The following is a 288,358-nucleotide window of genomic DNA, read 5'->3' as shown; positions in this document are numbered from 1 at the left end:
TACAACCTTCAGCATTGTTATGGCTTCTAATGGTCAAATTTTCCAAGCCACTGATCATCTAATCCACTAGTAGCTGGCATATCAGGGTGAATGAAGCTAGTTGTTTTATGCTATTTCAGTTTAATCTGTAACAGGTTTTACCCAGAATGATTTCCACTGTGATATTTTTTTCATTGTAAGCTATACTGGATCAAATTCACAGTACCTCCTATGAAGTCATTAGTCACAATCATAACAACAATGATATAAATGAATGTGGAATCCTTGCATGTGAAAGAATATATATTTGTGTGTGTGGCAGAACAATAAATGGAATTCTGACCATCATTCCTGACAGTTGAATACTGGTTACCTAGTAACTAATTCTGCAATCCCCATGGCTCTGTTTAATTTTTATCCACTTAATCATTTCTGTTTGTTTCTGTTTGTTGCCTCTTCTTATATAGGAAATAAAAGGTGAGGGAAAATGTGGGTAGGTGGTCTGAGAAAGCAATTAATATTTTGTTTTGGAAAGGATGCTTTCACTGCTGGCGTATTTCAGAATTCCTCTGCTGCAATGGTAAAACAGAGATGCTGCTCTTGCTGTAAAATGGGAGAACGGCCTACAGCCTTACTCCATACCCTTAGGGTAGGAAACATTTTGGGAGCTCCAGTGCAAGCCTCAAATGCACGTACTGAAAGACACCTTCACACTTTTTCAAATGCTTTTCTATTATATTTGTAATCTTTACTTCAGCAAGTCCCATAAACAGACCAGGGCCATATGTGTACAGAAGCAGGGTTCTGCATACATAGCCCCTGACCACATTAGGGACTGTGTATCATGCAAATTGGTGCTTCATGTGCATTCCCCCAGACTGAAATCCATGACCTGGACTGCCAGTGGGCTCAGAGCAGAATTTTTGGGAAGAAGTCCCAGGCGCCACTCAGGACAATGGAGAGGCTCAGGGGGAATGGAGAGGCACAGGTGGGAGGGACACAGGGAGGCTGGCTTACCACATTTTGAAGTCAGTGAAGGAATACACCTTATCATCTTTAAAAAATCCTCTCATAAAAACACCAAGTCTAAAATTATCTGTCGTCACCACTGCAGATTGCACATCAGCAGACAACTCAGATTGCGGTTTGATAGCACCAATGTCTTGGTCAAAAGGGTTGAATTCAAAACAAGCCGAATCGAGACTTCCATTATCACCACCACCAGTCTGCAACCTCAGATGGTAATGTATACACAATCCTGATTGCAACTTTTCAGAAAATGCATAACAAGGAGGCCTACTCTTATAACTGCATAAACCTGTATGGGAACCATCATCTTTTAAAAGATCCACATGCATATACATTTTCACTCTCTCTCTCTCTTTATGTCTAACTATAATTAAATTGTTTCTTCATTCTTCCTGCATCAGTAATTTGAAGTCATTTGTCATAACCATACTACAGCCATTACTCAAGTTTAGGCATTTTGTTATATCTGGCCATTGTCAAATTTAACAGATAAATTATTGCCATCAGTTCTTTACCTCAACACTACAGAATCCCATTTAAAAAGAAAACCATTATCTTGTTTTTTCAGCAATTTAGTTTGTGTCTATTTCTTCTGCATCTGTCCCTATTTACTCTCTGTCACACATACATGGTAGGGTTGTATACCTAATTGTGCTGCAAATGTTTCCAGTGAAACCAGCTTGATCCCTGTAATTTAAAGCTTATACAAATTTGTTACTATGACATTGGATCTACATGCTAGAAAGATTCTTCCAAATTTCCAAACTAGAAATATGCTTCCAAAATTCTTCCTGTCTAAATTCCTGGCTAGATTTGGAGTTTCAAATTACCTAGCATTGTTTTGGAAGTGGAACTGATGCAATAGGCCGCCCTGGGCTCCTGCTGGGAGGAAGGGCAGGATACAAATTAAATAATTAATAAATAAATAGGAACTCTCCATTCTTGCATCCCCCCACCCCCAGAATAGTTACAGAATCTTCCTAAATTCTGGATTAACTAGAAGAATTTCTAAATTATTTCCAGAATTGGAATATGCTTAATTTTCTTAAGCTTTCAATTCCTTCTGTTTATTTCCATCTTTCTGCCTGTCTGCATTACCAAAGCAAGATGGGCATTGAAAAAACCACTGCAAAAAAAAACAAATTTGGGATGATAATGTTTATCATTATATCAGGTCTTTTTTGTGCAGTGTTTTGCTGATGTGTGTGTGCGCACGCACGCACACACACACACTCCTGCACATTGTTAAAACATCACAAAAAAGAATATTGATACACTCCTACAAATGTAGAATTTTGAATCCCTGCATGTGAAAGGAAAAATATTGTGTTAAGTATTGGGGTGGAATGGATGATTCCTGTGGGTCCCCTTCCAGCCTCTGATTTGGAATTCTTTGCCTTAGGGCTGGCTCTGCTGACCAGATTGATTTCTTTTGTTAAGCTAATAGAGTGCCCAGGTAGGATAGTGGGTCTATCAGTTGCTCAGCAACTGGTGAATAGGCCAGGAAGACCCTTTTGTCATTGAAACTCTTCAGAAGAGCCTTCCCCCCTCCCTTCCTGGCTGCTAGGAGGGGTTTGTGTTTTTTGAGTCATGTGTCCAAGAATTGCTGGGAATTGGAGGCAGGCAGAGAGACTGGCTCTCTGCACCATGGCATTTGGGGTGCCTCCTGTATCACTGATGGGAAAGCTGGATATTGGACTGCTGATGCCTTGAACCCCTTCATCCTAAGCTCAAGTTGGAATGTGTGCAAATAAATAAACCGTATTTTGTAAAGACACCACATTCTCTACTGACCTTCTTCCCAAAGGAAACCAAACCCTGGATGAGTGCAGGGACCCCAGAAATCTCACCGCTCGGAGATTGGGGAGGTGTGCAACAATATATTTATTTAAAAGTAAGTCTAATAATATGACACTGCATAAACTGGAAATATTCTTTCCTTTCCAGCATCCTTTCCTTTCCTTTCTTTTCACACATTCGGTCCGCTTTTTTGCAGTAGTTTACAATGTGCAGGAGCACATGCACACATAACATTGTACAAGAGCTCTAGGGGAGGTCCGTATGGACAGCTGTCCCATTGTTGAGAGAGAGCCAATTTAGTTTTAGAGCCATAGCTTCTAAGCAGTGCTTGTAACAATGTGGCCAACCATGTGTTCCTTTGACCCTTGTTCCCCTTGGCTGATTAAAGCTTGCCAAGAGAGTATGATAGGGTGGATCCAGAATGCAGTCAATGCACCTTTGTGGGTAGGGATGGTTTCAGAGGCAGTGTTTTGGCTATTCCTGAAAAAAGCCCACCCTGGACCCATTGGTTTGTGACAACTCCTGCCTGGTTGCACTGTCACACCACAACCCTCTTGATTACCTTTCTCAGAAATGGACTGACAGTTGCATATTGAATGAAACCAATTATCTAGACCCATTCCAGTTGGGATTCAGGCCTGGTTATGGTACTGAAATGGCCTCAGTTGCCCTAATGGATGACTTTTATCGAGAGAAGGACAGGGGGAATATGACACTGTTTTTCTCACTTGATCTCTCAGTGGCTTTTGATACCATTGACCATGGTATCTATTTGAACCAGGTCAGTGAAATGGGCACTGTTTTACACTGGTTCCAGTCCTATCTTCAGGGTTGGTTTCAAAGAATGGCATTGGGAGTGCCTTTTACCAACCAGCATTGGTTGGTAAAACAGCTATAGCTGTTTCTGGATCAGGATAGCCTGGCCACTGTTGTCCATTTACTGGAAACCTCAATATTGGATTGCTGCAATGAACTCTGTGTGGGGCTGACCTGGAAGCTGTAGGTAGTGCAAAATGCTGTGCTCAACTGCTAATTGGGACAACATATGAGCATCATATTATACCACTGCTGAAAATATAGCACTGGCAGTCAATTACATACCAGGCTAAGTTCACAGTACTGCTGGAATTGGTTTACAAAGCTCTATGCAACTTGCGACTAGGGGTTATCCACATGGGAGCATTTCTTTGTAGCAAATACACAGCTTTTACCATTGTAATAGATTTGCAAGATCTACACTTCATGCTCAATGCTAGCTTCAAATCCATTGTTTTCCATTCATACAAGTAGGCATTCCTCTGGAAAGGATTTGTGTTGCTGTTTCCTTGTGGCCCCACCCTCTAATTTTACATTTTTACTCCCTCTGGTTGATCAGTTACTGGGCATGTGCAAATATTTTTTACCTGAGCAGTATTTCCATTCCCTCCTCCCTTCCCCACTTCTTAAAGTTTGGTGGTTGAAAAGAATTGGGGTCATCTGTCCCCCTTTCTCCACTGCCCCTTGCTTCTTCTGAGTTAATTTTTCCCTGCTGGAAAATAAGTCAACATAATATTGATATTTTTTAAAATATATATCAATATTGATATTTTCCTCAAAATATCAATACCAATATTGATATTTTTTTTAAAAAAATATCAATATCAATATTTTCTCAAAATAACAAAATTGATATCTTTGAGGTGGCTTTTTTTAAAAAAAATTCCACTAGATATTTTAGGAAACAAAAGGAGTGAAGGAAGTTTGCTTGGGGAGAAAGGGAGGAAAGAAGGGAGGGCTGCAGCAAACTGTGAAGGGGGGAGGACAGAGCAGTCAGAAGTTGCTAGATAAACTACCAGAAACAAAATGAAATTCATGGCAGAGTTAGTGGGCAGAGAAAGGACAACCTCTGAAAGTGATGATTCACCCACCCACTAAAAACCATCAAAGCAAACTGTCTTCAAAGATGTGTGGAGTGGAGTGGAGCCGTATTGTTCTAAACTTTTCCTATTATCAGCAGATTGGGCTAGTATGGATTTAAAGGGGGGAAACTGTGTGATAGCTTCTGTTTGACAGTAATGTCATATGAACCATGGAAATTCAAAGGGGATGCAAGTAGTACCAAACAAACATTAAACTGCTATATAAATAAGCCCTAGGATTCCTACAAGATCATCTCATCTTCTACATACCCAGCCAATCATTGTGTTCTGCAGGAGAGGAAATCATGCAGATGCCATCCTATCAGGAAGTCCATTCCACCCAATGTCAGAATCAGATCTTAAATGTGATGGCACCAACCTTTCAAACTCCCTCCCACTGCATATCAGACAGAACCCTTCTTTGACTATTGACTTTTCAGCACCTGCTAAAGTCATTCCGTGTTTCAACAACCTTCTAAAATCTTTAACCAAGGTAGTATTGGTCTTGGATTTTAATTGATTTTATGTATGTGCTGCTGCAGTTTTGATTTTTTAAAATATATATTATATTTATATTTTTTAACAAAAATGTTATATATGCAATTGTTTTAACTGTTTTTATATATGTAACTGTGTGTGTGTGTGATTATATTGTAAATAGCTTCAGGATGCCTCATGGAAACATATTCATAAATGAAATTATTGTTAATAATAATACCACAGATACTTTAGAGATAAAATCAGTTGGAAATTACCATAAAATCAGAATCTGGCAGCCATGAATATGAACTTCACATGGTGCACATTTCTCATAAGGCATGGTTTGCCACTGCCTGGGAAATGTCTCACCTGGAGCTAGAGATGGGATCTTTGGCCAGTGCCACTTCAAAAGCATTCCATCAGCCTAATAGGCAAGTATCATTTGAGTTTGTTCTTTGTCTGCTAGCTGCCGCTTTTACCAATCTGTTTTCCCCCTCACAAAAAATATCAATGCTTTATATAAATATCTTGAAAGGAAATGTCAATATTTTGAAAGGAAATATTGAAAATGAAAGGAAATATCTATAAAATTATCATCCTTAATATCACTATTTTAGAGGCGGATTTTTTTTAAAAAAAAAAGTTTTCAAAAATAGCCATGGAAAATTGTTACATAAAAATCTGATCTGCAACGATAGAGGATAAATAATTAGTGGAAAATTTGGTACCAAATCCAAAATGGGCAGGATTCTACTGCATGAATACTAGGGAAGGGGTTCGCTATCTGATTGTTTCATTTTTCAATTCATCAGTTGGGCTGCCAGTTACAATTTGGCATAAATTGTGTTCCACTAGTTATTGTAATTCCCAGTTCTCCTTTTTCCCCATTATTTTTTCTGGAAAAGTATGTGTTTTTTCCATTATTCCTTATGCTGCTGTATAATTTATATAATGTATACATTAGTAGCTGATTACAAAAATAATTACATAAAGAATTCTTTTTTTAAAAAAATGGTGTTGCTGACAGCTGTGAATGCACACAAAGAGTGGGAGCCTACTTGATGATAATAATAATAATAATAATAATAAATTTAATTTTTGTGTCGCCTATCTGGCCGAAGCCACTCTAGGCGACGTACACATTAAAATACAACAGTACAATGTAAATACATAATAAAATACAGTGCAGTCAACAAGAATCATTTTAAAAAGCAGCAGTACAGAACAGTTTAGGGCCATCACTAGACAATTTTAAAACAATATAGAGAAATTAGCCCACCCCGGGGATCCCAAAGGCCTGTCCAAAGAGCCATGTTTTTAAGGCTCGGCGAAATGTATCCAGGGAAGGGGCATGGCGAAGATCGAACGGGAGGGAGTTCCAGAGAGTGGGGGCCGCCACTGAGAATGCCCTCTCTCTAGTCCCCACCAACCTAGCTGTTTTCGTTGGTGGGATGGAGAGAAGGCCCTGTGTGGCTGATCTAGTTGGGCAGCTTAATTGGTGGTACTGGAAGTGCTCCTTCAGGTAAGCTGGGCCGAGACCGTATAGGGATTTAAAGGTTAACACCAACACCTTGAATTGGGCCCGGAAAACAACTGGAAGCCAGTGTAGATGAAATAACACCGGTGTAATGTGATCATGGCGGCGGCTGTTTGTAAGCAAACGCGCCACCGCATTCTGCACCAGTTGTAGTTTCCGGACCGTTTTCAAGGGTAACCCCACGTAGAGCGCATTGCAGTAGTCTAATCGAGATGATGAGACAAACTTGTGGATTATTCCAGAATTTTATACCAAATCTGATTTTGTGAATATTCTACACCATCTCTAATCCTGACCAGGAGTTTAGAGTGAATGAACCTTGCTGGTGGGAAGCTAGCATCCATTTCACCTGCATTTTTCCCCAGCAGCCTCAATAAACAAAGGAGACTGCTCCTGGCTCCTCTTGTGTATGGCCCAGATCATGCTGCCTTCTCTCCTTGTGGATGTGACCCTTATATAATTGCATATAGGAATCAAACTGTGACTAGCCCAAAGTCCTGTTTAAAAAACCCTGCATTTAACCTTGCAGTTTCATTCCATTGATCTCAGTGGGGCACTAGGTGCCCCTAGCTTTCATTGTGTCCCAAATGAAGACATACTTATTGGGTATGGTGCTCACCTCTTAAATGTGTTTTAAAGATGAGCATTCACTTCCCTTGGCAACTTGTTGGGCCCCTGTAGAGTGGTCCTGCTCTCATTTTGAGAATCCAGGTTTCATTTCAGGAAAAAAAACCTCACAACTATTAGCTACTGCATGCCTTTGCCACGCCCTTCTACAGGAAATTGAGAAGAGCAGAGTGACTGTGTTTTCCAGTCAAAATTAAAAACCCATTCGTTCAGCTTGACTTAGGCTTAGTGACAGCACTGTGTATTTCTTGCTGTGACATGAATACATGAAGGACACACTATGAAGCTTCACAGAATTATACTGCCACAAGAGTGGCTGTATACTATAGCCAGCGTGGATTTTTCACATTCCGCAATGTTAAATTGAAAATACCCCCATGCCATTCTGATGCTTCCCATAAGCTCATTTCAAAACAAAACCTTACCAAACGTACAGTCCTGAACTCAGAAACGCTTGCCACTACTCACCATATGTTCAGAGGCAGGGCCGGCTCCAGGAATGCCAGGGTCCTTGGGCATCAGTCTGCCCCAGGCCCTGGCATTCCTGGAGCCGGCCCAGCCTTTGAACATATGGTGAGTAGCGCTCATTGCTGCCATCAACCAAGATGGCGGCAGAGGCTTCAGTTCCTTATGGAAACCTCGGCTGCCATCTTGATTGATGGCAACCCTGCGCGCACAGTGCGCGCAGCCACAAAGAGCAGCAGAGAAAGGTAGGTGAAACAGGGGGGATGGTGGCAGGTGGCGGGTGGCGGCCAGCTCAGAAGCTTTTCTCTTGCTATTCACAGTGTGGCTCGTGCCACGGATCATGGAAGGGGAGCAGAGGGCCCCTCAGGGGGCCCCCAGGGGCTCCTCTAGATGTGGGACCCTCAGGCCAGTGCCCAACCTGGCCGCCCTTTAGAACTAGCCCTGTTCAGAGGCACGTTACCAAATTCTTCCAAGCTACACAGCAAGTGGATTGAACTGTGAAAGACCAACCCAAATTGTGTTTGCATTTTGACCAATTTGTAGGGCAGTTCAATATCTCAGAGAGGACGTCAGGTGTCCTGCTCCCCTGGTGCATTCACTATAGCTGCCCAATATCCCTGCTTGTTAAAGTTGGATAGAAATATCTGTTGGCTATAGGTACGTTCTTAAACCGCAAGGTTTTTTGCCTATTAGTGAATTATATTACATTATATGGTAAGGTTCCCATTGTCCATCTTTTCTCTAAGGCCATTATTACTCCAGTGGTATAATGCAATTTTAGCCCAGTGCTATACTCTTAACTAAACATGAACGGCAAAATATGAGACAGTAATATGCTAACATAAATAAAACATTGGCATTTTTCCCCCTGAACACTGCAGGTGTCAAATGTCACAAATGAAGAATTAATGTGTTGTTGATTAGCTGGAATTGTTTAAGTGTGGAATATAAAAGGAAATGGAGATGTTTGACAGAAAAGGAAGCAATTTTAACAATGCAATTTCTTTCAAAGCAATCGTGCATCCCTTCCCAAACCTTTTGTGCACCCTTTTAAAATCCATACTATTTGCTGAAACCCATGAATAAAATGTGCAGGTTGAAAGGCTGAATTTCTTTTAGGCTTTTATGGAGTTGTAAAAGTGGTAGTTAAAAAGGCATTTGTTTGAACCAAGCACAACCATATCATGTGTAGTCTTGCTTGTGTAGTCTTGCTTGTCAGATTTCTGAAATATGCTATGTTCTCCAGAAGAACACAAACAGCACACAGTATGAACTCCATTTTCAAGTCCTACTGTAAAGCTCCAAATGTTACTTTGATCCATTGATCCTGCCTTTTTTATTTATTTATTTATTAGATTTATTAGTCACCCATCTGGCTGGTTGTCCAGCTACTCTGGGCGACGTACAGAATAAAAACATACAAATACATTAAATCATGGTTGTTTGACATTGTAAACCTCCCCCTCCCAACACACACGCCCCTTTACTGCTGCTTTGGTAGCCATTTCCACCCTTACTTTACATTTATTCTGAAAGACCCTAGCCAAACAGGGATCATGTCCTGGACATGATGGTGTCACCACACTATGGAATCAATCAGATTTGGCCACCTTCTGAAGTCTCTAAAGACAAATGAAAGCATTTGCAGTGGGGATAGAAAGATCTGAAATTCAGTTCTCCACATTTCTGCAGCAAGATGTGATTATAAAAATCCTCAGGAAAATTCATCAGCATTTTAGTGTGAATTTCTCCTAATAAACACAATTTTGTAGGCTGTTGTGACTAATGTTGCACATTTTTGCAAGCCATTTCTCATCATATATTGTGTTTTTACATGTTATTTTTGTTGGGATAAGCAAGCTTGCATGCTCTTAACAGAACTTGGGGACACCTCTGTGCTTGTTCACTGTGATGTAACTTCCTACTGGTGGGGTTATATCACTTCTTCTCTTCCTCTTCTTTGTTAAGATATACTCTTATTTTATTAGCATAATTCTCCATTAAGCCACAGGAGAGAGAAGCATCCACAGGCTTCTCTCCAGATGATCCCAATCATGGACTAAATCTACTACCTACTTCTATCATTTCTCTCCAAGGTAGAGCCTATGTTTTCCTGAACATATGAAAAATTGTGAGTAAACATTCTTAATACTTTTTACCAAAGAAGACTGTCTCTGTTGTTCTTTTATTCATCTAATCTGTATGAGGGGAAGGTGGGCTGTTTAATTCTCATTCCGCTTTTGAGAAATATATACTCTGTTAAGAAATAGAACTACTAAACTGTTTCTATTTTATTTAAACCAAATAAATTTCACCCATATATTCATTTTTATGCACACGTTCCCCTAATAACTGCATTTTTGTAAACATTGTTTGGCTGGTGAATTGCATTGCAAAACTCCAAATAAATGTGAATTTGGAAAGATGGCTGTGTTTCAGAGTTCGAATTGTTTCAGACAATGAGAATTTGATAGATCCAGCTTGAAATGCAAATTGAACTGAAATTCTTGCTCAATCTTAATTTTCACTGACGGCATGACTGTTCTTCAGGTTTACTTTTAGGATCAAAAAAGTTATGGGGGAATAAAATCCATTAATCCTGCCCTTTTAAAATTTTTGTTTGACATTTGTAGATAATTACCCCTTCTCCTTGCCTTTACTGCTGTTTTGGTGGTTATTTCCCCCTTGCCTTTACATTTATCCTGAAAGACCCTAGCCAAACAGGACTCATGTCCTGGACATGATAATTATGGAATAGTCTCCCCGATGAGGTGCGCCTGGCGCCTACTCTTCTATCTTTTCGGCGCCAGGTTAAAACCTTTTTATTCTCCCAGGCATTTTAATTGCTTAATGTTAAGTTAATTTTATATCAAGTTGTTAAATGCTTAAGCTGTCTTTTTTAGGGATTTTATCTGATGTCTATTTTACTGTATTGTATTTTATTCCTTGCTGTGAACCGCCCAGAGAGCCATTGGCTAGGGGCGGTATAGAAATGGAATGAAATAAATAAATAAATAAATAATGTCACAACACTATGGAATCAGATCTAGCTACCTCATGACATCACTAAGGACAAATGAAGCCCACTTAGAACGAGAACATGGGTGCTATCAATTCTGATGAAGATTTTCTCAAACCAGAAATCCTACTTTTGACTCAGTCCTAGGAAAGAGTCCCTGAAGATGCTGCAATTGAACACAAATCTATCATGCTCAATAATCAAAACAGTGATTTCTGTCCCCCAGTGGTGAGAGGTTCACAGCAGAGTTTGCAGTGTCCATTGCCTTAGCAGCAGAGTGCATGAAATGCATGCTGATCTTAAGAATTTTCCTAAAGGACCTGACACCTTAACCTGGTAGTCAGAAGAACCTGCTATTATAGCATGCTAATTAATATTTCTATGGGCTTTGTTCACATGGACATTTCCTGCAAAATTTAACAAAGTTTCCTTCTTTGTTTGCCTGCACATGTCTTAAAGTGCTCTCTGGAGAATTTTAAATGACTGTGGAAACTTCACATTGCAGAGTTTAATGCACTTGGGGCAGTACAGTATTGCAAAGTCATTTGCAGATGCTGTTCTCATGCTAAGTCCTACAATCAATTCTGCCAAGACAGGCAGTGGCAAGGATGAGCTCTATCGTGGCAATAACTTCCCCACTCCCTCTACCTGTCCTGTCTGCCAGGAGACTGAAACAGTTGCCTGGATAGTTCAGGGAAGTCAAAAACCCTTTCTAGAAATTTAGCTAGTTTGACTAAACTCATTTTAGTGCAAAATTCTTGCATCCCATTTCAGGTCTCCTCCGGTTAACACCTCCTACCTGATTTTGACTAACAATATGGGAGTGGGCAAATATGTTTCATCCTTAATTTAAGACTACCATATGGATAGACATATTGACACACCATACAAAACAAGTTCATTAGTATTGGAAGTTTTTTTTAAAAAGCTCATTAGAATTAAGGAAGCTAGGCTGTAACCCAATTCTTTATATACATGCAATTTTCATATGTATAGAGTTATCACAGTAAAACACTTTACTTTAATTTTCCTTTAATTTACACTTATTGCAGCTTCACCCTTCTTTCAGGTGCCAGTACAACTTCTAGTATCTTGTTTGCTTCTTGCCTTTTGAAGCAAGACTGAGGCTTGAAACTGTGCAATTCTTCTTTAACACGCACCAGCTTAATGCAACTTAACCTGAAATAATTATCTCTCTCTCTTTTTTTAAAAGGTTTGTTAAAGTGATGTTGAACAGCAAATTTCGCAGAGCAGAACTGGTACTTTCAAGTGCTTCTGGAAAGAGAAAGGAAGAGCCTTGGTTCATACATTCAATTAAAGCTACCTCTCTAAAAGGGTGCTGGGGATGTTGATGCACTTCCACTATTCCTCTAACCTAACATGTGGCAAGGCTATGTGTGTGGTTTGTGCAGTTCTTGATCCCAAAAAAAGAATTTTAAAAAGAGGGAGGGGAAATATTGGGCAATTATCCGTGTATACAGCTTTTGACACATTGGCTGCATATGCATGTCACAGTAAGCCATGGTTAATAGTTTACTATCAATATGCAGGTTGTTCTTGCTTGGTAGCAACCATCAGCAGCAAACCTCAGTCCTTGGCTAAGTGTTTGTTTTGCTAAAACAAACCATAACTAGCAAGCTAAGAACAAAATGTGGATTCAGATTTTGCTTTGTTTGCAGCAAAGAACCCCACAACCTCAGGTTCGGACATAAAACTAAGTTAAGGGTCACAATTTGATGCTTGCTAGCAGGGAGGAGTGAAGTGAGAGCGATCTGTGGGCTCTCGTGGTTTAGAATTGCATACAAACAGCAATTATGTTGTAGGCACAATGCAATCGGGAAGGTGATTGGTTGGGAGGGAAGTTTGAGGCAAGCAAGTGGGAATGCAGAAGTACACTCATGGGTGGGAAGAGAGGAGGGAAGAGGTTTCCGGGCTCACATAGGAGTTGGGTGAGAAATCAGACCCTATCATGCCCTTAATCAGGTGTGTAAGGGGTTCAGTTTTTCTCATATTGGCTCAGTATAAGTAGAGTGATTTCCCCACTTTGGAAATAAGTCAGCTTGTTCTGAATTAATTCAGTTATAAGCTCGGGTGGTGGACAGGCTGTCCACATGAGTAGGATTGCACCAACATTGATGTTTCTCTGCCACACTTTGGGCTGCTATTCGTGAGTGTCTGAAGTGTCTGAGATGTAGGGTGAGTCTTCTCATCTATGTTAATGAAGTGAGCAATCAACAAAGGGATGGGGTTTTTTTTAGATTGGGGAAGGGAATATTTTTTTGCCGGAGGACCAAATTTGAACTTGGCCAGTCTTCTGAGGGACTCATTCCAATGTTGAGCAGGACAAAACTGTGCAGAGTAAAACAACAACCCAGGTCACAAACATAATCACACTACATGCAGAGACATGCAGGCACATACACATTCAGCACTTTCAGCACTTTCGAATCCAGTGGTGGAGTGGGGTTGGAGGGCTGGAAAGTTCCTTCTGCCTGCTCTAAAGAGCCAGAGAGATTTCTAAAGAACAGGTAGAGATATTTTATGTCCCAACAGTGCTAAGCATCAGAGCACTAAGATCAAAGGTAAGAGTAAAATGCAGCATTTCTCCCCATTCCTACTCTAGCACTGGGGTGGATGTGGGTGAAAATGCTGCCTTTTCTTCGTATAGAGCAGGCAGAAGGCTTATCTCTCATCTTAGTGCTGCAGTGCTTAGCATTACATTTTGAGATAAGAGATTCCTCTGCCTGCATCTCAAGGGCTTATCTCCGATCTAATGATTAGATTCTAATCATTAGAACATAGTAGATGTGCCAATTGAGCCATTAGCAGAGCTTGGAAAAGTTACTTTTTTAAACTACAACTCCCATCAGCCCCAGCCAGCATGGTCATTGGATTGGGCTGATGGGAGTTGTAGTTCAAAAAAGTAACTTTTCCAAGCTCTAGCCATTAGTCATGGTAAGGTGACTACCAGTAAAGCCATAAAATGAGGAAACAAGCAATAAAATGGCATGAGATTAATGGCCGGTGGAAGGGGCTCACTGGGCAGGCTCTTTTTGTACTGGGCCACAGATGTTTCGAACAAAGCAAATGTACTGAGGTGCATTTATTTTGAGCAGAGAGTTTGCACTTGTCACAAGATTGATGGAGGGGGAAGAAATGTAAATATAACTATCCCTGACCAAATCCCAGGGGAAGGCAGAGGATGCTACTGAATAAGGATAGCCAAATACACAGGGAATTATGTATTGCTTGATTTTCTGTTTCAGTCTCATGAATAGTAACAGTGATAGTAACAATTCAATCAGAAACATGAAGCTTGAGCAATGACAATGGTGTAAAAAAAGGCTGAAAGGGAAACCCTAATTTGTCCAATGCAAGATTGCATTTAGGGATGGGTGAGAATTTCAATTCAGTTTGCATTTCAAGCAGAATTTATCAAATTTGCCATTTCTGAAACAATATGAGAACCGAAACACAGCCACCCTTTGAAATTTGCATTTATTAGAATGTTGGGGATGCAGTTCGCCAACTAAACAACATTTACAAAAATGCATATATTAGGGGACAGTGTGCATAAAAATGAATACATGAGTGAAAATAACATGCAAAAAGGCATGAGAAATGGCTTGCAAAAATGTGTAGCTTTGTCAAAACTGCCTACAAAGATGTGTTTATTTGGAGAAATTCACACTAAAATGATGGATAGTTTTCATGAGGATTTTATTAAAAAAAATTCACAGATCGCTGTAGAAATGTAGAGAACTGAATTTAACCCTGGAAAAATGAGAAACTGAGAGCAGGGCCACCCTTAGGATGTGCGGGGCCCGGGGCAAAAGCATAGTTGCCCCCCCACATTCTTTCTCTCTAATATATATATATAGAGAGAGAGAGAGAGATTTTATTTACGAGTATATGCAATTATAATATTTAATTTATTTTGGGATCTGCATAACTGATGAAGCTTTATTTTACTTTTTGGAATATTGGGTCGGTTTTAAAAGCAGATAAGAGAAAAATAAACTCGTTTGAAATGTGGTGTTGGAGGAGAGCTTTGCAGATACAATGGACTGCGAAAAAGACAAATAATTGAGTATTAGAACAAATTAAACCAGAACTATCACTAGAAGCTAAAATGATGAAACTGAGGTTATCATACTTTGGACACATAATGAGAAGACATGATTCACTAGAAAAAACAATAATGCTGAGAAAAACTGAAGGGAGTAGAAAAAGAGGAAGGCCAAACAAGAGATGGATTGATTCCATAAAGGAAGCCACAGACCTGAACTTACAAAATCTGAACAGGGTGTTTCACGACAGATGCTCTTGGAGTTCACTGATTCATAGGGTCGCCATAAGTCATAATCAACTTGAAGGCACATAACAAGAACAAATTTTTGAAAACATGTTTTAAACTTGTGTGTGTGTGTGTGTGTGTGTGTGTGTGTGTGTGTGTGTGAGAGAGAGAGAGAGAGAGAGAGAGAGAGAAAGGCCTTTGTGACACTTGTGCAGCTTCAGTCCAAACAACATTCCCAATCACAAGTAGGGTTCCATTCCAGATTTGAGGAGGGGATGTCATTACATCTCTCTCTCACACACACATTGCATATTTCATAGTTGTTACAAAACTATTCACAGTACTGTAGAGTTTTGGGGTTTTTTTCCCCAGAGAACTGCCCTGAGATATTGATGCCACTGAGGAGTAATTGGATGTGCCTTTTTTTTCCCCATGGCAGTGGGACAGGGAGGGGTTCCTGCTGTGTTGCCTCTGCCCAGCTCTAAGCAGTATGTCTGAGCTGATCATAAAAAGCCTTCATCCACCTCACCCCCACCCACTGTTTGAAGCTGGGAAAATGAGTTTTAACCAGCCGTCTCTCCCCCCCCCGCACCCCTGAGTCAGAAAAGCCATTGGGTGGACAAGTGGATACTCCAGTTCATGGTATGGAGAGAATGTTCGGCGGTCAATTATTGGCATCTCCTGGAGGCCAAGAATGTTGCAAACAATGAAACAAAGGCTCTGAACACCTGAGTCCAAGGGTCGAAGTGCATGGGGAGGATATGGACCGTGGCCACTGACTGGGGAGGGCGGCATTCCAAGGGACATGAGAACTGGTGCGTGTTTACATAAGCAGTTGCAAATGGGCCAGAGTGAGAGAGAGACATACCCCAGTTGCACATGGCGAGAAGATCCTTCTGTCTTGATGGGGGAAAGCCCCGTTGCCTTTGAAGTCGCTCAGCTCATTTTGCTGAGGAACTAAATACATGGGTGGCTTCAGATATGCCTATGAGGGCAGGCCAGGGCGGCGCGCCTGGAGGGCAAGGCTGAGGGCCCGACAGTCCGTGCGAGCAGCCTCAGCAGCCTTTGCAAAGGGGCATCCCGAAGGAGAGCGTGGAGGGAGGCCGGAGATCCCTTCCCTGGTGAAAGCAGCCGTTCAGCCTCGGACACTTTGGCTGCTCCTGCACAAAGCGGGTGTGGCGGTGGGAGTAGCTCTTGTCCCTGAGGTGGGCAGAGGATGGGAAGGTGACAAAACACTCCCAGCGGCTCACACTTGTGCCGGGGAATGGTTCCCACAGCGGAACAGATCACCAAGCACGGGCCCCCCCAAAGTGCAGGGCCTGGGGCAACTGCCCCGCTTCCTGGGGCTTAGGGGCAGTACTGACTGAGAGAACAGAAACAGACAGATCTTTCCATCCGTAATTGCATTAGAACAATGTAAATCCTTTGTTGTACCCTGAGTATGGAGAACCAAGGGGTAAAGCATTTGTTCTGCAAAAGGTCCCAGGTTCAATCCCCAGCATCTTCAGGTAAGGCTGGGAAAGACTTCAGTCTGAAATCCTAGAAAGCTGCTGCCTATCAGGGTAGACAATACAGGACTAGATGGACTGAAGATCTGACTCTGTATAAAGCAGGTTCCTATGTCCCTGTGTTGTTCCTGTATTTCCTGCTCAAATCATTAGGATCATGGGTGTCTCAGTTTAGTAGCTGTGAACAGGGAAAAAAAACTATTTTAAGAAGTGGAATCCAGCAGTTCATAATTGTTTATTAATGTCGCATCCAAATAAAAGAGCCCTGCAGTTGTTTCATTTTCATGACCCATCCGTGGGCCAGCTGGTTCTCATAGCATCGTTAATGAAGCATGAGATCCCATGCTGCTTGGTCATCCAACTGGAGATACACTTTTCCTTATGATGATCCTATTTCTCCCTTCTTCCAAAACTCGGGAGGCTCCATAGGCTGTGAGCACATCGAATGCATGATATGGATATAACATTTTGTCTCCTTTGAATATCAAACAACAACAACAAATTATCATACTGTTTGCAAGAGTGACAGTTTCCAATGGAGCGTTACCTTGTGAAATAGAGTACAAAGCCACACAGTGTGAAGGGGAGGAAGAAAATCATGTAAAATTGAGAGATTTGTAGAACCTATTATTCAGAAAGATTTCAGATATTGTTAATAGCTAACCAGAAATTTCTCTCTCTCTCTCTCAGCTAAGAAGTCAACAGTGCAAACAATTATCTTTTGTAACAAGTTGGTGCCAGATGGCTTCATAAAGTGTTATTAAAAAATATTGTGATACAGATTTCTACATAAATATAGATGCACATGTTTGTCAGTGTTTAAACTTTTTTAAAAAGTCTTTTGGCCATGAATTGTATACCTTTCAGCTAATAATCTCCTTCCCTTTATTAAAAAGATTATCTTGCTATTGTCCTTCAGGCATAATGGGATGAAGAAGGCACTTCTGTACCGAGTCTGACCGCCACCGCCACTGCTTCCATAGTATTTCACTATAGCAGAGTGGAGGCTGAGCCTCTGGTTTAGATGAAAGGCAAAATTGAGGGTTTCAGAGAAAGGAATTCAACAGCAAACAATAGAACCACTACTGAATTCCTTTTGTTGTTTAATTTGACATTTACTCCTACTTTTATATGCTACCTGAAAACTTACATTTTCATGGCAATGAGGAAATTGTAACTAAAACTTTGTCACTGTACAGCAAAAAGTGGAAAGTGGAAGTTTGAAGGATTTGTCATGAAGTAGCCACAGCTGGTATAGCACAGTGGGGAGGAGAGCCTGGCTGGGAGACCAGAGTCTGTGAGTTCAAATCCCCGCTCGTGTCTCCTGGGTGTCAAAGACCAGGTAAAGATCACACCCACAGTGAGTGGCTCAGGGGTTACATGTCCTGCCACCTGTGCAGCTGTGGGCAAGCTGCATAGTCCCAAGGAGCCCAGTTGCCCCCCAGCTGGCAGTTGCGGACAAGGAAGGGGCTGGCTGGTGCAGCTGTGGCAAGCTGAGCAGGCCCTAGCCAGCAGAGGAAGACTAGCCTCAGAGGGAGGCAACGGTAAACCCCCTCTGAATACCGCTTAGCATGAAAACCCTATTCATAGGGTAGCCATAAGCTGGGATTGACTTGAAGGCAGGCCATTTCCTTTTCGTCAGCCACAGCACAGCTGTCGATCAACTTGAGGAAAACTGCTCAAACAAATCAAGATCATCTTCTAATCTAGAGAAGAGTGAGGTTTATGGACATCAAAGGCAGTGATCATGATTAACTGAAGATCTGCCACGCATTTTCAGAATGGTGCAACCTGGAAACACATGAGGGAGAAAAGTGGTAATTCAACATGCACTGGCAAGTAACAAGTGATGCCATCATGAGGGAATCCTGACTGTAAGCATAGCAGACAGAAGCAGGGTAGCAGACATAGGAAAAAGTGTAAGAAAAACCCTATTAATTAAAAATGATTAGCCTTTCAAATTAACTTTTTTAATTTTGGAAGGAAAGGCTATAGAACATCTGTCTTTCCTGCAGAAGGTCCCAGGTTCGATCCCCGGCATCTCCAGATAGGGCTGGAAGAGACTTCTGACTGAACCCCTGGAGAGCTGCTGCCATACTAGCAAAATGGATCAATGTCCTGACTCAGTATGAGGCAGCTTCCCAACTATCCCACGTAAGTTAAACGTTCGATGTTTCTACTTTCAACTAGATAAAAGTTAAAAGAGTAACTAGTTAAAAGTTTAAAGGTGATTCATGAGAAATGTGTGAAAGGCAGCAAATTGCTTATTAGCTTTTTTTTCATTTTCAAATGCAATGAGTGGGTAAATCTCTGACAGGCTTTTAAACTTGTAAGTTAAGGATAAATTGTTTACTCATATCAGTCTGGAGCCTATCTTTCTGCTTGCTTGTGCCTGTTCCATCTCCTGTGGTAAGCTGGCTGCCCTAGTGACTTGTACATGTATGCAGAAAATGCCGGTACGCACTAAGGAACTCTGGGACTTGTAGTTCTTAAGTGACCATATCTTACAGGAAGAAACATTGCTCTCAGTCTCCCAGACAAGAAATCCTAGAATATCAATAAAGAAATAAATTCTGATAGTAGTCTCATACCTAGGAATGTTGGAGAATTCAGTTGGGCATGTTTGTATAAGGTCAGAAATGCATACAAGTGAATCCGAGTGATATTCACTGTCATTGGTTTTTCATTCACAAATGTTACCTAAATAGTTACATTATTTTCCACATTGTTTTGATGTTTCCTTTCCACTGAAATGCATTGAAATTACTTACTTTCAATGCAATCCAATTCCAAAAATTGCAAAAAGGCTGGCAGAATAAAATAATGACAATGGTGGTGTATCGGGACATCTTACTCCCTGGTAGGCCTATTCATGGGAGCCGGTTCTTCCTGTCTGGCTCCTGATGGAGCCTCCATTCAGCTGGGCCGGCAGCAAGTGGAGGCTGCAGAGCTTCCTGACGGCTTCTCTTCCGCCAGCCAGCCCCTCATGCCAGCTACCTGGAAGTTGGATTGCACCACTCATTATGTAATTATGTTAGTTTCGGCCATAGTGGAGTAATTTTTTGTGTGTGTTTTAAAATTTGTATATTTGTTTTTAATGTTTTTAATTGCTGTAAACCACCCAGAGAGCTTCGGCTATGGGGCGGTATATAAATGTAATAAATAAATAAATAAAGAAGAATGTAGGTTTTAGTGGAATGGCATTCAGTTCTATTCGAACTAGGGTTGCCAGGTCAGAAGCATCCCAAATCCTGAGATTTTGGGGTGACTCCCAGTGATGTCATGGAATTGGCCCCCAATGATGTCAATAAGCACTATACATTAAGTATCAACCACAGTTGCATGGAGCATACCACTCAAACAAGCAACATTTCTCTGATTGGAAATTAAGATAAAAAATCTTAGCTAAATGAGGGTGTTCCCAGGTCCAGCTAAATGATGGGATCATTCCTTCTCACCTGCTTAGAGAGCCTGGGTAGGGAACATTTAATCTAGCCTACTTGTTTCTGGCAAGAAGGGTTTAAGTGCCCTCAGGCCAGGCCAGTCATCAGAAGGCCACTGTAGGAAGAAGGGAGCCTAGTGTTGTGGAGATGTTAGATGGGAGCCCCTGAAGGCTGTATTTCTAAACACACTAAGGGACTAAGCCCCAAGAGAACTCAATAGGACTTACTTCTGAGTAGATATGGTTTGGATTGTCTTCCTGGTAAATCTTGAATAAGGATCCTCTGCAAAGATATCCATATCCAAGAAGGGTTGGCAAGCCCCTGTCTGGAATGCCCTATCCCTGCATTTCAGAAAGAGATTTGAAAAATGAATAAGAGTAAGAAGGTCCTCCACCCTTTTCTGCCTAACCTGTGGGCTGCTATAAACTCACTTTGACAGTCAACCCAATTCCAGTGAGTAATAATTGACAGAGAGAAAATACAGTTGCCATTTGGTACCATCTAGATCACATGGACTAGCATTGGATCTCCAGGATTCCATGCAGTAGTCTTTTCCAAAAATTGAATTTTGGACCTTTGCATGCAAAGCATATGCTCTACCTCTGAGCTATAGCCCTTCCCATTTAAAAAAGTATCTTTTAAAATTGTTCTTTTCAATTCACTAATGAATGCACTGTATAGCTAGGGCAGATGGATAGATGTAGATGTACTGCCCTCAAGTCAATTCCAACTTATGGCGACCCTATGGATAGGGTTTTCATGAGGCAGATGGATATCATTCATTTAAAGTACATTCAACATACATTTGAAGCACCTGAATTCCACCACAGAATCATGAGAACTGTAGTTTCTTAAGGGTGATGGGAACTAAAACTGTAAGAGGGAAACTCACTTCCAGGATTCTTTGGGGGAATTCTTGTACTTTAAATGTGAGTTGGATGTGCTTTAAATGTATTGTTTAGATCAACTTGAGAAACTTTGCCTGCATGTAAATCATGTTAATTTTTTTTAAAAAAAATGGAAATGAGCAAGAAAGAATGGCCCACTTAAAATGTGGGCGGTATATAAATTAAATTAAAAATAAATAAATAAATCCAAAATTCAGATTCATGCTACTTTATTTTGCAACTTTTTATACTTGTTTTTATAGTTATTGGATTTTAAATGGATTTATTTCTTGCTATGAGCTGCCTTGATTTCCAGTCAGCAAACCTACCACACAGGGTTGTTGGAAAGACTCTAAACACACACACACTGAGATGTAAAAATGCATACACCACTTGTAATAGTTTATTGTTAAAATCAGTTGGTCCTTGTAGAACACTTTTTTAAAATAAAACAAAATAAAATAAAATCAGTATTAGTTTCTTAGCAAATAAAAACAGTGACATCTGCCTACTTGCTTAAAAAGTAGGATTGGAGGGGGAGAGAATGATTTACAACACAAACACAATCCTTTCTATGTTCATTCAAAATTCCTATTGATTTACAGCACAATCTTAACCATGTCTACTCAAAAGTAAGCCCTATTGAATTCAGTGGGTTTTACTCCCGGTATGTGGTATTAGCTTTGCAGCTTTACTCCCATAAAAGTGAGTATAGGATTAAAGCTTCACATTGGGAAGGTTTTCAAAACAGGCTATAAATTGGACAAATAAACTGCCCTGTTCAACAGCCCAGGGAAATTTAAACATGTTTGACTCTCCATAGGCTATGGTCTGAAGGCACATAAGGCCAGCTCAGGGTCAGGTCTGGTCAGTGCCTGGATGGGAGACTGCTTGGGAACCATATGTAGGCTGCCTTGGGTTTCATGAAAAGAAAGGCGGGGTATAAATATAAATAAATAGACAAGTATAACACACTGTAATGGCATCATAAACTGCATGTATGCTTTTAAAAAAATTAATTCAAAAATTATTTGAAAGATAAAATGTGTAATATGCTAAATATGTTATTTAAAAAACCCTGCATGTACACATTTATTATAATCATAACTGAAATTGTTTACTGTGCCTACTAACATCCTGTTTTGTTCAAGCAGGAAAAGGCAACATTTTTCTGGACTTGCAATGGGTTCAACACATCACTTGACAATCACAACCCACTTATTGGCTACAAACCTGAAAGGGTGGGGTTAGAACAGCCAGCTACAAGCTCATGTAACAGAAGTTGGGGGGGTGCTGTATATCTCTTGAATCAGACTACCTAGAAGCTTATTTATTTATTTTAATGAAAGCTGAGAGTTCAGAGATTGTGGTGACTCACCCATAGACCTGGAGATGACCTCAAAAACCTGGAATCTCCAGGTGAAAACCAGAGCAAGCCTAATCCAACAGGAATGAAAATCTGTTCCTTGTTATCAGGCACCATAATGCAAAATTTGGTTATGATATCTTACGAGGTGTCCAAATGCACATAGAACAGACAGAGAAATGGGCCACTTTCCAAAACGTATAGTAGATACAGAGTCCTACAAAGTGGCTGTGTCAGGGAAAACTCTTTAAAAATCAGATTTCTTTTTTTTCTTCATTTTTTACCTTTACTTTAAAAAAAAGTTAAAGTTAAACCCTTTTAACTAGAAAAAGAACAGTTAATGCTGAGAAATTAACTTAACCATCTTTAACTAGTTTATTAACTGGTTAACTTTGTTGACTGCAGGATAAAGACTTCATTTGGTCTTTTTCCATTATGGGAATGTCAATTAGCAAGGACTATTGATTCTCAACCTACATTTGCCGTACACTTGCCTTGGTCATTTGGAAAATGCACCCCACATTCAAAAATCCAGCTAAATTGAAGGGGAGCTTGTGCCCAGATTATACAGGAGTCTACCTTTGTTATAGCCTATTGCAAGATTGAACTGTTATTTACTCATAAAATAGGGATGGCTATTATGAAATCTGCCTCATTCAAATAGCTTTGGAAACCGTTTTTTGTTGTTGTTGATAAGCAGCTCCGAAGCATAAGAATAAATGCATATGTGAATAAATACTATGATTCCAGTGATAGATTTTTCCAGTAATCTTTTTTTTTTTAAAAAAAATATCTTTTTATTGACTTTATTAAAGTGTGGAGTAAGTGCAGCATTTTATGCACCACATTTTTTCTGTTTGTCACACACACACAGAGCTTTAAATTGCTTTTTTTAAAAAAAACTTTTTACCTAGGGGTTAAAGCATTATCCAATTAAACTGAGAATAATTTATTAATTCCTTAATCATACTTTTAAGATGTGCATTTTTAATCAGCTTTTCATCTAAGCTGTTCTCTGTGAAAAAGTGTTCAGTGATGATAATGCTCGTTATACATCAAGGTTCTCTTGCATCCAATGATTGTTTCCTACAGAATATCACCTGTATTAAGGTTTATTTTAAATCAGACAATAGAAAAGCTAGTTAATCAATTAAATGTTGCTTAATTTGTTAGTTTTAATATTGTCCCACCTCGTGATAGTGCAATAGTTTTAAAGTTTCTGCTTTCAGGGTATCCATCCCACAGTGATTTGTCTGCTGCCATAGATTTGTTATATTGCAAAAGATTTTAGGGTGCATACTCATTTCATGCAAGTTGTTGGTCAGGTCTGTTGAGCTTGCACAATTTATACTGAGACTCACACACTTCAGCAACTAACTTTACATCCCTGGGTGAAGTTAATAGCATATTTCAAGAAATCTTGGCTATCGTTATGGGTCGGTTCAGGGACAAGATCTCAATAAGTTTCAGGGGAAACCCAGAATTCCTTGGAATACTGAAACCACTAAAATAGTGTATGATGTTCAGTGATATTGTGTGTGTTTGTGTTTGTAAACACCTATAGGAAAGATTAGAAAGCTGTAAGAATGAGGTCCATTTAATCTGTTGCCATGACAGCAGGGACCCCAAACCCATTCTGCACCAGTAGTGTCTATAAATAAGAATTATATAGAACAAGCCAATAATGTAGTTACTTTCATCACCAGCATCGTCCCTACCTGAGGACTGACAGCACTGGTATGGGAGGTAACCATGGCATCTGCCTAGCCAATGTGGTTTCTAGTGAAAAAGTAATGACAACACATCAATCAGACCTAAGAGTATGTCTGTTGATGCTTGTTGAGTGCTACAAAGTGCTGTATGTTCCTCACTATTTTTTCTTCTTCAAACAAATCTAGGAGGACAATCAGCAGGGATCTCAAGGAGCTATTTGCAGCAATAGTCAGGAAATGAACAGGCAAGACAAGATGAAATTTGAGTAAATCAAGGGCCATGTTTATTTAAATAAAGCCAAATAAGTGAATGACTGTATGAAATAATCTGCAGAGAAAAGTGTGGGAACTCTTACCCAGTCAGACAAGGATACCCTGCCATGGATAGAGGGGTGGTCCAAGCCAAATCCCCTTCTCAGGGCCCCAGCTGTGCAGGGTGGTTAGGGAGGCCTTCCTGCTCCACCCCCTCTCAGGGCCTCACAACTCTGAGTGGATGTTACAGGTTAGCCCCAAAGGTGAACCTAATCCTGCCAACAGGCCTCAGAACCCGGAAGGCAAGCCTCAGGCCACTCCTTGCATGTTAAAGGGTGCCTAAGGTGCTCACCAAACCCTACTCTGTGAAATTCCTGCACATATCTGCCACAAAAGAGGACAAGCCTCAGCTTAGTCCCTCTTTCCCCACTGGGCCAATAATTTCACGCAAGGCACTTTGCAAATCAGTTAAAAACAGATTGTTACCAAAGTCAGATATATGAACACCTTCTGGCTGGTAAAGATCAGCCCTGCCACATTTCACCTCCAGATGGTGTATTACCTCACCCTGCCAATCTGCCAATCCCTATTTACTTTTGTATGAGCCTTGTTCAGGTTCCTAGGGTCAATTCCCACCCTCCAAATCCTTCTGGGGAGGATGTTGGACCAAATAATCAAGTTCCCAGGCCACTATCTACAGATGGCCTCAAAGTCCAGGCAAGCCTGAATGATAAGGGCTTTCCCTTTCAACATTCTCAGGTTATTGTCTCCCAAATGAATAACCAAAACCTGTGGAGGGTGCTGCACCAACAAAGCATCAAAAAGTGTTGGTAGGAGGTGTTCCCACAGCATGCCACATCTACCCAGCCACTGGACTGAAGCGCAATGGCTGAGCCTCAACTGGGTGCCATGTCTGGTCTCTGACACCCTCCTCTTGGCCCAGAACACTATACTGTGGCCACAGATGAGTATCTTGTCTCTCTCTCCAACTTCCTCCCACTTGTTAAAATAGAAACAACAATTAGCAATATGCCACAAATGCAACGGTTAACAAGGACCTTTGATTGGCCTGGCATACTGTAAGCCCAGAAGGCACCTGATCGCCAGAGCCCCACCACCTGTATGACTGTGCTTCCAAACCCCAAAGTAGCTGCTGTAGAAGCTGCAGCAATCCTGAAAGTGTGTGTACAAAAGTGCCCGGGATCCAAACCCAAACGTGACAAGGCCTGTCTAGCAGTGGACCAAAACTCAAACTTAGTTAAAGGATGAGCATCCTGATGACAAAACAGCAACCCCCCAGACTTACCCCTAAGCCAGTACTGGTCGCAGCCTGTCTACAGGGGAAGAGGCCAAGGTGATGACAGACCCCTGCCCCCTCTGGTCTTCAATTTGTGCAGCTGAATACGAACACAGCTGCCGCTTACAAAACATCACCTACCTCCAAAGCCCGACCAGACCTGTCATTTCTAGAAAAGGGTAGTAACTCTCCCATAAGAAAAGCCCTAAAAAAAGCTATAACAGCAACTGCATGAAATAAAACTGCCTCATAGCAGGAACTACATAAAGACACCCATGAAAGCCCAACAAAATAGCAGACAAAATAGGGCAATGAGTGTCTGGCGCAGGAGGATGTGCCCAAGTCCACCCCTCAAGCATCTTCTTTATCCTAAAATCACCCAAGGAGTCAGGTACACCCTTAACCTTGGCCAAAAATCCAATCCCAACTAACTTACCCCTAATGGTCTTCACAGAAAGGCCCTGCTGGTGAAGAACCACACAAAATTCCATCAACTGGTCCACAGGGATAGGCCGGAGGAGCAAATGATGAAAATTGTCAAATTCCCTAGCTGATCTTAAATAGGAGTTTCTTGTGCTGGTGGCAAGGGATAACATTATGGCCTTCTCAGCTTCAAACTGCCAAGTTCCCACAGTGCCACCGGCATCAGCTCTGGTTGAAGCCTGGTCAAAGGGGCCAACTCCCAAAAATGTGACATCTGATGGCAAGAAAGGGCAATCAGCCACACTGTTGTCCAGACCAGGAACATGGCGAGCAAGAAAAAGAATATTAAATTTAAGGCATTGGGTTACAAAAGCACATACCAAAACCATCACTCTAGTGTTCCTAGAAGTAAGAGAGTTGATAATGCACACCGTGGCCTGGTTGTCACACAAAAAATGCACCACGGAGTTAGCCAAATCAGCTGCCCAGAGATGCACAGCGGCCATTATGGGGGAAAAAAACCCAAAGGGTCAGATCCCTGGTGATGACATCCATGGCCCATGCCACCAGCCAAGCCTCTGCACACTAGCTATCCTGAAAAATAACTCCAAAACCCAAAGACCCAGAGGCATCAGAGTGAATTTGCAACTCTGCCTCCAATAATAAGCCCCATTGCTAAAAAGAAACCCCATTAAATTGCTCCCAAAATTGTGACCAAACTAACAAGTCATCCCTCATGTCCCTAGTAATCCTAACCCAATGATGAGGTCTACTGCGGCCTTTCATCAGGTCACAAATCCTACGCAGGAATGCTCTGCCAGGTGCTATAACCCTACATGCAACTTTAACTGCCCTACCAGCTCCTGAAGCTCCCTAAGTGTAACCTTCTTGGCACCCCTCATCCTAGTAACCCTGTGTTTCAGTTCCCCCAACTTGACTGCTGCTAAATGGCAAACCTGAGCCACTGAATCAAGCTCAGTTCTCAAAAAGGTAAGCACAGGTGAAGGGCCCAGTTTTCTCTCTGGCCAAAGGCACCCCTAACTCTTCCACCACCTGCCTAAATGCTGACATAAACTGACTACACTGCTGTGAGCCAGCAGGACTGGCAAAACGAAAATCATCAAGGTAATGCACTCCTGCGTTAAAGCCGGCCCGCCTCCTGAGAGTCCACTCAGGGAAAATACTAAAGCATTCAAAAGCTGAACATGAAATAGAACAGCCTATGGGCAGAGCTCCATCTATTTATTTATTTGTTTGTTTGTTCTATTTCTATGCCATCTTTTGGCCAAAAGGCCCTCAAGGCGGCTCACAAAAAATAAAAAATAAACACAAATAGAAAACACACAGCAGAAAAGAATACAGTGCACAAAAATTTAAATAACAAAATATTAACATTGTTAAACAAAATTCTATGTAAAACAAACCCTTAAACGAAAACCCAAACAGATCAAAGTGCAAAGGGTGGACTGGCAGGAGGCAGAATGCCAACTTGATATCACACTTACCCATGAGACTGCCTGGGCTGAAACACTGAACCATAACAACTGCACTGTCAAAGGAAGTGTAACACACCAAACACAAATGCTCAGGAATTGCATCATTCACTGACTGCCCCTTAGGGTAAGACAGATGGTGAATGAGGCAATACTGTCCAGGATCTTTCTTAGGAACAATGCCCAAAGGGGATACCCTTAAAGTGGGCATAGGAGGGTAGTCATATGGACCCAGTATCCTACCTTCATCTACCTCCTTTTCTATTTTCTCCTGCACCACTACTTCCAGTCCAACTACACACTTCAGATTCCCAGACATGTAGGGCCTATGCTCCCCAACAACTGGAATCCTAAAACAAAAATAAAAACCTTCCCCTAAGTAACCTGCATCCACCCACCTAGGATACCAATGGAGCAAAAGCAAAAACAGAGCTTGGAAAAGTTACTTTTTTGAACTACAACTCCCATCAGCCCAATCCAGTGGCCATGCTGGCTGGGGTTAATGGGAGTTGTAGTTCAAAAAAGTAACTTTTCCAAGCTCTGAGCAAAAGTTGCTGAATATTAATCAGGGTGGGACACGTTACCTGAAGGCTGCCCTCCAGATCCAGGCTTTTTTCCTTTCAGTAAAATGGTAAAGCTCTGAGCTCTAGAGCAACTAGTGAAGGGATGGGAGCCAGCACAGATGGAACACTCATGTCTAAATTTACATGGGTTCCTGTTACAGAAGCCCTTAGCACTGAATTCCCAACACAGTGGGGGGTGTTGAACCCCCTGCCGTGTGGGCCCATGGGAAGGTGCCATAGTGGAAGACTTACCCAGCAAATGCCCACTGTCTGCTCTATAGCCCTACACAGGCTGGGCTACAATCACACACTGCAACCACAACTCAGGGTCCTTCCTGTCCCATTTTAAACTCACATCAATGGCCACCCTCATCCTAAAACATTCATCATAGGCCAACCATGCTGAACCCATGAATTCAGTATGGGCTGTAAAGATGATGTTCAAGTATTTCACTAAAGCTGCTGCCCTCATAGGCTGGTGCTGAATCACCACCTCCATGTAAATCAGGAATTTTGCCATCCAGTTACCCCATGTCCTTTCAACCTTTTTCTTTTTAAAGGAGAAACATCCCATCCATATATAGCAGGTATTGCCCCTGAGTACGCCAGGTAAGGCCACCCCTGAGTAGCACCCATGACATAACCCAGGCACCCATCCCAGGCCACCCAGGCAATCCCCACACATTACCCTGAGGAGTAACCTCACCCAAACCAGGATGAACTGCAGCGGCTTCCACTTCAGGAATCCCTGCTGCCACCAACTCCACCTCAGGTGCCACATACACTGAGGCAAACTGGCCTGAAGACCCCTCCAATGCACCTAAATGGTCCAAAACAGAATTCCAGTCATTATCAGACAATCCCCTTTTATCCTATTTACCTCCAACCACCTTAGCCCTCTTTTGGGGATTCTCTTGAGTTTGCCTGTTCAACCTTTCCAAAGACTCAATCTGGGCTAACACTGAAGCCGTATCAGGCCCCTCATCCTTGGAGCATGAGAACTCTTGGGGGTGAAGAAGGTGGATGCTGAGCTGGCTGCTTCGGGGCCTTCCCCTTAGAACCACCCATGCCCTTCTTAGGAGGCATGGTCCCACAAACCCTGCTTACCTTTAAGGGGGGCACCTTCCAAATTACCTTCCCAAAATGGCCACCTTCAAAATTACCTTTCCCAAATGGCCACCCACAGTCACCTTCCCAAAATGGCCACCTGTAAAAATGGTGGCCAAACCCAAAATTGCTGCCACATAGAAGACTACAAGATGGCCACCACACACCATGCCACAAAATGGTGGCTGCACACAAGGATGCAAAATGGCTGCCACGCCAAAGTAAAGCCCAGCTACGCAGCCACAAAGAGCCACCTAGGCTGCAAAAAGGTGGCCGCATACAAAGCTACCAAATGGCTGCTGCGCCAAACTAAGGCGCAGACATGCACCACAAAAAATGGGCACCTGGACCCCACCGCCCTTGCTCTCCAGGTCTTTAACAGGCCTGCCAGGCCCAGCAGATGACTCCCCAGTAAAGTTACCAGATCTCTGGTTTTCGGCCGGAGTCTCCGGTTTTTGGGGGGCCCTCTGGCTCTCCGGCTAGCACCCCTTAATCTCCAGACTCTCAGCTTCAATTAAAAAAAAATAAGTTTCTAGGTGGTCTGGTTCCTGAGATATACACCAAAACGTCAGCCGCCCCCCGCGACTGTTTAATCTATTTAGCTGATACGACGCTGAAGTTGGTTCCTAGTTCCCAGTTCCTTATTTGCTTGAAAGTTCAAAACACTAAAAAAGAAGAGTTGACAACTACAGCAACTTCAAACCAAATTTAACATGTCTCTGAACCCCAAAATATATGTTGGGGTACCCTGTATGATATATCACTGTGATCGGGGGACTCTCCTCATCAAGAATAACAATACATTTATGCAATCAAAATCATCAGGCTTCTGATATTACCATAAATACATAATGATGTCATAAAATCATAAAAAATAAGTACCTGGGGGCGCCCACCCCAAACTCTGCTCTGGGACAGGACAAATCATATACCCCAGGAAAGGGGAGGGTGTCCTCTACCAGATGCCACTGCATCCCACCTGGCCCAGAGCTTCTGCTTGGCGCAGGGCACAGAAGAGGGCATCTATGCAAAATCAAAGCAGACCAAAACATACAGGAAAAAATAAGTAACTGGGGGTGCCCACCCCAAAATCTGCTCTAGGCCAGTTCAAATCATATACCCCAGGAAAGGGGAGGGTGTCCTCTATGATATGCCACTGCATCCCGCCTGGCCCAGATCTTCTGCTGGGCGCAGGGGAAGGAGGAGGGCATCTATGCAGACAGAAAGGGTAGAGAATCTTCTTACTCTTATTTATTTCTCAGACCTCTTTCTGAAGTGAAGGGTCAAATCTGTAAAGAAGTTTGGAGCAGCCACATTAAAAGATAAGGGCAGGGCATTCCAGGCAGGGTGTTGCCAACCCTGCTTGGATATGGATGTCTTGCAGAGGATCCCTAGTCAAGCTTTACCAACAGCACAATCCAAACTATATCTACTCAGAAGTAAGTCCTGTTGAGTTCTATGGGGGCTTAGTCCCTTAGTACGTGTGTTTAGAATTGCAGCCTTCAGGGGCATCCATCTTTACTCCCGAATGCTCCCATCTAACATCTCCACAACAGTAGGCTCCTTTCTTCCTACAGTGACCTTCTGGTGACTGGCTTGGCCTGAAGGCACTTAAACCCTTCTTGCCAAAAGCAAGTAGGCTAGATCAAATGTTCCCTACCCAGGCTCCATCTTTTAGCTAAGATGTCTAGCTTAATTTCCAGTCAGATTTTTTTTAATTGTACGCTCCAAGCAACTGTGATTGATGCTTAATGTATCGTGCTTAATGACATCACTTGGGCCCATCCTGTGACATCACTTGGGCCCACCCCATGACATCACTTGGGCCCACCCCATGACATCACTTGGGCCTACCCCTAAAATCTCAGGTTTTGGGATGCTCCTGACCTGGCAACCCTACTCCCCAGCTCGACTCCAAATCTTGTGGGCCCAAGAGCCCACCACAAATGCTGCCGCAACAGTGCCACTGCTGCTACTCCTGCTGCTTCATTGCTGTGATCTGCTGCTGCCTGCCACTGCCTCCCTCTCACCCACCCCGCCCACCACCAAAACAGGCCACCACCCAAGGCCTGAGCAGGTGCCTAAGACGTCATGCAAGGCCGAAAAAGAGGCAGATGGAGGGCAGAGCAGGGCTTAAATAACTACCGTGCTCCGCCCCCTGCATGACGTGGCATGCGTGGCCACACCGCTGTCAGGGGCTTTGAAGCCATGCTAGGATTTCTCCCAGCACAGCTGCAGAGGAGCCCCTAGAGCAAAGTTGTGGGTAAAGTTGCTCGCCTCCATAGCAATCTTGATCCCCCATGTACATCTACTTTAGTCCCCAGTGAGATGTCCAGTGCAATGTCTGCTGCAACTTCTTGGGAACTGTCTCAGTTGATGCAGCCTGATGACATGGACAAGGTGCTTGTGATGATGTGGCCAGCAACATGTCCTCTCAACCCTTGTCTTTCTTGACTTATTAAAGCTTGCCGAGGGAGGTTGACCAAGTGGATCCAGGGTGTAGTCAATGCATTGCTGCAGGAGGAAGTGGTTCCAGCCACCCTGAAAGAGGCAGTGATCTGACCGCTCCTGAGAAAGGCCAGCCTGGACCCATTGGTTTGTGGCAACTACTGCTGGGTCACGAATACCTGCTTCTTAGAGAAGGTAATTGAGATGGTTGTGGTGCAGCAATTGCAAGTATTCTTGGATGAAGCAGATTATCTTGACCCATTCCAGCCTGGGTTCAGGTATAGTTATGAGACTGAATTGGCCTTGTACACCCTGATGGATGACTTTTATTGGGAAAAAGACAAGGGGAGTGCAACCCTGTTATTCTTACTTGATCTCTTGGTGGCTTTTGATACCATTGACAATGATATCCTTCTGGGCTGACTTGATGAGATGGATATTGGAGGCACTGGGCTGGATGAAAGCCAATAAACTGAGTCTGAATCCTAGCAAGATGGAGATGCTGTGGGTTGGTGGTTCCCGAGTTCAGATAATTGGTCAATTGCCTGCTTTGGATGGGGTCGTACTCCCTCTGAAAGAGCAGGTGTGTAGTCTGGGGGGGTGCTCCTGGATCCATCTTTGTTGCTAGAGGCCCAGATGACCTTAGTGGCTAGGAGTGCCTTTCACCAGCTTTGGCTGGTAAGACAGCTGTGGCTGTTTCTGGACTGGGATAGCCTGACCACTGTTGTCCATGCAGTGGTATTACTGTAATGCACTCTATGTGGGGCTACCCTTGAAGTTGGTCTGGAAGCTGCAGCTGGTGCAAAATGCAGTGGTGAGACTGCTCACTGGGGCAGGGTATCGCCAACATGTCACCCCGCTGCTGAAAGAATTCCACTGGCTATGTATTAGCTACCGGGCTAAGTTCAAGGTTCTAGTTTTGGTGTACAAAGCTCTATACACCTTGGGACCAGGATACCTGAAATATTGTCTTATCCCTTATATATGCAGTTGATCACCGCACTCTGCAGGTAAGGGCCTCCTGCAGATACTACCTTATTATGAGGACCAGCTCAACATAGGAAACAGACCTTTAGTGTAGTGGCACCTACCCTTTGGAATTCCCTCCCCTTAAATATTAGACAGGCGCCATCTCTGTTATATTTTCAGTGCCTACTGAAGACCTTCCTCTTTCAACAAGCCTTTTAAGTTGAGACCTTAACCCAGTCTGAGTGTGTGTTGGAATTGCTTTTTCATATTTTTTTAACCTTTTTCCTTTATTAAAAAAGTTGTTTTCATACTTAAAAAAATGTTTTAAAGATGTTTTGTTTTAATACATTTTAAAGTCTGTTTTTATGATGTTTTGAAGTGTTTTAGTGCTAATAATAATAATAATAATAAAAATAATAAAAATTCCTTATGTTCTCTCTAGAAAAAGTCTAAAGAATCAAGTCATTTTTAAAAAAAATGTATGGTGAATTCCTTCTTTAGCAATTGCCAATATATATATATAAAACTTCACCTATATCCATGGTGCCTATCTGTGTACGGCCCTTGAGCTTTGTTAGTTATGTGTGTGTACTTTCATTAATTTTTTGCTAGTGTTTGCAATAAATGATTGTGCCTAGAGGTCTCTCACCTACATCAGTACCCTTTTCTGACAAAAAAAGGGCTACATTATTTCATTTGACAAATGTGCTCTAGGATTAATATGCTGCTGGCAAGGTAAGAAAGGAGATGAAAGGAGGAGTTTTATCTCTTACATCATTGTTTCAATGTTTTAAAGAAAGAGGGAGAGATGGTGCTTCTTCTGGGAGGAAGGACAGGATATAAATAAATAAATAAATCCATCTGCCAGGCTATCATTTTATCCATGAAAAAGATTTGAAAATAATGCATTAGGGGTGAGGAATGTACATCATTTTCTCCATTAAGATGACCTGACAAAATTTGATCATGCAAAGCAGATGTAAATATCATGCTGTTGTTCAAGGAAAGAATTTTGCATGTCTGTGCTGTGGCTCATTTGAAATTCAGGCTGTGGCCTGATTGATGGGGTTTATGCTCTCCTGCAGTTGCTCCCATCCAGTTCTGATAACATGCAATACAGGAGTAGCAAACTCAAAAGGGATAGAGGGCCAAACTCTTCAGTCACCTGATACTCTAGGATCACATCAATGCCTTTTCCACATAGAGGAGAAAACTGTATTCCATTGAATTTGACCAACTCATCAGTTCCTTCTTTACTGGGGGGGGGGGAGTATGGAATTGTTTTGAATTGTATCCAACTAAGTTCTGTTAAGAGCAGACCTACTGAAATTAATAGACCTAAATTAGTCATGTTCAATCCTTCAATAGGTCTGAGTAAGGCTAGCATTGGATAAAGTCATTGGACAAAGGGTGCACCTACAGTATAGGGCTTCCTCATTATAATGAAAGCTGCACTGCAAGGGTTGAAGCCACTGTGTACTGGAGTACTGGTTCCTGGAGAAGCAAACAACAAAAACACTGCGGCTGAGTGGGAAAGAAGAAGGAGAGAAGGAAAAACAAGCTAAAAAAACCACCCTCCACAGATAGTCATCTAAGAACTTGAAGAAGGCTTGAGAGATAAGCATCCTTAGGGGAAAAATGTCAGGAAGGAAAAAGGCAGAAAGAAGGGGGGGGGGCATCAGGAAATAGATTTTTAAAAAGAATGCTAAGAGGAAACAAAGACCCAGAAACACCCAGGGAAAGCAAACGGAAGACTCACCAAGAACAAGGAGCACTGAGAATGAAAAAAGGGTATACAGCATTGTACTTGGGGGACATGGTTATACTCGTGGTATATACAATTCTGCGGTACACTGAGATGTGTTGGAGCAACGTTCTACTGTATATGGGAAGTCACTTTCACACCTCTCTCTGAATGTGTGTACACAATGGCAACAGGGTCAGTGACCCTGAGCAAGCACAATCCCATTTCCCCCTGTATGTGCCTTCAGTTGAACATATGAAAGTCCCTTTACCAAATTCATCCATCCAGAGGTGCAATTTGAACCAGTAACTTCATCTCTCTCTCTCTCTCTCTCTCTCTCTCTCTCTCTCACACACACACACACACACACACACACACACACACACAGCTCAGTCTGTTTGGCACTGCCCTACATCACTTCTCTTTATACTAAATGAAATCTGTCTTGCAATAACTATGTTGCACGTAGAAATACAATTTGCAGAATTCCATTTAATGGGGTTTATAGGACTTCTTATGTAATATCATCTTTAGAGGAAGATAACATTAACACAACTGCCTTAGTGTTATTTTCTGTCTATTAAAGAAATCCTGAAAGACAGCATAAAATGAAGACTGGACAGCACCTGCTTCACCACTCAGTTTAAGCGGTGCTAAAACTCTCAGGAGAAGGTCTAAATTTCCACAATTGTTATATTCAGGTATTAGCAGAAATGCCACAGTGTATACTTTTGTTATCATTCAGGAATACAATGTTTATTAAAGCAACTGAAGTCACAGTATTTGTGCTAGACAAAGCCTGCAGTCGCTCATGATATTGATTTTTGAAACGTTAGGGCTTTGTATATTCAGTTGAAGGTAGCAAATGTCTCTGCAGTTTCACTCTGCAGTCCAGACATTAAGACGGTGAGCATATGTATACTTGTGTTAATGAAGGGCAGAAGTGGAAAGAACAAAACAGATATTTTGAAAGGAGGCTGCAGGTGGCAGAAAGCGTATTCAAGGAAAGTGTATCAAACCTGAGAACAAAGTGAGACTGAATGAAATAAATGAAAGAGTCAGAAGTGAAAGAAAGTGGTTGGGCTGTGATAGTCATTCTCCTTGACATTTTAGATCAGCTGTAGGGAACTTGGACTCTCCAGATGTTGCTAATATACGACTCCCATCATCCCTGCCTATTGGCCATGCTTGCTTGGGATGATGGTAGCTGTAGTTCAGCAACATCTGGAGGGCCAAACCGGTTTTAGATAGTGGAAATAAGTTCAGAAAACATGGCTGGCCCTGCCATGTCATAGAGCGAAGCCAACTTGCTGCAGATGGCACCATGAGGTGGGGAATCTTTCTGAGCCTGAGGGCTGCATTTCCTTCTGGGCAACCTTCTGAGGGTCATATGTCAGTAGCAGGCAGGGCCAGAAGCAAAAGCAGGCGGAGCAAGAAATGTGAATTTTATCTTTGTTGAGTAGATTTGTTTCTACGTATGCTTGCACACCCCTCTCTGTCCTCCACCAGGCAAGGAAGAAGCATGATGAGATTTCAAGGACACATTCCAGCCAGGGCTGAATACTGCATATCAGGTAGGGGGTGGGGCTGTGGAGAGGTGTGACCTGGGGAAAGTCCCAAGGGCAAAGTAGAGAGGAGGTCTACAGAACCACCTTTGGCTCCAAGGAATGCTTGCAGACAGCAGTTTATTTCATTTCCCTGATGGTTCCTTACTTCACAATTTTTTTCCAATTTTTGGGGGGAGGCTTTTCACATGGCATAATGGGCAGCTTCTCAAATCTAACAGAATATAGTGGAACTTGAGCATTTGTTTCCATGATAAACGATTCCAGAAATATTCCATTTGCAAGCCCTAAAATCCAATAAATTGCACGAGTTTCTGCTATCATTTCCCTGCTATCACACCACCGCTGCTCATGTGACCAGTTGGGGTGTGGTATCCTAGCATGCAATTCACTCCAGCCTTTTTTCTTTTTACCTCATGAAAATTGTGCCAATATTCCAACATAGGTACGGGTAGCTGTTCCCACCAAACACACCTCACAGAAATGTCAAAAGCTAAAGGGAGAGGGCTCGCATGATGATGTAATGAGATTTTAGACCTCCAGATATACACCAGCATAAATGAAAAAAAATGAGAGCCAGTGTGGTGTAGTAATTAGAGTGTTGGACTACGACCTGGGAGACCAGGGTTCAAATCCCCACACAGCCATGAAGTTCACTGGGTGACCTTGGACCAGTCACTACCTCTCAGCCTCAGAGGAGGGCAATGGTAAACCCCTTCTGAATACTGCTTACCATCAAAACCATAGGGTCGCCATAAGTCAGGATCAACTTGAAGGCAGTCCATTTCCATTTTCAAATGAAAAAAAAAGCCCATGCACACTCACACAGTGAATTATGGGGGGACTACAGTGTGCTAGTATATAACAGGTGAGCAATGGAAACAAGCAGTTGTTCATTGCGGCAGTATGAAATACATTTGCACAATTCCTTAACACATCAGGTTCTGTAGTGTGAAAGGAATTTTAGGAATTGGGACAGAAGCACTACCATTATAATCCATACAACTAACACAATAAGCCCCCTGTCTGAATGCAGCCTAGGTCTGAGGTTCCCTATCCATGGCATAGCTGAAGGCAGGAACTGTTCTATTTATGCATTATTACATTTATATCCCATCCTTCCTCCAAGGAATTCAAGGTGGCATTCATGTGCTGAGTGGAGATTTGAACCCTGGCTCCCCAGGTCCTTGTCCAACATTCAAATTACTATATCACAAGGAGACATATAGGACAATAAACCCTTTCCCCCTTCTTTTTCTTTATTTCAGTGACTGGGATCCTGTGTCCCACAAGATGTTGTGGGACTCCAGCACCCATCAGCTCCTGCTGGCATGGTCAATGGTCAAGGATGATGGGAGTTGTAGTCCAACAATATCTAGCAAGGAGGCAGGTTTCCCTCCCATGCTTTTTACTCCATTGTTGATTTACTGACCTGGCTCTTCAGGCAGGCTTTTGGGGTAGGTTAGGTTTCTTACTGTTATGGTTTTAAATTTTAATGTTTTAATGTATTGTTTTATCTTGTACGTCACCCAGAGTGGCTGGACAACCAGCCAGATGGGCGACTAATAAATTAAATAAATAATAATAATAATAATACTTGCATACTTGTTTATTTTTAAGCCTATAATATGAAGATAGGTATGGGAAACCCTGGAGGGGAAGGAAGAGGGCCAGGACAAGGGGAACTGAGGGAAAGCTTACAGTTTATAACATAATGTACTGAAAAAGGAAAAATCCAAAAATGGTTGATAACAAGGAATTGGTGCCTGAAAGGTACAGTGAGACTTTGGGCAATAAATGTCTTAGGCCAACACTGTCAGAAAGTACCAAAAAGAAGGCCAAACATATAATAGGTAGGACTAAGTGGGTGAAAATCAAGAGGATGAAGAAGGGGGAAACAACCATGGAGAGGCTCATCAGTACAACTGGTCAGTTTGGTCAAACACTATTCCAAAGAACATTCCATAAGGAACCCTCTGATAATCTTTTGAGAAACTCTTGGGTTCTACAGTTCCTCAAAATATTATGAAGGGGTTCCTTACAGGCAAGAACAGGAATGGCAGGCAGGCTTCACTGATGGGCAGCCTGAGCACTGTCACCAGCCTCTTCTCACTATATGCTGGGGCACTGAAAGGTCAGGCTGAGTGACAGAGAGGCTCAAAAAGCCTGGCCAGAAGTCCACAATAACCGAACTTGTAGTTAAGAGCATTCCCTAGGCTCTTTTTCCAAATTGCAAAAGTTAACAGATACTTTATAAATAAGTAGGTCAGATAATAATAGAAAAGAACAGAAATGGATAAAGTTGACCTAAAGAATGGCTGGAAACAAAGCTACACTCATTTAGAAAGGATACTTAGTCTAGGCAGTAAGAATAGAGAAAGGAACAGCTAGAAACTGAGTAAGGGGGGAAATGTGCGTGGATGGAGAGTGAAACATAAAAATGAGATGAGATGGCTTTACCTATAGGGATGGATGAATGGATGGAGAAAGGGAACAAGAGGCCTCAGAAGGAAAGATGAAAAATTCTATTTGGGAGGGGCCCCTTTCCTCAGAAGGAAATGTTTTTAAAAGCTATGCCAAATCTGAATATTTCTGTGGTGACCCTCCTAGCACACAAATATTAGAGAAGCAGTTTGGGATGCATAGCTAGTTTTATGCCAAACACCACCCCGCCTCTAAGATCATCATCAGAGGCCCTGCTGTCTGGCTTATCATTAAGATTAGATTGGCACGTACCAGGAACAAGGCTTTCTTGGTGGCGGCACCACAATTGTGAAACTCATTCCTTGTGGCAATCTGCCAAGCCCACTCTTTTCCTGTTTTTTAGATGGGCTTTTTATTCAACTATTCAAACTAGTTTAAAGATTAAGGTTTCATTCATGTTTATGTATATGGATATTGTTTATGTATTTTGCTTTGTAAATTAATGTGATGTTTTTATTGTAACTTGTGTACTCTATTGAAAACCGCTTTGAGATCTTTTAGATAGTAAGCAGTCTATAAATGGAAATAATAATAATTATAATAATAATACTTTCTATTATTGTTTTTATTCTTGCTGGATCTTTTTGTTCATCTGCTTTTAATCTGTTTGCTCTTGTACACTTTCAAATTGTTCTTTTGCTATCTTCTTTCTTTGTGAGTCATCTTGGGGAAAATTATTTTAAAGGCAGAATAAAAATATGCAAAATAAGATAATAAATGATACAGAACTCCTCCAGGTAAACTGAAGTGGACAGGTTCAGATTTGCTGGTCCCTGCATCTCTTTTTCAAAATTCCATAGGCAGAAATAGACAGAAGCCCTCACTATGCCTTGTCACCTTACTGATGGGCCTGTCTCCAATTAGACGCTGTCCAGGCGAGTCACTGTGGGGAATGCCAAATCCCATCATGACTGGCATATGATTCTTGTTATCTTCATGGCCCAATGTGACATGGACTATGTCTCCCACATAATACACTCTAAGCTCCACCTATCCAACTACCTTGCTTGTTCCTTCTGGTCATAATAGAGCTTGTCCTGGTTTCAGAACCATTTCCTGAAAAGGATTTCAGAAGGCAATCCAGGGGAGACAGTGCTGACCAATTGCTGTCTTTGCCTCTCTCACAATCCATTGTGGAGCATTAGGAATGGACAGTTTCTCATTTTTCCAATCTTTAGTTCAGTTTGCCACATTTCCACATCAGTTTGATTTTTAAATGTCCTTGCCACCTTTTTAGTATGCAGTTCTCATAATATGTTCATTTTAGTACACAATTTTGCCTGCTATAAACATTTTGCAAGTGATTTTCCCTAATGAAATGCAATTTTGCATGCTATTTTCAGACATGCATTTTATGCACGCTTTCTCCTAATATACAAATTTTTGTACCCATTTTCTGGTTGGAGAACGGCATCGCAGTACTCAGAAAAGTGCAAATTTCAAAGGATAGCAGCATTTCGGTCAAAGTATTACAAATGTAGTCAGCATGGTGCCCTCCAGATGTTTTAGACAACAACTCACTTCAGCCCTCTCCAGAACAGTCAAACGTCAAAGTTGATGGAAATTGTAGACCAAAGTATCTGGAGGGCACCATATCGGCTGCCCCTGAAATATTGGTTTGGGAAGTGTGAATTAGATAGATTTGCATTAAAATACAAATACTATAGAGCTGATTTTCACCCTCATCCTTATGTAGTACCATGGCACCAGGACATGGAATTTCCTGATGTTTAAAAAAGCTACTTCTTTGCTTTTGCCACCCGTGACCCATTTCTAACTTAAGCCTGGTTAAGATCTGCTGCTAAAAGCACAGAGAAAGGCCTAGGATCCTGGAATCTGCTTTAGATTGTCTATATGAGTAGCAATACTCAAAGTACTTCAGTCCTCCATTAGCAACTATCCACATTCCCGGCATTCTCATCTTCTGTCTCCCAGTCTCAGAATCGGTGTGCTATCCAAATATTTGGCCAAAAGCAAAACCACCTTCATCTAGAGAGGGAGGCTTGCTGTGGCATGCAAAGGAAATGTGAGGGAGAGAGAGATACCACTGGGTGTATGGAGCAAACAAGCAAGATTGGAAACCACAATGCCAGAGGATGTTACCCATGGAAGGAGTAACAGAACGATAATGAGAGAACCCCAATGAGCCTTGTCAAAGATAGAGGGGGAATCGGAGGAATGGTTGCCATCAAGACCCTCATGACCTCTTTACACTTCAGTTTAATTTTTTCCCAAACATTCAATGATTAAACTGAAAAGGACAAATCCCTTTTAATAACTTGGAAGGAAGGAAGCTAATTATTAAGACAACCTAACCTTTGCTTCAAACACTGTCAGAAGAGCAGCTGCTAAGTAGTTATTTTGTAAGACACTCTGAGGTTTTCATACTAAGATTTTAATAACAAAAAGAAGAAAAAAAGATCTATTTTAAGAACAGCATAGATCTGCTGTATCTGCTTTTACATGGATGTAGCACAATGGACTTGTCATTATAATGAGTTCTCCTTGTTCTTGATACTTTCAGCCTGCCCCACTAGACTCTTTGATGTTACTTGTTGATCTGCCAATGCTGCTGAAGGACTGAGGATGAAGCATGTTCCTTCTCCCAAATCCCCGCCTCATGGCAAATCATGGTTTGAAAAGGAAAACAATAAACAGGAAACACTGTGCCCATTTTGTGCATGTATATAGAGCTTTTCCTTTACTGGAAAGCTTGGTGCTCTCACACGTTCATGTCTGATGCTTGCACATGCCCTGAGGCTCAGTTGAATTCACAGAGCAGGCTGTGCATTTCACAACTGTGAATAGGAATCAGAAGCCAAGCCATTTTCATCTTGGAAGTGCCACCTAGTAAGAGCTGTAACTGTTCTCAGCCCAACTCTCTGGGCTGGGTGAAATGCTGGTTTTGCATAGGGTGGCCATACTGCCTGGTTAGCTGGGTTTTACCCAGATTATAGCCCTGCTACCCGGTGCCCACTTAACCCATTAGGTGGCCTGGATTTCTTGGGCGGGCACCAAGCTGCAGAGAGGGTGCTACTGTGCCTTTAAATCTATATCAACTGTGCCTTTAAATCTGTATCAACCCAATTTGCTGATAATGCAAAAGGCCATGGAGTTCTGTTTGCCTCTAATCAGTTTTGTGTCAATTACACCCCCAGGCTCTCCTGCTGAAGAGGAGAGGCATGTAATTGACAAGAAACAATGAAACTGACCAAAAAAACCCCATCCCCTTCTCCCTTAGCTTCAGTGATACTCCGGAGGGAGTAAACATCCTTCCTTCAGCGTGTGTGTTTGGACAAACACTGTGTTATAGAAAACCAAAGTCTGTGTGAAAGTAAATATTTGGAAATGCCATTGGTGCGATCCTAAGCACATTTACTAAATGATGTCATCTAGAACTTGAACTTCACAAAATATTTTATGGTCACACCCATAAACACCAGAGCTTGGAAAAGTTACTTTTTTGAACTATAACTCCCATAAGCCCCAGCCAGCATGGCCACTGGATTAGGCTGATGGGAGTTGTAGTTCAAAAAACTGTTCCAGGATTTATACGTCGCGTTAACAAATAAAAGTCTCTATGGGGAAAATGTCTTTCTTTGTTCCTCTGTCTGGTCACGTCACTGCAGTCCCAGCCACTTGCCTGGAAAGTCCATCGGCCAGTACATTGTCCTTGCCTTTGATGAACTGGAAGTCCACTTGATAGTCCTGTAGGGCCCAGGAACACCTCTGCAGCATAGTGTTATGGTTTTTCATAGTCTGCAACCATAACAAGGCCCGATGATCCGTAGTCACTGTGAATCTTCATCCCCACACGTATGGGCGCAACTTGTTCAGTCCCCACACGACCGCTAGGCACTCCTTCTGGACCGATGAATAGTTTTTCTCCCTCGGCGTCAGCTTGCGACTCAGATACGCCACTGGATGTCTGGTGCCTTCTCTCTCCTGCAGCAAGACGACTCCCAGCGCGAGGTCTGATGCATCTGTAGCCACGATGAATGGTTGCTCATAGTCTGGTGCTATTAATATGTGTCCTTGGCACAAGGCTTGCTTCAGCAGATCAAAAGCCTTCTGACATTCATCCGTCCATACCACACGCTCAGAACACTTCTTCTTGGTCAATTCATGCAAGGGGGTTGCTATTTCCCCAAAATTTCTCACAAACTTCCTATAAAATCCAGCCACACCCAGAAATGCCCTTACTTGTTTTTTGGTTAAGGGGATCGGCCACGCTTGTATTGCCTCCACCTTGCTCCATAAGGGGGTGATTTTCCCACTCCCCACCTTATGTCCTAAATAGATTACTTCCTTTAGTCCAAACTGGCATTTCTTAGCTTTTATTGTGAGGCCTGCTTTTCTTAAGGCCTCCAATACTGTTGTCAGGTGTTGAACATGCTCAGGCACCGACTTGCTAAAAATGGCCACGTCATCGATATAGGCCACTGCAAAATCTGACATGCCTCGCAACACAGTATTGATTAGCCTCTGAAATGAACTTGGTGAGTTCCTTAGTCCCATGGGTAAGGTCACAAACTCATATAACCCATCTGGTGTACTGAAGGCAGTTTTGGCTCTGGATTGCTCGTCTAGTTCCATTTGCCAAAATCCTTTACAGAGATCTAGTGTAGAGATAATGGTTGCTGCCCCCAATAACTCTAACATAGCGTCTACCCTAGGCATAGGATACGCATCTGGGACAGTAATTTTATTGATTAGCCGATAATCAATGCAAAACCTTGTCGTTCCAACTTTTTTCGGAACCAGGACAATACTTGAGGCCCAGGGACTGATGGATTCCCTGATCACTCCTAATTCCAGCATATCTTCCACCTCCTTTTTGATCTCATTCAAAACTTTCCCATTCGCACGGTACGGAACAGATCTGATTGGGGCATGATCTCCAGTATCAATGGAATGTATAACTATACTGGTTCGGCCAGGTTTGTTGCTAAAGAGATTCCTATAGATTTTCAAAACTCTCAGAATCTCCTCTTTTACTTCCTCCTCTACCTCCTCTGACCATTCCACTTGATCTACCCCTCCTTTGTCTTTGCTTTCCTGTACCAAATCTGGAAGTTCAGGCCCACTTCCCTCAGGGAATAAGGTAATTTGCAACACCCGTGCATCCCTGGTATGGTAAGGCTTCAACATATTTACATGAACCACTTTGCTTTTGTTTAATTGGTCTGTGGTGATTACATATGTCACTGTGTCAAGCCTTTCTCTGATGGTATATGGTCCTTCCCAGTTAGCCTGTAATTTGTCATGTTTCCTGGGTATGAACGCCATAACCATATCTCCCACATCATACACACGTTCTCTGGCTGTTCTGTCATACCAGTAACTTTGCTTCTCCTGTGCATGACTCAAATTCTCTTTCACTACTTCCATCATTGATGTTAATTTATTGCGGAATTCCAATACAAAATCTACTACAGAAGTTTTGTACTCTCCCAGAGTTCCTTCCCATGAATTTTTTAGCAGTTCCAAAGGTCCCCTCACTTTTCTAGTAAACATTAGTTCAAAGGGTGAGAAGCCTGTTGACTCTTGAGGGACTTCTCTGTATGCAAATAAGAAGCATCCCAACCGTTCATCCCAGTCTTGTGGGTGATCTTGCACATAGCTTCTTATCATGCCCTTCAAAACTCCATTGAATCTCTCTGTTAACCCATTAGTGGCAGGATGGTAAGTAGTGGTCTTTAGATGTTTTAGACCACAACATTTCCACATACATTGCATCACTTCTCCCATGAATACACTGCCTTGATCTGTCAGCACTTCATGAGGGAAACCCAGCCTCATAAAGATTTTTAATAAAGCCTCTGCCTCTTCCCCAGAGACCACTTGATACAGTTTGTCTTCTTCAGCAGGCCTGCTAGTGGTTGCTATGGTGACCTGAGGCTGGTTAACAGATTCCACCCTGTTTGTTTCAGCCCCCCTTAATATGGCTTCTTTTTCTCTGCCAATTTGCTGTCTGGTCACTACATATATTTTCCCCTGTGCCCCCATAACATCTCTTCCCAGTATTACTGGTTCTTGTTGCTGGGCATTAATACCAACTTTATATTGGCCCTTTCGGCCTCTCCATTCCATTTTCACTAGGGCCACAGGCAAACTCTCTGGTTGACCCCTCACTCCTTGGATAGTCACTGTTTCCTGAGGTAATATTTCTTCAGATTTTATTAAATCTGGCCTCAGTAATGTCTGAGCGGCACCAGTATCAAGCAATGCCCAATAATTTGCCCCTTGTACTCTCACTTCCTCTCTCAGACTTGAATCAAGGTCTGTTACTTCTGTCCAGTTTATCTGGCAAAACTGAACCTTTTTCGCTGTTTCTAAAGCCTTGGGCTTTGTTTTCACTGCCCTTGTCTGAGCAGGATTACTAATGGGGTTGGCAACCTCACATTGAAAACGTAGGTGCCCTGGTCTACCACATTTGTAGCATAATTTCTCCTCACTTTTAGGGTACACAGATCCACTCTGGGGTGTCCTGTGCCCTTCAGATTTTAATGGAGGACTCACTCGCTGTGGTACCACATCCCTTCTGCCAGCACTATATGGTCTGGGTTTAAACTCTCTTGATGTTTTCCCCACCCAGCCAGTTCTGTTGGAGGCGAAGTGATCCGCCATCTCTGCGGCGTCCTGCACCGATGTAGGGGAACGGTTTTTGACCAGGAGCCTTATTTCTGGTGGTAACTGATGGTATAATTGATCCAATATCATGAGGTTTTTCACCTCCTCCACAGACTGAGCTTTTGCACTACTCATCCACTTTCCAAATATATCCATCAACTTTGCTCCCAGTTCCACAAAAGACCTCCCTGTCTGTATCTGGCAATTTCTGAAAAGCTTTCTAAAATAATCAGGCCCCAGTCTGAATCTTTTAAACACTGCTTCTTTGAATTCAGCATAGGTGACGGGCTTGTCTGAGGGGAAATATTGGTTTACCTCAGCCAATCCCCCTTTAATCAGGTTTGATAAATACTGCATGTATTTATCTTCAGGTAGCCCCCACAACTGAGCTGCTTTTTCAAAGGTGCTGAGGTAAATTTGAGGATCTTGACCAGGCTCATAGACAGCAAAGTCCTTTGGAGTAATTTTTATTTTTGCTCCATCTCTCTCTTTCCTTGTCTCCTCAGAGTGAAATTTCTCTCTATCAAATTTTAACTTTTCTACTTGTAATTCAGCATCCAATGCTCGTTGCTTCTCCCTCTCCTCAAACCCCAATCTCATTCTCTCAATTTCTAACTCCCTCTGTTTTTCCTTCTCTGCACCTTCCATCCTCAATCTCTCAGCTTCCAACTCCCGCTGTTTATCTTTTTCCTCAGCCTCCATCCTCAATCTCCCAGCTTCCAACTCTCTCTGCTTGTCTTTTTCCTCAGCCTCCATCCTCAATCTCTCAGCTTCCAACTCTCTCTGTTTTTCCTTCTCTGCACCTTCCATCCTCAACTTCTCTCTCAAGTACTCTATATAAGCAGGATTGCTTAAATATCCTTCTGGGGTCTCTTCTCTGACAGGTTGTTTTTGCTGGGCAGTTGCAAATCCTATAAGTGCTACCCTCAATTCATCTACCCCTTTACCCTCATGAGGTAAATTGAATGTTATGCACTTCTCCACCAGCTCCTCTCTTTTCATTTTTATGTATTCAGCCATGGTGTTTGAGTTCACTCACTCTTTGCCACACACTCTTTGCCAGTCACTCTCACAAGAAATCTTTTGTTATTTCTGTTTGCCACACAACTATTAGGGATTGTCTAGTATTCGTATCTCACTGCTACAGCCAACACCTGTGACGTAGTCTCCTTTGTCACCACGTGTCTTTGGGACTCTCTTTGGTTCGTATCTGGATTCTCTGTTGTTCGTATCCCACCGCTACCACCACATGTGATGCGTCCTTCCCTGGCTCTCCCTGTCAGGTTCCTACCTGCTCGTGGTTACTGCCTGTCTCTAGGCACCACCAGGGACTCCACCAGTCCGGACCGCTCTCTCTTATGATTTCTCTCCCCGCTCTAGCACAGATCTCAACAGATCCCCCTGCTAGGCAACCACCAGTAACGTCCCAATACTAGTATTCCCAGAGACTCTGAATACTGGTATTGTTATTCACTTCACCGCTGCCACCATTTGTTACAGTTCCCCTTCAGCCTTGGTCATTACCTTACCCTCCCTTCTGGTCTGTGAAACCCCAGCCAAGGATCAGGCCTTTGGTAAACCAAATTAAGTATTTATTACAGATAACAAAGCTAACAAGATTAACAAGATTTCTTCTTAAGGCACATAAGCATATGGTTTTACTCAATACTAATCCGAACTCCACCTCCCTCCTGGTAAACAACTCTCTAAACCCCACCAAGCAACCCACTCTTTCTCTTCTCCCCCCAGATTCCACAATTCACCACCTCACATTCCCCCAGATTTACCTGTCATCCTTTCATTTATACTGTCAGCCATTTTAAACATTCAGCCAATCATCAAGCATTCTATTGCCCATTCACTCCCCCTCCTCTTTCACTACTTACCATGTATACTCTAAACAACCAGCACTTACCATATATACACTAATATATAGGAACATCACACCAACCACTCAACACCACCCTCTTTGCCAGTTGTAAAATGTATGGTGCACGGCTGAAAAAGGCAACCAAGCTGTGGCAACTAGTTGAAGCATGGGTGGCTAATCTGTACACCCATCAACCCCAGTGAGCTTGGTCATTGGTCAGGGATGGTGGGAGTTCCGGTCCAGCAACATCTGGGGACCAGACACTGGAGAAGACTGAAATAAACTGTCATTGTGGACTTATTGAGGGGTATTGAGCATAAACGGCAGGCTTCTGTTATGGAAACAGAAACAAGACATAGATGTGCATTCTGTTTCCTCCTAACCTATGTTAGACCAGATTTATCTCCTTTCTGGCACTAGAAAAAGAAGGGAAGTGGTGTCAGCTGAACTACCTTTGATTACTGTATTCACATATCACTGAAAAACAGAACACAAAGCTAGAATGAAGCTTCTACCTCTAATGTTATGGCTCACTATTTGCTGCATGTATAGTCAGGGTGCAAAAGGAAGAATAAGATCCCCCCCAAAAAAGATTGAGTGACCAACCATCCACTGACATGACACCAATAAAGTAATCTATATTCTCAAGTATCAATGATTTTGTAATATGTCCACAAACAGTCAGAGACATTAGAATTCCCCAAATAACCTTAGTCTACCAACAATAAAGACATTCCCCCCTCCAAAAATACTGTTACATTAATATCAATAAATCCCTGGACTTGTTTAAATAAACTATATTATTTTTTCAAATCATCCAGCTATGAGATATATAATCACTGTTTAAAAAACCCCTCACACACTGACCCTCTAAATACTTGCTAAAATAGGATAATGTTCATCTGGCTGGGTAGACTGACATTTTAAATCCCTTTCTACTGTGTCTGGAATTTTATATTCAGGGTCAGGCTCCTAATATCATCCAAATTGTGGGACAAGATGTGAGGGGAAAGGGGGGTATCACTCCAAATAAACAAAAGCCCCTTAGCTTAGCATATGCAATTCACATTTAAAAATGAAATAAATAAAATGAATGTAATAGCACAGATGCTATTTAGATCAGACTCAAATTCATTTCTCTGATGTGTAAACACTGCTCCTGATTATTTTGTTTCCTATTTTCAGTGTTGGGAGGAAGGTGTGCATGGGGGAGACAGCGGAATCACGAGGTGGCTTTAGGGATTAGCTCTGTTGAATGAACATGCTTAGATGCAAATCCTCAGGCTACCAGCATATAAAAGATTCTGGCTCATGTCAGCAATAGCTGGGAGAGGGCAAAATCTGGTGTCAGACAGTAGAACCGATTAATAGAGGCCACATGTTAGATGAACACAATCAGTGATGTGAGTAGTCATTTTTATGTGCAGAGAAGACTCCCGATTCTATGTCACCCTTCCACCCAACACTTGCTCTGGAACAGTGCACCACAATTTTCTTTTAAATGGAGATTATACCTAATAGGTATAGCAGTTAAAAGCATAAAATGGGAATTGTCCCTGAACTGAGCCCTGTGCCAAGTGGTAGGTAAAGTGATTGGAACTGCAGGGAACTGCAGTTGAAATTCCAAAGTATCTCACTGCTCAGATAGACTGCTGCTGCTGTTCCACAAAGAGTCCTCTCCTAAGCTATTACGCAGAAAACCTGATGACTGCTGCAGATGCCCAACTGCAATGTGGTCCATGTGCAATCCGTCCTTCATAAATCAAATAATACAGAAGATCAGGGGGGTTTGACTTCTGCATTCTTGTGTGCCTCTCTGTTCTGCATTATTCCACAGACTGGAATTGCATTTTTGCGACACAACAGGAGTCTCTGATGCTCAGAAGGCTGATCATTCCCCCATCAATGACCACAAAATTGCAATAAAATTTAAATGAAGCACACACAGCGACTCGTTGCTTCACTGAGTATCTCTATCAGGCAAGGTACCACATACAAAATCCCAGAGAGATGTAACAAAGTGTGACACATGTGTCTCACACAGCTACCAAAAACATTCTATCTTGGGCACATTTTAAACTATGCCCTGATTGAAATTCAGTAGGGTGACTGGGAGCCAAAAGAATTGCTTTCTGTGCCAGATTAACTGACTGACAGTTGGACAATCCTGATCTATCTCATGGGCTGCCACAAAGGGAGTAACAGTGCGCATTTGGACAATGTGCTGAGTCAAAAAAAGCTCCAGGTGATAACTGTCTGCACATTTACAAAAAATTAAAAAGACTGAAGATCCCTAAGAGGTGAGTATAAATGATTTTACCTTCCATGGGGAAAAAAAAATGTCCAATGCCAAAATGAAAATCATAGCTCCACAATAGAATACTCCAAACCCCAGGAAGCATCATCTTGTGCCATTTGCTCAACAGATATTGACTCTCTCCATTTATCAGAGGTCCTATCCACACATATACAATGAACGCGCAGACTGTGCACCGTGGCATGTAATGGGGGTACATGTGATGGTAGAAAATGCAGGATCTGCATGGGGCTTTAGAGTGAGTTGTATCGCTTAGGGTTGTGCAATCCACTTGCTCCAAGAAATGTCAATCATCTTAACAAAACTCTGGGCTTCACTCAAAATTCCTCTGAGGTTTTAACGGAAGGGGAACTCCCACCTTCACTGAATTTCACTTTGAACAACATTTTAGGTAGCTGGGTGGCCTGGATGATCTTCCAGTTCTCTTTTCTCTTTGCTCCTTCTGCTTTGTTGTGCTTCTTTGTACTTCACTGATTCAATTTGCAGCAGACCAGGGACATCTTGACTTACCTATATAAACTGGAAGTATACTATTGTTCCAATTATAATAATAATAATAAAATTTTATTTCTGAGTCGCCTATCTGGCCAAGTTAACAGCCACTCTAGGTGATGTACATAAAAAGAATAAAAACACAACATTTAAAACCAAAACCTCAGTCAATAGATAATCTAAAACCGCCCGTCTATAACAGATAGCATTAGTCCACCCCAGAAATCCTATAGGCCTGCTTGAATAGCCAGGTCTTTAAGGCCCGGCGGAAGCCTACCAGGGAGGGGGCATGGCGAAGATCATACGGCAGGGAGTTCCAGAGGGTGGGGGCCACAATTGAAAATGCCCTCTCTCTGGTCCGCACCAGCCTAGCTGTTTTAACTGGTGGGACCGAGAGAAGGTCTTGCATGGCTGATCTCGTCAGGCGGCATATTTGATGATGTTGGAGGTGCTCCTTCAGATAAACTGGTCCGAAACCGAATAGGGCTTTAAAGGTTAACACCAACACCTTGAATTGGGCCCGGTAAACAACTGGTAGCCAGTGTAGTTCTTCTAACACTGGAGTGATATGATCACGACGACGGCTGTTTTTAATCAAACGTGCCGCCACATTCTGTACCAGCTGTAATTTCCGGACCATCTTCAAGGGTAGCCCAACATAGAGCGCATTACAGTAGTCTAAGCGAGAGGAGACCAGGGCATGTACCACCCATGGGAGCAGATGGACAGGAAGGTAGGGTCGCAGCCTCTGTATTAGATGTAATTGATACCAAGCTGCCCGGCTCACTGCCAATACCTGAGCCTCCATGGACAGCTGGGAGTCAAGAATGACCCTGAGGCTGCGGACCTGGTCCTTCAGGGGCAGTCTTACCCCATTAAACACCAGGTCTATATCTCCTAACCTTTTCTTGTCTCCCACAAGCAGCACCTCGGTCTTGTCGGGGTTCAGCTTCAGCCTATTTTCTCCCATCCATTCACTTACGGACTTCAGGCACTTGGAAATGGTATCCACAGCCAACTCTGGTGAGGACTTAAACGAGAGATAGAGCTGAGTGTCATCCGCATATTGGTGGCACTGCAACCCAAATCTCCTGATGATGGCCCCCAGTGGCTTTACATAGATGTTAAATAGCATGGGGGAGAGGATAGAACCCTGTGGCACTCCACAATTGAGAGGCCAAGGGTCTGAAACCTCATCCCCCAATGCTACCCGTTGGTGCCTGTCTGAGAGATAGGAATGGAACCACCGTAAAACAGTGCCCCCTATTCCCATTCCCCTCAGGTGATCCAACAGGATACCGTGGTCGACAGTATCGAAGGCTGCTGAGAGATCCAGGAGGACGAGGAATGTATATTCTCCCCTATCCAACGCCCTCCTCATATCATCCACCAGGGCAACCAAGGCTGTTTCAGTTCCATGTCCAGTCCTGAAGCCCGATTGGAATGGATCTAGATAATCTGTTTCCTCCAAGTGTGTCTGTAACTGTTTAGCCACCACTCGCTCAATCACCTTGCCCAAGAATGGTAAATTAGAGACTGGGCGGAAGTTATTCAGCTCTTTGGGATCCAAGGAGGACTTTTTCAAGATGGGCTTTATTACTGCCTCCTTGAGGGCTAATGGCATAGCACCCTCTTCCAAGGAAGCATTCACCACTGCCTTGATCCCTTCGCTCAGTCTCTCTTTGAAGCTCATAATGAGCCACGTGGGGCAAGGATCAAAAAGACAGGTGGTTGGCCTCACAGTAGAGATCACCTTGTCCACTTCCTCAGAGGGAAGAGGCTGAAACCGATCCCATCGGACCAGAGTGCAAATGGCCGACTCTGGCCCACTTCCTGTATCCACAGCGTATGGAATCGTGCTCTTCAGACGCTTGATTTTATCAGCAAAGTGTTTAGCAAATGTGTCACAGGAGGCTTTTGACTGTTCCATGGGTTCCTGCACAACTGGACCGACCAGGCTTCGGACCACTTGGAACAACCTCCTGGGACAACACTCTGCGGACGCAATAGAGGCAGCAAAGTAATCCCTCTTTGTTGCCTTTGTTGCCACCTGGTAGGCAGCTATTGCTGCTCTAACCAGTGTCCGATCGTCTTTGGAACGAGATTTCCGCCACTGGCGCTCTAGTCGTCTCACCTCCTGTCTCAGACCTCGCAACCGTGGTGTATACCAGGGTGCAATCTGAGTTCTATTCAGGGGGAGAGGACGTTTCGGGGCCACCCGGTCTATTGCCCCGGTGATCTCCGTATTCCACTCCATCACCAGGGTTTCGACTGGGTGTCCTTTAAACAGCTCCAAATCTCCCAGTGCTTTCAGGAATCCCTTAGGCTCCATCAGGCATCTGGGGCGGACCATCTTAATAGGTCCTCGTCCCCTGCGGAGGGTGTGTGGCACTGAGAGGTCTACATTCACCAGATAGTGGTCTGACCATGACACGGGGTTAGAAGAAACAGCCCCCATTTTCAGAACACTTCCTCCCCCTCCCGAGACAAACACAAGGTCCAGAGCATGACTGGCTACATGGGTGGGCCCAATATTACTAAGGTGCAGATCCCAGGAAGTCATGGTTTCCATGAAATCCCGAGGGGCTCCAGTGAGAGCTGCCTCTGAGTGCAGGATAAAGTCCCCCAAAACCAGTAGGTTAGGAGAGAGCACCCGCACACCCGAGACAACCTCGAGCACCTTGGTCAGGGAGTCAGCTGTGCAGTGGGGTGGGCGGTACACAAGGAGAATCCCTAAACTGCCCTTAGGGCCCAACCTCCAGTACATGCAATCAACAAACTTGGTCTCGTGGAGAGGGGGTCTGGCAAAAATCAAGGACCTCTGATAGATGACTGCCACTCCCCCTCCCCGCCTACCAACCCTCGGCTGCTGTGCATACTGGAAACCAGCTGGACACATGGCCTCAAGCACAGGAGCTGAGGCCTCATCCAGCCAGGTCTCCGTAATACATACCAGGTCTGCGTTCTCATCCAAGATCATGTCATGGATGAGCGTTGTTTTCTGTACCACAGACCTGGCGTTACATAACAGCAGTCAAAGGTTGGATGGAGTCCTGCATCCCCCAGTTGTCTTCCGGTGATGCGCAGGCCTGGAACATGGAATGGATATTAAGCATCTATCCCTCGTTCCCCTAAACTGGTGTGGCCTGCCACCCGCACCTTTCCAGCATCTGCCGCCTAGCCTTTTAACATCATGGCTTCCCACCCTCCCCACCACATCCCTCTCCAGTCTACACATGTCCCCCTCCCCGTTTGGCAAGCAGGCAGGTCTCCCACCCTCAGATAAGTCCACGCAGAGTTGCCTGTGTCTCTCTTGCTTCAGGTCAGCTCATTTACAGCCAGTAGGCCACTCGTCATCTGCTGCACCTGGGCCACCACCACGACTCTCTCCTGTCTCTTGGCCCTCGTTGTCCTCTCGTTGTCCTCTCGTTGTCCTCTCGACACATCTGCTGGCTCCTCCTGATCAGCAAAGTCGGAACGTTTCGTCGTCCTCCTCCCCTCTCAGATCTTATTCTCCACGAGCCGCTAATACTTCCAAATATCAGTTGCTTGCTGGATTAAAGGCAACCAGGAAATGTCTTGGCACTTGAGGATTGCGCAGCTTGATTAGCTGTGGAAACAGAGGGACCTCCTGATAGTAATTCCCTTGAACTCAATGGGATTTACTTCTGAATAGATTTATATTTGATTGGGCTGTAATCCTGTACCTACTTGTATAGGCTGTTGATCATCAAGGGCTTATTCTTCCACAAGAATGGGAAAATAAATCTGCCAGATGACTGGACTAGCTGGACTATCAATGGAAAAAAAGTACAATGTCTCACATAAAACCTGATTCGCTGCTCAAAAGCTCCAGAAGCAGGCAACCTATTTCCTAATGGCGTGGGAGCACAGAATCAAAGTGAAATCACTCTCCAGCACTTGCCCTGGCTTACTATTTCATTGTAGGCACATAACCCAAGGTAATGCTAATTCACAATTCTGCCACTTCCAACATGTGGCCTGGTAACTAAAAAGTCTCAGTGCCCCTGATTTTCTCTGCTGCTATCTGCAAACTGAGGATGGTAGTAGTATTGAGGGAATGGACCATTTGTTGATCCTAGGGCTCCAAGAGATATCCAGCTTTGCTACCTTCTAGAGCCAGTCCAGATCCAAGGTGCTGGTTACCTAAATGCAGCCACATAGGGGCCAATTCAGATTAGGGTGGTAGTGCTGTAGGGGTCTTAAGACTCCCTCCCCCATTCTCGTGACCAAAATTCCCCCACAAGCTACTATTAGTCCCAGGAGGCAAAACATGCATGTAGGTACCTGTACTGTATGTTTTACCCAGCAAGAAAAGTAGCAGCGCTGCTGGGTAGGAAAAATGCATATGGAAACTTTTAAAAGGTTAACCCCCCCTCCTCCCAGCATTACAGCCTTGATCTGATTGAGTGGTTCTGCAGCTGTGTTTACCCATTTAAAAAAAACAGCAAGGGATCTGCTCCTCCACCGTTTTCTATGCTTGAGCCCTTAAAGGCCAGCAGCGATGGGATGGTAACACTGAACTGTTTGTTTTGAACTATACATATGGACATTGTTCATTATATTACTGTGTTGCATGTAACTTTAGCATTCTATATACGCCTGGAAAGGCAGTTCAGTAGCATTATGATTATTAATGCTAGATTGTAAGCGTTTTAAATTTTAATGGGTTTCTTTTTAAGTTTTTAAAATGCTAACTGTCCTGGGCATGAATTGTGATGCTAATTATGCTTCATGTTCTCTTAATAAACTACAGTTGCTGTTACATTAATTGATGGCATAATGTATCAGAGAAACTGGCTCAAACTTGCAGAAAAAAACATACCAAACCTGAGCCATTATATTTATGCCAGTGAGAGAAAGAGTTTTTGCTTGTTTTTGCTTGTTTTTGCTTTGGAAACAGCATTGACTCTACTACTGGTCGCAAGTAATCTGGTTTAATAACATGGTTTTTTCACTAGGAAAGTTGATAAATGAAATTTCACACATTGATGTGATAGAATGGGATGAGAAGGAGACTAAGAAAGGCCTCTTTTAGTGTCCACTATCGCAGTGGCAAAAGAAGGTAAAAGCCTATTATATCAAAGATGATGGGATTCATCAAAGGCCCCTGGCTGCAAAAGAGCAATCTGTTTCTCTCATTTGATCTGTCACCGGTTATCAGTAAACAACAAGAATCAGAGAGAATGACACTGTTGGAGAGGGCTGCAGAGAATTCAGAACACCAATGGCTCTAGACAGCATTTTCTCTCTCTCTCTCTCTCTCTCTCTCACACACACACACACACACACTCACACACACACACTCACACACACACACACACACACACACACACACACACAGAGGGGGAGGAGGAAAGCTCGATCATCTAGCTGCCCACCATTTTCCTAAGAGGAAGAACTCTTGCATTACACAGTTGGATAGAGTAATAATTTTTTAAAGGATCTTGTGAAGAAATTAGTGTACGTTTGAGTCTAAATTCAAAGCACTCATTACCTGTACAGACATTTGTATGTAATTTCTGGCATTACAGTTAGTCCAGCCATTAATTTTCCCCCTTCTCAAATTGTTAGCATATTATTTAGCATTAATCACTATTATTAATAATAATTGAGCATTCTTATATTTTGAAGAGCACTGTCAATGAATTTCATGTAGAACAAAAGTTAAGTCAAGTGTGAAAAGTTCTGCTCAGGAGAAATATCTGTAGGAATTAAGGGATATGTGTTTAAAAAATATACTCAAGATTAGCTAAACATCTCCATGGTGAGTGCTTGTGGGTTGCATACATTTCAGGCTTTGAAGATATGTGTCTCTGGCCATTTCCAGTTGTGTCTTAAAAGGCAGTTTCCTCTAGCTTGGTGCTCTCCAAATGTTGTTTGACCATCTTCCATCAACCCCAATCAGCCTGGTCAATGATCAGGAATGATGGCAGCTGTGGCCTGACAACATCTGTACAGCTACAGGTTGGGGAAGGATGGTCTATCACAGGTGTGGGGAATTTGACCTTCATGATGTTGCTGAACTATAACTTCCATGAGCTCCAGCAAGCAGGTTAATGTGTAGGGATGCTGGGAGTTGTAGTTTAGCAATATCTAGAAGGCAAAAGGTTTCCACACCTGGTCAAAGGAGTCCTCTTTGGAGTAAAATATCATCAGCATTTGCTAAACAAACTGGCTCACCAGACTTAAGTGGCTCTATTTAAAGGTCTCTGAAATGTCTTTAAGATTATCTCTCATAAGTCTAATTTCTTACCTTTTGTACACAATTCCCACTGCTACCGCCAAGATTTCCCATATGCACAATCCTTGTTCTTCTTACTTAAATACAATTTTGGTACATCACCTTCGGTGCCTTCTTAAAAGGAAGGCTACTTGAAAAATGTTAAAAAATGAGCACCTGATTATAAGGAGAGTTGGTTCAAGATGATTATCAGAGTCAGTCCAATACCTATGGTGGGAAGAGTGGGTGGAGGGAGGCCATAAGGGAGGGGGGTATAGCTCAGTGCTGTGCTCACATTTTTTATACAGATGACCCGAGGTTCAATCCCTGACATCTCCAGTAAAAAGAAAGGGGGTAAAAAAAGACCAGGTAGCAGATGATTAGAAAGATTTCTGCTGCAGATACTGGAGAGCTGCCTCCAGCCAGAGTAGACAATAATGGGCCAGATCGATAAAAAGTCTGATCTTGTTCATAAGGCAGCTTCCTAGGTAACTTCCAGGCTGGATTACTGTAATGTGCTCTGTTTGAGGCTTCTCTTGAGGTTGGTCCGGATGCTACAGCTGGTGCAAAATGTGATGGCATGACTGCTCACTTGGGCAGGATATTGCCAACCATTTTACCCCACTGCTAAAAGAATTGCACTGGCTGCCCATTAGCTGCTGGAGCAAGTTCAAGATGCTGGTTTTAATGAATAAAGCCCTATACAGCTTGGAACCACGATACCTGAGCAACCATCGTATTCCTTATATACCCAGTCCACTGTGCTCTGCAGGTGAGGGCCTCCTGTAGATACCATCTCATCAGGAGAAGCGGACCTTTAGTGTTGTGGCACCTTCCCTTTGGAATTCCCTCCCCTTAAATATTAGACAGGTGCCATCTCTGTTAATTTTCCGGTGCCTACTGAAGACCTTCCCCTTTCAACAAGTCTTTTAAGTAGAGACCTTAACCAAGTATGCTTCTGTATTCAAATTGTTTTTAAGATGTTCTGTTTTTAAGTTACTTTATTTTAAAATGGTTTGTTTTTAAGATGGTTTAAAGATGTTTTTAGTATTTTATCATTTATTTGCTGCCCGTGGCTTCTCCTGGAAGGAAGGATGGGAAATAATAATAATAATAACAACAACAACAATAACAATAATAATTTACAAATGATAAACCTTACATCATGCACGTAATATTGCATCCATGCTGTGGCCCATGCATACAAAAGTGTAACTCAATCCCTTCTGATCTCCATGCTTCTAGGCTTCTGCTTGAAGTGTGGGCAATACACACAGCGCATAAGGTATGGGATAGAGGGAGGAGGTTACATGCCCATTCCTCTACCACAGGAATTGGAACACCACCTGAAACCCTGTAGCCAGCCTTCCTTGCTAAGTGAGGCAGCCACATTTCCAGGTGGGGCATTTGTGGGTGAGGCACATCAGCCAATACCCCTCTCGCTGGTGAAGAGGATGTGAGGGACAGGACAGGGGAAGAGAAAGGCAGTGACCTTCCTCCTCACTCCTCCTCCATCCAGGGTAGGTTGCTAGCTCTCCAGTTTTTGCCTGGAGACTCCGGATTGTTGGGGTCCTTTCTGGGTCTCCGGTGAGTCACCCAATTTCCTGACTCTCAGCTTTCATTTTTTTAAAAAAGTTAACTTCCTCAGTGGTCTGGTTCAAGAGAATGACGCCAAAATGTGGCACCTGTAACATGGAAAGCACACCTTGAACTTGGTCTGGTAGCAAATCGACAATCAGTACAGATTTCAGAGCAGAGGTATTATGTACTGATAGGGTCTCACTCATGTCAGCAATCATGCCACAGCATTCTACACTGCAGTCCTGGGTCAGGTTGTGCTGCATCAGGATTTCTGTGACCTTGGCTGAGTGGCTGCCAGGATTTCTTTAGTTTTGGTTTTTGGTTAGGAATCCTGACGGGTTGTGGGATGCTGAATATTATCTTACGCATAGGAATCTTGTTGTGGTTGGTATGGTATCACATTTAGGAAATCATCACTGTCTTTTCTTTTTCTGTTAGCATTTTGTTTACCTTTCACCTCACTCCCTTACATCCATAGAAGCAACCACAGTGATTCCATGCCCTCTGCTCAACCTCCTTAAACCCACTGATGATGCACCTTGTTGGTTCATGATTTATTTATTTATTTATTATTTTATATATACCTCGCCCTTCCTTCCAGCAGGAGCCCAGGGCGGCAAACAGAAGCACTAAAAATACTTTAAAACATCATAAAAAGACCTTAAAATACATTAAAACAAAACAACGTTAAAAAGATTAAAAAAAAGTTTAAAACATCTTTTTAAAAAAGGGTTAAAGATATTAAAAGACATATTAGAAGCAATTCTAACACAGACACAGACTGGGATAGGTCTCAACTTAAAAGGCTTGTTGGAAGAGGAAAGTCTTCAAAAGCCTCCAAAAAGATAGCAGAGATGGCGCCTGCAAGGGTAGGGAATTCCACAGGGTAGGTGCCACCACACTAAAGGTCCGTTTCCTATATTGTACAGAACGAACCTCCTGATAAGATGGTATCTGCAGGAGGCCCACACCTGCAGAGCGCAGTGATCAGCTGGGTATATAAGGGGTAAGACGGTCTTTCAGGTATCCTGGTTCTGAGCTGTAGAGGGCTTTGTACACCAAAACTAGAACCTTGAACTTGGCCTGGTAGCAAATGGGCAGCCAGTGCAGTTCTTTCAGCAGCGGGGTGATACCCTGTTGGTGATACCCTGCCCCAGTGAGCAGTCTCGCCGCTGCATTTTGCACTAACTGCAGCTTCCAGAACAACCTCAAGGGCAGCCCTTGGTTTTTGCCCAATAGTGGTAAAAGAGAATTCACATACAGTAGGGCCCCACTTCCCAGTGCTCCGCTTTCCGGGGTTCCACTAATGTGGTGGCTTTCCTCCCCGCTTTAAAAGCTGATTTTGCCATTTTTGTGGCATTTTGCGGCATTTTTGTGCAACACGCCTCATTAAAGTCAATGGGGTTCTGCCTTATGGCGATTTCCGCTTTACGGCGGGGGTCCGGAATGGAACCCACCTTATAAGCGGGGCCCTACTGTACTGGGAAGTGTGGCTGCAATAGCTGTTGTTCCCAAGCTACTGTCTGTTAAGGTAGACCAAACTATGGGATTAAACCGTGTTTCCTCTCTGTCAGTTATTACTCACTGGAATTGGGTTGACTGTCAAAGTGAGTTTATAGCAGCCCACATGGTAGGCAGAAAAGGATAGAGAACCTTCTTACTCTTATTCATTTTTCAAACCTCTTTCTGAAGTGAAGAGTCAAATCTGTAAAGAAGTTTGGAGCAGCCATGTTAAAAGGCAAGCAGCAGGCATTCCAGGCAGGGGCTTGCCAACCCTGCTTGGATAGGGATATTTTTGCAGAGGATCCCTAATCAAACCTTACTAACAGCATGATCCTAACCATATCTACTCAGACGTCCTATTGAGTTCTATGGAGCTTAGTCCCTTAGTAAGTGTGTTTAGAAACGTAGCCTTCAAGGCATTCATCTTTACTCCTGAGTGCTCCTATCTAACATCTCCACAACACCAGGCTCCCTTTTTCCTACAATGGCACTTAAACCCTTTCTTCCAGAAGCAAGTAGGCTAGGTTAAATGTTCTCTTCCCAGGTTCTCTAAGCAGGTGAGAAGGAATGATCCTGTTACTTCAGCTGGACCTGGGAACACCCTCATTTAGCTAAGTTTTCTATCTTAATTTCCAATCAGAGAAATGTTTTTGTTTGAATGGTATGCTCCAAGCAACTGTGGTTGATGATTAATGTATCATACTTAATGACATCACTAGGACCTGCCCCCATGACATCACAGGGGCCCACCCCTGAAATCACTGGGTTTTGGATGCTTCCTACCTGGCAACCCTAATCCAGAGAGCGTTACATGACTAAAATTTAATCTGTTGATTTGTCTCACCCTTTTTTGAAAGATCCTAGGAATACCAGACTCAAAAGCTTGACTTTGGCTATAGCTATGGTCCCCTTGCACCTGTGGTCTGTCCCTGCATTCTGATTCTTTATGAAATAAACTAATTTAGTAATGAAAGTGAGCTTGGCTTTAAGATTGCATTAAGTATCAGTTTTAGGTCCCACCTGAAAAAATAAACTTGTTTGTACTACAAGTTTAGGGAAAGGCAGACAGAATTGCTCCTCTTCTTAAAATAAACTATAATTGTTTAAGTGGAGGCTGTCATTGTCTGTCATGTCACAAATTAAAAAGAAATCAGTTTCCAAAAATAATCCTGACAGTGGAAACACAGTTCTGGGTGTGTGTACCCCATTTGCAACCTCCCTCTACAGGCCTGACCACTGGTAAACATCTGAAGAGTGCCTAACAGTGCTTCTTTTGCACAAAGTACAGTTCTAGATAAAGCAAGACTGTAGAAGGAAAGGGAGTATGTGCTAAATTTTAAACTAAATGTTGAAGCCTTCATATAAATATGTATTTAACTGCCATGAAGTGAGTAAGAGGAGAACTCCACAGAAAACAGTTCCAAACTCCTTAAGGTCATATTTAACGTCACAACAGCTGTCTCTCCTTGTTAAGAGAAAAATGAGATTTTATGTCACATTTTAATACCCATTTTAGAAAACTAGCAAGGTGCCTCCAGAATAGGCATTGCGTATGTATCACCACACTGTGGAAAGATTTTCATGTGCACCATTTTTAGACAAAATGTATGCAAGGGAAGCAAGAACCAAGTGTCATTTCTAATCTCTGCCAATTAGATCACCTTATAAAGCAAGTAAATTGTGTCTTTTTCATAACCAAGTATGAATGCAAGGGTAAGAATTAAACCATGTAACTCATCATCACTACAGATTATGGAGGCCGTTCTCTGATTATACACTGAGATTCTGATGTGGAACTATAGGTGACTACAAAAGGCTAATCATGCCTTAACATGCATTAACCACCTTCTCGGCCCCCTTTGTACATATCCTGAATGGCACAGGAATTGCCCTCCAATGGTGCACAAGAAAACTAGTACCACCTGTACAGAACAGAGAGTGACACAACAGAGTAGCAAAGACACACAACTGGCCTCAGCCCTCACACATGTGGCTCCAGCATTCATAGACATATTTCAGCTGCAGAGCTTGGAAAAGTTACTTTTTTTCAACTACAACTCCCATCAGCCACAGCCAGCATGGCCACTGGATTGGGCTGATGGGAGTTGTAGTTCAAAAAAGTAACTTTTCCAAGCTCTGTTCAGCTGCACCGATTAGCACCATGGGAAAACAGTTCATGAGCAGGCGGAAGAGACTTCACACACACAGAATGGTAAAAGGGGTGTTGTCCATGACCAGCACCTATTGGGGGAGCTGGAACAGGACTAAGAGAGTTCTGGAGCAAGTGAGTGGATACTAACGAGCTCAAAGATCCAGAGGGGACCCACAGCACAATCCTATACATGCTTACTCCAAAGTATGCCCTAGTAAGTTCAATGCGGCTTCCTCCAGGAAAGTAGGTAGAGGATACAAAGACTTAAGCCCCATCTGCACTACACATTTCAAACAGTATCATACCACTTTCAACAGTCATAGGTTCTCCCAAAGAATCATGGGAACTGTTATTTGTTATGGATGTTGAAAGCTGTTAGGAGGCCCCCTATTCCCCTCACAGCACCACAATTCCCAGGATAGTTTAACAGTCAATCCCTCTTCCCAGGGAACTCTGGGAATTGTAGCTCTGTGAGGGAAAGAGGAGTCTCCTAAGATTTCTCAGCACCCTTAACAAACTATAGCTTGGGGGAACCCTTCTTCTATGGCTTTAGATGTATAATGCAGACAGGGCTTTGTACCTTCACTGCCAGCTCCACCTCTTCCTGGTCATTTGTTGGGTCATTAATTACAAGTAAATCTTCTTCCAAATAGACCCTTCCTCTTGAGGACACCCACAGCTATGGACACTTTTGGCAGCCAAACAGTCACTACTGCACTAACTCGAAGCTTTCTACTGGGTCCTCTGTTGCCTTTGTTCTTGAGGCCCGGGGAGCAAAAGGGGAGAATGTGGGATCAAGGCAGGGCTCAGGATGTTATCAGCGGGGCTATTAGGAAGACCAGGTGAGACATCCCAGAGACAAGGCAGTTCAGGCTTCCTTGGGACTGCTGTGGGAAGTTTCCAGAGATCCCACACCCCTTCCTCAGAAGAGGTCTCCCTGGGTCTGGGTCAGGTGGGATCCTGACAGTGGGAAAAGAATTGAGTTTTTACATTCTTTCAAAGCATGTGTGCACATGGTGTGGGGAGTTTAATCTGCCTCAGTGAATATGGATTGCAGGTATGTTAGACTTGTGCATAGCTTCTGCAAAAAGCCATGTCAAAACTCTTCCAGCTCTCCTTAAAAATGAGTCTGAGAAGAAAGGAACCTGACAATGATCATGCTTTTGCTTAGGGCAAAATTCAGTGGTAACTGAGTGACACTGGAGGTCCATTTAAAACACACACACACCATTGTTCATTACATCAGAACTCTTTCAATTGTCCCACAACATTCTCTAGATGTTTTGTCCCAAATGTTGTTGTTGTTGTTGTGTGCCTTCAAGTTGATTGCAACTTATGGCAACCCTATGAATCAGCGACCTCCAATAGCATCTGTCATGAACCACCCTGTTCAGATCTTGTAATTCAGGTCTGTGGCTTCCTTTATGGAATCAACCCATCTCTTGTTTGGTCTTCCTCTTTTTCAGCTCCCTGCAGTTTTCCCCAGCATTATTGTCTATTCTAGTGAATCATGTCTTCTCATGATGTGTCCAAAGTATGACAACCTCAGTTTCATCATTTTAGCTTCTAGTGATAGTTCTGGTTTAATTTGTTCTAACACCCAATTATTTGTCTTTTTTGCAGTCCATGGCATGCACAAAGCTTTCCTGCAACACCACATTTCAAATGAGTTGATTTTTTTCTCTTATCCACTTTTTTCACTGTCCAACTTTCAAATCCATACATAAAGATCGGGAACACCATAGTGTGAATAATCCTGACTTCAGTATTCAGTGATACATCTTTGTGCATTTGAGGACCTTTTCTGGTTCTCTCATAGCTGCCCTCCCCAATCCTAGCCTTCTTCTGATTTCGTTAATTTTCGTTAATGACTGTGCCGAGGTATCCTTGACAAGTTCATTGTCCTCATTGTCAACTTTAAAGTTACATAAATCTTCTGTTGCCATTACTTTAGTCTTCTTGATGTTCCGCTGTAGTCCTGCTTTTGTGCTTTCCTATTAAACTTTCATCAGCATTCATTTCAAATCATTATTGGTTTCTGCTAGTAGTATGGTATCGTCTGCATATCTTAAATTATTAATATTCAAGTACATGAAAGATTGTCACATAGAGGAGGGCCGGGATCTCTTCTCGATCATCCCAGAGTGCAGGACACGGAATAATGGGCTCAAGTTGCAGGAAGCCATATTTTGACTGGACATCAGGAAAAAACTTCCTAACTGTTAGAACCATACAACAATGGAACCAATTGCCTAGAGAGGTAGTGGGGTCTCCGACACTGGAGGCATTCAAGAGGCAGCTAGACAGCCATCTGTCGGGAATGCTTTGATTTGGATTTCTGCATTGAGCAGGGGGTTGGACTTGATGGCTTTATAGGCCCCTTCCAAATCTACTATTCTATGATTCTATGATTGTATGGTTTCTCCATATTCTGTCCTTACAGTAGCCTCTTGTCCAGAGTATAGGTTGCACATCAGGACAATCAGATGCTGTGGCACCCCCATTGCTTTTAAAGCATTCCATCGTTTTTCATGAACTACACAATCAAAAGCTTTGCTGTAATCTATAAAGCACAGGGCGATTTCCTTCTGAAATTCCTTGGTCCATTCCATTATCCAACACATGTTTGCGATATGATCTCTGGTGCCTCTTCCCTTTATGAATCCAGCTTGGACATCTGGCATTTCTTGCTCCATATATGGTAACAGCCTTTGTTGTAGAATATTGAGCATTACTTTACTTGCATGGGATATTAAGACAATAGTTCAATAATTACTGCATTCCCTGGGATCTCCTTTCTTTGGAATTGGGATGTATATTGAACGCTTCCAGTCTGTGGGCCGTTGTTTAGTTTTCCATATTTCTTGACAATTTTTTGTCAAACTTTCGACAGATTCAGTCTCAGTAGCTTGTAGCAACTCTATTGGTATATAATCTGTTCCTGGTGATTTGTTTCTTCCAAGTATTTTAAGAGCAGCTTTCACCTCACATTCTAAAATTTCTGGTTCTTCATCATATGAATGAAATCCTTGCATCTCTTTTATAGCATTCTTTGGTGTATTGCTTCCATCTTCCTTTTAATTCATCTCAGTCAGTCAGTGGGTTCCCCTGTTGATTATTCAACACCCCTGTTCTTGGTTTAAATTTCCCTTTAATTTCTCTAATCTTTTGGAATAAGGCTCTTGTTCTACACTTTTTGTTGTCCTCTTCTATTTCTATACAATAACTATTGTAATAGTTCTCTTTGTTCCTGCGTACCAGTCGCATTGTTGCATTTGGGTTCTAACCGTGTTTCTATCCCCTTTTGCTTTTGCTTTTGGTTTTCTTCTGGTTCTCTGTCAACTAAGTTTAAAGCCTCAAATCTGATCCTTATATGAACTGTATATTCTTCCGGAATGTTATTTAAATTGTATTTTGGCATTATGATTGCTTTGTTGTTCTTCCTTAGCTTTACTCTGATTTTTGATATGACCTGGTCTTGTTTTCGCAGAAAGTATGGAACTTCTCCATCTTCTGCTACCAATTTTATATATATAAGAAGAGGAATTGGAGAGATTTTACACAGAAGTACAGGAAGAAATTGATCACACACCAAAACAAGATGTGCTGATAATCATGGGGGACTGGAATGCAAAAGTAGGGGACATAGAAGAATTAGGAATTGTGGGGAAATGGGCCTTAGGAGAGAGAAATGAAGCAGGAGAAAGACTTATTGAATTCTGTGAAGCCAATAATTTGTCCCAAATAGGAACCTCAAAAATCAGTCATTTTGGCAAGACAGTTACTTTGTTTGGGGGGGGGATGCCTTCATTTTGATTGAGATGCTAAGATGATGAAGAGCCAGCAACTGTCATCTCCACTTTTCTAACTTCTAGAAACAAGTTTGTGTTTGCATGTTGTAATATTTATTAGCTTAGTAAGACACGTTGATGTTCATTTATGAAAGTAAGGCAATCTGTACATTCTAATATCTAAGTTGAAAGAAAGAAAGAAAGAAAGAAAGAAAGAAAGAAAGAAAGAAAGCTATTAGCCTTTGTTTGATTCCCCTTTCTTCATCAAAATTCCTTTAGCAGTCCTGGAATTTTAATTGTTTCATGAATGGATGGAAAGTTTCCCAGTATTTATTTATGACCTACATTCTCTGACCTGCATGAAAGACTCTCTCTCTCTCTCTCTCTCTCTGCCCCCTCCAACTCACACCCATCTGCTTTCACTCTGCTTGTTGTAGCTGCAGTTGTGTCTTTTGACATTTCATTTCTTTCATACAAGTTTGCCATTTTTGAAGAATAATCTCTGCCTGAAAGCTAAATCATGTAGCATATATCATACTGTGACATCTTTGGATGCATCCACAGATATTGTTTGAAGGCTGCCATCTAATTTGCCAAACAAACCAAGTCCAATGGCTTTTTTTTTAAAAAAAAGGGAGCAGATTGAATATTTTCAGAGAACGATCAAAAATTGTGATATGCTGACTGTATTGTACAGGCTTTGGTTGTTTTTGCTAGAATACATTAGTTCCTCTTTCGAAGCTTGTAGCATGCAAAAATAAAAGGTGCTTTGTGCAAAAATATAATCATGTCTAATATATTCCTGCGTGAGTAGAGTGCAATTGCAAATTAATTTGAATGAGAGATCAACCTGCCAGGCCCAGAAATGGCACCTTAAAAACTGTAGCATATAAAAATGCTTCGCATGGACATGGGTTATTAGAAAAAAATCTGTAGATGGGACATTTTTGCACCTAATAGTCAAACCCTGGGCATTAATTTCATCCCACAATGAGGCCAGAATCCCAGGACAGAATAAATCCAAGGGTGGTGGTTTAGTGTGTGTTTAGTGCTACTCACATCCTGTTTTAATTTGCATGGTTCACATGACATTACTGGCAAACAGAAGCTATCATACAGTTTCCCCCGTACCTCTGTATTAACCCAATCCTCTAATAATACAAAGAGGGAAGGAAAGAACATCTTCACTCTGTATCTCTAGTGCTTGCAGACACTGTGCTCCAATGCTTTTAGGTGGGTGTGTCAATTGTTCCCCTCCCCATGCTCACTTCCTTCTTCTCCCTTCATTCATTTCATTTCCTGAGGGCTGAAGAGCAACGTCTGGCTGCTCTCTTCCATTCTGCTGTCATTTTTATGTTGCTGCAGATGGTGCCTTTATTTCCTTTTCACCCTGACTTCTGTGCAAAAGCATAACACTGCTCAAACAAAGATTTGCATTTCAGCTGTATTGTAGCAGTGAAAATACAAATAATTGTACTTCTGGGTTTTTGTTGTTTTTTAAAATGAAACTAACTGGTAGAACAAATTGAGCATGCTCATTTGCCAGGCAACCAGAGGGAATGGAAATGTTACATTAGAGGGTATGCTTGCAGCTGGCATTGAGCCCTTACTTTGAACTGTGCAGAGAGAAAATGAAGGTAATAACAGCGTCTTTAGTATGAAGTAAAGCTCCCATGTGGATAAGCCCCAAGTTGTACATTGGACAGAAAAAATGTTTGGTGAGAGTTCCTTCTCCTCCTCTTCTGGTTCAGAACAAGGAAGGGGGCACTTCCACTTTTTTTGGGGGGGAGGAGTTGTTTATAAATGGAAATGTATCCCCAACATTCTGTCACTCTTTTGTGTGACCAAGTATTAGAATCCATGATGGGATGAAGGGCAAGAAGGTTGAGCCAGTGGGGGCTGGTCCTCTAGGGCTACTGGGACACTGCCCCACCAACCTCAGTTTACTCTCAGTCAGCCCTCACTTGCCTACCTCCTTACTTAAAACGAGTCCAGAGTGTGGCACTGCTTGTCAGCTTCCTCCTCCTTTGTCCCAGTGTTGCCCTTGCAAAACTCAGCAGGGAAGAGGGGTCAGAGCTAGCATTAGTTGGCTCTTCCTCTCACTGGCTCTGACTCCACTTGCTGTCAGCTCCTCTCCCTTCTGCCCTGCTAGTCCCAATGGGCATCAGCCATCACTGTGTTTAGCTCCACCCCAATGATGTTTCTGAGGAAATGTTATTCTTTTGTCCTATAAAAATGAATTGATTCTATTCGTTTTTTTAGGGAAAAGTGGAGTGATTCAGATGGTGCACATGGTGGAGTGAGCGCAATCTGTTCCCCACCCAACAATGGATGGCCCATCTCTCATATTTAAAACACAAGCATATCTCTCTACAAACTGGTACCAGCTTCAAGAAGGAGGAAGGGACTGCTGTCAAACCTTCCCTGTTCCTTCCACCTCTCCCCAGCAGCAGCCTGCTGGCTACTGGCAGAGCTATCGCCCCAGTGGTCCACTCTCAGCTGTAGAACCACCAGCACTCACCTCCCACTTTCTATCCTCCATCAGTTTTCTGGCTCCAAGAAGAGCCAGCAGCCCCAAAATCAGACATAGAGGGGGAAGAGGCAACTAGAAGTTTGTGAAACAGCTGCAAAACAACTCCTTCTGGTGGGAAGGCAGAGAGAAAGTTGGACGACTGCTGGGGGGGTCCTTAACAAACCTTTGCTCCAGCTGCAGAAGAAAGCCTTGCTCAGCTGCGAATGAAGAAGAGATATGGAAATGAAAGGAGTGTTGTGCTAAGGAGCCAGGGCTGATTCCAAAGGGTGGCCAGGTTGGGTACTGGCCCGAGGGCCCTACAGCTACAGGAGCCCCTGGGGGCCCCCTGAAGGGCCCTCCGCTCCCCTTCTGTAATCCATGGCACGAGCCGTACCGCAGATAGCAAGACATGAGCTTCTGAGCCACCTGCTGCTGCTGCCGCCGCCCGCCACCCACCACCATCCCCCCCGCTTCACCTACCTTTCTCTGCTGTTCTCTGTGGCTGTGCACACTCCGCATGCAGGTTTGCCATCAGTCAATATGGCAGCTGAGGTTTCTGTAAGGGACTGAAGCCTCTGCCACCATCTTGGTTGATGGCAGCAATGTGCGCACTGCGTGCCATCAACCAAGATGGTGGCAGAGGCTTCAGTCCCTTATGGAAACCTCAGCCACCATCTTGATTGATGGCAACCCTGTGCGCACAGTGTGTGCAGCCACAAAGAACAGCAGAGAAAGGTAGGTGAAGCGGGGATGGTGGCGGCAGCGGTGGCAGGTGGCTTGGAAGCTCTTGTCTTGTGATCCGCGTCACAGCTTGTGCCATGGATCACAGAAAGGGAGCGGAGGGGCCCGGGGCAGGCTGATGCCCAAGGGCCCTGGCATTCCTGTAGCCAGCCCTGTAAGGAGCACACCATCCTGGTGTATGTGTATGTCAGTGGCTGTATTAACATTTCCCAACATGTTTGTCTTTAATGAACCATCTCCCCAGAATCTCCCTTCTTTAGTAGTTGCAGCCTCATCTGTCAGTAGATTGTTTCTCTGCCCTGGAAATGGAAAAAGAGGGTGCACTGCAAGGTCTTGGCAGAGATCTGTGGCTAAGTCTCGACCCTTCACTTTGATGCTCATGCACAGGCTTCCTCCCTACAGAAATCTATGCCAACCCATTTTTGTCCAGAGGCGTATACCAAGATACAGTGGTACAACTCCACTCCCTGGTCATAATGAGAATTATACAGCCACAAGAGTATAATGCCACTCTGATGCTTCCCATAACCTCATTTCAAAACAAAACCTTACCAAACTTATAGTCCTGAACTCAGAAAACCTTGCTTGACAACCCTCTCAATTTTCATGGTAATATACAAAACAGAGAGATTTGAGAGTTCAAAATGTAAAAAGAGAGGGAAAAACCAGACCACTTTTGGACTTTTTTCTGTCAGAGTTTTCATAATCTGTTGAAATTCATTAAAAAATCAGCCATGTGCACAGAGTACCTGTAATCCTATTACTGACCTTGCCCCAATTAAAAATGCCTGGCTGATTTTTAATTAATTCAAGAAATTTAGCATTGAACTCAATGATAAGCCCGGGCATGCTCAGTAAGAACCAACTGTCAGTGTTCTAAAAGCCAGACTCACAGCTGCTGGGCTTGGCTAATCAGGAGGCCAGACCCACACCAGACCTTTATTACACTCTAGACAGTCATGGCTTCCCTCAAAGAATCCTGGGAAGTGTAGTTTGTGAAGGGTGCTGAGAGAAGACTCCTTTTCCCCTGACAGAACTCCAGTAGCCAGAGTGGTTTAACAGTTAGCAGCTCTGTTTGAAGCTCTGTGAGGGGAACAGGGTATCTCCTAGCAACTCTCAGCACCCTTCATAAACTACAATTCCCAGGATTCTTTGGGAGAAGCCATGACTGTCTAAAGTGAAATAAAGTTCTGGTGTGGATGTGACCAGGGACAGGTTTGGTTTAAATTTGTGTGGGAGACTACATGTGCCTGCTATAGAATAAAAAGTGGGGGAAACCCTGACAAAGAATGATACTGTTCACAATGTTTTCCTTTTAGAAAGGAAAGGGACTTCCCCTCTGACCAGTGCCCACCCCCTCCCCTCCCCCTCCTCTTCCTGCCCTCCTCCCCTCCCTGCCCTTCCCTCAGGTCAGTTTCACCTATCCTAAGCATGATTGCACAGGAGTAAATCCCACTGAACTCAAAAATCAAACCTGCCCTCCACTCTTCCTCCCCACTCCTTGCACCTGTTACCAAATTCTTCCAAGCTACACAGGAAGTGGATTGGACTGTGAAAGATCAACCCAAATTGTGCTTGCGTTTTGTCAGATTTGTAGGGCAGTACAATATCTCACAGAGGAGGTCAGGTCTCCTGCTCCCCTGGTGCATTCACTATAGCTGCCCAATTTCCCTGCTTTTTAAAGTTTGATAGAAATATCTGTTGGCTATAGGTACATTCTTAAACTGCAAGGTTTTTTGATTATTAGTGAATACCCCTTCATACCTACAATGCATGAACAAATAATAATTCATAAATTAAGGGATTACATAATGTGTATGTGTGTGCATGCACGTGTGTGTTTATAATGATATTAATTTCAGAATGGGATGAGGTGACCATTTAAAATCAACCAGTTTTTTGGCAGGTTTTTAAAAATATTTTGTCTTTATTTGCACAGATTCCCTGTGTTCTGATGCTCAACTTCCTCATAAAAATATCTACTTTTAAAATTGCCATAAATTCAGAGAGGCAAGAAAACGAACAGAAAACCTTCTGCATAAACACAACAGGGAAGAAGCATTATGCTATTTTGACTTCCTGTATCCCTTAAAAAAAGAAATCAACACATTAAGAGCTGTAAATGTGGGTGCATTTTACATTTGAAAGCGGCAGAAATATGTGCTTCCACAAAATTGAGTGAAGTGACCATAGCTATTGTAGCTTCTCTTTTGATAGTAAGCAGAAAAATGGAACTTAATTTGAGCGCAAACACAACCCCATGTGAAGTAAAGCAATAAAACACAGCATGCCTTTGAACAGGGATTTTCTCTTTCCACTGAGTAATTGACACAAACTGTAATCCTAGATAGTGCTGCCAGTCAGTGTAGACAAGACTAAACTAGATGGACCAATGCTCTGACTCAACATAATGTAGCTTCCTATGTTTCCCGGAGTCCAAAAATTCTAGTATAATCTTCTGATTAGCGATGGGTAGATCATTCTATTTTGGTTTGTGTCAATTTTGCAAGTGATTATTACAAGCTCCGTTTTATCCCATTTCCATATTAATCAGTTGTGTGGGTTTTTAATGCATATTTAAATCTGTATTTTATGTAAATGTACATTTCTAAATGTAGTGTATCCTAACATAGGATTTTAATGCATTTTTCTACTTCTTTTTTTAAAAGCTGAGGACATATTGTAAAGTTTGGATAAGTGCAAAATGCAAGGGATGATTACATTCAGATCTGTGCCTTAGTCCAAGAAGTGAGGATCCGGTCGTTTGCACTGAACTCAGAGAAATCAAATTCCTCCAGTACCCTTGCATCTGACCATCCTGATATTGGTCCACAGAGGATCAGGGATGAGAACAAAGACATTGAAGGAGGTAGAAAGGTGCAATAAAAATGTCCCTCTTCAATGTGTTTGTTTTATTTAAATTGTGGGAAGATGACAGGACAGGGGAGGGGAGGGGAGGAAGAATTTCCAAGGCAGAGTATCTAGTGATGGAGGTATAAGCTCCATGTAAAGCCAAATATAGAGTGAGAGGTGGGGAGGGACTAATGATTATTTGTCACTTTTCAGAGAGAACTTTGGGATTAAGTGTGGAGTATGTGGGACAGAGGCCAATTAAAGCATGTGTTTGTTTTCCCCAAACATTAAGACATTATCTTGATTTGTCTACACATCTTCCTGAAGGATTGCAGCAACCCACCCCACTTTCCCAACTATGGCAGCAAATGATAACGATGTGATTTTGCCTAGCAGGGAGTGGGGAGAGTTAACTGGGTGGGTCCAGGGAGTGGCATCTGCCTTGCACTGTTAGAAGGTGGTGCCTGCAGCCTTCAAAGAGCTGGTAGTGATCTCCCTGGACCTAAAGGTTTATGACAACTCCCATCCAGGCCAATATTGCCTTCCTGGGCAAGGTGCTTGAGAGTTTGATGGCCAGCTTCAGAAGATATTAGAGGAAATGGATGATTTGGACCCATTCCAACCTAGTTTTAGGCTGGGGTTTGGTCACCCTGATGAATGACTTCTTTGGGAGATAGACAGCAGTAGTATGACCCTGTTGATTCCCCTGGATTGCTCTGCAGCTTTTGATATCATCAACCATGGTATCTTACCAGACAGACTCTATGGGATGGGAGCTGGGAGCACGGTGTCATGATGTTTCCATTCCTACTTGCAGGGTCGATGCCAGAAAGTGGCATTGGTGGACTTCTGCTCTACTTCATGGCAGTTGCTGTTGAATGCCACAAGGCTGTATTTTGTCCGAGGCATTTTGTGTATGTGTGTGTGTGTGTGCACGTGTGCACTCTGGGGACAAAGATTTAAAGACCTCCACCCCTACACTAGGGTCCACAGCAGCTCCCCCATGCTGACTTTTTTTAAAGCGGACAGGATGGAGCTACATGACTAATGTCACATACAGATTGGCTCTCACTAATGTCATGCTGCACTGTTAAAATTAAGGCTTCAGTCCTACTTGCCTGGAAACAAGGAAGTTCCATTGATCAGTGACATTCATTTCCGAGTAATTGTGCTTAGGATCTGGGTTCAAATATATGTACAAAAGCAGGGGTGGCTAATATGTGGCCCTCCAGATGTTACTGGGATATATCCCTCACCATCCTTGACCATTGGCCATGCTGGCTGGGGGTGATGGGAGTTGGACTCCAACAACATACAGAGGGCCACAGGTTATCACCACCATTGTACTAAGGAATGCACAGATACATGAGCAGTGTGCACAGACATCCAGACTGATACCTTGTTTGCCAAATAGATCAATACACAAATCCTAACTTGTTCATAATAAAAAAAACGTTTCAGGAAGGAGTCATGGAATGGACATTTTGAAAAAGACTTTGAGCTATGAGAGTTCAGGTGACACCAATTGATCAGTTCTTATTGTTTTGTTTTCTCTAGCCACTCGGCTGCACCATTACCGGAAAACTTCTTTTGTGCGGCAGTTTCAGTTCTATGGTTGACTTGGCTTGAGTGGAGACAATAGAAATCAGGGTATTAACAATCAGCACACTAATGGAACCATTCTTATATACACATAATGAAGATAGTTTCCTGGTAACAAGCAAATTGGACAAAATTCTCACACAAGCTTTGTGGCAAAACCCTGTTATTCAGATTTGGGAACCAAAACTCCCTGTCAAAATATTTAATATTGGTAACTCTTTCCTTTGTGTTGGAAAGTATGTAGACTTAATGGAGGGAAAATGGGCAGATCTGTTACAAGACTGTGGAAATAGTTGCTGCTTTGTTTCTGAAAAATGCCCAGTAACGGCTGGGGAAATGTGGAAAACATTAAGGGGGGGAATTGTAGCTGATTGTTTCACCACTATAGCACTACTTTGTGGGACAGCAATATCTTAATAATGAAGATTGTTTTGCTTGGTGATTGGGGTTCTTAATTTGTCCTACAGCTCCAGCAGTTAGAACAGTAATTTTGCTATCTTGCTGCCAAATGTGTATGCCTTTTTTTTCTCTGATAATCACCAGTCCTTTTCTTTTTGTTATGGGTTGTTTACTGACACTGCAGGCTTTTAGGGCCTCTCAACTACCTCCTAGGTTGTATCTTCATACAGCTTTAACTACAGACTTCTATACCACAAGACTTCACACTGCAGATTAAAACACAGATTATCAACAAAATGAACCTACTACAGCGGATGAAGGAAAATAACTGGCCCTTAAGCCGCTAGGACTGCAAATATGTGTCTTTGATTATAGTAGCCAGAATCCAGACCCCAGTTCTGCAGTAGGCAAGGCACAACTCAGAGCATTCATCCCACTGCACCCCATCAGGGCCGGCTCCAAAGAGCAGCCATGTGGGACCCTGAGGGGGCCCTCCGCTCCCCTTCTGTGCTTCACGGCAGGGATGCATGCACGCGTGTGCCATGAGCCAAGATGGCAGCAGAGGCTTCAGCCCCTTTGAGAAACTTTGGCTGCCATCTTGGTTAAGGGCAGTGCTGCGCATGCAACTGCACAACAGCAGAGAAAGGTAGGTTGCAACAAGAGAATGGTGGGGGCTCCGGAGCTCTCGGCATGTGATCCGCGGCAGTGATCCTGCCACAAATCGCGGAAGGGGAGTTGCGGTGCAGGCTTATGCCCAAGGGGCCCAGCCTGTCTGGGTCCAGCCCTGCACCCCATGTACATCCTTTGGGTTTTCCAAAATATCAGTGCCTACAATCCAGATCACAAGTGGCTGAGAAGCCAGGTTAGCATTCTCTCAAAGACCTAGAATTTTACTAGCCTCGAGGCCTTGTTTCAGCCATCACCAGGCCAGCTAGGAAATGGTGGCACCTTAGGGTTGCCAGGCTCAGGGCCTGAGAATGATTCTGTATCTTTAAGAGAAGAGACAATTCAGCCAAGTGCAGGTTTTCTTGCAACACTGTAATGGGAAAAACCACAAGGTGGAATTCTCCCTCCCCCCTGCACAACTTTTAAAGATACAGAAGACCTCTTGGAGGCCGGGCCTGGCAACCAAGAAGTCTTCTGTATCTTTAAAAGTTGTGCAGGGGGAAGGGAGAATTCCACCTTGTGGTTTTCCCCATTACAGTGTTGCAAGAACCCCTGCACTTGGCTGAATTGTCTCTTCTCTTAAAGATACAGAATCATTCTCAGGCCCTGAGCCTGGCAACCCTACACCTGATAGTACTGAAGCCCTCCATTGGGCAGCAGCAGTTTCTGGTTTGTGATTCTCTCTGTACCAACTGTCAGAACTCCTGCAAAGTTCCAGCCATCCAGTTGTTTGCCCCAATTTCCAATATGCATGATGACTTTATTTGTATGATATTCTTTTCTGAAAGATCATGTGAATTAGGCTATCAAGCACACAGTCTTTAATATGGAACTTCTGTCTCACATGCAATGCTATTTTTCCCCAACCTTCTGCCCCCCCAATGAAAAGAGCATTTTCTCCAACTAGTCAACTCTAATACATTATTTTAATTGATTTTAGCAGTGTGGATAGCTTTCTGCATCTTCGTGTTCTTGTTTGATCTACAGTGCACTCTTACAGACGGCAGCCCTAGATTGTAGATTTACTGGGTGTATTTTATACGGGTGTGTTAAGCCACTCCAGAGGCATGATTGATCTGAAAGTGGTGCAAAATAAATAGGCTAATAATGATGATGATGATAATCTGTAGAAAACTTAGCAAAAGTGGTATAGACTTTGGATCTGAATGAAAGCATTCTACCAAGCTTTTGATATTTTACCCCATACCTGATGGGGTCTCCTTCAGTAGCTTATACCACTCACACACATTTTGTTCCTGCTGGTCTTCACTGAAACTGCAGCAAAACTGCACTGTCCCCCCCCCCGTTTTTTGTATTTTTGATCCACACTTATTGCCTTTATGGCATACTGTGTATCCTTTTTTTTGGCATCAAAGGAAGAGAGATGCCATAAAATTGCCCTTACTTTCACAAGAATAAAATGCAATGTACAAGGCAATTTTTCCTTTCTCCCTATACAGCAGTTATTGTGATGTATATTTTAAAATACCATTAAATATATATGAGAAGAAGCAGGCATTCTGACATCTAATACAAACACTATTTGTTTTACACCAGGGTTTATATATTGCACCAATAGACCTGACCACTTCTTCCTGTTTATATGATTCCTGTGCAACTTCAGCTGGGGCTTTGGCCAAAAGCAGTGACTAATTTTAAAAGTGAGCGGTGTCAGGGTTTAAATATGCTTGGCAGTCAGGAAGCCTTTCTACTTAATCCCCAGTATAGGTGGGGTTTGTTTGTAGAATAGCCAGCTCTTGAAACAAAAATAAGGTAGAACCCTGAGAAGATGTTTTAATAAAAGAGGGAATTTCAGCAGGTCAGCTTGTCACTGTTTAAGCGGCAGGAGCTCTCTGTCCGCTTTTGTGCCTGGCCACTCAAGTCGGTTTGGGGCAGATCATATCCATTTTTTGTGGGTCTAGAAATGAGCCCAGTACAAAAGTTGCATATTCACTTATGGTGTACAACTTGAAACACACATACACACTAAGAGGAAAATGGCTTGCTCCCTTGCTTTTCTGGCAAATATCCAGCTCAGTGATAATTCTTTGCATGCACAAGTTCCCTGACTCAGTCTCTGTCATCTCCAGTTAACAGCATCTCAGAAAGACCTTGGTTAGCCATTGCTAACTGGAGAACACAGCGCTGGTCTAGATGGGCCAAGCAGCTGATGTAGAACCAGACAAAGGCTATCAACTCTATCATTATGTTCCCACAGTGGTCAACCAAATGTTTATGGGAAGTCTCATATGAACCTAGCAGGGAGTAAAACACATCCCATATTTGCTTTGCATTTGTAGATACTTCATCCTATGGGCTCTGGAAGGGGGGATGTTCATAGGTACGTAGATGGCCACCCAAGAGCCAATTTATTTATTACTTATTTATTAAATTTATATCCCACCCTTCCTTCCAGAAGGACCCCTGGGCGGCAAACAAAAACACTGAAAAACTCTAAAACATCTTAAAAACAAAATACTTTAAAACATATTAAAACAAACATCTTAAAAAACATATTAAAACATCTTTAACAAATCTTTAAAAGGAAAAAAAAAGAACAGCTTTAAACATTTTAAAAAGCAATTCCAACACAGACTGGGATAAGATATCTACTTAAAAGGCTTGTTGAAAGAGGAAGGACTTCAGTAGGCACTGAAAAGAAAACAGATGGTGCCTGCCTAATATTTAAGGGGATGGAATTCCAAAGTGTCAGTGCTACAACACTAAAGGTCCTCTTCCTATGTTACACGGAACAGACCTCCTGATAAGATGGTATCTGCAGGTGATCCTCACCTGCAGAGTGTAGGATCAACTGGGTATATAAGGGGTAAGATGATCTTTCAGGTAACCTGGTCAATATGATGCAGTGGTTCAATTTTTCTGTTGGCTATGAAGCTCACTGGGTAACACTGGACCACTCACTATCTCTCAGCTTAACCTACCTCCCAGGCTTGTCCTGAAGGTGGGTGAGTGGGTGAGTGGGTGAGTGGGTGAGTGGGTGAGTGGGTGAGTGAGTGAGTGAGTGAGTGAGTGAGTGAGTGAGTGAGTGAGTGAGTGAGTGAGTGAGTGAGTGAGTGAGTGAGTGAGTGAGTGAGTGTGTGTGTGTGTGTGTGTGTGTGTGTGTGTGTGTGTGTGTGTGTGTGTGTGTGTGTGTGAGAGAGAGAGAGAGAGAGAGAGAGACAGAGAGAGAGAGCCATGCATACTGCCTTGAGTTAATTCAAGAAAGGTAGCGTGGCCAGGTGCAAGAGTGGACTGGGCTCATGCATATTTATTAAATGCATGACAAGCTACACCTCCTGGAAGTCCCTCTTCTACACAATTGTCAAAGGAGTAGAAATCAGAATGAAAGGAGGTGAGTCAGCCACTAAGAAGACTCTTCTCAGCAGCTAACACTCTCACCTTTCATGCTTATTGGCTTCTAGGAATGTCTGCATCACCAAAGAACTCATTCACCAAACAGCAAAAAAGAAAAAAAAGGAAGAAAAGAATGGAAGAGGGTGTGGCTGTGTCTATCATGAAAGGACCCTCCACTTCTGAATTTGCCACTACACTACTTCCTGAATACATCTACTCTTCTCTAGGCTTTTGGTGATGCTTATCTTGGTATTCTGGCACAGTTTGGTCGGGGCGTTAAGAGCCCTGCAGTACACCTGAAAACAGAAAGGACAGGAACCTTGCTCAAGACATCTCCTTTTGTTCTGACTCTTTATGTGGGCTGACTATAGAGGGCTGTGCATTAGTGCTGGTTCCAGAATTTGCTTTCCTGCCCCCAGAACAAGGCACCTTCATTTTATTCCTTTTAAAAATGCTTCTTTATAAATAAAGTGGAGACATCAGCAACACTTCCCCATCCCATTCCCGGTACTGTGATCACCTGAAAATAAATGCCAAAGCCTAACTCTTCACACCTTTCAGGTTTTAGCACAAATGTAATTAATTGTTTTGATTGCAAGCCTCCCCAACTGCACATTTTTAAATGAGAAGCCAATATATCCTCTGCCTCGCATATCAGCTATAGAAGTTTAAACAGAATTGCACACAAGACTAGCCTTAAATGGTTTGGAACTTTAAGCAAAATAAGCGTTTCAATTAATGGGAGCCGTTTTGCACTGGTCCCTGAAGTTACTATCTTTAGAAAAATATGGGGACATGATCTGGCCAAAATTGGGGTCTTGTGGATTCCATTAAGGGCCTCCCTTCCTGTCCCTGCATGATCAAAAAACTAGGCAAAACATTAAAATAGTGTTCCCAAACACTGGATGATCCTGGAGCTACAGGCCCCACTAGTAGGCTCCTTCTTACTACATCACTCTGTGCCTTGTTGATTTCCAAAATGGATCTTCTTAATTTGCCCAAATTTCCATCACATCAACCATAATTGCCTGCTGCTGTCTCCCACAGAGAGAGAAGCTCTGCGCAAATTGGGTGTGTAGTATTAAGGCATGAATTGTGCTTCTTTTGAATAATATCCCAGCTTTTCATGGTCCACCATGAACCATGAACAAACTTTAGGATGCTGTAAAGCTTTCAGACTGCATTCCAGGGAGCCCTCGGGGTCTTCGGAAGCACAAGATTGTCAACAAGAGCAGGCAAGCTTTTCTGAAAGACAGCAACTTGCCTGTTATTATTTGATTTTACTTTGTTTTATGAAAATAGTTATGGTCTTTATAGCTCTTCCCCTAGCATGCCCGGCTGCAGAGGAGCCTTAGTTGTGTTGTAAGGTGCTCCATGCATAACAGCATGGGCGGGGTGTTTCTAGGAGCAAAGTTGAAACACAAATTCCCTTGTTATGTTTGCTTTATTGCCAGGAAGCGTAATGTTGCTTGCTAGCAGATGGAATGTGGTTATATTTATAGTATTGAAAAGGAGTTGTTTGCTGTGATTTTTGTTTGTTTGATTATTTTTGTTATTATGAAATTGACCCTGTAATTGCTGTTCACTTTGTTTGTAAGCCACTTTGAGCACAATCTTTTGTGAAAAGGTGGCATACGAATATGATGATGATGTATAATGATAGGCGCACAGGCTGTGTCAAGTGGAATGAATGTGCACCCAAGAATGTTCCAAAATCTTTTGCAATGTGCAGGGATTCCATGGCAGACTAGGCGTGGAAAGATCTGTCTGTTTTGGTCTCAGTTTCTCATTTTTCCAGGGTTAAATTCAGTTCTCTACTTTTCTACAGTGATCTGTGATTTTTTTTAAAAAAAAATCCTCATGAAAATTCTCCATCATTTTAGTGCGAATTTCTCCAAATAAACACATTTTTTGTAGGCAGTTTTGACAAAGGTACACATTTTTGCTAGCCATTTCTCATCATTTCATGCCTTTTTGCATGTTATTTTCACTCAAGTGTTCATTTTTATGCACACTTTCCCCTAATATATTCATTTTTGTAAATGTTATTTAGTTGGCGAACTACATCCCAAAATTCTAATAAATGTGAATTTCGAAGGATGGCTGTGTTGCGGTTCTCATATTGTTTAGGAAATGGCAAACATGATAAATTCTGGTTGAAATGCAAACTGAACTGAAATTCTCACCCATCCCTATGATGGACTATGGAACGAAGTTCTTCAGAAAGTACATTGATAGGGAAAGAGCTCCTGGAAGGTAGAAAGTTTGAAAATCCTTCGTATAACCTACTGTTTCCCTTCAGTATTCCAAAGAACCTGCACAGTTTAGTAATCTTATAGTGTCTGTTAATACAAGCATTTACCGAAACATGCACACACAAGCTTTAAAGAGGCATTCCGCCTCCCCCCCAAAAAACCTCAGGGGTCTGGTTGGAACATACAATGCTTGTAAAATATGTTGCAATGATAATAGTCCTTCGGTACCACTGTATGGTTAGAAACAAAGGATTAATAATTTTTATGCAGCCAAAGGCCACTACTTCTCTTATTTTTAACCTCCATAGTTCATAAGATCCTGCTGCTTAGACAGAACAGGGGGCAAAGAATGAATAATAAGGATGGGTGGATCTTGTCTCTTTCTGGTCTGTGTCTATAATTAATCAGAGAATTATACAGCAATTGTGCCCCAAATATGATTTGTTTGCTAGCTGCTTGAAGTGGGATGCCATCCTTCTCAGGCTGACTTAACCCCCCCCCCCCTTTTATAACAGGCATAACTAAGTCTGGCCTAATTTGGGATGAAACTATCCCACTTCCATTTTCTCTCTCACACTCACTTTCAAGCATTTTGACAGCTGCAAAAGATAAATCAAGGCTCTACACCAGAAAGACAGATATTCGATTAACCTTCAGTTGGTTGAGTGGCACCTTTTACTAAAAGGCCATACAATGGTAATAGCTATGGTATGTGAAGCACTCTTAATGGGCCATTTCTGATTACCAGGTAGTTGTGGCAGGGTTAGCAGGATCATGCATGTCCCACCCACTCTGAAAGCCTGTCTCACCCCTAAGCCTGCCAGATTCCCCACATAAAATCTGGAAACTGAACCCAGAAATCAGGCAGACACATGTTGGATTTTGTGGGTCTAGTTAGTACACACATAAAGCCCTCATGTACAGATGTGGAGCAGGACAGGTGGGCCACAAACTGCAGCCACAAAGCTACCACATTTGGCAGAGTCATCCCAATATTGTGGCGCCGAGAGCATTTGGGGGAAGGATTTCCCCTCAAAAGCATATGCCTGTGTCATCCTGTCGAAAGCTGCTTGCCTTTTTTAGGGTGGCAGGGAGGGCGGTAACAAGGGTAAGTGAGAAGCGTCATCTTTCCTTTTGTGTGTTGGTTTCTCAACACATGCGTTGCATGAGTCAATACGGCATTCCCAGTTGGCATTGAATCACAATGAAAGGGGGGGTCAGGGTAATAAAAATGTTATGTCCAGCTGATGTACAGGCTGCAGCCATGACTGCCCCTTCTTTTTCCAGGAAGAGGGCTGAACAGATTAAATCAGACTGGGTGAGTGAGACTTCAGGCACAGAACCTTTTTCTTCTATAAGGTGAGCCCTTATCAGAGCTCTCCTCTCTGTGCCCTCCTCCTTCATTCACTTGCAAATCACTGTGTAGTGTGTGCTTGGCACAGCCAAAGTCCCGTCCCCCCCATTCTCAAACACGCACATCCTCTCCAGATCTTCCCCACTCATTCCCGAACCCTCCTCACACTGAGCACTGACTGCAGCCTCAGCAGCAGCAAGAGCTCTCCATGCGTGAGGGACGTTTCTTATTAATCAGGGGGTGCGGAACAGAAACCAATCAGATAGAGGGTACCTTTGGCTTCGGTTTCCAAGCTGCCTAAGTTAAAAGTGATGCAGAGAGACACACACAGAGGGAGAGAGAGAGAGTGGGAGAGAAAGCCCTGAGTACAGAAAGGCATCCCTGGAGCTAACTGTTTAACAGGCAGTGGAGAGGATAGAAGGCACTAGAGCAGCTGCGGACCAGCACAGCACTAAGCAAAGCTACCTTCACTTTCACTGGGGAGAGAAGGTGAGTTGTTTTCTTCTATTAGCCTTGGATTCACAAACAGACTTTCATTTCCAGGGATATTGGAGGTTGTATTTCTGAATATCATGCTTGGCTTCACCTTCCTTTTTGGAGGTGTGTGGGGGGGAGTAAGGAAAGAAATAAAGATATACGACTGAGAACGGTAAAGTAGATGGCACAGAGAAGGCTGTCATGCATTGCTGAAAGTTGAAAGGTGTGTTTCTATTCCCCCCTCCCTATCCCTTTGACAGATGGTAAGTTAGCCAGCCGAAAGGGTGCTGTATTCAGCACAGCAGGGTTGTTGTTGTTTTCTTCTGTTTAATTCACACACTTTTATTTCTTCCATTCAATATTTCTCTATGGGGACCATTTCCTCTCCTTTCCAGGAAAGAAATGTTAAATCCCTGCTCAGTGCAGCCTCTGTTGTTTTGACCCCCCCCTTTTTTTTTTAAAGATTCGTGTAGAACTCAAGAAAAAAGGATAGACAAGGAGCGGATTGAAAACATTAATTTGTACAGCACAGCAGATGGATGCATTTCAAAGGGCAAATAAGGAAAATGAGTATTTAATGCAATGTTGGAACAAAGGGGGTGGGGGAACTGACACACAGTTGATTTGTACTGGAGTATTCCTCACATTGATCTTGAAACAGAAAAGGCAAAATACTTCTTGTCATTTTGACGTGTCAAGCTTTCAAGCACCACAGAGCTCTTCTGCAGACATCCTGATCACATATGTGGATGTTTGCATTAAAGGTAAAGTCACCAAACCAGATCCCAACCTCACCCTAGGTTACTGAGCCATTTTTGAACAGAAGAATAGTCGAACAGAGTCAGGAAGGCATGAAAATATCCTAGTCAAAACATATGCTTTTCAAGAGTCTGAGTCATCTGAAAGGGCAATGAGCTGACAATTCTCCTGCCACCAGTTTTCTTTTCTTTTTTCTTTTCAATGACACATGCAAGAAACTACATGATGGCATCACTCCAGTTTCCCAGAACATCCAGGTCTTGAGCAAAGAATGATGGATGTGGACTGTAAAGGGAATCAATATCCTCTGCAATTGTATGGGCAGTCTGTGCACTGGAGTCATTCATCCTCTGGCAAGCGGTTTTAAATAATGGCTCAGGATAGAAATGAACAGGGGACTTGTTTGGGATCATTTTCATTTGCACCGGCTGAGTTTGGACAATAAGGAGAATACCTGACTGCTGATGAAGTTGGGTATTGGGGTGGGATTATCTCCAAAAGTGTTTGTGCACAGAACATAATCTAGGTCTTCATGACAGAACTTGGGAGAGGGAGGAGCAGCAGCATTTATGGTGAAACTTTGAATACTGTTCTTTTAGGCACAATGGCTATACTTGGTTCTAATGATATTTGCTCACTATTACTGCAAATGGCAAGTATGGCAGATTTTGGAACTTTTTTTAAAAAAAACCACGTTACTATAAATGAAACACAACACTTCCCCAGTCCAAAGCAGGCTTCCACACCTCTGTGTGTGTGTGTGTGTGGGGGGTCATTGGGAATATTATTTCTGTCTCTATTATGTTTGTTATTCTTTTATCTGTAAAAACAAAGTTAAATAAAATACTTATATACAAAAAGAACCACAACTGTAAATCAGACATTCATCCAAATATGGGAATTTTCTATAGACACTGTGTACTTTCAATGGGATGTACATGTGAATGCATCTTCCCATCCACATATGGACAATGATGTGCATCCTATTGAATGTAACAAGCAACTTTTTCATTATGATTTCCAGTGGTGGTTCCTAATGCACGGGCAGCAGTTTGCTTCCACATGCGGATCAGTTTCTCAGGATCAGCATAATGTCATATCGACATTAAGGTATGGACTAGGTTGTTTTTGTGCCATGGGTATTGACAACCAAAGAACAGGGATTCAAGGATGAGATTGGTTATTGGCGAGTTTTGTTAGCAATAACATGAAACTTTACACAGAAACATGCATTCCATATAGTCAGATAATCATAAAAACAGCAGCAAGTACATCAAGGCTAGAATAAGCAATCTTAATTTTAAACAAGGCAGAATATATTAGTCCCATATGGCAATACTGTACATAAAACTGGGAATGGTTTGAGATTTATTTGGCATTTTTCCTTTCTCCCCTAGATTTGAGTAAAACAAGGTAGTAAATCTGGATTTAGTCAAAGTGACAAAAGAGAGTCTGTAGTGCGTATTATTTTGGCAAGAGAGAGTAGGCAACACAAATTTAAGAAGGGAGACCAATCAAGGGCAAAATAAATCCTACACAGTTCTTTTTGAGCCATATTTTCAAGGCCGAAAGTTGGAAAATTTTTGCCAGCTTCATTGACCATTATGAGCAAGCAATAAAATGCCAATGATTTCAGGATAACAGCTGGGTTATTGGAATGTGGATGCCCTCGTCAACCTGACTAAGTTTCCAAAAGCAATGTAACATACTTAATTGGTTACCCAGGGAAGAGAGGAGTAAATTAGAAGTAAATTAGATCAGTTTGTGAGAGGCAGAGAAAGAAATTTAACAAAATCTGGCATAGCAGTTATGAATCCCAGTCTTTCATACAGCTAGAAGCATGGTGCTGGCAGATACACAATGGGATTATGTACACCTGTGCCCTGCAAAACTAATCTGTCAATCTCAGTTTCTCTGTTTCTCATTTTGCCAGTCTTTAGTTCAATTCACCACATTTCTGCATCAGTTTTTAAAAAGTCCTCATGATAATTCATCAGAATTTTACTGTACGTTTCTCCTAATATACACGTTTGTGTGCACTTTTGCCTAAAGTGTACATTTTGCAAGCTTAGCATGTATTTCTGTATGCTATTTCCACAAATGCATGCATTTCTATGCACACTTTCCCCTAATATGCACACATTTTTGCATGGATCTTTTGACTGGAGAACTGTATCACAAAATCCGGAGCAGTGCAAATGTTGAAGGACTGCATTTTGGTTCACATATAGTTTCAAGGAGTGCAAATTCACACTGAAATGCAAACGGAACCAAATTCAACCCCCCATTTCCAAGACAAACTAATGACTATTATATATTTAACAAATCCCTTGCAGATGCCCACCCAAAAGCCTCCAAAGGAGATTCCACAATATCCTCTTTTAGCATATTCCAGGCTGTATTTGAAAGTAGTATGACTCATTCATAATGTAGTATCACCATTATTTAAAATATTGTACAATATGCCAGGCAGTGATGTCTTGAGTTGAAACAGGGTTGTCTGCCTTGAAATAGGCCAGAGTGATACATTGAGTGGTCCATCCAGTTTATATGAAAGCTACTTTTGTTGTCACAAATGGTAATATCACCAAGACCTCATGGCAGAATTGAGGGCAAGTATAAGAAAATGAAATTCACCAACATGAATCAAAGAAATGTAGATCTGATAGCAGTGTCTCTTGGTTCTCAGGTTCTGCCAGTTAAGATTATTTCATTCATAAACAGTGGATGCTTCTATGTTGTCAACTTTACTACCTTTTTAGTGGTATAGTTATTAGATGACCTGTATCTACCATGTAATTGTCTGTAACTTCCTACTCTTATAAAGTTTTGGTAATGCCTGATGGTGAAGATTGTGTATTTGTGTTCCGTGTTCCCCCACTTCCACATTTCCTTAATGAAGATAAGTTAATGATGTATAGCATTTTTAATCATTTTGCATACATTGGGTTTTTTATGTATTATTTATTTATTTATAAACATAGTTGTATGCCACTAGTTCATTTCAAAAACATCAAAGCCATTTGCAACAAATAAAAACCATATAATAAAAGCCATTAAAAATATAGTCAAAACAAGTTCAACTATTTCAGAGAGACATCTTCTTAACTGCCTGCATAAGCCTGTCAGAACAGAAAGGTTTTCAGCAGGCGTGTCTGCTGAATCCCTATGTTAAAGCTTTCCAGATAACTGGCCTGATGACACTGAATGCTTGAATTCATGTTGATGTTAAATAGCCTTGCCAACTAAGGTAACACTCAGCACCACTCTTGCAGATGATCTCAGTAATGGAGGCAGTCCCCAAGGTACTCCGGACCGAAGTTGTTCAGGGCTGTATCCAATGTTAGTCATACTTAGGAGACCCTTTGAAATTAATGGATTAATAACTTAGGTCCATTGATCTTAATGGATCTACTCAGAGTAGACCACAGGTGGCTACAACCCATTGCCAATAACCCTCAAAACAATCTCTTACAGGATGGTCAAGAGTTCTCCCATATAGTAGGTGTAGACCTGAGGCTGAGATATAGTAAAATGTGCTAAGGTGGGACAGCCAATGTGATGCACTCCAGAGGTTGTTGGACCTCAAATCCCATCATCCCTGACCATTGGCTATGCTGACTGAGTCTTATTGCAGTTGTATTGCAGCAGCATCTGGACAACATCAGGCTGGCTAACCCTGTCCTAAGACAATCTAATGAGGTGATGGCTGAGGAGAAAACTAAACCTGGGATTTTCTGGCTCACATGTCACATTGCTACTATTAGCTACTAGTAACAATTTCCTCTGAAGATCAGCTTGTGCAGGGTGTTAAAAATTAGGAGCTAATATAAATTAAATGATCTTTTAAAATGTTCTAAAAGTAACCTGGTATGCCATAACACATAAAAAGGTATTCTATGGAGATATTGAAACATATGCTATTTACTTTCAGTGGAACTTAGGCCATTATGCCATGTTCTCATTTATTTCTAGTGATTCTACCAAACCCCAATATATGGTCTTGTGCACTGGCAACATCTCACTGGAAATGAAAACATGGTCAGAGAGAGACACTCACAGAATATCAGAATTATCCCAAAGCATGAGGCTGTGGGGAATTAGAGCTAATATAAAAATTAGGATCTAATAAGCATAAGGGAGATGCTGTACTGCCAACCTGACATTTATAAAAATGTGCACACAGGAAGAAACACAGGAGGAAGAACTGCAGAGATGAAGTATAGAAACCCACATGTGGGATATTATTTTTTCTACCCATTCAAGAGTTTCTTTTGAAGTTATGTGACTTACAGCAGGTGCTCTGTGCAAATGCTGTCTGGAGATACACAAATATTTGATCATGAATAATGATATCTGACTGGAGACAGAATACATTTGGTGCTCAGAAGATGGAGAAGTCATGTTTAGAAGACTAAAACCCAGATTTCTGCAAAAGGGGAAGGAAAGTGAGGGGAAATGACTCATCAATTTGCACAAATTGGAACTCTGGTATAATCAGTGTTTGAACAACATTTGCGCTTATGTTTCCACTTTTTAAACAAATACCAATTTGAGAGCAAAATGTCACTGCACTGTTGACTATTTAGCATCCTCCACCACCCCTCCTTATGAAGTAAAGAGTTCTTGGTAGCTTTTACAGGATCCATTTCCATCTGAAGAGAGAGCCTTAGAGACCCAGGCCATATCTGTGCCACAGCCTTAAAGTGGTTTAATACACATTCTCTCACCACAGGGAATGTTGGAAATGGGGAGTGGAGTTAAAGATATCTAACAGAGCTCTCAACATCCTATCAAACCATAGTAGTTAATTTGCATCAAGCAAATATAAGTTTGCACGGCAGGGTAGATAGGTTCTTTTGGTGACTTTTCCAATAACCTGCCCATTTGTGAATAGACATGCTGAGTAAGTGCTACAAAGATGCAGAAGCAAGCATGGAGGACAATACCCAACACATGATAATACGAGAAGCTTCTCCCCAGAAACCATTCAGTTATTCTAAGTGACAACACCAAGCTCATCCTAATGACACTTAATGTTTTTCGTTTGTCCACCGCTGATAAGCTCACATGTGTGCATACTCTCTCTTCTCTCCCAGTCACACACGCACACACACAGAGAAACAAGTGGGTTGACTTGCTACATCCCAAAGTAGTTGATCATTCAACCAGTCTACACCAATATGCTGCCTTGACTACCTAGGGCAAAGCCACACCAATGGGACTGCTTTGTATAGGGCTGCTTCACTACCACACAGCTTTCAATGCTGTCTTTCATTCATCTGCCAGGAATGGGCTCAGCAACAGATTAAATTAAAAACATCTGAAGACCAAAAATATTGTTGGCTCAAGACAGACACAATATTTTGATGAGATTGCTGTTCACCAGTAGCGAACAAAGGAGATGCATTTTTGCCTAAGTTTTTGATGCTGTATAGTGGATATTTTATAATAGATCTGCCACTCATTCTGCTTGACAATGGTCCTGGGTCAAAAATATGTACTTTTTAAGGAACTTTCAGAACCAGCTTTTAACAGGTAACTGCTCATCTAGACTAAACTATGCTTTCAGTTCTTTTCGACATTGATTCCAACTACCACAAGCATTGTCAGATGCATTAGAAGGCCTTAAGGGAAATGAGGGGGAAAAGCTCCTGGTATCCTCTTCAGGGAGATAAGCAATTTGGTACAGTAATAAAAGGCAGGGAAATCCTTGTCTTCTGATAGTGTCTTTCATCATTCTATGACCAATGATAGCTATCTTCTACCTCCACAGTCTGAGGCAGCATGCTGCCAAATATCTGTTGCTGGAAACCACATGAGGGGAGAGTACTCTTGCACTTAGGTCCTGCTTGCAGCCTTCCCATAGGCATCTGGTTGACCACTGTAAGAAGAGGATGCTGGACTGATCCAGTAGGCTTTTCTTACATTCTTATGTTGCCTGATTGGGGGGAGAGGGAGGAAGAAGCTCATAAGCCAGGCATGATGACAACAAGCCCTTTTACTCATCAGAATGCTGCCTCTAAACATGGAGTTTCCATTTAGTTATTAGTGCTGTGCCAGAAATCAATCAATGAGAAAAGAAACTACATTCAGAAATTATCACAAAGGAGAGAATTTTTTGGTGAAATTACCATGTGAGCGGTAAGAAGGGTTTTATCATTATTTATTTATTATTTGATTTATATCCTGCCCTTCCTCCCAGTAGGAGCCCAGGGCAGCAAACAAAAGCACTAAAAACTTTAAAACATCATAAAAACAGACTTTAAAATATATTAAAACAAAACTTCTTTAAAAACATTTTTTAAAAAGCTTTGAAAACATCTTTTTAAAAAAGAAAAGGTTTAAAAACATATTAAAAAGCAATTCCAACATAGACACAGACTGGGATAAGGTCTCAATTTAAAAGGCTTGTTAAAAGAGGAAGGTCTTCAGTAAGCACCGAAAAGATAACAGAGATGGTGCATGTCTAATATTTAAGGGGAGGGAATTCCAATAGGTAGGCGCCACTACACTAAAGGTTCATTTCCTATGTTGTGAAGAATGGACCTCCTGATAAGATGGTATCTGCAGAAGGCCCTCACCTGCAGAGCGCAGTGCTCCACTGGGTATAGAAGGAATAAGATGGTCTTTCAGTATCCTGGTCCCAAGCGATATAGGGCCTTGTACACCAAAACTAGAACCTTGAACTTAGCCCAGTAGCTAATAGATAGCCAGTGCATCTCCATCTGACTTATGTGGTAGCCCAGTGGTGTTTGCGAGTGTCCCTTTTTTTTGTTCCAAAAATCATCTCATCTGTGGTCTGAACACTACAGCCTACCCAGGTCCCCGTGCTTTAATTAAATTCCAGTGGAAGACATTACAAGGCAACTGTTCCCATGGACCTTTTTCAGATCAGAAAACATGGGAAACCAGGGAGGCAGCAGAGTTCTGGAGGGATGCTTACTAGAAAGAAAAACATGCAGACCTCCATTGACCATCAGCCCACGCACACACCAAAATTCTAAAGTGCCCTGAAAAAGAGGCAGTAAAATGGAAGCCTCTTTCACAGGGGAAGAAAATGGCAGACACAAGTTGGCACAGCACTACTTGTTATCAAGGCCTTTGCCCTGCTCAGAAATACTTTCAGTGTACATGTGAGAACCTTAATGTTTGAAGCAGCTCAAAGAAAAGAGTGGGAGAAATAAACAAAAATGTAGGTCTTCAAGACTCCAGAATGCATCCATTTGCTATTTGAAAACAAGAACTGGAAATCCAGTTATTATTAACATGTATCAGCCACCTATGCAGAAGGCCCCAGGTGGCTGTTGTTGTCACCTACAAAAGACAAGGGTCTAGGTAACTTAACATTTAAAATTATGACCAATATAGATTTTGGGGGAGGAGTAGAATCTGTTTGTGGCCATTGTTTCTCCAAACTGCTCAGGGACCTCTTAACACACATTTGAATTTGAATATTATTCCTTGTTTAGGGAGCTTGCCCTTCAGGAACAGCAGATGACTGGGGAATTTGTACTAGGGAACTTCTTCCATCTGCAGCTCCTGGCTCTATTCCTGCCAGATGACAGGCTAATCTCAGTCCAGAAGAGCTGGCTCAGAAACTAGCAGAGATTCCAAATGAATAGGAGCACAGTGTGCATAACTTAGGTACTTAAACATTCCCATAAGGTTCCTAGGAATGGAAGACTGAGCCAAGATTTGGAAACTTAACCCCAAAAATGAGTTTTAATAAAAGGAAATAAGATACAAAATTAGTCAAGTTGCTGAAGTCTATTAAAGAAGAGAAGACGAACAAAGAATGGGGAAATACATCTTCAGTAGTAGATTAAATGCAAGAGAGAGATCAGGCATTCATAGTGGGGCATCGACCAGGCGGCAGCAGAGGGACCCCACATTCTGAGGCGAAGGTAGGCACTCTGCTGAGCAGGAACATGAGGGTGAGATGCAAAGACAGGCCAACAGCTAAGAGAGAGCGGTGAGTATTGTAGACAAGACCACTCTACATTACAAAAATCAATACTTTCTATAAAACCAAAATGAATACTTTAAAAAAAAAAAACAAAGGCAAGGATGTCTGCTGTCTAGGGAAACAAAAGGGGTGGTGATACCAGGTAGAAGATGCTGCTGAAAGATACTCGGGCTGCTTTCACACTGCACTTGATTCCGTTATTCTGACGATTTCTTACCCAGTAATTTGCACATTTTATTTTATCTTTCACATGACATAAAAAGTAGTTAAGGAATTCTAGTGGAATACAGTGGAAATGTAGCGCTCATTTCTGTGATAAATGATTCCAGAAATAATCCGTTTGCAAGCTTGGAAACCCGGAAAATCGCAGGAGTTTTGCACTAGCTGCAGCCACTCTCATGACAGGCATCCCCGCATAGAATGTGTTCCCACTCTTTAGGCACACATCTTGCTTTTTTTTTTGCCTGACAAAAATTGTACCAGTAGTCCAGCATAGGTGCGGGACAGGGTAGCAGCTTCCCCTTCCTCCTCCCCGCCCCACTCCCCTGTGTCCAGACACTAACTTAAGCAGTGAATTATGGGGGAACTACAGTGTGCGTGTATATAGTGGGAGAGGGACGAAAACAAGATGTTGTTCCTTGCAGCAATGTGAAAGACATTTGTGTGAAATGCAACAGGTACTGCAGTATGAAAGGAATTTTAGAAATCGGGACAGAAGCACCCCCATTTTAAGCCACAAAACTGACACAATAAGCCCCATGTGTGAAAGCAGCCTGGATGTGCATTTTTGTTGCTCTTTCTGAATCCCCCAAAATGCTCAGGGCTCTTGGTATTGATAGATTAAGGAAATGGAATTTCACTTTTGTACCACTGAGACCACAATTATCTCCAACTCTTTTAGTTGCTGAATCACAATTTTAAAGTGAGGGTGCTAACTCTTCCCTGTTTAAAATGTAAAATTTGCTGCCAAAAGACTCTTCCATTTTTGATATGGAGAAGAAAAAAAGCGAGAAAGGTTTCTTTCTTTCCTCAACTCCATTCTTTAGCATACCTCTCCTCAGATCCACCACAGGGGACATTGCCTTATTCAGAACTGGACTGAGATCTGGGCCAACTTTTCCAAGCTAACCCTACCCTCTATTTTCCCTAATCAAGTTCAACCTCCAGACCCTGAGGTCTGTAAGGAATGCCCCTACACCAATGCAGGCTCATAGGTAGCTATATTTGGGGTTTGGAAAAGTGAGTGAAGTCCATCCTCAACATTGTATCCTTCTCTTCTTTCCACTCTTGAACACAACTTCTAGTTTGGGGTGTACAGGAAGTGCCAGGCATGTCCCATACATAGATCAACTCCACAACCACCATAAGAAAAGGAAGGAACATACTAACCCTCCCATGGGATCTCTTTCAGTCGTCACACTGGCTGCTGGACAGATTTTGCCCTCACCACATTGGCTGAAGTCAGTGGAGTGCTTTAGTGTCCCCAATAGAAATAAATGAAAACCGTTCAGTTATTTGAGAGAAATTAAAACAGGCTGACATGGACACCACTGGAATGGGAACTCAATGTTCTTTCTTCCAGTGGTCACCCAACTATGGACAGTAAAGTCTGCTCCTATTTATATAGTCCCATTCTGGGTTCTATTACTTGGTCACACTACAATATGATGGGCTGTTGAGAGAATTATGTTAGGAACTATCTTATACAATACTTGGATGAGAAAAAAAATCTAAGCAACACATTTATGATGAACAGAAAAAACATTCCTCATTAAGTATGCTACCAGACTTTCTGGCATTTCTATCAGTGATAAACAACAAATATGCATTTCTATTCATTTTGAAAATGGAAATCAATTGCACAGGTAACAAACAGCCAACAAACCCACATTTCCTACTCATGAATAATGCATCTTGTCATTCTGTGTCAATCAATGAAACATAAGTGTGCCTGATTGCTTTATTAGCGTTCATAAATGAAAATAAAAGTGACATTCATGTTGTCCTGTGTGCTAAAACCTGACAAGTATGGTTAATTTATTTTCTTAGTCCCTTCTGTACTCTGCATGTGGCAAGTGGCAAATGATTCAGGAGACAAGGACGGGATTAAAAAAACAATAACACAAGAACAGTAAATTCATTTAAAAAACCCGAAACAAACATGACAGTAAATTGTACAATAAAACTTCCTATTGAACTAAAAACTGTCCATGGCAAACATTATTGTAAAGCACTTTCTACTGAAAGTATGAATTGATCAATATTTTTATACATATTTATAAAGTATTTTACGTGCACCACTTAGAGATTTTTGATTAAGTAGCCTATACATTTTCTTAAATAAATATAAAAAAATTCTGAAGGAACATTTTTACTTAAGCTTTGGATGCTGTTTTAAAAACTGTTTTATTATTATTTTCACACAGAGAAATAATACCTATCAAGATCCGACCCCAACCTGCCTACACCTCCCTAAAATTACTCTGCCCCCAACAATAATCCCATCTTTATATCAGCAACCAAAGTCTACATTTCAACCATACATATGGATTTACAACAAACAACCCACCCCCCCAAAAATTCACACAAGTAAAAAAACAAGGGAAAACTCCATTTACTTAAAAGCATTTATACACAGCTCAATATTTTTTAAAATAAATCTCTAAGCGGTGTACAGTCTAAAAAACAAATAATATATAATTAAAATGTTAAAATAAAAATACAACCTAAAATCAGTAAAACAGCAATATAAAAATATGTGAAAGTGTATAAAAGTGAATAAAACAGAAATTCAGAAGATTCCAACATGTAAAACAGGGGAGGGAGAAGTGAACACTCCTCCACACACATGAACAGGAAAGGGTGCCAAACAAGGGGATGGGTGTTGAAGAGGAAAACAGTATCTGTTGCTGAAGCAATGAAGTCACTCCTCCCGCTCTCCCACTTAGTCATATATAGTTAACCAACTGGGACAGTATGTGGTTGAGCATGTGAATCCTAATACCAATCAAACTAAAAGTGATATAGTATCCTTGCAGCTGCAATACTTTCAGTGGGATGAGCGTTCAGACGAGCATCCTGGGCATGTATGTAATACTGTGTAATTTCACACCAGAGCTAGACTGGTTTGAAACAAAGCCAGCAGAGCAGTGCGGCAAGACAAAGTATTGTATTACCTGGCTGCCTGGGTAAAAATATTTATTTATTTATAGCATTGCTCCCCCCTTTTCACAAGACGATCCCAGGGTCGTTTACAGCAAAATAACATGCTGTTATAAAAAGAGATAAAACAGTTTCAGTTATTAAAAGTAAAACTGTTCCAGCCAGGATAGAACAGTATAAATTCTCTAAAAGCGGTGGGTCCCACAAAACAAAACTGGATGCTTTCCCTCTTCCCACCCTCCATTCAGAGTGAAAACAAAGGGAAGGAATAGCTTGACATTATCATACAGTTGGGTTGCCAGGTTAGAAGCATCCCAAACACTGAGATTTCAGGGGCAGGCCCTAGTGATGTCACAGGGTGGGGCCTTAGTGATGTCATGGGGACAGGGGCCTAGTGATGTCATTAAGCATGATATGTTAAGCATCAACCACAGTTGCTTGATGTATACTACTCAAAACAAAAAAAATATCTGACTGAAAATTAAAATAGAAATCTTTGCTAAATGAGTGTGTTCCCAGGTCTGCTGAAGTGATAAGAGCATTCCTTCTCAACTGTTTAGGAAGCCTGGGTAGGGAACATTTAATTTGTTTCTGGCAAGAATGGTTTAAGCACCCTCAGTCCAGGTCAGTCAACAGAAAGCCATTTTAGGACAAAGGGAGCCTAGTGTTGTGGAGATGTTAGATGGGAGTGCTCAGGAGTAAAGATGGATGGCCATTAAGGCCGCAATTCTAAACATACTTACTAAGGGACTAAGCCTCATAGAACTCAACAGGATTTATATCTGAGTATATATGGTTAGGATTGTGCTGTTGGTAAGGCTTGACTAGGGATCTTCTGCAAAGATATTCATATCCAAGCAGGGTTAGCAACCCCCTGTCTGTAATGCCCTGCCTGCCTTTTAATGTGGCTGCTCCAAAACTCTTTTCAGATTTGACCTTCACTGCAGAGTTTCAGAAATGAGTAACAATTTAAAATATTCTCTACCGTTTCTTGCCTAACCTGTTGGCTGCTATAAATTCACTTTGACAGCCCACCCAATTCCAGTGAGTAATAATTGACAGAAAGAAAACACACATGGTTTGGTCTACCTTCACAGGCAGCAGCTTGGAAACAACCACTGCAGCCACACTTCCCAGTATGTAAATTCTCATTTATTTATTTATTTATCGCCCATTTGGCTGGCTGTCCAGCCACTCTGGGCGACGTACAAAATAGGCATACAATACCTAGACATTAAAAATCTAAAAACAATGATGATAAAATCTAGCCAACCCCAAAAGCCTGCCTGAAGAGCCAGGTCTTCAAGGCCTAGCGGAAACTCATCATGGAAGGGGCATGGCAGAGATCATTTGGGAGGGAGTTCCACAGGGTGGGGGCCACAACTGAAAAAGCCCTCTCTCTAGTCCTCACCAGTTTGGCTGTTTTGACTGATGGGATGGAGAGAAGGTCTTTTAAGGCTGATCTTGTTGGGCAGCATAGCTCATCCCCCAATGCTACTCTTTGGTGCCTATCAGAGAGGAAGGAATGGAACCACTACAATACAGTGCCCCCTATGCTTAACCCCTCCAGGCGATCCAGAAGGATACCATGGTCAACGGTATCAAAAGCAGCTGAGAGGTCCAGGAGGATGAGGAAGGCGCACTCACCCCTATCCAATGCTCTCCTCATATCATCCACGAAGGCAACCAAGGCTGTTTCAGTCCCATGTCCAGGCCTTTTACCACTACTGGGCAAGAAACAAACAATGATGCAAACAACAAGGTGCATCATCAGTGGGTTTAAGAGGGTTGAGCTGAGCACATGGAACCGCTGTTGTAAGGGAGTGAGGTCAGAGGTAAATGAAATGCAAATATAAAAACAAAAGACAATTATGATTTCCAAAATGCAATACCATACCAACCACAACAAGATTCTTCTGAATAAGGCAGAAAACTCAGCATCCTGCAACCACTCAAACCAGCCAGAAACCAAAACTAAAAAATCCTGGCAGCCAGTCAGATAAGATCACAGAAATCCCCATGCAGTACAACCTGACCCAGGGGCTGCAGTTAGTGCAAAACACTGTGGCATGATTGTTGATATGAGTGAGACCTTGTCACGACATAACCTCTGCTCTGAAACCTGCACTGGTTGTCAATTTGCTACCACGCCAAGTTCAAGGTGTGGTTTCCATGTTACAGGTCTGGTCATATAAGAAATTGATCCTTTAGTGTGGCAGCACCTGCACTTTGGAAGTCCCTGCCTATTGACATTAGGCAGGGACCTTCATTGTACTCTTTTCAGCACCGGATAAAAACATTTTTTGTTTATGCAAGCATACCCAGTATGTAGAAGCTATTATGTTTTTTATCTGTTTTTAACTCCTTGTTGGTTTTATTATTTTGAGTGTTTTTGAATACCTGTTTTTAACTGTTTTTGCCTATAATTTTATTGTTTTAATTCCTTCTGTAAACTGCTGGGTTTTTTTTTTTTACAATAAAGTGGTATATAAATGTTGCAAGTAAAATACATAAATAAATTTTAGATTCACTGCAATCCTTGGTCTCTTTCCATTTTTAGGAACAAAGGAATCTGTCTTATACTGACTCAGGCCATTTGGTACTGTATAGCATTGGACATGGACTAGCAGTGGCTCTCCAGGCTTCCAGGCAATAACCTTTTCCAAATATTGAATTTTGGATCTTTAAATGCAAAGCATGTGCCCTACCACTGAGCTACAGCCCTGTCTAAAATTATCTTTTAAAATTGCTCTTTTCAGATCACTAATGAATGAAAACATACCTAGGACAGATCCACACCATACATTTAAAGCACATTCAATACACATGTGAAGTACATGAAACCCACCACAGAATCATGGGAACTGTAGTTTGTTAAGGGTGGTGGGAACTGTATCTGTGATGAGGAAACAACAGTTCCCAGGATTTTTGGGGGGAACTAATGAGCTTTAAATGTGAGTTGGCTGTGCTTTAAATGTATTATATGGATCTGCATTACTTCATAAACTTTGCCTGCATACAAATCATTTTAATTATTTTTTAGAATGGAAATCAGCTACAAAGTTTACTTTGTGACCGTAGCTATTCACCCTTGTGATGTTCCTGCTTATAGTGTAAATATGGTAAGTGCTGTTTGTATAGAAGACATATGGTAAGTGGAGTGAAAGAGGAGGGGGGCGTACATGAGCAGTAGAATGCTGGATGATTGGCTGAGCGTTTGAATGGCTGGGAGTATAAATGGAAGAATGACAGTTGAATCTGGGTGGATGTTGGGAGTGTGGAGAAAGAGGTATTTGAGGGTGGAGGTCAGGAGTGTGGAGAAAGAGGGAGTTGGAGTTCTGATTAATAATAAGTCAAGTACAAAACAGGAATAGATGAAACCATACGCTTGTGAAACATTCTAAAACTAATCTTGTTATTTCTGATATTTAATAAATACTTATTTGGTTTACCAAAGGCCTGATCCTTGGCTGGGGGATATACATACCAGAAGGGAGGGCAAGGTAAATACCAAGGCTGAACAGAAACAGTATCTAATGGTGGCAGTGGTGAAGGGAGGAATAATAACAATTCAAGTATCCAGAGCAACCCAGAGTTGTATGCGTTATCTATAAAGATACAAGGGGGTTGGGAACAGCATAAGCACGCAGTCACAAAAGTAACCAGCTACAGAGAGACTCAGGCAAAGTCTCTGGGAGTATTTGTTATAGGACGTGACTGGTGGTGCTGCCTAGCAGGGGGATCTAGTGAGATCTGTGCTAGAGTGGAGTGAGAAACCATATAAAGGACGGTCCGGACTGGTGGTATCCCTGGTGGTGCCTAGTGAAAGGCAGTAGCCACAAGCAGGTGGGAACCTGACAGGGAGAACCAGGGGAGGGTGTCACATGTGGTGGCTGTAGCAGTGGGATACGAACAATAGAGAGTCCCTAAAAGTGGTGTGGCTAAAAGAAATAACAAAGAAAGATTACTTGTGAGAGTGACTGGCAAAGAGTGTGTGGCAAAGTGCGAGTGAACTCCTAAAAACATGGCTGAATATATAAAGATTAAAAAAGAGGAGCTGGTGGAGAAGTGCATAACATTCAATTTACCTCATGAGGGTAAAGGGGTAGATGAATTGCGAGTAGCATTGATAACATTCGCATCTGTTCAACAAAAACAACCTGTCAGAGAAGAGAACCCAGAAGGGTACTCAAGCAATCCCGCTTATATAGAGTATTTGAGAGAGAAGTTAAAGTTGGAAACTGAGAGATCGAGGATGGAAGGTGCAGAGAAGGAAAAACAGCGGGAGTTGGAAATTGAGAGAATGAGAATGGATACTGAAAGGATGAGAATGGGGTTTGAGGAGAGGGAGAAGCAATGAGCATTGGATGCTGAGATACAGGTGGAAAAGTTAAAATTTGAAAGAGAGAAGTTTCATTCTGATAAAACAAGAAAGGACAGAAATGAAACCAAAATAAAGGTTACACCAAAAGATTTTGCGGTGTTTGAACCTGGACAAGACCCACAGATTTACCTCAACACCTTCGAAAAGGCAGCTCAGATGTGGGGGCTACCGGAGGATAAATATATGCAATATTTATCAAATCTGATCAAAGGGGAATTGGCAGAGGTATACCAATATTTCCCCTCAGACAGGCCTGTCACATATGCCAAGTTTAAAGAGGCAGTGTACAAAAGATTCAGACTAAGACCTGACTACTTTAGGAAGTTATTTTGAAACTGTCAGATCCAAGCAGGTAGGTCTTTTGTTGAACTGGGAGCAAAATTGATGGACATATTTGGAAAGTGGATGGGAAGTGCCAAAACTCAGTCAGTGGAAGAGGTGAAAAGCCTCATGATACTGGATCAATTATACCATCAGTTACCACCAGAAATAAGGCTCCTTGTCAAAGACCATTCCCCTACATCTGTTCAAGAGGCCACAGAGTTGGCAGATCACTTTGCCTCCAATAGAACTGGCTGGGTGGGGAAAACATCAAGAGAGTTTAAACCCAGACCATATAATGGTGGCAGAAAGGATGTGGTACCACAGCGAGTGAGTCCTCCAATAAACTCTGAAGGGCACAGGACACCCCAGAGTGGATCTGTGTACCCTAAAATGGAGGAGAAATTGTGTTATAAATGTGGTAGACCGGGGCACCTACGTTTTCAATGTGAGGTTGCCAACCCCATTGGTAATCCTGCTCAGGGAAGGGCAGTGAAAACAGAACCAAGGGAGTTAGAAACGAAGAAGGTTCAGTTCTGCCAGATAAACTGGACAAATGTAAAAGACTTTGATTCGAGTCTGAGGGAAGAAGTGAGTGTGCAAGGGGCAAATTATTGGGCATTGCTTGATACTGGTGCCGCTCAGATGTTACTGAGGCCAGATTTGATAAAATCTGAGGAAATATTACCTCAGGAAATGGTGACAATCCAAGGAGTGAGGGGTGAACCAGAAAGCATACCCATGGCCCTGATAAAATTAAAGTGGAGTGGAAAGGAGGAAATACGTAAAGTAGGTATTAATGCCCAACAACAAGAGCCAGTGATACTGGGAAGAGATGTTATGGGGGCACAAGGAAAAATATATGTGGTGACCAGACAACAACTTGGCAAAGCAACAGAAACCATGTTAACAGAGGCCGAAGAAAACAGCATGGAACCTGTTATCGAGCCTAAGGTCGCCATAGCAACCCCTGGCAGGCCTGCTAAAAGAGACAAACTGTATCAAATGGTCTCTAGTGAAGAGGCAGAGCCGTTCAGGGAAGAGCTGGATAAGGATGCAAGTTTGAAGCAAATGAAGGACCAAGCCCTTACACAAAAGATTCCCTTTACTGACAATCTGAGGAATCAAATTGTGTGTGAGAATGGGATTTTATATAGACTGTGGATGCCTGCCGAGAGAGAGAATGAATGTGAACCAGTGAAACAATTGATGGTACCTAGCAAATACAGAGCCAGATTGCTAGAGGTAGCCCATGATGTCCCATGTGCAGGGCATCTTGGAATAAAGAAGACCAAGAAAAGATTGGCTGCACACTATTATTGGCCAAATATTTCTAAGGAGGTAAAACAATATTGTTTATCTTGTGACATATGCCAAAAGGTGGGGAAAAGTGGAGTAAAGACAAAAGCACAATTGAAGCCCCTTCCTATAATAGGACAACCCTTTTATAGAGTGGGAATAGATTTGGTGGGCTCTTTTTCCAAACCCACAAGGCATGGCACGTTACTATCTTTCCTCTTTGCCCAGGCATTTCAATATGTTTAGTATGCGCTGACATTGTTTTAATCTTTTTAACATTTTAAAATTTTAATGTGTTTTATATTGTTACATGTTTATTGTATTTTTTTGATGTTTTCTTGTTCTTGTGAACCGTCCAGAGAGCTTCGGCTATGGGGCGGTCTATAAGTTTAATGAAATAAATAAATAAATAAAATATCTATTGGTGGTGGTGGATTTTGCCACCAGATACCCAGATGCTGAAGCACTAAGATCCGTGGAAGCCCCTGTAGTGGCAGAGGCTTTATTAAAAATCTTTATGAGACTGGGTTTCCCTCATGAAGTGTTGATGGATCAAGGCAGTGTATTCATGGGAGAAGTGATGCAATGTATGTGGAAGTGTTGTGGTCTAAAACATTTAAAGACAACTACTTACCATCCAGCAACCATTATCTCTACCATAGATCTGTGTAAAGGATTTTGGCAGATGGAATTAGACGAGCAATCCAGAGCCAAAACTGCCTTCAGTACACCAGATGGGTTATATGAGCTTGTGACTTTACCCATGGGACTAAGGAACTCACCAAGTTCTTTTCAGAGACTAATTAATACTGTGTTGCGAGGCATGTCAATCAATCAGTACTTTATTTGCTTATGGCCATGGGCTGTTGCAACAAGAAACAGTAAAGCAATAGTTCTAAAATACATTTAAAATAAGGAGATAAATCAACAATTTATTTACACATTGAGATAACATACTTTTCTCTGATCTTTCTGGCAGCAAGAGCGAAATTTGCCACCGCAATAGTAGTTTGGTTATTACTGTCCATCAAAAGTGCAATTATCAATTCATTAAAAGAAAGACCGCTGGAAAAGCATGGAAGAGGAGCCAGAAATTTTCCTCTAGGATGAAGATAGAGAGGGCAGAGTAACATATAGTGTATTAAGTCCTCAAGGGCCATACAACCAAAAATGCAAAAGTGATCTGCGAACAGAATTCCCTTATATCGGCCCTCTAAAATGGCAGTAGGCATGGCTTGGAACCTCAGCTCCGTAAAAGCTTTACGTAACGGAGCACGAGTCAGAGTATTAAAATAAGATGGTGGAGCGTGATTAAGTTTTATTTGAGGGAACCACAGAGAGAAAGAAGCTGCCACAATTGAGGCTCTATCCTGATATGCATCGTGATTAAAGATCCAATTTTGAAGATCGGAGGAAGAGAGGCTTAGGAACTTAGTTGGAGTAAGATCGTAAAACGATAATAACTCCGTGTTTTTTTTTTCCTAGTCATTCGCTCCCTGCGGGTCGTTCCAACAAAGTTTTATAAGGGAGGAATCATCCAAAGATCTGGACCTTTTCCAATATCTTAGAAAGGCCAGATTAATCCTGGCAGCCAGGGACGGAAGACCCAGTTCCGCCCTTAAATGGGCTGCAGGAGTACCCTTAGAAAGACCCAAAATTTGCTTCATAAATTGGTTTTGGAGAACTTCAAGTCTATTTTTAACTGAGTGGCCCCAAAGCTCTATACCATACAGAATTTTTGGAAGTAATTTGGCAGTGTAGATTTTTAACATTGGGCCTAAGAGCTGGCCGCCACGCGAGTAGAAAAACTTCTTTAGTTGGCCATTTGAACTTAATGTCATCAGCTTAATCATTTCCAATTGGGAGGACCAAGAGAGATTATTATTAATACAAATACCTAAATATTTAAAGGTACTAACTTGTTCTAGTTGATGGCCATTTAAGGACCAAATAGATTTCGTCCTACTGTACCTCCCACAAACCATTATTTTGGTTTTAGTATAGTTTACTAGAAGGTGATGGGTCTCGCAGTATTCTTCCAATCGAGAAAGCATTCTCTTTAATCCAACTCTGTTTTGGGACAACAATACCAAATCATCTGCATAAAGCAGGGACGCTATCTTTCTGTTCCCTACCACAGGGGGAAAAAAATTGGGGGAGGCCATAATAGAAATGAGGTCGTTAATGAAAAAATTAAACAAAAAGGGGGCCAGGATGCAGCCTTGTTTAACACCTCGGCCAACTGGTATTTCATGAGAAAGTGCGCCATTGGGGCCAAGACGAACCCTTAGCCGATTTCCTTGGTGGAGGGATTGGATCTGATGTAGTAATCTCATATCAATATCTGCAAGTGATAATTCTGCCACAATAGGTCTCTACCAATTAGGTCAAAGGCTGATGAGAAGTCTATAAATGCCAGGTAAAGGGTCTTATATGTCCTAGATTTAACCTTATTTATAAGATGAAATAAAACAAAGGCATGATCAATAGTATCTCTGCCTTTTCTAAAGCCCGCTTGTTCAATATGGATAAGAGAATGTTTAGTGTCCCAGTCTGTTAGTTTATTCAAGAGAAAATGTCCGTATAATTTAGATGTTACATCCAGCAAGCTAATTGGTCTGTAATTGGATGGGTTGGCGGGATCACCTTTTTTATGAATGGGCACCACAATATTTGTACACCATCCCGAAGGAATAATTCCAGTGGCATTTATTTTAGAAAATAAAGCAGCTAAAATGGGACTCCACCAATCAGGATCGGCCAGGAATAGCTCCAGTGGTAACATATCTTCCCCGGAAACTTTGCCGGGGTGAAGAGTAGATATTAGTTCTTTTACTTCTGCGCTACTAACTGCTGGCCACGTTGGAAGGGAAAGGGGGTTAGTAACTAAAGTAAAATTGTCTTTTTTCCCAAAAATTTTATGGAAATGGGAAACCCAAGATGCCGAGGAAATTGGAGGATTTAAAGCAAGGGGTTTCCGTGCCATACCACTTTGTACCAATCTCCAAAACTCGGAATCATTTCTCTAAAGAACAGTTAACCACAAGGCACGCCAACTGTTAGCAAAGTACGAATTTTTTTCTCTTTTAAGAGATTTTTATGAGATTTTTTTGGAGAAGCAGACGGGACAGGGCTATTTCAGAATAATCACGTTTTAAGGCCCTGATCTGGATGGAAAGGGCCCTTTTACTAAGCTCACAGTCCTTATCATACCAAAGTTTCGAGCCCTTGCAGGCTCTATTTCCTGCAGTGGTGGTCATTAGTGGTTTAAGGGTAGCAATAATATCTTCGTATATCTTATATATATTCTCTGGAGATGTAATAGGCAATTGGCGAAGTTCGGACATCACAGAAGAATTCAATGAACATCTGACTTTAGAAGCCATAGTCTCTGACCATCTAAGGCGTTTGGACCCAGGGAAGTCGCTTATCGAAGGTGCAAGTGGGCACAAACTAATAGTACAAAAAAGCCATGAAAAGAGAGTTTTAAAGGGAGATGGTCGCTGTCTATCCTATCTTCCACTGCAAACTCCTTTATAAAGGGGGACAGGGAGGGTGAACCCAAAATGTAGTCTACTACACTGGCACCCTTATCAGAAAGAAAAGTAAAATAACCATGGGAAGAGTCAAAATATGTACCATTAAAGCAAAACAATTGAAATTTAATTAAAAATTGAAAAAGATTATGTCCTTTTTTATTAGTAAGTTTGTCTCTTGAGATCCGCTGAAGTAAGGCTAAATCTCTTGAAGAAAAACTAAGGTTATTGTAAATTTTGGGATAGTTAACTCCCATTCTTGCATTGAAATCACCACTAATAAGAAAAGGGCTCGAAGGATAGACACTCGTTAAATTATCAATAAAACCATTAAAGTCTAGCCAAGTTTGAGTGGCTAAATTTGGGTGGAGGGGAGGGAAATACACATTAATACAAATAAGTGGCGGGTTGCCTGGAGTCATTAACTTTAAGGTCAGACAAAAATCTAGCCCAGTGTTCAATAATTCGGCCACTTGAATATCTAAAGTAGTGGCAATCATAGTGGCTATACCCCTACTACCACATCGTCTATTTGCCGTTCTCTTTGCCAACTTAGACCAGATCTTAAAACCCTCAAGAGAGGGTAAGTCATCATTAAGAAGCCAGGTCTCTTGGAGGCAAATGATGTCAAATGATTTGAGATAATTAATAAACTCTGGGTCACCCGATTTATTTTTCCAACCCGCAATATTCCAAGATATTAATTTTGTTGGAGAAGAATTCTCTAAAGCTGGTAGTTTGGATGCTGTATATGAAGTTGAGAGAACAGGCTGGACTAGTGGCACTGTCGGTGTTACAGGAATAACGGGAGAATTTGCAAATAATCAGGTTGAGGATTCATTTAAATACGAAATTTGATCTAATTTTGAATACTGAATGCAGCCATTATTAGAAATTAAATTAGAATTATAAGATAAATTCTCAGATGGGCACTCCTGTTTTGAGGCATGTCAGATTTCGCAGTTGCCTATATAGATGACGTGGCCATTTTCAGCAAGTTGGTGCCTGAGCATGTCCAACACCTGACAGCAGTATTAGAGGCATTTAAGAAAGCAGGGCTAACAATAAAAGCCAAGAAATGCCAGTTTGGGTTGAATGAAGTGATCTATTTAGGACATAAGGTGGGGAGTGGGAAAATAACCCCCTTATGGAGCAAAGTTGAGGCAATACAATCGTGGCCCATCCCCTTAACTAAGAAACAAGTTAGGGCGTTTTTAGGTGTGGCTAGTTTTTACCGTAAATTTGTAAAAGATTTTGGGGAAATCGCAACCCCCTTGCATGATCTAACAAGGAAAAAGTGTGCTGAGCATGTGGTGTGGATGGATGAATGTCAAAAGGCTTTTGACCTTCTGAAGCAAGCCTTGTGCCAAGGGCCTGTATTATTAGCACCAGATTACGAGCAACCATTCATCGTGGCTACGGATGCGTCGGACCTAGCGCTGGGAGTCGTCTTGCTACAAGAGAGAGGAGGCACCAGACATCCCGTGGCGTATCTTAGTCGCAAGCTGACATCGAGGGAGAAGAATTATTCGTCGGTCCAAAAGGAGTGCCTAGCGGTCGTGTGGGGACTGAGCAGGTTGAGCCCATATGTGCGGGGTTGAAGATTTACAGTGATGATGGATCATCGAGCATTGTTATGGTTACAGACGATGAAAAATCATAACACTATGCTGCAGAGGTGGTCCTGAGCTCTACAAGATTACCAGGTGGACTTCAAGTTCATAAAAGGCAAGGACAATGTATTGGCTGATGGACTTCCAAGGCAGGTGGCCGGGACTGCAGTGACGTGACCCAGACGTGGGTGCAAAAAAGACATTTTCCCCAAAGAGACTTGTTTTTTATTGTTAACGCGTCATATGAATCCTAGAGCAGGAATAATACTTTGCTGTTATTTTAAGGGGGGGGGGAATGTGATGTTCCTGCTTATAGTGTAAATATGGTAAGTGCTGTTTATATAGAAGACATATGGTAAGTGGAGTGAAAGAGGAGGGGGGAGTACATGAGCAGTAGAATGCTGGATGATTGGCTGAGCGTTTGAATGGCTGGGAGTATAAATGGAAGAATGACAGTTGAATCTGGGTGGGTGTTGGGAGGGTGGAGAAAGAGGTGTTTGAGGGTGGAGGTCAGGAGTGTGGAGAAAGAGGGAGTTGGAGTTCTGATTAATAATAAGTCAAGTACAAAACAGGAATAGATGAAACCATACGCTTGTGAAATATTCTAAAACTAATCTTGTTATTTCTGATATTTAATAAATACTTATTTGGTTTACCAAAGGCCTGATCCTTGGCTGGGGGATATACATACCAGAAGGGAGGGCAAGGTAATTACCAAGGCTGAACAGAAACAGTATCTAATGGTGGCAGTGGTGAAGGGAGGAATAATAACAATTCAAGTATCCAGAGCAACCCAGAGTTGTATGCGTTATCTATAAAGATACAAGGGGGTTGGGAACAGCATAAGCACGCAGTCACAAAAGTAACCAGCTACAGAGAGACTCAGGCAAAGTCTCTGGGAGTATTGGTTATAGGATGTGACTGGTGGTGCTGCCTAGCAGGGGGATCTAGTGAGATCTGTGCTAGAGTGGAGTGAGAAACCATATAAAGGACAGTCCAGACTGGTGGTATCCCTGGTGGTGCCTAGTGAAAGGCAGTAGCCACAAGCAGGTGGGAACCTGACAGGGAGAACCAGGGGAGGACATCACAACCCTCTCTCAGCCTAATCTGCCCCTCAGGGTGAAAACAACAGAGGGGGACCATGACCACCCTAAGCAAGAACAGCTCACTTAAAATGTAGAGGAAATAATAATGTACAACAATAGTGTGAAATCAAAGGAATATTGAGACATAGTTTAAAGAAATGTTTATATAAGCAAGGATGTCAAAGATGTTTATTATTTACACAACCTGTAAAGATATTTATAGTGCAATCCTATGCATGTTTACTCAGAATAAAGTCCCAATATATCCATTGGGGCCTACTCAAACAGGGAAGCGTGCACAGAACTGCAACCTCAAATGATAAGGAACTTCACTCACTCAACCCAAAATTCAGAATCCTGCTACTTTATGTTTTGCTATGATTTTATTCTTGTTTTTATGGTTATTGGATTTTAAATGGATTTATTTCTTGTTGTGAGCAGCCTTGGTTTCCAACCCTACCTCACAGGGTTGTTGGAAAGATTCCATATACACACACACTGGAGTTGTGAAAATACACACACCCTATATAATAGTTTATTGTCAAAACCAGTTGGCCATTGCAGAACATTTTTTTTAAAAAAAATCAGTATTAGTTTTCTACCAAATAAAAACAATGACCTTTGGAAAAAGGGTAGGTAATACGTTATAATTTTAATAATAATTCTTCCTGTCTAATTGCTTAAACAAACAAACAAACAAACAAGAATTGGAGGGGAAGAGATTTACAACACAATCCTTTGCTATGTTCACTCAATAGTCCCATTGATTTACAGCACAATCTTAACCATATCAACCCAAAATAAGACTGATTGCATTCAATGGGGTCTGCTCCCAGGTAAGTGGGATTAGTATTGCAGCTTTACTCCCAGAACTGAGTATAGGATTAAAGATTCATATTAGAAAGGTTTTCAAAACGGGCTATGAATTAGACAAATAAACTGGCTTCTTCAACAGCCCAGTAAAGCTTACATTTGTTTGAACTTATAATACAAGTTTACATTTGTTTGAACTTATAATTAGACAAGTATAACATATTGTAATGGCATCATAAGTTGCAGCATGAACACTTTTTCACATTTCTGTTCAAAAATTATTTGAAAGTTAAAATGTACAATATGTTATTTTTGCAAGTAGTTAAAAAACCCCTGCGTGTACAGTTTTATTATAATCATAATAACTAAAATGGTTTACTGTGTATGCCTACCAAGACCTTACTTTAACCTTCAGTTCTAGATTTCCTGGTATATTATTGTAGACAGGTAATATTGCTGCTGCTGCAAGTTGTACCCTCACTCAACTTCTGCTAATGGTTTGCATTTAGCTTGGTGGGCCACAGAGTGTGCTGGAGATTGTTCAAGCCTGAGACAGAGGCTCCCAACAAAGCCTCTTAGGGCTCAACATTCATGATTACAGATTAATAAAACAAATAAAAATTACTGTTACTATAACTTCTAGATCCATATATCATAGAACAAAGCTAAAAGAAAGCATCATGTAAGTCTAAAAATAAGTGAGATTAAATAGATGGTTCTTAACCTTTTCTGGTTCACAGACGCTTTTGAGAATCTAATGAAAGCTATGGACCCCCTCCCCAGAAAAATGCACCTAAATACATGCAAACAAAATTTTTGCATAAAAATTATTTTATTGCATTGGAAATTGATTTTTTGTCCCCATGTACCCCAGTTTAACAATCCCTGAAATAAGCATATATGTTGCCAGCTTTAGTTGAGGATATTCTAACATTAAGAGGATTGCATGCATGTGGCTAGTCCACAGAAAATGAGCTAAACCCAACAAGTACATGGATGAATTTAGCATGCGGGTGTGAAGAATCCAGAACTGATAATTTCTTTGAATATTTTGCAAAAATGTTCACAGGATATGCATCTATCCTGCTCTTTCCTAAAAGGCGGCAGTGCAAGAAATATAAGCAGCAAGTGATCCCAAACCTGACCATATTATAACCAGACTAGAAATCTCAGATACCAAGGAAGGGACTTGAGGTGGCTTCTATGAATCAGAGTAGAGATCTGGCTGGTGTATGCATTTTTGAGAGGGAGAGGGGCATTGACTTAACTGCAAGAAACAGCAACAGCAAGGGGCAAAGCAAATTTCTATCTTTGTCACAGGGATGAAAACTGCATCCCCGTGTTGAATTCTCTCCACCACCCCTGTAGTGTATATATGTCTAAGCAGCGATGGGCATCACCCAATCCAGTGTTCTTGAGCTTCCTTGTAAATCAGAATGCAACTCCCAGTAGGATTGCACACTTCTCTGGTGTTTGTGATGTAGTATCTGAGTGGAAATGGTACATACAGAAATACATATTTACATAAAACATGCATACAGAATGCACATTTCACAGATGCACACTGAAAATCATTGAGAAGTGCCTACAAAATGTGTAGAATGTCCTGAGAATTTATTATAAAACAAAAAGATACAATTAATAGATATATGTTTCCAATATGTAGCCTTTGAACAGCTGTCTCCAACCTTTGGGTCCCCTGTGTACAACTCCCATAATCCAGGACCATTGGCCACACTCTCTTGGGATTATGGGGGAGGTAATTTATCTTTATAAAATTTATATTCTGCCCTTCATCAAAATATGATCTCAGGGCAGGTAACAATATATAAGAATCAATAAAACTACACATAAGAATCAATAAAACTATACCAACCACTGATATTATGTGGCCAACGTATACTACACTTCAGTAACATCTGGGGCCCTAAGGTTGGAGAAGGCTGCCTTTGGAGATGCCATTTTTATATTTATGACCATTTGAGGAATCTCCATCACCATTAATTCCTAGCCATGTAGCTTGTTCACTTTTAGTTTGCCTGTTTGTATCCCAAACACATGCAATATCTGGTCAATATATAGCCTGAGGTCATCTTGTAGATCCATCAGACCTTGGTTATCCTTGGATTATTCCCTTTAGCATTTTCTCCATTGTTTGACTTTGCTGCCTTCCTGTTACACCTTGATTTCCCATAATACCACCTTTCTAACTTCATTTATTTTAAAGTCATCATACTTCATACCTGCCACTGATGAAGTACTCATTCCTGCAGCCTCCAGACTTCTGTTGTCAACTTCACTTAAACATGGCCCTGTTATGAAAATTGGTGATGGTGGTGAAGTTGCTAAGTTTTTTGCTTTACTAAATTTAGACGGTGGTCACCTTACATAGCTTTCAGATATGCAGAGAAGGGAGCTGTAATTAAACAAACTGAGGCTGCAATCTTCTGCTCACTAACCTCAGTGGGACCAACTCCTTTGGCTAGATTTGCACATTACTGCTATTCACAAGATTGTTGGTACGACTTTTATGAAACCATGGACACGCTTCAACATTGGTAATGCTAAAAAAAAAGTAATAATTCTGTTCATTCTATTTGGGTTATTGTTTGTGTGCACACTTTACTCTTTTCTGATCTGATAAATCATTCAAACAAGACATTTGCATGTCTAGGTGCATAATGTAAGCAAATCACCCCATGAATGGAAATGGTAACCATCAGTACACAGGACTATAGTAGCCCCAAACTATGTGTACTAACCATACTTAGAATACCAAAATGTGGTAACTTACTGCAAGGCAAAAACCAGATGAGAACACAATACTGTATATGGTAACATGAGGAGCTAGCCGTTTTAACACAGTGCACAGTTGTACATAATCACATAAAAAGGGAATGTATGCAAACTATCTCACTTGGGCCTGAGATTGGATCCTTGCTACTTCAGCCTTGCCCTTTCCCATGCTAATAAGCACAAATGGGTCAGGGAAGTGCAGCATCCCTGCTGCATCTGCTACGTACAACAGTTAGAAGTGGCTAGGGTGCAACTGAAATGCTACATTGTTTGTAACTCTGCTGGATATACACAAGACGACCTTTGTTTTCACTGAATTTCCAAACTTGATAGGGAAAACCCAGTCCCTTCTCACTAGGGCATTCCTGCTTTTACTAGGCACCAAGGCTTGCCTTTCCCTACAGGGCCTATTAAGACAGAGCACATTTATAAGGAGGTTAGTGGGCATAAGCTAACTAGTAGTTTAATGCCAGATACTCAAAACAACATATGGCATTTCAATTTCCTCCCACAAAAAACGTTCACCCAATAAAAAGAATAAAAAAATCCTCACCCCCCCAAAAAAGTAAAAAAGTCTATTTAAGAAATTCTTCTGAGAGCCTTTGAAACACTTCTGAGTATTTTCTAGGAATTGAGAGCACCCCATCTTTAGCAGTGTTAATGCAAACATATTCTGTTTATCAGGACAAAACTTGAATGGCCCTTTAATTGCTTTCTTTGTCATGAAGAAACTACCCCCCCAAGCAATTTCTGTAGGTATTGGTTATGCAGGCCCTGAACACAGAATCAGCACCCTTCCAGGAGAGGAGTACTAATTCCATGGGAAAGACACATGTGATAGGTTCCTGCCAATGAAATTGGGCCATTTAAATGTTGCATGAGAGCCAAGTGACTTCCACACTCCTAGGGCTGTAATCCCCCCCTTTTGCTTTGGAATTGATGAATCAGAGTCACAAAATGTAGCAATGGCTATGGGCTCAGATGAATTTTTTTTAAAGAGATTAGAAAAGATTGTGCAGAAAGGATCTAATAACAGGCATTAGATTTGATAGTTAAATGGAACCTCCATGGTCAGTGGCAATATATCTCTGAATATCACATGCAGCAGGAGCCATGCAACAGGGAAGGGGAGTTGTTTTCATGTTCTGCTTGTTAGTTTCCCAATGGCATCTAGCTGTTGAAAACCTAATGATGGACCAGAAATATCTTTGGTCTGATCTGGTAGGACTCTTTAAGATGTTTTTAAAAGCAGGCACCAGAAACAAATGAACATGTTCCCAGGCTAAGATCTGAAGGCACATGAGGCCAGCACCCTGCTGAAGCTAAGCAGGGTCAGGACTGGTCAGTGCCTGGATGGCAGACCGCCTGGGAACCATATAAGCTGTGTTGGGTTTCTATCATGAAAAGAAAGGCAGGGTATGAATGTAATAAATAAATAAATAATGTTTCCTCCCTCCCATCCACACGTCTGGTTTTATGAGATAAAGTGCATTTCAAGTGTGCTGCCAGCGAACCTAAGAAACAGAGCATTTCTGTCAGAGCTATCACTGGGAAGCACAACAGCAACCCGGCTTTCCTCTCCATAGTCCTTGTGCAATTAGTGTTTAAATTATGGGTTTGTGAAGTATAAAAAGCTCCAATACAAAACATATTCTATTTTATTAAGGGACATAATTAGGGAGAGGTTGCTGTAAAAATGTAACATAAAATGAGACCCATTAATTTTCTGCTCCCCTCACCTCAAGTTGATTAGCACAAATTAAATTTCATGCTAGTCAGCCTGAGCACTTAGCAGGCAATAAAAGGAATCCTGAATTTCAAAAGAGATTGTAGTAAAAACACATACATGCAAAGTGCTCGTTGTGACAGCATAAAAAGGTACACATATTAACAATGATATGAGAGATTCATTCCAGTGACTATCATATAATGGACCGTCCTTATGCTTTTCAATCAATACACCTATCACTTCATGACAGGGTGAGGTGGTATTACTTTCCGAGGCACAAGTAATCTTTATTTACTCACATTTTTATGTGCCTCTGAAAGATAATATCACTCAGATTAAGGACACAATTCAGCTTTAACGACAAGACTGGGATTCTATGTAATCTATGCAAAAGCCAAAGGTTAGGCTTCCTACACACCAGGGTGGCTAGTCTTTTTTAGTCCAAGGGCTGTATTCACAGTCTTCATCTTGAGGTTAGGCCTCATCTTGAGTAGTGTGTCTAGTTCTGGACACCATACTTTAAGAAAGATGCAGAAAAACTGGAACGGGTTCAGAAGGGCAACAAGGATGATCAGAGAACTGGAAACACAGCCATATGAGGAGAAACTGAAATAACTGGGCATGTTTAGCCTTGAGAAGAGAAACTAAGGGGAGATATAATAGCACTATTCAAGTACTTGAAAGGTTGCCACACAGAGAAAGGCCAGGATCTCTTCTCGATCGTCCCAGAGTGCAGAACACAGAATAATGGGCTCAAGTTACAGGAAGCAAGATTTCGACTGAACATCAGGAAAAACTTATCATAGAATCATAGAATAGTAGAGTTGGAAGGGGCTTATAAGGCCATCAAGTCCAACCCCCTGTGCAATGCAGGAATCCAAATCAAAGCATTCCCAACAGATGGCTATCCAGCTCCCTCTTGAATGCATCCAGTGTCAGAGAGCCCACTACCTGTCTAGGTAATTGATTCCTAATTGTTAGAGGGGCATGTGACAATCCCACCTTTGGCTCTCCCTGTTAGGTTCCCACCTGCTTGTGGCTACCGCCTTTCACTAGGCACCACCTTAGGACACCACCAGTCAGGATCGTTGTTTTTATTTTTTCTCACTCCGCTCTAGCGCAGATCTCACAAGATCCCACTGCTAGGCAGCACCACCAGCCACTCCCTGTAAACAATACTGCTAGAGACTTTGCCTCAGTCTCTCTATAGCTTGTTACTTTGTGTCTGGGTGCCCTTGCTGTCCACAACCCCCTTGTATCTTTGTCTATAAAGCATACAATCCTGGGTTGGTCTGGATACTTGACATTGTTACAATATCTCCCTTCACCTCTCCCACCATATGATACCGTTTCCTTTCAGCCTTGGTAATTACCCTGCCCTCCCTTCTGGTCTGTGTATTCCCAGCCAAGGATCAGGCTTTTGGTAAACCAATAAAAGTATTTATTTGATAACACCAGGAAATAACAAGATTACTTTAGGAATGTTTAACAAGGATATGATTTCATACAGTGTCACTCTTTATGTTTCTGGTCATATATATACTGTCTAAATATCGGCCAAATATAATCCAACCCTCCCTCAGAACTCTGTCAACCAACCCATCCAAATAACTCTCCACTAATGACTCTCCAAGAACTCTCACCAACTGACCCCCTCTCAACTGTTATCCTCCCATTTATACCTTCAGCCATTCAAACACTCAGCCAATCATCATCCAGCATTCTCCAGCCTTCGAACCCATGCTCTCCTCCCCTCATTCAATTCACTTACCATATATCCCTTAATAAACCCTCACTTAGCATATTTACAGGTTTTAACATATAAGGACATCACAGGGCACAACAATGGAACTAATTACCTAGGGAGATGGTGGGCTCTCCAACACTGGAGGCATTCATGAGGCAGCTGGACAGACATCAGTTGGGTATGCTTTAATTTGGATTCCTGCATTGAGCAAGGGGTTGGACTAGATGGCCTTATAGGCCCCTTCCAACTCTAGTATTCTATGACTCTAAGATTGTAGTCAACCTCTATGACTCTAAGATTGTAGTCAACCACTCACCACACATTAAGGATGGAAAGATCTGTCAATTTCAGTTCTCTCAGTTTCTCACTTTTCCAATCTTAAATTCAGTTCTCCACATTTCTGTAGAAATTTGTGGGTTTTTTTAAAAAAATTCCTCATTAAATTCTCCAGTATTTTTGTGTGAATTTCTCCTAATAAACACATTTTGTTTGCAGTTTTGACTAGTGGATGCAATTATACACTGGTAAGTGCCTATGGTAAGCTGTATTTAGGGGCAGTAAGGGCAGCAAAAAAACAATATTTTGCTGCCACTGTCAAATCATCAATCTGCTGCCCAGTGGAGCTCTTCAGAATTGTCTGGGGGCTATTACACTCTGGCCCCAGGGACATGGTAGAACCATCTGAGCCCGCTGTAATGAGTTTGCTAGGCACTTCCAGGATAAAATCTTTAGCATCCTCCGGGACTTAGACTCCAGTGTTACAGCAGGTGAATCAAGCAAGGTATCCAGAGCACAGCCTTGTCCCGATTTCTTGGATGAGTTTCAGTTGGTGCAGCTTGAGGACGTTGACAAGGTGCTTGGACAGGTTTGTGCAACCACTTCTGTACTGGATCCTTGCCCTTCTTGGCTAATAAAAGCTAGCAGGAATGGAACAGCCGGCTGGGCCAGGGAGGTGATTAATGCCTCTCTGCGAGAGGGGGTGGTCCCTGGCTGCCTGAAAGAGGCAGTAGTGAGACCACTCCTGAAGAGACCCTCCCTGGACCCAGAAAATCTTAATAACTATAGGCTGGTGGCAAATGTTCCATTCCTGGGCAAGGTGCTTGAACAAGTGGTTGCGGGCCAGCTCCAGACACTCTTGGATGAGACCGATTATCTGGATCCATTTCAGTTGGGTTTCAGGGCTGGTTTTGGCACAGAAACAGCCTTGGTAGCCCTGTATGATGACCTTTCTCGGGAGAGAGACAGGGGGACTGTGACTCTGTTGATTCTCCTTGATCTCTCAGTGGCTTTCGATACCATCGACCATGGTATCCTTCTGGGGAGACTGGCTGAGTTGGGAGTGGGAGGGACTGCATGGCAGTGGTTCCGCTCCTACTTAGCAGGTCGCCTCCAGAAGGTGGTGCTTGGGGAACATTGCTGGACACCCTGAACTCTCCAGTATGGGGTTTCGCAGGGGTCAGTTCTGTCCCCCATGCTGTTCAACATCTACATGAAACCGTTGGGTGCAGTCATCCGGAGCTTTGAAGTGCGTTGCCATCAGTATGCTGATGACATGCAGCTCTATTTCTCCTTTTCATCTTCTTCAGCTGAGGCTGTCAATGTGCTGAACCAATGCCTGGCTGCGACAATGGACTGGATGAGGGCTAATAAACTGAGGCTCAATCCAGACAAGACTGAGATGCTGCTAGTGGGTGGTTCTTCTGACCAGATGGTGGATGTCCAACCTGTCCTGGATGGGGTTGCACTCCCCCTGGAGGAGCAGGTTCGTAGCTTGGGGGTTCTCCTAGAATCATTTCTGTCACTTGAGGCTCAGGTAGCCTCGGTGGCAAGGTGTGCCTTCTATCAACTTCGGTTGGTGGCCCAACTACATCCCTATCTGGACAGGGATAACCTGGCTTCAGTTGTCCATGCTCTGGTAACCTCTAAATTAGATTACTGCAATGCTCTGTACGTGGGACTGCCTTTGAAGACGGTTTGGAAACTGCAGCTTATGCAAAATGCAGCGGCCAGATTGGTAACAGGCACCAGACAGTCCAAACATATAAAACTGATTCTGGCCTGCTTGCGCTGGCTCCCTGTATGTTTCCGAGCTTGATTCAAGGTGCAGGTTTTGACCTATAAAGCCTTACATGGCTTGGGACCACAATACCTGCTGGAACGCCTCTCCCGATACAAACCCAAAGGCCCTCCTCTGGGTGCCTTCTCCAAGGGAAGCTTGGAGGATGGCAACAAGGGAGAGGGACTTCTCAGTGGTGGCCCCCAAATTATGGAATGACCTCTCTGACGAGGTGCACCTGGCGCCAACACTGTTATCTTTTCGGTGCCAGGTCAAGACTTTCCTCTTCTCCCAGGCATTTTAGCATGTGTTCTATATTGTTTTAAATTTTTAAATTGTGTTTTAATTTTTTTTTTAAAGATGTATTTTTAAATTATATATGTTTTTAGTTACTGTAAACGGCCCAGAGAGCTTCGGCTATGGGGTGGTATACAAGTATAATAAATAAATAAATAAATAATACATAAATAAATAAATAAATAAATAAAGTACATATTTTTGCAAGGAATATCTTGCCATATAATTCATTTTTGTATGTTATTTTCACCCATATATTTTTTTCAGAACACTTTCGCCTAACATACATTTTTGTAAATATTGGTTGGTTGGTTGGAGAGCTGCATTGCAAAATTCGGATAAGTGCAAATTTTGAAGGATGACTGTGTTTTGGTTCTCATACTTTTTAAGAAAGTGCAAATTTGACAGATTTGGCTTGAAATGTGAACTGAATTGAATTTTACGCCCATCCCTACACATACAGAACACACAAACCCTCAAATACAGCATACACACCACACATACAGGCACACAACACTGTCAATCTCTCTCTCTCTGTCTCTCTCACCCCACCACACACAAACACTCATACATATATGTAGTTGCATGCATATACTCCAGAGTGAAGTGTGAGCGAGTACTCACTCACTCACACTTCAGTCTGATCAGTAGGAAGATAGCTTCCAAAGGTGCCTCTTCCTGACCTTACATTTTTTCCTCTTCCTGAGCACCTGTGACCAAGCAGTAGCAGCACAAACTATTAAGAATGAAGACTTTTGCAAAGATTGGAGAAGGTGCCTTTGGAAAGTATCAATTTGGCTGGAGACTTGGCAGGCCACCTGAAATGTCTTGGTGGACCTGATCTAGGCTGCATTCAGACAGAATTTTATTCCATTTTCCTGATGTTTCCTTACCTGTTTGTTAATGTTCACGTTTTATATCTTTCACACGATGTAAAATCTAGTGGAATAAAGTAGAAGTTTAGCACTCATTTCCATATTAATTGCTTCCAGAAATAAAATCAGTTTGCAACACAGTTAATTGGGAGAATGCACACTCTTGAGGTTTTATTTTCCCTGTGGTGTTCTTCTGATCAGGCAGAAATGACATTGGGCAGGATCAAACATAAGGAGGACCCCCATAAAGTGTCTAGTGGGGGTATGGGCTCTTCCATAGCCATAGCTCAGGAGGGGTCAGTCCTCATCCAGTTTGTACCCACTCCTACTAGTTGGCCAGCATGATCACAAGTACATTGGACCACACTTAGGGTCTAATATTGGTGAACACCCAGTGAGGCTTCCCTAACTGCTTGTTGAGAAGTCAAACATTCCCTCAATGGGGGCTGATGGAATAAGAGTGGATCCTTGCCCTACTGCCATGCCAACATTGCTTACCTGCTGTAATCCAATGAAGTTGTTGCCTGTTTTCAGCCTTAAATCTTTGTTGGCTTTTTTATTTCTGTTGCTGGTGGTGGGACGCATCATGCACCTTCTTCACAAATGCAGATAAATATATAGATGTAGATATATATGCTTGCACACATACTGTATACATACATACAATGCTCTTTGGACTTCATTCAGCCTCATCTGCTGTCAAAAGCTGTCTAGCCATTAATATTTGCACTGGGTTCTTGCATTCCACATTTTTCATGTAAAGAGCTCAAGGGCTACTTTGATATTGATGCTAAACACAACATCCATTTGCAAATGAGCAGAAGGGGCTGCACAAATTCTTTCATAATCAAGTGAAAACACTTCCATTAATCTGAAAAGAGGTGTGCATGTACACCACTGGTGCAGAAAGCTAAGATAGATTAGATCTAAGACTCCAGCAAAAGAAGAGTAGCTGGCAGCACAATAGGAGATAATCAATGTGTTCCAGGCAAGCGTGGAATTCATTGCTGCAATCAGTGTTGGAGAGGACTAATGGGACAGCCCACATATAATGGACAATGTCCCCATGGATTAGAAGTTTGAGTCATTATTGTGTTTTGCAGCATTTGTGTATGTGTGTGCATTGTTACCTTTATAAATAGCCTGATTTTTATTGAGAGCTAGGCTAGTTGGTCCCTGGGAGAAACAAAATGCTAAACAAGGTGAACCTTGACCCGATCCAGCATGGCAGATCTGTCCTGTTGTGAATGCTGGTCACATCTGAGAGGGGGATATCCTGGACACGTCAATGCAGAGGCAAAGCTCAGATGTTGTATCAGCAGCAGTGATCTTTTGACTCCATCTTAAATAGCTGCTACAGCTCTGTCTCGCTGAGAGGCACTTCTTCATTTAAAGGGAACCCAGCAGGTGTTAATTTTGATGGAGTGGGGGTGGGTGGGCTAGCTCTGGTTGCACTAGGCTTTAGGCTAGAGTGATGGGAGGTGGAGGATGGAAACATGATGTCCTTGAGCCAGAGGTTTATTGGCATCACACACTCTTCTTGCAAAAGAGTTTCCAATTGGTTAGGTGCTTCTACAGCTGGCCCTGAGGGTTATTCCTTCTCCCATTCTGAATCCCCAGCCTCATCCTCTGAGAAAGTGGATTGATCGTCATATTGCCCCTCCTCCGAGGGGCTCAGGGCAGCATATATGGATTTATCCTACTTTATCCACACAACCACCACTCCTTAGAAAGAGTTTCAGGGTCTTTCCTGATGTGAATAATTAAGCATATGTTGGATCAGTGGAAATAGAAATGGACTGCCTTCAAGTCGATCCCAACTCATGGCGACCCTATGAAGAGGGTTTTCATGTAGATCTGCTTTAGTACTGTTTCTTCTGCAATTGTCAGCTGTCCATTTTTAAAAAAATGTTTTGGTCAAATTCTAGCAGCAAGTGGAAAAGTGCATCACCAGAATCTGATCCAAAAATTTGCCATACTTTGGATTCCCACCTCCCCACCAAAAAAGTGTGTGTACTGTAGAACATTGAAAAATTCAAAATGTTACAATACACCAAAGTTAGCTGACACCCCATAGTGATCTGCTTTGTACAGCCTGCAAGAGTTTATAATCCTCAAGCAATATATTAGGCACTAATGGTATCCTGCACAAACATGCTTTTTTATGTGATATGTTAAATTATATGCCAAGAGAGTAAATTAAGGCAAACAAAATATGGAAGTGAAAATGACAGATCTGCATTAGGTGCACTGAACTCAACAGGAGTCTCTCTAATAAGCCCACCTGGCGCTCCATGAATGTCTAAGGGCTGGTTTAAAGGTGTTGTGCTCACAAGCAGGATCATCTAAATAAAACAGTATTGCTCCTATTTACCAGGGAACTGAACTCTTCTGAAAATGTAAGTAAGGGTGATTCAATTAAAAAACTGCACACTCTTCAGCATTTTTGAGTGTTCAGTTCTCTCTTTAGATACTGAAAACCTGGCAATTTGCTCCAAGTCTTCTTTACATATATGGGAAAATGCAAGAAAAATACACTAGAAGAAGAAACCATACCAATCCCCAGAAAAGTAAAGTTAAGTCTTAAAAGAGCCAGTTTGGACATTGCTCACTCCACATACAGGCTGTAGGAATGCCCTGTCTTGTAGCAACAAAACCTACATGGCTGTAACAGGGAGAATCATTTTAGAAATCAGTATTATGTGCACAGTCCCTAGTGTGCAGAGACTGCATGTGCCCATCAAGAGCTGCGTGCAAAGGGCTTCTCAAAATTCTCCACTTGATTTGTGGGCAGAGAAATTGGGGAGATCATTTCACCTCATTTCTTGGGGAAAAAGAGAAATTCTCCTACAGTTTCTCTGGGAAAGGCTCAGTGTTACCACTGCACAGCTTTTTCCTTTCTTTCTCATTTTCTTTCTTTCTTGCCAATAGCATTGACAACAGCATTATGTGTAGCAGTATCCAGGAATTCTGAATAGGGCCACATTCACACCTTACATTTGTTCCATTATTATTCCACTTTAAACAATCATGGCTTCCCCCAAAGAATCCTGGGAAGTGTCTTTTGTGAAGAATGTTGAGGGTTGTTAGGAGACCCCTATTCCCCTCACAGACCTGCAGTTCCCAGAGTTCCCTTGGAAAAGGGGCTGACTATGAAACAACTCTGGCCATTGGAGCTCTGTGAGGCAAATAGGAGCCTCCTAACAATTCTCAGCACCCTTCACAAACTATACCTCCCAGGATTTTGGGGGAGAAGCCATGACTGTTTAAAGTGGAATAAAAGTGAAATAAATATATGGTGTGAATGTGGCCTAGGGCTTAAAATAAACTCATGAGGTGGGGAGAGCATGCATGAGTGTGCCAACTCCACCCAGAGCTTGGAAAAGTTACTTTTTTGAACTACAACTCCCATCAGCCCCAGCCAGCACCACCACTGGATTGAGCTGATGGAAGTTGTAGTTCAAAAAAGTAACTTTTCCAAGCTCTGACTCCGCCCCCTCTCCTAGCTCTGTTGCCACTGTATGTTTCAGGGCAACTGTCTGCAGCCAGGAAACCCTCCTGTACCAGTGGAGGCTTCTGCATGTTTTGGAACCCTGATTTCCCAGGGTTTCATAACATGAGAGATCCTCCAAAGGCACAGAAAGCTGCCCCACTGCAGACACTCATGCTGCACCATGCGAAGGGTGATGGAGATTCTTCTTTGTATAGGCACTGCGGCAAACTCCCCAATGTAAGTAGGCTCTTATCATACATTTTATTCCCAGATTTTATGTTGAATAGTAACAATGCAATTTGAGCCTACTCAGATTGGATTTATTTGTTCATGTGGAGGTGTTATGCAGATGAGATCCAGCAGGCCCACAGATGGGTGAGATAGCCGTGTTCCATTCCATCTAGCCCCTCATGTAGTCAGTGGGTAGCTCGTGCCAGTACCAGCCCGATATTCTTCTTGGCATAGGACCAGCCTACCTATTTGTCTATAAGAAGACTGTTCAGGCTTGTTTGTATAGTTGCACATTTGGATGCTCTCTTGTTATATTTTAACCAAGAAAGAATTTGCAGGAGGTAAAACAACACAAAACAAAATGTTCCCAACTGAATGTTGCTTTTTTTCTTTCCCTTGCAACCAAGCAAAACTGCCAAGGCTTCATTACCACAAGATCATAAGGCCTGCCTTGTTAAATCATACCAAGGTTCCTCTAATCTAGACTTCGATCTCCAGCCAGATGCTCCAGGGAAATTCAACAACAGGACATAAAGGCCACCCACCCCACCCCCATTTTGCCTCCAGCACAGGCAACTCAGAAGTAAACAGTGAACAGAAGGTTCCCTATAGTTATCATGAGAGGCTCATAGGCATTAACTAACCAGTCTTCATTAATATGTTTTCACAGGAATCGTTAGGGCTTGCAGCATCTGCCATAGAAGAAACATTGTAGCTGGGTTGGAAAAGACAAAAAAAGAAAAAGAAGAAAAAGAATTGTTGCATTGTTCTAATGCAGATGTTGCTCCACGAAATTCAGTGAGACTGGAGCTAGAGCTACACATGCTGTAGAATCAGATGCTAAAGGCCTGGCTGAACAGACCAGCATGTAGGCTGCCCTGGGCTCCTACTAGGAGGCAGGGCGGGATATAAATCTAATAAATAAATAAATAATACAGGTGGGGACATCACATTTTGAATGCTGTCCTACATAAATGAAGGAGTGAAGGAAACTAGCACAGGTAGAACAGGGATGGGCAAACCCCTCTCCGTGCATTTTTTTTCCATTGCAGGGAGTTTTCTTACATGCAGGAGCCTTTAAAATGGCATTCTACACCTGCAGTCTGACATGGTGTAGTCCTTTCCATCACTTCAGACCTACATGATTTCAGTCTGATTCATGCGTAATGCTAGCCCAGGGATGGGCAACCTGTGGCCCTCCAGATGTCATTCAACTCCCATCAACCCTAGTCAGCAAGACCAATTTCCAAGGATAATAGGTGCTCAACATCTGGAGTGCCACAAGTTCAGGTTCCACATTCCTACTTAAGATTTTCAACCTGAAGCTGGCTCCAGAGGGTACCAAGATTTGGCACTTGCCCTTTTATTAATGTGTTCCGTCTTTGCTTCATGATATTGTCTTTTGAGATTATAAACCTTGAAAGCAAACTTTGTTTTTTTTTTACAAATGTAATTATATTTACAACACTTAATTGTTGAGGTGCTTTACAATATTATTATTGCCAGTGGGCCAAAACTAGAAAAGGACACACCACCCCAACATTGCTGCCTGGAATTTTAGAGGCACTGTGAGAAAATTTTCTGTTTAATATCCTTGCTAGGCATGGAAGGATCTGTCAGTTTCTGTCCTCTCAGCTTCTCATTTTGCCATCTTAAATTTAGTTCTCCACATTTCTGCAGAAATTTGTGCTTCTGCTTTAAAAAAAAATCTTTTTAAAATTTGTCAGCATTTGAGTGCCCTTTTCTCCTAATAAACAAATTTATGTATGTAGTTTTGATTAATGTACACCTTTCTGCAAGCAGTGTATCCTAATATAATACATTTTAAGTTGTTTTCACTAATATAGTTATTTTAACATTTATTATTTATTTATTAAATTTATATACTGCCTTTCCTCCCAGTAGGAGCCCAAGGCAGCACACTGTTCCCTATTATATGCATTTTTGTAAATATTGTTTGGCTGAATAAAGTGAATCGCAAAATTCAGAGGAGTACAAATTACAATGGATGGCTATATTTTGGGTTTCATATTATTTTGAACAATGCAAATTTGATAAATTTGGCTTTAAATGCAAACTGATTCAAAATTTCTCCCCATGTCTAATTCTTGCTGTTCCAGGTTTATGGGGCCCCCAACAGAGGGTTCAAGGCCTGATCACCCATGGACATACCCATACCCAACAAAGCTTTTCTGATTTTATGTTTAATTTTAACTGTTGGTATCCTTTGTTTCTCTTTTGTAACATTATTGTATAGCATATCTCATAGAAACTACAGTGTAAAGTGGTACATAGGGTTTTTTAAAGAAAATATTTTACTAAATATGCAAGAATTCATTATTGAAATTTCACTGAAATGAAGGCATACATATCCTTAAAGCATCTACATAAAGCAGAACATAAATTGAGGAAATAATGAAAAGTCCTGTGGCTTGGCATTGCTACCATCTTGGCACCCTACCACTTCATTCTGCTACATATGTAGATCCAGCTTTAATTCCTTGTAAGGACTGCAGCCTTAATACCACTAAAACACAAGGTCAAAATCATGGCCTCATAAAGCATGTACATTGTACCATGACCCAAGCCATTCCCATACAGGAAAAATTAGAGGGGGTGCAGACCCAGCCTCTCTTAAATGGACTCTGTATTCTTCAAAGGAAGATCACAGAAAATTTATCGTTAAGCTAATACGAACATATTAATTATAGAATTATTTATGAAACACATTCTGTCAGATGTATTGATCACAGCAGTTTAAAGAACAACTGCCTTTTCAGTGAGTGCTACAAAACCCTGTGGTTTATGTTCTACAAGATTCCATTGGTAAACAATGATTTGTCACAAATGTTCACATTTGCAACATGGAGCAAGTGTCTTCAGAATAATGGCTCTTTTGACAAGCGTTGACACTTCAGAAGCAAATGACTACAAAGCAAAACAGCTACATCATTCTCCTCCTGAATATTAATACCCAAGTGAGAATGTGGAAGAAGCAATAGAGAAATATATGAAAGGAAAATCGTTATATTGTCTGATAAAAAGCAGGCCCCTAAGACTTAATAAACAGTCACATCATTTTTTAAAAAAACAACAGAGAATGCTCACTTGCCCTTTTTTCTCTCAAAATTAACAACTAAAAAGTACAAATTTTATAATGCAATACATTCTGTTTGTCTGGATAGAATCCGCTTGGGTCAGATAAACACATAAAACTACACTGACTGTCTAGCCTAGCAGCAGCTCTCCAAGGCTCAAGCAAAAGTCTATCCAATCTCTGCTAACAAGCAATGTCATAGATTCCATCTAGAACTTTTCGTGTGAAGAATGTGCCCTCTCTGATGTGCCTCTGTACAACACTCCAAAGGATTTGAATCAGTGGCCCATTGCAGGGCAGTGTATTATTCCACAAAGCCACGCCTTGATTTAGTACCTTGCTGTCAAATTCTAAGTTGTCACTTTCTGTTCCAGGTCCATTTACTTATTTGAGATACTGCAGGAGAACAAAGCAGCTACACACACACCAAGTGTGCTCCCATTTTTCATGGCATTAATTCCCAGCTTGCAAGGGCAAGTGGCACAAATGCAAGCCTGTGTACCAACAACACACATCCATGAAAAAGCAACAGGGATGGAGGAGAATTTTGTTTGGTCTGGATTTTTAAATGAAGGGGGCTAATTGACACCTCCCAAATTACTACACAAATCAGAACTTATCCTTCAGATTTCACACCTCTGAATTTTGCAATATAGTTCATAGGTCAAAAGGTACTGTAATGTATTTCTTTTTTAAAACACCCTCCAGTGTTTCAGTATTAAATGCATTTAAGAAATGCATAACTCTCTGGTTGCCCAGTGTGAGAACTAGATGACTCTTTGGTCTGATGCAGCAGGGCTCATTGTATTTTGTTATGTACCTTAAGATAAAATACGTATTTAAATACATATTTTACAACGAATCATGTTTTTAAAAGCTACTGAATATGGATTTTGAGTGGATTAAAAAACCCACAGATTGATGAAGAAGTGGGACAGAATGGCCTTATGAATGGACATATGCAAAATACAGAAAAACTGATTCATCCATCCCCAGAGTGCATTACATTGCTTTGACCGAGAACTAGCGTAGATGCAAATTCTGATTTTCCTGTCTAGGGAAAAGGAGCTGAGATCTTGTGCAAATTTGTTTTCCCAAATTATATTGTTTACACAAGTTACCCACTTGTGTGATCAGTTACTTGCAGGGGTTAGTGAAACATCTGCACTGGCTTTGAACTTGTCTGTGGCTACTTCAGTGATGAACTGCTAAGTCCAGAAATGTGTTTAAATAATCCCTCAAAGTCTTACATTTAATTAACACTTAAAGCTTGTTTATATCCTTTTCAAAACATGGGTGCATGCTATTTCTACACATGAACAAATATTGGTGTGAAAGAGTGTACACTTGATTTGTATCACTCAGCGGTAAATGTGTACAAGTACTAGGCTGTGTACTTCTTGAACATTAGATTTGAATAAACTTTAGGGTTGCCAGGTCTCTAGTTTTTGCCCAGAGACTCCAGATTTTTGGGGTCCTCTCTGGGTGAGTCACCTTAATCTCTGGACTCCCAGCTTTTATTTTTATTTTTTTTAAAAAAAATAAGTTTCTAGGTGATCTGGTTCACAAGATACACATCAGAATGTCAGCCGCCCCCTCTTCAACTTCTGTTTAATTAGCTCGTAGCTGGCTGCTCTAACCCTGCCTTTTCAGGTTTGTAGCCAGTATGTGAAGTCAAGGTTGTGATTTGTTGACCTCCAGGCAGTAGTTAGACCTCATTGCAAAGCAAAAAACTGTTGTTTTTTCCTGCTTATTTGAAAATCTCATAAATTGAGTAAGTATATAGCTTTCAGTCTTTTTCTCTCTTGTGTGCAGGAATCAAACAAGTTTAAATTTTCCTGGGCTGTTGAAGAGGGCAGTGTTTTGGAAACCTTCCCAATATGAAGCTTTAATCCAATACTCACTTTTCTGGGAATAAAGTTACAATGCTAATCCCATATACCTGGGATAAACCCCATTGAATTCAGTAGGACTTACTTTTCAGTAGACATGGTTAGGATTGTGCTGAAAACCAATGGGACTTTTGAGTGAACATAGCAAAGGATTGTCTTTGTGTTGTAAATCTATCTCTCCCCTTCCAGTCCTACTTTTTGAAGCAATTAGGCAGGGCTTACTTAGGTATCCCTGTTTTTATTAAGTAGGAAACTCATACTGAATTAATTTTTAAAAAACAATGTTCTGCAATGACCAACTGGTTTTGACAATAAACTATATGTATGTGAATGTATTTTACATCTCCAGTGTGTGTATATATGGAGTCTTTCTAACATCCCTGTCAGGTAGAGTTGCCGATTGAAAACCAAGGCAGCTCACAATAAGAAATAATTCACTTTAAAATCCAATAACCATAAAAACAAGAATTAAAAGTTGCAAAACAGCTTAAAGTTGCATAATTCTGAATTTTGGGTTGGGTGAGTGAAGTTCCTTATCACTTAAGGTTGCAGTTCTCTGCACAATTCCTTGTTTGAGTAAGCTCCATTGAATATATTGGAACTTGCTTCTCAGTAAATAAATGTAGGATTGCACTATAAATATCTTTACAGGTTGTGTAAATAATAAACATCTTTCACATTCATACTTATATAAATATTTCTTCATACTATGTCCCAATAAGTATCTTATTTCACACTATAGTTGTGCATGATTATTTCCTCTACATTTTAAGTGTGCCCTTCTTCCTTGGGGTGTTCATGGTTCCCCTTTGTTGTTTTCATCCTGAGGGGCAGATTAGGCTGAGAGATTGTGAGTAGCCCATTGTCACCCAGTAAACTTTATAGCTCATTTCCATTTTAAAAAAATAATTAAAACAATTGACATGCAGGGAAAGTTTATTAAGTAGGTCTACACAATACATTTAAACCACATCCAACTCCCATTTAAAGCACATGACATCCCCTAAATAATCTTGGGGAATGTAGTTTCCCCCTCACTATGTAGTTTTTCTCCACCATTCTTAACAAACTACAGTTCCCATGATTCTGTGGTGGGATTCATGTACTTCAAATGTGTGTTGAATGTGCTTTAAATGAATGGTGTAGATCTGCCCTAGGCATGATGTGCATTCATTAGTGAATTGAAATAAACAATTTTAAAAGATACTTTTGTAAACAGGGGAAGGCCTGTAGCTCAGTGGTAGGGCATATACTTTGCAAGCAAAGGTCCAAAAATCCAATCTCTGGAAAAGACTATTGCCTGGAATCCTGGAGAGCTACTGTTAGTCTATATCATCAGTACTGAGCTAGATGGTACCAAATACTCAGACTCAAGGGCCACAGTGACTCCAAAATGTATTTATGTATTTTATTTACAACGTTTATATACTGCTTTATTATAAAGAATCTCAAAGCGGTTTACAGAAGGAATTAAAACAATAAAATTATTCGCAAAAACAGTTAAAGACAAGTATTTAAAAATATTCAAAATAATAAAACCAACCATGAGTTAAAAACAGATAGAAAAACTCAGTAGCTTCTACATGCCTGGGTAGGCTCGCCTAAACAAAAAAGGTTTTTAGCAGGTGCTGAAAAGAGTACTATGAAAGTATCTGCCTAATGTTAATAGGCAGGGAGTTCCAAAGCATAGGTGCTGACACACTAAAGGACTGATTTCTTACAAGAGCAGAACAAGTACTATATGGCACCCGTAACATGGAAAACACACTTTGAACTTGGTCTGGTAGCAAATCAGCAACCAGTGCAGATTTCAGAGCAGAGGTATTATGTGCTGATAGGGTCCTACTCATGTCAACAATCATGCCACAGCATTCTGCATTAACTGCAGCCGCCGGGTCAGGTTGTGCTGCATGGTGATTTCTGTGGTGTTGGCTGACTAGCTGCCAGGATTTTTTTAGTTTTGGTTTTTGGTTAGGAATCCTGACTGGTTGTGGGATGCTGAGTTGTCTGCATTACTCATAGGAATCTTGTTGTGGTTGACATGGTATTGCATTTAGTAAATCATCACTGTCTTCTTCTATTTGCATTTCATTTACCTTTCACCTCACTCCCTTACATCCATAGAAGCAACAACAGTGGTTCCATGTGCTCAGCTCAACCCCCTTAAACCCACTGATGATGCACCTTATTGGTTAAATTATGAGCTGCTCTTTCCACAGAGCCAAGTTTTATTTTCCTTTACTAAGTAATTTCCCTCCAAATATTCTCTCCATGGCACGAAAGAGGCTAAGGCTACTAACTTTAACAAAAGGTTAAGAAACTTTATACCAGCTCATCATAATCTAAAAGAAAGAATAAAGAATGAAAAAGAATAAATTTTCACTCTAGAAATACATTTTGTTTCTTCTCACACTATGGCAATAAAAAACTCAAATGCATATGCTTACAGTTACAAAGGAGGGGGTGGAATGTAATGCAAAAAAATCATGGACAGTAACCTAAAATTCAAAATCTAGGAAAGTACTGTGGCTCCCTCTTTTGGATGGCACATATCTGAATTTAGCAATATACAAAAAAAAAAACACTAAAAATGGCATATCCTTAGCATCACAAAATGAGCTTCAGTTTGTCTAAAGTGGTAAACAGAGTGAATAAAACATGTGTTTCTATAACAGTTTCTTGTAAAGTATAATCATTCCGTACATAGAGAATCTGTACCCTGTATAAAAATAGACATTCTTTGGCCATTTACTGCTGTGACAAGATTTTCCCAGGCAGGCAGTGCCTTGTAATAGGAGTGGATGCCACTTACAGATCACAGGATGTGGGGAGAAGAAAAAAGAGGTGGTAATGGGTGGCACCTCATTTTCAAGTGGAACAGCACTTACTTTTAAAAATGCCAAAATAAATTCCACATGCCCAGCACAAATGTAAAAGCATTTGAGAGCATCTGCTTTTCACCCTATCAAAAGAGGCACATTCTGGGGCATTTGATTTGACTAGATTTTACTATGTCAGGAAAACAAAAATGGCCAAATTAGTTTTTGAATGGAACCGAGTGTGAACAAGAAACAGAGGATTTCAATCCCTGCCTTCAAAATGCTATTAATAAATATTCATGCTAGGTACACAGGCATGGACAGATCAGTCTAGTTCCAGCACATGCCAGTCCCACATGCATGCATTCATAAGTGTGTTTCATCCATTTCCACATTAGCCTGTTTTTTTTAATCCACATGAAAATTCATATTTATGTAACCATTTAAACACATAGTTTTGAATGTATTTACTCATAAAATCCACATTTTTTCTCCAAGTATGTGTTTGCAGCATGTTTTGTCCTAAAATATATTTTAAAACATTTTGGTATTTTTTTTGGGCTGAGAACTGTATTGCAAAACCCAGATAAATGTGAAATGTGACAGATAATGTGCCTTCCAATTTTTACATTAGTCCAGGAGGTGAAGATCAGGTCAGTTGATACTGGAATTAGCAAGCAAACATATGTCTCTAGCATATCAGCCCCCCCGCCATCTATCTATTGCCTATTTTGGCTCTGTGGTTGCCAGGCAGAGAGAGGTCTTTCCCTTTTCCTGCCACCTGATCCATTTAAGTGGAGACGCCAGGGATTCAGGGGCTGAACCCGGGACCGTCTCCTTCCAAAGCACGTGCTCTGTCACTGAGCTACCCCAGTCCCATGGAGACAAGTTATTTCATATTTCAGTGGAAAAGAGGAAAGAAGATTTACAGCAGGTCTGTTTTAAAAAATATATTCAAGCTTAAATGGCAAAGCAGTGATGTGTTTTAAGAGCATTTGTTTGGGTTACTTTTTATATCTCACAATAATGACACTCCCATCAACAAACAATAAAGGTAGCATGGGGACCAGCTCTAAATGAAATTCAAATTCTGCATCTAAAGTAATGCAGATGCATCCGAAGATCAAAAGCCTATGCTACAATAAATCTGGTGGTTCTTAAGATGGCACAAGGCTCCGTTTTTTGTCTCTAGAGTCTAGAGTAATGGATGCCAGAGAAACACACTCCAAAATATATCCAACTAAGATTCATTTTGAGGTTTTATATCCAGTAGTGTTCTGCTATAATAATACAAAGTGGTAGAATACTGGAGCCAAGGCTATAATTCACTGATGAACAATGAACAGTGCACACATAGAAAATATATAACCTTTGCTCATAAACCAAAAAAATTCCACCCACAACAGGAAGAAGAGAAGATCTCAGCACAATTGTTTTGAGATAAACGAGAGCACATCCTTGGAGGCAGATGACTTGCAGAACAAAGGTTCAAATGCACTTTGAAAAGTTGATTTAAAACCCACTCTTGTAAATTCATCATGCTTCCATAGTTTTTGTGCAGGATTCATTCTTGAAAGGAGTATTAGTACCAAATAAGGGCCAAATAAGATCAGCTAAGGTGAACACTGTAATTAATAGTCCCAGCATATAAAGCACCGATGATGTCCTAGCAACACTGAAATAATGCTCATTTGCTGTTCTATCCTAAATAAATTAGGACTCCCTTCTGATTTTACTTTTAGCAATGCTGCCATGGGAAGAAGCTCATTCTGGACTCTGATGTGACCTCAGACTCTAAACATTTGGGCCTCACTGTGTCCGTTCCTAGAGCACTAGAAGTAACATTGGATGAGACCCTAAAATGAATTTAGGGGCAAATTATGCTATGATGACTGTGCATATACATTTCTATTATGAACTCACCTAATAGTTGGAGAAGCAGGGAAACTGAGGAATTATTCACTTCTTTCACGGGAGAAAAGAGTTATAATAATAATAGGCTGGATTGTAGGCTAAGTTAGCCACATTTTGTTGCCACTGATACCAGTGTGGCAGAAGTTAGTAATGGCTAAATTTACACACTGATTTCAGTGGGAACCCAGTGCAACTAACAGCACAATCCAAACTATTTCTACTCAGAGGTAGGGATGGAAGGATCTATCAATTTCAGTTTCAGAGTTTCTAATTTTTCCATTCTTAAATTCAGTTCTACATTTCTGCAGCAATTTGCATTTTAAAAAGTCTTCATGAAAATTCTCCAGCATTTAAGTGTGAATTTCTCCTAATAAACACATTTTTGTAGGCAGTTTTAACTAATGTACACATTTTTGCAAGCAGTTTCTCATAATATAATGCATTTTGCATGTTCTTTTCACCCATATATTCATATGCATGCACACTTTCCCCTAACATATGCGTTTTTGTAAACATTGCTTGGTTGGCAAACTGCATTGCAAAATTTGAATAAGTGTGAATTTTGAAGGATGGCTTTGTTTCAGTTCTCATATTGTGTTGGAAAGCATGAATTTGATAGATTCAGCTTGAAATGAGAACTGAACCGAATTTCTCACCCATCCCTACTCAGAAGTAAGTCCTACTGAATTCAGTGAGGCTTACTCTCAGAGAAATGGGGTTAGCCTTACTTAACCTGGATCCAGCTCAATGGGTTGTATGTGGTGCTATTCATGGAAGGTTCTTTGATCAAAATGAAACTTTCATGACCAGAGGAAGGGAGGTGAGTTTTGCAAACTGCTTTTTTCTCCTCCAGCCTCTGCACTACCTCCTATGCTGTCCTGGAGGATCCGTCAACATGCTAGAGAAGGTTGGAGGGATGGCCTCCCCCCTTCCTTTCATGTAAGCCTCCACTAAATCAAAGGCCCTTCTATGAATTGAAGGGCAACACTGGATACTGCCCAATTTTATTTATTTATTTATTATTTGATTTATATCCCGCCTTTCCTCCCAGCAGGAGCCCAGGGCGTCAAACAAAACTCCTAAAAACAATCAAAACATCATAAAAGCAAAGCTTAAAATACATTGAAACAAAACAGCTTTAAAAACATTTTTAAAAGCTTAAAAATATATTTTAAAAGGGTTAAAAAACACATTTTTTAAAAAAAAAATATTAAAAGTAATTCCAACACAGACACAGACTGGGATAGGTCTTCACTTAAAAGGCTTGTTGAAAGAGGAAAGTCTTCAAAAGGCACCGAAAAGATAACAGAGATGGTGCCTGCCTAATATTTAAGGGGAGGGAATTCCACAGGGTAGGTGCTGCCACACTAAAGGTCCATTTCCAATGTTGTGCAGAACGGACCTCCTGATAAGATGGTATCTGCAGTAGGGCCTCACCTGCAGAGTGCTGTGATTGGCTGGGTATATAAGGAATAAGATGGTATTTCAGGTACACCAAAACTAGAACCTTGAACTTGGCCGGGTAGCAAACAGGCAGCCAGTGCAATTCCTTCAGCAGTGGGGTGATATGTTGGTGATACCCTGCCCCAGTGAGCAGTGTCATCGCCACATTTTGCACCAGCTGCAGCTTCCGGACCAACCTTAAGGGTAGCCCCACATGGGATGCATTACAGTAATCCAGCCTGGAGGTTACCAGAGCATGGACAACAGTGGTCAGGCTATCCCGGTCTAGAAATGGCCACAGCTGTCTTACCAGCCGAAGCTGGTAAAAGGCACTCCTAGGTCACCTGGGCCTCTAGTGACACAGATGGATCAAGGAGCACTCCTAGACTACGGACCTGCTCCTTCAGAGGGAGTACGACCCCATCCAAAGCAGGCAACTGACCAATTATGCAAACTCGGGAACCACCAACTCAGTGCCTCTGTCTTGCTAGGATTCAGACTCAGTTTATTGGCCCTCAATCAGCCCACCACCGAGTCCAGGCAGCAGTCAAGGGCTTGCATGGCCTCTCCCGATTCAGATGTTACAGAGAAATAGAGTTGGATATCGTCAACATACTGCTGACACCTTGCCCTAAAGCTCCTGATGACTGCTCCCAAGGGCTTCATATAGATGTTAAACAGCATGGGGGACAAGATGGTACCCTGCGGCACCCCACAGCACAACTGCCAGGGGGCTGAAAGACAGTCACCTAATGCTATTCTCTGAGAACGACCCTGGAGATAGGATTGGAACCACTGTAAAACAGTGCCTCCAATATCCATCTCACCAAGTCGGCCCAGAAGGATACCATGGTCAATGTATCAAAAGCCACTGAGAGATCAAGTAAGAATAACAGGGTCACACACACCCTGTCCTTCTCCCGATAAAGGTCATCCATCAGGGCAACCAAGGCCAATTCAGTCCCATAACCAGGCCTGAACCCAGACTGGGATGGGTCAAGATAATGTGTTTCATCCAAGAGTACTTGCAGTTGCTGCGCCACAACCCTCTCAATCACCTTCCCTAAAAAGGGGGTGTTTGCAACCGGTCGGTAGTTGTCACAAACCAATGGGTCCAGGGTGGGCTTTTTCAGGCGTGGTCAGATCACCACCTCTTTCAAGGCAGCTGGGACCGCTCCCTCCCACAATGATGTATTGACCACACCCTGGATCCACTTGGTCAAAGCCCCTCAGCAAACTTTAATAAGCCAAGAAGGGCAAGGGTCGAGAGGACACGTTGCTGGCCACATCATCACAAGCACCTTGTCTATGTCATCAGGTCACATCAACTGAAACTGTTCCCAAGAAGCTGCAGCAGACATTCCACTGAATATCTCATTGGGGACTATGGTAGATGTGGAGAGGGCATCAAGACTGTTATGAGAGAGGGCAACTTTACTCTTAAAGTGCCTTGCAAATAATTCACAGTTGGCCTCCGAAGGGTATAAAACTCAATTTCCTGGAGTTGATGTCAACAGACCCCTGAAAATACAGAAAAGCTCCACTGGATGGCTACTTGAGGATGCAATGGAGGCAGAGAAGTGGGCCTTCTTTGCTGCCCCCACCGCCACACAGTAGGCATGGTTATGATGTTTTACTTGTGCCTGATCAGCCTGCGCCCTCCCCAAGGGGCACCCCTGTTTGGTGGTGACCCAAGGGCAGCTGAGCTTTTATACCTCCTGCCCCAGCCAGCAGCTGATGCAAGAGGCTGTGAGATTGACTGCAGCCTCTCTCTGGAGCCAGAGTCAGGCAGGGGATCCCAGTCCTTGCAGCACTTACCAGGGAATTCAGCTGTCTTGAGGGACATCAACTCAAAGGAGCAGGCAGCAAGCACCCAGATGCTCAGATACTCACTCCCAGGGCAGGTCTTCTTCAGTCCCCTAGTGCTGCAGCTGTTCCCAAGGACCCCAAGGGCAGCTGGGCTTTTATGTCTCCTGACTAGGGTTGCCAGGTTCAGGGCCTGAGACTGATCCTGTCTCTTTAGGAGAAGAGAAAGTCAGCCACGTGCAGGTGTTCTTGCAACTCTGTAATGGGAAAAACCACAAGGTGGAATTCTCCCTTCCCCCTGCACAACTTTTAAAGATACAGAAGACCTCTTGGTCCACATATTGTGCTGTGCCACATATTAATGCAGCTCAAGAGCAATGGCCAACACCCTAATTTTTCATCACTAGCAAAATGTCTGTAATTAGGATGATCGGAGGAGTGTGCAGAAGGTAGGCTTGGATATGGAAGGAGGGATTATGGATGCAGTGCATCTCTGGTGCCCTGAGGATAAACATTGCTCCCCCTTGATGAAAGACCCTTGTTAGCAAGAGCAGGCTCTCACAGCAGTGCTCTTCCCAAGTGCATTTCTTTCATTGTTGTAGGGGGAAAGTAATGGAAGCTCTTCAAAAGATGTCCTAAGGGAAAGGGATATAAAGTCTGTTAACAACCCCTGACAAAGCTAGCCATTAAGAATCAAGACATGAAAAGTCCCACCTAGGTTTCTCTCTTTCTCTTTTTTAAATCTCACTAGTGTGATTAATGTTAAGAATCAAACACACACACACACACACAGAAAGAATCCCAGGGGGTCTTCAACCCCTTACTTTCCTGGGAGCCAGGTCCCAGCAGGATCCCTATGACTCCAACATCCAAGAGCTAATCAGCAAGAATGGGGAGTGTGTTAGCCAATGAGAAGAGTGTTATAACTTGTTTGTTGTTTCCTGCTGACTGGAGGCAATCAACGTGAAAGGAGTTTCTCTTACTTCCTACTTTAAAAGAGTGAGAATTCTATAATTGCAGAATAGACAGTGAATCCTGATGATAGCATCCCATCTACATCATCCAGCAGTTTGGTAGGAGAACATGATAAACATGAAGACAATGAATTCACTAATTCAAGCAATATCTCTGACAGTGACAAAGGACAATAAAATGGTGATTTTGATAGAGAAGCAGAAAGCTGTATTCAAACCTGTCCAGATTATTCTATAATTTAAGAAGATTGTATAATCTTAGAAGGGGGCATGGCTGTGAGGGGGTGTGGCTGTTACTTTTATGAAGGGACCCTGCATTTTTGAATTTGCCACTACACTGCAGTACATTGACTAGAGAATGTGCATAAATACCAGCCATTCTGCACATTTGCTGGATATTGCAGATAATGCGCACAAACGAACAACCTCAATAGAGGATTTTGCATTTTGCCAGTAAGAGTGCATAGTCCCCATGTGATGTTTGGGAAAGATATACAGCCTGACAGAGGAATAAGGTTCCTGTGCATATCCTCTATCAGGACATTTTGCACAAGCACTGGTCAATGCAAATATCCTAGAACATTGGTTGGAGAATACTCACATTGACAAGGCAATATGCAAAATCATGATTTTGCGCCACACTTGTGTACATTGCCCATGATGTCAGGTGAATTTGGACATTAGCCAGTTTTCACGCACAATTTCTATTCAACCCACAGTAAACCCACCATATAGTTATTCTATATTGAGCATGGCCAGGCCAAACTGAAACAGTTTCAAATCTCATTTAGTTCCAAGGGAGAGTTAAGCACCTGGCATTTTATTTTACATGACCTGTCACCACTTGCTCTTCTCTCTTTTACATTGGTCTGATCAACTTCTTATTATTTTGGCTTCATAATAGTTCAGGCACACAAACAAGGCATTTTGTTGTTATAGTTCTTGATATAGAGGTGGTCAGTCTGACAATCTTCAAGGATCTGTGTTTTCCCAGGATTCTAGATTCACTGATCACATTTATCAATTTTAGGTTGATTTTTTTATTGGAGATTTGTAGATTTATTGATGGTGCGGAACTGCAACTGGGCAAGGTAGCATTTTAGCATATGTAAGGAATTGTGGAATAAAGAAATTTAGTATCACTGCCACTAGGACTGATCAAGTACCTGTCACAATACTGCCAGAGGTGACCCTCATCCATTTTGTGGAAATGCTTATAGGATCACATGTTTGTGGAAAACAATACCACATACCTCTCTGTGCCCTTCTTTTTAGCATTTGGCAGACATAAGGTTACAATGTTTATGAAACACCAAAATGTCTTAAATAACGCTGAATATCAATAGCGGACTGCAGACAAGCTGCTTATGAGTGAGAGGGCTTGTTATGTTGAATAAAAGCAGCATTTCTGCAAGGGAAATAATAAGCGGAAGGATGAATAGGTGATACTCTTGGTTTTTTATTAGCCCATTTGATTTCCTCCCTGCCAACTTGTTTTGGCTTTGAGGAATATTCTTTGAACACAATGGTCACATTTGGACTTCACAATAAGCCATGGTTTATTATAATGGGAATGAGGCTAACCGCCCCCTGAGCTCCCATGCAACCCCGTGTAGTGCAGCTACAAGGAGGAGTTAAGAAGCTGATTGCTTCCATTTTGTATGAACCCAACAAATGATGGTTAATCTTAGCTATGGCAAATCCCATTTAGTTCTCCTTAACACCCCCAGTCAACTTTAAATCAGCCTAGCACAAAATGGCTATAATTTGGCAGGTCTCCCCATAGAAAAGATCAAGTGAATCTTTATAAGTAAAGAGCAGGCACAGGAGTGTTATATCCTGATCTTAGCACAAAGCACTACCGTGCTTAAATTGGAGATAAAGCTGCCTGTCTGCTCTTTAAGTTGCTCTTTACATTCTGAGGTGGGGTTGGGTAGACATGTTGTATTTTCCTGTTAAAGAGTAGGCAGGCTTTATCTAATATGTGCTAAAATTAGAGTCTAGGGGTTGTGCCCCTGCTTGTGTTGCTTGCCAACCCTCGCTACTATTATGACATCACATGATTAGCAGGTGGGTTTCCCCACCCACCTGTCAAAATCAGAGGCCAAAAGGAAGGGCACAGGAAGACTTGTTTTAAAGTTGCCAGAGTTTTGACTAAACTCTAGATCATGCTTGTGCGTGACTCTGCAGAACTACTTAAACACATTACCATGGTGACTGCTATAGTAACATTTAAATTGGCATAATTGCTAACAAATCCTCGTTGCTGATCTCAGCAGAGTTTGTTACATCATGATGTTCCGCTAGAATTTAAAAAGAACCTTTTATGGACTCTTTGAAAAATATATCATGAGAGAGAGAGAGAGAGTTTTGAAAGCAGCAAACAACTTCATCCAAGCTTGCTCTGGATACCTATAAGGATTCTGTTAATCACCTAAAATATATATACACATAGTTGTGATTAACAAAACACAGCTTTTTATTTTTCTAACAAAACATTTTGGCTTCCACTTTCATCAGCTGCTAACATACAAATGCTATTACCAAGCTGGCAGTTATAGAGCATTGAGGATGGAATGCTCAGAGGGACCTCATTTGCAGAAGCTAAGTGATGTTTATATTATTTATTTATTATTTCAATTTATATACCGCCCTTAGCAGAATAGCTCTCAGGGCGGTGAACAAACAAGATAAAATACAATAAATCATAGTAAAAAATCACGAAAACATGTACAAACAAACAACAGAAAGCACAACAAAAACGAAATACAACACAAATTAAGGAGGATACATGTCCTCTAGGTTAAGGCCATGTGGTGCCAATGTGTTCAGGGAGTATATCCAGAAGTTCTCTCTCTTAGTCAATGCTGTTGGATCTGTTGGCATCTCTATAGCTGCTATTGATAAGTCCAGCAGGCTGTGGCCCTCGGTGTTAAAATGTTTTACAATTAGTTGTTCTAGTTTTGTAGTCAAGATTGCCAATTTGTGGTTTCTGAAATGTGTGTGTAGGTCAGTTGTAGTTTTTCCTATGTATTGGATATGACATCCTGGTTTGTTGCTTTCAATGACATAAATTATATTGCAGGACCTGCAGGTGATGTTCTGTTTGTTGTTATATGTTCTGCCCATCATGGTGCTTTTGAAAGTAGTTTCTCCATGAGGTACACACAGGTGATACAACATTTGGAGTGACAAGGATGAGATCCAGGATTACTGATAGGTGGCTTAAGCACAGCTCTCACTAATAGTTTACATAAATCAGGAGGCTGGTGAAATTGAACAACAGGAGGCTTGTCGATGGCTCCAGCAAGACTCTCAGAGTTTGCTACCAATGGGTAGCTTTCCCTGATTGCTAGGAGATAAATAGGAGATGTTGGATAAAAATCTATCACAAATGGAATACGTTGTTCTTTGTTCTTTTGAAACCTCATTATGTTAGAGGAGGTTTTCTTTGGACAGAATGGAAGCTTGGTGGATGTTGTGATTGACTACATGTGGAGGATAGCTTCTCAGAAGAAGGTGTTCTTTGAGGTCACAATCCTTTTTTAGTATTTCTCTTCATTGTTGCAAATATGCCTGATTCTGAGAGCTAAGCTATAGACAATGTTATATGCTGAGGATGACAAGATTTCCAGTTTAGATAGGTGAGGGAATCAGTGGGTTTGCTGTAGAGATCAGTGGCTATTTTATTGTTTTCAATGGGGAGAAGGACATCAAGAAAAGGGATATGTGGATTATCATTTGTACTACTGAATGTAAACTTAACAGATGGATGAATAGAGTTGATACAGTTTTTAAATTGTTCTAAGCTCTCTTTGCCATTTGTCTAGATCACAGTGATGTCAACCCATATGTTTGTTTGTTAATGTCCTTTTTCTGGATCTCTTGTTCCATTTTCCCCATAAATAGATTCGCATATGATGGAGCCATGCAAGTTCCCATAGATGTGCCTTGTAATTATAGGTAGTGTTCTCCATTGAGTGTAAAGTTGTTGCAAGTCAGGACTAGTGTAGCTAAAGTTGTGATAGCCTCTTTTGCAGGATGGTTAGAATTTCTGGTGTTGAGGAACTCACTGAAAGGCTGAATCCCATCGTTATACAGTATACTGGTGTAAAGAGATGTGACATCTAAAGTACCTAGTATAGAATTGCTGTGGAATTGATATTGCTTGTTTAGAGATTTAATTTTAAGTAAGATGTCATTTGTGTCTTTGATATATGATGGGAGGTTTTGCATCATGTTTTGTAAATTTAAGTCAATGTAAGAGAAATCCTTTCAGAAGCTGTGTTGTTCCTTGAGACAATGGGGCAACCAGGATTGTTGGCTTTGTGGATTTTAGGCATCATGTAAAACTTTCCAGGAGTGGGATCTGGATTAACAAGGAAATCAGGCAGTCTCCTCTTTAAGGAGTTTCCTACAGTTAAGGTTTTGTATAGTTGCAATTATATGAAGGAAGAGTGTTCTTTGCACTTAGGTCCTGCTTGCGGGCTTCCCATGGGCAACTGATTGGCCACTCTGAGAACAGGATGCTGGAGTAGATGGGCCATTCAGCATGCTCTTCTTGTGTTCTTATGCCCTGTAGTTATATTGCTGCAAGCTGGGCTGTCCCAAAATATCTAAACACCAAGTTATCATGCTTTAACTGCACCCCAGCTCAATCACCTGAGATAGCATCCTCATTCTAAAGCTGGGCTTCCTTGGAAGATCACTCTCCCCATCTTCATTCTCTTCCTCTGGTGACATTAACAATGTATAACCTGTCTGACTACAGAGTTTTATGAAGTCAAAGCTTACAATGGCTTGAATGATGTATTCAGAACTTTTTATATATATAAATGTGTGCATTAAAATTTCTCAGCATGCTTGATATGAACTGAATGCATTATTGATAAATATCTAAGTAGGAAAAAATCTTTTCCACTGTAGTGCTAAAAGTGACAGGTGGAATAGGGAGATACAAGAAAGTAAGCATGATAGATCGACTCTATCCTGCAGGATAGAATTTGATCTCAGGATAAAGAAAAACACAAAACCTCTCCAACTTCAATTGTAAAAGTCTATTTTTCGTTAAGCTTCAATAGGACAAAGACAGGTTGCATTCAGAATTCCGTTTAATGTTTCTAGTATAATGCAGATCACCTACATGGGATGAGGTGGGGATGGAGTATGAATAAAAGGATTATGTTGCTGCTTTAACTCCAGATGCAGTGGCTTCTAAAACAAAGTAGTAACAAGGCTTACATGGTCGCCGAAGGCCAATTCCCACTGCAGACTTTCTCCACATGATCATAAAAGCCCTGCTGAATTTGGCTAGAGTTCCATCTAGTCCAAAATCCCACACTGGCCAAAGAGATGCCTCCAGGAAATTCACTAGTGGGGCATGTGGGGGGGGTATGTGTGTCCATTGATACAATACCCTTCACCTTTTAATTTAGCTTTATTCAGGCATTCTAAAATTGTATCCATAGAGGGCCCTGCCAGGTTCCTGATCACAGCAGCATTTAGCCAAACATGCTTATGATCCTCCTTCAGACTTAAAGGGGGGGGGTAGCTATGGAAACTACAGACAGAAACTTTTAAGGAGAAAGAATCAGAAAGGGATTGCAAAGGGCTTCACAGGGCTGAATATGGGTTCTTCTTTTTCTTCTGAATGCTGGAAGTGGTATGATAAGGCATTGTTTGCTTTTATCGTGCTCACTCATTCTGCTGTTTTGCTTTAGAGCCACAGTTCTTCATGTGTCATCCAAACTTCCTTGACCACAAAAAATTCCTTGGCCATCAAAATAAAAATAAAAATGAAATTAGCATCTTCTGGGAAAAGAAGCCAGAGTGCCCAATCAACTTTGGGTTGATTCACACTTCCTCACAGCCCGATGCAAAGAGCTCAGGACTAGCGTTAGGCTCCTCACCAGGCCAATCTTGGATATTTGTGTGATCTAGTACCCCTATGTGGGATCTGCATACACATATTCCAGTGGCCTCTCATATATCACCCCTACCCAGAGACATTAGTTCACACATATGTCATTTCCACAAAAGCAGGAACCAATTTCACACCACTAGCAGCCTCACACACTTTCAAGACTCTATGAACTGGCTCCTTGTTCATTATCACTGCTATTCCTACAGTGACCTGGACTGGGTACAGCCATTAATGAAATGGAACACAGTTCCTTATCAACAAAAACACAGGACTTGGTATGTTTTGCTTCCCAAATGATAGTTCTCCCAAAAGCTAAGTTTAGTGAGCTGTATTCTCATCAGGTGAAGCAAGAAAAAGGCAAGGAGATGGATCCAGACTACCAACACCATCCTAATCATGCCTACTCAGAAGTAAGCCCTATTGAATTCAATGGGGTAAGTTAGTTAAGTAAGTAGGTTACGTTTTTTATTTAATGTATTTATTATTACATTTATATCCCACCTTTTGTCCAAGGAGCTCAAGGTGTCGTACAAATATGGTTCTCCTCTTCCTGATTTTATCCTCACAACAACCCAGTGAGGTAGGTTAGGCTAAGAGACAGTGACTGGCCCAACATCACACAGTGACCTTCATGGGTAAGTGGGGATTTGAACCCTGGTCTCCCAGGTTCCAGTTCGACACTGATCACTACACCACTTTGGCTCTCTTAGACTGTAGTCTGTTAGCTTAACTTAGGTCCACTGAATTCGGTGGGGAAGTCATGATTTAAGTCCCATTAAGCCAGGTTTACACAGTTAAAGAGGCCTGGATTGAGCCCATTGCCATCATGTGCTGGCCCAGCCCCACTCCCCAAATGCCTCATTTCTGTGGTTTCCACTGGCATCAGTAGGTTCACTGGGGTGCATTGTGTGGGTGCATTGGGGTGCTCCTCATAAGCAGAGTTCCCTGCTGACAGCAGAGCTTCCTAGATGGTGGATGCCAGTGGAGCCAGGCAAGGCTGGACAAAGGGACACTTTCATCCCATGGAAACCCCCTCCAATATGGCACATCAAGAGCTGGGATTGTTCTGTAAGTGCAACTAACTTTGTCTGGATCCATCTCCAAGAATTACTTATTCTACCTATAAGTCTCTTCCTCTATCTTCTTCACATTTAAGTAAGCTGAGCTGAATAGTCACAAACTGATCTTCACCTTGAAACATAACTTTTTAATTGGGACAGAGTTGTTTTGCTAATAGTATAGCAAACTTATTTTTAAAAAATTGTAACAGTTTTGTGCCATCGCCCCCTCATCTTTTCTGCTGCTTCTGTCATTGTTCATGTTATTAGACAAAATTGCATGGATCTACATACACATCCAATCAGATACACTGCTATCCAAGCTAATGTTTGCTTATTGTGCAGATTTTTTAGGGAGTAGTTTGAGCCACTCATGGCTGAAATGTTGAAGAGAGTTGACTACAATTCACCAAAAGAGGGAGGCATTTTTTCAACCTGAGTGACTAATTTTGGTTTAGACCTGCTTGGAAAACGTTTCTAGCTTTCAGTCCTGCAGGAGGAATAGCCCACATTCTGGAAAAGTAGCTGCCTAACAGTTCAAGCTGGATAAGCAAACACTGTCAGCATGTGTTATGCTGAGTAGATTGCGTAACACTGTAAAGCATGCAATTAATCCTTTTCATTGATGTCTAATTAAAGAAGTCATCTTTTTCTTTAGATCAGTATATATATTCTCATTTTTGTTTGTTTTTGCACAACCTGGATTCTTTTAGGCAACACATAATAGGATGCACAGATTTCTACACTTCAAATAAACTGGAAAATTCAGTTCTCACACTACCTTATAATAAGTATAATTTGCCACTCTGGTACATTGTACTTTGATTTGTAAACAGGGATGCTAGTAGTTACTTCATTTTCAGTGCAGGTTCTTAGGTGCAAAATATGCATATTTATTTTTAAACAGTCCCCATGAGATTGTGGATTCATCGAGAACATGAACCATTAGACTACACAATCTTCTTTTAATAACAAGAGGATTTACAGGTTTAAGCTAACAAGAGAAAGGCTCCCTGGTTGAAGTACCAATGTACTGAAGAGTATGGAAGCAGGAAATACAATATTTACAGGTTATTCAGCATCTAGCTTCTAATAATTTATATCTATGATTGTTTGATCCATTGCCAGACAAAGTGGTGAGGGAAGACTATGTTTAAATTGAACAAAAATCAATAAAGATAAAATAACTCTATGCATGTTACTTCTCCAAGAAATACTCGACCCAACATGATTAGCCAAACACTCACTGGCAATGATCAAACCCTGATGTTCTAATTGTATGTTACAGTTTTGAAGATATGCAAAGGGATCTTTTCTTTCTAGCAAACCAGTCAATACACAACCACCAACACAGTCATATCAGGGATTCTTTCTTTTTTTAAAAAAATAAAAGAATGACAATCCTAGGAATGGGGGTGAGGATTTTCATCAGGACACCAGCAGACAGGGAGGGAAGACTCAACTATTCCTTGCCCAGCTGTGATCTCCATGAGTCTCTCCACTCCTCAGAGCACAATTAGCAAAACAGTACATGGTGTGAAAGAAGGGTCAAACTTCCCTCATACTACACTCATGGTGGAAAGGAGGGTGGTGCCCCTATTTTTTTCTTTTAAAAAAATTCCCCTGACATGCAATTTATTATAATGTATAGTTAGGCCCTAAGTTAGGACAGCTAACCTGTGGGCCTCTAGATGTTGTTGGGCTACAATCCCCCATCCTACCTTCAGCCAGCATGGCAAATAGGCATGGGAATTGTAGTCCAGCAGCATCTGAACGTTAACCCCAAATATTTTGTCATGCACAGCCATATTTATTTCATGTAGGCTATGTTCAAGCAGTGATCAGGGAAACATTGGGATTTTTTGGAAACTTATCAGGAATTTCTCAGTCAGATCACCGCCTAGTTCACAAAGAGCAGTTGTGTGTGTTTGGTTGCATTTTCATTCATGTTGTGAATAAGACTTAGCAAATCTGCCCACTGCTTTGCATAAGAAGATATAGCCTAGAGCATAAACCAGAATCCTCAGCAACTGATTACATTTCTGGGGCAGATGTTCTTCAGCACATAAATCAATATAGGCAGGATTCCAAGAAGACAAAAAAAAAAAAGTCTGAAAACTCTTGTAAAAACATCAGGTTGTGAATACATTCAGATTTTTTAAAAAAGAGATTCTTAAAGTTCATCCAAACTTTTATCTTTTTCACAGATCGTTTGAAAGAATACTACATTATTTGCTCAGGATTCTTGTGGCTAAAGGAAGAGTCATATTGAGCCTAGGAGACTCTTAGCAGAAGGCACAAATGATGAGAACTAGCTTCTGCTTGTCATTTCTAATCTGGACTTGTATATTTCATGAAGTCCACACTTCACCATCACCGAAAAGGAATAACATGTATTTGCAAGCTGAAAGGATAATAGGGGTATCTAAGGACCATGGGAAAGCACTTCATCGAACCAAGCGAGGATGGATGTGGAATCAGTTTTTTTTACTGGAGGAGTACACTGGTCCAGATACTCAGTATGTGGGCAAGGTAAGCACTATGATCAGAAGGCCATTTGACGAGATGACAGATTAAATAATAATCTGTAATAAATGTAATATATTTTAGTTTCCCATCAGATGCACCAAAGCTACGCAGCTCGAATGTAACTTTCTAATTGAGAGAGAAAGGGAATTTAAACCTCTGTTTATGGAATGTGTCTGTTTTTGGAGAGAGGAAATTCTCCCCTGATACCAGGACACATTTCTGTAGGAAGACACTATTTCTTCAGCCATTGTAATGTATTCCTTCATTGTTTTGTTTTGCAAAGGACTGAAAGAGTTATATGGTTGCCCATATAACCATAAAGTCAATGGGATAGTTGGATCTACTAACCAGCATTTATGAACATGCAAAGTGAGTGTCCCTGGAACATATGAAAAGAGAGTAGCCTCACGTATATGCATCATTCCATGGGCTGAGAGCTCACTCTAATCTTTGTCCAATGAAGAGACAGATTTTTAACCAAGAAATTTAAAATAACAATAAAGTTGCTATACAGCCATTTCCCCTAAGAATTCAGGGTGGTTTTAATATAATACCCCAATAATCATTACAATAGTCTACTTGAAAGTGGACCAGTAATTATCCCCATATGTCAGATGTGAGATTGTATCTACCTAATGAATTCACAACTGAAGGACAATTTTTTATTTATTTAGGAAACTGATACCGCACATTTCTTCTAAAATAAGTGCTCACAGTGGGATTGTTTAGATAGATAAATAAATAAATGAAAGCAATACTATTAATAATTAACATTTCACATATAAAATATAAATAAACATCTAAAATGTAACAGCTAAACACACACACACACACACGAGTTACAGTGAGCAGGAGCAGAGAGAGACTGGTCCAGCCCATCCCCACTGGTCAGTAGTCAGTGAGCTAAACCATCCATGGCCCAATGGTAAACTTCTCTTCATCCTGTCAAGCTGGCCAGAAATGAAAAGCAGGTTGAGTTAGCATCCCTCCACCACCACCACGGTGCCTCAGGGTGCTCACTACCCTGGTGTAGCAAATCCAACAATGTTTCTCATCTAGGTACCAACACTGCGGAGTAATTGAAAAAGATACACCCAATTGGTAAACCAAAAATTCTTACTTTGCCCCAAATGGTGACTCACTAATCTCATTCAGAGAGGATGGGTGGGCCATGGATCCAACTAAAAAGAGACCACCTTAACGGAGAATTCAGCCTACCCTCCCATTGACAAAATGCCCCCACATGAATGGGGATGCCTCCACACTTTGTCCTTCCACATATCTCCATTCCCACCTGCTGTTAGGGAATGCACAAATCTGCTTCATCTAAACACCAGAGGAGTGATATTTTCCTGCTGCACAGCTACTATAGCAGCCACAGAACATTTATATGGCTATAAAAAAAGGTTAGATTCTGAGTGAGTATATGATTAATTGAAGCACAGTATAGAATAACTCTGCTTCTCTAAAATAAAATCATTAAAACCAGTACAAAAAGCTTAATCATGTTTTTGAGACATTAAAAAGAAAAGAGATAGGTAGACCATTTAATTGTGCATGGAATGATAATTGACTATCCGTGAGATAAGTGACAAATAGTAATTAACAACAGTATAATTGGAACAAAATGATGAACAAGGTGATAAACAGTGTAGCAAGGTATAAAATAATGTCAGGATATAAATCCTTTCCTATCAGAAGACTGACTCAGACTATCTTTCTGAGTTAGGTGCTACATGTAGGGGGGAGGAGTAAGGATGGGCCTTCATGCGCTTCTCAGTAGGGACACCTGCCCTCCAAATTCAGCAAAACCCACATGTTGGTAAAATGTTTTCAAAGGATCTCACTACCTAAATTCCAATGCATGCAGGCCCAGGTCAAATAATCAATATCCAACATTAAATCTAAGAAGCAACTGCAGTTTTACAGCCTATATGAAGTGGCTTTTACATACATTTATGTACATGTGGTGGCCTCAGGAATGGGATAAGCAGGTGGGCAGAAAAGTATTATCTTGTTTCCTCTCTAAATTGTAGCCTCTGCTAGTGGTATCTGTCAGGGCCACCGACAGGTGGGTAGAAAGGGTCCATTTCTACCAGGGTCAGGGCCAGCAGGAGCCCCAGACTCTTAGCTTTATTTCTTTTCCTTTTTAAAAAAGTAAGTTTCTAAGTGCTCTGGAAGAAAGGTTATACACCAGAATGTAAGACACCCACCTTCCACAATTTCTGTGAAATGACCTAGCCAGCTGCTCCAATACCCTCCTTTTCAGGTTGTTAGCCAATGAGTGAAGTCAGAACTGTGATTGACAAGGGATTTGTTGAATACCAGGCAATGGCTAGAAACCCTTGCAAGTGCTGAAAAGAGCTGCCTTTTCCTGATTGTCTCTACATATTGATTAATGATGTGTGTGTGTGTGTGTACATCAAGTGAGTTGAGTAAGCATATAGCTTGTGGCAGCAGCACGTCTGCCTACCCACCCACTGTGCACATCTAGTATGAGGTTCTGAAGATCAAAGAAGCACACACAGGACAGCAGGATCATAGTAGTCATGCACAGTAAATAATTTCATATATGATGATAATAAAAGTGTATATGCAAGTATTTTTAATTATTTGCAAAAATAGCATATTATACAATTTACCTATCAAATAAATGTTGGATAGAAATAAAAATGTGTACATGCAGCTTATGACACCATTACAATGTGTTATAGTTTTCTAAATAAAATGAGTCATATAAGTTTACATTTTCCCTGGGCTGCTGAACAGGGCAGTTTATTTAATCCTATATTTTGGGAGTAAAGCTGCAATCCTAATCCTACACACCTCTCTTCCCCTCCTGTCCACAATCCTATTGTAAGGCAATTAGGCAGGGCTTACTTAGGTGTCACTGCTGTTTTGGTAGGAAATTAATACTGGTGTTTTTTTTAAAAAAAATGTTCTGCAGTAACCAATAGGTTTTGACAATAGCCTGTTATATGGAGAGTATGTATTTTTACACGTCCATTATGTAAGTATGGAATGTTTCCAACAACACTGTGAGGCAGGTTATTCTGAGAGTGGGTTCTGTCAAGTTGTACGTGTGTGTGTAAAATATCAGGACTGTGGAATGTAGCAGTGAAAGCAATTAGGAGGGGCTGCTTTTGTGCATATTTTCCCCCACACTCACTGCATGGTTTGTGAATATAGCATAATATCTTTGCGCCTCACTCTTCTTCCTGGTCCACCCCTCTTTTATCTCTGCAACAATGCCTTGAAGTAGGTGAGGTTTAGAGTTGGTTCTGTCAAGCTGCACAAGTTTATTTAGCTGCTCCTATCTTTTTAATGCTATTTGAATGTTTAAATGGTATTTAATAATCACATGTTTATGGTTTTTGAACTATTTATTGCTGTTATAAAATGCTCTGTGAGGGCAGGAACTCTGAAAAGCAGGTTAAAATCTGTTAAATAAATACATCTTAAATCAAGATTGCGGATTCAAAATAACTGTTAACATTGGTAATAAATGTACATAAACATCAGTTCTTGCCAATATATTAATTGAGGATGGGGGTGGGACTGGAGGGGGCCCAATCTGCATACAGTGTCCCAGGCACAGAAAGTCCTGTTGGCACCCTGGTAGCTAGTGCCCATTGGGACTGGTAGGGTAGAAGATAGGGAGTGCAACAATAGGTGGACCCAGAACCAATGACAGGCAGAGCCAACCAATTTTGCACCCATCCTCCTCCCCACTGAGTTCTACCATGGCAACACTGACACTAAGGAGGAGGCAGCTGGCAGGCAGTGTCACCCCACATTGACTGGTTGCAGAGCTTGGAAAAGTTACTTTTTTGAACTACAACTCTCATCAGCCCCAGCCAGCATGGCCACTGGATTAGGCTGATGGGAGTTGTAGTTCAAAAAAGTAACTTTTCCAAGCTCTGACTGGTTGCAATAAGAAGGCAGGGAAAGTGAGGGCTGGCTGAGGGAAGACAACGGTTGGTTGGGCAGAGCCTCATTTGCTCTAATGGACCAACTTCTATTGGCCTCTACTTAGTCAGAAGATATTACAAACAAACTTAGGATGATCAAACTGTGGAATCATAGAATCATAGAATAGTAGAGTTGGAAGGGGCCTATAAGGCCATCGAGTCCAACCCCCTGCTCAATGCAGGAATCCAAATCAAAGCATTCCCGACAGATGGCTGTCCAGATGCCTCTTGAATGCTTCCAGTGTCGGAGAGCCCACTACCTCTCTAGGTAATTGGTTCCATTGTTGTATGGCTCTAACAGTTAGGAAGTTTTTCCTGATGTCCAGTCAAAATCTGGCTTCCAGCAACTTGAGCCCATTATTCCATGTCCTGCACTCTGGGACGATTGAGAAGAGATCCCGGCCCTCTTCTGTGTGACAACCTTTCATGTACTTGAAGAGTGCTATCCTATCTCCCCTCAGTCTTCTCTTCTCCAGGCTAAACATGCCCAGTTCTTTCAGTCTCTCCTCATAGGGCTTGGTTTCCAGTCCCCTGATCATCTTTGTTGCCCTCCTCTGAACCCATTCCAGTTTGTCTGCATCCTTCTTGAAGTGCGGAGACCAGAACTGGACGCAGTATTCAAGATGAGGCCTAACCAGTGCTGAATAGAGGGGAACTAGTACTTCACGCGATTTGGAAACTATACTTCTGTTAATGCAGCCTAATATAGCATTTGCCTTTTTTGCAGCCACATCACACTGTTGGCTCATATTCAGCTTGTGATCAACGACAATTCCAAGATCCTTCTCACATATTGTACTGCTAAGCCAAGTATCCCCCATCTAATAACTGTGTATTTGGTTTTTTCCCTAAGTGTAGAACTTTGCATTTATCCCTGTTGAATTTCATTCTGTTGTTTTCAGTCCAATGCTCCAGCCCATCAAGGTCCCTTTGAATTTTCTTTCTGTCTTCCACGGTATTAGCTATGCCCCCCAACTTTGTATCATCTCCAAATTTGATAAGCATGCTTTGTACCTCCTCATCCAAGTCGTTAATAAAAATATTAAAGAGCACTGGGCCCAGGACTGAGCCCTGTGGTACCCCACTCATTACTTCCGCCCAGTTTGAGAAGGAACCATTGATAAGCACTCTTTGAGTATGATTCTGGAGCCAACTGTGGATCCATCTGATAGTTATTTCATCCAGCCCACATTTAGCTAGCTTGCTAATCAGAATATCATGGGGCACTTTGTCAAAAGCTTTGGTAAAGTCGAGATATATTATGTCCACAGCATTCCCACAGTTTACAAGGGAGGTTACCCGATCAAAAAATGAGATAAGATTAGTTTGGCAGGATTTGTTCTTCATAAATCCATGTTGGCTCCTAGTAATCACTGCATTGCTTTCAAGGTGCTTACAGATTGACTGCTTTATAATCTGCTCCAGAATTTTAGGCTGACTGGTCTGTAGTTCCCTGGTTCCTCCTTTTTGAAGATAGGGACAACATTAGCTCTCCTCCAGTCATCCGGCAGTTCATCAGTCCTCCATGATTTTGCAAAGATAATAGACAGTGGTTCTGAGAGTTCTTCAGCCAGTTCCTTCAATACTCTAGGATGCAGTTTATCGGGCCCTGCCCATTTGAGCTCGTTTAAAGTTATTTGTTAAAAAAGGTAAAGGTGTCCCCACACTTATAGTGTGAGTCGTTTCTGACTCTTAGGGTGACGTCTTGCAATGTTTACTAGGCAGGCCGCATATATGGGGTGGGATTACATACTCCCAAATTCTGATTCCTATGTTGTTGAAGTAGCTTCTTCCACCAATCTGGGTAACATTTGAAGGAGACTGATCAGATGTACCAGGTCAGTGATATAGTTACTTCCTTTGTTAGTGTTACCTCTCCTAAATGGAAAGTTCAGTTGTTGCTGCCTCTGCACCTGTTCCTTCAAACAATACCAAAAGTGGCACAAGAGCAACCATATTGTTGCTCATCAGCAACCTGCTGATATTTGAACCAACCCTGACTTCTATGGCTAGTATTTGAGATACTCGCCTTCTCCTAGGGCTGAGAGATGGAAGCAGGGACCAGGGTTGTAGGTTGTCCTCAACACCAGAATGTCAATTGTTCCTGGGCCTAACAAGTATCCAAAGACCTGTGTGACTTTGTGAGACTTCCCTGAATAAGGCTGAGAAGGGAAGCATCTAGCAATGGGTTCCCTGAGATCCCTAATTAAACCAAGATAACACAACAGAAACAGAGAAGGGGAAAGAATACCAGGGAGTAGAGAAGGAAGGGAGCCAAGCTGACTAAAGAAAGGGGGAGATGGAGCACCCTGAGTGTCCCACAAAGTAATCCTTTTGAATCAATGAAATGGACCCTCAAGAGTGGGTCCAAGATGAACACTGAGACCTAGCCTTAGTAGATTGAATTTGGGGTGTGCTTTTGGATGGCTTTACTAAGTTATGACTTGTGATCAGAAAGGCATCTGAATGTATGGAGTTCTCAAGCTAACATATATGTCTTACAAGAGTGTCACATTAACCAATATAAATTGAGGTCAGTAAATACAAACTAGAACTTTCTAAGTCTTATGCTTGAGGTAGCCTTTCCCAGCAAAAGGCAGATAACAAGTCAAGTTGCTTAGAGGGGTACTCAAAATACCAGAAAGGTTGAGTTGCTCAGAAATAAGACTCAGAAAAACGATTTCAGGGAGCAAGGCATTTGTATCTGAAAGTAAAGGGAAGGGAGGGAAAGCAAGATGAAAAACATCATTGCTATCTTTTAACATTTTTATGTATTTATGTACTTTAAATTTAAGAGCATTGGTAATAAAAACAACTTTTAAAAAATCCTTTAAAATCAAAACATAAGGCAATAGGTATATATTAGGAGTGTGCACCAGCCACAACATTCAACTCGTATCTGCATTTGTAGCTTTGGGAAGCAGTCTGAACAGTTTTGGAGCTGCTCTGTGTCTCTCCAATCTGACCTATTATTTGGTACCTAATTAATGGTGCAATGCAACTTACCTTTCTGCCAGGCTGGGGTGAGTTGGATGCCACAGAGCCTGGGCTGCACTGGCAGGCTCCCAGCTGCACCGGGTTCCACCAGTCTCCACTGGCAGCAGCCCTCCACCATGGCCGAGCTGTGGTGCTGCCAAGAACCTACTGGTGCTGCCAGGGGTCCACCAGAGATGGCCAGCCTGGCAACCAGAGTGCTGGTGGAAGCCAGCAGAAGCCCTGAAAATGGGACAATCTGGGGGCGTGGTGGGGAAGAGCTGCAAGGGGGGACTTATGCTAGATCCTCCTAATATTCAGGACCTCCCTGGGTCCTGATCCCACTGCAAACTCTGCCGGCCAAAAGGTCAGTGCAATAAAATATTTTTAATTATTTGTCATTGTTAATTATTTCCTATTTGTCGGAGCCAGTGCTCCCTGGGTAGCTCGTGCATGTGGCTCACGATGGAGCCAGCACTCAGCCAGGCTGGCAGCTCCCGAGCAGGAGGGGGATCCTGTGGACCTTTCCACCTATTCCTCCACTGCTGCCACCCCCCTGCCGGATTCCCAGCATTTGGATTGTAATGGGGAATCTGAAAATAGCTGTACTTTTTTCTCTTCCTTTTCACAGAAGTGATTCAAATTTACATCATAGGAGTGCCTCCAAAATAGATGATGCCTACCAAATTATAGGCAGATGTTTTGTGTAGAGACCCTTTCATTTTCTGCCAGAATTGGATGCAATTTGGAGGCATGGTCACCCCTTCCGAAGGGATGAAGCCTGTCCAATTTCAGAAGGATATATGCAGCAGTTCTACCACAAATACAGACATTGCTGTTTTATTTTATTTATTTATTTATTTTATTTGTTATTTGATTTATATCCCGCCCTTCCTCCCAGCAGGAATTTGGGGGTGAGTAATATAGAAATCAGAAGAGGGTTAGTGGGAAAACAGAGCATGGATTCCCAGGAAAGACTGGCTTGAGGGAAATGTCACCTTCACAGCAAGTACCTTGTTATCCCAAGGGTTATTGGTGGTGGGAGGGCTTCTGCCCCCTCCCAAGATTTTGGGAGATGCAGCCCCTTTTCCTTGAGAGATCACTCTCCTTTGACTTGCATAGAGGAAGGGGCAGTGATGGAAAAAGAACAGCATATATCCACATGAATATATTTGGGGAGGGACACTGAAGTAATATTTGCTGTGATTGGAGTGCTTTGGGGAAATAATTCAGTGTGATGAAAATCCACCAAAACAAAAAAAATCACCACCTCTCCACTCACCTATTTATGCTCAGGGCATTTGCAGTTGAGGGGCAAAATAAAACACAGAGACATCAGCTTGGGTTGAACAAGGGCCACTTTATTAAATTACAGCAAACAAAACCCAATTTAAAGTGACCTGCAGAGGGAAACCTAGGTGCGGGAACTGACTATAAGCAAGTAGCTTGCCATACAGCTCTTGGGTGACCAGTCCCTGCTGGGTCAAGGGCAAGCCCATGTGCTTACCCCTTACCCCGGCCACACTTTGTAGGTTAGTAGGGGGGGCTTCCTATGTCATCCCCACCCGGGGTCAGATAACCCTTGGGTAGATGAGATGAGTTGGCCCCAGAGGCAGCCCATATCCTGCCCTTGAGCCCTAAAGCCCTGACAGACAGGCCTCCGGAACCACCAATCACCTCCAAAGGTGCATAAGGGGGCCACCTAGCTATCCTTACCTATTTCCCCTCCTGCCCCTTTCCACCACAAAAGGGGGACAAATCTCTAATTAGTCCCTCTTTACCCCACTGTTGAGAAGTACCTCTCACAGACACCTCTGCAGGTCTCCCAGAAATAAGTCGTTACCTGTGTCTGACAGATGAACACCATCAGCCCTGTAAAATTCAACCTTCCCATGCTGAATGTGGGGGTGCAGAATGGCCAACCCCCCATGCTCTGTCAGTTGACCTTCTTCCATGCTCTATCTATTGCCCATGGATCCCATACCCCATGCCACACCCTGCGTGGGAGCATGTCTGACCACAGCAGATGTACCAAAGGCCACCTTTGCCTTATCACCTGCATGTCATAGAATCATAGAATCATAGAGCTGGAAGGGGCCTTGTAGGCCATTGAGTACAACCCCCTGCTCATAGCAGGAAATCCACAGCTAGAGCATCTCCCGCAGATAGCTGTCCAGCCTCTGCTTGAAGACATCCAGCGAAGGGGATCCCACCACCTCCCTAGGCAGTCGGTTCCATTGCCGAACTGCCCTTACTGTCAAGAAGTTCCTTCTAATGTCCAATCTGAATCTACGCTCCTGCAACTTAAAACCATTAGACCTAGTCCTACCCTCTGGGGCAGCAGAGAACAAATCTGTACCCTCCTCTATGTGACAGCCCTTCAGGTACTTAAAGAGTGCAATCATGTCCTTACATGCCTGAACACTGAGGGCCTTGCCCTGCAGCAAACCAAGGTCATTACCACCCACGTGAATGACCACCACCTGTGGAATTGTCCACACTACACCTTGCTGGAACAGAGTGGGTAGGAGCCTCTCCCAATGCATTCCTCGCCGGCCAAGCCACTGTACTGCAGCCCATTGACTGAGGCCCAGCTGTGAGCCCATGCTCGACCTCGCTGCCCTCCGGGCTGCCCAGAAGATCATGCTGTGGCTGCATATGAGGATGCGCACCTGTTCCATCCCTGTCCAGCAACCTGTCAAAACAAAACTTGTTAGGCTTCTGCATTCCCAAGCCCTCTAAAAGGCACAAATATAGCCCTTAAAGGCACCAGAGGACCAACGTCCAACGGCCTGTACTCTTGCTTGGGTAAAACCAAGACCTGCTGCTGTAGAAGCAGCTCCAATTCTGAACGAATGGGTTCCAAACTGTAAGGTGTCATACCCTAGCCCTTGCAATGCTCACTTTGCTAATGTCCAGAATTGGTATATAGAGAGGGGATCCTGATTTATATGGATAAATAAATATCCATCCCCAGCTCCCAGCTCCTAAAAATGCTTGTAAAGCCCGCACTGGGCAGAGGTTAGGCACCAAGGATGGGGCCAACCGGACGTGCCTTCCTTTACACCTCTGGTCCATTTTAGACCTTCTCAGATTTATGCAAGCACCACCTCCTTCCATGGAGACGTCAACAAACTGGAGGGCATGACGAGATAAGTCTCGCTTTGAGCCAGCTTCCACTTCTCCTATTCGAAAAGCTCCAAAAAACAGAGTAAGGGCCACTGCCTGGAATAGCTTGGCTTCATAGCTGGAAGAGCAAAGTGTGTTCCACTGACCACGCACGCCCAGTAAAATATCTACTGAGATAGGTCGATGGGAATCAGGTATGGCAGGGTGTTCTCTAGCCCACCCTGCCAACATGTAGCGGACCCTGAAGTCCCCTGCATAATCCGGAAAACCACCTGCCTTAGCTAAAAAGGAAAGCCCCGCCAGCTTACCTTGCAGTGCACGGACTGACAGGCCCTGCCTCCTTCCATCCACCAGGAATTCCAGCAGGTGACTCACTGGAATAGGCCACTCTGGTGCATAGCCCTTGCTGGCCCAGAATTCCTGAATCACTCTACCTGCTCTCTGGTAACTGGCGAGTGTGCTGGGGGCAATGGAAAGGCTTACGGCCCTCTCTGACTCTGCTCTCCAATCTCCCAAATCTCAAGGGGCACGGCTTCCGGCTGAGTCCTGGCCATCAGCGCCAGCTGACAGAAATGGTCCATCTGGTTCCATGACAGAGCATCAGCAACACTATTGTCAATGCCAGGAACATGCCGTGCCCAAAAAAGAACACCAAAACGCAGGCAGTGGAGAACAAAAGCCCGGACAAGGCCCATAACCCTGGTGTTCCTGGATGTAAGAGAGTTGATAACATGGACCGTGGCCATGTTATCACACCAAAAATGGACAGTAGAGTTCCTCAGCCTCGCAGCCCACAAATAGACAGCAACCACTATAGGGAAAAATTCCAGAAAGGTCAGATCCATGTCTAAGCCTTCCTGAACCGATGTCTGTGGCCATTGACCATTACACCAGGAAGACCCAAAGACTACTCCAAAGCCATAACCTCCAGATGCGTCTGACTAAACCTGTAACTCAGCCTCCAAGAGTCGGTCCTGCCTCCAGAAGGATATCCTATTGAAATCCTGTAAGAAGATTGGCGTGCAATGCTGCTGTAACCCGAAACCTATGGCGGGGTCATAACAGCCCGACCATGGCATCACAAACATGCCTTAAAAATGCTCTGCCAGGCGCTATGACCCTGCATGCAAAATTTAGGTGCCCTGCCAACTCTTGGAGAGTGGAAAGGAAAACCTTCCTTGTGCCTGTAACTTCTGCAATCTTCCTATGGAGAATTAGAAGCTTCTCCTGGGGCATCCTGCAGAATTGCTTTCCAGAGTCAATTTCAATGCCCAAGAAAGTCAGAATGGGGACTGGACCTTCAGTCTTTTCCATGGCCAGAGGAACCCCGAGTTCCTCTGCCAGGTCCTGGAACTGTGCCATTAAGTGTAGGCATTCATCTGTGCCAGCCCTACCTGTAAATAAGAAGTTATCTAGGTAATGGACCATTGAATTCAGACCTGTCCTTCACTGGATAGCCCATTCCAAAAAGGTGCTAAAGCGCTCAAAAACTATGCAAGAGATCAAGCATCCCATGGGTAATGCTCGATCCATATAGAATTTATTGGTGAAAGCAAAACCCAGCAGCTCAAAGTCTGCAGGGTGGACGGGCAGAAGGCGGAAAGCGGATTTAATGTCACACTTACCCATGAATGCACCTCGGCCACAAGTACAAACCATGTGCACTGCAGCGTCAAGGGAGGTGTAATGGACTGTACATAGACTGTCAGGAATGAAATCATTAACTGACTGTCCACGTGGGTAGGACAAGTGATGAATCAGCCTAAACTCCCCTGCTGCCTTCTTGGGCACAATACCTACTGGGGATACCCTAAGGTTAGGGAGTGGGGGTGATTGGAACGGGCCAAGCACCTGCCCTGCCTGCACTTCCTTATCAATTTTCATTTGCACAATTGCCTCCATGCCCATAACAGATTTTAGATTTTGGGACATGAAGGCGGCCCTTGGCCCACTGTAAGGAATTTGGAAGCCCAACAAAATCCCCTGGAAAGAAAATGTGCATCCCCAACTGCTGGGTAACCAGCAAGCAAGTTCTGCAAAACTTGCAATTTATTTGGGGAGGGGCCCTTTTCCTTGAGCATTCGTGGTGGAAACAACATGGGTTCTGTGTGCAGACTCCTCGGAAGCTAAAATGCCAGCACAGCAGCCGTTGTTGAATCCCTTGCCCCACATTAGTGCGGGGAAAGGTAGCAGTTGACTGCCTGCTCATTAGATGTTCACTATCACACCTGTCACCTGTCATGGCTCGGGCCGCAGTCATAAACTGCAGCCACAGCTCTGGCTCCTTTTTGTCCCATCGCAGAGACCCATTGCATGCCACCCGCATATGAAATGCCTCGTCATAAGACAGCCAGGCCAGTCTGGAGAACTCCACATAAGCCCTGTAGATTATATCCAAGTACTTCAAGTGAGACAGACCCTTTTAGGTTGTCTTTCCATCAGCACTCCAGCATATATTAAATTTCATCTTGATGAACATTACCAAGAAATTATAATTTATGCCCGAGTTGTAAAAAGTCAATTATAAATGTTTTTATAAATTTTAAATTTGCTGTTTTATACTTATCTTATATCTATTTCAATCTAAAATACATTCACTGTACTAAAATTGTCATTCAATATTTATCTGATTGTATTGCCTGTTTTATTATGTTTTTATGCTGACCAAGTGGTCGGATAAACTGATTGATTGATTGATATATTAAATACACTGGCAACCAATTGGCCCATGTGTGGTCCACTCTCCTACGTCTGGGCCTCTCCACTTCGTCCTCAGCCTCCTTGTCTTTGTCCCTTTTAAGGTGTTCCCTATATAATAGTGAAAAGACATCCACATACTCCCCCTGCCAAATTTTGTCTTTCGTCGAAGGGAGCAGGTGGAAGCCCAAGGTGATGGACGTTTCCCCAAAAGGTATGGCATTAGCAGCAACAGCCCCCAAAGGGTCTGACAAATTACTCTGACTTGCCATTGCAGTTGACTGTTGCTGCTCCTCCACCTGTATGGCCGTTGGAGCCGGCCCACCAGGTGACACAGCTGATGCCATCACCTGTCCATTGCCTGCATGCTGCCAAATTTGGCTGCATGCAGCCTGGAGCAGTGGTTGGGATGTACCACTCGCTTCTGGTCTAGAAGGAGTAGCAGATACTGTCCCTGAACTGGTGACCCATGTACCCTGAGGCCACCCCAAACCTGACCACCCAGTTGCTTGAGTCGGCCTGGCAGACTCACCTGCTCCCACCAGCGGCCCAACCACACTCGCATCTTGGCACTCCACCACAGCTGTTGATGTCACGCCAGCCTGGGGTGTAGCCACCTCTCTTCCAGTCCATACTACCGCTGCCGGTGCAGAAGGAGTCACTGGCCCATCACTCACCATCTGGGTAGAGTCAGGGCGGGTCTCAAGAGCTTCAAGCCTCGCTAGAATCAATGCAAGGATTTTATTGTTAGACACTTGCTGCTGACCCATATTTGAGCCACCCGGAGCCTTGGCTTTTGTTCGCTTTGGCCTGGTAACCCCCCCAGTGGAAGTCCCTGGAGTGGCTGCCTGCTCTGAAACAGGCCGTGGTAACCCAGGAGCCAGGGTTGGTGTCACCCTCCCCCACTGCTCTAAAGCCTCAAGGGGTGCCAGGATGGCAGCCCATGGCAGCGCCTCCTCCTCATCCGAAGAGCCAGGAGCCGGGGGAGGGTGTTTTTGTGGCTGCCTAACAGCCCTGCCCTTACCTTTTGCCCCCCCTTTTTCCTTTTTTGGTTGGCATAACTACTTATACTGCCCCTGGCCTACAATAATAGTTATGAAAATATTATTGTTATTACTATAAGCCGCTGACCATATGATGCAATGCACTTAGTTCAGGCCTTTGCTTATCAATAATCACCACAGTCAAAGTAGTCTTATTACAAGCCACTGACTGTATGGTGGAATTAGCCTATGGCAGTCCTTAGCTCACCACTATAAATACACAAACAGTATCAGCGTCAAACAATGCAATACTGATATTATTGTTAACAGTTATAAGACACTGCTTAATGTGTAAAACCCCTAATCATAAACCATGCAGCACCTATAATTTATTCATATGCAATAGAATCTATCTAATTGTATAATTCAGATTATAATTGTGTTGTGTTCTTGTTTAACTGGCTGCCCAGGCAGCCTTGAGGTGGCGCTGCTGGAGTGCACCAGGCGTCTCCCTCCCCCACCAGCCGGGGGGGAGAGGTGCCAGCTCCATTTGGCTGAGTAGGCCCCTTTAACGATGCCTACTTCAGCCGCAGCTGCTCCTCCAGGCACGCAACCACCCTGCCTGCAGCCCACACCCAAAAACGGGGAAATAAAGAGGCCAAAATTGACTCGAAAAAGGCTCTGTGCACCGCAAATCGAGCACCTAAAATGGCGCCGACCACGCTGCTGCATCAAAAATGGCTGCTACAACTGTTCTGCAGCTCCATATCCGAGCTGCTCTGTCCCTTGATGTCGCACTGCCAGCAAAATGGCCACCGCCGCTCTTCTCTCTGCTCTGCTCAGTCATCCCTCGTTGTCCTATGTCACGCTGCAAAGAGGAAGGTAGGAGGGTCAGCTGGACTTAAATAGTCCCAGAAGCCCCGCCCCTCCACACTGCATGTCACGTGTGCTCAATAGGCGCGATGTGGGACTTTACCCCCTTCAAAGGTGGAGGCGGCAGCTTCACCCCCATCTGTAACTAGGCCCTGCTTGCCAGCTGCATGGCGAGTGGGGCGTCATTTTCCTCAGTTTGGTTTTTCTTTTTTTAAAAAATGGAGCAGTCACTTTAAAAATGGAGTGCTTTTTAGCACGGAGTGACTCAGGACTTTAGGGGCTCCTAATCTGACTCCAAGGTGTCTTGTAAACAGTGCAATCCAAAACCTTACCCGAATCACCCCAATTCGCCTCATAATTGGTTGATATTAGAAAAGACATATACTTTTGTATGCTTGCTCCTGCTGCAGACCACTGAATGCAACTCTTTCCTTTCTCTCATATGAGTGAATGGGTGCCATTCACATCTGTGGGAAATACAAAGAATAAATTGCAGTAGTCACTGCTGTAGTGAGAACTCCTCCTGGGCATCCATTTGTCACAAGGGCCTATCCCCTTCAACAACAATTTCCAGATTGCATCTCCTTGTCCTCCCTATACAAATGTTTGTGTTCATCTCAGTTATATGGAGGGAAATGATGTGGATCTGTTGGCCTCCTGTCATTGGACTCCAACTCCCATCATCAGCCCCAGCCAACATGGGCAATAGTCAGGGATGATGGGAGCTGCAGTCTAACAACATCTAGACGGCATCAGGCTGCCCATCCCTGTGCTAAATCAAAGCACCTCAAATATCCACAGGGTTTGTGTATGTTGTACAGGGAAGCAGAGCACAAATTGCTTACCCACACCCTCAGAAATTTGCAATGCACAGGTCCTCCTTCTGTGCTCCCCCACCCCATTATAATGACTGATATTTCCTAGTGGAGTAAATGTAGAAAGCCCTACAGCCTTTGTGTTTTATAATACTGTTGCAAGTTTGACTGGCTTTGTCCCTGGGAATAGGTGATGTGACGTCCACCTCCATGCCTGTCTGGGATTCTTCCTCTTGATACCCCAAGCTTGGATCAGAAAACCCTCTCATGAGATTTCTGCCTCAGCCTGTGTCAGATATGTGTGTGCCAACACTGTTATCTTTTTGGTGCCAGGTCAAGTCTTTCCTCTTCTCCCAGCATTTTAGCATGTGTTTTTAAATTGCTTTTTAAAAATGTGTTTTTAAATTTGTATATTTGTTTTTAATGTTTTTAATTGTTGTAAACTGCCCAGAGAGCTTCGGCTATGGGGCGGTATACAAATGCAATTAATAATAATAATAATAATAATAACAACAACAACAACAACAACAACAACAATAATAATATACCCTCTGAACCACATGCTTCAGCTCACCACCTTTCTCTTCAAAAGGTCACCACTGGTGTACACTGATAGCAGGATTGGTATAGATATATGTATGGTATGGAATTGGACCCTGTTGTGGTAGAGTACATGACCAAGCTGACATGTAAGATTTTGAACAAACAAAATAAAACTTTATTAATTGCAAGATGTTAAATATTAGAAATAAGTGGTGTTATAGTTCCTATCCACCCTACCTACTCTACCCCTTTAATCCTAATAAAATCCTCCCTCAACACCCTCCCAATCCTATCCGTCCTCAAAACACACCCTAACTCTTCTGTTGGCTCTTAAACCGAGAAAGCAGAGGTTAAATTTCCACAAGTGAGCTACGTGATTTAGCAGCGAAAGTTGGCAGAGCTCGAGCCATCTTCAAGGACACGTTGCTAAGAAACCTAGGCTCGGGCAGCTGGCCTTATCTATATAGAGGGCCAGCAGACACTTATGAGTGTGGGGGTCAAGGAGTTTGTACAGAGAGAGCTTGTGATATATTGTCAGTAAAGTGACTCTTAAAACTTATTGCTTGTCCGGCTCATTGCTTCAACTGGCATCCAGCCTGTCACTATACTGTTCTGCATCCTGGGCATCTGCTTGCGCCAGATACAACATCCAACAAGTGGTAGCAGAGGATGGTTACCTGGTGCTGATGGTTACCTGGTGCTGAGGATTGCAGAAAAGTGGCAGAGAAAAGCCAGAACTGCAGACCAGCGAGTAAAACAGCAGAGAGACGGAGAAACCGAAAGCTGAGCTGAAAGCTGTGAGAGAGCCGTGGGAATAACTGACTGAAGGACAGAGGTGAGAAGCTCTAATTACAAAGGCGGTGAACTGTGAAAAGCGAAAATATGTCTGTTACGTTATCGGCCGGGATTCCCTTGGAAAGGCTGACAGGGAAAAATTATGGCACTTGGAAACAGAGAATGCAGGCTTTTCTAGTGAAAGAAGACCTGTGGAAAGCTATTGCAGAAGACCCACCCGCCGTAGTGCCAATTCCAGCAGATTGGAGAAGGCTGGATGAGAGGGCAAAGGCGTTAATTGTTCTTGCTATTGATGATTCTCAATGATTGCACGTGCGTGATGCAACAACGGCAAAAGAAACCTGGGAAACTTTAAGAAATATTCATGTGAGAAAGACTGCCAGTTCTAAAATATATCTTGCCAGAAGATTGTATCAGATGCGCTTATCTGGAGATACAACCATGTCAGAGCATTTGTTGGAAATAAACAGACTGTTTACTGAGTTATCAGAACGTGAAATTGAACATTCTCAAACGCAAAAAGTGTATATCACATTAGCTTCACTAGATTCAAGTTATGATAGTCTGGTGAGCTCTTTGGAAGCAATGGACGATGCAAATCTCAATATGGATTATATAGAAGGAAAACTTTTACAAGAATTTCAAAGAAGGCAAGAAATGGCAAAGCAAGAAAGGACTGAGTCTAAACACAACTTAGGAAAGCTGAACAACAAAGCAGCACAAGAGAGACTGTATGGACAAAAAGCATGTTATTTTTGTGGTTCCAGGCAACATCTACAAAGGAATTGTGAAGCAAGAAGAGAAAAAGGAAGAAAACCATGTGTACAGGTGATCTATGCTAGTAAGAATAAGCAATGTATGAACAATGAGCAGGGAAATAACTGTAAAGATTTATGGGCAATTGACAGTGGGGCAACAAATAGTATAATCAAAGATAAATCTATGTTTCATACATTTTGTGACGTAGAGGATCATGTAATAATGGCTGATGGATCTAAGAAACAGATCAAAAGTAGGGGTACAGTGAAATTAGCAGGTTTCAATACCATTATGACAGATGTGCTGTTTGTTCCTGATATCAAATGTAACATTATGGCTGTGTCGAAACTCAATGAAATGGGGTTCACAGTAATGTTCAAAAGGGGTTCAGTGCATGTAATGAGAGGAGAAAAAATATTCATGAAAGGAATAGGGAGGGACTCATTGTTCTTCTTACACGTGAAACAAACAAATCATGTACTCATGTGTGCTAATAAGAAACCCCATAATAATTGTGTTCATTTATGGCACAGAAAACTAGGCCATATAGGATATGAAAATGAGGTGAAAACAACAGAGAACAGTAATGATGTGACATTGAGAAACTGTGAAAAATATGTAGACTGCCACGTGTGTAAACAAACTAGGGCAGTTGTGGCTGCAAAGAACAAAGAAGCCATGCCCAGTACAAATGCACCTTATCAATTAATACACGTGGACTTAGTGGGGCCATTTCAACCTACTCAGGGGGGTGCAAGATATTTCCTGACAATAGTTGATGATTTTTCAAAATTCTGCACTGTTTATTTACTAAAAGCTAAAAGTGAAGCTGCAGAGAAACTGAAAAGATTTATTACAAAAATTGAAGTGCAGTTTGGTGTCAAAATACAGAGAATAAGATCAGATCAAGGAGGAGAGTTCTTAGGACACTCTTTTACTGAATACTTGGATAAAAGAGGAATAAAACAGGAGTTAACAGCCCCTTATAGTCCTCATCAGAACGGGTTAGCTGAACGCTGGAACAGGTTGCTTCAGGACTCATTAAGATCAATGCTATGTGACTCCTCTTTAACGCAAGGTTTCTGGGGAGAGTGTGTTCTGTATTCGGCTTACATTCAAAACAGAATATTCCATAAGGCCACTGGAATGTCTCCTTATCAGAAATTGTATGACAGAAAACCCAGATTAAACCATTTGATTAGGTTTGGAGCAGAATGCTGGGTACATGTTCCCAAAAATAAAAGGACAGGGAAGCTGCAAAGGAGAGCAGACAAAGGGTATATGCTGGGATTTGAAAACACGTATTACAGAATATGGCTGCCAAAACAAAGGTCTGTAGTGTTAAGCAGAAGCGTGCAAGCAATAGAGCAGGATTGGGAAGAGAAAACATATGTGGAGTTGGGAAACACTGAAGGTAGTAATGAACAAGAACAGGCAGACACAGTACCAATAAAACAAGAAGAAACAGGCAGCAGTAGTGAATCAAGTTCTAGCTCTGAGAGAGAAACAGAGGAATCGCCTGACACAGACACAGACACTAAGGCAGAAATACAACCACGCAGATCAGAGAGAACAACAAAAGGGATTCCACCTGTTAGATTTAAAATAAATTCCATTAAACATATCGACTTCAGTGACTGGAAAAAGTGGGATGATGGAAATCATGAAGAGCAATGAAATGTAATGAAAATGATGCTGAGATTGCAATGGAGTAACTGTATTACAAATAAAAGTGATGTAAACTGGAATAAAAGGAAATGTATCAGAAGAATAAAACCAAATGATGTAAATGTACTGACATGTAAAATGCAACACATGTAAATGGAAGAGAAATGTAACTGGCTGACTGTGGAAATTTAAGGTGGGGGATTGTTGGCTATTAAACCGAGAAAGCAGAGGTTAAATTTCCACAAGTGAGCTACATGACTTAGCAGCGAAAGTTGGCAGAGCTCGAGCCATCTTCAAGGACACGTTGCTAAGAAACCTAGGCTCTTAAAGCCAAAGGAACAAAACCCCTTCAATTTTCAATGTCCCAAGCAAAGAGCAGTTTATTTCTTTATCCAGTTACAAAGGAGTTAATCTTTCAAACCAACTGGCGTCACACTCTAGACAGCTCTTATCTCTTAAATGCCCAGAAATGCAAAAACAGCTTTAGTTCACAGCATACAAATAAGTAGTAGCAGAAAGAGTGAGCAGATTCGTCAAAAAAAAAAAAAAGTAAATCAGAAAAAATAGTCCCAGACTTATGTTACACAAAAGTCTTATAAATCAAAAATCTCTTCCAATCAGAAACCCCTCATTCGTTGTAATCTTTATAATGCTATTTTCCATGTCAGCTTTTTGCAATAACAAAAAGATAGGCTATTTTTATTTTCTTCCCCCTTAATTCCGTGAGTAAAAGAGAAGGAGTTTTGACTCACCCAGGTTATCTTAATTGCTGTTCCTTTGACAAATCTCTTTAGCTGTATAGATAAGAAAGTGATAATCGTAGACAGGAGAATGCTTGCCTGTTAGTCTGTATTTTTTTAAAGAAAAAAAAAACGGATCACTTGTTCAGCTGAGCTAGCTAAAAAACCCTCGCTCCGTTCGAGCTGATCCAGCAGGCTCTTCTTATGTTTTTATGTTCTTAAATGGGTCTTGATGCATTTTTTAAAAAATGAAAATGGTATCAGAATGTTTGGGAAGAAAAAAAGACTATGGATAAGTTCTAGCCTGCACATTAGTCCAGGAAAGGCAGATCAGGTCAGTTCATATTAAAATTCACAAAGACTGAATTTTTCAGGTGTCTCAACTGTGTTCGCATGCACATGCATCTGCATGTTTGTATAGCTAAGGCCCTATTTGCAGTATACCCTTAAAGCGTTATGATGCCACTTTAAACAGTTATGAATTCCCCCAAAGAATCCTGGGAAGTATAGTTTGTTAAGGGTAATGAGAGTTGTTAGGAGACCTCTATTCCTTTCACAGAGCTCCAGTTCCCAGAGTGGTTTAACAATCAATCCTGCTTCCCAGGGAACTCTTGGAATTGTATCTATGTGAAGGGAATAGGGTTTTCCTAACAACTCTCAGCAATTCCCAGGATTTGGGGGGGGAATTCATAACTGTTTAAAGTGGTATCATTCTTTGGGGGAAGACATTGGTGTTTAAAGTGGTGATACTGCTTTAAATGTAGACTGCAGATAGATCCCCAGAAAGGAATTCTATTAAACCCTAGATCCATTCAACAGAAAACTTGCAACCAATGGAAAAAATAAATTTGACCTCTTACCATATCTTATGAAAGCTGGTATAGCACAGTGAGGAGGAGAGGCTGGCTGGGAGTCCAGAGTCCACAAGGTCAAATCCCTGCTCATGTCAGCTGGGGAGGACAAGCCTCAGAGGGAGGCAATGGTAAACCACCTCTGAATACCGCTTAACATGAAAACTCTATTAATAGGGTAGCCATAAATCCGATCGATTTTCGGTTCAGTCGGATTGGTCGGTTTTCCATTTTTTTTCTTGAACTTAAAAAAAGCTGTCTGCCATTCATAGCAGCCTGGGCTGTCTCCACAGCTTCCTTCCAGCTGCTTTTCTTGACAAGTCTAACCAAGTCAAGTGTCAACATTATCTCCCTATTCCAGGTAGGGGATTAAGATCAAGAAATAGTGGCTTCCTTAAGGCCACCTAATGACTTTATGGCAGTGTTAAAAGTGGAAGCCCTATCATCCTCCTGACTCACAGTTCCAAGGCTGGCTCCAAATCTGAGTGACCCTTGCCAAGATATCTTTTCGTTGGGCCCCTCCTATATCGATGGGTTGCAGCAAGATTACCTAGTGACTGTATTGGGAAGCAGCAGCACTGTAATTAAGCACAGGATGGCACAGAACTGCCATTTTAATTTCCCACAATGCCCCAGAATGATAATATATCACTGTTCATTGTTGTTATATGCCTCCAAATCAGTTACAACTTATGGCAACCCTATCAATCTATTTTGGGATATATTCATAGGGTTTTCATGGTAGGAGGTATTCAAAGGTGGTTTACCATTGCCTTCCTCTAAGCCTATGGCACTGAATATTCCCAGGTGGTCTCCCATCCAAGTACTAACCAGGCCTGACCCTGCTTAGCTTCCGAGATCAGGCATGTTTAGGGTAGTATGGCTGTAGGAAATTAAAACAGTATGTCAGAGCCACCCAGAAGGGGGTGGTGGCAGGACAGGCACCAGTAGGCCCAGTTGGGGCACTGAGACCTCAACAGCTGCCCATGAATGCCAAGTCCTCATTCTGGGCCTGTACAGCTCTCAGTCTTAACCAATTTGCTACACTAGCTTTGCAAAAGGCATCCAGCATATTAATAGGACTGAAAGCAATTCCAGTGGAGATGTGTCAAATTAAGGAAACTCAGGATCTTTATGGTTTTGTAAGTTGAACATGCTAAGCAAGAAAATGGAATGCAGGACCATTTCAAATATGTTATGTTGAGGGGAAAAGGTTTTTTTTAACTGTTGCAGCTGTCTATATTTGCATTTACTAACCTCAGCAAGCAATCCTGTGTGAAATAGCTTCTAACAAGGTTATGTCTGAAGACTTTATCTGTTAAAAGAATTATCTTTCTGAACTTCATCAGTGCAACGTGATTAGTATTGGAACCATCCTACAGAGCTATTAAAGATGTTTTATACACAGTAGTAAGCCATAAAAATGATGCCTTACTGATAATAGCTATTTGATTCCTTTGACGGTTTACAAACAGATGCAGATTTTTTCTTATAAATTAGCATTTGTGATGGATAAACGCTATAGAGCACTGGGTGGTAAAGTGTCTTTAAAAGCTCCAATTTTCCCAGGGAGGGAACCTGTGATCATATGACCAAATTAGCAAGTGAAAGAGGAATGAAATGTAAATGAATTCATCAGAAAGGATTTTTACCACATCTTTTAGAAAATTAAAATGCTGGCACAGTTAAACAGAAGCTGTTAGGCACAGAAAATCAACCAAGAGGTGACGATGGTGAGCATCTCTCATGCAGCTGGGAGAACATTTAAATGACCCAACCACATGGGCAAACAGTGTTTTGTGTTGTGTCAATCTTTCCCACTAATGAACAATCATATCACTCTCTTGTGTGTGCTTCTGCATTTCCTACAAACCAGCCTGGAAACTCTTAAGAAAAATACAGCTTTCCTGACATTCTGCTTCATTTTTAAGTGTGCTTTTCCTAAATTTCACCTTACCGTCACAAAACCCTTGTAAACTGGGCTGCAAGTTAGGGACATCCACTGAATGCTGAGGACGAACTGGGATTTTATAATCACCTGAACCCAATCCATCTAAGCATTGTACTATGTTGATATTCACAGCAGTACTCAATATGTGTTGTGGGCAGGGCTGGCCCTAGGATAAAGAGCGGCCTGGGTGAGGACTGTTTTCAGCGCCCCCCCATGGTCAGCTTTTCAGGGCCAACAAGAGGATTTATGGGGCTTACTGCAGGTGTGATGTTGGAGGCCCTGCTGCTGCCCCATACATGTGTGTACAATGCTGGGGGTAACATGCAAGAATTATTGCATGTACTGACTTAATGTGAGAATTCTTGCCTCTAGCTCCTCCTTGCCCTGGGATCAAGCAGAATGATATATGTGTTTCATTTTTTCTTACATGAAGATAAGAGAAAAGGAATCAGGTGTTGCATCTCCTGAGTACCTCCTCCGAATTCCAAATCCCTTCTGGCAGAGCTTCTTTCTGCTTCCTGAGGCTCAGTCTCACAGGTCTTCTGGTTCTGGTCTGCTCCTGGCCTTCTCCACTACTCATGAAGGAAGGATTCATCCCTTTAGGCCTGATGTCACACCTGTCCCACACCTTTCCCTCTGAAAATTACTCTTCAGTGGCATCTTGCCGAGAAATTTCAGATGGTGTTCACTCACTTCACTGATTTTTACCTAGCGTAAATGACATCAAAGTGGAAATTGAAAAAGAATCTAAGTAATGTTTACAAAAATGCATATACTAAGGTGAAATATTCATAAAAATGCATATATTGGTGAAAATAACATACAAAAATGAATTGTATTTAGGAAAATACAAATATTACTGAAAATATGCTTTGTAAAAATGTGTATGTTTGGCAAAATTGCATACAACAATGCATATATTCGGAGAAATTCACACTAAAATGCTGATGGATTCTCATGAAGACTTTTAAAGAAAGAATTCACAAACTGATGTGGAAACGTGAAGAACTGAATTTCAGATTAGAACAGTGAGAAACCGAGTGAAACCAAAACTGACAGATTCATCCATCCCTAAGTGACAGTAAAAATCTTTGTTGCCCTGGAGAGCCCTGTATCCCAATTAATAAGGGCATTCCTATGTGAACATAGATGCTTTGACAAGAAAAGACTTTGTCATTCATTGTAAGGTTTGGCGTACAGATGTGTATATTCTGATGTGTATGCAGAACTGTGACTGGAGTAAATGGGAAAACTTTGGAATGTTTGTGAATGCAACAAAGCCTCTGAATTGTGATTATTTACATGGCCTCCTCTTTTATGCAGAGCTTAGAAAAGTTACTTTTTTGAACTACAACTCCCATCAGCCCAATCCAGTGGCTGTGCTGGCTGGGGCTGATGGGAGTTGTAGTTCAAAAAAGTAACTTTTCCAAGCTCTGCTTTTATGTGTGTCAAACACTGTATCCTATACATAGCAACTATGTTTACATTGCAAAACTGAATCTAGATAAGGAGTGGTGCTCAAAACCCTTATTTCAAGAGCAGTCCCCCTGACTTAGAAGGGGACCGAGAACTACGATGGATGCTTTAACCTTTCTAACACAGATAAAAGACCAGAGAATTTAATGTGCCCTTGAAAGAGAGTTGTTTGGACATTTAGCATTTAACGTTCTGAAAGAAGAGAAAGGAGAGACAGAGGTCTGTTAGCGTTAAATCAATGTCAAATAGTATGATAGAAACAGAGTAGCAACCTTCTGCCCTCACACTCCAGATTTGCTCCCAGAAGCTATAATTTTACAAGAAGGGCCAACAGCAGGACTTCACAGTTTCAAGGCCTAACATGAAAAGATTGGACTTTTAAGCATTTGGACTAGGTCACCACCAGGTTCATTGGCATGCTTGACACTACTGCCTTTTCCCTCAGATCTCATGAAAATAGCTGAACTCTATTTTATTTCAGCCTGTTTTGTCTCCACAACAACAGACAATGGGGTGGTACAAATGTGATGGATTAATCTACCAGAAAGATATAGCTCTTGCAAGGATATGTACTCTCTTGCTGAGAAAGCAAGTGGAGAGAGAGAGAGAGAGAGAGAGAGAGAGAGATTCTTCCATCAGTCGCGTTCTAAGGGCAAGTTCATGCGGCAGCTTCCACTGTTTCTTGTTTCTGCTTTTTATGTAAATATTTATCACATCTGATAGCATAACCTTTTCCAAGGAGCCTTAGGTTGGTATGAAAGAAGTTATTTCCATTTCCTCCTCAGAACAACCCTGCAAGGTAGGTTAGGCTGCTTACTAGGGCTGATGGGAGTTGTAGTTCAGCAACATCTGGAGGGCCAAAGGTTCCCCACACCTGATATATAGGAAGGAGATAGTATTGGTCAGGATAGGGTTAAGGCTACAAGGCTATGCATACTTACCTGGGAGTAAGTAGGCGTGCATAGGATTGCATTGTTATTTTGTTGTCGTTTTATTAAGAATTTGGAAATACTTGGACATCACTGTACAATTTATTGTTGGTGAAAGTCTTTTAGTCCACTGCATGTTCATACACATTTTAATAGGAGGTTGTGAGCAGTAGTCTCATTCTCTCTTTATCTTTTGCTCCAGCACAGCATAATTTGTTTTTAATTGGATGTGATTTCATGGGGAAACCTGCATAGAGCCATATTGTCAAAAGGTCATTCACATACTCAGACCCAACTTTAGAGCTTTTCCCATTTGTATAGTGACATTCACCATATGTAAAAGGAGTGTGTGTGGCATTAGTTAATTCACTGAGTTTTCTATACGCCTACTTCACATTGCCATGTTTGGTTAGGACAGCTAGGGAAGGTTATCAGCAGCATGCTTAACATACACTCATGGTTTAATTGCTGCAACAGATACATTATGGGTAGGAATATTAATTTGCAAGGAAGTTTTCAATATACATATGCCACAACATATAAATAGCTCAGTTCAGTTTATTGCAAAATAGCCAACCAGGCTTTTTGCATATACAAAAAACCCAAACAAAACATAAAAGGCAAAGAGCAAATTAAAACAATGATTAAAAGAAAATGGGATAAACCGATTATATAAAACATAATTAAGTAGTTATTAATTAAATAGCTCTAAGAGCATTTGCTATCACCAGGGGAAATAAAAAGCTTTTCTCCTCTCTAAGGCTAGTTTAACATATTTGGCAACCTGACATGTCACACAGAAATCTGTTCCTGCCAATGAAAATACAATTTTGTTTTAAAAAGTATTATCTCCGTGACCAGCAGTAAGGGGGGCAAGATATTGAATTTGTAAGTCTGACTACAAGGGACATTCTAGAAGAAAGTGAACCAAGTCCTCTAACTTCCGACAGCCAGCAGGACAGAGTCTGCTCATCTTACATTGGCCTTTGTAGCACCCCTTAAGTTCTATCAGCTGCAGAGTGTTTAATGAGTATTTAGTTAAAAGCCCCTTGTGGACAAATAAAGGCCAGGTATGGGAGCAGTTTCCCAGGAAAGACGTAAAAAATTTGTACAATACATTAAAACAACAGTTGGATGCTAATGTGGTAGTAGCCTGGAAGTCAACATCAGTTAAATGCCTGGTGACTTCCAAATGAGAATCAGTATAGCCCCTTGTGGTCAAATGTTACCAAATTCCTCCAAGCAACATAGGAAGTGGATTGTGTGAAAGGACTGTGGACTGTGAAAGACCAACCCAAATTGTGTTTGTATTTTGACAAATTTGTAGGGAAGTACAATATCTTAGAGAGGAGGTCAGGTCTCCTGCTCCCCTGGTGCATTCACTATAGCTGCCCAATTTCCCTGCTTTTTAATGTTTGATAGAAATATTTGCTGGCTATAGGCACATTCTTAAACCTCAATGGTTTTTTTTTTTTTGCCTATTAGTTAATTTTATTTAACATAGAGAATGGAACCTCATCATAGCGTAAACTTCCCTGATTGGCTTTTCAGAAGTCCTCCTTTTCCCATTATATTTTGTATTATATTTGTGTGGGTCAGGTCACAATAAATAAATAAACACCTTTTCCCCAAACCTCAAAACTGTAAAAAAGATTTAGCTGGTGGCTCTTTTTCTCTCTGCTTGTTCTCACGATGTCTGCTTGTGGGAACATGACTTGGCTGCAACTGCTCTAAGTTGAAAGAGGCCTAGAAGTACAACCATACTCAAATGGCCCTTTCACAATTCTCTACACGATTTGGGGACTGGCAGAGGGAGACATTTTACTAAATTTCTCTGGTGGTGGGAGAAATTCTCCAACCCTTCCTCGGGAATGGGACTCATCATTTGCCATGGCAGCAGCACAGCTTCTTTCTTTTTTCCCCTTCGGTTCTTCCTCCCCCCCATCCCCGCTGCTGCAAGATGCAACAGCAAAAGTTGCAATGGAAGTCCGACCAACATTTTGCATCCTCCACTATTTTTTTTTAAATGTAATAAGGTAGAAATAATTTCTAGCACCCTGATTGTGTATCGTATCTGCGCCATCATTTAGAAATTTATGAAAATAATGAATATTGTGTCTGCGTAAGAATCCCCGGCTGCACAATCATTTAGAAACTAATTAAAATAATGAACACAATCAATTCAGTACGTAAATCTCTAACCTGCTAATGAGACAAATGAATGAACATCATTTTATGACCACTTCAGCCACTCTTGACCATTGTTCACTCTTTTGGCTTCCCTAATAGCATTCATCCTAATCTGCCACCAAATTTTCCCCTAAAGTCAATTTAAAGTAAAGTGGGGTGGCAGGATCCCTCCTCAGGTAAAGATCAGAGGAATTTTCAGGGAAGGCAAGAATTTTGATAAAACTGACGACTTTTGTTACTAGGGTTCCATAGCTTCCTAAACACGAGAGGCTTTTGTTCTTTCTTCATCCTTTGTAGCAGAATTACATGCATTAAGGTGGCATTGGAAATGGCAATTTCCTTTCATTATCTGCAGCAAGAGAAATATGTCCCTGTACAAAATGCTACCCAGAGCTGGCCTTGAGAGAAATAAATCACTATTCTCTGGGACTTGTTTGTGTTTAATATAGTTCAGAATTTTACTCCCTCCCAAAGTTCATATAAAATGAAATATGTGCATTCTTAACAGAGTCTGACATTTGAGCTATTTGTTCCGATTTGGTTAACATACTTGAATGGTCCTATTTATTTTATGTTTATGCTGGTGGGAGGGGCTGATTAGGGCTAGTACATCATTTGTAAGGAAAACTGCTCTTTGTTATAATTATGTATATTGTAAAGAACAACATGCATATATCTTAAAGCCCAAAGCACAAAGAGAAAGCCAAGCACTCCATGATTTTACCATATATACGGTTTACTAAAGCTTAAATTATGAAACCACTTACCAACACATGGCTCCCTTGGAGCCAGCCAACGAAAAACAGAAAGTAGTTAATTTGCAGCCTACGTTCCAGTCAGTTATGCTTCAGCAAACCCTGACAACTACAGATCTTGCAGTTGTATCACTAAAGCTCCTAATTTGCCCTGTAGACTGCAAGGTATTGTTCAGTGTGCAACAAAAGAATTGTTTGGGTTCAACACTTGACTCCAACAATCTTTGAATTCATAAAGTCTGAAAGCTTCACAAGCAAAGTTTGAGAGGAGGAAAACAACAGGAAATTTGAGTAACTAGACTTCATGTAGGCTATTTGTTTTTTATGTTTGCCTCCCATGTTCCACAGCTTCAAAACCCGTTCTGTGGGGAAAGGTTGAGGTGGATTTTAAGGTGGGAAGGGAGATGGTTTTGCCATCACATGTACACATTTTGATGCTGAATGGGTGGCCACAGTCACAAGGTTATTTAAGCCTGCATCTCCCCCTTCAGACCTCTTTGCATTCATGGCACCTGCTCACTTTCCTTCAAATACAGGTAATACTTGTTGATTTCCCCCACTACTTGTCTTTGTGTGTAGCCAGGATACCTGCAGCAGCATTATTACAGCATTATTAGGCAACTGTGGGTCAAACTGCATATCAGAACAGTTATTATGGGAATCAAAATCAGCAAAAAAGAATGAATGAAGGGCTCCTCATCTTTGAAAGTGCTAATGAACCACCTCAATGAGGGATCTTCATACCTTTTGTGCGTTATGGGAATGGATTCATTCATGATGTGCTTTTGACAAGGTGCCTCCCCGGAACATGTTTCTCATTACAGTGTACCGGGATCCCTCCACAACCAGGCTGATAAATAAGTGTCCCAGTTTCCTATTGTGCCCTTGCGGACACAAGGTGTGAAACACTGTTGAAGTATCCATCAGCATTGCAATAACAGGAAACAAATAAAAGAGAGTATATTGCACAATGATTGTGTGGATTCTGCAGTTTGAGGGAAGAAAGAATGCCATCTGCATTAGTAGGTCACCATTCTTCTGTGATATGCAGCCTTATGAAGCAAGTGTGCCACAATTAGGAACAGTGACACTCTGGACCATGCTGCGGTATATTTGCAACTCCCCATGTATTGTGGTGATTATCCTTGGAAAGCAATAGAACAGCATAGGAGAAACAAGAAGGAATGTATACCTGACTTGCTAGAGTAGTTAGGCTTTGGCCCCTCCTAACTGTATCTGGAATGTCATGAAACCCACTGCCTGTGCCATTTGTGATGTCTGTGACACATCTGGCCAGCCAGTCTTAAGGTTTTATTTCTTACTACAATTATATCCCACCTGTCCTCCAAGGAATTCAAGGTGGTATATAACCATGGTTCTCTCCATCTCCATTTTATCCTCACAACAACCTTGTGACTTAGGTTAGGCTGAGAGACAGTGACTATCCCAAGTGAACTTCATGCCCAAGAGGGGATTTGAACCCTGCTCTCCCAAGTCCCAGTCTGACATTCTAACGTCTGCACCACACTGGCTGTCTATCTGTCACATTTTCATAATATTTCAAATGTACACTATATTTGTCACACACATAAGCTTGAGCTCCAGAGGAAAACCAAATTATAAAATGCTATAAGGGTGCCTGCAGACTATGATGGGTAAATCTCAGTTTTGCTTTCTTTCACTGTCTTGTTTTCCCAATCCTAAATTCATTTCACCACATTTCCACATCAGTTTGCATGTGTGTTTTTTAAAAAAACTGCTCATGAAAATTCAGCAGCATTTTAGTGCGATTTTATCCCAATCTACATATGTTTCTATGCAGTTTTGCTTAATACACACATTATTGCAAAGCATTTTTTCTTTAAATGATAGCATTTTGTATGCTATTTTCAGTAATGTATGGATATCTTATGCACACTTTACCCAAATATATGCATTACTTGGCAAGAGAACTGCACCGCAAAATCTGGAAAAGTGCAAATTTCAAAAGATGCCTCTTTTGGTTCACATGTTGGTTTGAATAGTTCAGATTAGATACTTTCACCTAAAAATGTGAACAGAATCAAATTTCTCACCCATCCCTACTCCAGACTCACTATTTTATGAAAGGGATGTACATGCATACTAGAAATTAAGGGTTGCATAATTAAAGTGGATTGAAATGCTCTGCTAATCCAGCGCAACAAATCAAATTTTAAAAAATCCTGACATTTTAACAGTTAGGAAAGTGACAGGGAAATGCACTGAAAAGTGTAGGATGAATGAATGATTAACAGGATGTATAACTATTCCGCAGACAAATCAGGATGAATGCTCATTATTGTATAACCAACCAGAAAACAAATCAGAATGAATGCTCAATGAAGACCAGATACAATCAAACCTCTTTGTAAGCTTTATGAAAACAAAGCAGGATGACTGCTCAATAAATGGAGTCAGGGTGGGCACCAGACTGCAGTGGGCCCTCGAAGGCAACTGCGGTGGTAGCAATGTGGGGGTACTACTGTTGCCGGTGCTACCAGGGACTTAAATAGGTCTGGCTGTGCCAGCGCATTAGTGCATGTATACCTGCCATCACCCAAGATGGCAGGGTTGTGTTGATGCCCCTGCCACCATCTTTTGTGATGGTAAACGTGTGCACACAGCGCACAGATAGAGCAACATGATGACATGGGGAGTGGTACAACCAGCCTGCACCAGCAGTGACAGGGTGTTGCCTGGGAAGGTGGCTCCCACTCCCCGATCTGTGCACATGCTGTGTGACCCAATGCTAGCACGGATGTGGAGCAGCAGCTACATCCACCGAGCCCCAGCAGCAAGTGCCCCTCTCAGTTGCAGGGTCCCCCGGCCTATGACCAATCTGGCTGCCTGCTGGCACCAGGCCTGTCTGGAGTAGCCCTAAATTAGTTATAGTATAATAGACATGGCTATGAACACAGTTATAACAATGTTACATGTGAGCCACAACTGGGGAGGGGGACAGTTTGGTGAAAAGCTGCATTGAAAGGCATCGGCGATATCCCCTTCTGCGATTTTTGGGGGGATCAGTACAAAATGGCTGAGGAATTGCCCACATGACCAGTACAGGAAGCATTTCCATCAGTCTAATAGGCTTCATTTATCCTTAGTGACTGATGTCAACATAAAGCTAAGTGTTGTAGGCTACATAGCAGCAATGACATTACACCTGGTACATTAACCCTGATTGGCTGGGAACATTAGAAAGGGAATGAAGTAGGGGGACAAGGTGACCAAAACACACATACCTTAATAGAGGTATCTGTGTTTCCAAAGTGATAGCTGAGGGGCGGGGGAAGATGCTAACATCTGGTACAAAGTAAAAGATGTCATATTACTATGATCAATGTTATATGGAATGATTATACTGCTACTGGAGGACAGAGATGGCTTGCATGACTACAATCTCAGTTAAAATGAATGCTCAAATCATGGCATATTTGGGAATTCATACCTTGGATAGCAGGTGGTGCTTGCTCTGTACACTGACAGTGTCCCCGCTTTCCTTGTTAGACGGGCACTGCTAAACCTGAAGTATCACAACCACCATCCATCTCTATCTTTGAGTGAAGTTTTAAAGATAAGCTTCAGGATGACTGGCTCAGAAGCATTCACAGAAGGAGTAAAAGATGGGAATTAGAAGTATGTAATTGTGTGGACAAGCCAGCCTGACTTGGGCCTGATATGGTCTTCTTCTTTATGAGGACTGGCAGGAGCCAGGAAGAGTTCAAGTCTGGCAGAGACAACACGTACATTTAATAAGTGAACCAAATCCTTGGGGGGGGGGATGAAAACCTTGGGAGGACACAAACTTGCCCAGTTGAAGCACACATTCAAAATACAGCGGTAGGGAGTCATTATGTCTGAATGCTCTCCCATGGGATGGGGGCTCCCTGCATCCAGAACATAAGTATTACTGACAGAAGGCTAGGCCAGAACTGTTCTTGCTGATTTGCTAACCCTTCATGGGCAAAAGGGTTTGATGTAAGCTACTGAAGCCCGGGTGGTGGAGTGGAGCTGTTGAGCCACCCTCCCAACACCAGCGCTGCTGCAGCTTACCTAGGTAGGGCTGGGGTGGGGCAGGGTACTGGCAAGGTCAGGGCTGCACAGGCACACCAGCAGAGCCAGTCCAGTGCTCTCACCGATGCACCAGCACAGCTCTGATCTTACTGCCATCCTAAACCATCCCAGCCACATCCAGGTAAGCTGCAGGTATGCAGGTCTTGGCAGGACAGGTCCATAGCCACATGAGCTGCTACTCGAAGTAAGAAAGACTTTAAATATGTAATCCCTAGTGGCAGTCTGAATTGGAGCAGCCCAGGAAGAGGTAAATCATGTGGCAGTGCTATTGATTCTAATGAGTGCATCTTTGATCATGAGATGTTTAGCATTCCTTCTGACTACCTCTTTAAAAAGCCATATTGAATTTGCTGCAAAGAGGCAGCATATTGCCTTGCCATATATAACATTTCTGCTGATAGCTAAAAGGGCTCTGGCCCTGGCTATTTGTGAAATGTGGTGTGCGAAGGGTAGAGCAAGCAGTGTGGGTGGGAAAAAAGCTGGCCACATTGAAGCCATGGAGTCTGCCTCTGGTCACATTCCTCAGATGGAATGTGGAAGGGGGTAGCAGATATTCAAATGAGGCTCTGGTAAGTGCCATGCAGGTTTCCGGTTGCACTTGAGACTAGAACTTTCACTTACTGCAGGGTTGGGGAAACATTTTCAGCCCAAGGAACACATTTCCCTCATGGATGAGGGGGGGATATTGCAATGTGGGGGGAACCAGATGTAAAAGTGGGTGGAGCAATGGATAGGACACTTCTACAGTAGGGTAGTTTTCAACCACACAAAGGCCCTATTCACACCATACATTTATTCCACTATTCCAGTTCAAACAGTTGTGGCTTCCCCCAAAGAATCCTGGGAAGTGTAGCTTGTGAAGGGTGCTGAGAGTTGTTAGCAGACTTCTATTTCCCTGACAGAGCTACAGTTCCAGAGTTCTCTAGGAAGAAAGACTGACTGTTAAACCACTAGGAGAACTGTAGCTCTGTGAGGAAAATAGACTCCACTATTCACTAGAAACGACAATAATGCCGGGGAAAACAGCAGGGAGTAGAAAAAGAGGAAGGCCAAACAAGAGATGGATTGATTCCATAAAGGAAGCCACAGACCCGAACTTATAAGATCTGAGCAGGGTGGTTCACGACAGATGCCATTGGAGGTCGCTGATTCATAGGGTTGCCATAAGTCGTAATCGACTTGAAGGCACATAGCAACAGCTCTCAGTGCACTTCACAAACTACTTTTCCCAGGATCCTTTGGGAAAAGCCATGACTGTTTAAAGTGGAATAATAGTGGAATAAATGTATAGTGTAATGTGGCCAAAAGTCAGGGGATTTCACACACTCACCTCTATCCATCCTTCATCCCAACAGGAAGCACAGTTCAAGGACACATTCCAGCCAGGTAAAAGCAGTTGAGGAAGGTGTGCAACAGGATCCATGAGGGACACAGTCTGGGTGGAGGGGGAGTGGCCTGAGGAGGGGAATGGCTTGGAGAGTGTTCCAATAGAGGGCCTGACAAGGAGGCGTGGAGGGCTACATCCTGAGGGTTCCCACTTTTGACTTCCTGTGAAAATTCTAACCCTTAAATGCCATTTGCTCCTTACTATTCTAGAGAAACTAGTTTTAGAATTAAAACAATTGACTAGTTCTGCGTTCCCAAGGGGGCTTTGAATTTGTGGTGTTCAAACAGCAGCTTCCAACAACCCTCTTTCGAAACTGAGGGGAAGTTTCAAAAGCCTGTCGGTATACCCGAAGCAGCTCTTTGGATCCTGACCTAGTTTTCATCTTACGTTTTTATCTGACTGAACGCGAGTCAATAGCTTTTTTCCCCCTGAAAGCAGCAAGTTTCTGAAAGATTGTGTGTGGGGAAGTTATATTAGAATCGCCATCATATTGTTTAAATGCCACTATCTTATCTTCTGCATCCTCTTGTGTCCTTTATCCATTTGTTAGAGTTATTTTGGATGTGTGACCAAAATCTTACTTTTGTAATTTTTCCTGGCAACAGTGAGTCAGGAGATAACTACCGTGACCTCAATTACAGAAAAGATTTGTAGAGACTTATTCGTATGTGCTGCAAAATTTGGTCCATAATAACAATGCATATATTTATAGAGTGTTTCTTTTCTTCTTTTTCTTTTTGTACATCCCTGAAGCTACACACTGACCAAGATAAAGGAGATGGAAATTTAAAATACATATTAACAGGAGATGGGGCCGGCAGTCTATTTGTTATAGATGAAAATACAGGAGATATTCACGCAGCAAAAAAGCTGGACAGAGAAGAAAAGTCCCTGTATGTGCTACGTGCCAAGGCTATAGACCGAAAGACTGGAAGACAAGTGGAGCCTGAATCAGAATTTATCATTAAAATCCATGATATCAATGACAATGAACCTAAATTTACCAAGGACATTTACACTGCCAGTGTTCCTGAAAAGTCAGGAGTTGGTGAGTATAATTTATTATCATAAAAACTATAGGAGGTTTAAAAAAAAAAAAAGATTGACGGTTAAGTCACTTCTCAACAATACTCTAGAGATTATCCATGGTATTTAAGTAGTAATAGCAGCTTCTGTAAATATCAGTTCACCAGCTCCTGTTTGCCATCAATATCTGCCTTTTCCACCCCATTGGTTACCATATAGCTCCCATGAAGCCAGCAGCAGTCAAATGGAAACTTGTCATATATTGTGTGATCTTATCACTTATTATCATCCAGTACTGAACCGCTAAAAAAAATGCTTAACTGATTCATACATAGCCAGTGATGGCAATTTGTTTGACAACTTTGTACGTTTGCATCCAAAGTTCTGTAATTGCAAAACATTGATTTTTTTCCTCTAGAAAAAAGAATTGAAAACATTCTAACCTCAAGCATAATCTAGATGTACATAGCAATTATTTGTCCTTCTTGAGGCTAGAGTGTAAGATCTATATCTATAATGGTTGTAGTATTTTGAAAATGTGCACACCTGTCAATGACTGTAAACAAACACCAGCTGCAAATCTGGAATTCCAAGACACAGTATGTACCAGGAAGCTCATACACTCACTCCCCTTAATACTCTCTTCACCTATCCCACACAAATTCCCCTCTCTTTTCCATGATTTGCTCTAAACATGGTGTAGTGTTACATCTGTGTCGGTATTAAACGTCATTAATAGAAAGCCCTTCTAACCATAGTTTGCAATCATGGTCTTAAGTGGATTTGCAAACTATCTTGATTACATGTGACCATGACTATGACCAACATATATGCCATGGTATGCCATGATTAAAAGTAGACTATGGAAGGGAAAGGGGTGAATTCATACAGGAGAGAGAAAAAACCGGGGGAGGGAAGTGCATAGTACATTCCCAGCATGCATCATGATTATGGCATTAATGTTACATTCACACTCTAATGTTAATGTTACATTTATACTGGGACAAACAGTTGTTGAAGGTGATATAACAGAGCTTTTAATGCCGGCTGTATGCACATATTCACTCAGTGGGCATCTCTGGTCCAGTTTTGGAAGCACTGCAAAAACTTGCAAACTCATAAATGGAAATGATAGTAGAGGAGTGTGCCCACCACAGGGAATTATGCCTTTCTCATATTACCTTCTCCTCCCTGAAAAACAGCCAACTGTTCAAACCTTTCCTTATGTATGTAAAAGAAGCAAACGATAAATGGTAGGGTGAAAAACCATGTAAAAGGTAAGAAAATCTTTGTATACCCCATTCGTGCAACTAGGAGAATTTATCATTTGTAATAGTTCTCCATTATGGGTAAATACATTCTACATATCTTAAAGGGAGAAAGTGGACATAGATTACTTGGATCCATTCTAGGTACTTAGATCCATTTCAGTCTGACTTCAGGTATTAAAACCACCTCGGTCATCCTGGTTAATTATATTTGTTGGTAGGAGTATGATTCTGCTCATTCTCCTTAATCTCTTGGCAGCTTTTGATACTGTTGACCATGGTATCCTTCTGGAGCATCTCAGAGAGGTGGGGGTTGTCATCAGAAGATTTGGCATGAAGTATTGTCAGGCCCAGGATGTGACTCAGGAACCAGACCAACGATTGTAGTTAATTCGTGTTTTATTAGGGTAATGTCCAAACAAAGACTGCGTTTTCTCATGAATCAATACAGGGATACAGGTCCTGCGGCACTGGGAGAAAGTTGACAGAGCAAGGGACTTCTTCCCGCCTGTTCTTTAAGAAGGGGCCAAACGGGCGCGCAATCTTTCACTCCTCCTTAACTGCCCCTCAGGTACTGCCCGCCTTCCCCCCCTTCTCTCCTGTCTTTTCAGCTGTCTGCGTGTGCGCGGTGAGGGGGGAAGCATCACCCCCTCCTCTTCTGAAGTTTCCGATTCCAGGATGGGGGATAGGGGAGGGGCTGATGGTAAACTGCCTCCCCGCTTTTCGGCTGTGAGCAGCCCTCCCTCTTCCCCCTCTTGCTCTGAGCCTGAAAGAGGGGGAGGCGTGAGAATGTCCAGGGAGGGCTCAGGCTCCCTGTTGCTAAGCAACCTTATCACTGGCAGTTCCTCTGTTTCGTCTTCGCTCCAAAGGGGGGAAGTTCCTCCCCCTTCCCTCTGCCATCCATCCGAATACTCTTCTCCCAACTCTCCGGGATCCAGCTCCCCAGGATTGGGACCCCAGCTCTGCCTTCCGACAGGTATCTTCTATCTCAGGGTTGGTTAACCTTCAGGGGGTTCGTGAACCAGGCACACACACAAAAAGCCCAATGCCATAAAATAAATTTTATTTATTTATTTATGGGGATCAATAACTTTCATCAGATTCTCAAAATGGTCCATGATCTCCCCAAAAGGTTAAGAACCACTGATGTATCTATATGCATATGACACATAGCTTTATCACTCTGTTCTTTCTGAATTGGAGAGGTGTTTGAGGTATTAAACCAGTGCTTAGATGTGGTGATGGGCTGGATGTAGGCCAATAAACTGAAGCTGAATGCTGAAAAGACAGAGGTGTTATGTGTCCTGAGTTCTCAAGACCAGGAGATCATGGGGGTGCTCCTGGATTCAGCACTGTTACTGGAGGTTCAGATGGCCTCAGTGGCTAGGACTACCTTTTCCCAGTTCTGGCTGGTTCATCAGCTATGGCCTCTTCTGGACAGAGATGAATTGGTCACTATGCCCTGGTAACTTTTAGACTAGACAATTGAAGTGTGCTATATATGGGGCTGCCCTTGAAAACAACTTGGACACTTCAATTGGTCCAAAATGCAGCATCCAGATTACTGGTTGGGGTTCCATTTAGATCTCACACAACTCCTGTTTTAAAACAGCTTCATGGGTTGCCAGTTCATTTCTGAGGCCAATTCAGGGTGCTCATGCTAACGCCTAAATGACTTAGGCCCCAAAAACTCTCTTGGGTGTTAAGATCAGCAGAAGGGGTTCTCTTGGTTGTTCTGACACCCTCAGAAGCTCAGGGGGGCAGAGAATTTTTAGGTAAATTTTGTGTCCAATGGACACCAATTCCTAGCGTTTGGACACCCAGTGGACACAATGGACATATAACATTTAATCAATGAACCAAGAAGACAAATTCATATTGGAAGCCACTGAAGCACTGACTAGCAAGGGAGATGGTGAGCTCTCCAACACTGGAGACATTCAAGAGGCAGCTGGACAGCTACCTGTCAGGTATGATTTAATTTGGATTTCTGCATTGACCAGGGGGTTGGACTCAATGGTGTTATAGGCCACTTTCAACTCTGCTATTCTATGATTCTAGAGCTATGAAATTTTAGAGAAACTGAATAGACACAGTAGAACAAAGGGGACATTACACAATAATTCTTAGGGTTATTACAAACCAAGAGTTTTTCTGAAAAACTTCTTAACAAAATCTCTCTCCCTGTACACTGTGCTGTCTAGTTCTCTGTATCTTTGTTCTTTTTTTCTTTTTTCTTTGGTAAGGATTATGCTACAGAAGGCTGTGAATCATAAGTGGCAGTTTTTAATTTTAATTTGATTTTTAATTTGTGTATTTACTGGTGGGTGGACAGGCTAGAATTTTGCTAGGCTAGTAACATGTGTAAATGCATTTGCAAGGCTGTATTCACTCCCTGTTTTTGTTTTTTTAGTTTGAACCACTCTTGCCTCAGTCGAAATGTCAGGACTTGTACATGGTGGAGATACTTCCATGTGCAACAAGCCATTTGAATGAAAAAATAGGCACCCAGTAAAAATTCCTTTTAAAATTCCCTGTTGGGGGTAGCCAGGGACAGGGAATTATGTGGTAGCCCATAACTTGTGGGATTCCCTTCCCATAGAGGTGTGTCTGGCACATTCATCATACAGTGCTGAAGACACACCTTTTTACCCTGGACTTTTACACCTGAGATGTATATTTTTAGGACCCATCCTATTCTTGTGATTTTAATTTGTTTCAAACTCTTTTTAATGTTTTGTTTTAAATTGTTGTGACCTGCCCTGGAACCTTAGGGGGTGAATGGGATGTTAACAACAACAATAATAATAGAAAAGGTGTGGAAACAATAAATCCAGGGCATATGTCTCATGATTAATGTCTAAATTTGAAAGCCACTGAACTGGCAAAACAGGTCATAGGATCTGGCTCTTGGACTTTCCAAAAAAGCCACGGACCAATGTATGTGGGGAGAGGAATGGCATCTTATGGGCTGTTGGTACTCAAGAAATTATGCAAAAATGTACTAGCAACATGTATAAGGCACAGAGACAAGATTGTGCTTTTGCCTCATTGGTGAAAATTGCAATTTATACTGCACGAACTAAAGACAGTCCATAAGATGGGCTCTAAACAAGGACTGATTAAGAAAGTAATATGGGCCATGGGTCCACATGCAAGCATTCTGTATGCCCGTGTGTCCAAGACTGTACCCCTGCTCCATACATGGCAGGATCCAAGACTCACCTGACCCCAGGCTTCAGGGAGACATAGAGGAAGACAAAGAATGGAAGGACCACAACTGCCAAGATGGCCACACAACAGGCACCATCAACAGACACTGATAAGGCCTGCCCAATACTTTTTGCAGCCTGGAGCAACAGACAAGATGGTGCCCTTTTCATCACATTCCACATTCAAGAGCCAACTGGACTGGCAGTTGAATTTTACTTCAACACAGGCAATAAGTTAGTGTCATCCCTCACACCTGAGAAGAGCAAGCTAATTACTGGGGCGCAGGCCAGGCTGTGTGTCACATACATCTCTGCCCTCCAACAGAAGGTTATAGCCAAGGGTCAAAGGAAAAAAAGCTAAGGGGCTGCCACTACTGCTGCTCCTCAGTATTTGCCACCTGAGACAGTAATTTCATTCTGCCTAGTGATATGGCCAGACCTGAACACTTGCTTGTCTTAGCAATGAAGGCGTGGCCTTTTCCCTCAGAGATCCTGGATGCCCTGTGAGAGGGTGGGGGTTCCCACATGCATGTACAGTGTGCCATACTATATTTGGTAGGCAAGCAAAGGAAGCCAAGGAGGAGACAGTCTGAATCCCTGCTCCAATACATGAGAGGGTTTGGAGCAGCAAAAGAAGAGATGGTGCAAATTAAACCCCTGAAATCTGAGTCTTTTGGAGCTACAGGAGAAGAACACAGGGAGAAACTTAAAGCCCCTGCAAGCAGAGTGATGGATGGTAGGAAAACACCACAGCCCATCAAATTTGAATGCACTTATATTCATGCCAGGAGCATGACTTCTGAGGCTGCCTACTCTGGCATGCTGCTGATGCAAGTATACAATATTTTGCAAGATTGCAAAATGTCCCCTTTCAGGGCAATTTTCTTGAGAGGATGGTTGCCAACCAGATCCAGGTTATTGAGGAGAAGAGATTTTCTAGGCCCATTTCAGTTGGGATTCAGGCCTGGGCTCAGTATGGAAACTGCCTTTGTCTCTCTGTACAATGACCTGTGTCAGGGGAGACAAGGGGGAGTGTGATTCTGTTGATCTTGATCTTTCAGCGGCTTCTGATACCATTAGCCATGGTAGCCTTCTGGGGCAACTGACTGAGTTGATTGCTGGGGGTACAACATTATGGTAATTCTGTTCTTACTTGGATGGATGGCTGTATTTTTGGGGAGCATTGCTTGGATCCATGGGTTCTCCAGCATGGGGTCCCACAGGGGTCAGTTCTGTCCCCCGGATTGTTTAACATCTGTCCCCCAGATTGTTTAACATCTACATGAAGCTGCTGAGTGAGATCATATGCAGTTTTGGAGTGTGTTGTCATCACTATGCTGATGACACACAGCTCCTTTTCTGTTTTTCCTATTCTTCATGTAAGGCAGTGGATGTGCAGAATCAGTGCTTGGTTGTCATAATGGACTGGATGGGGTCTAATAAACTGAAGCTTAATCCATATAAGACTGGATACTGTTGGTGGGTGGTTCTTCTGACCGGTTGAATGATGTGCAGCCTGCTCTAGCTGGGGGCCACACTCCCTTTGAAGGAGTGGGTTTGTAGTTTGGTGGTCCTGGATTCACTGCTGTTGCTTGAGGCATAGGTGGCCTCAATGGCACAGAGTTTAGGTTGGTGGCCCAACTGCGACCCTGTCTGGACAGAGATAACTACAGTATCTCTGTACAGATAACTACATGGCTATAGTAATATATGCTGTGGTTGGATTATTGCAATGTGCTTTATGTGGGGCTACCTTTGAAAATGGTTCAGAAGCTTCAATTAGTGCAGAATGCAGCTACCCTATTGTTGATGGGTTCAAGGAGAACAGATCATATAATGCCATTCATGTTCAAGTTACCCTGGCTTCCTGTATATTTCCAAACCCAATTCAAAGTACTACTTTGCCCTATAAAGCTCTTTATGGCTCAGGACCTCAATATCCTCAATGCCTCTTCTGGAATGCCTATCCAGATCATTATATCTTCTTCTGGGGCCCTTCTCCAGGTCCCCCACCAAGGGAGGCTCAGAGGGTGATGACGAGGGAGAGGGCCTTTTAAGATGTGGCTCCCCAACTGTGGAATACACTCCCTAGTTAGGTTCACCTGGCACCTTCCTTCACTTCTTTTTGGCACTAGGTAATGGCTTACCTTTTTTCCCCGAGGCGTTTGATAGACTGAGATGATGTTGTCTGTTATTAGTATGCTGCTAAAGCTTCCTGTGGCTGTAATAGGATTTTGTTGTTTTATTGTTTTGTTTTTATTATTTATTTATATCCTGCCCTTCCTCCCAGAAGGAGCCTAGGGCAGCAAACAAAAACACTAAAAACACCTTGATGATAGACTGCCTTCAAGTCAATTCCAACTTATGGGGACCCTATGAATAGGGTTGTTATGGTAAGTGGTATTCAGACGTGGTTTACCATTGCCTTCCTCTAAAAATACCTTGCAACAGCTCAAAACCAAAACATTATTAAAAACATATTAAAACAAAACATCTTTTTTAAAAAAAGCTTTAAAAACATCTTAAAAAGTAATGCTAACACAGATGCAGACTGGAATAAGGTCTCTACTTAAAAGGCTTGTATGATATACTATATAGTATAATATATTTGTTTTTGTTTTTAACACTAACATTGTTGTTCGTTAGAGACCTTCAGGTAACAAATGACTATCATCATCATCATCATCATGCACATTATATTAAACAGAGGAGGGACATGTGGAATGTACACGTGAACAATTACTGGCATGCTCTGTCTCTCTTTTACTTTTTAAAGAACAGCAGCTATACCCAGGTATTGTTTTGAGATTATATACATTGAAAAGTCAACAAAAACTATTATAACCTCAGGAAACATGCACTGTGTATAGGCAGCTGGACAAATGTATCACAGTTTGGAATCTTAAATTAGTATTTAGCCTATGCACAGACAACAGAAAAGGCTCCTTCAGCAAATCAGGCCTCAAAAAAGGAATGACAGTTTAGGCAACCTCAATTGAACACAATGGTAGTGTTGCTTTATTTATTTATTTTATTTACAAAGTTTCTTAATCACTTTATATTCAAAGAATCTAAATGTGATGTACAAAAAAATCAAGTACAATAAAACATAATTTCAAAACATTGTACAAAGTAAAGGTTCTGTATTGTACAAAAGAATAACAAAACTATGTACAAAAATACAAATCAATACCAAAAAAGAAAATCAATATACAAAATAACATATATAAATCAGATACAATACAAAAGAATCTCAGGAGCAGTATACAAACTATGGATCAACTGTACCAAACAAAACTCAAAAACAAAACAATAAGTAAATCTCAATCTGGTACACAAAATAACAATCAAGTACAATTTTAAAAACCTCAAACTGGGTTTCAGTATTTAGATGGGATGGCCTTTCAAAACGCCTTCTGTAGAGGACTTTACTTTTAGCAACACTGAAGAAAAACCCAGCTCAGTATCTGTCCAACTGTATTTTTAGTGCAGAACTTTGTGCCCCAGAACTTCATGTAATTTTGGAGTAATGACTCAGTTTGGTGGAGTTCCCATATTCTAATCTTTGTTCTTCAATAAATGAATAGTGTAATGAAGTTCTGCAGGAGTGATTTCTCCCAATCTTCTCTCTTTGGTGCAGGTCACAATAAGTTGCGCTTGATGGTTGCCATGGCCCTTCCCCAAATAACCATCAATGACAGAGCAACTGCCTTGCATGCAGAAGGTCCCAAGTTGAATCCCTGGCATCTCCAAGAAGAGCTAGGAGAGACTCCTGTCTGAAATCCTGGAGAACAGCTGCTGGTCAGTGTAGACAATATTGAGCTAGATAGACCATTGATCTGAATCAGTATAAGGCACTTCCTATGTTCCTATTATTATTTAAAATACTTATATCATGCTTTATTGCCCTGAGAGATTCTCAATGTGGTTTACAAAAGGTTTAATTCAGCTACCCATCACATCCCCAAGATCAGTTTACGAAAAGCCACAACCAAGTCACAAACCATCAGTGTAATGTGAAGCTATTTTTGCCTCCTCTCTCTCTCTGCTCTGCAGTTAGTTACATTGAGTTTTATTTGCCATATAAAATCTAAATTGATATAATGATGAAAAGAGAAGCGGCAAATGAAGAAGAGACTGCTCCTGACTTTTTTTTTAAATGAAAAAGTAGATGTGGGATTTTATGTGATGAGTAATGTGCTTCACCCAATCAAGGTAGAACAAAAGCTCTCTGTTAAGGAAGCCATAAATGACCAGTCTTGTTCCATGCATGAAATCCTTCTTCAGGGGAATTGTGAATATTGGAGAGTATACTCAACAGAATCTACATGCTGAGGAAACATGCTCTCCTTTTTTTGGGGGGGGGGGGACAAGAATTCCCCTTACAAGAAGAGCCTCATCCATAAAATGTGTTGGGATTTTTTTGTTAAAACTGTAAATTTCCCCACTATTTTTGTGGTGGATCTGGGTGACTCTTTTCTATTGCTTCCTAGTTGGGTCAAGGCTGCTTCCTTCTCACATCAGATAGTTATTATATCTCTGATCCAAATAAGTATTATTTTGCATATCACATGTATCAAATTTTAAACACACACACACACACAAAAGAAAAGCAGCACATTTTTCAATTCCATCCGTGTAAATCTCAATTTCAAAAGAGAATACATGTATCTTGTTCCAGGATTGCAGCCTATAAATTTGTCTTACTGCCAAATAAAGTGTTTTATTATACAGCCATGAGAGTGGCTGTATACTATAGTCAGCATGGATTCACATTCTGCTATGTTAAACTGAAAATACCCCCATGCCATTCTGATGTTTCCCATAGCTCATTTGAAAACAAAACCTTACAAAACTTATAGTCCTAAACTCAGAAACACCTGCTTAACAACCTGCTAAATTTTCATGGCAATACACAAAACAGTCAGAAAGAATCGAGAGTTCAAAGTGTAAAAGAGGGGAGGGAAAATCAGACCCCTTTTGGACTTTTTTTCTGTCAAGAATTTTCATAATCTGTTGAAATCCATTAAAAACAGCCATGTTCACAGAGTACCTGTAATCCTATTACTGACCTTGCCCCATACTCTGACCTTCATATTCTGCAGTTTAAAAGGTACAAAAAATGCCTGGCTGATTTTTAAATAATTTAAGAAATTTTGCCTTGAACTCAATGATAATGTTGGGCATGCTCAGTAGGAACCAACTGTCAGTGTTCTAAAAGCCAGACTCCCAGCTGCTGGGCTTGCCTAATCAGGAAGCCACAGCCACAAAGTGTAGTTTGTGAAGTGTGGTGAGGCACGTGTTACCAAATTCTTGCAAGCTACACAGGAAGTGGATTGGACTGTGAAAGACCAACCCAAATTGTGTTGCATTTTGACAAATTTGTAGGGCAGTACAATATCTCAGAGAGGAGTTCAGGTTGCCTGCTCCCCTGGTGCATTCACCATAGCTGCCCAATTTCCCTGCTTTTTAAAGTTTGATAGAAATGTCTGTGGGCTATAAGTACATTCTTAAACTGCAAGGTTTTTTGCCTATTAGTGAATTTATATCCTATGATGAGACAGCAATATATTAGACCTGGTTGGGGAACATTTGGCTCTCCAGATGTTGATAAACTACAATTCCAATCAGCATAGAAAGCAAGGCCAATGGCCAGGGATGATGGGAGTTGTAGTTCAGCAACATCTGGAGGGCCAAACGTTCCCCTCACCTGTATTAAATGGAGAAAATACTGTAGAGGCAATCTTAAAACAGGCTCTCACATTGCAGTTCTATGTACGAATTCCAACTGAGTTTAATGGACTTATTTCCAGGTGAGTATGTATAGGATTTCAGCATCAAGCCCTAAAGCTTAATGAAGTTAATTCCTATCCTCTGTCCTCATCGTCTTCCCATCAATTAATTGATTATCATTTACATGGTTATCTTCCATTTTTATTTCCCATAACCATAACATCAAAAGGAAGATAGTCGTCACAGCTGCCTAGTTCAAACTGAGAATGACCTTTACATCAACATTAAAAAGTGATTTTTTATCATACTTGTACTCTGAAATTATTTGACAGATCCATTTTCCTGTCCATTTATTATTTGAGTTTCTCCCCCCCCCCTCACCTATAGCTCTTTAATCTCTGGACAAAAACATACAGACTCAAAGTCCACACCTCAGCACTTTTCACTCATACCTAATGCTGACAATGCAGTGCAGTACTAAGGAACGTGTTCTGCACAGTTAGAGATGTCGTCCTTCAGATTAAGTCAAGGTCCCTTCCTTTCCACTCTGATATGGCTGGACAGGACAAAATGAAAAAAAAATCCCAGTGGCATTTTGCGAAAAATGCTGAGAATTTGATAAAATGGCATAGAATTCCCTTTCTTAATGTAACAGCTTCTAATGCTTAAGTCTGTATGCACCTAGTGAGAAATAAATGGTGCAGTTCCCCAGCTAATAAGTGGACCAGCATTTTCATAAAGCACCATCCTGTAATATAGACTAGGTGCTCTTCTTAGAAAAATAATGCCATACTATAGCAGTTCTCAAACTCTCGGAAATTCTTTCTCTATCAACTTTTCTGCTGAAGAACCGACACATGTTGCTAAGGATTCTGGACCATATGTTTGGAGTGCAAACTTAGATCATGGAAGGGACTGGCCAGACCTGTTGAGCCAGTTGTGCAGAAGAGTACAACCTAGAGCACACACAATGGTTTCCCTCTGAACGCTACAGAGGAAGGTGAAAAATGGAAGGGAAGTTGCTTCTGGGAATCTTGGCTGCTATTACTGAGGTCCCAGACTAGACTCCAGGAAAGCCAGCAGTTCCATGGGCCACAGTTTGAAAACTACTGCCTTAGCCTACCATGCCTTTTCCCATCCTTGCTGCAGACTGAAAAGAAAATGTCCTAGAGGAGATTATATTTCTTTCAGCACACTCTTAGAAACGCCAAAGGTGAAACTAGTGCTGGAGAGAATCTGTAGGAATTTTTCCAGTTGATCACGAAAGGCTAAAGGATGATTCACACAAGCAGTGCTCAGTTTGCATTGATTTTTTTCATGCTGAATTTTCAAGTGTTCAACCTGACTTGGGGATGATTCAGCACATACCCAGATGCTAGGTCAATCTGAGCTTCAATTTCTTAAAATCTTTCTCTGAATGTACACTGACCTATGATTTAAGAATAGGGATGGAAAGATCTGTCAATTTCTGTTCTCTCCGTTTTTTATTTTTCCAATCTTAAATTCAGTTTTCCCCATTTCTGCAGCAATTTGCATTTTTTTAAAAAAATCCTCATGAAAATTCTCCAACATTTTAGTGTGAATTTCTCCTCATAAACTCATTTTTGTAAGCAGTTTTAACAAAGGTACACATTTTGCAAGCCACTTCTCATTATCTAATGCATTTTGCATGTTATTTTCACTCATATATTCATTTTTATGCACGCTTTCCCTTCATATAGGCATTTTTGTAAATATTGTTTAGTTGGCAAACTGCAACACAAAATTCTAATAAATGCAAATTTCAGAGGATGGCTGTGTTTCGGTTCTCATACTGATTCGGAAAGTGCAAATTTGATAAATTCTGCTTGAAATGCGAACTGTATCGAAATTCTCACCCATCCCTATTTGAGAAATGCATTGAACCATCTGTAGAACCAGTTCCACTAGAGCCAAAAATAAGCTTATACACAGTGATGTAATGGAAGGGGGGCACAGCTCCAGAATTTTTCCAGAGCAGGAGCAATGACACCATCTACTAGGACATCAGGATATCTGACATAGTCTCCTTGCTCGGGCAAAGTGAATGAGGAGAAGGCCTTCATATATTTGGTATTTTAAAAATGACATAGGAACAGTTTTGTGGTCCTATTTCTTAGCAGAGATAAAAACGCAAGGAGCTGGATGAGAATCAACCAGCCCACCTTTTCCCTCAGACACAAATAATGACAGAGACAATCTTCTTAGGTAAAAAGATAAAGAATGTTTACTCATGACCTTTCATATGTTCAGGAAACATAGGCTTTAGCTTAGATGGAAAGATTAGGAGTCCATTAGTCTTTGGTAATGGTTATCTTGGAAGAGAAGCATGTGCATGTTTCTCTCTCTCCTCAAGCTTAATGAAGAATATGTGAAAACTACCAGACAAAGGAGGAGGAAGACAAGCCAGGTAACCCCATCCTTTAGGAAGTTACATCACTGGTAAACAGGTACATGGGATATCCCCCAAAATATCCCTTAAAGGGAACATGCAAGCTTGCTTATTCTAATATCATATTTTCCCACTGTTTGTGACTGATTAGCATAAAGGAAGTCAGGCAATGAGGAAAGTAATCAGTCAAGGCTGGCTAGTTTCCTTTTCTTTGATGGGGTTCCTACTTCATGGCAGCAGTTTAAAATTATAACACTTCATTGCAAGGTTCTTTACAGTACTAAGTAAAAGCTATGGTTGCATATCAGCTGACTGAAGATTATTAATAAAAGTGCAGTGTTTTATAAGTTGAATTTATTCTATAAACATCTATTTTATGACTGCCAACTGATCCTAATAAATTGGGCATAATGCTATATAGTGCTGCTCTTTGCGGGGTACATAAATGTAAGTATATATGCCTGCAGTTTTGGACTTTGGACTGTCATAGAGAGTTGAGAAAGTTAGGGTTAGCTTTAAATTGAAGAAAATGCATGAAATGTTTAATAGAATGACCTTCAGTTGCTCTCTAAGATCTCAGCGGTCCTTCCTGCATCCTGCATTCCTTTGTCACTGTTCCTTCCTAAATGACAACCAAGGCTAACCTTTGTGATCCTTGTTTCACTCCTGCCAACATCCTGATGCAGTGTAGGCCACCATATCAATTTCACAGGCAAAAACCTATATAGGTTTAACCAAATCCTATGCTTCAGTTGGGGAAGCTACCTGGACTCCATGCTGGTCATCTTCCAGGAGGAAAGAAGGAAAGACTGCTAATTTTGGGTTGATCTAAGTCTGTAGCATGTAAGAGAAGCTCGCCTGCATTAGTAAATAGGGCAAAGTTAGAATCTAGAAGAAACTTTTCATTGTTTATTTCATTGCTGTTTCATGGTCTTTATATTTTGTTAATAAACCAAAATTTTGTTTTGTTCAAAGTCCAGCATGTGTGGTTTAGTCCAAGGGGATTCTGTGCAACTTATATTATGTCACCCCAATTCGTTGCCCTTAACTTTTAGGCAAGGTACAGCACAGTCCTATGGCCCTATATTCAGTAGGTGGTGGCAACTAAGTATCTGTTGAACTATTCAATTGTGGGTTTAATACCAATATCAAAGGTGGAGCATTTAGATGGCAGGTAAATTGATATTAGTGACTGCCTGGAGGTGCCAGGGTACAGAGAGGGACAAGGATTCTTTTCAGAGACATCACAGGAACCATCATGATGAGCTCTTATACTACCAGATTTGTCTCTACACCACTATTTCTACAAGGTCATTGTTAGTAAAAATCTAACAATGCCTTAAAATCATTAGCTTCCCTCAATTCAAAGTATTAAGACTTTGCCCAGGAACTTAAACATTTGTGTTAATTTAGTTTGAATAAACAAGTATGTAAAAACCAAGCAACATAACATCAATCCATATGTGTAAACCCCTACTTCCTTCTTCCACGCAACCATGTTGGGGGCTGTGGCTATAGGTGTCAGTCATTGCTATAATCATATTTTCACATATTTCTCCACCCGCCTTTATAATCATGGGAATTGTTACATATGTTTCTATATGTACCAACCAATTAACATTAATTTCCATCTGGTTCTATATCCGATTACATGATCATGTGGAGAAATTGCCTTTGTGAAACAGTCACCCCACTCATTTGATCCAGGATGTCAAGATCCCATCCAACCCAGATCCTGGAGACCTCTTTGGAGGGACCCAACAGAGAATCTCATTACAATGGAAGACATAGAGTAACACATAGAAGCCCAAGGAGCCCCATCTCAGAGATGCCTTGCCTGGACCTTCCAGTAATCTCTCTGACCACATCCTGAACTGAACCTTCCTCCCCAGTTCTCCCCATTCACACACACACACACACCCCGGGCTTGATAGTGAAGATGGCAGTGGACCTGGTGAGAAGTGCAGAGTTGCCCATTTGACCATCAGAAGGCTGTGTTGCCAGGGGACCACTTAGAAGGAAAGATCTATTTGGGAGGAGACAGACAATCCAGTTGCAAGCAATGACTTAGCAAGGGACCAGAGAAAGGAGGGCCAGGTAGTGGTATATATGTATCTCTGTCTCCTCTGGATCTTTACCGAGTTCTGTTATGAGCTCTAGCACTAGAACTTCCTGGCTTGACTCCAGTGCTGGTCATGGACACCTTATATACATTTTAAGTTGCAATTCATTTATATTCATCTTAAAGTTGACTTATCACTCTAGTAGATGAACTTTTGAATGCATACTTTCTCTAACTGCCAATAACGTTATTCAGAAAAAAGTACACGTGCTACTCAGATATACTCATTGAACTCAATAAGTGTGCATAGGATGGCAGCCTTTGCATGTCTATGGCTGTAAGCTATAAAGAGCTCCCTTATAAAAACATATTCTACTGGCCCGTCATAGCAACATCTGTTTACTCTCACCGACTGTAACTTTGCTCAAGCCATTTACCTGAGACCCTGTAACTAAAAGCCCCGGATTTAATCATTGGCATTTTACAGGGATACCAGATGCAAAGCAAGGCAGCTTTGCCCTCAGTAATTGTGCACAGAGGTAAATCGTTATTTACTTATTAGCTGTTGCAGGTACCTATAAAAACCCAATGAATAAGACAAACACAAATACATAAGATTTGTTCCTCTGGAGCTTATTTAGTAGAAGGCAGGTGCAGCTTGTCATGCAGGGTTGAAAATGCTGCACCTGCATTCCTTGTTCTGCACAACTATCTAAAAAGGTACAAGGAACTGTGTTCTCCAGCTTCTGGTCATTATACATCATATGCATGCAAATCATGTACTCTTGCCACACAGCTATGACTAGGGGTGGAGGAGAAATCTGTTTTGAATATATTTATACATGGAATTTGGTGGGTCCAACCTGATCAGGCTTTTTCCACACTGGACCTCCTCTTGCTCCAAAATGCCCACTTGTGCCCAAACAGCTTATGTATTGTCAATTTTTTATATATATATATATAAAAACCCAACTAATTATATACAAAATTGTAGGCACAAATATATAGAGTATTCATATCCATATTAAACAGTCAAGCTCCATATGGTACAGTATTTGGGCAGCAAGATGAGGATTTTATAATAAGTTTATATGTATTGTATGTATCTGTTTACCAGCTGGTTACTTTAGGAAACTTGAAGTGTATATGTACATAATATGTGTTCAATATCATACAAATAATAATGCATGTAATATGTAGTATTTATATTTGTAGTAGAAACAGTAAAAAAATTGCTTCCTGCTGAGATCGACAAGATGGGAATTAGGAAAAATCCATGAGGATAAACTGAACATCAAGATTTTCAGAAAATTCCATCCCCAGCTATATGACCCACCCCAATTAGAATCCACATCAACTTAAGAGAGTTGCTTTGTGCAGCAGAGTTCATTGGAGATATAAAAGAATATGAAAGAGAGTGGTGTTTATGTTAAACAAAACAAACTCATTTTATTAAGAAAGTACACATGGATAGGAAAGCCTAATTATCTACACTAGCTGAATTCAAAAGGTAGGGAAAGAGAGAATTGTGGGAAGGAGGAGGAGGAACTGGAAGTGATGATAGCCCTGAGAATATCAGTCTGACCAATCAGAGGCATGCTTAAACTTGAGGAAAGTAACAAGGAGAAAATTAAAGCACGAGTCCTTTCAGCTGACTAACTATATCTATTGTCCCTAATGATCAATAGATTCAGAGCACACAGCGAGACAATGCATTGATTGAAATGAAACTTCCAACATCATCATCAACAACAAAACAGCCACAAGGATAAGACTAGTCCTCCCTTTTTCCATTGAATATGCTCACAAGATTTCTCTCATATCTTCAGTGAAGTTTGGAGGAAGGAGAACTGAAGCCAATGAGCTCCTAGTGGGAGGAAGTGTGGGATATAAATCTAATAAATGAATAAAAATAAAATAAAAATAATGAAGAGCAGATGGCCTGGGAGCTCAAGATGAGTGCCTTAAGTCTGGAACAGAACAGCAAGAGTGAATTAGGGTGGTCCTTCACCTTTAATAGTTGTACAGAAAAGGGAATTTCAGCAGGTGGAGCAAGTCACCTGGCCATCCTAGAGTGAATTATTGGGATCTGGAGTGAGTGGTAGTGAAGAGTGAATCAGACTATGTGACCACCATTTTGTGGAGACATAGTAGTTAAGAAGAAGAGCAGAGAAGCCTCACCCTGACTTCTCCCAACCCAATGGGCTCCCCACCTAAGGCTTTCGTCATTGTCAAGTGAAATTATTGCTCGGAACTCAGGTTCTCATTGTACTGATACCCTGCAAAATTATCATTTCTCTCCTTTTTCACTATTTAAAATGCAATCAATCTGATGTGAGCAGTCCAGAACAGTATACCTCCATCAGATTTAAAAAAAAACATTAAGAAGAGCACTGCTGGATCAGACCTAAGGCCCATTTTGTCCAACATTCTCTTTGCTACAGTGGCCAAGTAGATGCCTCTTGGGAATCCCACAAGCAGGACATGTTTCCTGCCCAGAGGCAAAGGATTCAGACTGAGGCAAGGTGATGTCTTTTGCCTTTTTTTATTAAAGTTATAGTTACATCCAAACTGGTGTGTTTCATATACCTGTCTACTCTGACTCACTACTTTCCCTAACTATCCTATCTAACCAGTCTCTGCAGTGTTTGGGAAGAGTTGATTCAGCACTTGTGCCTTGGGAGACATCGGCTTAAGTAGGGAAGGTTTTTGTGCATAAGCAGTGGTTCTGCCTGAGTTTAAGTCTTTGAAAGTCTCTTTTCTCATGCCTCCACATGCGGGTTGAGGGGGGCAATTCTCAGATGGCCCATCCAACAGTGGGGCTTCACTAGGTGACAGCATGGTCTCTGGAAGCAGGATGCTGATTGGCTGGGAAGCATTTGAAGTGTCTGGCAGGGATTCCTGCATGAGAGTAGATGGTGCAATCAGAGAGTTGCTTCCCAACTGCTTGGGTGTTGGTCTCACAGGCGGGGCAAGAGCTGCCTCGGTGGAAGTGCTGGGCGTGGAAGTTTGAGGGCTGCCAGAACCCTCCCCGCTTGTCTCCCTTCCTCCAACTCCCCAAGGAGCCTCATCTGACTCCCCTCCCTGATCTAACTCTCCCTTCAACTGGGGCACAACATAATCCTCCCTCCATGCTCCATTTCCCCCACCCCATGGGCTTGGGTTTGTCCGGGTAGACTTCGTGGAATTCTCTCACCAGATCCAGTGTGTGGACATTGGTAACTGACTCCCAAGAACGCTCAGCCTGATCATTCCCCTTTGAGTGGATCAAGTATTACAGTTGCCCTTGGCACTTTCGTGAGTCCAAAATCTGTTCCACCTTGTATTACTCTTGCCAATCCACAGCTATAGGTGGTGGAGGCACCTCTTGTATCCTATGGGGGTCAGGGGGGCTGCTCCAGAGTAAGCAAAGAGTGGTGAAATACCGAGTGTATCTTGAGGGAGGGAGGCAATCTTAGACGAAAAGCCACTGGATTGATCTGGAGTGAGTGGTGGTGAAGAGAGAATCAGACTATGTGACCATCATTTTGTGGAGACATAGTAGCTAAGAAGAAGAGCAGAGAAGCCTCACCCTGACTTCTCCCAACCCAATGGGCTCCCTACCCAAGTCTGAAATTATTGCTCTGAACTCAGGTTCTCATTGTACTGATACCCTGCAAAATTATCATCTCTCTCCTTTTTCATTATTTAAAATGAAATCAATCTGATGTGAGCAGTCTGGAACAGTATACCTCCATCAGATATAAAAGAACATTAAGAAGAGCACTGCTGGATCAGACCTAAGGCCCATTTTGTCCAACATCCTCTCTGCTACAAAGGCCAAGTAGATGTCTCTTGGGAATCCCACAAGCAGGACATGAGGGCAATAGCCCTCTCTCATTGTGGTTTCCTGGCAGCTGATATTCAGTGGCATGCTGCCTCTGATCCTGCAGGCAGTATGTTACCATCGTGCAGTGGTGGCTGGTGACCCTTGAGACTGGTAAAGTGCAAGGCAGAGAGTTCAACAATAAATGGAGCCTGAGCCAATGACAGCAAAAGCCAACTAGTTTTTACCCCATCCTTGATTTCTACTGAGACCAGGGAGGAGGGAGGTAATAGGCCATTACACCCCCTGGACTGATTGTAAGTAAGAAGCAGGTAGGTGAGGGCTGGCTGAGGCAGTGCCTCATTTGCTCTAATGGACCAGCCTCCACTGCCATTGTGTTTAGTGGCTGTAACTGGCTCCATCCCATTGCCATTTTGCAACCGATTGTGGTTAGCAGAACCCAAAGCCTTTGTAATAGAATAGCTCACACAAGCCTACATATAGTCATTTAGGGCTGTGGAAGAAGGCAGAGAGCATAGTAAATATTTTGAACATCATTTTGCCTTTTTAAAGGAAATATATTATTTTGTGGGGAAGGGCAGGGCAAAATATAGAAAACACAGAAATATGTTTTCTTATAAGCAGATAAACATTACTTACATTTCCTTAAATTAAATGTTATCAATTAAAAAGCAAGATTATATATGTTTTTCATGAAGTCCAAGCATCTTGGAAAGTCTTCAGGTGCCATCCCTTATCTGGTAGCTTACCTTATGCATTCAGCATGGAAAATGTCAGAACTATTCTCTAACTTATAAAAAATATAGGCATAGCAAATGGTAGTTGTTTTGAAAGTAGAATGCAAAGGCAATCTATTTTATGCAGACTTCCCTCAGAAGCACATAATATTTACAAAGTATGCAAATATAGTTTCAGCATAGTCAGAGACAATGTGCTTCATTTCTAAGGCAACATAAATTAATATCAATTCTCTTTCACACACATAGCACATACAGACAAAGTCTTTGAAAATTGCTTCCAAAACTCCAGGAAGATAAAGGACACATCAAATAAAGTAATCAGGATTTGGGAATGAAGGACCAGATTTGGCCACTCAAAGAAAAGGGGAATATCACTTGCATGCTATGAACCATCTCATTCTTCATTGTTGAGGCAATCTATATTTGCTCAGTACACATAAAATGAGTTGGTCTGGCACAATGATATCATTTTTTTTCAGCTGTTCAACAATTTAGACAAGGTGAAGCAGCAACCTCTCATCAACATAATCCTTATCACTACACATACTTTGCTGCAACTGTACGGCTTGAGCTGTACACAGCACAAACTGTTTATAATTGAACATAGGGACTAGGTAGACCTGAATTCAAATTCCCAGCCAGCCATCAAGCTCACTGGATGGACAAGAGCACAGCAGGTTCTCAGCCTAGCCTACTTCATAGGATGGATGCTGTGATGATAAGATGGGACAAATCCACAAGTGGCAGTAACGCAGCCGAAGCTCTGCTCACGGCCGGAGTTTGATTCCAACGGAAGGAGGAAGTCGAATCTCCGGTAAAAGGGGTCGAGGTCCACTCAGCCTTCCATACATCCGTGGTCGGTAAAATGAGTACTCGGCATATGCTGGGGGTAAAGAAAGGCCGGGGAAGGAACTGGCAATCCCACCCCATACAAACGGTCTGCCTAGTAAATGTTGCAAGACGTCACCCTAAGAGTCGGAAACGACTCGCACTACAAGTGTGGGGACACCTTTACCTTTATACCGTGCTGGGATCTTGAAGGAAAAGGCAGCACACAAATATAAGAAATTAATTACATAAGAAGAGCCCTGATGGATCAGACTTAAGGCCTATCTGCTCTAGCATCCCGTTTCCCACACAAGCAAATGCCTACAGGAAGCACACAAGCAGAGCATGAGGGCAATAGTCCTCTCCCATTGTTGTTCCTCAGCAACTGGCATTCAGAGTAGGGATGGGGGAGAAATTCGACTGAGTTCACATTTAAAGCCAAAATTATCAAATTCACACTTTATGAAACAATATGAGAACAGAAACACAGCCATCCTTCAACATTCACACTTATTTCTCCAACCAAGCAATGTTTAGAAAGATGCATATATTAGAGGAGGGTGTGCAAAAAAAAAAAAAGAGTATATTGGGGAAAATAGCATACCAAAAGGCATTATGTGAGGATAAATTGCTTGCAAAAATGTGTACATTAGGCAAAACAGCATGCAGAATTGTATTTATTAGGAGAAATTCACACTAAAATGCTGAAGAACTTTCATGAAGATTTTTTTAAAGAAATGCAAATTGCTGCAGAAATGTAGAGAACCAAATTTAAGATTAGAAAACTGAGAAAATGAGAAAACTGAAATGGACAGGTCCTTCCATCCCTGTAGGGGCACTATAGACATATATTATGGGCTCTCAGTTTACAAGTAAACAAGAACTTATCATAATGAAAAAGTCCACTGATGTGTATCACCCAAGATAGATCCCCAGCAGAAAATGGCATCTGAGACAGCACTCATACTATCCAGAAGAGCGAAGGGGTTACATGCTCTCCAACAAATGGAAATAAATAGAGAAACTTTCGTGTAATAATCCCTTTATTCTCACACCACCTTTAGACTTTGCTTCTCTAGTCTGTTCAACCCCCCCGCTTTTTGCTGCATTAATTTACTTCCCAATAGCCAGTTCTTGAGTGAAGTAGGGTCTGTTAGTAAACTGACTTTTCCTTTTAAAAAAGTACAATGTTTAATAAAATGAGTTTCAGTTGGTGCAGCTTGAGGAAGTTGACAAGGTGCTTGGACTGGTGCGTGCGACCACGTCGGTACTGGACCCTTGCCCCTCTTGGCTAGTAAAAGCTAGCCGGGCTGGAACTGCCGGATGGGCCAAGGAAGTGATCAACGCCTCCTTGAGAGAGGGAGTTGTCCCCCGTTGACTCAAGGAGGCTGTAGTGAGACCTCTTTTGAAGAGGTCCTCCTTGGACCCAGATAATTTGAACAACTATCGACCGGTAGCGAATGTTCCATTTCTGGGCAAGGTCTTGGAACCGGTGGTTGCCGCCCAGCTCCAGACGCTCTTGGATGAAACCGATTATCTAGATCCGTTTCAATCCGGTTTTAGGCCCGGTTTTGGCACAGAAACAGCCTTGGTCGCCCTGTATGATGACCTCTGTCGGGAGAGGGACAGGGGGAGTGTAACTCTGTTGATTCTCCTTGATCTCTCAGCTGCTTTTGATACCATCGACCATGGTATCCTTCTGGAGAGACTCGTGGAGTTGGGAGTTGGGGGTACTGCTTGGCAGTGGCTCCGCTCTTACTTGGCGGATCGTCTCCAGAAGGTAGTGCTTGGGGAGCATTGCTTGATACCCTGGACTCTCCATTGTGGAGTCCCTCAGGGATCGGTTCTGTCCCCCATGCTTTTCAACATCTACATGAAGCCTCTGGGTGCGGTCATCCGGAGTTTTGGAGTGCGTTGCCATCAGTACGCTGATGACACGCAGCTCTATTTCTCCTTCTCATCTTCTTCAGGTGAGGCTGTTGATGTGCTGAACCGTTGCCTGGCCGCAACAATGGACTGGATGGGAGCTAATAAACTGAAACTCAATCCAGACAAGACCGAGACGCTGTTGGTGAATGCCTTTTCTGCACAGATGGTGGATGTTCATCCCATTCTGGATGGGGTTACACTCCCCCTGAAGGAACAGGTTCATAGTCTGGGGGTTATTTTCGATCCTTCCTTGTCACTGGAGGCTCAGGTAGCCTCGGTGGCTCGGAATGCGTTCTACCACCTTCGGTTGGTAGCCCAACTACGCCCCTATCTGGACAGTGATGACCTCGCCTCAGTTGTTTATGCTCTGGTGACCTCTAGATTGGATTACTGTAATGCACTGTATGTGGGGCTGCCCTTGAAGATGGTTCGGAAGCTGCAGCTTGTGCAAAATGCAGCAGCCAGACTGTTGATGAGGACCAATCGGTCCTCACATATTACACCTGTTCTGGCCCGTTTGGACTGGTTGCCGATTTGTTTCCGGGCTAGATTCAAGGTGCTGGTATTGACCTATAAAGCCTTACACGGTGCGGGTCCGCAATACCTGATGGAACGCCTCTCCCGCTACGAACCTACCCGTGCACTTCGTTCGACATCTAAGGCCCTCCTCCGAGTACTGACTCATCGAGAAGCTCGGAGGGTAGTGACAAGATCCAGGGCCTTTTCGGTGGTGGCCCCCGAATTGTGGAATAGTCTCCCCGAGGAGGTACGCCTGGTGCCTACGTTGTTATCCTTTCGGCGCCAGGCTAAAACCTTTCTATTCTCCCAGGCATTTTAATTCATGTTAAAGTATTTTAATGTTTTAATGGTTTAGTGATCTTAATATTATATTATTGTTATTATGTATCTGTATTTTTATATTTCGTGATTTTTGTTGATTTATTGTATTATCTTATGTTGTACACCACCCAGGGAGCCGTTGGTTATGGGCAGTTTATAAATGAAATTAAACTAAACTAAACTAAAACTAAAATCTTTAATATCCGTATGGATATGGTTGTATTTATTACAGAACAGTTGCAATACAAACAAATGTAGCAACTTCCTTTCTGGACAAGTGGTTATGGGGGTGGAAGGAAGTAGTATACTTGCACGTGCATGGTGCGGGAGGAGGAACCTCTGGGCCTCCAGGTGTTTTGGACTTTGGAACTAGAACTCCCATCATTCCTGACCATTGGGCCATGCAGGCTGGGGCTGATTGGACTTGGAGTCCATCAATGCTTGGAGCACCATAGGTTTCCCATCCCTGATTTATATGCATGCATCTCTCTTGGATGGCTGTGGTGAGGTGAATGTCACTTCTAGAGATTTGGAGGAAATGGGACTGAAACCTAAACAATGAGACCTATTGGGTTGAGATCAATAGGACTAAAGCATTACTAAATTAGTCTGCATCCAATATATACAGTCACACTAGCCATTTTTAAAAAGCCTTTTCTAACATCCCTTCAAATGCAAAACAAAAAACAACTCCCCCCTCAAAAAAACCCCCAGGAAAGTTATTTAACATGATAGATCTCAGAAAATCTGAACTGTTCCTAACAAGTCCCTGCCTGATAAACAGAGACAATTGGAACAGATGAGGTTTGTGACTCAGAGAAGAATGCTTTTAATTTTACAGAAATTGCCAAATATGAGCAATTTGTCCTCATACCAAAATCTCTCACACTGGCTTCCAGATGTCCATCTCTGTCAACATCCTATATATAGAAAGAAATCTTGTTCCTTTTAACCATTTTGCCACACGTTTAATTTCATATGTTCATGCATTTTATATCCTCCACACACTTCAGGTCAGCACTTTTGCAAGAACACCGGCCCCTGCTACCTATCAATGCACTCAAAATGAATAACTCTTATGTACCCAGTGACTATATTACTCATACCCAACAACAGCTCTTAATGGAGGAAAACAGATTTTTTTATATTAAATGAACAAATAATGTCAAGCCTAGAGAGAGCGAGAACGAGAGAGGCCACAAAACCAGCCATTTTTATAGCAGTGAGGTACAGTAGTGAGGCCGATTTGAAAGCACCATGTATAATCCAAGCATACCTTCCTTCTCCAGGGTTAAGCTCTGAAAAACTCAGCTGTGGGGTATACACTTTTTGCTGCCCTCTGGAGGTCAAGGTTCAGGAATTAACTGACCCCAGGCAGGTGTGGGTTGAAATAGGCCATAAACTTTATTGATTACAGCAAGCAATTGGGGTTGGCATGGCATTACAGGCAGGATCGATGTCTCCTCAAACAACACGTCTGTTGGACAACCACCTCAGAATGCCTACTGAGGAAACATGAAGAGTTGACCAGCATGAAATGGACCCAGTGTGGTGCTATGTAGGCATCTTAGACCCACTGGCAACTGTAGTTATGCAGCTTCAGATCCGACCTACCGAGCTAAGGCCATACTCTGAAAGCCATCCCTGGACTTCTTAAGGGTCCCTCTTATGTTAGTTATCCTTCCCAATACAATTTCTGCCACAAGAGAAACTGCAAAGCAGGGCATTTGTCACCAACCCCTCTTACTGTTGCAACCAATTGCACAGGGAGTTGCATAGGTCTTCAAGCCATATGTCATTGCCAGTCTCTGATAGGTCCACGCCAATGGCTACTAGCCGTGATGGCTGTGCTGTGCCACCCTAGTCAGAGGCAGCATGCTTCTGAAAACCAGTCGCCGGAAGCCTCAGGAGGGGAGAGTGTTCTTGCACTCGGGTCCTGCTTGCGGGCTTCCCCCAGGCACCTGGTTGGCCACTGTGAGAACAGGATGCTGGACTAGATGGGCCACTGGCCTGATCCAGCAGGCTCTTCTTATGTTCTTATGTTCATATGGATGGAAGAGGTCCAGTCTGCTCTGACATACCTTATGGCTGGATGGTAGATTACAAGTTCCCCTCTGTCCTTTACATACCATGCCACAGCTACACTAGCTCACCACCAGGAAATGTCAATTCTAGCAGGATTCCTTGCATCATGCCAGTGCTGCCTCTGGAGTTATCCAGACCATCTGATGGTCAGACCAGGGAATACTCTCCCAAGGTGGGCCAGGTGGGCCTTCGCAGTGAGATCCAAGTCGAGGTCAGATCTGTGGCATAAATCCTTCTCACCCAAGTGCACAATGAGTAGGTCAGGGAGCCCAAAGCAACTGACTTGCCTCATTACTGCAGGGGTTAACTCGTGCCATCTCATGCCCCTTCTGACCAACCAGCTTACACTTATCGAAGACTGAAGGCCTAGTTGTGTGCCCCACAGAGTGTTCTTAGCATGATAGAATGCCCAGTCCACAATGCTATGCTTGTAAATCCACACCAATGCCTGGGGAATAAAAGCAACCACTGCATGTTAGACAAACCAGGTTGAGTGTATTGGGGATGGATGTATCCCTTGAAAGCACCTGACCACCAATGACCAATAGCCCTTGTTTGTTGTTCCTGAGACCCAACTCTGCTGCTGTAGTCAGGGCCAGCACCAGGCATGCCAGAGCCCTTGGGCACCAGCCTGCCCTGGCCCTGGCACATGCATGCACGCACATACCACCGACCTTTCCCTGAAAGGCCCCTCCTTAGGGTGAATAGGTAGTGTTCCCTTCTGTAATGTGTGGCACGGATCACAGGAGGGAGCTCCCAGGCACTCTCCCACTGCTGCACAGGCCCACAATGGCTGCCTGCAACATGCTCCACCTACTTCTCCCTTGAGGTAAATGCTGGTCACCAGGGCCAGCGCCAAGCATGCTGGGGCCTGTTGTGCTGCGGGTGCAAGCCTGCCATCAACCAAGATGGCAACAGAGGTTTCCCTAAGGGCCTGATGCCTCTGCCACCATCGTGGTTGATGGCACGCATGTGTGCTATGCATGCACGCGGCCATGCCTGCCATCAATCAAGATGGCACTAGGGAAATCAGCCCCTTAAAGAAGCCTCCACTGCCAGCTTGGTTGATGACAGCCCTGCACACAGCATGTGTAGCAGCAGAAGACAGGAGTGACAGGTAGGTGGAGCGAGCGAATAGGCAGGCAGCCTGCAAATAGGCAGGGAGCCTGCCATGGATCATGGAAGGGGAGCGATACTCTCCCACCGTAATGAGGGGCCCCAGTGGGCCGCAGGGCCCTTGATCAGGGCCTGATCTGGCCACCCTTTAGTGCCAGCCTGGACTGTAGTTGCCACTCTGATTCTAAAGGCGTGACTGCCATACTGTCTTGGGTCCAAGCCCAATTGTTTTAGGCAAGTTTTTATGACACCTGCAAATTGGTGCTTTGTGAGAGGTGATGAGTCCCTATGTATAAAGAGATGGTCCACCTTGGACGGGTGTACTGATGAGCAGTTCCTCTCATCCAAAGAGACGGCTGGCACAGTACAAAGCCTTTTACAGGTCAAGGAGCCTAGAGCTCTCGTGAGAGTCAGAGGAATTCTTCCCTCCCTTTCCAGGGCTAGCTGAGGAAAACCCACAACTGGGTCTGCACATGCAGCAGCACCCAGAACTTTGGACATTTACACTAATTAGACTGCATTGATTGGCTGGTGCCTGTGATATATCAGAACTTCCTCCTCCATCTCCCTGGGGCAGGCTTTGCACTTTAAAAATAATATATTATATCATCGTAATAGGAAGCTGCTATATATCAGGTCAGACCATTGATCCATATAACTCAGTACTGTCTACACTCCAAGATTTCACATAAGGGTTATTGAGGCTGGATGTGAGACTTCTGTATAGCTTGACTGCTGAGTTTTGGCCCCTCATTATCATCATCAGTAAAATCACAGGATGGTATTATAAGTGGATGTTTACATGTAAGTCTTCAAACAAACACATAAGAACCAGGCAACCTGCATATGGGAATAGGGGCGAAACTAACAGCTAAACCACTGTTTGATTTGCTGAAATGCAGTGGTGGTTGACTGGTATCCATTGGAGCTGGTGGGACAGAAGGCAGAAAGCCCGACAGTAGGTGGAGTCTGAGCCAATGTGAGGCAGAGCCAACTAATTCTAGCCCTGTCCCCATTCTTCTCCCTGCTGAGTTCTACCAGGGCAACAGTGAGACTGAGGAAGTGCCATCCCTGGGTCTGGTTTTAAGTAAGGGGGTAGACAAGTGAAGGTTGGCTGAGAGTAGACCAAAGTAGGTGGGGGCATTGCCCTGGTAATCCTACTGGACCAGCCTCCACTATTCATAGGTACATGTTTTATTCAATTAATTTGACAGCAGCCACAACTATTTACAACACTCATAGTAATATTTTATCAACAGACACGCAGAAGTCTCGTTCATTGACTAAACATAGCCTCTAAATCAAATGCATTCCACAGCATTTTAGAGTAATAGTAGCAGTATGTTCTACCAGGTCAGACCATTGATCCATGTAACTCAGCACTGTCTACATTCCAAGATGTCAGATCATGTCAGATCCATTTATTAAAAAAACTAGTCCATGGTATACAAAGCAGACAAAGCACTGGAAGACTGAAATTATCTTTGTGTGTGTGGTGTCATGTCTGTTATGGGGTGGAATGAGCAACAACAAGCAATGGCTCTTTACGAGTGAAACAGGCAAAGGTAAGAGCAGGGCTGGACTTAGGGATGGGCAAGCTGGGCAGTTGCCCAGGGCACTGAGCTGTGGGGGGTGCCAAGCTGAGCAGAGGTAGACATCTAGCCCAGTGGCTATTTTTTGAATGCACTGTCCACAGTGAGCTAGGATGAGGAGAAAGCAAGTGTCAATCTCTTTTCCAAGGCACTACAGGTTGTCTGGGTAGTAACTACAAAAATAATCTTCCTACAATTAGCTTTAAAGCATGTGTTGTTTTCCAATTTCCACCTGATACCATCTGCACAAGGTAAAAATCAGTGGAACACAGCTTTACTTTGAGGCAATGTTATCAAGCACTTAACACTTCAAATACTATTAATAGTATAAGCATTATATAAATAAAAATAAAATTAAGCCATAAGCTGTAAGAGGTCAGTCGGATACCTTTTTAAAATAACTTTTCTTTATTGTTTTTAAAGTCATCCTTTGAGACCCAACCACACCGTACGGTAGACTTCATTGGGATCCTAGAACTGGAGCAGGAGTGCACTGAAAACAGAGTGGCAAATAAGATTAACTAAGCACATAGAAGAACAAGCCTTGCTGAAGCAGAGCCAGCATGGCTTCTGCAAGGGAAAGTCCTGTCTCAGTAACCTATTAGAATTCTTTGAGAGTGTCAACAAGCATATAGATAGAGGTGATCCAGTGGACATAGTGTACTTAGACTTTCAAAAAGCGTTTGACAAGCTACCTCACCAAAGGCTTCTGAGGAAGCTTAGCAGTCATGGAATAAGAGGAGAGGTCCTCTTGTGGATAAGAAATTGGTTAAGAAGCAGAAAGCAGAGAGTAGGAATAAACGGACAGTTCTCCCAATGGAGGGCTGTAGAAAGTGTACACTTTCTAGTCCCTCAAGGATCGGTATTGGGACCTGTACTTTTCAACATGTTCATTAATGACCTAGAATTAGGAGTGAGCAGTCAAGTGGCCAAGTTTGCTGATGACACGAAATTGTTCAGGGTTGTTAAAACAAAAAGGGATTGCGAAGAGCTCCAAAAAGACCTCTCCAAACCGAGTGAATGGGCAGAAAAATGGCAAATGCAATTCAATATAAACAAGTGTAAAATTATGCATATTGGAGCAAAAAATCTGAATTTCACATATACGCTCATGGGGTCTGAACTGGCGGTGACCGACCAGGAGAGAGACCTCGGGGTTGTAGTGGACAGCACGATGAAAATGTCGACCCAGTGTGTGGCAGCTGTGAAAAAGGCAAATTCCATGCTAGGGATAATTAGGAAAGGTATTGAAAATAAAACAGCCGATATCATAATGCCGTTATATAAATCTATGGTGCGGCCGCATTTGGAATACTGTGTACAGTTCTGGTCGCCTCATCTCAAAAAGGATATTCTAGAGTTGGAAAAGGTTCAGAAGAGGGCAACCAGAATGATCAAGGGGATGGAGCGACTCCCTTACGAGGAAAGGTTGCAGCATTTGGGGCCTTTTAGTTTAGAGAAAAGGCGAGTCAGAGGAGACATGATAGAAGTGTATAAAATTATGCATGGCATTGAGAAAGTGGATAGAGAAAAGTTCTTCTCCCTCTCTCATAATACTAGAACTCATGGACATTCAAAGAAGCTGAACGTTGGAAGATTCAGGACAGACAAAAGGAAGTACTTCTTTACTCAGCGCATAGTTAAACTATGGAATTTGCTCCCACAAGATGCAGTAATGGCCACCAGCTTGGACGGCTTTAAAAGAAGATTAGACAAATTCATGGAGGACAGGGCTATCAATGGCTACTAGCCATGATGGCTGTGCTCTGCCACTCTAGTCAGAGGCAGCATGCTTCTGAAAACCAGTTGCCGGAAGCCTCAGGAGGGGAGAGTGTTCTTGCACTCGGGTCCTGCTTGCGGGCTTCCCCCAGGCACCTGGTTGGCCACTGTGAGAACAGGATGCTGGACTAGATGGGCTACTGGCCTGATCCAGCAGGCTCTTCTTATGTTCTTATAAAAAATAACGGCCATTCTAAAATTATATACATATAAACCTGTGATAGCTGAGGAGGGAGTGTTGGAGCTCAGGGAGGAGAGCTTGCAGCAGCAGCCATTTTGTGTGTATGCTGCACACAATATAGAATATAAGCCTACAGCTCCCTGAGAGTCATCCTTTGAGACCCAACCACACCGTATGGTAGACTTCATTGGGATCCTAGAACTGGAGCAGGAGTGCACTGAAAACAGAGTGGCAAATAAGAGGTGCCTCACTCTATGCCCTTTTCATAGGCATTGCTGAGGGAAAGGCTGGGAGTAGCAGGGTCTGCTACACTGCTATGTTTTGCAGTTCTGCACAAGCCATACAATGTACTAACATTGCAAAGCTGCAGGGCTGCCCAGAGTGGGAAAACCTGGAGCAACAAAAAACCCCTGCCCTAACCCTGCCACATTGCTCACCAGAATTATTAGTATTTTGTTTAAAGTTTTCATAAAAAGAAGAAATGGTATATTAGAGTGTAAGATGACAATGAATTTCAACATGTAATTGTGTCATAATAGGACCTCTCCCCAGCCATGATGAAGTAAATATTTTACATAGTTGTGCATGAAACAGAATAGATGCTAATTTGAGGCTTAAGCTAATTATAAAATATATCCTTGGGAGGCTGGAAGGTAGGGGCCTACTTATCAGTAAGGCCTGCAGCCCAAATGTAAGGGAGTTTAAACCAATCACTGTACGGTAAAACCAATCCTTGTCTGGGCAGCAAGAGAGATAAGATTGGTCAGGCAGACTTAAGATTGGCCCTAGCCAAGTAGACCTGGTTACAGAGTTTGTTATAACCCTTTTTTTAAAGTTGTTTTTTAAAAATGTTTTTAAGGCTGTTTTGTTTCAATGTATTTTAAGATTTGTTTTTATGATGTTTTAAAGCATTTTTAGCGCTTTGTTTGCCGCCCTGGGCTCCTGCTGGGAGGAAGGGCGGGATACAAATTAGATCGATAGATCAATAGATAGAGCAGGCAGCCTGTTCTTGTAAGAAATAAAACCCTAGACCTGTTGGGGAAAGAACTCAAATATTGAGTGAGCTAAGATTTCCAGGAAAGATGCCACTGGAGAGTAATTTTCTGTGGTAGTTACTACAGGGAAAAGTGCCAGGCCTTGAGGGTGGAATTGTGAGTGAGTGAATAGCAGAGAAGACCAGAGAAGGCCAGAACCGGGAGACCTTTCAGACTGAGCCCCAGGAAGCAGAAAGAAGGTCTGTCAGAAGGGGTTTGGAATTTGGAAGAAGCACAACATGATCCTTATTCCCTTATCCCCATGTTAAAAAAAATGAAGCATATTTTCTTCTTGGTTCCAGGGCAAGGAGGAACTGCAGGTGAGAATACTCACATGTAGTCCATCCTTACAATAATTCTCATATGCCCACCTCCAGCTTTGTACACACATGCATAGGTCCTTGTAGGGGGCAGCAGCAGAGCCCCCAATGTAATGTGAGTAGGAGCTCAAGTGAATTAGAAGCAGTTGTATGGGGAATCAGTTGGGGGTGGGACCAGTAGGAAAACGAAAGTAGAGTTTTTGGTTATGCAGCAACACACTGTGAAGTAAAGTTTGTTCCTTCTAACCAGCATTTGTGGTTCATTTCAAATCTTGCAAATATTACATGGTGTCAGAAGACTACTTAAAAACATAAGGCAGTGAAAAATGGACCAGCTAAAGCCTCCAGGAACATTGGTGTTTGAAGGAAATGCAGCAGAGAACTGGAGAAGATGGAAGTAAGGGTTTGAATTGTACTGCATTGCAAGTGGAGCAGATAAAAAAGATGAGAGACTCCATTCAGCATTATTTCTGCATGTGGCAGGTGAAGAAGCAAGAGAGGTATTTAATACTTTCCAGTTTGATGATGATGCAGAAAAAAATAAAATTCAAGTTTTGATGAATAAATTTGAAGCATATTGTGTGCCCAGAAGAAATGTTACTTATGAAAGGCACAGGTTCTTCACTAGAATACAGAGTGAAGGAGAAAGGATAGACCAATATGTGGGCAATATCTGAGCTTTTGGCTCAGACCTGTGAATTTGGAGAGCTGTGTGATTCTTTTATTAAGGATTGCATAGTGAGTGGCATTCAGAAAGACAGATTGAGAGCCAAGTTACTGAGAGAGTGTGATTTAATCCTTGAGTGTGCAGTGCATATATGCAGGGCAGAAGAAGTGACTGCAAAACAGATGAAAGATTTTGGGGCAACAGAAAAACAAATGGATGCCTTACAGGGCAAAAGTACCTTTGAAAAGCCAAAAGTAAGCCAGCCTCAGAGCAAATGGAGCCCTGGCACTACTACCAGCCCCCAAGAAAAGGAAATGCCACAGAGGCCTGTAGTAGCAGCAAAGGCCTGCTACAAGTGTGGTATCAGTCATCATGACATAAATGCTTGTCCTGCATATGGGAAGGAATGCAGAAGATGTGACAAACTTAATCATTTTGCTAAAATGTGTAAAACTAGAGATAGAAAACTTCAAGGCAGACAAATGTTCTCAGTAGCACATACAACTAAAAATGCTCATGATTTCTTCATTGGCACATTGAATTCTACAGCTCTGGAAGATGAGTGGTGTGTGGATCTTCTCATAAATGATCACAAGTATGTGACCTTTAAGATTGACACAGGAGCACAGGCTAATGCAATGTCTTTAAAAACATACAAAGCCTTGCAAGCTGAACCACTTCAGCATTCAAATGCCAGATTAATAACCTACTCTGGAGAAAGACTACATGTGTCTGGTAAAAGTAACCTGGATTGCAAATATAAAGATCAAAGAGCTGATTTGGAATTTCACATAGTAGACTTTGATGCACAAGCTGTACTCGGTCTCCGGGCTGTGACTAATTTAAATTTGGTGCAAAGAGTTAATTTAATGAAAAGAGCTCCAGTAGATCAATGGGATGTTGCAGTTGAATACAAAGATGTGTTTGAAGGCTTAGGTTGCTTACCAGAGAAATACACCATCAAAATCAACCCACAGGTTCCACCTGTAATTCATGCACTTCGGAAGGTTCCAGTGGCACTAAGGGATAAAGTCCAAAAGGAACTGACTTGTATGGAGCAATTAAAAGTCATAGTTAAGGTAAAAGAACCTACAGAGTGGGTGAATTCAATTGTGGTTGTAGACAAGCCTGGCCGGGACCAGATAAGAATATGTTTAGATCCAAGAGATATGAACAGAGCAATTTTAAGAGAACATTTTCAATTGCCTACTGTAGAAGAAATTACCAGTAAGCTAGCAGAAGCAGAATTGTTTACGGTTCTTGATGCCAGTAGTGGATTCTGGCAAATTCAGCTAGATGACAACAGTTCCAGGCTATGTACATTTAATACACCTTTTGGCAGGTACCAATTTACAAGAATGCCATTTGGTATCTCTTCATCTCCTGAGGTTTATCAGAGGATGATCCAACAGACATTTGAGGGTATTGATGGGCTCACATGCTACATAGATGATATCCTGGTTTGGGGGAAGACCAAATAGGAACATGATGAGAGACTGAAGAGAGTTCTGGACAGGTGCCGAGAGAGGAATCTGAAACTGAACAAAGTGAAATGCAAATTTGCCATGACTGAAATAAAATATCAGGAGACATCTTAACCAAATTGAAGAATTGGTACCTCCAGAAATAAAAAAACAAAAAGAACCAATGTTACCTCATGAAGTTCCAAGAAGACCTTGGCAGAAGCTTGGAATGGACTTGTTTGAATTTCAAAGAAAGGACTATCTACTTTTGATTGATTATTATTCAAAATATGTGGAAATATGTTTGCTTGAGGACACTACAAGTAGGTCAGTAATTTTACACTGCAAATCTATATTTGCAAGACATGGTACACCTGAATAGGTTGTCAGTGATAATGGCCCTCAATTTTGCTCTAGAGACTTTAAAATGTTTGCCAAAGATTGGGACTTTGTTCACACAACGTCCAGTCCACTATTTCCTCAATCGAATGGAATGGCAGAAAGAGCGATCCAAACAGTAAAGAGGATTCTTAAGAAATCTAGTCTGAATAACACAGATCCTTATCTTAGTTTATTGGATTACAGAAATATGCCTACAGTAGATGCAGCCTCACCTGCACAACTTTTAATGGGAGACGTTTAAGAACCAGGTTGCCTACCTCAGCACTGTTGTTACTACTTCAACAGGTAAAAGGTGACATACAGACACATCTGAAGAGAAGGCAAGAAAAACAGAAGCTTTACTTTGACAAAGGTTCAAAGCCTTTACCACCTTTGCAGGTTGGTGATTCTGTTAATGTTTGGCAAGATGAAGTGTGGAAACCAGCAAGAGTGACTGAACAAAACATGACTCCAAGATCGTATTTGGTTCAGACTGATGATTTAGCTGTCTACAGACGGAACAGAAGAGATCTTCAAAGCACTCCAAGTTGTGAACCAAAAATGGATGAGACTACTGAGACTGCAACTGCACCTCCATCAGAGGTAGACCTATCAGAGTCTCAAGACAACAAAAGTGGAACAGCTGTAGCACAAAGTGCCAGTGATATACCAGAGAAGATTTTGGACTCTGAGTTACCTGTTACTACATCAAGAGGCAGAGTGATCAGAAAACCAATTCGATACAGACAGTAGTTTCTATCTTTTTCTTTTTTTAAGAAGGGAGATGTAATGTGAGTAGGAACTCAAGTGAATTAGAAGCAGTTGTATGGGGAATCAGTTGGGGGTGGGACCAGTAGGAAAATGAAAGTAGAGCTCTGGGTTATTCAGCAACACACTGTAAAGTAAAGTTTGTTCCTTCTAACCAGCATTTGTGGTTCATTTCAAATCTTGCAAATATTGCACCCAACATCATACCTGCACCAGGCTCCATAAGCCCTCTGGGTGGCCCTACAAAGCTGACCACACAGGGGCACTGAAGGCACTCCTTGTCCAGGGCACTATTTATCTTTGGGTGGGCTGAGGTGAGAGGCACCTCTGAGGTTAAATTATATCCTCAAAACCATCAGGTTAGTAATGTAAATCTGAAATAAGATGGAGATCTTAAAATTCATGGCTGTGAGTACTCTCCTTTTTTGGAGGGGGGGGTCACAGACTGCAAAGCTTGAACCTCCCCCAAGAACTGTTTGTTTGTTTAATTTATATCCCGCCCTTCCTTCCAGCAGGAGCCCAGGGCGGCAAACAAAAGCAGTAAAACACTTTAAAACATCATAAAAACAGGCCTTCAAATACATTAAAACAAAACCACTTTAAAAACATTCTTTAAAAAAGCTTTAAAAGCATCTTAAATAAAAAGGGTTAAAAACATATTGTTTAGGGGAAAAGGTTTTTTAAAAAAACATATTAAAAGCAATTCCAACGCCGACAGTTAAAACCATAAAATGGCTGGAGCAATCTACCTACTTAACTTGGAGTAACGTCCTTTTCAGTAGGCATACATATGATTGCACTGTTAGCATTTTATTTAGGAAGGGGAAAGGTTACTGGAAGGGACATTGTAGAGATTAATAATATTATTATGTGGAGGGTAAAAAACTGTTTCACATAATACCCTGTGGAGGATGCAGTTGCTCCTCACTCAGACAACACACTATTCATTTAAATCATTCTTCTTATATCACTTTAACAGCCAGGGTTTTGACCAAAGAATCCTGGGAACTGTAGTCAAACTACAGCTCCCATGATTTTTTTTGGGGGGGGAGCCATGCTTTTTAAAGTAGTATAAGAGTGCCTTAGAGACCATGTGTTCCATCTTGAGGTGAAACTAGAGATATAAGAAAATAATAGAGTAACCCATCTCATTGCCTCAATATACTAAAGCAAGAGTTACTCATATAAGCCAATAATGAAATCCAGGATTTTACCATAGCTGGGACTGAGAAGCAGTGTGTCTTCTACCACCACTCACTCCACAAAAGGGAACCCAAAGACTTTATGGTCTTTCTAAGGCTGCTTTCACACATGGGGCTGATTGCGTTAGTTTAACGAATTAAAAAGGAAGCGCTTCTGTCCCGATTTCTAAAACCCCTTTCACACTGCAGTACCTGTTATACCAGCATTTTGTGCAACAGTCTTTCACACACACACACACAAACACACACACACACACACACAGAGCTACAATGAACAGAGCAGAGTTTTTCTCCCCCCCCTTCGTTTTAGGGGGTTTGATGTATTTCCCCCTCCAACTTGGTTTTTGAGGCTCGTGGAGGCGGCCCTGGGGGTTGGGGGGGCAGCGGAGCCTGCTATTTCAGCCACCAGGAGCTCACAGAGGTGGCTCTCCTTATTCTTAATTTTTATTTCGGGGGCTACGGGAGGCAGCACCAGCTTCAGCAGCCATTGGTAGTACACTGAGGCAACTCCTTTTACCCTTGCTTCCCAGAGCTCTGCGGCTGCGGTTCCAGTTGATTGATAACGCACCTCCCTTCGGCCCCAGTCCTCATTTCCCCCTTCTGTTTTAAGGTGGCTACTGCTTTTTTCCCCTATTCCACACTGCATGCTGGGATGCCTGTCATGTGAGCGGCAGCAGCTAGCGCAAAACTCCTGCGATCTTCCGGGTTCCCAGCCTTGCTAATGGATTATTTCTGGTATCATTTATTGTGGAAATTAGTGCTATACTTGCACTAAATTCCACCAGAATTCCAGAGCTACCCATTATGTCGTGTGAAAGCTCAAATATAATGTGCAAATTACCAGGTAAGAAAGTGTCCGAATAACGGAATAAACTGCGGTGTGAAAGCACCCTAACTCAAATCTTATCTTAGGTGGATTCTTTAAAAAAAACACATTTTAACAATTGCCCCATCAGTATCAGTACTGTAGTGTCTATTTCCCTGTTCCTGATTTGCTGAAGGCAGGAATGGGGAACGTATGGCTATGAGAGAACAGCTGACAACAGCTCTGCAATGTATATTCCACTGTTAATGCTCCAGGCTAGAGGGGGAGCTGAGGTTGATTTGTACCTAAATTGACCCCTTATATCCTTTCCCAGTTCAAATCCATTGTTTGTTCATATGCAGAAGCTGTGTGCACCACTGACTTACTTGCAGATGTGGTGCAGGTTTATATATTTTAACACACACTCACTCCAAAAAAACCCACACACAGTCTTTTCCCCATATGAAATAAGACCTGAGTTAGAAATAGTATGAACTCTTTACTGATACTTTTTGTTTTGAAGGAGACGTGTGCTACATAGGCCTGTTACTACCACACTAAAATTCTGGATTCCGTCATTAATTTCTATAAGCACTTTTGCCTCAGGGGAGCAAAAAGAAAAAAATCTGCCACAACTCTATATGGGAAGTTGATCCTTGTGGGTGAATCTAACTATTAAGTCTATGGGTGAACAACAGCTGAACTTTGTTTTTCTGTTTGGTCAAGTCTCCCTACACAGCACCACCTAGTGGACAGTGTGCATTTATAGCTAACATTACAGATCTTGTAAATTTACTGTGATTTTCCTCCCTTATACAGGACATTCTAAAGATGTCATCATGCTTCTGCAATTTGCTTGGCTGCCTACAGTTGTCATTGTAAACTACAGTGTGACGACAACATTCTGAGACCTGCTGAGTCAACAGAGGAGGGAGATGGAGATGGAGACAGGCAGGCAGGAGTAAAAGTGGGGGTGGGTAGCTTTGGTAACCTGCAAAGAAAGGGGTGGGATAGCTTTGGCATGAGGAAAAGGGAGGAGGTAGGTAGTGAGGAGGGGTAGGCTGGGTTGGTGAGCGAAGCGAGCAGAGACTCAGCCTGTAATATTATGATGTTATTATGGGCTCCTCCTGGGAGAAAGGGCAGGATATAAAATAAATAAATAAATATGTTGACACTATTAGTTGCCATGAGTTTCCTTTGAGAAAGATGGGGTGAGGTTATATAACCTGAATAAAACTTTTAGAATGAATTTAATTGACAATAGGTTGAAATGGGAAAAAGTAAGTTAATAATATATATATCACACTATGTATGATTGTCAGGCCAAGCCTAGCTCAAAGATGGGCTAAAGCTAAGGTATAGCTTGGGTGCAGGTACTCAAGGCTCAAACAAGGATCAGACATAGATTGCATTTGCACTATACATTTAAAGCACTGTTATACCATTTTCGTGGCTTTCCCTAAAGAATCCAGAGAACTTGTTAAGGGTGCTGAGAGTTATAAGGAGATCCCTATTCCCCTCACAGAGCTATAATTCCCATACAGTTCCCGGAATTCTTTAGGGGAAGTCATGACTGCTTAAAGTGCAAATGTGGGATGTGCACAAATGGGCTTCAGATCAGCATCACAGTCCACACTCAATGCAGTAAGTGGAGAATGTAAGGATTCATTTCCTATCATGGGGAAAAGGCATTGATAGACCTATCCTACTAATCCTTCCTAAAAGGTATCTCAGCTAGTGACCATAACTACATTTTGTGGTAGAGACTCCTATAAGTTAATTACAAGGTGTATGAACAAGTACTTCTGCACAGATTATGGCCAAGTTTTTCACAAAAAAACCTTGTGTTAAACTGGAATTCCATCCCCACAGGTGTGTGTCTAGCATACTGTAATCGTTAAATAGTTTTTGTCATAAGCTGATGATGCGCCTCTTTATCCAGGGCTTTGATACGTGATATATAGATGTATTTTAGGATCCACCCTATTCTTTTGATTGCACACTGTTTTAACTTAGTTTAACTGACTTTAATATTGTGCTTTTATATTGTTGTAACCTGTCCTGGGACCTTATAGAGAAGAGTGGGTAAGAAATCCTAATAATACTAACAAGTTATCTATGCATTTAAAAAGGCATACTTAAAATGATCACTTGATGGAAACAAGCCTGATACAAAACATAATGCATTGTTAAGGGTACCAGAATTTTTCATGAATGGCTGAGCAAGGCTATGGACAGTAATTGATTGATTGATAGATTGTAATGAAGTTGTTGTTCATCATGATAAAACCTAAAAGGAGCCATTCCAGGCGTAACACCAAAACTGTGTTTGTAAAATTCAGTCTGTGTGCTTGCAGATGCTGAAACATACATTGGAGGGAGGGAGGGAGGGAGGGAGAATGCAGGATAATGCAGAAAAAATGTGGAGGATCTTGCTACCTGCTGTGGTCCAAATGATGCTTTTGCACGCTTCATCAAAGACATGGAGGGCCTCTACTAATCACACAGTTGTTAGCCAAGCCCCACTTCACCAGGAGGAATTGTGTTGGCAGAGGAGACACTTCCTGTCAGGCAGCACAAGGTCCCACTGATCACCAGCCCCACCACTTAATCCCCCTCCTCACTAGAAGAAGATTAGTGAAATTGTGGGCGGATGGGCAGGCAAAGATGGCGTTTAGGCATGGGAAGGAAATGAACCAGAGAAGTTGCTTGACTGGAGGAAGTGACTGGGGTATAGGTGGGAGAGCAGGAAGCAGCCTGGGGTGGAAAGGATTTTACGTCATCTCTTTATTCCTCCCTTCCCTCCTTCCTATAATTCCTTCCTGGTCCCACATATTAAACCAATTACAAAATATGGATCCTTGACTGAGCTCACTTCTTATTGTCTTCCCAGCATTACAACTTCCATAACTTCTGCTACAACTACAACTTCTGCTTTTTAATATGTTTTTAAACTTTTTTTTAAGAAATAGATGTTTTTACAGCTTTTTAAAAATGTTTTTAAAGGTGTTTTGTTTTAATATGTTTTTAATGGTGGTTTTGTTTTAATATATTTTAAAGTCTGTTTTTGTGATGTTAAGAGTGTTTTTAGTGCTTTTGTTTGCCGCTTTGGGCTCCTAATGGGAGAAAGGGAGGGATATAAATATAATAATAATAATAATGAACCATCCACCTTCTTCAAGAGACAGAGGCCACCTTTTATTGGCCAGTATATAATAAATGCATAAAGCCTTCTGAATAGAGTGGAACTTACTTTTGAATAATCATGCACAGGTTTGGGCTATAAGGCAGTAGTGCTAGGCACACTTTCTTGGGAGTAAATCTTGCTTCCACATGGCTTTTGCACAGCCTGCCCCCTACCTCTTTCAGTCCTTTTCAGTACCGTCCAGTGCAGATTTTGGGGGCAAAGTCATAAGAACATAGGAAGAGCCCTGCTGGATCAGATCAAAGACTTATCTAGCCCAGATTTTGATCCTAGTGCGGCCAACCAAATACTAACAGAAAGTCCACAAGGAGGTCATGAGCACAATAGCACTCCCCAACTTTTGCTCCTCAGCAGCTGATAAAGGCAAGCTGATTTGGAGATAGCATAAAGCCATCATGAGTAGTAGCTACTGATAGCCTTATCCTCCCTTATCTAATCTCCTTTTAAAGCCTTCCAAATTGGTATCCATCACTACATCACTTTGCCGGCGTTCTCCTCCCCAAACAATGCCGGAGAGTGAGCAGCAGCTGACTGGGGACGGTGCCAAGCTGTGGCATTTTTTATGAAGTAAATCACCATGCTGCCCTGGCTCCAACCACTTGCTATTTTCATTTCACCAGAAACAGCTTGCAATGCCCAGAGGCATTGTGGGGAAATGAAAATGTTGGCCATCTGGAGGCTTGCCTGATGCACTTTATCCTACTTGCAGCCTAGCCACCCCCAATTTTTTATTCTTTATTTTAAAAAAAACAAGTGGGACAGGAGATAGAGCTGTGGTGCAGTCACCCAAAAGATAAAAACAGGGCAGTGGCAGAGAAGAAGAATGGGGGGGGGACTGACATGTGGCAGTGGAGGGCACCTCACCCATGGCCCTCTCAAACCTGGCAGTACCTCGGTTCTTCTCAGGACCTTCTCTCCCTCAGGCTCCTGTTACTTTTCTCTCCTTGCTCCTTCCTCTTCTAAGCCTCTCAGCTGGTCTTGTCCCTAAAACCTGTCACCTGGTTTCTTGATATTTTTCCAGGCTGCCCACTTTGCAGAATGTGCGCACAAATGCGTGTACTCTCTTTTTACACCAGGGGTTGTTTCTGTTTAGTGATGTTTTAATGATGTGTTGAAATCCCTCTCCTAATACTGTAAGGCCAGTGTTTCCTTTCCAAGTGACTTTACGGAGTAAATTGCAGCCTGCTGATTGCTTCCTTGTACACTTTTGAAATGGCAGCATTGCCTAGCATCCTTTGGGTTGCTTTTCATCATACAAATGGAGGACAGGACAGAGCCTGCTGGCTTCTGAGTTCACAAAGCTGCATCCTAAAACAGCATGATTCTGGCTGATTTGGGTTTCAATCATACCTTGACCTAGCCCAATTGAGCCTTTCTAGATTGATGTTTATCAGGGGCTGAGAACTAAATACTACCAAATTATCTCACTTTGATGAGCAAGATAGTATATTGTAGATCACATTTGCATCCTGCCTTTATTCCAAGATGCTTGAGGCAGCATACATAGGGTTTTGCCCTATTTCATTCTCACAACAATCCTATCAAATAGGTGACTGGACCAGTGCACTCAATGAATTTTGCTACTTAGCAGGGATTTGTACCCAGGTCTTCCCAGTCCATTACTGTGTCCAATACATAAAGCAGTTAGATTGTGGTGGTGAAGGGGCAAATTTGCTTCCATCTATTGGTGAAGTTGGATGACCATAAAACAGGGTGGGGTTTTTTTGCCAGTGTCAGTTAACACTGCGGTTCACACTGGGCATTGTAGCTCAGAAAATTATTACAACTGTACACGAGGAAGGTTTGTGATATGCTCATGGTAAACATATCAGGATGTAAATATTTTATCTACCAGCATGATTTCATCTCATTTTACATTGTGGATTCCTCCCCCCTCCCCTTGTTGTTGCTGTTTTGCTCCTTATTCAGGCACTTCTGTTATCCAAGTGACAGCTACAGATGCTGATGATGCTAACTACGGCAACAGTGCCAAAGTCGTTTACAGCATCCTCCAGGGCCAGCCATACTTCTCAATAGATCCAGAAACAGGTTAGAATGTCTCTTGACTTTGCTTTGTTTTAATTATGTTGACTTTGCTTTGTTCTCATTATCTATAGTAGTTGACAGCCCTTTTAATATCTTTTTCAAATATTTGCACCGTTTTGTTTTTTTAATGACTTTCATTGACGTAGTCAAATAGTGCTATACATATTTATCCATTATTGATTTCAATGGATCAATTACTGCTGATTCTAAGATTTGGGAGGGGGGCTGAAGAAGGCACATTCTGTGCCCCCTGTTAACCTTGAAAAGACAGGGTCAACAAAGAGAAATTTCTCACTGTGTCTCTTCTTGGGTGCTCCACCCAAAGTGAAAATGGTCATGCTTTGGGGGGAGCCTTGGGAGTGATCTTGGGACCCCATGAAATGTCCAACCTCATTACCTTCATCAGGTGGCTCTGAACATCATCCCTGAGAAACAGCCATGCTGAAACAGTACCAAGAGCTACAGAAGGTTCATAGCTGATTCATAAACCTGGTTGTCTGGGTTCATTTGCATATCATTTACATAAGCATGGCAAATGTCAAGCCCCAGCTGCAGGATGCTACATCGGTTGTGTGATATTTTGGAACAGCTAATGCAAAATGAGAGTGAAAAGCAGGGGGGGTGGGGAAGAGAGAAATCTTCTGAGCCAGCTCAATAAAAATCATGGCATGGTTTCAGAAACTGTGCAGGTTGAAAAGAGAAAATAAAAGAAAAGGTTGCTTTGTGGTTTCTGAAATGCACATAGCTCCATCAGCATAGATATAATGAAACTGATAATGTGTGGGAAAGGCACAGTGAAGTGAAGGAAGCTGCTTGCAGTTTCCTTACCACCCCAAGTTCTACCCTCTGATTCCTTCCTGGGTGTGTCAAGAACTGTCAAGGGCAAGCAGCCATCTGTTTGGGAGAGAACTATTCCCCTTGGTTAGGTCTTTGCATACTGCAAAATCACAATAGTAGAGCAATATGACAAGGGTAGAGTGAACTTCAGACTGTAGGTGGTGGAGATTGGTTTTGATTATTCCCCCTCCCCTGGTATAAGGGTACTTTAAATGTATGGTGTGGATGTGACCCTAATTGGTGAATAGTAAACTAGCACACCAGATGAAAAAAAGAGAAATGTTTAGCATAGCTTTCTCCTTGATGTGATTGTTGACTATTTACATGCAAGCTTTTTTTTTAATCATTCCTCCTTATGTAGTATTCATTCCTCCACCACATTCAACTGTATGTATACTTCCATTCCTTACCATGATTTTTTTTGGGGTGGGGGAACAGGGCTGTCAACTCCTATTCATTGCAGCCTTTGATACTTACTTAAAAATAACCACCAGTGAAAACTGGTGTGTGTGTTTGTTTGCTTGTTTTTAAGTTTTCCTTATGACAGATGCAACCATTTTTTGTTTTTGAGAAAGATAATTATATTGATTTGGTGCCAGTCTAAAAAACTCTAAGTAATAGGAGCTTCTTGTTTCCCTCTTTTCTTGCTGTGACATTAAACTGGTCACGGACTGAAAGCCTTATTTTAATGCGTACACCTTCAATTTTGTTTATTTGCTGTGGATTAACTGGCACAGCATATCTGACACAAATCCATTTTAATACTCTCTTTCAACCTCCTCCTTCCCTCAATCTTGTATTTTCCCCCTATTCTTTTCTTCAAGGTATCATCAAGACTGCTTTGCCAGATATGAGCAGAGAAAACAGAGAGCAGTACCAAGTGGTCATCCAGGCAAAAGACATGGGAGGCCAGATGGGCGGATTATCAGGAACCACGACGGTGAACATCACACTGACTGATGTCAATGACAATCCACCTCGATTCCCCCAGAGTATGAAGCATTTAATAGTTCAGATGTATTCAGAAAGCCTCTTTAAACTTTCTAGTTCAAGATTTCCCATCTGAGATGCAAATATGGATGACTTTTGGGCCTGTTGATATTGCAGCTATTTAAGGTCATATAGGGGCATATATATTATTTCCAAAGGAAATGTCTCCGTTAAATGGAAGATTTCAGTTTGCAGTGTTAAGTCCCATAATAACGTTACGCCTACCAGCCAAAAAAAAGCACAAAGTGAAGAAACCTTTCCTTCTTGTAGAATGTTCTTGTAATCAGGCTATAGCTTTAGTGCTTGTCCTACAACTCACAACCCATGAGGATAAATGTAGCCCCTCCAGTATATTGTGAACTGCCAAGCACTTGACAACCCTTTTCTTTTCAGTACCAGGCATGAAGCAAATCCATGAGGTTTAGCCCCTGACAGGTTCCTTTACATGGCTGAAGAGTTGTATCCACTGTCCTGGCATGCATGTTGTACACAATCTAGGGCACAATCCACAATCTTGCTGCGTTTTACAACACTGCACAGACACTACTATCCTCCTCCATCCCACGTGACTCACAAGCTGTGCAACAGCTGATGCTGTGACAGTGGACATGCATGAAGACTTGCACCCAGGAGCTGCAAGCCTGTAACACTATCTTCCTGGCTCAAAGCTATGTTGTACCACAGGATTATCTCCTTCAAAATGTGCTAGGATTGATCAGCCAGGGGTAAATCAAGTCTGGACTCTCCCCAAAGAATCATCAGGATACCAGTAAACAATACTATTAATGTTTTTGAAAAAACTTATACCCAACCTGGTTGCACACATAAACTCAATGCAGCTCACAGAATAAAACATCATGCAATACATATAAACTATATCCATTATAAAATTACCAAAAAAAATATCAAATATCACAAATAGGGATGGGCAGGATCTAGAGAACTGGGATCTTAAAGCAGATTCACCTGATCCAATCTGACTGGATCAATGTACACATTGGATTATGTGTTTGGGCTGGAATCTGCACATTGCCAGGTTCCCACCCACATACGAGGAATGGGGCAACCCTATGTGGGTTTCCCTCCCCCATACAACTCTCCCTGAATCCAACAGCATATCATCAAGACTCGTTGCTCCTAGGGGAACTTCTTACCACATTCCTTTAAACATCTGTAGTGTCAGCAGCCCTGTGTGCTAGCTAGCCGCGTGTAGGCAGCTTTGATTACTTTTCAGAAGACAACCAAGGGGACAACCCTCAGACCATCTCATTAACCTTCAGACCTTGGGCCACCTTGTAATTTTTTCTTAACTTAAAAAGAAAAACATGTTCAGATTTTTTTAGGATTTGTGTGTATCTCTCCTACATGCAGAATCTGTACAGAAATGGGATGGGGCAAGCTTTACTCTTGTCCTGTGCAGAAATGTGATGAGATGGATTTTGGTCTTGGGGGCATCCATACATCACTGACAAGCAGCATTAAACAGAACAAAGACAAGAGAGCATTCAACTAAAAACATTCTTGAAGATCCATGTCTTGTTCAAAAACATAAAAGAATAAAGTGTCAGGGTCTTGTTGAACTACTGCCAAAAAGATTTCTAGTGGCTGTGCCTGCCTTATCTACTTTGGCTGGGGAACCTGGAGCAAGTCCTCAGATGCTGAATGGAGCATGCAGGGAGAGCATATATAGGAAGATGGGCCCTGAGTTACCCAGATCCCAAGCCATTTAGGGCTTTCTTTAAATACTTTAAACTGAGAGTAGAGAAAAATCAGCAACCAATGTGGCTGGAACAAAATGAGCATAGCATATGCTGAATGTCTAGCCCCAGCCAGAAATGTGGCAGCGGTATTTTGCACCAGTTGAACTTACTGAATGCTTTTCAAAGGCAGCTCCACTCAGAGTGTTAAAGTAGTCTAACCTGAAACTAACCAAGTCAAAAATGAGCAAGAGAAGTCCAACATGTCAGTAAGGGTTATAGCTGATGTCCCAGCAGAAGCTGGAAAAGGACATTCCTCACCACCAATGCCACCTGTCTATGGAAAATAATTGCCAGGTCAAGGAGCATCCCAAATCTATGAATATGGAATTTTGGGTAGAGTGCAACCCCATCAAATAAGATGTACACCTAACCATGAGTCAGATAATCTAGCTACCAACAGTGCTTCCCCCTTGCCTGGATTATGTTAACATGTTCTTTCCCATCCAGTTCATTCATAGCCAACGGAGAGCAGTTCAGGGTTTCCACTGTCTCCTTAGGATCATATGTTAATGAGGTTCAGAGCTTGATATCATCTGTATACAGTTGACTCCACAGTCCAGATCTCCTGATAACTTTACCCAGTGGTTTGATATCAGTCTTAAGCAGCATAGGGGGACAAGGGGGAAAAGAGTGGCATCCCAGCAACACTTTCTGGATCCTACCTCCTGGGACTGAGCAAAGCTAGCTCAATAAAGTACCCCCAATACCCATTCCTGCTAGTCACTCCAAGAGGATGCCATGATAACTAGTATTCAATGCCACTGAGGGATCCAAAACTACCAAGCAGGTAGCACTCCCACTCTTCATATACCAGTGCAAATCATCCACTAGACAGGGGAAGTTTCAGTCTGTACCCAAAACCAAAGCCAGGCTGGAAAAGATGTAGATACTCAAGTTTCAACAAGAAAATGCAGGAAATAAGCTGCTGGTTCCCACTGACACATCATGCCCCAAAAGCTAATATTTGACACCACACAATAGTTGTGCAAATCAGAGGGACGCAATGACTTGTTTCCCAATAAACACAGCAACACAGCTTTCTTTGGTAGCAAAACAAAGCCTTTTCTTAGGGAAACATCAAGCTGATTTCACTAGCTGAGATGGGAAGGGATCAAGTAGGTAGGTGGCTGCCCAGCCTCTCCAAGGATCCTATCCACATCATCAAGACATACAACAAAACCTGACAAAAGGAAGTCATACTCTCCTCCATGACCATCATTGTACAATTAGAATTCAATCATTGTGGATCTGAGCAACTTTATCTGCAGATTGCTTTGCAAATTTGGTCAAAGCAGGCTCCCAAAACTTGTCCCTTGTCTTTCTGAAGACCAAGCTGTAACAGATCCTTCACAACACAGAATAGCAACACTGGACAGCACTGAGCAGATGGTGATAGAAAGGTAAGATTTTTTTTTGCTGTTATCACTGCCCCAGAATAGGCATGAAAATGGACTCTAAGCTGTGTTTGGTCATATTCACAGTGAGGTTTTCTTCACCGTCACCCTAGTTTTCCCATGTGTTTCATAACTCTCAGCTTCTCAGGAAACTAGGAAGCCCGTGAGCACCAGGAGGAGGAAGAGGACACCTAGGAACAATTGTGACAACCACCTGCGTCATCTCTGCATTCCAGAAATTAAACAAGGTGTCAGCAGAACTGCCGTCCATAGTGAGTGGCCCCTTACCTCATTACAACCCCCAAGGCACAACCTTTGGTTGCATCTGCCTGGGCATGGCCTAAATTGCCACTCACAAAGGGTCACAGTTCAAGGGGAAAGGGCTTTCCACCCAACTCCTACTGATATTCTCTGGCAGTGGCAACACAGAGGCACTTGAGGCCATGTTTCATATACACTCTTTGGCTCTTGATATTATGGTATCAATGATATAATTGCTGTTCCCACTCCACTAATGGAGTTGCAGCAAATCCTGGCCTAAATAACCACTCCCAAAGGGCCAAATTTCAAGGGGAAGGGCCCTCCACCAAACTTTCACTTGCGTTCTGGTCAATTGATCAAGGGTTATGAGTCCCTACATTGGCCCTTGCCCTTCTCTGCCACATTCCCTTTTCTGCACTCAGGTCTTTTTGCCTTGATATTTAACAGTATCAGTAGAGAAGGTGGAACTTCAGGATTCGGTATGGGGGCATTTCTATCATCTCTGGATAGGGGTGCAGTGCAAATGTTATGCCTGCGTTGTTCAGGGTTTGACCTGGATCATACAAATCTGGGCCTCCATACAAGTGGGTCAGAGATGTGCTGGGACCAATTTAGTGCTTGCAGCCCAACAAAACTCACTGAATGGCAGCAGAGTTGTGAGAAGAAGCACCTTTATGTGGAGGCTGCTTTTCACAACCACCATGATATGCATGATCACTGTGTAGCACAACCCCTCCCCATGCACCCATGGGTGATGCAATAATGCAAAGCACAAGAAGGGTGCACATAGCTCTCATGTGCAGGTGCTTGCTCTCACAAATAGAACCCAAGGCAGTGCTGTTTGGGCTGAGAGCATAGCAGTGCACCTCCAGGTGCTCTTCAAAAGCATGCCACACCAAACTAAACCAAAACTTTGCAACCTAGTTGCTGCTTGCTACTTCCTGCCCTTCTAGATTGCAATCACTTTTTGCCACGCTTGTATAATACAAGTATTGACTTCTCCTACTCACTTAGGACTTAGCTGACTTAGCTGAGAAGTTTGCTTAAAATGCAAGGGTGTGAAAGAGTAATTAATCAAACTGAAGCTGGTCAACCCATAGTAGGTTAGTATTGCATATGTTCTGTCGTATGTCTCTGAGTGACAGTCTCATAATGAGGGCAAAACCAACACACTGGAAGGTACCCATAATGAAGCTTTGATATCAAGGCGATTTTATTTTTATTTTTTTTATCTTTCAGCCCTGTGGCTCGTAAGCCTTCTTTTTAAAGTCTTAGTTTATTTTAGTTACAGCCTCAAAAAATAAATAAGTGTGCCCTTAATTCACTGTCATATCAAATAACTAAGAGGCAAGTTGCACCTTAAATATTAACCAATATATTGTGGCATAAATTTTCATGCATGAAGAGGGGTTTGATGAAGAGGGGTTTGACCCACAATGGCTCATACCACCATACAATTGTTTAATTGTGTGAAAGCTCTATTTTAATATCCTGACAGCTGCTTTGTTTATGGAACAGCAGCCTTGGAAGGAATTGATTTAGAATGGAGATTGGGTATATCTCTCTTTAACATTTCCCAGATGTTTCTGTTGCAAATCACACACACACCCAAATGCAAAAGAGCTCCAGACATGTTTAGCATCACAAACACATACAAATACATAAATTGGGAACCCTGCACAAAGAAAAATTGCTTTTTTTTTAGGAGGGGGACACTTTCTAGCAGAAATACTATTGGTGAGGAAAGGGAAACATATCCTCCCCCTGCCACTTGTTTGCTCTATATTTCCCCTTGCTGAAGTTCCTTTTCCACAATGGGACTGGCTGTTTGGAGTTTGAGTGTAATGTCCACCTTGGCCCATATTTACACTCCAACTGTGTGGCCCAGGGTAGGCAGCACTGGGCACCTGTCAAAGCTCACAGCCCAGCAGGGGCCCCACTCAACACAGGAAGCAGTTTGATGTAAAATCAGACTGATTACAATATGTTGCTACTTCAGCAATGACTCTAGCTGTTGGAAAAAAGAGGATGCATGTTTTCAGCCTGCTATGCTTAAACCATTTCATTTAAGGCAAGGTGGGCATGGTCAATTAAAAACATAGAGCACACCTAGAATTTTGCTAGAATATATTTCACCTCCCACTGTTATATCTTGTGCAAACTGAGACACTCCTGAGGTCCACTGGAGACTATTCTGCAGAAGTCAGTGCCATTATTCCACAATTATGTTTGGAGTTTTGTTAGTGTAAATTTTGCAAAGTGTTGCTGTACTTCACATATTCGCAGAAATAGAAACAAAAGAAAATGATTTCCTATAGGAAACTTCACTAAAATTGCAAAGGAAATCAGACATATTTAAAGTGACCATCTGAACTATATCAGCTGTCTTGATAATGTTGCTTCCTCCCTGCTAAAATAAGATCAGCACAGCACATGTCTTCTTTCTATTCTTTGGGCTGATTGCAGGTGTTGCCACCACTCACCATATGCTCAGAGGCACATGTTACTAAATTCTTCCAAGCTACACAGCAAGTGCATTGGTCTGTGAAAAAACAACCCAAATGGTGTTTGCATTTTGACAAATTTGTAGGGCAGTCCAATATCTCAGAGAGGAGGTCAAGTCTCCTGCTCCCCTGGTGCATTCACTATAGCTGCCCAATTTCCCTGCTTTTTAAAGTTTGATAGAAATAGCTGTGGGCTATAGGTACATTCTTAAACTGCAAGATTTTTTGCCTATTAGTGAATTTCCCTGCTTTTTAATCCGGAAGGTAAAAAATGGGATCCTGTGCAAGCTTGCTGAGAATGGATTGATCATTTGCATGCTTATTGAGTTCAGTGGGATTTACTTGTGTGCAATGATGCTTAGGATAGGTAAAAGTGACTGGGGGGAGGGGGGAGGGCTGGAGTGGCCAGGGGAGGAGGAAAAAAGAAGAGGGGAGAGGAGGAAGGGAGAAGAGATGGGAAGGAGGGGGAAAGTGTGTCTGATCATTTGCATGCTTATTGAGTTCAGTGGGATTTACTCCTATGCAAACATGGTTAGGACAGAAAAACTGACCATGGGGGAGGGGGAGGGGAAGGAGTGTATTGGAGGGGGCAAAGGAAGGGGGAGGGCAGGTTTGATAATTTGCATGCTTATTGAGTTCAATGGTATTTACTTCCATGCAATCATGTTTAAGATAGGTAAAACTGACCATGGGGATGGGGAGGGGGAGGGGGAGGAGGAGGAAGGGGGGATTGGAAGGGGATGGGGAGGGCAACCCTAGCTTGATCATTTGCATACTTTTTGAGTTCAATGGGATTTATTTCTGTGCAATCATGTTTGAAACTGGAAATGGACTGCCTTCAAGTCGACCGAATTTATGGTGACCCTTTGATTAGGGTTTTCATGGTAAATGGTACTCAGAGGTGGTTTTATCATTGCCTTCCTGTGAGGCTGAGAGGCAGTGACTGGCTCAAGGTCACCTAGTCAGCTTCATGGCTGTGTCGGAATTCATAACCCTGGTCTCCCAGGTCCTAGTCCAACACTGACCCCGGGGAGGGGTGGGGAGGGGGAGGGGTGGAGATTGGGTGGGTGGGCACTGGGAAGAGGGGAAAGCCCTTTCCTTTTCAAAAGGAAAACATTGTGAACAATATCATTGCTTTTCAGTGTTTCCCTCACCTTTTTATTCTACAGCAGGCACATGCAGCCTCCCACCCAAATTTAAACCAAAGCTGTCCCTGGCCACATCCACACCAGGCCTTTATTTCACTTTGGAGAGTCATGGCTTCTCTCAAAGAATCCTGGGAAGTGTAGTTAGTGAAGGGTGCTGAGAGTTGCTAGGAGACGCCCTGTTCCCCTCACAGACCTTCAATCAGAGTGGCTGTCTGTTAAACCACTCTGGCCACTGGAACTCTGTCAGTGGAATAGGAGTCTCCTCTCAGCACCCTTCACAAACAACACTTCCCAGGATTCTCTCAGGGAAGCCATGTCTATCTCATGTGAAATCAAAGTCTGATGTGGGTGTGGCCCCCTGATTAGCCAAGCCCAGCAGCTGTGAGGCTTTTAGAACACTGACAGTTGGTTCTTACTGGTGCCAGCCAAAATTTGTTAAATTAATTAAAAATCAGCCAAGCATTTTTTTAACTTTTAAACTGCAAAAGATGAAGGTCAGAGTGTGGGGCAAGGTCAGTGTTAGGATTGCAGGTACTCTGTGAATATGGCTGATTTTTAATGAATTTCAACAGATTATGAAAACTCTGACAGAGAAAAAGTCCAAAAGGGCTCTGGGGTTTTTTCTCTCTTTTTAGACTTTGAACTCTCGATTCTCTCTGACTGTTTTGTGTATCACCATGAAAATTGAGAGGGTTGTTAAGCAAGCGTTTCTGAATTCAGGACTATAAGTTTTGTAATGTTTTGTTTTGAAATAAGCTTATGGGAAGAATCAGAAAGGCATGGGGTGAATTTTCAATTTAACATTGCGGAATGTGAAAAATCAACGCTGGCTGTATAATTGATAGATCCTTCCATCCTTCCATTCTTAATTTGGACAGGCCATAAATGAAATGCACTCTGTGTTCATATATTTTCTTCATCAAATTTCTCTCCACTTGCATAAGGATTTAATTTTCTTGGACAAAATTTCCGTCCAATTTTACTTTAAGGATTGGGACAAATGTTGATGTGCTAAAAATGCAGAATCATCACAGAAGATGACCAGTGAACCTCTCATCACCTCAGGTCAATAACTAAGCACACCTGCTCACTCTTCCAGCAGAAATATCTCTCATTCTGTCTGAGGCGAGCAGCACCCTCTTACAATATATGCATGTGAGAGAGAAAGAGACACAGAGAAAAGGAAATGTATAATACATTGTGTCCAGAGAATGGCTTTATGCAGCATATATATCTGGAGCCCCCAAGAAGATACAGGAACTACAGCTTCTTAAAACTGGGAAAAATAGGCTGCTACTTGCTGTTTCGATTACTTAGAAAAGTTCTTATTTCCCTTACTGTCTTAGAAAATTTCTTTATGCCTGGGGAAATGTCTCTCGGTTGATTAACATGGCATGTAGATCACCTTGATAATCCAGATTTAAATAAACACTAAGATGTCATGAGCAATACAGGTTATGTATGTTTGTGGATATCTTGCACATGATTGTTCCACCTTTCAGGGGGTGCACTACTGACTTTAGATCAAAGTCTACTTTCTAATTTTTTGTTTGCCTGTATGCTGACTTAATTGTAGGTACAGCTCCACATCTCCCCCTAAAGGGCCCTTTCCCCATGTAGGTCAGATGCTTTTACTGTTATAGTATAATCAAATAGCTGATTTTATTTTAAGGAGGGGGAAAAACACTTACTTTAACATTCTAAATGTGTCCCTTTTTACACTAACATCTTATCAGATTTCTTTTGTGCCAGTATGTATTTGCTTTCACTGATTTAAAGCTGTTTCAGCTTTGTCTCTTGCCAATTGAAATTCAAGCTCTAAAACCAAGTTGTGATTGCATGGTATTGCTTTTGTTTATTGGCTGTGTGAGCACAAGTTTAATTAGGTACTTGGTGCAAATGCAGGTAGAAAAATGTACATTTGAAATCCCACTTTTTTCAGTCCTTGTGACATTCCTTTGCTGGACTTGACATGATAAGAAGGCAGCATCTGAATCCCTCCAAACGGTCATAACACCAGATTAGATTTCTACAAAAAGTATATTTGCTGCCAAGCCCGAGCTAAGGTAATCAGTAAACAGCATCATTAACCACACAATCTCAGCCATCCACACTCTCAGAAACAATACTGGCATCATAATTAAAGAAGATGACAAAGGAGGAGCTGTTGTTATCATGAACAACTCAGACTATGTACAAGAGGCTGGGGGGCAACTCCAATACCACATTTTACAGACCCCCAGTTCTTAAATCCTACTGCAGAGTATTGGAAAGATCTACAAAACCTGATGAAGGAATTCCCTACCAATGTGCAGGACCATAATCTGTACAGACACATCTCAGGAGCCTCAACCAGACATTTTCTGTCTGTTACCCAAAATGCACAGACCAGGCACCCCTGGATGTCCCATCTTTCCAAGCATTAGTACCATCACAGTTGGATGGTACCTGCCACCTGGATATCTGGATGTATGGATTCCATTCTCAGGCCATATGCCACCAGTTCTCCAAGTTACATATGGCATACAGCTGAGTTCCTGAGGAAACTACAATCCATTGACAATCTTCCAGAAGACACCATCCTCACTACAATGGGTGTTGTGGTTCTTTATGCCAATATCCACACAAAAATGAATTACAAGTCAGCAGGAATATCCTCTCTGATGGAGCTACAGCACATCTAGACACCAGACACTGCCACTTTGTACTCACATTAATGGCTGCTTTCACACATGGGGCTGATTGTGTTAGTTTAATGGATTAAAAAGGTAACACTTCTGTCCCGATGTCTAAAATCCCTTTCACACTGCAATACCTGCTGTGTTAAGAAACAGCAGCTTTTTCAGCCAATATACTGGCATTTTGCGTGACTGTCATTCACACAGCTTGTTTTCATCCCTCACCGATGAACACTGTTCTCCACTGTGTAGGAGGTCTAAGATCTCATCCCATCGCCATGCATGCCCTCTCCCTTTAGGATCTGACTTTTTCAGTTGTTTCAGTTCTATCAAGACAAGGGTGTGTGTGGGAAATGCTGCTGCTATCTGCGCCAATGCCAGAATACTGGTACAACATTCATCAGGCAACACCCCCCCGTGCGACTAAAGGGTGGGAAAGCAGTGCATGCTGGGATGCCTGTCATGTAAGTGGCTGCAGCTAGCAAAAAACTCCTGCAATCTTCTGGGTTCCCAGCCTTGCTAACACATTATTTCTGGTATCATTTATCATGGAAATTAGCGCTAAACGTCCACTGCATTCCATTAGAATTCTGAAGCTAGCTTGTGCATTGTGTGAAAGATCAAATGTAATGCACAAATTACTAGGTAAGAAATCATCAGAATAATGGAATAAAGTGCAGTGTGAAAGCAGCCAATATCAGTTCTGAGGAGAACATTTATCTTTGGATCAATTACTCTGCTATAGGCACTTGTAGGGATTCACAATATGCCAGCTTCCTCGTGGCTGATTTAGAACACTTCTGACTTAACTCCTGTCTGCAAAAGCCTCTCCTCTATCTTAGATGCATCGATGACAACTTTATCATCTGGACTTATGGACAAGAGACACTTAAGCAGTTCTACGTGATTTCAGTAACTTTCACTCTACCAGCAACCTGAGCTGAGACAAGTCCTGTCCCATCCAGAGCCGGAAGGACGAGGCTGAGATGAGGGTGCAAGTAAATCTCATTTTATTAGAGTAATGGATGCATCAAAGGCATTGCGCTTCATAGAAAACCCTGTGCTAACTCACTAGAATCCCTAACTATACTCTAGACATGCTCTGCGGTGTATGAAGGAAGTTGACTCAGCAACTCCCCACTGTGAGCGGCAAGCTTAAGTAGGGAATGTTTTTGATTGTAATCTCTGACTCCTTCACAACTCCTGCCTCTGCCCCGTTTGTTTCTTGTGGCGGCAAGAGTAAGGCAAGGGGGGCGTGTCTCCAACAGCTCATTGGAAGACACCTGCTCCTGAGCAACAGGCTCAAGGTCAAGGGGCTGCACCACGCTGGTAGCATCCTGGGAATGGCTGGGCAAGGGAGGAGTTGGCATTGTGTCTGGAACTTCCCCTAACAGGTCCTCTGCAGGAGCTGGGGGCGGCATGCTCTGTTCCACAGAGATCATGCCTTTCATGGGAACTGGCTGGAGTTTGGACTCACCCCCTCCCTCAAGGTCCTGCTCAGACTCAACAACTTCCAAATCTTCTGGCAGCAGAGGCGCTTGAAACTCATGCCTCCCCCCTCTCTGTTCCTTCTTGGATAGCTGAGGCTCAAAAGTCCAAACAAGAGGTTCACTTCCTGGACACTATTGTGCAATTACATAATAGATATATAAGCACCACCATATATAGGAAAGCAGCTGGCTGCTACACCCACTTGTATTCTTCCAGAGCCCACCCAGAACATGCATTACAAAATCTGTTGTCTACACCCAAGCCCTAGGATACAACTGCATCTGTTCAGTCTCATCAGGCAGATTTACAAGGTAAGAATTTACAACAGACATTCCTCAAACTACAGTACTCATGCAACAAAGTGGGAAACAACAACAGATCAACCAGGCCAAACTGGTATCCAAGAATAATTGACCACGGGATAGACCTAGAAGAGAAAACCACTGAACACCACTTGTTACTTAGTGTTCCCACCTGAAACCACTCAAACACATCATCAGTTATCTATAGCCCATCCTAGACAGTGACATATCCCTTTCACAGGCCTTGGTGGTAGGCCCGTTCTTACTTACAAACAGCCCCCAAACTACCCAAAACCAACTACTCATCAGCAACAACAGGCCACATAATAGAGATATGGACACAAGAAATCAACTCTGCAGTAAACCCTGATACCAACTCTGTCCCCCATGTTTACAACACGATTACAGGATCTAATGCTGCATTCTGCCATTCACAACATCAGTAGTTCATTCACCTGGTCATCTTCCAATGTAATATATGCTATCTGATAGCAATGGCTTTCTACATTCTGCAGAGGACAAATAGCCCAGTCTCTACACAAAAGAATAAATGTTTGTAGTCCATGTAGCCTAGCCCTTACCCTGGTGTTCTACTTTTCAAGGTTTCTACATGGAGGAGCACTAAGAAACATAATATTTTAATATACACTGTGAACTGGGATAGTCCACAATGTTTAGCCCTTCGTTTTATTCCTCCTGATATATAGAACAGCTCCAAGACTGACTTCATCAATACAATACTGTTCCCCTAAAGAAAAGACCAACCAATGCTTCTTTGGTGATATTCAAATGTCTCCCTTCATATCCCTCTCTCCCTCACGACTTTGGTCCATGGACAGGCCACAATGGTGGACCTAGGCCTCAAGTATTCCTGGAATGTATTCTACATGGCTCTGCCCTTTATGATTGGGTTCAGCAGCTTCTATGTAGTAAGAGCCAATATAACACAGGAGCCTACCTCTGTGGGATGGGCCTCAAACAGCAAATTGCACCACTGCTTTAACACCATCAGTGATTTGGGGTAGCTTCTCTGGATCTGTTGATGGTGTTGGTTTTGATTAACAAAGAATCTTCTGTAGCACTGAGCTACAAAACTGAAAGTCCACATGTGCAGAAGCTTCTCACATTCTTCTGTGAAGGGAAACGGTCAAGGGTTTACTTGTATGCATTATGTGCTTTCTGCATTATATGCTAAAAAAATCTCCTGATCATAAAGGAGAATGAGGAAGACCCTGGGTATATAGACCTCTGGGCATACATCAGAACTCCTGCCTAACTGGCTGGTTGCTATATAGCATCCATGGCTGATTTATTCCCAGCGTTAGAAACATGATGCATCCCCTCTGTTCTGAGATTAGATTGAAAATGAGAACTCAAAATATAAACATAAATTCTCCTTATGTTTTCATACCTTTTGATCAAACTAGACATGATAAATTTATTTACTCTACTCCTACTCCTATTCACTCACTCACTCATTCATTCATTCATTCATTTCATTCATTGGCAATCACTCGTGGCCAAGTAAGATTGTCTTCCAGGGTAAGGACTTTAACAGTGGGTCCGTAAGTCACTGTGGAGGCCAATTCTGGATCCACACAGCCTCCCACAGTGAGGACTTAGGTTTCCAGATGGAAGATGGTCACGATGAGGATTTGCTTGACATGCCTTCCGCTTAGCTTGTTTGTCCCTTTCGCCCTGTACTCGTGCTTCTTCAAAGTCCATAGCACCTTTGGTAATAAATAAAACCAACACAATTTCTATAAAATACACTTAGGCTTTTCAAACCATTTAAATATTAAACCATGCAATTAAACCCATACAATTGCTATATGGAATTGAAAAACTATATACAAGAGGACATATATCGATTATCAGGTAACCCAAAACTTGGGAGGGGCTGAGTCAGCCTGGGATCCATTGAATTCTGAGCCATTCTCACCGTTGTCATGTGACAGCAGTGGACCCAATCATTGTGCCAGCTCCAGGCTGGCAAGCAATCATTCTGTCCTCTCACCTTCCACCTTGGCCACCATGAGTGGTAGGGCTGTAGATGCAGTGGTGGCTCCATCATTCTGTAAAGTCCTGCCAGAGGGGGTGGAAGTTTTGGATTGTGCCACATAAAATCTTTGGGCACTGTAATCTACTATATATCCTTCACTTTTTTGAGAAATACTGAGTGAAAATGTGGGCCTTCACAAAGGATTGGTTGAGCCAGGCAAGTTTTTCAGATGTTCTCCATTTTCTCTACAGCCCCATAGGCAACACACTTTTAAAAAGAAATGAACTGTTATGCTCAAGTTTCTAATAAGAACCCACACAGTGCATAAAAATGTCTCACTGCTTGCTCAGAAAGCTGTTCTTACATTGAACTATGTAATATCCACACAGCTAAGTATTACTTAATCCTCTTACCCCCAAGTAAGGTGACAAACCTTACTGAGAAATTCGATCTTATTTACATTCTCTTAACTTCCTTTGAGAAGTCTAACACACATGCTGCCTAAACAGAGCTGTCCAAAATCTCCTCAAATTTTGCTTCAGGCAAAATCCAATGGCAATTTTGCCACCACACCAAAGAAGGCTCGTGACACAGTTATGGGATAATGTTATATTTATTTAAAATATAACAATTATATATTAAATCCAATTGCTGCCAATTACCAAATTAAAGCTACTTTGGGCAGGTGAGGATACCTATCTGAGAAGGATTTATCCCTCCTGTTTACTGGGCATGTCAGTCTCTTCAGACCATGACTCCCTAGCAAAGTATGTGGGTAAATTTATCCCTCCTTGCCAGCAGAGTCAATCACGTGTTTCCAACCTCCGCATCCCGGCCCCGCCATACAGGCGGTCACCCTGATGCGCAAGTTGGTTGCACAAGGACACCCCCAAGATCCCCACCAGCCACACCTGACTGGCAGTTCCCTAGAGAGTGCCATTTAATACAATGCCTCAGTCACCTATTTTGTACCCCACCTTCCTCACCTGCCCGAATTCCATGCCAGCTGAAGCGAAACAACCCAGATCTACCCTTTATAGCCAATTGAATCAAATCCCAGCAGTATGGAGTATGGATTTCAGCATCCCCCCAAAAAAATTCCTATTCAGCCCCAACTGGCGACTAGCAAAGCCCATACTGACTAGGGAGGGGTGGGTGGGTGCCGCAAGGCAAAAAGAGGCAAGATTCAAGGGAGGAGCTGGCTTATATGCCCTGCTCCTTCCTTACTCGGATTGGCCCAAAGGGCCCATGTGGCACAATTCTGGACCCTTCGGGAATGTTCCAGAGCCTTCTACCAAGGCCATGCCCCCACCTTGGCGGGAACGCCATTGTCTCCACCAGTTTCCAAGGCTGTGCAACTTAAAGAAACAAATCTTGCTTTTAGACATTATTTTCAAAATATAGGGTGGGGGATCATCAATGCCACTAGAAAATTAAAGTCATAAGCACTGTGGGATTACTGTTTACATTTGATGTTTTAAATGTTTACAAGAAATGCAGCTCTAATATGCTGTTGAAGCACTGTAATCTTTTCTTGCCTCACATTTTTATTTGACAGGTACTCCCTAACTCTATGTTCAGATTTACTCTTGACTCATGGTGTTTTCTGTAAAATGAATGAGCTCACCAGGCATCTGAGAAGCCCTCTCTGTTGCTTTTCCTTATGGAGTTTTAAAATTATTCATACACATGATACACCTATGCATGTGGACATACACTCTCACAAATTTCTTGTGGTGTTGTTTTATTTTCCAGGCACATATCAGCTCAGCTCTTTGGAGTCTGCACCACTTGGGACTTCACTTGGAAGAATAAAAGCCAATGACCCCGATGTGGGTGAAAACGCCGAGATTGAGTACAGCATTGCTGCTGGCGATGGATCGGATATGTTTGATATCATCACTGACAAGGATACACAGGAAGGGATTATAACTGTCAAAAAGGTTTATTTTTTCTCTTTCTCTTTTATTGGACTTAGCACTCCGGGTCTTAGGGTTTTTGTGTGTGTGTTTTCCAGGCAGAAGGTAGGAGAAGGTTTCATGTGAGGTCAACTGAAGAGAAGCTAGCATATTAGATCTGTTCTTTTCTTTTTTTCTTCACCAGGTAACTGCTAAACTTCAAACCTTGTGGCATTTTTTGTTTCTTTTGAGTATATCAGTTCACCTTTAGGGATATTTTCAGGAGCTCTGGCCTGTCAGATGTGTTCAAATGTGCCAACAATATAACTTCTGAAGGATGGATATTAATGCTTTGCTTGAGGGTATAAAGGGGGCAGGCTCACTTGACAAAGAGGCCCACCAGGCCAACTCTTGCCGTTTGGTTTGCAAAGACTGGAAATTGCTAATACTATGAAATGGTTTCCTGAAGAGAGAGGTCTGAGGTACTCCAGCCTCTAACGAGCAATTGGCATGGATAACATTTGGTCAACTAATGAGGCTACCAGGACTCTGTCAAACAGCTATTTTAAAAAAACAAAACACTGTGAACAGAAGCAATTTTAATTTGGTTTTATACTATTAGTTAGTTACATAAAAAAGTAGATTGGCACAAATTGAACTCATCATATCAGCAATAATTAGGCTCTAAAGCTTCCTCTCTCCTTATTAATACATATTTTGAAGGGATCTTAACAGCCATAAGCTTTGGGGGGATGCTTCATTCCTATGTCCTTCATGCTGCATATTGGCTGTCCTCTCCACTAAGATAAATAGGAAAACACCTGCAGACTAAGAAATTCTGTGGACAAATTAGAGCTTCTGCAATGAACTGCTGGCTCAGGGCATATGCTTTCAGGTCTCTCTTGATCGCCCATCAAGAAGCTTGCAGATGGCCTCTACTCAGAGATTGTCTTTAAAAAGAGAAAAAAACCTGATTTTTGTGCCAGAGCAAATCCATATAGTCCCTTTCCATAGTGCAAGAAAGCTGGGGGAGAGACATGTTATTTACTTTCAACAGTGTAGTGTGTGTCTAAAACTATACCCTGAAGCCCTCATCTAGGCAGGGGTTACTGTAAACTGCATGCACATTTTAATATTTGGAGGGCTTTCTCCTGTGGTGAGAGAGGCAGGTTGGCCACATGTCCTACTTTGAAGGACAGTCACACACAGGCCAACTGGTAACAGTCTTCACCACTGTGATGAGATGTATTTCAATTTAAATTGTAGTAATTATTTCAAAATTTGCATCTACACATTTCGTATGCCAATTGTATGCAAATCTGTGTCCTTATTTGTCTTCTTTCTTTTTTGGTGATGCATTTCCTCTCTTGTTGGTGCATAAGTGGCTACCCTAGTGAGAGAAGAGTACAGACTGACATCTTAGAATTGGTCCAGGAACACTCAGCATTGTCCTAACAATATAGGTAGAGTAGTAGAGAATCCATGGGTTGTATATATCCAATTAAGTCATCCTGTTAGCTCAATGACTCCTTCTCCTCTCCCCATGTGCCCCTGTGGCCCCCCAAATTGGTTCTTGGTTTCCCTCCAACACAAAGCTGATGGGGGGGGCACAGGGGCACACAGAAAGGGGACAGGGAAAGAAAGTCCTCTTGCACAGGCAGAGGTTCTTGTGCTAATGGGACAACTTTCAACCCCATGAGATTACAAGAGACTGTAACATAAAAAGTCTCTTCACTGGTTCATATATTGAGCTAGAACAGCATTACAGTAAGACAGTTTTTAGAGTAACAGTTGTGTGCCCAAATGGACACCCAGTCCTAGATTCTGGACACCCAGTGGACACAAATTTAATCAGTGAACCAAGAACACAAATTCAAATTGGAAGACACTGAAACATTGACTACAGGTATGAAATTTTAGTGAAATTGAATAGAAAGAGTCGAACATAGGGGCACATTACACAATCATTCTAAGGGTTATTACAAACCACCAGACTTTCTGAAAAACTCTTTAACAAAATCTGTCTCCCTGTGCACTATAATATCTGGTTCTGTGCATCTTCATTCCCCCCCCCCATAAAAATACTGCTACAGTAGGATGTGGATCATAAGCAGCAGTTTTTAATTTTACTTTGCTTTTTAATAAATCTGTCTACTGGTGGGTGGGCAGTAGGGATTTGCTAGAATTCTGTCCAATTTGGATTTGGTACCAAATTTTCCATTAATTCACTTACTCTCAATAGCTAAGGATCAAATTTTAATGTAGTGAATTTCTGTGGCTAATGTTGAAAACACTTAAAAAAAAATCTACCTCTAAAATATCAACTTTAAGAATGATAATTTATTGATATATGTTTTAAAATATCAATATTCCCTTCAAATTATCAATATTTTAAAGGAAATATTGATATTAATAATATTTTTCCAAGCACCCCCCCCATAGATCAGTAAAAGCAATAGCTAGTGGATAAAGTATGAACTGGAATCAATGCCAGCCTATTAGATCAACAGAATACTTTTGAACTGGCACCATCCAATGAATCACATCCCTAGTCAGCAAGCAGGCTAGTAAGAATTTTGCTAGACTAGTAACTTGTGTTAATACATTTGCAAGACTGTATTCACTCCCTGTTTGTTTGTTTGCTTGCTTGTTCATTTAGTTTGAACCATTTTTGCCTCAGGCAAAATGTCACGGCAGAGAGGCTTCCACATATAAGCTATTTGAATAAAAAAATGGACACGCAGTTAGAATTCCTTAAAAAAATGCCCTTAGCATGATGGAGAAATGTTAGCCCCTCCTCTCTACCATATGGAACCATGCCTTTTACATGAACCAAACCCCTAAACAAAAGAAGAGGAAATTATCTCCACAAATCAGGTCTTTACACGGCTGGCCCAGTTCATACTGGGGGCTGTCTGTGTGGAGAGGAACTTGCACTGTTCCTGAAACTTTGGTAATTCACCACCATCTCCCAATGAATGTAAGAGCTGTGGCTCAAGTCACCCAATGAAATTTACAAGTTTATGTGACAGAGAAAAGTAGGAATTGATTTTCCTTAAATAATAGATGGATCCTGACCTTTCTGGGTTTAGGATAGGGCCTACCCACTGCTTTGCCAGGAGAACATCACATGGCTTTACACAGTATTTGCAAATATATTACTATGCAGCTGCAACAGTCTAAGCTTACAGAAACATTCAATACTGGGCATAAGGGCTGAACTAAATGTCAGTGAATACTCCATTCACAGCTCCATCCTTCCTTCATAATATTATTATGGGGGTTGGGCAGTGGCCCTTTTAGGGTTAAATGGGTGGATAGGAGGGTTTCTTAACCCTTCCTACTGCCAGCTGATTCCCTTTTATGTCAGCAAATGCCATTTCTAGCTTGTATTCTTTCTCCACCACCACCACCACCTTGGTGGGCTCAAAAGCCAGAAGTGAGTTCGGTTCAGAGGGGAATGGCCATGGGGGATGTTTGGGGGAGAGAATCAGCAGACCTGGAAAGAGCTAAGCATCCTCTCTTTAGCCAATTGATCTTTTCCTGCTGATGTTGCTTTTTTTTCTGAGTTCAGATTTAGTTACAAATGATCATCCTGAAGGTGGAAAGATTTGTCCTGACAGAACAATTTCTGACTCACATATATTTTGCACTAACTTTTGCAGGACTGTGTTTAGAATGGGCATAATTCTGATTCACTCAGATCAACAGCAATTAGTCATTGATTTTAGTGGGATGTGGATTGCAGCTAATGGTGCATGTGAAATGTTGCATGTTTCAGCAGTTCTCAGAGAGATGAAACAGTGATTTGTATTGACTGATATAAAACAACCAACCACACCAAAAACCTAAACATCACCACTGTAGACAAAATTAAACTGATGAGGGTGCTCCTTCAGAGCCCTTGTTATTTCAGAGATCCTTACTGCAGGAATTGAGGCTATAATTTCTAAACCCACTCACTTGAAAATAAGTCTCATTGATTTCAGTGGAACGTAGCTTGAAATAAATATTGGGATTTTGTATGCTTTTGGTACATATGTGCAGAAGTTCATTGTGAGAAATATTTATTTATTTATTACATTTATATACCACCCCATAGCCGAAGCTTGCTGGGCGGTTTACAGAAATATGTAATGATGCCTGGTTCTCACTTATTCACAGTGATGAATGACTCAAAATTGTGATTGTACTTCCCCAAGATGACATTTGAAACTTGGTTTACACACGGTCCAACATGTCATGGAGGTTATAAGAAAAGTCTGAAGTTGGGACATTATTCACCTCTCTGCTTTGAAACCTGGGACACGAAATAGTTGCCAGCAGTTCTAAAATAAACACAGGCCCAGATGAGATGGAATGTTGGCTTGTGAGAGTTCTTTTTCACAAACTTTAAACCCCTGATACAGCCTCAGATTGGAAAAAGAGTATGTTTATTACTGCAGACCCTGGAACTAAAATGAAATGAGCCAAACATGCTAGGACATGAAATAGGAAATCTCACTTAGATTTTTCAAGAGTGGGGGGGGGTTGCAGTGGTGTCTAAGATCATATCTAGTACTGCAGTAACTAGGGTGACCCCAGTTCACCTTCAAGCCCCCACATAACCATGGCACTCACTGGTTGACCTTAGGCCAGTCAGAATGTCTCATCTGGCCCTCACAAGTTTGTTGTGAGGATAAAAACAGAGGAGGAGGGCAGGTACACCATCTAGAACTCCTTGGAGGAAAAGAGATATATAAATGTAGTTAATAAATAAATACAGAATGCATGGTATAATTATTAGTAGCTAGCTTTATAAATACTTGTAATGGTATTCTAATAACATGTCCCATCAGAGCAGGGTTTCCACTAGTGCAATGGGACTTGCCTTCTTCTGCTCTCTCCCGTGGGCCCCATGCCCTCCCCAAAAGTGCTGGGTGGAACCCATGGAATAGGTTTAGGGACATGGGGGGGTGAGAGGGGGAAAGTCCTGTATCTAGTGTCACACTGGATACAACCCTTTCTTTTTCACTGCTTTTTTTTAAAAAAAATCTAAACTCATGAATCTCATGTAATAAAATGTACTAAGAATAAAAGTGTGGCAAAATGCTACAGGTTTTCTTGTATCACTAAGTAGAAATGTTCTGTATTTTCCCTGCAATACACTATTGGACTATGAGAGCTACCCACCAAGATCATGTCACTGTGTGTGTGTGTGTGTTTTCACCATTCATGTGTAATGGGATGGAACAGACAAAAGATGGCTCTCAGTGAATAGGACAGGAATATAGGAACTGCCTTAAACTGAGTCAGATCATTGGTCCATCTAGCTTAGTGTTGTCTACACTAACTGGGAGTGACTCTTCCGGGTTTCAGATGGGGGCATTCCCAGTCCTACCTGGAGATGCCAAGGACTGAATCCGGGACCTTTTGCATGCAAAGCAGATGCTCTACTACTGATCCTTGTCTGGACACAGGAAAGATAAAAAATTAGGAATTAGCCAAAAGTTTTATCCTTCTAAAATGTATTTGTGTTTCTACGTGACTTTCTTTTCCATTTCTTCTCTCCTACCCCATATTTGGATGCAAGCAATTAGATTTCGAAAAGAAGAATCTATATACCCTAAAAGTGGAGGCAATCAATACACATCCTGACCCACGGTTTTTCGACCTGGGACCATTTAAGGACTCAGCCTTGGTCAAAGTTTATGTGGAAGACATAGATGAACCACCAGTGTTCACCATACCTTCTCATTTGATAGAAGTAGACGAAGATGCCAGGGAAGGAAGTATCATTGGGCAAGTGATAGCTGAGGATCCAGACGCAGCCAGGAACATAATAAAGTAAGTCAATTTCCATGACCAACACAAATATGCATGAATTTACATGATCCTTGCACACCTCTGATAAAAAAAGAGAAGCATAAAACCTCAAGTGTCGCTGAACAGCCATTGTTAAACCCTATCCTTTGAAGAGATGAAAATGGAAATAGATTGCCTTCAAGTCGATCCTGACTTATGGCAACCCTATGAATAGGGTTTTCATGGTAAGTGGTATTTAGAGGGGGGGTACCATTGTCTTCCTCTGAGGCTGAGAGGCAGTGACTGGCCCAAGGTCACCCAGTGTGCTTCATGGCTGTGTGGGGATTCGAACCCTGGTGTCCCAGGTCATAGTCCAGCACCTTAACCACTACACCACACCGGCTCTCTTGAAAAGATGAGTGATTACTAATTTCAGTAAGGATAGGTTCTCCATCATCATCATCACATTTTACTTTTATGTGTTACACTAACTTGGTCAGAGTGGATTATACATTGTTCTTGTGTGCAGCTCTGAGCATTTTGAGCATTATTTGGAAAAGCAGCATATAAATACATTTGAGGATGATGATTCATAGGTGGTCTCCTGCCCAGACAGCTTAAAAAGCAAAACTTGCTTCTCTTGAGCAGTAAAACATGTGACTTCCAACCATTTTTCTAGACTTCATGCATATACTACTTACTCTTGAATAGTTATATTTAATTTAATGGATATTAAATATGGCTGTTTTGATTTAGCAGGGTTATGAATTCCATTCTTCAATATGTCTCAGTAAGAGCCACTTCCCATGTTAACTTGATTCACACCTTTTGCTTATAGGATTAATCCTGTAGGCACTATAACTTGAGAGGTAGTTTACCTTTCAGGTCTCGGCCATAGTTAACAGCTGGAATCTCCAATGTACCTCTTAGTCACAGAAGTTGTTGAGGCTGAGATCCAGGGGAGAGATTTGCAAGCTTCCAATTTACAAATCACGTTCATTCAAAAGGATACCCTCTATTCCTGCAGGCAAAAAGCATTATCAAGCAGCATTGATGGAGCTCATGAACTGACTCTAAAGTTTACAGTGATCAAAGAGAAATAGCTGATTCAGTGTACAATTCTAAGGTGTGCATGGTAGTGAAAATTGAAGATCGTTCAACTGCCATATCCAATTGCTGCCAAGCTCAAGATGGGAGGAAGGCAGAGGAATTATCTTGCATTCCTTCATCTGTTTGGGGTTTTTTTGGTCTTGTTTGGGAGTGTGCCAGAGGACCAGATGGCTTGGATCCTTTGGATCCCAGTTGCATCCCCATCCTCCTGTGACAACCTCCCAACCCCCCTTTTATCTCTATTGGAATTACAACATCAATTGCACCAGGGTGTTGGAGGCTTTAACAGTAGCAGAGTGATGGAATTCAACATCTGATCTCCCACTCAATGTTGGAGCTCTGTCTCCAACATTGTAGAGGGATATCTACAACATCCCATGACCCCAGGACATCCTTCAATGGACTATAGGATGGCATCCTCAGTGTCTTTGCTGCTGACAAGAGATATATATGTTTATATATGAAATTAAACACTAATGGATAAGATCATAGAATCATAGAATCACAGAATAGTAGAGTTGGAAGGGGCCTATAAGCCCATCAAGTCTAACCCCCTGCTCAATGCATGAATCCAAATCAAAGCATTCCCAACAGATGGCTGTCTAGCTGCCTCTTGAATGCCTCCAGTGTTGGAGACCCCACCACCTCTCTAGGTAGATTCCATTGTCATATGGCTCTAACAGTTAGGAAGTTTTTCCTGATGTCCAGTCAAAATCTGGCTTCCTGCAACTTGAGTTCTTTATTCCATGTCCTGCACTCTGGGACAATCGAGAAGAGATCCTGGCCCTCCTCTATGTGACAACATTTCATGTACTTGAAGAGTGCTATCATATCTCCCCTCAGTCTTCTCTTCTCCAGGCTAAACATGCAGAGTTCATTCAGTTTCTCCTCATAGGGCTTTGTTTCCAGTCCCCTGATCATCCTTGTTGCCCTCCTCTGAACCTGTTCCAGTTTGTCTGCATCTTTCCTGAAGGGCAGAGACCAGAACTGGATCAAAATATTGATAATTCCTTCAAAATATTGATAGTTTCTTTAAAAATGTCAATAATTCCATTCAAAACATCAATATTAACATTGATTTTTGGGGGAGGAAAATAATAGAACTGGTAACAGCAATGAAAAGCATACAAACTCAAATCAATCCTACCTGTTAGGCTAACAGAATGCTTTCAAAGTTGCCCTGGCTAATGGATTCCATCCCTACTTCCCACACATGTTCTTTCAATGCCTGAACAGGGCTTTTGTCTTATATCATATGAATAGTTACATCTTTCTACAAACTTGTTCTTAATATCATTTTTTAACACAAATTTTTAAAGGGAAATTTGAAAAGGAAGTCAAGACTGATTCCACATCAGTCAACTTAGTTTTGCTTTAAACAGCATTTCTTCCTTGCAGGGGTAGGTTTAAAGCAAATTCTTAGGCTATTTGGAATGTGTCTTGAGCCGTTTCCCCAAACACACACTTCAAATGTGACTTTTAAAATATGATTCTTAAATATATATTTATTATTACAGTTATATCCCACCTTTCCCCCAAGGAGTTCAAGGTGGTGTGCATGGTTTCCCCCCTCCCTGTTTTTATCTTCATAACCACTACATCACACTGCCCCCCAGTCTTTGGGGAAATACATCTGTATTGTATTTGTAATCAAGCTTTTAGAATATATATACAATACAAACTAATTGTGAAAGTTTGCAATAGTGAGTGACTAACAAAGAGAAGCTTAAAAACTTGTGAAACACTGAATTTTGCTTTAATTACTAACTCTTAGATTTTAAACCAGGCAATGGGAGATGATATTTCTAATGATGCTGAGAACAGAGAGAATTCTCAGTAAGGTGTTAGCTGCTACATTAAGGAAGATAGGAGTAGAACAGAATTAGCATTGTTGTCCAACAGCTCAAGCCTGTGTTTGTTGACTCAGAAGTAAGTACCATTGGTTTCCATGGAATTTATACCCACGTAAATGGGATTAGATTTACAGCCCAGGTTAAGGGGTGTTAGGCTGTTCAGTGAATATCCAGAAGTTCTCCCATTTCTAATGTCTCAGGAATGGATTCCCTCCTCCCACCATTGGACATATTTCCAAAACTGAAAGGCTGTGATTTAGCTTTGGAGGTTGACAATTTCTCTAAGATAAGTGCAGATGGGATAATAATTGGATTCACAATAATGCAATCCAGGACTGATTGCAGGAGGTTTGACTTTAGCTCTTCCAAGTCATTTCTACAGGTTTGGAGGCTGGTGGAAAGCAGTGCAAGGGGTCTTGCTGATGACTATCTCAAGATGCAGGGATACTTAGGAGCACTGGGCAAAAGTCTGCCACAAAATTGCAATGATCCTTATTAGTCTCTTTATGAAAGGAGCATTATCTGTGGATGTTACAGTCAAGGACATGAGGAGGGATTTCAATCTGGTAAAAATGTAAAGAATCTCTCTTAGTGCTTCACCCACTCCCAGAAACCTGTTCCCGAACTACTGTCATCTCAGTCTCTGCATGCATTCTACTTCTTTTCAGCATCTTCCTTCTTCCCTAAGAAGATCAGAATCCCATGTCGCAGCAGGGGCTGTTGGGAGAAGTAGTCTTTAGATATAGGGTGGCTCTATTTTATATGTTTTAAAGGTAAGGCAACATACAACAGGAGAGCAGCAGCCTTGAAGTTGCCCATCAACAGTTAGTACCTGGACAGTAGACCAAGCAGGCACACAGATCACCTGATCACAGTCTTATCCCCCACTGTAGTGACGCCTATTGTGTTTCTTTTTAAATTGTGATTATTTCTAAATTTTCTCCTATATATGTAAATTAGTACATACAAATCTGTATCCACTCTTGTCCTCTGTTGAAAGGAATGCATAAGTGGCCAGCCTGCTATACTCAGCAATCCCATGCTCTTCCCAGACAGTCTTTACTTTAGGCTGCAGGCTTGGGGTTGCATGTTTATTCTACCTGCTCCCCTCAATGACAGTCTCCTGCATGTAAAAACAAAAAACAAAAAACAGCATACCACTGGGAATACTAGGCTGAGCTCACAAACCAGCAGTTGTGCATGTGTTTAAAAAAAGCAAAAAAATCTATTTTGAGGGGAAAGTACTCAGACACAAAACGAAACACTCAACTTGCAGTATAAAGTAAAAAAAAGGTCAAGGAAAGTTTTATCACATGATTCTATTCATTTCATAAACTGGTCACCTGTATAATCATCAACTTCTGAGTTTTTAAAAAATAACAGAACACTAAAATTAAAAAAAGAAAAAGAACATCCAAATTCTTTTAGATTTTCTACCACCCATTCCTCAATACATCATCTTTATCCCACCCCCTATTCTTTTCCTTCCTTCCTTTCTCATGTGCTTATCTGTTTTCTTTTCCATATTTCCTCTTTCTGCTTTGGTATTAGATCCCTAATATACCTTCCCTTTCCCTAAGACATCTCCTTCCATATCTTTTAAATCTTCCCCAAAGCCCACTGCTTCTGTAAAACCTTTCTTGAAAATAGCCTCCATTTGGGGTTAACAAAGCATATAAGCATCTTCAGGCATTCACCAAAACAGGGAATGTTCACAGTGTGGATGGGAGCAGGGGCACACATGTAAGCCCCACTCTCAAAGTTTTTATGTGCACATGCCCCAGTCCCCAACCTTCCCTGTGATCTGTGGGGGGGCTTCTACTCATCTTCATTTGAAGATAACGCACATAGCCCACTTAATGTCCTCTGTAAGTCTTGTGGACCTTCTTCTAATTAAAACCCTTCACTATACACTGCACACAGTTTCCCAGGATTTCCTCCCACTGTCATGAGGGTTGGGAGCTTGTGTGTGTATGTGAGGGATGGGTGAGAATTTTGATTCAGTTTGCATTTAAAGCCAAATTCATTAAATTCACACTTTCCGAAACAATATGAGAACCGAAATACAGCCATGCTTTGAAGTTTGCATTTATCTGAATTTTGCAATGCAGTTCTCCAGCCAAGCAATGTTTACAAAAATGCATATATTAGAGGTATGTATGCACAAAATGAATTTATTGGTGAAAATATCATGCAAAGATGCATTATAATAGGATGAATTGCTTGCAAAAAAGTCTACATTAGTCAAAACTGCATACAAAAATATATTTATTAGGAGAAATTCACACTAAAATGCTGAAGAATTTTCATTAGGATTTTTTTTAAAAAAATGCAAATTGCTGCAGAAATTTGGAGAACCGAATTTAAGATTAGAAAAATGAGAAAATGAGAGGACTGAAATTTGACGGATCATTCCATTCCTAATGTGTGTTAATTGAAAGCTGTGCTCAAGAGGAAATATTTTGCACCATATAATAGATCCCATACTTCCTCAATTAAATCATGAGCACATGAATGCAGGGCATAAATCCCTACATACAATTCTCTCTCTGTCAGCCAGTTCATAACATTCTAAAAACAAACAAGCAAAAAACCAAGCAACTCACTTGCATGAGCAGTGTGACTTCAGAAGAAGAGATTCACATGAGGACTTGGCTATAGTTTTGTGATTATAAAAAATGCCTCTTGCTTTTTAAAAAAAATCAAGGCAGAAGAGCAGCAATCTTGCATTAGTCTCCTCTTCTGGCACTGCTCACACATGTAGACCTCTCATGTGAGTTTTTGTTTTACAGTTTTTAGAATATATACTATCTCTTTCACTCTCTCATTCTGTGAAAATCTGGAGTTGTGACTAGTAAATCAAAAACACAACTAAAATATTCATTGCTGTCATTTTTTTACTCCTCTCCTTTTATATATATCCCCCCTTTTCTACAAATATATTCTTTCACAAATATGTATTACCTTAAACAATGGATAAAATAACTTCAGTTACCGGTTATATAATATAAAATGCTTACATTCCCAAGATGAATGAACTTCTCTTGTACATTATCGAAAACTTCTGTCCAATAGGCAGAAATTAAAATCACAATATAAACATATGACTATGAGGCATGTGTTGTCATTTGGCAGATACTCGTTGGATCGGCACACTGATTTGGATAGAATATTCAACATCCACTCAGGAAATGGGTCCATATTTGTCTCAAAGACCCTTGACAGAGAAGCAGCCCCTTGGCACAACCTCACTGTCATAGCAACTGAAATCAGTAAGTGGCAGGCACATCATCCTAAAATGATTTGGAGTGGAGGAGGTGTTGCGTGTTTAAGTGTTTTCAAACTTTTTCCTGTTGCACAATATCACACTCACTACTCTAGCAGTATATATTGTTATAAAATTATACAGACTCATGCAAAATGTATAGTTACAATTTAAATGCTGAGGTTACAATTCTAGGTACGCTTATCTGGGTGTCCCATTGAACTCAATGGGACTTGTTTCTGAGTATATGTGCATAGAATTCAATTGTGGCTAGCTGGTCCATGTCAGTGGGGCAGTAAAATCTGCTCAGCAGTTTAGTCTGAACTTTAATGAAGCTGTCCAAGGAGCTGAAACTATTATGGGAATAGGTTTCAGCACCTTGGATGGCTCCTTGAAAGTTCGGACTAAAACCTGGAGTGGATTCCACTGCCTCACTGACACAGAGCCACCAGCCACCACTGATAGAATTACACTGTTTAAAGGAAAATATGATGTCTATAGAACCACTCAAGAGGTTGAAATGGTTTTTCATGCAGTTTTTATGAGAGGAATAGGGAATGAGTATCTTTCTTGAGGTGACCAATAAATGTGTTGCCGAACAGGTAGCAAAATATCTGAATGTTTTCATGTCTCAGATCTGCTTAGCTTGTGATTTTTTTATAATTGGTTTTATGATGACTGTGATTTTGTATTTTATATTTTCACTTGTCGGTTGATTGGCCACAATAAACACTTGATTGATTGATTGATAAAATAATCACTCACAAACAGGGAGGTGGAAGCTGGGTGATAAAGACTTAAAAGGTAAATTTAAAGTACAAATTTGTAACAGTTTTTTCCCATTAATTGTCATGGCTTTCCCCAAGAATCCTGAATAAAGCAGCTTGATGAGGAGGTTGAGAATTCCCTGTTACTTTTCTTTTCTCATCTCTGATCTCATTCTCCTCTCTCACAGGATCCCCTATTTCTTTAAGCTCCTGCGTCATTTTGCTCAGTTCCATTTTCAGCTCCTTACTGCCCTGTCGCAGGGTTTGTTTTGTTATCTCAATCTCATCCATTATTTTCTGAAACAAAATTACTTCCAGATTCTCAGCCACTTTCTTGATTGCCATTTTTAAAACCACGAAAACAAAACAAAACAAAAATAAAGAACCACTTCTTATTTCAGCAACAATTGGGTTAATATTCCAGGCTTGATGACATCACAGTATAAACAGAGCAGCCTGCCTTATCTCTCTATGTTCAAGAATACAAAACAAATTTAGTTCCCAGCATCAAAACAGTTAGTGGCGTCGTGAAGAAGCAGATTCGTCAAAATAAAATAGACCAAAAAGAGAATAGTCCCAGACAATATAATGTTCCAAAGTTCATATTTTTTATTTTTTTCTCCTCGGAATAGAAATCCCTCTTCTGTTTATATCTTTAGAATGCACTTCCAGGACAGCTTTTTGCAATAGAAACAGAGATAAGCTGTTAATTTCGTGAATAACAGAGAAGAGTTATGGCTCACCCAGAAGTTCTTTAAAGCTGATTCATTTGACAAATCTCTTTTTGCTGCAACAATTTAAACCAAGTAAAAAGAAAAAATAGAAAGAAGGGTGCTTGCCTGTTAGTCCGTTTTCTCTTTGAAGAAAAGATAAACGTATCGCATTAATCAGATAGAGCTTGTTCGGAAGTCCGTCCGGCATTGCTGGCTGGACCTTTTCTCATAAATTAATGAAATCCAGTCCTCCCAACAAAAACAGGCTTTTGAGGTTGATCTCTACGTTTCTCCCTGCCCGGGAGAAATTTCATCAGTCAAAAAAAAAATGTTCTGACTGATTTATATCTGAATAAGCTTCTTCTGAGGCGGGAGCCCGTCTCAAAAGCAGGCACAAGCGAAGTCACCCTTCCCGGAAGGGAAGATACAAGCCCTGGAGATTGGAACAAATGTGGAATTGGAAAAAGATCTGGAGTTTATGGATATTAGAAATAAAATCTACTGTTTGGAATTTAACGTTATCTCTGAAGAAATTAATGAAGATATTAGAGATAAAGTTTTCAATGGCTTGGATAATTTTCTGGACTGGAATGACGTGATGGAGCTTGATATAGAGAAAATCTATGGAATTAACTGCAGCCATGTGACAATGGAAAAACTCTCAAGAGATGAGCCAGTGCATTTTGTAAAAAAGAAGAACAGAGATATGACTTTACAACAATATTTCAGCAACTTATTCAGAATTGATGGCAAGAAAATATTTGGGATAGAGGAAATTCCCATCAGACTCTTATTATATGACTATGGCTATGACAGCAAAATTATTATGGAATACTGATAATGGAAGATTGGACACTGAAATTACTGGACTTAACAGGACTACTGAAGATGGAAGATGGAATTAATATGGATAATGGAATAATGGCTATTGAAATTATTGGACTTAACAGATTTGATGAGATGGATTAATCGATATGTTTATTTGGACTATGGTTATGACAATAAGATTATTATTATTATTAACGAGGGATTAATCGACATGTTTATTTGGAGAAAAATTGATAGATATATTTCTTAAAGAATTGAAACCTCTCTTTGACTTTTTGTGGAAAGAATAAAGTAATGTCTATGAGATTTGATGATTAATTAAGATAACTACTGGAGGAAAGTGATTTTATAATATAATTTAAGAGACAGGATTGTTATATATTGTAGACCTATAACTGATCTGCGACAAATGGGAAGTCAACATTTTATTTTTTTGTTTAATCATTTTTGTTTTGTTTTTTGTCTTTGAATGTTTTATGATTTTGTTTTGTATGTTTTATGGAAATTTGAATAAAAATTATTGTAAAAAAAAAAAAAGAGAGAGAATTCCCTGTTACATATCCTAAAGCCATCTTTATTGAATTACAGTTCCCAGGAAAGAGGGAATGCCTGTTAAACTAGTTTAAAACCCACTTTAGACATTATTTTACTGGTGTAGTTATAGCAGCTTCCAGTGGTTAGTCAAAGAATACCTAAACAATTCAGTCCATGCAGTTTACTGTGATTACCTGGTTAGCAATGATACAGACAATGCACCAGGAGCAGCTCACCCAGTGGGGCAGAGTCACAACAATATCCTCCTGGCAGGAGAGTCACTGCTACTTTTTGTGAGGGGGCAGGGGGCGAGGGGGCGGCAAGGTTTTGGAGTCATGTGGGTGTAGTGGTGACAGTGCTGGCTTGGCTCAGCTGCTGTGTCACCAGAGCCCCAACCTTGCCACCTCTTTGCCCCTTCCCCTTCCAGTAACCAGCAGCGACTCCGCTCTTGGCAGGCTATTGCTGTGTGCTGCTCCTGTAGTGCACTTTGTCTTTGTGGTTGCTTAGCATATCATCAGTATCCACAACCCATGGGAAGCTCCCTTATATCCGTTAAGCCCATTGGTCCTTCTAGCTCAGTATTGGTCTACACTGACTGTCAGTGGTTCTCCAGGGCTTCAGGCAGGAATCTCTCTCAACCCTACCTGGAGATGCCAGGGACTGAACCTGAGACCTTTTGCATGTATAAAAATGTGCTATGCCACTGAGCTACAACCCTACCACCCCACCCAGGTGAAAGTCCTTGGATGCTTTCTTACCAGGGTGGAAGAAACCTTGGGATCAGCTGCAGTCATATCATTTGGAGAGCAGCTAAAGGGAATCTCATGCCACAGTCCTTTGCAGTAAATCCCAATGTATTCAGTGGGGCTGAAGAGTGTGCACAGGAGTGCACGTTTACTCTAACATAGATTCACCCATATTCTTTGGTCTAGAGCCAAACAGCCAAGAGAAATACCTTTTTTAGGCAGCAATCCGGTGCACACATGTCTGGAAGTGAGCTGATTAGAAATTACTTCTCAGAAGACATCTACAAGACTGCACTGCTTAATTGCCATTTAATTATAAGTGAAGCTGTCTATATTCTAATCTCCACACATACATGTTTTAAATACTTCCAAGACAACTTTCTATACATATTAAATAGCAAGCAGTAGTGGACAGTGTGGTGGGGCACCAGCACTCACCTGAGCTTCAGATGGTTGTATTGCTGTTGCTTACTGAGAGGGAGAGGGAGAGCAGAGAGGCTGGTGCAGTGCCAACACACTGGTGGACTCAATCTGGTCCTCCTATAGGCACATTTGCTCTGCAGCGAACTCTTTGCTGGCTTGCCCCTCCCTCTCTACCTCCCAGTAAGCAGCAGCAAGACATCTGACTGGAGGTCAGCTGAATGCCACCACCCCACAATGCCATATGCTACTGACAACAGGCCAAGAAGTTTATCAATAAACTCTTTCCATTCAAAGAAATGAAGATACAGGAGAGGGATTGGACCCATAATGCTGACCTTCTTCTCCTTATGGACATAATATAAGGCTCCTTTGCTGCTTTAAATCTCCCCTTTTTCTGGCAGGGAGACTACCCAGAGTGGGAAAGTCTTCTGCTCTGTGGAGGGAAAGCTTTGATGGCACAGTTTGGACCTTCAGGCAGGAGGCTGCCCAATCCCTGAGAAGGCAGAGCTTTGAAAGTAGTAGTGGTAGTACAGAGAGCAAAGACAGGACAGCATTGGGTGACTGGGGTGGGCAGTGACTCAACAGCTTGCTGGGAAGAGAGAAGAGAGGGGCTGTGCCCATGTCCCAAGCTCTAGTGGAGATTTAAGTAACATACTTTCATTCCATGTCCCTTCCCCTGTTCTCCATGTGAACATACATGAGTACACTTTGCCCCCCCTCCAGGTTTATTTGGGGGGAGAGTATTTGGGACCCCTTTCATTTATTTTAAGTATGTACTGCAAAACTTGGGGTTCCCCCAGATCTGCTGATTTTGCCCTCTGGTGAGGTGCATTGTACTGTTTTTGCTACATAAGCATCAGCTATTCATGCCGGAACATTGGAAAGAACAGAAATTATGGGATAATATTGTGGTTACCCTGCATTTATTGTCTATTTTTATTATTTCAGGCAACCCCAAGCAAAGTACCCAGGCTCCCATTTTCATCCGGATTTTAGATATAAATGATCACGCACCAGAATTGGCCAAGTACTATGAAACTTTTGTTTGTGAAAATGCAAAAGCCGGACAGGTAAATGTATATGTATTGTCATCAACAAACTTGTAGCTGAAATCTAACTCTTTCTGCACCGGCTTCCATTTTAGAACAATCTGTAGTGGTAACCTGACCCTTTCTTAGTTGGCAGAGTTGGGGGAAAGGATTACTTTTTGTGTGTTCTCACTAACTCACATATTGTTTTTGTCTATTTATTTTGATTTCATCTTTTATTAGAGTCCATGCAATATTTTATAGAAAGACAGGATGTAAATTTTTGATAATAAAAATGTGCCACATATCCCATCACTGCACAAAAATGTACTAGATTAATTGTTGCAGTCTCTAGTCTGATATGTGTCTCAGGATTATGTACACTTTGGGTTATAGTCAACTAAGCCCTACTCAGAGTAGACCCATTGAAATTAATAAACCAGCATTAGCCATGCACATTAACTTCAATGAGTCTACTCTGAGTAGGACTGCCGTTGAATACCACCCTTTCATTACAATGTGACAAATACAGTCTACTGTGGTACTAGCCATAGGCAAAAGCAAAAGGACCCAGCACTTAAAAAAAAACCTGTTCTACTTTCTTGATATTTGCATTGTATTGTATTATATTGTACTGTATTCAAGTCACGAGTCACTGTGTAAAATTTTCCTGCCCAAGCTTATGTGATTCATGACATAGAGACACCTACACCAAGAGAGCTGAAAGGAAAATTTGCAGCAGGAACAATATCTAGGCTGTGTGTGTGTGTGCGTGCGTGCGTGCATGCATGCAAGGGAGGTAGTCAATGTCTGCCCTGGCTGAACAGGAAGAATTATATGCTTTGGCTCAAATGACTTTGATATTGTGTGTCTTTTTTTCAGAGTAGGCTGCCGCTGACTACAGAGTTTTTCTAGTTTATTAATTACCTAATGTTCTACTGATTAATTAATAGCCTACATGCAAATAAAATGCATGCTTTATAAACCTTCAGGAAAGAATTCTGAAGGCAAGCAGTGAAATTCCTCATCCTGGTTTTGGACACCTCCAGTCCATACATTGTCACAAAATCATCATTATCACCAGTTTATTTGTACACCACATTTTCTATAAATGCATTTGTGCTTAAAGTGGTTCACAGAAATTAAGAAGTATAAATACAATACTACAATAGCCATTACATAATAAAAGTTATAATATCACTACAACACTAAACTAATAATCCACCTATTAAGAGCTCTTTAAAATACTTTTAGTATAAGTGAGCATACAGCCTGCCTATAAGTTAGTTAGCAGTAGGAATGGGAGGGAAATTTGATTCAATTTGCATTTAAAGGTGAACTTACCTACGTTTCTGAAACAATATGTAAACTGAAATACAGCCATCCTTTGACATTCCCACCTCTCCTAATTTTGCAATGCATTTCTCCAGCCAAGTAGTATGTACAAAAATGCATATACTGGGGTAAAATGTGCAAAGAATGCATATATTAGTGAAATAACATTAAAATGCATTAAAGTGAAGGAAATTACTTTGCCAAAATGTGCGTATTTGGCAAAATTGCATACAAAATGTGCATATTAGGATAATTTTCCTGAGGACTTTTTGTTAAAAAAAAATCACAAATTAATGTTGAAATGTAGAAAACTGAATTTAAGAATGGAAAAAAACAAACTGAAATTGACAGATTTGTCCTTCCCTACTTAGCAATAGCCAACACCTTCACATACCTCCAAAGAACCCCAAAGCTGATTTCATGAGTGCCTAGCACCCCTTCACACAACCCTTTTATGCAAGACCCAAAAGACCATAAAGCCAGCTCAGACGTCTTATGGAAGGAGCTCTCTTGTGAAGGCCCTGAAAGCTGGAAGGTGGGGCAAGGCAGGTTGAAACAGCCATTCCATGATCACATAGAGTGTTTCACCCTTCCTGTCCAAGACTTGGGTGAAAAATAAAATGTCACAGGCTGTCTGGGAAACAACAATTGAAATTTCTCTCTCAGATAACACTATCTGCATGGATAGTGGCTCAGATCTAATAAGGATACATATGCAAGGTCCCTTTTTAAACACGGCTTTAAAATACGTATCTTCATAAATAAACAACAATTTGCTGTGCATAATTGGTTGCCCCAAATGTGCCATTGGAGGTGGCCCAGTCATTGTACTGCATGGTACAGACAGCCCAGGCCTTCCTTTTATAGTATCTCATGATTCATCATTCAAATAAGGCTGCCACACTTTGCCTTTAGTTTTGACACTTACAATGTACTAACCAAATGCATTGACCTTGCTCTTATTAGGGATTTTTGACACTGGAAGAATGATGGGCTTCGACTCCTGCAAAAACTGAAAGGAAGGCTACTGGCCTTTGTAGCCTTACTTGCCCAGTTACAGAGTTTGGCAATGCAATATATCAGACATAAAATAGATATTGAATGCATCCATCTCCAAGTGGTTCTGGCTTAATTCTTATTTTACATTATTGCTGATATCCCTTGCTTGTATCTCTACTGCTCCAGCAATGCACAGGAGGGGGGAAATGGAGTCCAAGACTGGATCTAGAAGACAGCCTTTGTGTGGCTATCCTATCCTTTACCCATAGTTCGTCTATTCCTGTTCTACTGGAGCAGCATGCAATGGAGGCAGGGAGAAGCAGAAAACACATTGGCCTCAGATCTTTAACAGTGCAACAAGGGTACATGCCTGGCTATTCCAAAGTTTTTTAAAGTGTTGAATACAACAGATGCATCTTACTAGTATAGTTGCATCTGCATAAATTTGCACTGTTCTTGCTTCAGCGAGAAATGATATTTTATTCTTATATGCTCTAATTCAGAGAAGATGCAGATAATAAGAGACACCACACTAGCAAAACTTTTTCATAAGTAGAACTGAGAAATCAGATTTTTTTTCTCTCCTCCCTCTCATCCTGGCAGTGGCAATTAACAGCTGCCCAATGGCATAGGAAGTACAAAGGCCTTCATGTAACATTCCCTCCTTTTCAGAATGAAGGTGAAAATAGTAGTAAATGAGCATTTAAGTGTAAAGGTACATGAAATGCCACTTTGAATATCATGTCAAGCCATAGTTTATCATGATGGGAATGAAATGCAGTGAACCTTGCCTCTTCCTCCTCTCTCCTCTTCTCCCTAGTGCAATCAAGCTTCCTATGCTCCACGGAGCTTCGTGGCTCTCGTGTCCACTATACAACATGGACACACGCATTTTACTGGCCATCCCTTCCTCAGCTGCATTGAGACAGCATTTTATTCTGTTTTTCCAATGTTTCCTTCCTTGATAGTTTCCACATTTTACTTGATCTTTCACATGAAGTAAAAGCCACTTCTGGAAATCTAGCAGGATTGACTGGAGGTTTAGTGCTCATTTCCATGTTAATTGCTTCCAGAAAAAAATCCATTTGCAACCCCATTCACCCAGAAAATCGCAGGAGTAAAGTGATGAAATTTGGGGCAGTATATTGGCATACAGTTCTTTCCTGCCATTTACATGGGTGAATCATGGGGGGACAGAAGTGTGCATGTGCAGAAAGGGTGGGGGAGTAGCGGCATGTCCAATGGCATTCATTGTTGTGTCACACCGCTGGTGTGAATGAAATTTAGCACAACATGGTGCTATATCGGTTAAAAAACCACAGTTCCATAAGGCAACTGGTACTGTCATGTGAAACCAATGTTAGAAATTGAAACAGACGCGCTACCACTATAATCATGTAATATTAATTTCTTCCTACCACTTGGCAGGATGATGTAGATAACTAAAATATCATATGATGAGAGAGCTCACCCAAGGGTAGTTTGGTGCCTCAGTCAAACTATGAAATAATGCACGACTCACATGTCCTTACCTTCTGCTTATACACCATGTGCAAAATGTCCTTGAGTTAAAGCCATAGAAACCAAGATTTCCCAGGACCAGTTCTATGACTGTTACCCTTGGACCACAATGGCAGCTACAGGAAGTCAAAGGGAACCATATCCTAGTCCTACCAAGAAGAATTGTGTGAATGGACCAAAAACCTTAAGCTGGGCACACAAATTCCCTTGTATTTATAAGAGGTGAATGCTGGAGAGCAAAAGAAAGTGCCCACTTGGGATGGGGTTCGCTATCTGATTCCATTCCATTTTTCAATGTATTAAATGGGCTGCCAGTTCCTATTCACTATAAATTGTGTTCTGCTAGTTATTGTGATTCCTGGTTCTCCCTTTTTTTGTTGTTTTGTTATTTTTTCTGAAAAAATATGTAATTTTCTGTTATTCCTTACGTTGCTATATATTTATATAATGTATACAGCAGCAGCAGTTTACAAAAATAATTACATAAATAATTACATAATTCTCGCCACAGATTTTTTTTAAAAAATTATAGTGTTACTAACCACCATGAATGCATCCAAAGAGTGGAAGCCTGTTCGATGATGAGATGAGATTGCGGATTATCCCAGAATTCAATACCAAATCTGATTTTGCAAATATTCCACACCATTCCTAGTGCCCATTCCAAAACCACAAGGACTCTTTAGCTAGTTATATTTGAATAGAATAGAAATGGAGGATAAATTTGATTCAGTTCACATTTAAAGGCAAACCTGTGATTCACTCTATCCAAAATTATATGCGAACTGAAACACATCCACCCTTCAAAATCTGCATTTCTCTGAATTTTGCACTGCAATTTTCCAGCTAAATAATTCATACAAAAATGCATAGAGCAAGGTATGTATAAAAATGCATATATTAGTGAAAACAACATTCAAAATGATCATGTTGGAATTGTTTTGCAAAAATGTGTACATTAGGAAAAACTGTATTTAAAACTATGTGTATTACAAGAAAATCACCCTAAAATGCTGGTGAATTTTCATGAAGACTTTTTTTTAAAAAAAATACAAACTGATGTGGAAATGTAAAGAACTGAACTTAAGAATGGACAAATGAGAAACTGAGACAAACTGAAACTGACAGATTCAACCATCCCCAACTGGGGGCCTGAGAACCTTAGGATAAATTGCTAGAATTCATCTTCTAGTTAGACATTTTCTCCTTGCATTCCTCTAGGCAGCAATTTCTGGGATCTAATTACATCCCTTTTTAATTAACTTGCTTATCTTAGTTTTTGTTTTTTGCAGGCCTCCACAAAGGGGAAGCTTTCCCTAGTTGATTTGATGCTTATATGAGAGGATTTTCCCAGTATACTTCAAGAAAAGTTGCAGGGCTTGATCATGACACAGAGGTTGAAAATGCTGACAGCTATTTGACCCCTATCTAGGCTGTTGTACTTGCCATTATCACCGCAAGGGGAATTAAACAGGTAGCAGAGAGTCTGAAAAACAAAATCAACAATTCAAATAAAGGATCAACTTTGACAATAAGGTTATTTCTATGAAGCACAGAGGATTGTGGCAACATATTCAAAATGTGTGATGCCAAGTGCAATATATTTCTTCATGGTCCTGTCACAGCTACCTTATGTGGGAGGATGACTCAGAGAGATCCCAACCCCCACCACCATCACTGGTACAAGAAAATCTTATCTGCAAGAACAGAGATATACAGTGAGAAGGAAAGGACAGTTTCTGGCAATCTTATGCTATGATTTATTACAGGTTGTTTTTTTTTTAAAACCCTCACTAAAACCCAAACTACTGGGAGGAAGGGCAAGGTATAAATCAAATAATTAAAAAATAATAAAATAAATTACTACACCTAAAAATAGCCGATTTATGATAGTTTGGTAATTTCACCCAGAAACAATTTTTCACACCCCTATTGTGGACACCATCCTAGAAGGCTTGGGGTCATTCTTTGGCAAAAGATGTCAGTGAAAATGCATTAACATCCCAATTCACATGTTCTGGGGCTAACTCTCATAGAATACACAATTGTGGCAGCTAAAACCAGGTGAACACTGACTCAAAATTAAGATCTGTCTGTTTATATCCAGAAATGTTTATAGTCTATGCTGTTGGAGGTGGTAGTTTTTAAATGTGAAATGCCATGTAAGGTGATTCAAATTAAGCACCAAGAAAAGCTCAGTTCTGCAATCTCCATATCAGAGTTGCATCATTTCTCTTAATATCAGTGATTCTACTTTTTTATTGTCTTGCATGATTTGCTCTGGTTTTCCTAATCATGGAGAGGCAGGTGCAAGGAGTTATGCAGGGACAGAAGCGCACACACATCCATTAGAAATCTTATTGAACTGAGATGAAGAGGAGGAGGGACGATGTCAGTGCAGCGCAAACATGTCAGGAGGAGTGCCATATTGCCTGTGACAGAGTGTTTAACTGTGCCATCCTTTCTACCACCTCACCACTTTCCGTCCCGGTATGCAGCACCACCACAACCAGAGGGAGGTCAGCTGTCCACTACTGCCCTCCCCATTTCCACACCCATCTTCATATCCATGAAGACTAGACATTTGCTTCTATATTTTTTAATTTTATTTATTTATTTTATTTATTATTGAATTTATATCCAGTCCTTCCTCCCAAGTGAATGAAATCCGATGCTCAGCAAGCTGAATTCTAGACCTAACATATTCCGCAGGTTGCTGTTGTCACCAATGAATTGCAGCATGCACACTGTACTAAACAGACCCTCATTTCCCTCTTTTGTTGGTCTATCTTTTAAACATCATTCTGTGCATGAATGACTGTGTGCCAAGGGACGTCTTAAATACTACAAGGGCCCCTGCACACAAATAATATTGCTTGCCATTGGAGGCTAGAATGCTGGGAACTAGGTATTAATAATAAAATCTGCATTTACATCCCACCTTTCTGACCATATTTCCCGTCCTTCAAATGTATTTTGTGTAAACCACTTTGAGGTTTCATTAGAATCAAGCAGTATATAAATGTTGATAAATAAAATAAATAAATGAAATTAAAATGAACGTATACTCTAGGAGAAGACCCATTTCATAGGTAGGAGAGTAGACTGAAAGGAGAGTTCTTCAATTGTTTTTATGGGAATGTTTTTATGGTCACTCTAGGGGTGCTCTTAGAGTGGAGGATAAACCTATTCATTGCTTCTGATGACCATAGCTATTAAGTATCAAACCTATTCCCATCCTGGGCCCAAACTACCTGTGATGTTAGCCATGTGTTTAACCAAGAATGCTTAACCTGCCCACTTTTACTTTGGAGAAAAAGCAGCTGCCAGGGTCAAATCTGGAATATGCTCCTGATCCAAATTTGGGCCCCTCCAGGGTTTATTCTAATGTGCAGCTAGACTAGGGTTGCCATATTCCAGTTCTACAAATCCAAGGCTAATTTATATGTTATACAAATTATTTGTTATTATGCAAATCAAGCATATTAATGGTTTCATTGTCCAGTTGTTTTTTTGTGTGTGCCTAGTAATTACCACCAAAAACTGGCAGAGGATGTGAGGAATCTTTTTTTTTTAACTTTCATTTTCAGCCTTAAATGCCTAAACTCTAGTTTCCAACAGGATGGAATATTTATTTATTTATTTTGAGGATTTATATCCTGCCCTCAGATCAGCTTACAAAAACAATAAAGTTACACAATCAGACAATTATAGAAAATATTGTGACTGAGAGGTTGTCTTAGAAACAACTAGGAAATGTGAAATGAACGCTACAACCTGTAACACAGATAGAAATCAAGATTTCAATATTATCAGTTGAAGAAGGAAATGTATTAAAAATACTTTTTAGCCTTTTCAGAATTGCTGAACAGAGGCTCTGCCAGGCAACAGGATGAACGAGGTAGAATTCCAATGGAACTTTACTTGGGAATGATCACCTATTAACAGGGTGGGAGCAGGGCCAAAAAATACAAATGCTAATACCTCAGCCTTTTCTTCAGACAGGCTTGTTTTTGTATTTGTATTTGTTCAGGGAGGGAGCATTTGGTGCATTCAAACCCCTTTATTCCATCATCCATGATGGCAGGCAGACTCTCCCATTGCATTCATCACTTAAGATACCTACCCTGAGACACATAGGCAATTGAGATGATGGCTGCTTATCCTTGCTGATGCAACCAGAAAATCTATGGGTAAGGGGTGGAGCTGCATGTATTGATCAAGTGAGCATGTGCAGTTTTCTAAACTGCTAGATTCTGCATATGCTAAAATTCTTGATTTTCCCAGGACAGCTCTGGTGTCCCTCATTGGCTAACTGCAATGGAAGGCAGGAATAGGCTTTCTTGCAAAATGGGTAGAAAACTGCATCTACATTTTCCATTGTATCTCTGGTTCCACAAGGGCTAGATACTTGCTTTTTAAAAACAATGAAAGCTAGGAATCCAGGCCACCTAATGGGCTAGGTGGGCACCAGATAGCATGGCTAGAGCTAACCGGGCAATATGGCAACCCTAAGCTAGATACATTTTGTGCACTGTCAAAAAGATTGTGCAGTGTGAAGTAAGTTTTTGTGCAGTTGGTCATATGGGATTTTATAAGAAGCTAAGTAACTTCTAAAAAAGAAATAGATGAGAAAAGATAAAAAGAAATATAAAATGAAGATGAATATTGGTTCCGTTTAAATCTTCATAACCGTATATTAATAGTATATTATGGGATGAATTACTTGACTAGTCAAAGGCATTCATTGACTCATATTGAACTATACTTAAACATTATATATAGATATACAGTAATTGGATACCAATACAAAACAAACACAGGATAGAAGATTACACAGTTGTGCAGACAACCAGGTAGTCCAAGAAACACAAGATCTCCAAACTGAAAGACAGGCAGATATATTGATACTAATTAGTTTGGATCAATTCCAGACATTGTTGTAAATAATACATGAGTGAGAGGCAACATGTAGTTTTTGAGTAGCCATTTTGTGAAGATCCTCAATTAAGCCTCAGTACACCATAACAGTAAATATAAACAGAACCTTCTACATATTTTACAGGTATAATAGGCACTTGTGGCACTTTTTTCTCCAAAATTTAGGCAGGCAGCTGAAGCACACTTCTCTAAGCACCTGACTACCATCACATGTAGCTTGATCTTTAATCAGAATACAGTGTGTCAAAATGTTTGGAACTGGTGGATGGACAAATACATAGATGCCAAGACACTTCGGTGCATGTTTAGCTTGTAGAATTTCCCTGCCACTTCCCCACGCTTGCCCTCGGTGGCTCATGTCAGCTCTTGTGTCTTTTCAGATAAAGCTGAAGTGGAGTAGCTTGCCTTTTTGACTCTGCCAGTATTGCCCTTCAGCTAGCACTGCATAAGGCTTTCTTCTCTCTCCCCCACCTCCCCTTGCAGCTCCAGCTGAGCATTCCGCTTCATCCCTGTGACTTGAACAGGGACTTGAAATCTAGTTGACAGTGGGTAGCACGTGTGGAGTAGCTGTAATTGTAATCTTCAGCCATTAGAAGTGGCTGGAGATTTCAGAAGGTCACTCTTGAGCTTCCCGATTGGGGTTCTGAGAATGATTCAGAGCACCGAGAGCCACCTGCTGAAGCTAGGAGCAAGGCATTGTTTGTGCACATCAAAGAGGATGCCAGATCACACAACCTGAATGTATTAGTGTCACATAGAGATGCATTAGGGGTTTTTTATGCTCCTCTTGCAGTGAAAAGCTGAAGTCTGAAGAGGAGGATGGGGGTTTCTAATCATGAGATGCAAATACAAAGATCCTAGGCGTAGGGATCAGGGCTGCTTTTGATTATTATGAGGTAGTTAAAAGTAAACCGCAATGTTTTTTTTTTAAAAAAAACACAATGTGGTATTCAATGCTAGTCCTACTCAGAGTAGACCCATTGAAGTTAATGGGCACAATTAACTTCAGTTCATTCATTTCAATGGGTCTACTCTGAGCAGGACTTAGTTGACCACAACCCCCAGCTTTTCCCCTCCCAGTTAACAAGTCTTGAATATATCACAGTAGGCCTTTGAACTTTGCTGAGGAATATGCCTCAAACAAAAACTGAAATGATGTCCACAGAGAGATCCTAGAAAGAAATAAGAGAGATCCTTGATTAGGGTTGGGGGAAAAATTCAATTTGGTTTGCATTTAAAGCTGAATTGATCTAATGTGCACTTTCCAACACAATATGAGAACTGAAACACTGCCATCCTTCAAAATGTGCGCTTATCTGAATGTTGCAATGCAGCTCTCCGACCAAGCAATGTTTACAAAAATGCATATATTAGGGGGAAAGTGTGCATAAAATGAATTTATGAGTGAAAATAACATACAAAAATGAATTATAATAGGAGAAATTGCTTGCAAAAATGTATACAACAAACCAGCATACAAAAATGTTTTTATTAGGAGAAAGTTGTACTAATATGCTGAAAAACTTCCATGAGGATTTTAAAAAATCACAAATTGTTGCAGAAATGTAGATAACTGAATTTAAGATTGGAAGAATGAAAAATCAAAAGAACTGAAATTGACAGATCCTCCCATCCTTACACTTAGTCATTGGTGGTCAACATGGTGCCCTCAAAAGGTTCTTGGACTCCTTTAACTCTCATCAGTCCCAGCCAACATAGCCAATGCTCAAGGATGATAGGACTTGTAGTCCAACAGCTTTTAGAGCAAGATTTTGGACCTCAGACCTGGGGGGCAAATATATCCCTCCAGCCAGTTCAGACTCTATCCAGGCCATGACCCCAAGCCCCAGGCCACACCCCTCACCAGCCCCCTTGAGTGTTTTTCCCTAGATTGAATGCATCCTTGAACTGTGAAAAAAGCCTTCCAGAATGGAGAGATGTGTGTGAAAGAGGGTGCATGTAGAACCCTTTGACTTTTGTATGCCCACTCCACAGTCACATTGGTTGCTCCACCTACTTTTGCCTCTGATGCCACCCTACTCACCAGTGGTATGTGGCCCCCAGAAGGTTGTCCATGAGAGAATGTGGCCCTGAGGCTGAAAAACGTTGCTGGGCCCTGATCTAGAAGGAGCATCATAATGGCTACCCCTGCTCTTGATTAATCACATCCTTTCCCTTTTCAGTCTCACTAGTTTCTAGAGTGAAAAGAAGAGGGTGGATATTACACACACACACACACACACATCTAAGGATTAATGACATATATGTGCATGTGGATATTTGCCAGAATTAGAATATGCTAGATTAGAAAACGATACAAAAGACAGCATAAACACAAAAAGCAAAGAGGGGTGTCCATGCATGAATCCCTTCTCATTGGTTAATATCGTCTGAAAGTCAAGAGAAAAGTGGATTGTCAAACCTTTTCTGGAATGTTGCATCCTAACTTTGGAGCTGTGGCTGTAACCATCCTGCTCCTCACTTTGTATACCAAGTGGACATAAATCATAGCCCTGCCAGATAATATCAACAGGTGGGAGAGGCTAATCAATATTGGCAAGTCTATCTCTGCCTGTTTTCTCCCATTTACAAAAGAGGACTTATACCTTTCAGTCTGGAGATGAAGGAAAAGAACTGTAAAGCACTTTGCAAAGTACAAATGATCATCATCAACAACAATGTATTATGATAAATTAAGAACAGCAACCAAACTGATCTCCTTTCCTTAGAAAAGTGTTTTTTCAAGCTTTCCTCTCTGGCCAGAGTTGTGTACTAAGGAACTCCTGCACACAGCAAAGGATTCTCAGCAGCATTCTGGGATGCATACAGTTCTCACAGGATGCTAGCCAAGCATGTTGCTGCCCATTGTTGCCCCACATGACCTGAGAATGTGTTCCAGAACAGGCCAATGCCTGCCTGTGGCTACTCATCTCTGGGGAAGATTGGTGATGGTGAGCAAGCTGTCTTTCTAGGATATTAGTCCACCCTTAGTGATCTGTTTATGGAAGAATTCCTCATAAGCTTCCATTAAACCCCAGAGTCTTTCTGCAATATCTGTTGAAAAACACTATGCTAGGGTTTAGCAGTAAGGTATATTCCCTCACAGGTGTTGGGAGTTGTGCCTTCGTTCCTTTACCCATAAACCAATCCCCTGTATGAACTCTACACAACAGTAAGAAAAAGTCGTTGACCTGGTTCTTCCCAAGCCACTTCAGATATTTTCAGAAAGATTTATATTAGAGGGTAAAAAGGTCATTTTATTTTTCTGACATGTGCCACTGTTTCCTGGCAGCTCATACAAACCATTAGTGCCGTGGACAAGGATGAGCCACCTCGTGGACACAAATTTTTTTTTGAGCTGGTGCCAGAATACACAGTCCATCCAAACTTCTCTATCACAGACAACAAAGGTAAGCTCTGATTAGTAGCTCAAGATGTCCCATTTTCATCCCTGTACCTAAAGATTTGTAATGTGATTCTCTCCCCCCCCCATTTCTCTTGGTCTTTTGGTTTAGATAACACAGCAGGAGTTATAACAAGAAGGAATGGATACAGCCGCAATAAAATGAGCACCTATCTCCTGCCGGTGGTAATATTTGACAACGACTACCCCATCCAAAGCAGCACCGGCACACTGACTATCAGGGTGTGTGCCTGCGACAGTCGGGGGAACATGCAGTCTTGCAACGCTGAAGCTTTGCTCCTTCCAGCTGGCCTTAGCACAGGAGCACTCATTGCTATTCTGCTCTGCATTGTGATTCTCCTGGGTAAGTGTTTCAGTCCCCCTTTCCCTGCCTCACAACTGAAAATGGTTTAAACATCCAAAACAAGAGAAGAACATGTTTGCAGTAGGAACCATCTTCTTACCATTTCTTTATGTGGACCTGCACAGATTATGACACATCAAGCTAAGACATTGTTGACAATGGGCTGTGTTTGGCTTAGTGGCCAAGTTGCCTAGGTCAGCTTTAATCTAACCATGTGATCCTTTTAGAAATGTTTTAAGACTAGTGAGTGAACATACAAAACCATACACTACACTTGCTGAGACGTGAAAACTGCTGTTCTGAAAAAGCAAAATAGCAGATGTGTTCAACAGTACCTTTGTGTAACCTACCAGAAGGTTGCATGCCATTCAAGGTCTCTGACCTACAGCTCCAAAACACATTTCAGAAGAGATTTGGGTCTTTTGTCAGATTCCTGTAGCCCAATTATCAACTGAGATATAATTATTGGTATTTCATATTTTCCAACATGGCAGGGGGATTAATTATGTCTGAGGATCTTTGCCAGTGTTGATATATCAACTGAGTGGGAACAGCCTGAGTCAGAAAGATCTTTACTCTCTGAGGAAGGGCCATAGCTCAGTGGCAGAGCACCTGTTTTGCATGCAGAAGGTCCCAGGTTCAGTTTCTGACATCTCCAGGTAGGGGTGAAATCCTCACAAGTCAGTGTATACAATATTTATTTATTTAATTTAATTTATATCCCATACTTCTTCCCAGAAGGAGCCCAGGGTGGCAAAAAAAATCCCTACTAAAAACACTCTAAAACATCTTAAAACCAAAAGACTTTAAAACATACTAAAACAAAACATATTTAAAAACATATTTTAAAAAACATCTTTAAAACATCTTTAAAAACAATTCTAACACAGACTGGGATAAGGTCTCTACTTAAAAGGCTTGTTGAAATAGGAAGGTCTTCAGTAGGCACTGAAAAGATAACAGAGATGGTGCCTGTCTATTATTTAAGGGGAGGGAATTTCAAAGGGTAGGTGTCACAACACTAAAGGTTCATTTCATGTGTTGTGCAGAACAGACCTCCTGATAAGATGGTATCTGCAGGAGGCCCTCACCTGCAGAGTGCAGTGATTGAGTGGGTATATAATGGGTAAGATGATCTTTCAGATATCCTGGTCTCAAGCTGCATAGGGCTTTGTACACCAAAACCAGAAACTTGAACTTGGCTTGGTAGCTAATGGGCCAGTACCATGTGTGAGCAGTATCACTTCTTCCCTTGTGATGTCACAGACAATGCTGAACCACAAATCTTTGGTTGTATGTGGCAGCAGACCTGGCATGAATAGGGTGTGAGAGCAATACTTCACAAGGGGATGCTGGAACTAAAATCAGAACACTTCATGGGGATGGATTTACCTGCTGTATGTGCCAAAATTCTACTACTATACCAGGTAAATGGTCTCATTCAGAAGGTGGGAATGCTTATTTATTTATTATTACATCATAAACATGCTCTAGGTGACTTAGAAATTAAAATATTATGTGGCAATATCCAATGTTAAAGTAAAAAAGGTAAAGGTGTCCCCACACTTATAGCGCAAGTTGTTTCCGACTCTTAGGGTGACATCTTGCGACGTTTTCAAGGCAGACTGTATATATGGGGTGGGTTTGGCAGTTCCTTCCCCGGCCTTTCCTTACCTCCCAGCGTATGCTGGGTACTCATTTTACCGACCACAGATGGATGGAAGGCTGAGTGGACCTCAACCCCTTTTACTGGAGATTTGACTTCCTCCTTCCGTTGGAATCGAACTCCGGCCATGAGCAGAGCTTCGGCTGCATTACCACCGCTTACCACTCTGTGCCATGGAGGATCTTAATGTTAGAGTAGACACATTCAAATCAATGAACTTAAGTCCATGAATTTCAATGGGTATACTGTAAGATTGGTTCCCCATTGAAAAGGTGTGAGACAGGGGTATATTTTATCACCCTATTTGTTTAATCTATATGCAGAACATATCATGTGGAAAGTGGGATTGGACCAAGATGAAGGAGGTGTGAAAATTGGAGGGAGAAATATCAATAATTTAAGATATGCAGATGATACCATATTACTAGCAGAAACCAGTAATGATTTGAAAGTAATGCTATTGAAAATTAAAGTGGAAAGCACAAAAGCAGGACTACAGATGAACGTCAAGAAGACTAAAGTAATGACAACAGAAGATTTATGTAACTTTAAAGCTGACAATGAGGACATTGAACAAGGATTACCAATATCTTGGCACAGTCATTAACCAAAATGGAGACAATAGTCAAGAAATTAGAAGAAGGCTAAGACTGGGGAGGGCAGCTATAAGAGAACTAGAAAAGGTCCTCAAATGCAAAGTTGTATCACTGAACACTAAAGTCAGGATTATTCAGACTATGGTATTCCCAATCTCTTATGTATGGATATGAAAGCTGGACAGTGAAAAAAGTGGATACAAGAAAAATCAACTCATTTGAAATGTGTTGGGGGAGAGCTTTGCAGATAGCATGGATCGCGAAAAAGACAAATAATTGGGTGTTAGAACAAATTAAACCAGAACTATCATTAGAAGCTAAAATGATGAAACTGATATTGTCATACTTTGGACACATCATGAGAAGACATGATTCACTAGCATAGTAATGCTGGGGGGAAAAGAAGGGAGTAGAAAAAGAGGAAGACCAAACAAGAGATGGATCAATTCCATAAAGGAAGCCACAGAACTGAACTTACAAGATCTGAACAGGGTGGTTTATAACAGATGATATCGGAGGTCACTGATTCATAGGGTCACCATAAGTTGTAATCGGCTTGAAGGCACAAATACTGTCAGTATGATTTGGTTGGATGTCAACCAATAAAAACCGTAAAATTCTACATTAAAATCCCAAACAAGCCTAAAAACCCAGAATAAGAAGAAGAAAGTTTGAGAAATTACACCACGCACAGATACAATAATGTTAGGAATTTAATATCTCTAAAGATTGTCCATGACATCTTCACAATTTCACTGATGTTAAAACAGATATTAAAAATGATGTGAAAAGGACTGGGAGAAAAGCCTTTGCCTGGCACTGAAAAGACAACAATGTGGGCACCAGATAAATCTCTCTATGGAGAGCAATCTACAATGGGGGAACACTGCTAAGAAGGCAATCTCCTTCAGTAGCCAGCCTGTGCACTCCAGAGGCTTTCTGCTTGAAAAACACTATGGCTAGGGGTTAGCAGTAAGGAATTGGGAGTTGTACCTTAGTTGGGAATTGTTCTTTTGTTGCCTTACCCATACACCGATTTCCTGTATGAAGTCTGCACGGCAGTAGTAAATGCTTGTTGACCTGGTTCTTCCCAAGCCACTTCAGATATTTTCAGAATGGTTTATATCAGAGGGTGCTCAGAGTACTCAAAGAAGAGCTCCCATTGGTGATTCGTATGGGAAGAGCTGATTCCTCAGATGCTGAAGTCCCAAGCTGTATAGCTTTATAGGCCAAAACCAGCACTTTGCATTAGGCTTAGAAATGCTTGAGCAGCCAGTGAAAGATGAGAAAGGACTGACAGTATTTATTTATTTACAGCTTGTGTATCCCACCCTTCCTCCACAGGAGCACGTAATGAATAGTGCATTCATTATTGCTAGAATTATTATCCCATCATCATTGTTGTTATGTACAGCAGACATTTCTTTTGTCTTTACAATATGGCAAGTGCTGTCTAGGCCACAGCAAATCAGCTTTCCATTAATTCCATTAGAAGTGACATCTTTGTAATGCTGATCGCTTCTGATCCAGCCTTGCATTGCAGAAGCAAGGCTTTCTTGTCACTGCCTATAGAACTGGGGGGAACACCATATGTGAAGCTGCATCTGGGATCGCCAGCAGATAACTGTACACTCATTGGACTCATTGGCATCATAATGTGTTCCAGAGTGTTTCGTAAGGCTGCATGCTAAGCCTATTATTCCACTGAAAATGAAGGAGGCCCAATTCTAAATACATGTATCCAAGGATTAAGATATCACTAATGCAAACAGGAGAAAATACATATGAGGCAGCAGGGGCTGATAAAGGCTTGTGGTGAGCCTGGTGAGCCAGTGATATGAGAAAGACATTCCTCCCATGCCCAAGATGTTCTTTTAATTATTATTACTTCACATGCTCTAGGACAACAGATGCTCCTCCAGGGCTGTGCTGGTGAACACTAATTAAGCCATATGAGACAGGTACAAATTCCAGATGGGCAGCCATATTTGTTTGTTGTTGCAATCACAAAAAAATCTCATGGCACGTTAAAGACTAACACTTCTACTGTGACATTGAGCAGCACAGTATTCAATTACCACATCCCATCAGCAAAAGGAATTCTGTGTGTGCAATGAGAATTTTCCTCCCCCCTCCTCCTGTGTGTCCTGAACATTCCCCAAATCTGCTTCAGAGGGTTGGGGGAATGCCTAAAACAGATTTAGGGGTGTGGGGAGGGGAGAGAGGGGGATAATGTTCCATAGCACAAGGAAAAATTGTTTTGCTGATGGAATGCGAGACATGGTACTACATTGGATTCCACTCATTAGCTTTTGTGGGGGAGAACTAGAAATGTGAAGGCTAAGAAAAAAACAGAAAAAAATGGGGGAAACTGGGGGGTTCTGTCCCCCCCTTTCTAGGCCTTCACGTCTCTTGGTAGATCTCACGTTTTTGTCAGACAGATAAAATGAGTAGTTTCCAAAATTGGTGACTTTTCTATACATAGATGAAAGGAAAGAAAGTTTCACCTAGTGGGATCAAAAGTCCAAGAAAACACCAAATATATCCTAGTCTGGTCTAGATTTGTGCAGCTTACAAATTAATGCAAGGTTCAGTTCACGTGGCTCACTCCCAATCAGTGGTTAATTAGTAAAGCTAGAAAAATTGAGAGTTAGAGATAGCTACTTTCTTCAAAGCCAATCCCAGTCCTTGCTGAGTCTGATATTTACAGTATCAGATTACGGACAGACACATCAGTTTATTTCTGGTCCAGATCACTTTCACATGTCTTCAACCATACATCTGTTTCATCCAGGTTCTGTTAATGTGCAATTTTAAAAAACAATCTGCATGGAAATTTGCATATAATAGTATTTAAATATATATTTTAAACATATTTTCTTTCAAAATATATATATTTAAATATATTTTCTCTCAACATTTGCATTTCTAAACATATCTCAATATATATATTTTAAATTATTTTGATACTTTTTTGGGAGCTGATTACTGCTTTGAAACATTCAGGAAGTGTGAGCACCAGGGGATAACAAAAATTTCAATCCACAAATTAATCTGGAAGATGCAGATCATGACAGTTCTTACCGGAATTCACAAAGATTGTATTTCTCAAGTTGGATTGATAAGAGAATGTACCAGACAGCAGAGAACAATTTAATCTATGTTCCAAAAAGGCTTTAATGAAGCTGCTTAAAATTAGAAATCCATATCAGTATTTTAGTACTAGATTTTAAGGTGGTAAAATGTAAAGTTTATTTTCAGTAAATACAAAATTTTATGAGGATAAAAAATGTTTATTTATTTATTATTTGATTTATATCCCACCCTTCCTCCCGGCAGGAGCCAGGGTGGCAAACAAAAGCACTAAACACTTTAAAACATCATAAAAACAATATTTAAAACACATTAAAACAAAACATCTTTAAAAACATTTCTTAAAAAAGCTCTCAAAACATCTTCTAAGATTAAAAACATTTTTAAAAAGAAGGTTTAAGAACATATTAAAAAAGCAATTCCAACAGACTAGGATAGGTCTCAACTTAAAAGGCTTGTTGAAAGGGGAAGGTCTTCAATAGGCACCAAAAAGATAACAGAGATGGTGCCTGTCTAATATTTAAGGGTAGGGAATTCCACAGGGTAGGTGCCACTACACTAAAGGTCCATCTCCTATGTTGAGTGGAATGGACCTCCTGATAAGATGGTATCTGCAGGAGGCCCTCACCTGCAGACTGCAATGATTGACTGGGTATATAAAGGATAAGACGGTCTTTCAGGTATCCTGGTCCCAAGCTGTATAGTGCTTTGTACACCAAAACTAGAACCTTTAACTTGGCCCAGTAGGAAATGGGCAGCCAGTGCAATTCTTTAAGCAGCGGGGTGACATGTTGACAATACCCTGCCCCAGTGAAAAGTCTGACCGCCACATTTTGCACCAGCTGCAACTTCTGGACCAACCTCATGGGCAGCCCCACATAGAGTGCATTACAGTAATACATCCTGGAGGTTACCAGTGTGTGGACAACAGTGGTCAGGCTATCCCGGTCCAGAAAGTTGAGTCAAAATGTTATGGAAAGTTTCAGAAAAGAACAGAAATGGTAATGCTTTAACTTCAACAAAACACCCATATGAACGTACTCGGACTATGTGATCATCATAGTCAGAGGTCCTTCTTTGTGTGTCCCCTCTGAGGGAGGTATGGAGGATGGCAACACAAGAGAAAACACATCTGGCACCATCACAGTCAGCTTTCAGTCACCAGGCTTAGAAATTCCTGTTTACCCAGGCTTTTGGTTCTTTAATTGGGATCCTTCTGCAGTATGACTTTCATCTTGTTTGTGTGGTCCATGTTTTAGCTGGATGGAGTAGACTTCTTTTTACACTATTGGTGGATGAACACTTTTAGTTAAAATCTGTCTTTTAACATACTTTCCTGATGTAGTTGAAATATTTGCAAGCTTTGTGTATTTTATGGATCTGAAAATCACTTTGAAACCTTTTTTGTGTGGAAAGCAATAAATAAATAAGATAATAATAACAATAACAACAATAATTTATTGTTGTTGTTGTTGTTGTGAGCAGGCAAACAGTCAAAAATAAAACAAAATAAAAAACAAAACACCAAAGGTACATAAGTGTAGTTGGAATTGAATTAGAAACACATCAACATATTTTGTTGGCTCCTGCTGTTTAATGCAGCAATTACATTTATGGGTAGATTCTACAAGCTTATAAAAGGCCCAAATACTGTGATCAGAAGAAGAAGTCACTACTCCTGATAGGACAACAACTTCGCTAAAGATCAAGCTGTAAAGTATTGATCTTGAAGTATGAAACTTGATGTGTTGGTTCTAACATCAAAGATGAAGGGTGCTAAAAGAAATTAACTACAGGCTGAAGAGCCAGTGAGATAATTATTTGTAGATAAGGCAAAAAGGAAGTCAACCATTATTCATCACAACCAATGTGAGGAATGGATTCTCTAAAAACTGTTTGTGCAAACAACATGAATAGAATAAGCCACATAAACCAACTGCATGTATTAGCCCACTAGCTTCAGCAACCCTTTCCCCCCATTTTCCATACATTATAAGCTGGTTATTTATTTATTACATTTATATACCACCCCATAGCCAAAGCTCTCTGGGTGGTTTACAAAAATTAAAAACATTGAACATTGAAAACAAATATGCAATTTTAAAAACCATACAAAGTTTAAAACCATGAAGCACAGATAAACAAGGTAAAAGACCTGTTGTCAGTCATCAAGTACTTGTGGGCTTCCGAGAACACACCAGCTAGCTTCAGCCTCTAGATGACCGCACACATGTCAGCCACCCCACCACCAATGTTCATAGGAGTAGAGGAAGCTGCAAAGCAGACTAATGGTCCATTTAGCTCTGTATTGTCTACACTAGTGGTAGGGACATCTGGCCCATAAGTTTTATTTGGCCCCCTAAGCCTCCCCATTTGGTCCCCATGCCATTTTGGCCAAGCCATGCCTACCTGCCCTATAGCTGACATCATACATAGAATTATAGAATCATAGAATAGCAGAGTTGGAAGGGGCCTATAAGGCCATCAAGTCCAACCCCCTGCTCAATGCAGGAATCTAAATCAAAGCATTCCCGACAGATGGCTGTCCAGCTGCCTCTTGAATGCCTCCAGTATCAGAGAGCCCTCTATGTAATTGGTTCCATTGTCGTATGGCTCTAACAGTTAGGAAGTTTTTCCTGATGTCCAGTCGAAATCTGGCTTCCTGCAACTTGAGCCCATTATTCCATGTCCTGCACTCTGGGATGATTGAGAAGAGATCCCGGCCCTCCTCTGTGTGGCAACCTTTCATGTACTTGAAGAGTGCTATCATATCTCCCCTCAGTCTTCTCTTCTCCATGCTAAATATGCCCAGTTCTTTCAGTCTCTCCTCATAGGGCTTTGTTTCCAGTCCCCTGATCATCCTTGTTGCCCTCCTCTGAACCTATTCCAGTTTGTCTGCATCCTTATTGAAGTGCGGAGACCAGAACTGGACAGTATTCAAGATGAGGCCTAACCAGTGCTGAATGGGGTGGTGCAGGTAAAAACCTGGCTGAGCCAAAAGGGTGGTTGCCAAGCCCCTTTCAAAGTACTGCACAAAATAGTGCTTTGAGAGGGCTTCCAAAGACCAGCAATCAGATAATTCAAGTCAGTCAGTCAAACTTTATTGCCTAGCCATAGGCCATTGCAACTTGTACAGTACTTGTACAGTAACTGATCTTATAAAACAAAGATTAAAAACATACAATATATTTCATGGATTATATACAAGATAGTTGGCTTAAAACCTCCCTATAGATTACTCTGTCACTGGGCTGCCTATGCCACCCAGATCTTTTGCGCCGCACAGGCGAAAAGAGCGACCCTATATGTAACCATGGGGTCTTTGTCGGCCCGAAGACAGACAATAATATCCTGCAATAGTCTTCCCCCCGTCAGCAAATCACTCAGAAATTTAGACCGGGGATGTGCATATAAAGGGCATTCTAATAAATAATGCGGCAGATCCTCAATCTTCTTAGCCCCACAGATGCAGAGTCGCTGGGACCACTGGATCTGATTATATCGGCCCGCCAAAATGTCACTCAGCATTGACTGGAACTGAAGTGCTGTAAAAGCTTGTCTAAGGTTTGCTGTCATAGAATGGGCCAAATAATTCGCCCTATAGTGGTCCTTTTTTATGACTCCAAACCATCTAGATGACTTGGAGTTCATGATCACCAATCTATCTAGCCAATGACAGTGGAGGAAAATTATCTCTTTCAACCTTATTCTATCGTATGCAACTGAAATAGGTGGTGAAATGTGGTACAGGTGGTATATGCCAGAAATCCTATCCCCCCAAAACCTTTCTCTAGAGGCTAACTCACCACATAGTTTCAGTATGGTCTTGGAATGAGAATTTTTAATTGACTCCCAAAAGTTAAGCAGTGCACCATGGATGTGGGCGCTGATGGGGGGGATGCCCAACTCAGCGTGCAATAATGCCGCCGGGGTACCTACAGGCAGGCGCAGGAGTTTTTTAGAGAAACTGTTTTGAACAACCTCAAGGTTACCTAAGAGAGGACCATCCCAACCCCAAACCGGGGCTCCATATAAAATCTGCAATATAACTTTGCTGTGATAGATTTTCAGTGCTGGGGGGATGAGATTGCCTCCTGTTGACCTATAGAAGCTAAGGATAGCTCCGCATGTTCTCAGAGCAATAGCTTTGATGTAATCCATATGTTTTTTCCACGAGAGGTTGTCCTGAAAAAATATGCCCAAGACAACGGCATTGGTCGATTGGCTGGCCTTCCATTGACCAGAGAAATTTACAGTGCCTTTTACCAAAGACCATAACTTTAGTTTTGGCATAGTTGATCTGTAATTTTTCTTTTGTGCAGAAGGCACTACATTTCAGGAATAATCTCTTTAGACCATTACATGTAATGGAGAGTAGAAGCATATCGTCTGCGTACAAAAGTATCAAAACTTTCCTGCTCCCAACTGCAGGGGAAAAAATTCTGGGCCCATTAATTCAGTGACTATGTTATTGAGATAGAAGTTAAAAAGAAAAGGGGCCAACAGACATCCCTGTTTTACTCCCTTATTGGAGATAATGGGATCTGATAGCGAGCCCATGAGACCCACCCGCACTCTTGCTTCATTATCAGTATACAATTCCCTGATAAGAAATAAAAGCTGTATGTCAATGTCCGTGTTAGCTAACTTAGTCCACAGCGCTGATCTGTCGATGGAGTCGAACGCCGCCGCCAAATCTATAAATGCGGCATACAAATGTTTCGTGGGGCCTGATATACATTGCCTTGCAATCACATAAAGAGTTAGGCAGTGGTCTACTGTACTTTGCCCTTTACAAAAACCCGCTTGTTCGGGGAAAATGACGTTATTGGCCATTTCCCACTCTTCTAGTTTCATTAAAAGGTATTTAGAATACAGTTTGGCGACAGTGTCAAGTAGGCTGATCGGGTGATAATTATTTGGGTCTTGCCTGTCCCCTTTCTTATAGATTGGAACAACAACACTCTGTTTCCAGCCCTCTGTGAAAATGCCAGTGTTGTTCAGTTGAGTGAACAGCCTGGCTAGAATAGGCACCCACCAATCAGGAAAGTTTTTAAAATGTTCGGGGGGCAGCATATCCTCCCCGGGCGCTTTACCAACCCTTAAGGTGGATATAAGTGCTTTGATCTGATTTGCTGTAACTGTGGGCCACTCAGGTAAAAAAGGCTTCAGGGAATGGAAGGAGACCCCAAGGGTTCCATTAGGGGATGCGTAAAGTTTGCTGAAATGAGCCTGCCAAAGTTCTGCAGGAATCTGATTTGGGCTAAGGGGTCTTATCGTTCGCATTCCCTTAGCCACTGTTTCCCAGAACAGGCACTCATTTTTATCTATGGTCGCCTGAGCTAATTGCTACCATTGGGATCTGGCGTACTGGCCCTTTTTCCTTTTTAGCAGAAGCTTATAAGAAGCACGCAGTGTCACTAGGTGAGCACACATGAAATTATCAGGGTCTCTAATTGCATTCTGTGCGTAATTTGACAACTGTTTTTTGGCGATTTTACATTCGTGGTCGAACCAGGTGTTCCTTGAGCGCCACGAGTCCACAAATTCTCCGCTCAGGGTCAGGAAAGGTTTGAGGTAGGATGCAATAGATTGATACAGTTTCAAGGCATCTGATTTTGGGTCTGCCACAGCACAGCTGATGACAGAGGACAGTTTGGTTGTAAGGAAACAGGAAATAGAAAACTGCACAGAGGTGGACCAGCGCACTCTCCTTTCTGTCACCAAAATTCCCTCTAAACTCGAGTGAGCTGGAGTGGGGACAGGATGCTGGAGCTTTAAGGACATTGAAAGAGGGAAGTGGTCACTATCAACTCTGTTTACCAAATCAAAATTGGAAACTAGTGGGTACAACTCATTGGATATAACAATATGATCAATAATGCTGGTGCCCCTGCTGGTTAAATATGTATATGCCCCTTTAGATGCATCTATGGGGGAACCATGCAAACATTCTAAGTGAAACAAGTGCAGAAGATCTAATAATCTGCTGCCTTGCTTATTCATTGCTAGTTCCAAAGAGACTCTATCATTCCATGCAGGGTGAGGACTAGGGCCATGAGTTGTAAAAACTCCAAGATCTGACCCAGCACTCCCCAGTCTGGCATTAAAGTCCCCACACAGGATCAGCCTGGCATAGGGAAATTGTTGCTCTAGTTGTAATAGAGTATCAGCAAGAAGATCCCAGATGCTACTGGTGCCCACCGACTTAGCTAAGTTAGGTGGTAAGTAAACATTAACAATAATAAGTGACCCTGTGTGAGACCCCTCTAATCTCACCACCAAAAAGTATTGAGCACTGATTAAATCAATGGAGTGGACTTGGACTGGAAAGTTCATGGAAATGGAGATACTAAGACCCCCGCTGCTGCGGCCTTTGGTGTTAGTCCTGATGGCAGGAGAGGAGAAGGTTCTAAAGCCATTAATACACAGAGGGTTGGCTTGGGTTAACCTGGTCTCTTGTAGGCATACGACCTTGAATTCATGAAAAAAGGAATCTAAGTCTGTGTCCAGGGATTTGTTGGTCCAGCCCATGATGTTCCAGGACAAGAGCGGTAGTTGTCAGTCAGGAGTAATAATATCCAGATCCTTTGCAAAGGAGATACAACCATTTGCTAAAAGATGTTTAGGGATAGAAGTCAAAGTGGGATGCTTGTCTCTCAATAAGGGTTGTACATGGGCGTGAGTGTTGGAATTTCCCTCCGCCTCATTCACCATCTCAGATTCAACATGCTAGGGATCTTTGCTTTCATTAGCAAGGATGGGGCAGTAAAAGTGGCTCCTGTGGGAATTATAACTCTGTCTGGGAGAGCCATATCAGATGTCACCGGGAAGCTGATGTTAAGCCATTGGGTAGAGGAGATATCAGGGAGTGTTTTCGCACTCACCTCCTGTTGTTGAAGAGGGTTCATTAGAGTTGGGTCACGGTACTTCAGTTGTATGACATCACCCCTTATATTCTCCTGTAGTGTGGACACGACTCCCTTCTTGGGTGCTTTCACATCTGGCTCCCCTCCAACACATGGCTCGCCAGATTGAAAATCCATGCGATAACTATGGATCTTTACCAGCTGCTCTGTTAGTTTGTCCAATCTACGCAATATTTCAGAGCGGTCTTCTGGCGCGAGAGCTCCAAAGGAATGTAAGAGCACTTGTTCCTTCTTATCGAGAGAGTCATTGGCCCCATCAGCAGCTTGAGATATGATTTGCAGCGAAGGGGATGCATTCTATTTGCCAGATGTTGGCTGTCCCCTCCTCAGGCTCACTTCCAGGACATCTAGATCAATAAGCCAGCCTCGTTTCGACCAGAGATTTTCTTGGTGACTGTGTAGACGAGGCCGGAAATTTGGAAATAAAGGTTCCGCCATGGCCCTATTTTTGAAAAGTCGCACAGGAGTTATGCCCAGTTTGGCCATTTGATCCTTTGCAGACAGGATTTGAGTCACTGGGTGAGATGAAAAAAAGGTGACCACAGCTCGTGTTCTAGTGACATTGTGGTATAAATACTCCACTGAGTCTATATTCTGAGGCTTGAGCTGCAACAAGAAAGTGTCCTCTAATATCTCCACTAGATGGTGCTTGCGAGAGATTTGTGCAACTATCCCCTTAGGTTTGGGATAATTTACAAGGACTAATTTATAGTGATTCAGAATTAATTTCCAACTGGAGTTCTTAGTACTGGCTTCCAGATACTGGTTGATCTTTTCCTTCCATAAGGCCTCCTGCCACGGATCTTGTCTAAGAGCGAGAGGATCCGGTATGCATACAGGGGGGTGGTGGATGCCGGTATCAAAGAGGGATCAGCGGAGCAGTGATTAGAGTCAGATTCTCTCTGCACTGGAGAGCAGCTCTTACTCGAGTTCTGGGGGGGGGAGTGGCACCCTTTTTTCTTATTCCTTGCTGGGTCCTTACCCAGAAGATCAAATAATTTCCTGAAATTTATTTTGTTGCCATGAGCTGGCTTCTGATTTTTCAGATTTTTACTCTTCTTTGTGTTATCGAGATGCCTCCTTCTTGTTCAACATGACCTGGTTCGCATGATGGCCGGTTTAATCTCTATAGCAAAAGATGGAATAGTTTGCTTCAGCGACTGAGGCGTTATGACTGAATGAGTTAGGGCAGCGGACTTCTGTTGCAGTTCGACTAGAGTTGTTAGCAGATGGTTAGATTCAGTCAAAAAGTTTTTAACATGCTCAAGCTCTGTTGCCAGTGTGAGCAGTCCACCTGTCATTAGGGACACCACTTCATAGGGAGCTGGTTGAGTTGGTAAGCTATAGGACTTGAGGGGAGGGCTGGGCAATTTAGCTGTAGTCGCGCCCTTATCCAGCAATGTGAGCTGCGATGTAGAAGTGGCAAAAAAAGGTCTTAGGTCCACAGGAGAATCCTGAAATAATACACTAGAAGAAGCAGCCTCAATCTGTGCCTTAGTAACAGTCTGTGGCTTATCCAATGAAATAGTTTTATGCAGATCAGCAGGCAAGTGCGTTGTCTCTTTAAATTCTTGAGCCTCGGCCTGCGCTATCTCAACAGCCAAGCTTAAGGCCGAGGTTTCCCCCGCATTCCACTGTATGTTGTCTTTAGAAGTAAAAGACCAGTCCAAGGAAGGGGGGAGAGCCGTGTAAGAGGTGTAGTTGCTTGTTTTTGTGAACAGATGTGAAAGAAGTGTGTGATTTGTAATTGGCCCCCTTCAAGCTTTAGAAGCTTATCCGACTTTAAATGAGATGGAGAAACTGGGGCTGGCCCTCCCCTCCTCTTAGACGTTCTTCCCTTACGAGGGAAGCTCATAAACAGTGGGGATACTTCCAGCACTTTCCTGGCCTTTCTTGTCAGGACCATTTGTGCCTTAGTTGATCTCTGTTGTACAGGTAAGCAGTCTTAATAATTACTGTTATTGATAGTAATTAAATGCCGCCTGGGGAGGGGAGAGAGGCTTCAGACTTACAGTTAATAGCTCATATCAATGAGCGCTCTCCGTCCGATGCTTCAGAAAGGCCAATGAGGTAGTATATCCAGCCGTTACAGAAAAGAACTCACAGTCGTCCCTCCTCACGGGAAAGTAGGATAAGATAAAATGAAGAGGCAAATTAAATTGCCACCGAGGGGGTCTGTTGTTGATGTTGTTAATGTTGCTAATGTCTGATCAGAGAGAGAGCGAAGAAGCACACGTCCTCCTCCTTAGGCAGCCAACCGGAAGTTCTACAGAAGCCCCTTTCAGAGCACTGTGCAAAAGAGATCACCTCACATCATTGTGACATCTGGGGATTGACAGGTGGATATCTCCACCCACTTGTAAAGGTTGGCCTGCAAGGGGTGGGGAAGGGAACAACATGGCTGACTGGGCTAAAAGGGTCCATTTCTGGTCTATACTGGCTAGCAGTGGGAGGTTCACCAGGATTTCAGACAGGAGTCTCTCCCAGCCCTACCTGGAGATGCTGAGGATTGAACCTGGGGCCTTCTGCATGCAAAGCAACTACTGAATGACAGCACAAAGAATGTCAGTCTGATGAGGGCACTCTGCGCATATAGATGTACACACATATGGCTCCCTCAATGGGGATGGTAACCCTGATTCATCAGTGTTCTCTCATGGAAGAAGCCTAGACACATACATATATATGTGTATGGAGTCCCATTTAAGCTGAGGCCAATTTCCCATCAACATCTAGTGGGAAGGAGTACCCAGCACATTCTTGGAACTCCCTGCAGCATTTGTTACAAATGCCTGAAGAGGGCTTTAGAGTCAAGGTCTTTAGCAGACAAATCCTATGCTTGTGTACTTCTCAGAAATCCCACTGAATTCCCTGGGCCTTACTCTTGATAGGTATTCAGATGATTGCAGCATTAGGTCCCATTAGCTTTAATGGGAGAGTCAAGCCTGTACTTGAGAACTGTGAGGCCTTAGAAGTGTTCAGCTTTCTCTGAATGATGCCCTTTAAATTTGCTTTTCAGTATTCATACACTTAACCTAATTACTGTTTTTGTTTGCTTCTAGTTTTAGTTGTGCTGTTTGCAGCAATGAAACGGCAGAGGAAGAAAGAGCCGCTGATCATTTCAAAGGATGATGTTCGAGACAATATTGTGACATATAATGATGAAGGAGGTGGAGAAGAAGATACTCAAGCCTTTGACATCGGCACATTAAGAAATCCTGAAGCCAGAGAAGAAAGCAAAATGAGAAGAGATGTGATGCCAGAAACTATCTTCCAGATAAGGAGGACTATGCCTCTCTGGGAAAACATTGATGTTCAAGATTTTATCCATCGAAGGCTAAAAGAAAATGATTTGGATCCAACTGCACCTCCTTATGATTCTTTAGCAACTTATGCATATGAAGGGAATGATTCCATAGCAAATTCACTTAGCTCATTGGAATCGCTCACTACAGATGGCAACCAAGATTATGATTACCTCAGTGACTGGGGACCTCGGTTTAAAAAGTTGGCAGATATGTATGGTGGAGATGAGAGTGACCAAGACTGACATCTCGATTCAGTGGTTCCAGTGCAGAGAAAAGGTTTCACGTGACGTGAACCAGGTCTGCCCCATTCTTTTCAATGATAATTGCTCTGTGCATAAGCCCCAATAAATATCTGCAGAGCATTCCTTGAGATCATAGAGAATGGGGGCAGTCCTGCATGGAAGGGGCTGTGTACTTACACTGGAGACAGTGGAGCCTTGGATCATGCCCCAAAAGTAGCATTTTGCGACTTGATCAGTGTTGATGGGATTAATGCTTCTGTGTCTAGATAAAAGTGGCCTACATTCTCTTACTTGGAAAAATGCAGATATATGTGCTTGTCTTAGTAAGGGTTTGCTTAATAAGTCAACGTGAATGAAAATGGTTAGATTTTTTAAAATTATTTTAAGACAAAACTATATTTCACCCTCTCTGCCTAAGACGTTGGAAAGAAGACATTCAGCACTTATGAAAAGATACCTAAAAAGGCTTTTTGTGCCTTTAATAGCAAGTTAGAAAGTTTAACATTTTCTAAAGGAACACTTTGCTTCACTTTTCCTACTACTCTTTGGGACAATGTGTACCCATCTTATAATCTGCTTACACCTTAAAATAAGAATGAGTATTACTGCCATATTTATTGAGTGAAAGAATGTCTCTGTGTTGATTCATGATATTTTTATATTTGTATATTTATATTTTTGTATTTTTATTACATAAATTAGTATTTATAAATAGATGACTGTTTCATTTACTCGGCACACATGGCCATTGAGTCAATGACAGGAAATAGGTATTATAGCATTTCCCAACCTGGTGGCCCTTCAGTTGTATTTGATTACAATCCAACAGCCCCAGCCAGCATGGCCCACAGTCAGGGATGATGGGAGTTGTAGTCCAAAACATCTGGAGGGCACCAGGTTAGGGAAGACTATTGTATTGCAACCATTTGGGGAGGAGGGTTGCTTTTGTTTTCAGTTGAATGCATTAGATGATGATAGTTACTGTGCTGAAATCAGCCCCATAACAACTGGTTTGTGATGACAGAAGCTCAGATGATATTCCAGAAAATTTATTTATTATTACATTTTGCCCTACCTTTCCACCAAGGAGCTGTAGGCCATACATAGATCTCCCTCTTCACCCCCCACACACATACATTTATCCTAACAACCAGAACCTCTTTATGACTGACAGCCCTGGAAATTGAGGGTTGTATCCAGTGTTAGTTCTACTAAGAGTAGAGCCATTGAAATCAATGGACATGACTAACTTAGGTCTATTAAGTTCAATGGGACTACATTCACACCATACATTTATTCCACTATTATTCCACACCATGCATTTATTCCACATTAAACAGTCATGGCTTCCCCAAAAGAATCCTGGGTAGTGTAGTTTGTGAAGGGAGCTGAGAGTTGTTAGGAGACCTCTATTCCCCTCATAAAGCTACAATTTCCAGTCAGCCCCTCTTCCCAGAGAATTCTGGGACTTGGAGCTCTGTCATAGGGTAGCCATAAGTCATAATTGACTTGAAGACATATAACAACAAAACAAATGGAATAACGGTCTCCTAACAACTCTCAGCACCCTTCACAAACTACACTTCCTGGAATTCTTTGGGTGAAGCCATGGCTGTTTAATGTGGAATAAATGTCTGGTGTGGATATGGCCTCAGACATTCAGCCTGAACATCTGAGGGCATAAGAGTGTGCAGGGAGCTGGAGGCTTGCATGACACCTGTGCCCCAAGAGCACCCAGTGAACCTGCTCTACTTTCCAACCTTCCTGCATTGATAGTGTTAAGTGTTAATTCCTTTAACAGTACAGCTTAAGACCTCTCAAGGAGGAGAGGTCTTAAGCTGTACTGTTAAAGGAATTAACCCTTAACAATAGGAAGGTCTAAAGTGGGCTGAGCATGCTTAGAAGCCAACTCATGATGATCAGGAATCCTGAGAACCTGCTTAGGAGCCCCCTTCAGCTCTTTGCACTAAACACAAATCAAGAGTGGACTGGGTGGTACACATAGGAACACTGGGATCAGGACTCAACTTTTTGCCTTTGCATGTTTAGGCTGAACTAATAACCAATATGTAGTCTGTAATACTTCCAGTTTATAGGTTGTGCATATCCCATACATTCCCTTCTCCAGTACATGTGCCTTCAGCATGGATTGTGAGAATGCTGATATTCAGACAAGTGTTGTTTTTTTCTTTAAATCTGGAGAAAAAAACCAGTTGGAAATACTATATTAGGGAACACTGGAAATTCTAAAAAGTTTTGTCTACTCTGGCTGGCAGTGGTCTCATGCAGAGGTCTTCCCCATCAACTGGTACTCGAAATACCAACGGGAGATGTCAGGGGCCTTCTGCATGCAAAAGGTGTACTCTGCCACTAAGCCATAGTTCTGTCTGCAATGTTAGTGTGAGCATTATTAGGCTTTTTTGCCCCCCTCTCCCGCTCATGAGCCTTTACCAGCAGACTGACATGCTGGAATATATAAAGCAGAACATTTTGGTGTGGAGGTGAGGTGTGGGAAGAAATGGTATGCTTGCTGTGTGTCTGAGTGCTGTTCAAAGCAAAAGAGCAAGGCCAGTGGAAAAAGAGTTGGCCATTCATAATTGAAATAAATATAGCTAATGAAATCCTTTGTCTTTTCTGTACTGGGCTGTGTGAGAGTTCCACCCCCCCTTTCCCATTCTGAAGCAATAAGCAAATGTCAGCAATCCAAGAATGTCTGCAGCAATCCAATCTAATATACTTTTAAAGACAATTAGGCAATTAAAGATTTGTCACTAATGGCTTTTAAAACGAAGGGGAAGTTAACAGGGAAACAAAAGAAGCTTGATTGTCTAAAAATAGATTACATAGTATATTTCTTCAAATAAAACATCTTGTTAAGTTACACAAAAAACATTTTGTTTTCATGCTTTCAACAATTCGGTGCTAATGAGGGATGCATTTCTTTACAAAAAGAAAGATTTGAATGTATGTATTAAAATATGCACTTGGGCTTATAAGATTGTTAACCATTCTCTAAGCAACAGGAATAGAATTTCCCATGTTATAGAAGGAGTAACCCTTTCTTCTTCAGTTGGTATATTTGGTGGTTGCAAATGGATTAAAACTGACCTTCTACAAGCCAATCTGCTGGGCTCTGACTAGGTAAATATTTGCCTCCGGCTGAGCAGTCAGGTCAGCAACAGTCAAGGGCAGGGATAGGATCCATTGGTTGGTGCCAGTTTGAAAGCATTCCATAGACCTAACAGGCTGTCATCGATTCGAGTTTGTTCTTTATCCATTAGCTTCAGCTTTTACTGGTCCATGGATATTTTCCCTCAGAAAAAAATATAGATATTAATATCAATATTTTTAAAGGAAATATTGATAAATTATCATTCTTAAAACTGATGCTTTAGAGGCAGATTTTTTTTAAAAGTCCATTTTGAAAAATAGCTGTGGAAATTTGTTGTATTAAAATCTGATTCTTAGTTATTGAAAATAAGTGAATTAATGGAAAATTCAATACCAAATCTGAATTGGGTGGAATTCTAGCACATCTTTAGTCAAAGGTTAATTGGTCAATGACATCTGGCTCCATTCCTCCCTTCTGACCCAGTAGTGGTGGTTCTTGATCCGTATCGGGCCAGTAGAGACTAGAAGCATTTCCAGACAAGTAATCTACACTGAACTGAATTAAAATGCTCACTCTTATTCCCCTCCCCAGTTTAGTTTTAGAGCACTTCAGGTTAATCATCCACCACAACACAGGAGCTTCACAATGTGCTTCTGAATGAGTTGCTGTTCAGAGAGTGTATCCTAATTAGAAGGCAAGCTATGAGCAACCTCCTGCAACTTTTGTAATAATGCAACAATTCTGCACAGAGGCTCCTAGCACAGAAATGGGGCACAATTATCCAACCCCTGGAGAGGTGGAGTAGCCACACATATATGCATAAGCAACTTGTTATGTGAATGGGTGCTTTGGAAGGCCTCAGGTTCAAGCCCAGAATCTCCAGGTAAGGATCAGAAACCCTTATTTCTAAAACCCTGGGGAGCTGCTGTAATTATCAACAATACTGAGCAGGATGGATGAATGATCTGATCTGGTATAAGGAAATTTCCAGTGTTTGAGGATGCACTTTATTACATGGGGTTCACTCTCCCCTATTATATAGATACCCCTAGCAAGTGTCTCCTTTTCTCATCTCTGCATTTGAATTATCAAGCTGTGGTAGAAGCTGAGGGGATGTTTCACCAAATCCATTAGGCTGCCCCTTCCCCTCCCCGTTTGATGTGGATGTGAAAAATCACTATTTCTGCCTTTGTAACTTCAAGACCTGGTTGCTGTAATTCAGTCTGAGTAGTACTGCCTTTGAAGACAGTTCAGAGGCTGCAGCTGCTGTAAAATATTACAGCTCACCTGGAATATTTGTGATGGGATAATAATAGGGAGGGAGGTTGAACAAAAGTAGAAGACCCCCTTTTGGAAGAAGGGTGGGATTAGACAGACAGACAGACAGACAGACAGACAGACAGACAGACAGACAGACAGACAGATAGATAGATAGATAGATAGATAGATAGATAGATAGATAGATAGATAGATAGATAGATAGATAGATAGATAGGTTGTTAACTGCCTTGTGCACTTGGAGAAGTGGCATACACACACGTGTGTGTGTGAATGTACTTTTGTTAAGGGGAATGTAGGTTGAGCGGTTAATGTGCATAATGACCAATCATTGTGCACATTCCCTAGGCCTCATGGAGAATGTGCACATAATCCATCCATTTAGAGTCCACACTGGCTTTCTGCAGGGTGGCTAGATGCAAAGGTTGAACAGGGTTGCTATACTTTAAGCACCATATTGACCCAAATATAGGCCACACTTCTCTCCTAAAAATGGCTGTTATGAAACCAGAGTGCAGCCTATTTTGGGGGTCAGCCTATATTCAGGTCAATATGGTGGATGTGTAAAAGATTTTGTCATCTATGCAAAATGTGTGTGTGCTTTCTTCTCCAGGATCGGGTCACCCAAGCATCCAGTAACCTTCTGGTTTTATTTAACTAAGCACTGTCAGTGCTTGTAGAGTGATCCAATGGTGCTGCTAGTCCTCAGTCAATTAACTGGGTCTCTGGACTCTACAAGGGACAGACTTCAAGTGAGCAATCAGGCCCAATCAAATAGTCCAAGATGGATAGAAGAACAAGTCCCATAGCAGTAACAGAAGGGCCAGAGGGATGCCACACCATCCACGGAGGTGGGCAAGGGGTCATGTCCCAAAGATGTAATTGCAAGAAAAGGGACATTAGGACTTATGGTAACCCAAATTGCTCAAACAGAGGAGAAGCATCTGAGACTAGAACTTGATAGGGTCTGTTGGGCAGGAATTGGCCCATGCAACCAGGTGACATGGGCTGGTACTACAGCCTAGATTGTACCTGTGAAGCATAGAGTTCAGTCTGTCAGGCTTGAAGTTAACACAAGATGCTGGTGATGCAAGAGGTAAGGCACTGGACCAAGCTGTTAAAAAGTTTGGTTCAAGTTAGGCACACACAACAGCAACTCACATTGAGTCATCAACAACATGCGCCTTTGAAGTCCTCTTAACCCCTAACCCTCATAATTTGTATTTCCATTTCAGCTTCAGGAAAAACAACCACTCTTGGGGTCACTTCACACGTTGTGAAGGGGCAAATCTGGGTGTGACACTGAGTGTGCACTCAAAGGAGCTGCAGCCAATCATGACAATCAGAGCAGCAGCACCACCTTGAGGAAGCCCCTGCAGACCCACCCGCTCACTCACCACAAGTCGCCACTGGATTCTGAGGCTGGCAAACACACCTTTGTCTCATTCCTTATTTTTTAAGTATACAGTTGGAACATCTTAGGTATATACATGCAGAACATAGGTGCCCCAGAGGCTCAGCACCAGTGGCCAGGCAAGTTGGTCACTGGCCAAGGGCCCCAGCAGCTCAGAAGTAGCCCAGAGTGGCCCAGCTCAGCTGCATTGCCTTACTGCCAGGCCACCATTTTAATACTGGGAAGTCCATGGTGCCAACTGTATAAAGGAACCAAGCTTGGCTCCTATCCACAATAGCTACACACCATTTTAATTTACCCAAATTGCAATATCCCAGCCCATACATCAATGAAATCTATTCCAATGCCAATACACCCAGCAGGGAGGACAGTACGGGGTGGTGCTGTTGCAGCAGCAGCAGCAAAAAAAATGTGTGGCTGCAGTGTGTGTGTGTGTGTGTGTGTGTGTGTGTGTGTTGGGGTGGGGTGGGGTCCCATCAGCAGCACCATGCTGTGGGCTCCTTGAAGGCTGGTCATGGCCCTGATGCCCTGTTCCAACTTTGGGCAGCACTACACATGCTGCACTATACATCCACACATGCATGCTAGCTCAATGGGTAATCACATGTGTGATTCGCATGCTGGACTAAGAGCTGATTGGTGGGGCTCTAATCCTTTGGAAACTCCTCTCCAGTGTTGTAGCTGCTATGGGCTAGTGCATGAATATCTGAAGCAGCCTTACTTTATTACAGTGGAATCCCATTGCATTTTTCCAGTGAGCCATATGGTATGGTGGGGAAATTTCATTTCCGCTCTGCCCCATTAAGAATCCTAAGAAAACCATAAAGCTTGCATAACCCAGTTGCAACGCACACTGCTCCACTGGAAGATACCCATTGTTCATGGGCTGCCTGCATAATCAGCATGGGGAGCGATGCAATGTGACGGCCTCT

The 288,358-nt window shown here is 41.9% G+C and overlaps 1 protein-coding gene across 1 annotated transcript; it reads left to right on the top strand.

Moving 5' to 3' along the window:
• The first annotated feature begins 80,918 nt into the window (after positions 1 to 80,918).
• On the top strand, positions 80,919 to 281,679 carry CDH9 (cadherin 9). The gene is made up of 12 exons (XM_061589995.1): positions 80,919 to 81,200; positions 142,487 to 142,811; positions 177,145 to 177,439; positions 218,793 to 218,912; positions 220,571 to 220,738; positions 236,032 to 236,219; positions 241,747 to 242,000; positions 248,057 to 248,193; positions 253,146 to 253,267; positions 265,314 to 265,431; positions 265,537 to 265,788; positions 281,135 to 281,679. Exons 2-12 carry the CDS (start codon positions 142,581 to 142,583, stop codon positions 281,620 to 281,622), a joined length of 2,373 nt encoding a protein of 790 aa, XP_061445979.1. The 5' UTR covers positions 80,919 to 81,200; positions 142,487 to 142,580; the 3' UTR covers positions 281,623 to 281,679.
• Positions 281,680 to 288,358: the final 6,679 nt, after the last annotated feature.

This window comes from Rhineura floridana, chromosome 1 (genome assembly GCF_030035675.1).
Source record: "Rhineura floridana isolate rRhiFlo1 chromosome 1, rRhiFlo1.hap2, whole genome shotgun sequence".
NCBI classification, from domain to species: domain Eukaryota; kingdom Metazoa; phylum Chordata; class Lepidosauria; order Squamata; family Rhineuridae; genus Rhineura; species Rhineura floridana.
The sequence above is the reverse complement of the archived record's forward strand: the minus strand, read 5'-3'. Positions and strand labels throughout refer to the sequence as shown.

Coding starts and splice junctions, on each gene's coding strand:
- CDH9 (XM_061589995.1), top strand. CDS start 142,581: ATGATGAGAACTAGCTTCTGCTTGTCATTTCTAATCTGGACTTGTATA. Junction 218,913..220,570: donor CTCAATAGATCCAGAAACAG/GTTAGAATGTCT, acceptor CTTTTCTTCAAG/GTATCATCAAGACTGCTTTG. Junction 236,220..241,746: donor GGATTATAACTGTCAAAAAG/GTTTATTTTTTC, acceptor TTTGGATGCAAG/CAATTAGATTTCGAAAAGAA.